At 42.8% G+C, this 288,358-nt stretch overlaps 1 protein-coding gene and 2 long non-coding RNA genes across 6 annotated transcripts in view; 2 read left to right on the top strand and 1 right to left on the bottom strand.

Moving 5' to 3' along the window:
• The window catches only part of LOC308458544, a 344,702-nt gene extending 313,660 nt beyond the window's left edge, over positions 1-31,042 (bottom strand). The window contains exon 1 of the long non-coding RNA XR_013977541.1: positions 30,753-31,042. This is a non-coding gene — a long non-coding RNA (uncharacterized lncRNA). The remainder of the gene's footprint in view (positions 1-30,752) is intronic.
• Positions 31,043-143,992: 112,950 nt separating this feature from the next.
• ZNF608 (zinc finger protein 608) lies at positions 143,993-279,051 on the top strand (the record flags this gene model as incomplete). Of its 4 annotated transcripts, none has more annotated exons than XM_080972279.1 (10): positions 143,993-144,341; positions 147,479-148,517; positions 200,736-200,991; positions 266,754-266,841; positions 267,630-270,057; positions 271,792-272,209; positions 272,717-272,889; positions 274,670-274,823; positions 276,988-277,069; positions 278,050-279,051. In XM_080972279.1, exons 2-10 carry the CDS (start codon positions 147,639-147,641, stop codon positions 278,054-278,056), a joined length of 4,485 nt encoding a protein of 1,494 aa, XP_080828405.1. In that variant the 5' UTR covers positions 143,993-144,341; positions 147,479-147,638. The 4 variants fall into 4 exon arrangements, with proteins under 4 accessions (XP_080828405.1, XP_080828406.1, XP_080828404.1 ...); XM_080972278.1 differs by lacking the exon at positions 143,993-144,341 and adding an exon at positions 145,269-146,668; XM_080972280.1 differs by lacking the exons at positions 143,993-144,341; positions 278,050-279,051 and adding an exon at positions 145,268-146,668 and having other exon boundaries at positions 276,988-277,073.
• On the top strand, positions 157,547-158,655 carry LOC308458570. Its single transcript, XR_013977567.1, has 2 exons — positions 157,547-157,827; positions 158,192-158,655. It is a non-coding gene; the product is annotated as an uncharacterized lncRNA (long non-coding RNA).
• Positions 279,052-288,358: the final 9,307 nt, after the last annotated feature.

The following is a 288,358-nucleotide window of genomic DNA, read 5'->3' as shown; positions in this document are numbered from 1 at the left end:
ACAGAGAAGATCACCCCCCATTTCTGGTTGCCCCCAACTGAGTTCCCAAGGGCTTCAGCCCAGCCCAGAGGGCTTCATTAGCTGATAGCACTATTCATGCAATGTAGTAAGGGAAAATGTGCTCCTTCAGTTACCCTGGTCCGAAGTTGTTTATTTCTTTATTTTTGGAAGGGTTTTTATTGCATTTTATCCATATAACCCAAATAACAAAAGGTAACTTCACGAGACAAACAGATAAAAACTAAACTGAACCAAACAGAGGCTGACATGGGATGTAACATTCACAGGAAGAAATGAAAATGCTGGTTATCTGGATATTTGTAATAAGATGCAGAGAGTACCATAATATGAAATAAGATAACAAGAGGTGGGGTGCACAGCTACAACCCTTCCCCATCATATTTTTGCTTTCATGCTGGTGTTTTCCCTCCTTCCTCTCCCCCAGGGTAGATGTGCACCCCCACATTTATCAAAAGATGCTTACAACCAGTTCAACAGAGCTCAGACGAACATCTTAAGAGGAAGGGAGATCTGCACCTAGATTTGCATCTGCATTGGCAGTAACACAGATTTATGTGAGTCACACTGAGCAAAAATATTAAAAACAGGGAACTTGAATTTTACGTCTCCAAATCAGAAAATGTGCAACAGCTAAAAAGGCAAACATGTTTGAACCACCTGTTCAGAGCACTTTCAGCATGCGGGGCTATTTCAAAGCTTACATTTGAACTAAGGAAATACTTAATAAGCATATCAAATTTGAATATACTGTAAGCAATGGACCATAAATGCAAACAGGCTTCAGGTGGATTTATTTCGAAGGACAACACACATTAGCTGGACTGGAAAGCTGAATCGCTTTTTGGGGGCTTTGATTATGGAAGATACCGTCTCCTTTGCAGAGTAACCTTTCCATCCTACTGTTGCTTGGCTTGTATTTGTTTGGTTTGCTAATTGATTTCAGAAGTATTTCAGCAGGGGATTACCATAAAGATGCAGTCCAAGACTAAGTCATGATTACATTTCTTTTTTTTAAGTACATTGGTGCCTAGATTGTTCGAGTTAATGGTGAGTGCAGAATGTCATGTTACAAGAGAAATGTTTGTGTATGTATCATGGTGTATGAAATGAAATAAGATTATAGGCCAAGCGATAAAGCTTTTTCTTGACCTAACTGCTGTGCAAGTCATATTGGCAGCATCACTGCTATGATTGTTTTAACTTTTTTATTTGTGTGGTTTTGTTGTCGTTTGTTTTTATTCAAGGAAGGAAGATGTGCTTGGGAGGAGAGCAGTGGGGGCTTAATCACAGTGGTGTACGGGTGTGTGTACGGTGTGTGAAGTGCGGCAGGCCAAGTAAGATAAGATAACAGGAAAGGGAAAGGACTCCTGGAGGGTTAGGTCCAGTCAAAGGTGACGATGGGATGTGGTGCTCATCTTGCTTTTCAGACCAAGCGAGCCAGTATTTGTCCACAGACAGCTTTCTGGGTCATGACTAAACCACTTCTGGCACAACAGGACACCGTGATGAGTGCTGGAGCACGTGGAAACACTGTTTACCTTATTTACCCACTTGCACTGGTGTGCTTTCGAACTGCTGGGTTGGCAGGAGCTGGGACAAGGTAATGGGAGCTCACCCCATCACACGGATACGAGCCTCCAACCTTCCGATCAGCAAACCCAAGAGGCTCGGTGGTTTAGACCACAGCACCAACCGCAACTCTGGCAGTGAAAATAGGGACGTCCTAAGGAAAAGTGGGACATTCTAGGATCAAATCAGAAACTGGGACAGCTTCTCTAAATCAGGGACATCCCTGGAAAATAGGGACACTTGGAGGGTCTGTCATCTGAGGCCCTTTTTGGGTTGCCTTCCTTCAAGAGGTCCAGAGGGTGGCAACATGAGAACAGGTCTTTTCTATGGTGGTTCCCTGTTTGTGAGATGCTGTCCCGAGGGAGGCTTGCCTGAAGCCTTCCTTACATTTCTTTAGGCACCAAGCAAAAACATTCCTCTTCTTCCAGGCCTTTAGCTAATTAAAAAATTGACGGCCTTTTAGACGATGTGAGAGTTTATTGTTTTTGTTTGTTATTATTTTATTTATATTTGTGTTTTTATAATATAAAATGTCCTGTGATCCTCGGATGAAGGGTGCTATAGAGATTTAATAAATAATAATAAATGATTTTTAATTTTATGAAAATTGAAAAGCTTTTCTTTCCTGGAGGAAACAGTAATGGAAGTCCTGCTTTGTGTGAACAGAAACTGACAATAAGGAACCCTTAAGAGAGGCTCTTCAGTGCGCAAGTAACGTGCTAGTTATCAAGAACTCGAATGCCACACTTGTGGGAAGCAATAAAAGGGCATTGCATGGAGTGCAGGAATCTAATCAAATAGACTTAATAACTATTTTATTTATGTATTTCAGTTTTTAATTGCCGTAAATCCAGCCTCAAAACACACAAGAGACAAACTCATGAAACACTGGAATGTGAAGATTTGGCAATGATATTGTTTGGCTCTTCCATAAAAAGTAAATAAGAATGGGAGTTCCAGAGAAAAGGGTGAATCTGGAAACAGCCATTGCTTGTCATCAACCCCTCTAGTGAATCAGAGGCCAGATTTGAACCGCTCAAGCTTTCTTTGTATAAGCACCCCAATTAATCAATTAAAGTTTTGAGTCCTGATAGAAACCAGTTTTGGCCTTTTCATTAGTCAAAGCCCTTCTCACAGCTGCGTAGTTATTATGGCAATAATGGTGACTTTGAATTAGTCTCTCAGGGGATAGAAACTGAAGAGAGCTCTAGAAGACTGGAAATCTGACTAGAAGAATTCACAAAAGAGTCTATGTTCCTTTAAAAAAAAAAAACCCACACAACTAAAATCCTGGTTTGGAAGACATAAAAGAGCCTGGAATCACGTATGAATGTGGATGTAATGGAGAGTGTTTTTGTTTCATTGGGATGTGTTAGATTCCCACAGCCCTCAACAAATAGCTCTGGGCCCTCTGTTTCCTTAGCCTTTGTTTCCCTACTTTGGAATTCTTCAAAGAACACATTACCCAGCCAACTGGATTCACTACAAAGCCGCAGTGTAGCTCTTTTTATCGCAGTGATCAAGACAACAATTGTGCTCTGACAAGAAAAGAACAACTAAAACCATCGAGCAAACATTAAAAGAACAATTCCTGAGATAGTTGCCTTTGAACTGCAATAATGGGCAACGTTCAGTCCAAGATCTGAATTTTGTGTAAAAGAATTCATTACTTAACTGCCTTCCCTTGTAATTACTTGAGCTGCTGGCAGCCTGTATTTTCAGCGGCATGAATTTTGTCCCGTGTAATATTTTTTTACAGAGTCTTGCTGAACCTTGCACAATTGTTGAATTGTCAGTCTGCTTTATGGAGTTAGTTGTGTTTGTTGTAGGGACCCTCTATGAAAAGCAAAGGAATCTAAATTTTGCCTTGGCTTTGTACCAAACCACAGAAAACGGAGCATTGTTTGAGAAGAGGTCGTCCTGAAGTATCATTGCATTTGCTTAAAAGAATCTTCATTTTGCAGCTATTTTAACTGAAATGGTAGCAGACACTAGCAACCAAGAATCAATGTTCTATTTGGGAGAAGTTCAGCTTACTGTTGTTTTAGTTTTTGAGCCAAACTCCATAAATGCTTTCTGGCAATCTTTCTGCCCACATTCTTTTCTGTGGTTTTTATCATAATAGAAATGTGTTGGAATAATGTCTCTTTAACCAGCATTCTGAAACTTTCTGGAGCTGAGGCCTGGCTGTACAGGCCCTTCATGAAGGCAAAGATCTTAAAACAAAATTAAACGTCTTTTGACAGGGGAAAGGCGTAAATTGAAGGGAAAACATCTAAAAAGTTACAAAAATGAAATGCTGCCAAATATGGGTTGTTTTGTGCAAGTGTGTGCATTGCCATTATCTTGTAATAGCTTGAAGGCTATCTGAAATTTCTATCACTTTTCACTTTTCCTCATAAAAACTGTTTGGAAAACATGCTAATTCTCGTTGTCCTTAGGTTGAAAATTGGTTTATGATATGTCTGTAAACTGTCTTGAGACATATATATGGAAAACAATTCACAAAATACCGTAGTTTAGGAATAATATCAACAAAGCGTGTTCTCCTTCAGGGAGAGCCACCCCCTTTGTTGCTGGGTAAGTTCTCCAAGATGGCCAGGGGGCAGTGATTGGATTGCTGAGTTGCTGGGGCAAAAGTTATGTTGCAATTTTGGTGGGAGGGGTAAAAGGTTTAAATACTCTGCACGCAGCCTTGTACTTTCTCTTTTGCTGCGTGCAACGGATCACCCACCCACCCGCCCTAGAGTAAGGGGTTGTTGCATTGACCTTGCTATGCCTGTCATGGGGTCGTCTGCCTTTGAGCAGGGGCCTGGTAGGAATTTTTCCACCTGGCAAATTGGCCGGCTGGGTGGTTTTTGCCTACTGCGTAGCAAATCGTCACAACTTGTAAGGTTGTGGTTAGGCATTGGTTATAAATCTGGTGGAGGAGGGGTTAGGATAGGCTGGGCCTGCCCCTCCATGGTTGCTGTGGAAAGGGAATTCCGTTAAAGGAATCCTGGGGCTTGCCATCTTTTCGTCCAATCCCTGGAATGGGACTAGGGCCGGCAAGCCTTCGGGGAGCAGGCGGGTGAGAATTGAGGGTCTGTGACTCAGCTCCATTTCTCCCCGACTTGCTTTCCCCCGCACTGTCTTTCGGTGGTGCCCGGAAGTCAGTTCTGTCCCCAGGCGGGGGGACAGATAGTCTTAACCAATGCCTAAACAACCACTCACGGTTTTGTATTTTAATAAAGTTGTGGCCAAAATCATGCCAAAAATCTTAAACAAAAATTACGTGTCCGTTGTGAGTTATTTTGGGGGTGGATTGGGGACCTCGACACGCAACTACAATAACAACAGCAACATATGCCCATATAAATCTAATATAAAAGTAACTAGCCTACAGTTTGTACCAACTGCAGGAAATCACAAGTGCAGAGTCCTGTTGCGCTGAAGTTCTGCATGTGGGCTTCCCATGGGCATTGGTGGCCACCATGAGAGCCAGATGTTGCTAGACTACAATGCCCATCATCCCTGCCCATTTTTCATGCTGACTGAGAGGCCAATGGGAGTTGTAGACCAACCACATCTGGAGGGCCCCACCATAGCAGGACCAATGACATAGGTCAGACATAGGCAAACTCGGCCTTCCAGGTGTTTTGGGACTACCATCATCCCTGACCACTGGTCCTGTTAGCTAGAGATGATGGGAGTTGTAGTCCCAAAACATCTGGAGGGCCGAGTTTGCCTATGTCTGACATAGGCCAACATTTGTTAAGGATATTACTTGTAAAATAACTGTCCATTTGAAAACCAGTGGTAACCAAACCAATTCATCTTTATTCATGATTTGTCATCCCACTACACCAGGCACAATGGGGTCTCAAATGCTACCGTGCTAAGAATGCTCCCTACCTATTACCCAACCTGAAAACTCCATCAACCATTATATTTCTATAGATCGATTGATATTGCTCTGTTTTGGGTAGGTATAAAGAACTGGACACAAATGCATTCTGCAATGCACCTAAGCAGCCTTATTTGCATATCTACTACCTCTATCCCAGAGTTTCTCCAGCCACTCTGGGCAGCTCCCAACAAAAGATTAAAAATACATTAAAACATCAGCCATTAAAAACTTATCTAAACAGGGTTGCCTTCAGATGTCTTCTAAACGTCAGATAGTTGTTTATTTCTTTGACATCTGGTGGGAGGGCACAGGGTGGGCACCACTACCAAGAAGGCCTTCTGCCTGGTTCCCTGTAACTTCGCTTCTCACAGTGAGGAAACTACCAGAAGGCCCTCGGCACTGGACCTCAGTGTCTGGGTTGAATGATGGGGGTGGAGACGCTCTTTCAGGTATACTGGGCCAACGTACGACTGTGTAGGGACCTTTGCGCCTGTCTACAAGTTATACTGCAGATGGCATGTGGAACGGCTTCTGGTTGTCCCATGTGGCAGTTGTTATCACATGTTATGGTTCATCATTTGGATGTTGTGTATATTGCTTTGAAATGCTTTCAAATATAAAGCGATCAAGACATTTTCTAAGCAAATAGACAGCATACAAATTACAGCATACTCACCATCACATGGTATAGTTCGTTAAGGAAGAGCTGTGACATGAACTTAAAGCATCAGGAATGGAAGGAGGAATGGCAATAAAAGAGACATATAGAAATAAATACCCAAGAGGTGAAAAGCCTGGAATGATGAAAAGCATTGTACTACAGTGGTACCTTGGTTCTCAAACTTCATCCGTTCCAGAAGTCCATTCCTAAACCAAAGCATTTCAAAACCGAGGCGCGCTTTCCTATAGAAAGTAATGCAAAATGGATTAATCCGTTCCAGACTTTTAAAAACAACCCCTAAAACAGCAATTTAGCATGAATTTTACTATCTAACGAGACCATTGATCCATAAAATGAAAGCAATAATCAAGGTACTGTACTATAAAATAAATAAGACATTATTGTAGATGATAAAAATAAAAATTATTATTTTTTCTTACCTGCACTGATGATAGTCATTGTTTGGATGGGGGGCTTTTATCCATTTCCACAGTCACACAATCAATCAGTAGCTGAACTGGGTTCCACACAGTCGCAAGAACAAAATAAGCGACAAAGCCTCAAAAACGAAAACGCAAAATAAATAGCCAAAACAAAAGCACCAAACCTAAACCATTCTGGAAGTCCGTTTGACTTCCGAAATGTTCGAAAACCAAGGCGCAGCTTCTGATTGGTGCAGGCACCCCGGAAACAATAGCTGACGTTCGACTTCCAAAAAACGTTTGAAAACTGGTACACTTACTTCCGAGTTTTTGACGTTTGAGAACCAAGCCATTTGAGTACCAAGGCATTTGAGAACCAAGGTACCACTGTACTTTTAAAAAAAAAAAAGCTTTTCAAAATCATGCTCCTTCATGCGTAGCTGTTCATAACAACTGATCAGCCTTACCCAACCTTGGTCCCCAGATGTTTTTGACCTAGGTTCCCCCATAATCCCCATCCAGCATAGCCAATGGTCAGAGCAGTGGTGGCTGATGTCCATTGAGATTGGTGGGGCAAAAAGTAGGGAGGGAAATAGTAGGTGGAGAAACAACCAATCACAGATGGAGCCATCCTTTCACTGGTGGCAAGATGGCAGGCAGTGACTGGCTGAAGGCAGGCTGACTTTGGTGGACCAGTGTCCCATTTACCCTAATGGAACAACCTCCACTGGGGAGGGAATGATGGGGGGTTGTGGTTTAACAGCATCTGGGGACTCAATGCTCAGGAAGGCTGGTTTAGATCCGTGAATTATTTGTTATGAAGCAATCCTGAAATAATCAAAGAGATTTCCCGGAGACTGATTTCAAGTAGGTTGTTAAATTCTTATTTATAAAGTGAGTTTACTCCATTTGTAGTCTCAGGACAAGAGGCTGTTTGTGGATGAACTACATAGGAAAAGGCAAGTAATCGTAAGAACGAGCCAATGGTGGAGCCTTAGCTCCAGCCCATAATGATGGTAGACAATATTTAACTCTGTAATTACTAATTACTACATAGGTAGCTTGCGGATTCGGGATTAGGCACATTTCCTAGCTTTCTCCTGTTCCATATTAATGCATACAAAATGCTAATTTGAAAAATTAAGCACAAAAATATATATCCATAAACCTCTGGCTGGAAAATTAAAGGATATTTGGGAGGAATAATGTATAAAACATAGATGAGATTCCACAGTAGTCTGACTCGCAGCTCAAAAATGGGAGATTACATTAAAATGTAATCATGAAATCATGCATTATGTATGCAGTTATAAGAGCAGCGCTGGGTCTCCCACGTTTCATATTATTGTATTATTTACTTCAAATTGCAAGTCTTCAACCTATTAAACATAAATGTACTTTCTAAAAGGATATTATTTTAAGAAAACAAATTATTTAGATTATCTTTCAAAATCCCTCAAAGCCCCACAGGCAGAAATAATCCCCTTAACATTAATTGCTGTTTTACTAAATGAACTGTACTTGTTTATTTTGGAACCCCACATCCGGCGGAAAACGCATTAGGACATATCTATTCCCTCCGCAATCCTAATCTGGAAGGGGACTACTCCTGAAATATACTCAGAGTTGAGAGTGGATTTCATGCTCTTTATACAGCTCATAGTGGTGAGGAGGAATGCAAGTTCTCCCAGAATGTCTGCTTTGTATACATTATTTACACAATGGGCCCCACGTGATTGGCTAATTCTGGGATTCTCCTGTAGGCCAATCAGGTTACGGATTCACTTCCACCTGGGGCTGGATTGGGTGGCTCCTGTGGACCAATCAGACTGCTGGATCCTATTGTTCTAGGACCAATCAGACTGCTGCATTCTGAATCGTATTGTTCTAGGACCAATCAGACTGCTGCATTTTGGATCCTATTCAACTCAGTACATAACACCGCTATCGGTATTAAAAAAAAAAGAATAAATAATTTTTTAATAAAAAAAACTCAGTACATAACACCTCTCTTCATCCGTCTGTGCAAAGACTGCAACCCTACAAATACATAGTAGGGAGTAAGCCACACAGACCTTAGTGAGCTTTACACACAAGTAAATGGGTACAGAATCCCAGCGACATCCTAAAGCTACGTACTCAGTTGCAAATTCCATTGGGTTCAATGGGCCTTATGCTCAAGGAAGATTACTGCATTAATACATTCAGATGGCAAGGAGCCCTAATCTTATGGGAGTTCACTCAGAAGTAACTTCCATGTGATTCAATGGGACAATGGTGTGCAATGACCATCAGAATTCACGCTCGCTTTATTTTAAGAACATTTTAAAGGCTATTTAAAGAACTTCGCTCCATAACACCCCTTTGCACTATAAATTATTAAGCTACGTCTGTTTTAAAGTAGGTCAGGAGAATCAATCGAGTCCTTTGCCGTTTTAGTAAACGGCATTAAAATTATTAAGCAGGTGTAGGGAACCTCAGGTCGGGGTTAGGGGCTCCCTTATATTCACTTAAAGGGGGGCAGAGTCTAGCCCCCTGCCTCTGTACTCGGCCTTCTCCCACTATCAGTCTCCTCCCAATGCGCGTTGCGCAACATGTGTGGCATCATGTGCACATGACAGCTCCCCGCCCCCTCCCAGTGTTGGACGCAACTTGGTGCCTCTGGCCAGAGCCAAAGAAAGTTGTAATGTGTGCACAAACATAGATGTCTTTTATCATCTCCTCAAATGTCTTCTGCCAAGGATGACAATTAGCAGCTGGCCTAGTTGCGTTCCCTTAATATTAGCAGGATTTAGTTGTATATATGTGTGGCCCACATCTATTCCCTGCATTGTGAAGAGCCAAATAAAAAATAAAAAAAATAGTGGTGGTTTTGTGTTGTTCAAAGTAACCTTGGAAGTCCTACAGCCCTGAAGTCACAGCTACAAAATCTTCTCTATCTTTCCTCCTGCTCCCTCATACTATTTCCCTCTTTTCTGCCACGTTATCTCTTGCCGACAGACTCGTACAAAAACAAGCATGCGGGAAAGCTTGAGGCAAAGAGGCTTTTTGACATGTTTGCCTTTTGAAAAGCTTGTGAATCCTTTGCGGATACATAATCCAAGACTGTGAATAAGCCGATGTAGATGTGGGTGTTCTAGTTACATCATAAATCCACCTTATGAACCACTTTTATGGTTCATATCCAGCGCTCTTTTATGCGGATCACTTTTAATCCAAGTGAGCAAAACCGATTTGGTGCAAATCATATTTCAGCTGTGAGCTCGTGGTGCCTGTTGATGTTCACTCCCCACCCCCACCCCGGCACAGCTTGCACAAATGCTCTTGACGCCCTCAAGGGTCCCCCTGCCACCCCCAATTGAGGTTGCCAAAATTATGCATTGGGAAGCATTGTCAACAATGGAAGAAAGATTTCTATATCGATGCTCTCCCATTCAGTGTTCGGTCTTTTTGTTTCAGTTTGTTTCGCTATCTGTTCATCATATATAAAAGGTAAAGGACTCCTGGACGGTAAAGTCCAGTCAAAGGCGACTATAGGGTTGCGGCGCTCATCTCGCTTTCAGGCCGAGGCAATCGGTGTTTGTCCTCAGACAGCTTTCTGGGTCATGTGGCCAGCATGACTAAACCGCTTCTGGCACAACAGACCACTGTGATGGAAACCAGAGCGCACGGAGACGCTGTTTACCTTCCCGCCACAGCGGTATCTATTTATCTACTTGTACTGGTGTGCTTTCGAACTGCTAGGTTGGCAGGAGCTGGTACAGAGCAGCGGGAGCTCACTCCGTCGCGGGGATTCGAACTGCTGACCTTCCAATTGGCAAGCCTAAGAGGCTCAGTGGTTTAGACCACAGCATCACCCGCATCCCTTTTGCATCATATATACAAATGATGTTGGACCTAGTGGCTTAAGACTCAAATATGAGAAGGGGAACCTTCTCCAGTACCTACCAATGCAGGTTTCCTCAGAGGAAGAGAGGAATATAGAAATCTGCCTTATTCTGTAGCTGTCCAGGGTTTCAGGCAGAAGCTTTTCCCAGCCCTACGTGGAAAGGCATTCTGGAGAGTTCTGGTTGAAAAAATACCATGAGCCTGTCAAAGAGTCCTAGAGAACTCAAGAGCGTGTATAGAATTTTGTGATATTTTGGTTGGTCTAACAAGGGTATTGCCCTAAAACAGATTCTGGGATTTTTCTCATGGGCAATACCTTTACCTTTTGTGGCAGTACTGAATATGGTGGTTTTGTACTATTATGGCAGTGATGGGGGAGATGTGGATCTGTAGACATTTAATAGAAGTATGAGCATACCCACCCTGGGACCTGCTGGTGAAGGGTGGGTAATAATAATAATAATAGTAAGTAAAACAGATAATCTTACACAGGGTAAAGGTAAAAAGATAAAGAACCTCTGGACAGTTAAGTCCAGTCAAAGGCGAATATGGGGTGTGGTGCTCATCTCGCTTTTCAGGCCAAAGGAGCTGGCATTTGTCCAGACAGCTTTCCGGGTCATGTGCCCAGCATGGCTTAACCACATCTGGTGCAATGGGACACCATGACAGAAGCCTGAGTGCACGGAAATGCCGTTTACCTCCCCACCACAGCGGTACCTATTTATCTACTTGCACTGGTGTGCTTTCAAACTGCTAGGTTGGCAGGAGCTGCAACAAAGCAACGGGATCTTGCGCAAGACGTATTTTGACACCTAACAAATCCCACAAGCACCTTTCTCCCTTGCTGGCAGTAAAAATGCATTTAAAAATTGTTATTTTGCTGCCTTCTCATCAGCAGACCGGCTGTCCTTTGAAGGAACAGGGTGGGGCCTGGTGTCTGTGATCTCTCTCGATAAAGGGAAGGGCTTTGCTTGTTTGGCTAGAACCCCAAAATAATCAGGATTTTCTCATCTTCATTTAGCTTAATAGAAGGCCACACAGATTTGTCAATCAAATTAGAATTACTGTCAGCTTTTAAGAAGGCATTTTAGTTCAGCCAATATCAGTCAGCCCTGATTTATTTGCTTAATACATATCTAATTGACTTGCAGACTGCGCGTCTCCTTTCAGCTCTTACCCGACCAAGTACATCTTTAATTTCCAAGACCGATGGCTTGGTAGCAGCACAGGGAAAGCCTCATTTGCATAAGGCCCCAGAAGGGTGCCAAAACTCTTCACGCTTTTAAACAACAGCCTTTATTATTCTGTAAGTGGATGTGTTGCATTTTCATGCTTTTGTTTCCCCCGTTCAGCCCTGACAGAAAAGAATAAAGTCGATTAATGCCAGCACCCCTGCAGTGCCCTGGGGGACTTATTCAATGTGCCTCATTTGTCTTAATTGGAGAGCCACCCTTAGCACCAGATTTTTCCATGAATACATTAACATAAGAGACAGGAAAAAGTCCAAACTGACTTTTGTACAAGTGGAGAATGTGTGTGTTTGTAATTTCTTTCTTTAAAAAAAAAAATAGAGGAGAGAAGAAAAAGGGAGAAAATATGGGAAGACGTGCATCATCTTTTTATGTGCACTCCAGTTGTTGTTGTAAAACACTCTATTATGGTAGATGTATTCAGCCTCCTTTATCTCTGCGTTATTCGAGCTGGGTAGTGAAAAATGTGATAAACACCATCTATGGCAGAGAGCTGAAAGCTGCTCTTTATTCTTCATAATGTGCTAATCCTACATATTTGTTCTTCGATGGATTATGTCGCTTTTTCAGATGGAACGAATAGTTTTACAAGCAGGCAGACTAAAGCACGGCGAGTATTAAACAATCGGGGAGCGGATAGAAAAATCCAGACAAATAAGAATTTATTAACGCTAAAACAAAATGCAGTTATCTCTGTCAGTGTGAGATTCCCGGCTCCGTACCTATTGATTTGCTCAATGGGAAATTGAGTCATTTTTATTATGTATTATTTCATAAAAGAACTCTAAATCTGCACAAACAAGTTGAGCGGCGTTGTATTCAAAATCAAGGTCAAATTGAACTGATGGGATTTAAAGGGTCTTTTCAGTAAGCTGATTCCATTTGAATGTTCCCATGACAAACACTAAGCTTTCCACTGGGGTACGGGAGCTGTGGCCCTCCAGATATGGTTGGAGTTTGAATTCCACAGCCAGCATGGCCAATGGTTAGGGATGTGGGCATTGGGAGTTCATTGGTTTCTGGAAGATGACCAACCCCTGCTTAACATCTAACAAAGGCTTTCAGCTTATCATTTGCTGTAACCTAACCAAGTGTGAATCACAGAGGAAATCTAGTTTGCCCATCCACACATGCACTGGGTAGGGGACCGGAACATAACCCCCGCATCTCCCCCACCCACTTACACAGGGGTTACATTCAGGGCCCCCACAGACATAAGCAAATATCTCGTAAGTGGGAAGCACCCTCCAAAAAGTCTCTAAACACCCATTTTCCCCTCCTCCCCAGCTCTCTCCCTGAAGTTCTTTCCACAAAACTCTTGTTGAAGCTCTTGAGACCAGCTGGAGGACACACAGAAAAGTGTGCTCATGCTTGCATCAGCTGTTAAGTGGGGAGGCTGAGCAGCCTAAACCATGGGTAGGCAAACAAAGGCCCGGAGGCTGGATCTGGCCCAATCGCCTTCTAAATCCGGCCCGCGGACGGTCCGGGAATCAGCATGTTTTTACATGAGTAGAATGTGTGCTTTTATTTAAAATGCATCTCTGGGTTATTTGTGGAGCATTTGTTGTTGTTGTTGTTTAGTCATTTAGTCGTGTCCGACTCTTCGTGACCCCATGGACCAGAGCACGCCAGGCACTCTTGTCTTCCACTGCCTCCCGCAGTTTGGTCAAACTCATGCTGGTAGCTTCGAGAACACTGTCCAACCATCTCGTCCTCTGTCGTCCCCTTCTCCTTGTGCCCTCCATCTTTCCCAACATCAGGGTCTTTTCCAGGGAGTCTTCTCTTCTCATGAGGTGGCCAAAGTATTGGAGCCTCAGCTTCAGGATCTGTCCTTCCAGTGACCACTCAGGGCTGATTTCCTTCAGAATGGATAGGTTTGATCTTCTTGCAGTCCATGGGACTCTCAAGAGTCTCCTCCAACACCATAATTCAAAAGCATCAATTCTTCGCCAATCAGCCTTCTTTATGCTCCAGCTCTCACTTCCATACATCACTGCTGGGAAAACCATAGCTTTAACTATACGGAGGAATTCATTAATATATATTTTTTTCGAAATATAGTCCGGCCCCCCACAAGGTCTGAGGGACAGTGGCCTGGCTCCCTGCTGAAAAAGTTTGCTGACCCCTGGCCTAAACAAAGTCCCACTGTGCCTCCAGTCTCTTTTCTGCCCTCTCTGAAGTCCTCTTCAGGCTCCTGGGAAGGTCAGCTTGCGAGCCACAAGTACCCTCCAGCTCTCTCCCACCATTTCCTGGTTTGAATCTGTTTTATTTATTTTCCAGAGACGCACATATACGTGGTCGCATGTAAGTGGGGAGACGCCTGCCATGTCATGGTCATCCTTAAATGGTTCACTAAGGTAAGGTAAACCACTATTTTCATTCCCACATTGCAGCAGCATTGGCTGAGATTGGTGGTTTGAGTTTGGCTACTTAAGCTGCAGTCCTTTACAGGTCTACACAGAAACAAACCACGCTGAGTTCAGTGATACTTACTCCCAGCTAAGTATATCACACTGCAGCCTTAAAACAGTTTTTTGTTATACTGATATTTGAGCCCTGGATTCCTTAGACTGAGATTCTCATGGCCACATCCCTCAATATAAAAGTTTAGCCAGGATTTGAAAATCTGATCTGGGAAATAAAGATGGTTATTTCTGGAGAGATCCGTAGAAAGTAGGGCTTTGCAGTTCATTTAAAGATTTTAAAATATATGGATCTAGCATGAGTGTTAGGTTCCAACAGCAGCTGGCTTGGGAGTATGGCATATGTGAAACCAATAAACCCTTATTTCCAGTGTTTATTCCTTCAGCCACTAATGCTCTATAGCAGTTTCTCAGATGTAGCTGGCACTATCATGCCAAGAGAGAGAAACTTTTACCTCCTGGTCAGGAGTTCATCCGCTCCCTTTTCTCTACCCAGTTCCCTAACACATCACTTTGTTGTGGTGAGACAGACATCTGGTAACTGAAGAGCATAAGACGGGTTTTCTTTCTTGTGCAAAGGAAGCTCCCAAATTCTAATGAAGCAAATGTGCTTTTTGGGAAAGGCTTCCTCCTTCCTTCATTTACATTATAAAAATGACTGTGATTTATCATGTAATCCCCCACCTCCGCTTTGTTAAACAAACAAGAGGCAGAATATATGGCAGAGAGGCCTGTTCACACATTAAATCCTTGGGGAGGACTTTCTGACTAGACCAGAAGTCTCCTGACCCCATTTGATTTAATACACTGGCCTTTCTGGAAAGGTTTCTGCATGGGGAAAGAGAGATTTCAAAGTGGGCTCTGAGCAGGGATGGGAAGAAAATCCTATAGATTAAAAATATATACCGTACACACCACATTTGTTTGTATGTGTGCACAAATTTTAACTTGGGCTGTGTACACACTTCACATTTAAAGCAAATTTAACGCACATTACTTACCCCTGAGAATTCTGGGAACTGTAGTTTAACCTTCACAGAGCTATAGTAGATCAAACCCTTAACAAACTACAGTTCCCATGATTCTTCAGGGGTATCATGTGATTTAAATAAATGGTCCATACACAGACTGTATTGTTTGCATATAAGTTGGTGAAAGATTGCAGCTTTAACTAAGAGCTGTTTCACACATTACATCACAAGAAACCATAGTTTGCTGCTGGATGTACACTTAACAGAGGCCACCCCAGCCAAAACCCTATTGGTACAAAGGGTGCCCCATTAACAAGCAGATAAAAGGAAGTTTGAGCAGTGTTTACATAGATTTTTTTCTGCTTGGAGATATATTTACTTAAATACTTCAAAGCCATGAATCAGAGCAAGATCGGCCATGCAAACAGAATCAGTGAAGGGATTTAGATCAGCTTTCCAGGTGCAGTCCTGTTTTCAACCACGATACTCATCAGCCAACATTGTGATAGGACTTGTAGTTCAAGACATCTGAAGGGCAGCAGGTTAAGGTTACCAGATTTTTTTCAATGAATCTGGGGACACAATGCATACATACATACATACATACATACATACTACACGTTCAGGATGTTGATGCTGCAGCGATGGTGGTGGCAGAGGGGCGGCCGCCGCCTTGACCTCAACCACCATGTTTCCCCTTCTATCTCCTTTCTCCATGAGCCTCGGCAGCCCCTGAGCTGTTGGTTCTTTGGCGGTGGTGGTGGGGAAGCGGTGTGCGGTGGGTCAGGTATGGAAGGCAGAGAAGGAGGGCCAAGAGCAGCGGTGATGAGGTTCGGGCAGCGTAATGCCTCCTTTCCCATCAGAGCAGCCCCAATCTCATTCCTACCTGCATGCAAGCAGGAGGGGGGCATGGATCCCTCAGCTGGGAAGAGAGGCTTCCCGTTGCCTAACGGAGAGGTCCCTGCCCTCTCCTGCTTGCACGCAAGCTCTGATAGGCAGCGTGAAGCCTCCCTTCCCAGCTGAGAGATCCCTGCCCCACTCCTGCTTGCACGCAAGTAGGAGTTGGGAGGCTGCTCTGATAGGCTGCATGAAGCCTCCCTTCACAGCTGAGTTGCTGGGGTCAGGGAAGGTGGAGGCAGCTCGGAAGCTGCATCTTAGAGCCCCTAGACCACCATCATATGGGGACTTCTGAGCAGCTCCTGAAGCCAGCCAGAGCCAACTGCTCCGGGCTGCTGAAACTGCTGCTGCTGTGTTTCCCGGGGACCTTAGATGAAATCAGGGGACATTCCGGGGATGGAATTTGCCTGGGGACTTATTCGCAAATCTGGGCACTTTCCCTGGGAAACAAGGATGTCTGGTAACCCTAGTTTACTGTTCCTATTCTTATTATAGCCATTTGATATTTTATGTGGCCTTTCTATATGTTGGGTTTTGTATCTTGTAAACCAGGCATAGGCAAACTCTGGGCCTCCAGATGTTTGGGACTACAATTCCCATCATCCCTGACCACTGGTCCTGTTAGCTAGGGGTGATGGGAATTGTAGTCCCAAACATCTGGAGGGCCAGAGTTTGCCTATGCCTTTTGTAAACCAAGATGGGAAGACATTATGTTTCGAATGGCAGCTTAGAAATGTCAAAAATAAATCTTAAAACATGTTTCTCTCAAAATGTGCTATAGTGTGTGTGTGTGTGTGTGTGTGTGTGTGTTTCGAGCTGTGAACTCTATCCCAACTTTTCGAGAAATGCAAAAGCCAACGAATAGCTGAAATCTGATCCACACATTCACCTGCAAGAAGAATCTCAACCAGGTTGATTTGTAAAGGAATTTGCAAAGGTGACATTCCTCTAGTCCCAATTGCTCTTAACCAAAGGCACAGGCAAACTCAAAGGACATGGCTGTGCACTCAAGCTTGGACCTCGCCTCTCGGATAACCCACAGGACCAGCCCAGGCAGTCTGTGCTATGTCTCAATTTTCCAAAGGAGCACAGACGCTGGGTGAGTGCCTGGAATTCTCTGGGATCTTGCAGAGAGTGGGGGAATAAGTCCGGGGACTTATTCGCAAATCCGGGGACTGTCCCCGGGAAACGGGGACGTCTGGTAACCTCTTCACTAGGTTGGTGAAGACTGATTTAGATATTCCTCTAAGCCAAAGGCCTTCTGCTTTTTCAACATGTGGTCCATGATGTTGGCTGTTGTCAAACTGTAGTATATGCAAGCACCACACCGCTTGTCTCTGGTTATACCACACCATTTTGTGGGTTTCCAAAAGCTATACGCATGGCTGGTGTGCATAGCGTTCACACATTCTCCACTCAGCTTGGCCAAATGAATAAATGCACCATTTGTGATGCTCACAAGACTGTCCCACATTCTCTCTTTTAAAAAAAAAACGTAATTCCAACCGCTCTGCATAATGGCAACTTGGATATCATATATTCCACGTTTCAGTTGGTGCACAACCAGAAAGAGACATTCAAAACTTAAATACAAAATGTACCCATTCATGTACAACATAAATAATGTTATTTTTCCAAAAGCATGGTCTTTCAAGTCCTAACTGGCTGAAGTTGAGCTAATGTCACTCTTAAGTTGTTCATGAATAAGGCAGTGTGCAAGCTTCACAAGACAGGTACCTTCTGTGAAGCGTCTGTGTCTTTAACATTAAAGTTCATTCTGTCTCAGAAATAACGTTGCCAGTCATGTCGCACAAAGCCGACCACAGTATGCGTGCGCCGCTGATCAAATGGGGAAAGCATGTAAAAAGAAAGCTACATCTTCTCAGAGCTACTTCCATTGAACGCTGGTTGCTAAAACAGATGGTTTCATTAAAGCAAACAGAATTAGTTTCAGTTTTCGCAACTGAAAACTGCTTATCCGTGCAATCACCCAGAGTGCTCCCCAAATGCATTTTATGCTTTCCACAAATCCTGTGCACCCATGCCCTGTAATCCACAACAAAGTATGCTTTATAGCTCGTGTCATGTTATGTACAGAACAGACCATGTTCTGTTCAGGAATGGGAAAGCATGGCTTCTGTTTACCACCTCGGCTCTCCCCGCACTGCAAATACGCCACAAGAGGTATACTCTATCACAGTGGTTCCCAATTAGCTAATTACTGAGGACACCCTATTTTTCAAAAGCCAAGCGACAGACCCCCTACTTTCGAAAATGTTGATAACTCAGTGGTAGTTACCTCTGCAAAGCAATTTTTTGAACAAAATGTGAGGTAGCCTCACATAAGGAAATTATTTTAGGAATACTAAAAAGCAGACTAGAGCTGAGAGATATCTGGTTTTCAATCTCGTGATATTTCAGCAGCTAAACATAGTGATATTCCAATATACCTTGCCTCCATAGTCAAATGTTTCAGAACTCAAATGCCAAAAACCCAGAAATAAGTGCCTTGGTCTTCGAGCATGCCTTGGAAGTGGAACAGGAAACGCGGCTTCCATTTTGAGTTTTCTGTTTTGAGGCTTCCACTTTTCAAACGTTTCAGAACTTGAATGGACTTCCAGAATGGATTGCATCCAAAAACCAAGGTACCACTGTATCACAATGTCTGAAACTGGAGATCAGGCATGGGGATAAGGGAATGAGAAAAAGGTAAAATAATAATGATGATGATGATGATAAAGGTAAAGGGCCCATGGACGGTTAAGTCCAGTCCAAGGCGATTATGGGGTTGCGGCGCTCTTCTCGCTTTTAGGCCAAGGGAGCCAGCGTTTGTTCACAGACAGCTTTCCAGGTCATGTGGCCAGCATGACTAAACTGCTACTGGCACAACAGGATACCACGACAGAAACCAGAGCACACGGAAATGCTGTTTACCTTCCTGCTGCAACAGTACCTATTTATCTACTTGCACTGGTGTGCTTTTGAACTGTTAGGTTGGCAGGAGCTGGGACAGAGCAACGAGAACTCACTCCATTATGGGAATTCAAACCGCCAGCCTTCCGATCAGCAAGCCCAAGAGGCTTGGTGGTTTAGAACACAGAGCCACTCGTGTCCAAAGGGAAGGAGCGGTCGCAGACATTGGATGGGTGGGCGGAGGAGAGGAAACGGAGTCACCTCCATTGCATGGATTGAGTGGGAGGGGATGGGGGGTGGGGGGTGCTTCAAGGTGCCATCAGCGGGGCAGCCAGCGGTGGCATCCAGCAAAGATCCAAGTCCATTGTGGCTGCTGCTGCTTTCCTGCTGACCAAGAAAAGCGTCTTCGCCTCAGTGCCAGGGGAAGATAGTACCACGGTGCCTTGAAGTGAGAGCGATCAACTGCCCTGTTCTCCATCAGCGTGAGGGGAAGGCAGCGCCTCGCAATCGGCTGCCTTGTTTTCCCTTGCATGAGGAGTGATGTATTGCTGCATATTGCCGGGTCAAAATCATTATCATGGTGTGATTTCAAAACCAATTTTGGCCAATATATTGGAAAACTGCATGGCGCAAAAACAGACCAGAACATTTGTGATATTATCATGCAAAAAATGACAAAAAATTAGTTTGGGGGGTAAGGCAAGGGATGGGTTTGTGAACCCCCTGGGTGCGGTCCCCAGAGCCCCAGGGGTCCCCAGACCCCTAATTTGGATCCACTGCTTTACGGCATACCTTGTGTACAAGTGTCTCTAGTTTCCAGGGCAAGTCCCAGAATTACAAAAGCTGTCCTGGCTTCTGATTTGGTCCTGAAATGTCCCTGTGGCGGCAATGGTGGCTGCGAGGGAACAAACTGTTGCCTCTCTGTGGCCTCTCCACAGCTGCCACTGCCGATCTCCTCCCTTTGGCCCCTCATAGCGGCTGCTGGAGAGCATGTGAGGGGGAGAGGCTAGCACTGTCATGGCCCAGACCTGTGTGATGCGCCAGCTCTGAGGTGCAACCAGAGGAAAAGGCCATTCTGGGTGGGAGAAAAGGGGGAGCGGAGCGGAGCACAAAGAGTCTTGGTTGTTCTTTTTTTCAGAAAAGAAAATGCTCTGTGTGTTCATGCCTGTCTCATCTTGCCCATTTCTAAAAAATTATCAGTCTGTGTTTTTCTTTTTGTAAATCTACCACAGAATCTCTAATCAAATTGGGATTAGGTTTTTCCTTATGCAACTCACTGCTTTCTCCAGGCACCATCATCATGAGGTAACTTCTCCCATCAGCGGGTCCAGGCAGCTGGGGAGGCTGGAAAGTTCTGGAGAAATGTTCACTGGAAAGGAAAAACATTTTCCATGGGATACTTTGGTTTGACCTGCATGAGAGAAGAGGGGGAGAGGCCCATCACCCTTCCATCCCTCTCCCTGACTTTTTTGGAAACTGGCTCAGCTTCTGAGCCAACTGAAAGACCTACATTGGCTCCCAGTACAGTACAGACTTGGGTGGCACTGTGATCTAAACCACTAAGCCTTGGGCTTGCCAATCAGAAGGTTGGTGGTTCGAATCCCCACGATGGGGTGAGCTCCCGTTGCTCTGTTCCAGCTCCTGCCAACCTAGCAGTTCGAAAACACACCAGTGCAAGTAGATAAATAGGTACTGCTCCGGCGGGAAGCTAAATGGCGTTTCTGTGCGCTGCTCTGGTGTTGGTGTTCCACATGACCCAGAAAAACTGTCTGCGGACAAACACCAGCTCCCTTGGCCTGTAAAGCAAGATGAGCGCCGCAACCCCAGAGTCATTCGCAACTGGACTTAACTGTCAGGAATACCTTTCTGAGCACAATTCAAAGTGTTGGTGCTGATCTTTAAAGCCCTAAATGGCCTCAGCCCAGTATACCTGAAGGAGCGTCTCCATCCCCATCATTCAGCTCGGACACTGAGGTCCAGCGCCGAGGGCCTTCTGATGGTTTCCTCCCTGCGAGAAGTGAAGCTACAGGGAACCAGGCAGAGGGCCTTCTCGGTAGTGGCGCCCGCCCTGTGGAATGCCCTCCCAGCAGATGTCAAGGAAATAAACAACTATCTGACTTTTAGAAGACATCTGAAGGCAGCCCTGTATAGGGAAGTTTTCAATGTTTGATGTTTTATCGTGTTTTTAGTATTCTGTTGGGGGCACCCAGAGTGGCTGGGGAAACCCAGCCAGATGAGTGGGGTATAAATAATAAATTATTATTATAACATGATGTGAGTGGAAGGATGTCACTCATCACTAGTTTACACAACACACACACACACAGAGAGAGAGAGAGAGAGAGAGAGAGCTTTTTAACAGTTGGTGTTACAATGGCAACCTTTCTGTCACTGCCTGGATTTCATAATTTAAATCAGATGATTTGAGCGTTTCAGAATTCTTCCAATCACTTGCTGTTATTCCTTCCATTGATTTATCCAAAGGCTATTTCCTCTGTGGTGCTTCTTCTGTGAGCATCCTGTAAAGCTATCGGATTCATTTCATGGTTCTGTGTAACAAAAGTGATTTAAGAATCTGATTCATGGGGAAAGCCCTAGAGAATCCCAAACATTCCCATTAGAACAAGCAGAAGTGCTATTACTTAAGGCTTTCTAAAACTGAGGCTGCGTAAGCCGTGACAGTGATTTTATACAATAGGGTTTCCGAGTAACTAATATTTAGGTAATAGAGTTCTAATGCACATCAAATTTTACCTCTGCTTGAATCCTCCCATTCATAATGCAATGCTATAAACTTATATTCTCTCCACTTTCTCCAGCTAGCAGGCATTCTTCATTCCTGCTTCTACTAGTTATCTGCATTGTTTCTGAAATTGAGCGGGGGAAATCATTCAATAAAATATAAACTCAATAATGTATATTTTATTCCAGCTGCCTTGCAGTAACTTTTAGCAGTTTGTGTGACACTAAAAAAAACCCCACACACAAAAAAACCACCCTGTAAATTCTATTTCGACTCTTAAAAAGAATTTGAGGGGAAGAAGACGGTGTCCTCTTAGTTGACTATTCTAATATTAAATCTTGTTTTACAGACATGATCTAATATGTCATTGGCCAGCCAGGAAGCCTTCAAAATACATTTGTCACTGGATCCAAATCAAATATGTACTCTGGCTGTTAAGCCGAGTTTTCTTGGACTAAATGACTGCACCATTTTAGACACTGCTGCAAGATTAACGATGACACCGGTTGACCAATTTTCACCCTTGGGGCAATATTATAAAGATGTGCCCTTTCTGTGCACCTGATGTTCCACATATCAAATGCATCATTCCTTCTGCTCTGATGCTAGCAGTGGTCCAAGATTCCCTCTCCCCCACTGAGAAAGATTAACATGGCATGGTTGCAATTTATCTTGTGGCTTTTTTCGGATAGGCATATACTTAACCGGGTGTTGTGTTAGATAGGTTAATCTCCTAATCAAACAGATGTCTTTACAAGTACTGCATACCTGGAAGAATGAAGGGCTCAGTGGCAGATAACTTCTGGAGCCAAATGGAATTAACCCTTTCTTGTCTGTAGAACTGAAACTGCTGGCAGCTGCAGATTGTATACTTTTTAGGGAGCAATACTGTCATTGGTTATCCAAAGGCAAATACTGTAGACTTAAATGGAATTTATGCAGGAGTAGCTAGGTACCATGAACAGCCTATCCTAAAATAAACCCCCTTAAATTCCTGCATGAGGTTTTTTTTGGTTGTTTTTTTTTAAAGGAGGTTGAAGAGGACAAAGTGCAAAAAGTGATGTGTGGGGAATGCCTTAGTACATGGGTAGGCAAACAAAGGCCCAGGGGCCGGATCCAGCCCAACCACCTTCTAAATCCGGCCCATGGATGGTCCAGGAATCAGCGTGTTTTTACATGAGTAGAATGTGTGCTTTTATTTAAAATGCACCTCTGGGTTATTTGTGGGGCCTGCCAGGTGTTTTTACATGAGTAGAATGTGTGCTTTTATTTTAAATGCATCTCTGGGTTATTTGTGGGGCATAGGAATTCATTCATTTTTCCCCCAAAATATAGTCCAGCCCCCCACAAAGGTCTGAGGGACAGTGGACCGGTCCCCTGCTGAAAAAGTTTGCTGACCCCTGCCTTAGTGACATTAACCATGCCAGCATCTGCTGAAAATTTGCAGAACAAGAGAGAAATATCAGCCCTTGAGGGGAAAGACCTTTCAGACTGTCCGCGTGCACTGAAAAGGGATTATCAAAGATTAGCCCTGCTGCTCTATAAATAATCCCTTCTATCATCATTCAGATACTGCAGTTGAAGAGTATTTATTTTTTGCATTTGTGCCTTGTCCATTCCAAGAAGATACAGAGGCCTAGCGTGGGTGGGGCCACAGGGGGCAAAATTCTTAGCGGCACAAAATTTCAAAAGCAAAAAAAGAAAGAAAGTCGTAATAATAAGTAAATATATGGGTCATGGGGTGTTGCGACTGCCACTCGGGGAGGTTGCCAAACAGCCCCCTTCGTCCCAGCCTATCGGTGGGTGGTGCTGAGGAGCTCCGAGGAGGTGCTGAGGAGCTCTGTCCTGGCCTGCCCTGCCCTACTACCCCCTTGTCAGCTGGTGCTTCTGGTGGCACCGGGGACAAGATGGAATAGGAGGATAAGTGGGTTATGAGCCGCGGACCAATCACTGAAGAGAGTCAGGGTGAAGGGCTGGTCCCAAGGGAGAATGAGAGTTCCCCAGTCCACCCAAGTATCTCTGCAAAGGGAAGCTGATACTGGCTCTGTAGAGGAAGCTGCTGGTCCCTAACACAGGTTAGGGGATGCATTACTTGCTGGCAACCCATGCTACACCACTGAGATGAAGGACACTTTTTACCCTCACAACAAACCCTGCACAAATGGTGGTAGGTTTGTCCCAAGGCAACTGATAAATGCTCAGTCTCTCTCTCTCTCTCTCTCTCTCTCTCTCTCTCTGCGTGTGTGTGTGTATGAATTACTGCATTAAAAGACGAACACAGAGAAACATCAAATGCTCAAGCAAGGTCCATTGAGTGAAGTGGGACTTAATCCAGAGCAAACATAGCCTTTATATCAGTAATCCCTGGCCCTATGTTCAGCCAGGGAGGTCCAACTGCACTGTTGGTAAAAGGGCATCTTCTGCAACCATAATCTTCTGCTGCAACTTATCTGTTTGGTGAACCATACTGAAACATTTCCCATTTGCCCTAGCGATAACATTACATCAGCTTCCAGTTTTGCTCATGCATGTTCGCATATAGTGTTGCAATAGTGTTCGCAAGAGTGTCACTCCTTGTCTTCTGTCGCTGACTGAAACTCAACTTGGTGGACTGCTTGAAGATAAAGGAGCAACGTAACTTTGTTACAGGGCCTTTCTGCAAAATCTTGCAGAGCCCTTTTCAGAAACCCACAGAGAGCTGTTCCTTTGCCAAAAGAAACAGGAATGTTATAGGAATAAGAAAAGTTTTATTCTTCGGCTTATTCTGAAATAAACCTTCCGCATCTTTTCCCATGCCTTCTCCTTCCCTTCTGCACATTTCTTTCATTTTTAAAAGTTATTACGGTCCAAATAACTCAATAAACAGATTTGCCTTTCAGGTTCTCACCTTTATCACTCAGTCAGAAATTAATCTTTGTTCAGCATTCAAAGTAATTCATGCAAATCGTTTATTATTATTGGTCATATTTAAAACATGATTTAAGTCTCTAAGTTGAGAGTAAGCCAATTTGAGCTCAATGGGACTTTCTTCCACACAGATATGTTAGAATTGCACTGTTAGGCCACAGTCCTGCTCAGCGTTACCTGTGAGTAATTCTCTTTATTTTTTATTTTTATTTTTTAATGTATTTTTAATAAAATTTTCTTGGTTTACAAAAGTATGTGCAATCTCTCTCTCTCTCTCTCTTTTCCCCCCAAGTAACATTTTTTTACAAATCCGTTTCATTTGTTGAGACATTAGGAAGAAAAGGGGGAAAGAGGTGGAGGGGGGAAAGGCGAGTGGGGGTGGGGTTAATATACTTAATATATGTGGGGTTTTGTGTCAGCGTCGCTTGTGCAGGTTCTCTGCTATTCACTTGTGTTCCTTTGGTGGTGAGAGAAGTTGCGGTTGGCCTAGGGTGTGGTTGTTTGTTTGTGATTGGCTGTGGTGATCATTGTTTTCATGTGTGAGTGGGGTGGGTGGGTGTTTTGGATCAGGTTAGCCATATTGATTTGTATGCTGTTGGTGGATTTTTGTCATTGTCTTGTTGGGCAGTAATTCTCTTTATGATCTGGGGATCTGCATAGGGTGGTGCTGTTAAAATATTCTTTAATTTGGGCAAGGCAGCTCCTACATTAGGACCTCCAGATCGGACTGCAGGTCCCATCCTCCACAGGCAGCATGACCAATGGTTAGGGATGATGGAAACTGTAGCCCTACAAGATCTAGAAGGCGCCATGTTGCAGCTTTCGCAAGCAAAACATGATTGAATCCACCTGTTGCCTGGTATGAACACACAGGTAGGAAAAAACTAACAAACTCTTTATCCTCAAGGCTGAACTGATCCTGCATGACAGTTTTCTCTCCTCCTCTGCTGCCATGGAATCTTCTTTTAGCCCGTTTTACTTGTATGGAGCGCAGAACCAAAAGCGTTCCCCAAAGCTTTAGAAAACAGATGACTTTATGAGCCAAGAGATATGGGAAGACAGCATCGCGCCCCGAAGGAGTTCGCCGGCATTGAAAAGGACAAGGCCACTTCATCATCTCAACTCTGCATCTCTGAGCAAATACGTTTCAGCCTAGGTGGCTGGGTCCAGTTGCAAATTAATCAATAGTTGTCTCATCTGTACAACAGTTGACTCTGCCAAGCACGGCTGTCACTTATTCCACCGACATGACATAGTTGTCTCTTTGCCAGGCAGACACAGTTGAAGTACTTTCCTCCCTCGAATACACCACTGTTCCTCAAGAGAAAATGGCATCTGTTTGAGGCTGAGTCACGTGTCACTGACTGTAAATGTACAAGTATTGGTAGCTTTTTAAAAAAGAGAAAAACTTCCTTGATGTGGTGATATCCTTCATTTCAGCATTCAGCTAGGTACCATTGAAGGCATCTATCAATATTATTTGAAGGCTTCGGCAATTCAGTGGGTGGATACATTGATAACAAGCTGGTTGTTTCCTTGGTGATTTGGGACAAAAGAGGCATATCTGTCGAGATGGGGTTTTTAAAATAAAATTCACACTATTCATATCCAAGTAATCACACATATTTCCACAACAGTAGCCTCTTATTTTCCACTTTCGAAATATAGTACTGCACTAAGCTGTTTCTATTTGGCAGGGAAATGTGCCAATCTCGCTTTCTCCTTCAAGTTAACAGGATAGTCTGATTTTCGCAGGAAGGGAAGGCCTCAGTGCAAATTCTCATTTTCTCTGTATAACATTTATGCAATAAAGAATGAGTTTTCATTTCTGTATAGCTGGGAATTGTAATGCATTAAATGCAGGTGAGAGCGTTAATCTCTCAAGCTGCTAAGAAATGAAATGTCACATGGAGCAACTTGTTCTCTGCTGCTGCTTTTTCTGTTAAGAATTTTATTCCCAATAAAATTCTGCCCTCACAAGGCATCACAGCACTTCTGAGTGTGCCAGACTGCAGCACATCTTCTGGCATCCATGCTTGGGGATTTAGATATTACAATTGCAAATGTACATCATTCTGTATTACTTCTCTCACTTTTTAAATCCATCCGTTCATATATTATCACTGCAACCTGAAATTTCTATATTTCACCATATAAAATTCTAGTCAGAAGCAATTCTAGATAAGAGATTCGGAAGTTGTGGGGAGACAACTCCCCTTCAAATGGCCTGTTGCCCCAGGCACCTATTGTTTATCCAGAACTTTCTGTTCCCTCTGAAGCTTGTAGTGTACAGGCCAAGGAGCATTACTTAGGTCTGGAGCCAAATCTCTCCCACCCCAAAAAAACCCTTTGCATTTGAAAAAGAAATGAAACACATTGAAATAGGTTTTGCACAACCTGGATGGTTTGGGTAATTTCATCACAAAGTCAATAGCACTCTTCATAGGTAAAGGTAAAGGGACCCCTGACCATTAGGTCCAGTCAAGGCTGACTCTGGGGTTGCGGCGCTCATCTCGCTTTATTGGCCGAGGGAGCCGGCGTACAGCTTCCGGGTCATGTGGCCAGCATGACTAAGCCACTTCTGGCAAACCAGAGCAGCGCATGGAAACGTCGTCTACCTTCCCGCCGGAGCAGTACCTATTTATCTATTTGCACTTTGACGTGCTTTCGAACTGCTAGGTTGGCAGGAGCAGGGACCGAGCAACGGGAGCTCACCCTGTCGCAGGGATTCGAACTGCCGACCTTCTGATCGGCAAGTCCTAGGCTCTGTGCTTTAACCCACAGCGCCACCTGCATCCCTCAGCACTCTTCATATGGAGGGTCAAAAGGGTCTAGAAACCAAGCCTTATAAGGAACGGTTGAGGGAGCTGGGTATGATGTTTAGACTGGAAAAGAGGAGACTGAGAGAAGACATGATCACCATCTTCAAATATCTAGAGAGCTTCCACATGGAAGATGGAGCAAGGCTGTTTTCTCCTGCTCCAGAGGGTTGGGTCCTGAAACAATGACTTCAAGTTACAAGAAGGGAGATTCCGACGAAATATGAGGAAGCACTTTCTGACAATAAAAGTTGTCCAACAGTGGAGCAGACTCCCTTGGGAGGTGATGGACTCTCCTTCCTTGGAGGTTTTTAAGCAGAGGTTGAATGGCCATCTGTTATGGATACTTGATATTCCTCCACTGCAGGGAGTTAGACTAGATGACCCTTGGGATCCCTTATTATAACTTGACGTGTATCCAAAGTAGCAAGAAGGCTCTTTTTCCATTAGTGCAAGGATTTTACCCTTGAACAGTGGAAATTCCCCTCCTCTGCTCCCACCATGCTTCTCCTAAATCTGTTCAGGGGATTCCCCCACACCGCCAGAGGAGATCCAGAGAGGGCATGACACATGCACAGAGCAAGGAGAAGGGAAGAAAGTTCCATTGCACAAGCATAAATCCTTGACCCAACAGAACCAGGATACCAGCTCAAAAGACTAAATAGAAAATGTTTCTCTAAGTCAGGCTTCCTTAAGCTCGGACCTCCAGATGTTTTTGGCCTACAACTCCCATGATCCCTAGCTAGCAGGACCAGTGGTCAGGGATGATGGGAACTGTAGTCTCAAAACTTCTGGAGGACTGAGTTTGAGGAGGCCTGCTCTAAGTTCTCAAAGGCACTTCGACATCCCACGGAAATGCATTGGCTATATGAACTGTGCATCGTGTGCTAAGACTGTGCTTTAGCACTCAATAAACTTTTTAAATAGGAGCTGTGTTGTCCTGAATGTTTGTCCCAACAGGAAAGCAAAAAAATCTTGCCGCAACAAACCAAAACATGTTCCCATCTGAGGAGAACAGAAAGATTTCAGGTGGACAACAAGGGCTGCTTTGGGTGTTGGTGGAAGAGAGACACTTTCGGGCCAAGCTTTATGACAGAACAAAAGGGATGCTGGGAAAAGCTGCTGCACTGCAGTCTTATCATGCGCAGGGTTATAAACCTTGCTCATTCAGGATGCTGCCTGAGAAAAACCTAAGTAAAGATCTCCCGTATCATAATAAAGCAGAAAACAAATGAAAGCTAGATACACTTCAGTGCTCTTCTCTCTGCTTTCTCCTTGAGGCAAGAATCTTTTGTTCCTCTTCCGACAAAGAAAAGAATTGAAAATACTTTTTAAAATAAAATAAAAAGAGGTTATTTATGGGGAATTTGCTCCAGGCTTGTTTCAGAAGACTTACCAAAGCTCTCAACAAAAAGTGGAAAGCGGATGAACAGTAAAGTGTGTCTTTTTCTATGAAGGCATTCAAAATGCAAAGTGTCTTGTAAAAAACAACAACACACCACCATGGTTGGAACCAGCGTTTCTTAAAAAATGGGTCATTAATTGTTCCTTTTTTATTGCGCTCAGATAGTACTTTATGATACTGTTATTAAAATGTCTATATAAAATAGTGTAGCTATTACCCAGTGGGTCCATGCTGAGAGAATCCATTCATAATTATGACCGTGAGCCATATTCCCAGATGTGCAAAGAGAGCTTTTCAGTTCTCTTCTGAGAAGTCGAGGAAGGTTGGTCTGCATGCACAGTGGAGAAGATGCAAGGCTGAGTGGAGATAACATGCTTTTTTCTTTCTTTCTCAGGAAAGAGGACTCCTCCCGCATGGGACTCTATATTTGGAATGACATTTCAGATACCTGAATGATGTCCAAACATTGATTGATTTGGGGATGGGAGTAACAAATAATTGTAATACAGTGGTACCTCGGGTTAAGTACTTAATTCATTCCGGAGGTCCTGAAACTGTTCTTAACCTGAAGCACCACTTTAGCTAATGGGGCCTCCTGCTGCCGCCGCGCTGCCAGAGCACAATTTCTGTTCTCATCCTGAAGCAAAGTTCTTAACCTAAAGCACTATTTCTGGGTTAGCGGAGTCTGTAACCTGAAGCGTATGTAACCTGAAGCGTATGTAACCCGAGGTACCACTGTACTGGTGCACAAACTAATAAGATACGAGTTAAAAGAGCCTGAGAGCCTGAAGACAACCACACTATCCTTTTCTAGCCTTGAACCGGGGGCCCTGTGAGATGGAAGACTGCCAAATTTCAAAAAATGCAGCGAGCTGCCGTTAGGCCCCCAACTCCTGCTTTCAGCGGCTTTTAATCATATTAGCTGAGGAATTAGCTCATGTCTCAGTGCAGCCTCCCGTCAAATCTTTCTCTCTCTCTCTCTCTCTCTCAAATAAATAAATAAATAAAACTCTTTACATTTGAAAAGACAGAGGCCGGGCTTCAGCAGATGGGATTAGTATATGCATAAACTGGACAGTTTAGGTCATTTCATCACAAAGTCAATAGAGCTCTTCATATGGAAGAGGGAAGGGGGGAGAGAGGATTCTATTCTATAGCAATGCCTGAAAGAACATGCAAGGCAGTAATCCTAAATCCAAGAGCAATCTATTAAGAACTCAGCATTACCAATCCTGAGACTCAACTGATAAGTACATTCTTCCCTCTTTCTCTCATTCTCTCTGGGCTTTTTCCTTTTTTTTTTTTAAGGTAATCCTCTTAAGGATTGTGCTAAGTAATGAAAGAGTGGGATGAATGATGCCTTTTTATTACTACCACATAAACTGCTTGTGTAAATGTTTCATTAACACACTGCCTGATCAGTATTAATTTCTCCCTTTCTCCTCCCTTCTTTTTCAGCTGCGACGCTCCTGCTCTCTCTGGGGCTAGGAGATGCACTGCCCTAGCCTTTGCCTATGGCACTCTTTGAAGAAACAGGGAAAGGAGACAGGAGCCCATGCACGTGACATCTGCAGATCTTTGAAAATGTCTGTTTTAAAGGATCGGATGCAGAGATGGGGAACCCTGAGCCCAAATATGGCACTTCTTGTTTTCAGGGCCCCCCCATCCCACCAGGCGATGCTCCCTCCCCTGCCTCAACCCTCATCTCCTTGCTTTCTCCTTCCTTGAGTTTCTTTTCTCTGGCTGAAATGTGTCATTGAATCATGCTTCTTGCTTGTCTTCATAGAATAGAATCATAGAATCATAGAGTTGGAAGAGACCACAAGGGCCATCGAGTCCAACCCCCTGCCAAGCAGGAAACACCATCAGAGCACTCCTGACATATGGTTGTCAAGCCTCTGCTTAAAGACCTCCAAAGAAGGAGACTCCACCACACTCCTTGGCAGCAAATTCCACTGTCGGAACAGCTCTTACTGTCAGGAAGTTCTTCCTAATGTTTAGGTGGAATCTTCTTTCTTGTAGTTTGGATCCATTGCTCCGTGTCCGCTTCTCTGGAGCAGCAGAAAACAACCTTTCTCCCTCCTCTATGTGACATCCTTTTATATATTTGAACATGGCTATCATATCACCCCTTAACCTCCTCTTCTCCAGGCTAAACATGCCCAGCTCCCTTAGCCGTTCCTCATAAGGCATCGTTTCCAGGCCTTTGACCATTTTGGTTGCCCTCCTCTGGACACGTTCCAGTTTGTCAGTGTCCTTCTTGAACTGTGGTGCCCAGAACTGGACACAGTACTCCAGGTGAGGTCTGACCAGAGCAGAATACAGTGGCACTATTACTTCCCTTGATCTAGATGCTATACTCCTATTGATGAGGCCCAGAATTGCATTGGCTTTTTTAGCTGCCGCGTCACACTGTTGGCTCATGTCAAGTTTGTGGTCAACCAAGACTCCTAGATCCTTTTCACATGTACTGCTCTCAAGCCAGGTCTTGATGGAGGGTAGATAGTTGAGCTCACGTTGCCCAGCTCCTGCCAACCTAGCAGTTCAAAAGCACATCAGTGCAAGTAGATAAAGAGGTACCACTGTGGCAGGAAAGTAAACGGTGTTTCCGTGCACTCTGGTTTCTGTCACAGTGTCCCATTGTGCCAGGAGCAGTTTAGTCCTGTTGACCACATGACCCAGAAAATCTGTCTGGAGACAAACGTCAGTTTGCTCGGCCTAAAAGCAGAGATGAGCGCCACACCCCACAGTCATATTTGACTGCACTTAACCATCCAGGGATCCTTTACCTTTACCACAGACAGCAGTGTCAGACCCTCCAAGTGTCTCTATTTTCCAGGGACAGCCCTGGATTTACAGAAGCCACCCCGGTTTCTGATTTGATCCTGATTTGACCCACTTTTCCTTAGGATGTTCCTATTTTCACTGGAGAAATGTTGGAGGGCATGGTAGGATGTCCTTATTTTTATCTAAGAAATGGCAGAGGGTATGGAGTTATGTGAACCCCAAGCCAAGGAGATAAGTAACCACAGAACCTTTAGAAGGCATCTGAAGGCAGCCCTGTATAGGGAAGGGGTTTTTTAAAGTCTTTAATATTTTATCATGTTTTTATATATGTTGGAAGCTGCCCAGAGTGGCTGGGGCAACCCAATCAGGTGGCCGGGGTATGAAGAAGAAGAAGAAGAAGAAGAAGAAGAAGAAGAAGAAATAGGATGTCCCTATTTTCATCGGAGATATGTTGGAGGGTGAAGAAGAAGAAGAAGAAGAAGAAGAAGAAGAAGAAATAGGATGTCCCTATTTTCATCGGAGATATGTTGGAGGGTACAGAAGAACCCTGTTCATGTAGCTCTCCTTATAAATCAAGACTATCTGTATTGTGCCCTGCCCAAGTCACATGATCATGCTCCATCTCCTGTGGTTGTCATTCCAACACCTAACAGGTCTTATTATCCATATCAAACAGGCATGTGATATTTAATACCCCAAGCCAGAGGTGGCGGTATATTTCTCCCATGAGCTAGCAGGGAGGGACAAAGGGGTCCAGATTGGTGCATTCACAGGAACCATTAGCTATGGTTTGTCATGATGTGCTAAGAGAGTCATTTGGGGGTGCTCTAGTTCTCTTGTGCAGCGTTGTACGGGATCTGTCAATGTTCACTTAAAATGAAGCATAATAAGGATGCTGGTTTATAATACATGCTATTTATTTAATCAAGTGCTTCTGTATTTCTTCCTGTTAGGTCAAAAATAGACGTGACCCACAGTTCATATAAATATCGCCCTAGCTCAGTTATATATATATATATGCCTGTTGGCTGCCATGATTTTGGTTTCAAAGCGAATAGATTCATTTCGATGAACAATCCCCTTAGGGGTAAATTCATAAATAAATTCAACCTTAGTAAGAGCTTTTTAAAAAAAACACACAAAAAACCCAAGAACATCAATACTTTCATAAAGCCACTTTGATTTGTATTGACTCAGGTCGAGCTACTAATTAATATACATCATTGTTTACTTCACAGCCCTTTTACATCATTTTATGATTTATAGAAATAGTGATTCAATTTTCTACAAAGAAGTGGTCAACTAAGACTTCTCCCACAGTCTTTATTGCTCCCCAAACAATAAAGCTGAAAGAGGAAGGCTCTTGTCATCACAATGCAAAATATGACTCCATAAACGTTCATGTGTGCTACATTTCTGATGCTCTGTTAGTAGCAGGTAATAGCTGTGTAGATTTGCTAGATAAGGATGATAAATCACCTACACAAGTTGCTTATGTGCTTGCAGCAAACCATTGCTTATACCAATCTTAGAGAAAGGCATTTGTCTCACGTTATTATATATGCAGTTATGTTATACTGCATGCAAGTATTACATGCTCACATAAAAATAATATTTGTGAAGTGTCTAAAGTTTCTCAAACACTGTACACTTATTAAGAAATAAGACAGTCCTGTGCCTGCAAGCTGACAAGCTAATATAGACATGACTCAAAAGGAAAAGAGAGGGGTAGAGAAAGGAAAGGAAAGGAAAGGAAAGGAAGCATTAAACCTGTGTTTGCAACAAAATGTTTGCCGGGCAGCGGGGGAAGGAGTGTAAAGAAATCCATCTGAACAATCCAGGCTTACTTTAGTGCTGGGGAGAGAATCCTTATAAGAAATAGTTAAGTGTGGTGCTGGACCACCACAAATTGGAAAAGACTCCCATTTGGAAAATTTTAGGATTTTATTTGACCTTGCATCAAGTGCAGGCTTGGAAATATTTTGGTAACTCGTTAACTTTAAGCAGCTACAAAATAACAACTTGAAATAGAAGTTCCTTTAACGGTTTTTAAAGGAAGGACGAAATTAAAATGTTTTGCGAACTTATAAAACAACTGCAAATATGTTCTTTCTTTTTTCAGAAATGTAATCTGACGTAACTTCTGAAATGACTGGAAAATTTGACAAGTCCTTGTCAAATAGCTCTTGTAAGGAAGGTTATATTACATATATTACCCATATTACATAGAGCAGGCTTCCTCAACCTCGGCCCTCCAGATGTTTTTGGCCTACAACTCCCATGATCCCTAGCTAGCAGGACCAGTAGTCAGGGATGACGGGAACTGTAGTCTCAAAACATCTGGAGGGCCGAGGTTGAGAAAGCCTGACATAGAGGATTGGCTCATCACTGAAGGCAATGCTATAGGAAGCCTTTAATGATATCCTTATGTGTCGAGTGACTGCTATGGCTGTTGTTATGCCGGGTGGTTGTTGTTTAACTGTAAACCAGCCTTTTCTAACCTGGTAGATGTTTCAGGCTACTGTTCCATCCATCAGTCCTCCTAGCCACCATGGCCAATGGTCTGAGATGACACAAGCCAGAAGAATAAGCCATGGTCACATTGGCTTGTTCTGAAACCATAGTTTCCTGTAGTATCCAAACTTGGGTAGCCCAAAGCTACCCAAGTTTGGATACTACAGGAAACTGTGGTTAGTAGTACACGAACTGGAAGGATGTGTGGATCCGGAATTGGCCTCCACAGTCACTTATGGACGCACCATTAAAACCATATTCATGGAAGACAATCTTACTCGGCTATGAGTGATCGCCAAAGAAGTAGTAGTAGTACACGAACCGGAAGCAGACGCTTCTGATCTCTTCCACTGAGAAACAAAGGGAAAGGGGAGGTGGTTCACACAAGGCCCACCAGAAACATAGCGGAGAACCATGGTTTCCCATTACGTCTGAACCAGACCAAAGTTTCAAAGCAAAGTTGTGTTTATAGCTATGCTTTCTTCCTTTATATAATGAGTGGGACTACTTTAGCACAGAATTTAATTACCATTCCAAAACATTTTCTTTTTCTCAGAGACACTTGCTGCAAGCAGCAAATAAATTTGGGGTAAATGAAAGAACAGCTGCTGAGTAACTTCTACGCGAAGATTGTGCTGGGGGTGATTAAGCTGTTGACAAACAGAAAGCTCTTTGTGGCTGCAAGAGATTCACATTTCCAGGGAAGCTAAGCCAGGAAAGCTTAGGCTCACTCTAGGACTCCTCAGCATCTCACAGTTAATTAAAGGAGTGAGTGGAAAGCATCAAGGCCTGCTCCCCTCCGCATGAATAATTCACTGCCCATATCCATTATTAAAGCCTGTTACTTCACCACAATGATTTCCAGCCCGAGATGGATTGGTCTCAGAAATGAGAGATAAATTGCAACAAGGCCTACAGCTATATTAATAAATTGAACTGAACATTTATTTGCTCATCTAATTAGAACTGTAGTTTTTCCAAATAGTGTAGTATTGCATTACCTCGACAGCCTTCACCTGCTGCAAGATATAATTAACGGAAGGGCTGTTTCTTTTATATATAGATAGATATATTTATTTATATGCATCCACTTAAAAATTTGACTGCTGGATTAGTGCGTTTGAAGTTTGGTTTTTAGCTACCACGTTCTGCAGAGCCACTGAGTTCTGTGACAACCAACAAGTATTAAATTTACCAGTACCAGGCTCATTAGGATATTTAGGCAGACGAGGTTAGGTGGTTTTCTAAATGGACTGTTGTTCTGTTGCATTGTATCAGTCTGAACTGAGACCATCACACTTTGCAATTTTATAAACTGCTCTGAGAGGTTGCATAATGAAAAGCACCATATAAAATTAAAATAAAATAAAATAAAATAAAATGTGTCATATAGAGAGCTTGTTTGCACAGAGCACTGGATTAGGCTGCACCCAGGCAGCACTTTTTCCCATTTCCCCAATGTTTCCTTACTCAATAATTTCCACATTTTATATGATCTTTCACATGACATAAAAAACTACCTCTGGAAAACAAGCACAGTGTTAGTCGAAGCTTAGTGCTCATTTCTGTGTTATTTGCTTGGGGGGGCGGGAGTTTGCAACCCTATGAAACCAGAAAATTGTGTGAGGGGTGTATGTTACACTGGAATAGATGGCAAGGTTTGGAGTCGCATCCCAGCATAAAGTTCATTCCCACCATTTGAAGTTGTGTGTGACATGATGGTATATTCATCATATAGCTGCAGTGCAGCAGGTAACGCAGTGTAGAGGGAACCTTAGAACCTGAGATAGAAGCACTCACATTATAATCAGGAAAGCGGACACAAAAGGTAAAGGTAAAGGACCCCTGGATGGTTGAGTCCAGTCAAAAGTGACTATGGGGTTGTGGCACTCATCTTGCTTTCAGGTCTGTTTGTCCACAGACAGCTTTCCGGGTCATGTGGCCGGCATGACTAAACCGCTTCTGGTGCAACAGGACACCTTGATGGAAACCAGAGTGCACGGAAATGCCATTTACCTTCCCGCCACAGTGGTACCTATTTATCTACTTGCACTGGCATGCTTTCGAACTGCTAGGTTGGCAGGAGCTGGGACAGAGCAACGGGAGCTCACCCCGTCACGAGGATTCCTTCCAATCAGCAAGTCCAAGAGGCTCAGTGGTTTAGACCACAGTGCCACCCACGTCCCAGAAGAAAACACAATAGTCCCCATGTCTGAATACAACCTGAGTGTGATCTAGTGTGCCAGCTCCCATGGAGGTTGGTTAATTAAGGTAAATCAGGCACTTTTCAACAAATCTCAGGACCTGTATGTGCTATACATTTAAAACAGCATAAGCCAACTTGAAAGACTCATGGCTTCTCCCCATGAACCCTGGAAACTAGTTTCTTAAGGGTGTAGGAGACACCCCTCATAGGACTTCAATTCCCAGGGTGGTTTAACAATCAATGCCAGTTCCCATGGAACTTTGGGAATTGTTGCAACCTGACTAATTTATGTGCTATAAGCTGTTTCTTCTTACTTATCTGTGGAGTAAACCCAGTGGAACTCAAATGGACTTACTTTTGAGTAGAATTCAGTAGAAGTGCTGTGCTCCCCCTTCTAATCAGTTGATGCAGAAGGTATGAGAACATGATTTGAGATTCATACTTAGAGCAATGTAGACATATATCTCCTCCACTTCTGACTGCACAGGTACAACTGATACAGGTGTGTGTGGTGCAGGAAGCACCTGGCAATGCATAGATAAAGCAGATGCATTTCTGAATTTCTACCATTAGGAAAGGAAGTTGGGGCATGGTTCCCATTGAGTACAATGAGGCTTATCCTAGGTCTGTGAGTATAGGATTGCAAGGTATGTATCATAAATCTATTCATAACTTGCAAAGCACTATCTGAAGCTATTATCAGTGGTCAGCTTGAAGGAATATTAGAATATAGTGAAAGAAAATGGTATTAAAGGGGTTTTTAAAAAATAAAAAAGGATGGAAATTGAGAAATGAGCTTGATTATAAAATTACAACCCTTAACTGATAATCAGTCAGATTGTTGGGTTTGTTCTTAATTCTTAATTCAGGAACCTGAAATAGATTTGATGAGTAGGCAGTTTCTGTGTGTATTCATCCAACACTGGAAGATAACTTGTGAACGTCAAGAAGCATATCAGAACTGATTTGGTAGGAATGGAAACTGGCGGATGTCAAATAATCATATTTGCACCTCCCCATTGCATCCCAAGCAGCTGCAAGTGTAGAATGTAAATACAACAAATTGCATTTCATACACACAGTTAGTTATTTTATCCGGTCACTGTTGTCTTTCTTCTTGGAATTCAATTTGTTTCTCTTACTGCAGGGTCAGAGATTGGGGAAATCTTCACGAACATGGTACACCTGCTTTGATGCCAGGGGTCAGCGCATTAGTACAAAGAGGGAATTAATCCAATGTGCTAGTGCACCGAGTGATATTTAAATCATTTTAAGGGAACTAGTGTGGGTTCCTATTCTTAGTTTCCATCTGGACAGGCAGAGGCAAATCAAAAGGAGAACTTCACACATGAATATTCAAGGCAAAGTATTACTTCATTGTCAGCTCTAATTGCTAGTTTTACCTTATTAGTAGAAGCTTTTCTGAAGCTGAGGCTGACATCCATTTGTTTGCACACTGTTATTAGTCAAGACTCAGTGAAGTCTTGTAATTAACACCTCCACATTATCTCATGCAGTGAAAGTAAAGACAAACACATATGACTCACTTTGTTTCAGCTTTGTTCTTGTTTTGCTATACCCAAGTACTTAAGAAGGAGTGTAAGCTCATCAGAGCGCCATATGGGATGAACAGAAACCATGAAAGGCTTCTTTTTTTCAGAAGCAAGACATAGAAGTTCATTACTCACTGAACACTAATAATCACCAACCAGTTTTAAAACACACTAATAACTCTTGCATGTATATATTTTGCATTTTACTAAGTGATGAGAGTTGTCACCGCATCAGAAGAACAAAGAATCTCATCGTTAGAAGGGTAACCATGCTATTTCTATTTACCGTATTTTTTGCACCATAACACTCACTTTTTTCCTCCTAAAAAGTAAGGGGAAATGTCTGTGCGTGTTATGGAGGGAATGCCTACGGGTGGCATGCCTACGGATTTTCCTCCTCTAAAAACTACATGCGTGTTATGGTCGGGTGCGTGTTATAGAGCAAAAAATACGGTAAATGCTACCCTTCCTCTGAGGGCAGGATCTGCTAGAAGGTCTTCGGAGCTGGACCTCAGTGTCCGGGCTGGATGATGGAGGTGGAGACGCTCCTTCAGGACACTTATTATTGTAATAATCTTATGTAAACCACTTTGTGAGATCTGCCCGAAAAGTGGTATAGAAATACTGCAAATCAGTAAATAAATAAATCTGATTGCTTATCCTTGATGAATGTCTTCCAGCTTGGACTATGGACTAACGTGTGGTGAAAAGCTGGGTTTTTACTAGCGGGGGTGGGGGAGGGTTTCTGTGCCTCCAATAAATTTTTATTATTGTAAGCCACCTGAGATCTGCACTATATGAAAAGATGGGCCAGAAATATTTTAAATAAGAATGATTTAAATATTAACTTTCCTATGTCATGCTTACCCCTGAAAGAGCCCAGGGAGGAAAAACAGCAGCAAAACAATACAATTGAAAATAATTTTAATTTTTTTTTTAAAAAAAAACATTTTGAAACACAAATTACATACAAAAAGAGGTGAACATGAAGAACACCCAAGAACATTGCAAAATAATAAATAAATAAATAAATAAACAATACACACCAACTATAAACTAGAGAGACAAAATAGATCCGCAAAGCAATAAGAAATCCAGTTCCTGTGAAGGATAATAATTTCATGTTGATGCTAATAATATTTTTTATTACTTAAGCCTGGCCGTAATTCGCTCAAGCTTGCTTACAGGATAAAAACTTAGAACACTTTAAGAATTCTTGCTTAAAGAAGCAAGACACATATAAAATGCCCCTCAGTAGGAGAAGCAGCCATCAGTGAGGGAAATTATTTAGAATAAAGTGGATCTGGTGTCTGCTCTGTCAATAGACACAGAAGCCATAATGAAGCTCCTTAGCAGATACATTTTGCATCATTACAGTTATTGATCTAACAACCATGTGTGCCTTGCTAGTTTATTATCACGGAAAGGAGCTTTGAAAAACAATTAGGCCACCGCTGTCATTGCATTGTGATTTTTGGAAAGAAAGAAAAAAGGCATTAAACGTGAATAATAAATTATTATTGTGATCCAAGAGATGTTTAATTTAAATTTATACAAATAGATAAAATGCGGGGGGGGGGGGAGATTCCAGCCACAAATTAAAACATGTCTCTCATGTAGGTCCTAATTATTACACACTATAATCAAAAACATATTATATTTAACGAAATATTATGACTAGATCCATGCTTCCCGGCGTAAGTACTTTATTTATTTTCTACTCAATGAATGTGCTGAAGATCTCCTTCAGTTAAGCTAGTAAATAGTTGTACACAGCTAATAATATCATCGCCGTTATTTTTCTTATTCAGAGGCAAAAGCCATTACTCTGATTGAAATCAAATGGCATTGTGTGTGTTCTGTTTATGCCGTGCAGCAACTCTAAAAGCAGCAGGATTTGGAAATGGTTTGGGTTCCAGAGTTCTGTCTGCCTAGATGGATATCCTCCTCCCAGTGCCATTACAGAAGAATTTTATTTATTTATTAAGTTTGAGAGAGAGAAATTATTCAAATCCTCTGCTACACATGTGCAGGTCTTCTGACACAGTCCCAGCTCACAGCTACATACTGTACTTTTCCGTGTATAAGACTGCTTTTTTCTTGAAAAATCATGTTAAAAAGTTGGGGCCGTCTTATACATGGGTAGTGCATAGGGTGGACGTTTGATTGGTTGCTGCCGAGGCTGTCAGCGGCTATTCTGCATGCTATTCATTGCTGCATCAGTGGGTGGTGTTGATTGGCTGAGAGTTGTTGGGTGGGTGGTGTTGATTGGATGGGACAGACCAGAGGCGGATTTAGTGATGCGTGCGGCTGAGCGATTTTCACCAATTCCCCCCTAAGAAAAGCTCAATAACTCTGTGCCATCTCCCCTCATTTTCTTAAATTTGAGCCCCCCCAAAAAATAGGGGTCGTCCTATACATGGGGTCGTCTTATAGACGGAAAAGTACGGTGATTCCTGAAACACAACAGAAACGCTTCTCATCCCATGGAAGGCAAAGATCCCAAAACACAAACTGATCCATATTTGAAATATAAAAAGCTGAAACTATCCTTATTTTTCAGTGTTACGGATTACAGAGCAGTTATCCGTTGATTCTGATTGGGGTGGGGGCTGATCACAACGCTGTAAGGTTTGGCACAAAAACTCCTTCAGATGACCTGTTTATTCTTCATTCTGATTTGCCTGTGGTATGTTTACACATATCCCCATTGAGTGCTTTTTTTTCTGGGGGGACGCAGGGGTATGCATACCCCTAAACATTTTGTGAATCTAATGGGAGAAGAAACTAAAAAATATTTTTTTTTTTAGTTTCTTCTCTAGCACGGTAAATCGTCAGTTCCGTTGCTACGCCCGATGGCGGTCTCATTCTCTGTCACGGTGTTTCCTGAGTCTCAGACAAAAGCGAGCGCTTAATGTGTGAAGTAGGAATTGAAATCCAGCACGGTGATTGGTCAGTTTCGTTGTTGCCACCTCCGATGGCAGCTTCATTTCCTTTCCTGGTGATTTTCTTTAGTCAAAATGAGAGTATGCCTAAACATTTATTTATTTTTTTAGAAAAAAAGCACTGTCCCCATTCATCTCATCCATTTCAATGCATTTTGTCATCACTTTCCTAACCACAAAATATCTGTTTTCTTAAAAGTGGGTGGGATGTATGAGGGAGACTTTAATCTACTTTAATGGAGTACACCTATATTTCTGGGTTGCACTAGAGGTCTTTCCACAAAATTATGACAGTTGAGAGGCACCCCAGTAATATAACGTAACCCTTGAGTACTGTTCCTAAAAAACCACTACTTTTTCACCCTTCTGGCAGCAACAACTCAGTGAGTACAACTGCGCCAAAATGAAGTATGCATTACAGAAGCCAAAGTGAGATGGCAATTTTCTTGTGATCCATTCCTATACTCAAATGGCTTATTAAAAGACTCATGGGGGGAAAAACAATCTTTTTATATGCAACAACAGCTGCCAGGGCAGTGATTGCCATTAAATGGAAATCTCAGGCCACACCAACAAAGGAAGAGTGGATTTGTAAATTAAGTGAGTATATAGAATTGGCAAAATTAACTTCAATTATAAGATATCAATCAAATCAAAAGTTAAGAATGGAGTAGAAGTATTTTGAAGATTATATGTCAAAATATTGTTCTAAAAGACATGCTAATAGGCTTAGAATAAAAAATGTAAGCAATAACAAAACCAATAAAGAAAAAAAGGAAAAACCAGAATTTAACAAAAATAATTTATTATAGAATGCAAGGGGAAAAGATAGAAAGAAATATAAAGAAGTCAAATTGCTGTGGAGAGGAGTAGAGGGTGGGTGGTGGGTTTTATAATTAAATGTATAATTATGTAGCTGTTGTAATTTAGATATTATATTTTATGTAAGGGAATCATTGGGAATTTGGGTTATTATGTATATATGTTAAGTTTCAATAAAGATCAATAAAGATGGGGGACCCATTGGAGGTGTCATTTCAAAACGGTGGTCAGAAACAAGAAGAATTCTGAAACAACCCAACAAGCATTTTGACTTGCTAGATATACAGTGGTACCTTGGGTTACATACGCTTCAAGTTACATACGCTTCAGGTTACAGACTCCGCTAACCCAGAAATATTACCTTGGGTTAAGAAGTTTGCTTCAGGATGAGAACAGAAATCGTGCTCTGGCGGCGTGGCAGCAGCAGGAGGCCCCATTAGCTAAAGTGGTGCTTCAGGTTAAGAAAAGTTTCAGGTTAAGTACGGACCTCCGGAACGAATTAAGTACCTGAGGTACCACTGTAATGGTCACCCTCTCCTGTCTCTCCACAGGCTGTTACAGTCAGGATCTCACTCCATTCTAATCCTCAGAAGGGGGGGGCGGGAACACCCTGTGAAGTTGGTTAGGCTGGGATAGACCAGCTGGGTAGGTTCACTGATCAAGTCCGTGGCAGACAGAGGAAGCCTAACTCTGCACAAGGGTCAATTTTATTTTATTTTTAATATTTTTTATTAATTTTACAATTTAGTTTTACATTCACAAAAAAAGAAAATACAATCTAAAAAAATAGAATTCTCCGAATTCTCAGAGTTCCATCCTCCCTCTCGTGGGGTCCACTAGTAATCATTTTCACTGCATATCATATTATCCTCCATATATCCATAAATTTCTGTTTTCTCCTATAGTTCTTTTCACATCGCAAGCGTTATTTCAATCCTACTAATGTTTTTAACTGTTTACAGTATTCCGTCAAATATATTACAATTTTCCCCCAGTCTTTGTTGAAGTTTTTGTTGTCCTGATTTCTGATTTTCCAGTCTTTTGACCATCTCAGCATAGTCCACCAGTATTACTGCCCACTCTTCTCTTGTAGGTATTGTGCCGTCCTTGCACAGGGGACAATTGGAACAGTGGAGCCACTACTCTTTTTTTAAAGTAACTTTTATTTGTGTTTTTAAATACAGTTCAAAAAGAATAAACGGAGAAAATGAAAACCACAACAGACCAAGGACACAACACAAAACACCTAAAGACTTCCCTTCCTCTCCTTCTCTGGTATCTTTTCTTTTCCCTCTCTCTAAGTTACCAAGTTCTACTCTTCTACTAATTATTTTCTACTTCCTCTTATACAGCTGAATTTATTCAAGTCCTGTTAATCTCAGTGGAGATACTACTGCATCCAAAGACCTGCCAGCTTCTGCCTGTGAGGGCAAAAAGTAGGGGTGGTATTATTGCTGCGCCATCTCCAGGCTAGTACAGTGGTACCTCGGGTTACAGATGCTTCAGGTTACAGACACTTCAGGTTACAGACTCTGCTAACCCAGAAATAGTACCTCGGGTTAAGAACTTTGCTTCAGGATGAGAACAGAAACCGCACGGCGGCAGCAGGAGGCCCCATTAGCTAAGAACAGTTTTAGGTTAAGAACGGACCTCCGGAACGAATTAAGTTCTTAACCCGAGGTACCACTGTACAGAATAGGGGGTCCAATTAGGGCCCTCCAATAGGATCTGGATAGCCTTTTGCTTCAGGGCTCATGGCCAACCCAACTTTACCTCCAAAATGGCCCACAATGAAGCCTGCCACCAGCAATAGCCTCCTGAGTCTTCCTGAGATTGAACTTCCACTGCAGTTGGACCCCAGCCCATCAGCTGTGATCCACTCCACCAATGATGCCCCATAGCCAGAGGCCTATCTAGGGGCCAGTAAAATTGCCGCAGGCCCAGGGGCGCAAAAATCAGACCAGTGCTTTTTTTCGGGGGGGGGGGTACTCAAATATACACAGGACCAGCACCTCTTTTTGCTGTCATTAACAAGAATGGCATTTATTGTAACAACTTCATGGTGAGTACTGGCACCTGTTTTTTTTGCGGGGGGGTGGAGCACTGGATCAGACTATGGAGTGTAGGACATATATCTGTGTGGCAATGCGCCACTGCTGTTGAGGTGAGATCAAAGCCTTCCCAAACCATGGCACAAAGGTGTTTGAATTTTTTCACTCAATCAATCAATCAATCTTTATTGCAAAGACCAGAAAGCAAAGTAAACAACAACATATGCCACATCTGCATGAAAAAGCGGATGTACAGTGGTACCTCGGGTTACATACACTTCAGGTTACATACGCTTCAGGTTACACACTCCGCTAACCCAGAAATAGTGCTTCAGGTTAACAACTTTGCTTCAGGATAAGAACAGAAATCAGACTCTGGCGGCAGCGCAGCAGCAGCAGGCGGCCCCATTAGCTAAAGTGGTCTTCAGGTTAAGAACAGTTTCAGGTTAAGAACGGACCTCCGGAACGAATTAAGTACTTAACCCGAGGTACCACTGTAGTTAAAAATTCCCTATAAACTTATGTACATTAAAAAATAACACACCCTCAGCTAAAATCTGTGTTCCGGAGACTGGAATCAGTACCCATTCGCTGGCCCTCACTGTCACCACAGCCTGTCTTACCCTCATTGCTATAAAACAGAATTTCGCAACAGGCCTGATGGTATCCAGATCTTTATCGGCAAGAAGGTATTTTTTTTTTTTTTTTTAAAGCAATTTATTAAATTTTACAATAAAAATAGACATAATAAACAATGTAACATCGATCTTAACATATTTTCACATTTTCTTTGGACTTCCTCACACCTCCCGCTCCCATTTTCGTCGTTAAGACATTTTGTCAGCAATTTATCATCTTGTTTAAATTCTTATATCCCTTCTATATTTCATAATCATATAATTCTCAAAAGGAGCTAATTTTTCACAGTCTTACTTATTTTCTTAAAAAAGCTTCTAAATTTAGTGGTGCTCAGTTGTTTTAGTCTAGCATCTTGTTTAGCATTCACTCAAATTACAATACTTTTGTAAATAGTTCTTAAATTTCTTCCAGTCCTCCTCAATCCTCTCTTCTCCCAGGTCACGGATTCTGCCGGTCATTTCAGCCAGTTCCATGTAGTCTATCAGTTGTATCTGCCATTCTTCCAGTGTGGGTAGATCTTGGGTTTTCCAATGTTTTGCGAGAAGTATCCTTGCTGCTGTTGTTGCATACATAAAAAATGTCTGGTCCTTCTTTGCCACCCCTTGGCCGACAATACCCAAAAGGAAAGCCTCTGGTTTCTTAGTGAAGGTATATTTAAATACCTTTTTCAGTTCATTATAGATCATTTCCCAGAACGCCTTCACTTTAGGGCAAGTCCACCAGAGGTGGAAGAACGTTCCCTCGCACTCTTTGCATTTCCAACACTTATTATCAGACAGGTGGTAAATTTTAGCAAGTTTGACTGGGGTCATATACCATCTATAAATCATTTTCATTACATTTTCTTTCAGGGCGTTACATGCAGTAAATTTCAGTCCATTATTCCACAACCTCTCCCAGTCCTCAAACATGATATTATGCCCAATGTCCTGTGCCCACCTTATCATAGCCGATTTAACCGTTTCGTCTTGTGTATTCCATTTCAACAGCAAGTTATACATCCTTGAAAGTACCTTAATCTTTGGTTCTAACAATTCTGTTTCTAGTTTCGATTTCTCCACCTGGAACCCTAATTTCTTATCATTTTTAAAAACTTCTTTGATCTGAGCGTAATGTAACCAATCTCGCACTTTGTCTTTCATTTTCTCTAGACTCTGCAATTTCCATTTGTCTCCATCCTTTTCTAGTATTTCCCAATATTTTGGCCATTTAGCCTCCATATTGGGTCTTTTTCGGGCCTTGGCTTCCAAAGGTGAAAGCCACCTTGGTGTTTTATTTTCCAACAAGTCTTTATATTTTGACCAGACATTAAACAATGATTTTCTGACAATATGGTTCTTAAAGGCCTTATTTGCTTTAACCTTGTCATACCATAAATATGCATGCCATCCAAAGGTATTGTTAAACCCTTCCAAATCCAGCACATCAGTGTCTTCAAGAAGTAGCCAGTCTTTTAGCCAGCAGAACGCTGCGGCTTCATAATACAACTTTAAGTCTGGCAGGGCAAAGCCCCCTCTTTGTTTTGCATCGGTTAATATCTTAAACTTAATTCTGGGCTTTTTGCCCTGCCAGACAAACTTGGAAATGTCTCTCTGCCACTTCTGAAAGCACTCCGTTTTGTCCAAAACCTGAAGTGTTTGAAATAAAAACAACATCCTTGGCAATACATTCATCTTAATAGCAGCAATTCGGCCTAACAAAGAAAGTTTCAATTTTGTCCAACTATCTAGGTCTCTCTTAATTTCTGTCCAGCATTTTTCATAATTGTCCTTAAATAGACCTAGATTTTTTGCTGTTATGTTTACCCCTAGGTATTTCACTTTTTTCACCACATTAAGTTCCATCTCATTCTGAAACCGTTCTGACTCTGTATTAGTCAAGTTTTTCCCCAAAACCTTAGTTTTCTGTTTATTTAATTTAAATCCAGCCACCCGACCAAAGTCATTAATCAGTTGTAATACTCTTTTCGTACTGGGCTCTGGCTTCTGCAAGGTCAAAACCAGGTCATCTGCAAAAGCTTTTAATTTATATTGTTTCTGACCGACCTGGATTCCTTCCACCAACTGATCCCTTCTAATCATGTTCAATAGCACTTCCAGAACCGAAATAAATAACAAAGGGGAAATAGGGCAACCTTGTCGTGTCCCTTTTTCAATTTTAAACTCTTCCGTAACCACATTATTAACTATCAGTTTAGCTTTCTGTTCTGAATATATCGCCTCAATCCCATTTTCAAAACCCCGTCCCACTCCCATCTCTTTTAAATTTCCCATCATAAATTTCCAGGAGATATTGTCAAAGGCCTTCTCCGCATCTATAAAAATTAAAACTGCTTTTGTATTTATATCTGTTTGCAGAAGTTCCAAAATGTCAATAATGTTCCTTGTATTAGCAAACAGATGTCTTCCTGGGAGAAAGCCAGCCTGGTCCTTATGAATTACTTCATTTAAAACTTTTTTAAATCTATTTGCCAAAATGTCTGCAAATATTTTGTAATCCACATTTAAGAGAGAGATGGGACGGTAGTTCTTAAGTTGTGTCTTTTCAGCTTCCGACTTTGGTATTAATGTGATAAATGCTTCCTTCCACGACTCCGGTGCCCTCCTCCCCTCCATAATTTCATTGCTGACCTCCATCAAAGGTTGTATCAAATAGTCTTTCAATGTCTTATAGTACTTGGAGGTCAGCCCATCTGGTCCTGGAGATTTGCCAAGTTGCATGTTCTGGATAGCTTGTTCGATCTCCTGTCGTGTTATTTTAGAATTCAGGATTGTCCTATTTTCTTGTGACAATTTAGATAATCCGTTTTTTGCCAAAAATTGTTTAATCTCAACATCATCTTGCGGCCCTTGGGTGTATAATTTTTTGAAGTATCTCTGGAAACACTTTCTAATGTCCACCGGATTCTGGATGTTTTTTCCATCAACCTCTAAGTTTGTAACAGTGTTTAATCTTTGTCTTCTCTTCAACTGCCAAGCTAGCAGTTTTCCACATTTATTCGCCGACTCAAACGTTTTTTGTTTCATTAATTTAACCTTCCATTCAATTTCCTGATTTATCTTTATAAATTTCAATTCTTCTATCCAAAACCTCCAGTGACTTTCCGTAATGTAGGCCCAAAATCTTATCCCTTTCCTCCTTTGATCTCAATGTTATCAAACAGTCTCTGGGCCTCTCCTTCTTTATGAATCTTCCAAGTCTGAAAGCTGACACAATTTTAAAGTCCTTTTCTTCCAAATTCCAGAACTTGGAGAATTCTTTGGTCAAAAACTCAATTAGATTTCCTTCTTCTGCCTCTTGTAATGATCTAATCCTCAAATTATTCTCACGATTTCGCAGTTCTATCATAGAAAGATAAATCTGATGTTCCCCAACTTGTTTAGTGAGTGGTCTTACCTCTTGCTCTAAATTTTCAAATCTTTGTCTGGTGTCCTCAGTCAATTTCCGATTTTCTGCTGAGGCCTCCGTTAGCTGTCCAATTGCTTGTGCATTCTGTGTCACTTGTGTGGTTAATTTATTTAAACATTCTGTATTTTTATCAATCTTTGCTGATTGGGCATCTGCTTTCTTGTCCAAAGCTTCCAATTTTTCAAAGATTTTATCTAGTATAGAAGCAGATGCTCCTGAGGCCATATCTTCCAGTTGTAACTGCTCTGCTTCGCCCTCACCCTCCACTTCTGAGGGCAAAGCAGGCACAGATGATCTGCGTGTCTGTAAGGCTGAGGTTAGAGTTGTTAGAGTTGTTTGTTTAGCTCTCCCTCTTTTTCTTGTGCCACTCATTCCAACGTTATCTGTCAGTCAAGGTCACACTGAGTTGTTCCCATGGGAATGGAGAGGTCCAGAGCAAGCAAACAGCAAGGGAATCGAAAGTAAAAAGTGTATGTAAAATCACTGTTATAATCCAATCCTCTAGAGGGAGCTTAATCTATCTTTCAGAGTCTAAATTAATGTCCAAGAACCTTCAGATACAAATGCTTAGCAGAGTTTATAAATGATTACCTTGTTGCAGACAGTGCTTATTTATCTCCAAAAAGAATGTTTCAAATTTAAAAGGTATCAATACCCTCAGATTGTTTCCAGTTCCAATATACAGTATCCAAATCTGCAGTACTGACAGCTCCCTTAGTACTCAGGCAGCTCCTGACTCTGGGTTTCACCTTTTAATTTGTAATCCAATAAGAGGAGGAAAGTCAAGTACAAATAGAAATCCCAAATCTTTAACTTGAAGTCTTTACTTTAAAATGCAAGTTCAAATAGATGCTTAGATCTGTAAGACTTAGAGTCTCTTTCTTTCAGCCTCCACTCCTCCAGCTGATTGCTTTTTTTCAAGTTCAATGGCTGCGGAAGACGGACTTCCTGCTTCCACGTCTCTCCGCTCACAGCCAAGTTCAAGCCAATTTAAGTTTCCCTTTTAAAGTCTCAAATTTCAAGTGATTCAGTCTTTTACTCACAAATTAGTTGCTTTTTCGTCCGGATCCGTAATTTGGCAGGAAAAGGGATCAGCGCTCACCGACAGCAGCAGCGCGGCTTCGCTCCTCAGGCTGCGAAACAGCTCACAGCGCCGCAACCCCCCTCCGTGCTCCGGAGCCCCTTACGGGGTTCCTTCTGCACTTGGAGGGTCGCTCTAGGCGCCCACCGAGCCTCAAGACCCCAGGCTCTTACCGCCTGGGGTTTTCCGATGTGGGTCTCCGCTTCGCCGTAGCGGACGACCCGTTGCCTGCGGAGCCTCCTCTCCCGTTCAGAAGAGGACCGCCATTGCCGTTCGCGCCGCCCCCGGAAGTCTATCGGCAAGAAGGTATTTAGCACATGTTGCCTCTGAGCGACCAGGTAATTTCTTTAATAATGGTAAAATTAGTATCATGGTACAACGGCAGTACCTTCCTACTTGCCTCAACCTCATTCCAGATGCTTCGAGTACTTAGGTTGCCTAAAATGTAGCAATTTTTAATGTGGCTATTGCAGTAGATTTTAGAGGGGCTGATACAGCTTCTTGCGAAGGGTGCAAGGAATCCTTGATACACCCATAGCTTCATTGGGGAGAAGAGGAAAGGAGAAGAGAGGAGTATCTTGGTATAAACAATACTGGACCAAGTCCATACAATGGTACCTTGGTTCTCAAACTTAATCCGTTCTGGAAGTCCGTTCCAAAACCAAAGCGTTCCAAAACCAAGGCATGCTTTCCCATAGAAAGTAATGCAAAATGGATTAATTCATTCCAGACTTTTAAAAACAACCTCTAAAACAGCAGATTAACATGAATTTTACTATCTAACAAGAGCATTGATCCATAAAATGAAAGCAATAAACAATGTACTGCAGTCACACAATCAATCAATCAGTAGCTGAACTGGGTTCCACACAGTCACAAAAACAAAACAAAAAAGCCACAAAAACAAAAATGCAAAATAAATAGCAAAAACAGACAGACCTCAGTGTAACACTCAAAACGGAGCACGTTCGGCATCCAAAAAAAGTTCGCAAACCGGAACACTTACTTCCAGGTTTGCAGTGTTTGGGTTCCAAGTTGTTTGAGTACCAAGGTGTTTGAGAACCAAGGTACCACTGTATAAGACAGCTATCTGTGTTCCTGACCAATGGAGAAGGGCCCACACTTTATGCTAAATCATCTCAACTATCAACATGAGGATGGGGTTGGGAATGGGTTTCCCCATTCCTAGTCTGATTTTATATTCACACTCGCTCTCAGAAGTGGTGAACGTGTAACATTTTAAAGAACAAGGCAGCGTTAGCTTGCATAGCATTACATGTGCCTCAAAGCCTGCAAATGCTGTCCTAAGTTTCTAAGGATGAGAGAAACTTACCACACTAAGTTTGCCATTATCATTAAAAGATTTGCGGGGGTTAGTGGAGAGAGAGAGAGAGAGAGAGAGAGAGAGAGAGAGAGAGCATATATAACGTTAAAGGCATCTGAATATTCATTGCCAAGATACCGGTTGTTACAAGCAGTTAACATCCATTTTGTTGGTTGACCTCTCTTGAAAGGTTAATCGTCTAAAATATGGTCATTAAGTGAGGTAACAAATGTTTTTCCAGGGAAGTTATTGCTTCCATAAACTCCAATCAATGGCTCATAGGTAGCAGCTTCTGGTTCAGTGTTCTGACTAATGAAGAATTAACTATTTCCAAGCAGTTAATAAAGACTTTTCACCAATCCGATGCAGAACATGATTTCCTGGCTTTGTAATTAACATATTATCCCCAGGGTACTGACTCCCACATATGTAGATCCAGAATCGAGTCTCCCAAAGCTGACAAGCCGCGAATGTAACACTGTTTCAGCTGAGATTAAGTTGGCTATTTAAACCAAACCAAACAAGTTCTCGGGGAATCGAGGGGAGTGTTGAGGCTTTAATGAATATTTGCTTACCCAATCATACTGACAACGTTTTGTTATGACTGAAATTTTTGCACTCCGGTTTCCAGCAAGCTGCAACTTGAAGCCAATTAATGAGCGCCGAAGACAAACAACAACAGCAACAGTAACAAAGGAGAAGCTGACACCGCGGTCTTAAAAGCACACAAAAAGCACGGATAAATATACATCTCATAACAGTGAATGGAAGGGTGCACACCTAAGTAGCCCTAGGGTGGTGCTTTGCTTCTCAATGAAAAGGTCATCCCATCTGAATTTAAGTCGTTTCCTCTGCTGAGGCTCAACTACATGGGAATGCTCCAAAGGCAAAAAAAAGAAAGGAAAAGAAACAGGCCCTTCTACTAGTGCAAGGTTTCCCAAACTTGGGTCTCCAGCTGCTTTTGGACTACAACTCCCATCATCCCTAACCACTGGTCCTGCTAGCTAGAGATGATGGGAGTTGTAGTCCAAAAACAGCTGGAGACCCACGTTTGGGAAACCCTATACCACAGAGTCTAGGACTTGCTGATCAGAACATCGGCGGTTCAAATCCTCGCAACGGGGTGAGCTCCTGTTGCTCAGTCTCTGCTCCTGCCAACCTAGCAGTTCGAAAGCATGCCAAAGTGCAAGTAGATAAATAGGTACCACTCTGGTGGGAAGGTAAACGGCATTTCCGTGTGCTGCTCTGGTTCGCCAGAAGCGGCTTTGCCATGCTGGCCACATGACCCGGAAGCTGTACGCCAGCTCCCTCGGCCAATAAAGCGAGATGAGCGCCGCAACCCCAGAGTCGGCCACGACTGGACCTAATGGTCAGGGGTCCCTTTACCTTTTTATACTAGTGGATTATGGAGACCTAGTTTATAAGAACAGCACATAGGCATGACTCAGCCTACAAATGTGGTCTAGAGTTTAAATCTGCCATGGGAAGCAGACTCCTAAGCAATGAAGAGTATTGACTAAGCTTCAGACTGCATGTATATGATCTGGGTGCAAAGATTCAGCCCGGACTAGGCAAAGCCTGCAGAATTCATGAAGCACCAAGAGATCCCAGCCCACCAGCCATGTATGGTGATAACCAATGCTAAGAGTCGTGGTTTTGCTGGCTGGCCATGAACAGGTAGTGTCAGTGCGAACTCCAAATTTGCATGGACTATCTTTGGCGATCACTCGTAGCTAAGTAAGATTGTTTTCCATGAACACAGTCTTAACAATGAGTCCATAAGTGACTGTGGAAGCCAATTCTGGATCCACACATCCTTCCACAGTGGGGACATTGGTTTCCGGGCAGGAGCTGATCATGGTGAGCATTTGCCAAACATGCCTTCCTCTTAGCACGTTTCTCCCTTTCATCCTGAGTTTGTGCTTCTTCAAAGCCCATGACACCTTTGGTCAAGGCTGTTCTCCAACTGAAGCGCTCGCAGGCCAGTGTTTCCCAGTTGTCAATGTTAATACTACATTTTTTGAGATTTCCCTTGAGAGAGTCTTTGAACCTCTTTTGTTGTCCACCAGTATGTAGCTTTCCATTCTTGGGTTGGGAATTTTCATGGAGGAAGTTGCTGAGTGAGATACCTTCAGTGAACCTCCTTCAAGAATGGACTCACATTCTCACCATGGCCTCTACCTTTGGATGCAATCTACACCAGGACCTACACAGGAAAACAGGGTAGGTTCTCCTGGATCCTCTCACTGCTTGTCCACTAGAAGAGGGCAGGTGGTGTTGTTGAATTGGACTCCTAGACAGCTATTCACTTGAGAACACTGAAAGGCAGGTGGATATTGAATAGCACCCCAAAATATGCAACAGAAAATCTGAAAAAATATCCAATGAGTTTATCTGACCCATTTCAAAAAAGGGTGGAAATATTGCAATCCCTTCATGGTAATGATGAAGAAATAATAATACAAAGGATTGAAGCTTTTATTGACCTATTCTTTCCAAAGGGCCAAATTTGTATTAGGCATCTGTTGTTGTTGAATTGGGGTCTCAGACAGTCACTTGAAAACACGGAGGGGGAAGGAAGATGTTCTTGGAACAAGACACCCCCCAAAATGCAATGGAATAACTGAAAAATATGAAGTGAGCTTATCCAGAGTCCTTTTTTTTAAAAGGCTGCAATCCTTTGCACTTCCATGGTGATGAAGTAAGAATACAAAGAACTGAATCGTTTATTTATCCATTATCGCTAAAGCACAAAATATGCATTAGACACTTTACAAGACAGTGTAAATAAAAGTCCCTGCCAGCAGGGTCACAATCTCAAAAGCATGAGCCGGGAAGAAAGGTTTCCTTGAGCATCAACATGCCCAGGGTTGCGCTGTGCATCTTTCATTAAATGTACATGTGCGTGTTTAGTCAGAGGCAACCTCTTTGTTGTGGTTCAGTTCCACGGGAGGGTTCCCTTTTGTTGAGTTTAACTGTGCAGAAATCAAGGCTTTGTGTATTCTTCACACACACACACACACACACACACACACACACCCAAAGGTCATACTCATCAGTGGTCCCGGAAAGACTGCTGGGAAGGCTATAGTGACTGTGTAGTGATTGAACCGTGGCCTGAAGTTTCATCGCCTTGAAGAACGCAGTCACAATTCCTGGTTGTGTCACCAAAAGATAAAGAGGCTGCTCAGTCACTTGAAATTCAATTTGTGCCTCGCTCAAGCCTACCCTCTTTTCCTTCATGGTACCTAGCAGCTGCTTGCGAGCACTCTGCATTTCAAATGCCTCAGTCGCAGGACACCCGTTTTTTACAAAGCAGGGTAGGTTTTGATTAATGTAACAAGCTGGAAATAGACAATGATGTCATGCATATTTCAGCGAGAAAAGGGGTGGGGGAACGGAGAGCTCAGATCAAATCCCTTTTGCAGAGAGGAGCTGCGGCGGCAGAGGTGCCCATATTTATATTTCCATAACACCTTGAAGATTCAGAATATACAATATCTGAGATTTAAAGCTGTAATCCTGTTAAGTCCTGAAGCACTCTCTCCAGGTGACTATGCCGACTTGAAGTTGAAGACTAGATTAAACACATGACATTGACGGAATTGCAGCAAGGGCACACGTTGCCTTCCTGCAGAATTTGGATCTTCTGCAAAAGGAAGAATGCTGCAAAAGAGCTCTGGCAGTATAGAAAACAGAAAAGTTGCCAAGAAGCTGTTGTGCATAGTATTCTGCTACAATGAGGACTAGGTGCTTGCTACTGCAGTGTAGCACCTTTGCAAATGTATTAGTTTTGTGCTGCTAGTTGTGTCAGGACTCTCTCCAAGCCACACCACCTATGCTTTGCATCCTCCCTGTGTGTTCTTGCCTGGCTGCAATATGTCTTTGAACTCTGAACTCTGATATCCCCTCTTCCGAGGGACGCGGGTGGTGCTGTGGGTTAAACTACAGAGCCTAGGACTTGCCGATCAGAAGGTCGGCGGTTTGAATCCCTTCAACGGGGTGAGCTCCCGTTGCTCAGTCCCAGCTCCTGTCAACCTAGCAGTTCGAAAGCATGTCAAAGTGCAAGTAGATAAATAGGTACCGCTCCGGCAGGAAGGTAAACGGCGTTTCCGTGCGCTGCTCTGGTTTGCCAGAAGCGGCTTAGTCATGCTGGCCACATGACCCGGAAGCTGTACGCTGACTCCCTCGGCCAATAAAGCGAGATGAGCACCGCAACCCCAGAGTTGGCCACGACTGGACCTAATGGTCAGGGGTCCCTTTACCTTTACCTATCCCCTCTTCCTTGCCTATTTAGTGGCTAGAGATGTGTGTGTGTGTGTGTGTGTGTGTGTGTGTGTGTGTGTGAAGAAACTAGCCTGCTTTAAGGGGAAATCTTGAAGGAACAAATGCAGATAATTCCAACAAGAAAGAAAAGTGGGGGGCATCTAAAGAAACGGGGGTGGCTGCATAAGGAGTTTACAGATAAGATGAGATTTAAGAAGAAATGGAAGAAAGGCGAAATGACAAAGGAAGAATATACACTAGTAGCCAACAGTTGCAGGGAGAAGGTCAGGCGGGCGAAAGCTCAGAATGAACTCAGACTTGCAAGAGAGGTTAAAAATAAAATTTTAAAAGGCTTCTTCAGCCATGTTTGAAACAAGAGGAAGAACAAGCAAGTGGTAGGTCCTCTGCATGGAGAAGACGGCGAAATGCTGTTGGGTGACAGAGAGAAGACAGAACTCTTCCAACACCTACTTTGCCTCTGTCTTCACCCAAAGGAACACAGTGCCCAGCTTGGTGATAACAGAATAATGATGCAACCAGGGATTTGCTGCCTAGATAGGAAAAGAGGAGGTAAGGGAACTCCTAGCAACTTTAAATGAATTCAGATCTCCAGGGTCTGATGAGCTGCACCCAAGGGTATGAAAACAGCTTGCGGATGTAATCTCAGGTGAGATCCCTGTGGACTGGAGGCAGGTAAATGTTGTCCCCATCATCAAAAAGGAGGAAAAAGAAAACCCAGGTAACCCATGATGGAGCAAGTCCAGGCAGTAATGTTGTGGGCAAGGCCACACGTTATATAAGCACATTCTCTTTCTAAATGCCTGAAGCAAACAAATGTTAAACCAGCATTAGTGGTCACTGAAGTAATGACAAAAATCATATCCTTCCCATAGGATTTAAAAAAACAAAACAACCATTTAATTGTATATTTTATAGCTTTGTTTTCTCATGTTATTGTTGCTTTCAGTAAAAGGCAGGTTGTAAATTATCTGGAAATCCTAAACTGGAGGCCACTAGTTTCCTTTATGTATATATCTATCTGGTTAATATTTGCCTTTAAAATGTGCTCCCGTTCTACCTAGACGCAGAAGCAATAATAACATCTCACATAGATGAGCAAACACAGAGACACCATGAATAGTGAATAGCAAACAGTGTTAAGTGCCCTTTTGTGAATAAGCCATAGGCTGAAATTTGTTCACATTAAACTATTCAGCACAGATGCATAAGGTCTATTTTCTTAAAATTGGGATCATTTCTCAAGCAATTCACGAGTGAAGAACAGAGCTACATTCAGATAGTTCACAATGAATAATTAAACTGACTCCAGTAGGGATGCGGAGAAAGGCTGAGATGCTGGCAGGGGGTGGAGTTGGTTTATTTTCTGAAAAGCACACAGTTCCATTTCGACTGCAAGACAGTAGTGCTATATGGAAAGTTACCCAAGGGTGTGAACGAGCATATAGAATTTCACTGTGTCATAGCATCCTTGGAAAATGGGCTATTACAGTAACAATCCCAAAAGTCAGGAGACAGCACTTGGTAACAACTGCTGAAGGAACTAGAAATTTGCTAGCGTCTAAACTGGGCTACTCTAGATGGCATGTTTATCCAGCATTCACCCTGATTTGCATGCACAAAACTTACATGACGGTTGGACTATATTTGATCTTTATTGAACATTTGTTCTGATTCCTTTACAGGGCAGTATTTGGATTGTTATAATCTTATATTTGTAAAAATCAAATAAAAAATATTTCCAAAGAAGAAGAAGCACAAACTCAGGGTGAAAAGGAGAAACGAGCTAAGAGGAAGGCATGTTTGTCAAATCCTCACCGTGATCAACTCCTGCCTGGAAACCTATGTCCCCACTGTGGAAGGATGTGTGGATCCAGAATTGGCCTCCACAGTCACTTACGGACTCACTGTTCAGACCATGGTTATGGAAGACAATCTTACTCGGCTACAAGTGATCACCAAAGAATAAAAGAGGAAGAAGACAATGTACAAACTGTGCCAGCCCCCTGATATTCTGCAAAGATATGGAGCGGAAGAGGCTTTCCAAATTCACCACATGTGGCAGAATCCACACGGATAAATTATGCAGAGCAGTCAAAGAAATTGTGCTCTTTGGTTGCCTTGGCGCTGCTCACCACTCAAGCACAAAACCAGGAATCTAAGAAGCTTCTTCACAGTTATATTCTTACTAACACTGCAGAAGCGGTAACAATATTATAGCTTACTGACAAATGGTCATATACAGGAGCCAAGAGAGATAAAGGATGGCGGCGAAGACGAGACAGAGTGGAGGTGATTCAGCAAGTGACGTTAGCACAGATCTCCTGAATTTAAGAGGATGCTGAGTGTGTCTTTCTGTAACCGTCTGCTGCCTTTATCCTCATGAAGGGCAAGACAACATTCTATATTGGTTTGGAAAAGAGCGATTTTAGAAGCTTGGGAGGAGTGAGCGTGATGGCATGGTTGACTGGGGAAAGTGTAAAGAAATGAAAAGGTTTCTTTTTGTTTTATTCAGTGCTTTTTTCATATATATATATATATATATATATGGGTTGTGGCGTTTGCCCACTTATTAAGGAGATGTCGTACTGGGGGAAGAGAGAGAAAGGGTTAATAGGCTGACCAATAAGAAAGCCCAGGGGCGGAGCCTAACTGTGTTTAAGGCTCAACACAGGGGTTTTGGCAGTTAGTTTGGTTGGTTTCTTGTGGGTGGAGGCATAGGAGTCAGAGTGAGTTAGAGGCAGAGGGGAAACAGAGAGAGTGAATCGGATTACAGTGTTTCAAAGTATTTAAAACTTGTTTGCGTTCACAATAAACTGGAATCTTTGTTAATACGTTACATCCTGACTGAGTCTGGATATATTACTGGGGAAACCTGGTTGGTGGCAGTGGAAGAGATAAGCCGTGGTGGTGCAGGGTCAATAGTCCTTGAAACAACTGGGGGCCCTGTGTGAACGCCACAGGGGTACTCTCATTTTCCTAGGTAAAGATAAAGGGACCCCTGACCATTAGGTCCAGTCGTGAATGACTCTGGGGTTGCGGTGCTCATCTTGCTTTATTGGCCGAGGGAGCCGGCGTACAGCTTCCGGGTCATGTAGCCAGCATGACTAAGCCGCTTCTGGCAAACCAGAGCAGCGCACGGAAACACCGTTTACCTTCCTGCCGGAGTGGTACCTATTTATCTACTTGCACTTTGACGTGCTTTCGAACGGCTAGGTGGGCAGGAGCTGGGACCGAGCAACGGGAGCTCACCCCGTCACGGGGATTCGAACTGCCAACCTTCCGATCGGCAAGCCCTAGGCTCTGTGGTTTAGACCACAGCGCCACCCATGTCCCTACTCATTTTCCTACACATATTGAAATACTGTTCCACAATGAGGCCAAACTTAGATTCACAAAATGTTTAGGGGAATGCATACCCCTGTGTGTCCCCAGAAAAAAGCACTGGTTTTATTCTTTATTTCTTTATATACTCATATTCCACTTTTCCTCCTAGCAGCTCAAGGGAGTGTATGTGGTTTTCTCCCACCCCACCCCATTTTATCATGACAAGGCTGAGAGATAGGTTAGGCTGAGAGACTGTGACTAGCCCAAGCTCACACAGGGAACTTCGTGGCTGACTGAGGATTTGAACTGGGGTCTCTCAGGTCACACAGCCCAACACCCTGACTACTGGCTCTCTTAATAAAGGAACGCAAGTGGACTAATAATTTAAGCACGCACTCTCCAAAACTCTCCAAAACATACAGTGCTACCTCGGGTTAAGTACTTAATTCGTTCCGGAGGTCTGTTCTTAACCTGAAACTGTTCTTAACCTGAAGCACCACTTTAGCTAATGGGGCCTCCTGCTGCCACTGCGCCGCCGGAGCACGATTTCTGTTCTCATCCTGAAGCAAAGTTCTTAACCTGAAGCACTATTTCTGGGTTAGCGGAGTCTGTAACCTGAAGCATATGTAACCTGAAGTGTATGTAACCCGAGGTACCACTGTATAAGGTGTTTATTTGCTCATCTCTGTATCACTGATGAAAACCGCTAAAGCTTATGTATGGCCCTGGCCCTGTGGGCTGGTTAGCCTATGCATCATCACTACTTTGCATTTTTGTAAAATACACAATATTTTGCTCACTGTTCACCATTTTTGCATAAATACATGTTTCAGTCATAGCAAACTGCGCGGTTCTTGTTAATTCCTCTAAGACAGCAGGATAATATTGGCATGTATTTTGTTGTTTTTGGTAATCCCCCCCCCCCAAAAATAAGCAAGCTACTCTTGATGTGGCTAAGGTGATTGTGTCCATTGCAATACAGTGGCACCTCAGTTTTCGAACGTCTCAGTCGACGAACATTTTGGTTTTCGAACGCCGTAAACCCGGAAATAAATGCTTCGGTTTTGGAACACGCCTCAGAAGTCAGACATGCCACACAGCTTCCGCTGAATGCAAGATCCGGAGGCCTAGCTGTCAGCTATTGAGTTTTCTGTTTTCGAACATCTCCGTTGACGAACATTTCGGGTTTTGAACACCATAAAGCCAGAAGTAAATGCTTCAGTTTTTGAACACATCTCAGAAGTTGGACACTCTGCTGGGTGCAAGAGCCGGAGGCCTAGCTGTCAGCTATTGGGTTTTTGGTTTTCGGATGTTTCAGAACTCGAACGGTCTTCTGGAACGGATTATGTTCGAAAACCGAATTACAACTGTAGCATATATGATGTGCAGTGGTTTCCAGTAGAGATATCCAAAGCAGTACTTGTGTGAACACGTGTGTGGGCTACAAGCCCACATGTGCATGAATACAGGCGCAGAAACAGATTTGGAAACAACCAGAAGATCAGACTCTCCAAGTGCCCCTATTTTCCAAGGACAGTTCCAGATTTACAGAAGCTGTCCTGGTTTCTGATTTAATCCATGAAATGTCCCACTTTTCCTTAGGATGTCCCTATTTTCATTGCAGAAATGTCGGAGGGTGTGGAGTTATGCAACCCCCAAACCAAGGAGATAAGTAACTGTGCAACCTTTAGACAACGTCTGAACTGTATAGAGATGTTTTTAATGTTTGATGTTTTATTATGTTTTTATATATTTTGGAAGGCCCCCGCCCGAGTGCCTGGGGCAACCCAGGTAGATGGGTGGGGTATTTTTTTTAAAAAAAAGTTATTTATTTCATAAGCAGACAAAAAAACAATGATCATTCACACAGACAGAAATACAAATAATATCCCGGGGTGGGGGGGAGAAAAGAAAACGAAAAAAAGAAAGAATAATACAGTGGTACCTCGGGTTACAAACACTTCGGGTTACAGACTCCGCTAACCCGGAAGTAGTACCTTGGGTTAAGAACTTTACCTCAGGATGAGAACAGAAACTGTGCGCCGGTGGCAGCGGTAGGCCCCATTAGCTAAAGTGGCACCTCAGGTTAAGAACAGACCTCCGGAACGAATTAAGTTCCTAACTAGAGGTACCACTGTAATATTAATACATCCATGGTATAGAGCATCCCTATTTTCATCAGAGAAATGCTGGAGGGTATGGAAGATACAATCAGACCAGTGGGCATATGGTATAGGTCTTTTTCAGCTCCCTTCCCTGAAAACTGGCTTTAGCTCCCCACTTCCTTTATTTAAAGGAAGCCCCAAAGAACTTTATTTTCCAGTCAACTTTTGGTTAAAGCAAGCTGGGTTGGTATATTGATCCTGTGCTGGGAGTGAGGGGGGCTGGCTGTGGTAATCTTATATGGTTTTATTACCTGCCGCTTGTTTGGTTTTTATATTTAAGGAGTTAAATAGTGTATTGATTTTGACTGTGTGGTGTTTATCATCTTATTGTGAGTCGCTTTGGGATGGCCGCATAATAAAAACCAACTAAATATATGTGTACGCTCTTAAGGGCAAAGTTTAAAAAAGCTTTTAGTGGTGATTATAACAAGCAATGCCTAATGATTGTAGGATGGTTTTACGCTTTTGTTGGGCTGTGTGAGGGCTGGCATGGTGGATAGCAAAGGAAGCAGTGGGTATCAGTCCAGCAACATTTGGAAACCCAGAGGTTTTCTTCCCTCTTCCCTCTGGCTACTGTGCACTACAAAGGTCACCTTCAGTTGCTCCCTGTTTAAGCAACGCTTCAACGTGGAAAAACCTAGCTTAGTGAATTCAGTGATGTCAGACTATACCTCACTAGTCAAGACAAGTTTATTTCTCAAAGATCAGCCAGCATTTAGCCCTGAACATGTCAGTCCTTTTCCACCTCTCAATATAAATGTATACCTTGGAGTTTCAGCATGAGAGGAAATGATATAAATTTTCATTAAAGAAAACACTCTCTTATGACAGCACTAAATGAATCATCTGCAATCACTTTTAAAATACTTGATTTATTTCCCACCGTTGGGAAGGCTGTACATTATTTTTTTTATAAAAAAAAAAATTCACTGACAAGCATGAAATATAGACCACATATAAATAAAAAGGCGCATCTGTCTATATGGTAAGCCCTTCAGGTTATGCGTGGTCACATTTACTACTTTAATAATAATAACAACGGTGGAAGGGGGAAAGAAAATAAATTGACCACCTCACACAGAATAACATAAAATTCATCACAGCAGGAGATTTTCTTTTCCTGAAATGATTCATATTCATCCTGCTTTCAGAGAGATGATCATATATTTGGTGACATTGTGAAATGTCATTGAAGAAAAGGCAATTTGGTCTAGCCTTGAGCAAACATGCAAAAAGTAGAATGGAGCATATGCCAAAACACACACACACAAAACCCCCGACCCTCTTTTTCTTTTTTTGGGATAAAAATATGTTTCTTTCTCTCAGATACACACACACACATGGAATCCAAGCTTAGCCTAGTGAGGTGTTGCATGATAAAAACTTGGTTAGCAAACATGTTGTGCAATCAAATGGCTTTAATAACAAAATCCCCAGCAGAGTATTTCAGAGCTAACTGCATTTGCACTCTGCGAGAAGATCAATGCTTTGTCCTCATCGATTTTCTTCATCTGGGGCACCAGCATTATGCACATAGTAAGACTTTGTGATTTCCTAGCTAGCTACCATTAAGGATGCCTACCTCTCTACTATAAACAGAAGGTTATAAAAGTGTAACGCTGGCCGGCTGCTGTGGTTGCGGAATGATAAGCAGAGTGCAATATCATATTCCCAGGCTGTTGCGATCCATCATACAAAAAAACATTATAGTGTTGCTAAACCCTCTCCTCTTTATTGCATGCACAACTCCCAAACAAATGGGCAAAGATGCCATGCCTACAAAATGAAACACTTTGCATAGATTTATTTAAGTCTGGAGACACTTTAAGCATAATATAGTTTCCTCTGCAGCAAGAACTCAGATCTCAAGGCAACATATAAAAAAGAAATAATTCTATCCGTGTTTGAATGCAGTACATCTTCAGGACTCAGAATAAGCTAGCAATTTACTATGCGTACTTGGGGGGGGGGATCACCCACATGCGTTATAAAAACATATATCAGTAAAACATGACAGGTGACAATCATATTATTAAGGAGTTGTGGTTTTCACCATATGGCAGTTTTGCAAGCAAGCAACAGAAATCCATCAACTGTCTAGGTCCAGCTGAAAACAGGAATTAATGTAATGTAATGAGGTTTCTGCATAGGGCTTTAAACCTGCCCTATGCTTTATAGTTGGACACTTGCAGAAAGACAGCAATACAAAAGGAAGGGAAATGTGTGATTTCATACCCTGTTCTGCAGATCATCTGAGTTTCAAAGCCTTTAGGCTCTCAGGGCCTCTTCACACATTATTATTACTATTATTATTATTATTATTATTATTATTACTACTATTATTATTATATAATTGTTATTTTGGTGCACACCTAAATATTGTAAAACGTACACCTAAAAATACAAACTGTAAATCTGAGAAATGGATGTTTGAAAATATGTGGGTCATGCATTTATATGTGTGAGAATTCCAGAGTGAATGATTCCACAAGTTTGGATTTGCTGCTATGTAGTCTGGAAACGTGAAACTGAGGCTCCAATACTTTGGCCACCTCATGAGAAGAGAAGACTCCCTGGAAAAGACCTTGATGTTGGGAAAGATTGAGGGCACAGGGAGAAGAGGACGACAGAGGACGAGATGGTTGGACAGTGTTCTCGAAGCTACCAGCATGAGTTTGACCAAACTGTGGTAGGCAGTGGAAGACAGGAGTGCCTGGCGTGCTCTGGTCCATGGGGTCACGAAGAGTCAGACACGACTAAATGACTAAACAACAACAAGAAGTCTGGAAACTCCTTTGAGTATAAGGGAAAGGTAACACACGTCCTTGAGACATAAGATTAGGTGATCACACATCAGTTATTCATGTGTTGTTTGTTCAGAAACTGATATTCTGTGCAATGGACATACACCATTCTTTAAATTCCTTATCAGATTGATACAATCTTTGTTCTTTGTACTTCAAGCTTTGTGCTGGAACCTGTCCTCTACCTTCTACATGGTAGAAGGTGAAAGAGGCTTCCGCTTTTTCAGCCTCATTCTCAGGGCACTTCAGAATTCCTTAAATTTTTTTGGGAGAGTACAGTTTTGAACTTACCTTATCGTCGCTAGCTATGTGGCTGAGTGGTCTGTGTGTCTTTATCTTCCAAGTGCGGTGGTACCTTGGTTCTTGACTTAATCTGTTCCGGGAGTCCGTTCAACTCTCGAAACCGTTCAAAAACCAAGGCGTGGCATCCGATTGGCTGCAGGAGCTTCCTGCACTCAATAGGAAGCTGCAGAAGCTGAATCGGACGTTCGGCTTCCGAAAAACATTCGCAAACACTGACTTCCCGGTTTGCAGCGTTTGGGAGCCGATTTGTTTGACAACTAAACCATTCGGGAACCAAGGTATCACTGTAACTTGTACCCAGACCTATTTATGTGATAGTTCAGGTCCACCAATGAGTGGGGTATTTTAGATCAAGATGGTATTTTAAGTAAACAGAGAAAAGCTTTACTCCCACCCCAGAATGTTATTGTTTCTCAGTGGATCAGGGTGTGTTACAGCCTGACCATTGGGGGTCTGCCCCAGCCAGCAGATCTTCAAGCAGGTGATACTGTTGCCTTGGGGCAGTTGTCACTGCCCTGGCCCCTGATGAGGCAGTAAACGCCTGTCTTTCCCTCCCTGTACTGAACACCGATTTTTTCAGCAATGGAAGTTTCAGGTCCTGTTTTGAAAAGGCTTAATTTCTGCATAATGTGTTTGTAAATTTGATTTTAAAAAATGAATTGGAGAGCAAATCTTTTGTTCTATTAAACCAGGGGTCAGCAAACTTTTTCAGCAGGGGGCCAGTCCACTGTCCCTCAGACCTTGTGGGGGGCCGGACTATATTTTGAAAAAAAAAAAAAAAAGAATGGATTCCTATGCCCCACAAATAACCCAGAGATGCATTTTAAATAAAAGTCACACATTCTACTCATGTAAAAACACGCTGATTCCCGGACCGTCCACGGGCTGGATTGAGAAGGCGATTGGGCTGGATCTGGCCCGGGGCCTTAGTTTGCCTACCCGTGGTTTAGGCTGCTCAGCCTCCTCACTTTACAGCTGATGCAAGCATGAGCGCACTTTTCTGCTGTCCTCCAGCTGGTCTCAAGAGTTTCAGCAAGAGTTGTGTGGAAAGAGCTTGAGGGAGAGAGCTGGGGAGGAGGGGGAAATGGGTGTTTAGAGTCTTTTTAGAGGGTGCTTCCCACTTCTGAGATATTTGCTTATGTCTGCGGGGGCCCTGAATGTAACCCCTGTGTAAGTGGGTGGGGGAGATGCGGGGGTTACGTTCCGGTCCCCTACCCAGTGCATGTGTGGATGGGCAAACTAGATTTCCTCTGTGATTCACACTTTGCTAGGTTACAACAAACGATAAGCTGAAAGCCTTTGTTAGATGTTAAGCAGGGGTTGGGCACTTCCTGGACCGTCTGCAGGCCGGATTTAGAAGGCGATTAGGCCGGATCCAGCCCCTGGCCTTAGTTTGCCTACCCATGTATTAAACGATTCACTTGGGCTGGACAGGCCATCCTAGTAATGCAATAAAATAAAATAGGGCATTTTGGATCAAGATGCAAATTGACTAAAGGGAGAGAAGGAAGCTTAACAAACTTGTAGGTCAAAATATACACCTCCAGCAAAGTTAGAAAATCAAAGCGAATGCTCTCCTCCAAGTCTCGGTCTCCTTTTATCTTTCTGCAGGGCACTAATTTTGGGCTGCAGCTCCTTTAACGTTCTACACTTTGGTGCCCCTGTTACTGAGAACGTGGTGCGTTTCAGATTTTGCATGCTTGATCCACTTGATGAGAAGCTAAATAAACATTGTAAAGTAATTTGATAATGAATAAGTAGGAGGATACACAGAAGGAACTCACACCATTGTTTAACCTCGAAACTATGCTAATAAGTGTAGGGTGATAGACATGAAGCTTTGAATAATGGAGCTGTTATTCTAGCCCAGCAGGCCTGTCTCGGGGGACTCATAAGTAGATTTGCCATGCCATGACTAAACACAGCCCCCCCTCCCCATACTGCATTTTGCATAGCCTAAAGTATCTTGTTGCAGCCCCATCCATGCATTTATCAAACTAAATCACATTTGGAGTGGAAATGCATCTTTCCATTCCAGATAGGAGACATCTGTGTACATGATTTGCATACTGTTTGTCTACATGCAAATAAAATGGAAGAATCCCTTAGAAAGAATCAGGTTGTGAGATGTGTGATACCAGAGCAGTGTCCCATTAACCTTTAGCGTGTTTGTTTGGGGTTGGAAGAAGGGAGGATACATGCCCCATGGGGAAGAAAGATACTGGAGAATGCAAATCATTATGGAGGCAAATGTGTGTGTGTGTGTGTGTGTACAAAACTGCTAGTGAAATGATGATTGCTGTGTTTGTGCATAGGTATTTTGTGTTTCTGTGTACACCATATAGATACACGTGTATATATGTACATATATGTTGAATCTATCTACAGGCTCACATGTTTACTTGACCTGAAACTGGTTATTAGTCAGATCAGAAGACTAACATTATGAGCATAGCTCCGGGGGGATGCCATCTGCAGTTATTCAGCACTGAGTATACTCAGCGCATTTCTTTCTTTTTACAACAGCCTTGCCATGCCAATAAAAGATCAAATGCTTTCGGTTACTGGGCTGAATTTTGAGAAAGTACTTGATGTTCCCTGTGAATCTGCTCTTAGTTACAGCTCATTAAATGAACTGGTCTACTGGTGATTCTGTAAACACAGACATAAGTCGAAAGTGCTGTTTTCAAAGCAGAATGCACAAGGCTGATGTTAAGTGATTTCCACTTCAGTCTATCTTGTTTATACAGTTTGCAGTCCTCAAAGTATACGGTTATGCAAAAGGGGAGGGAGGGAGACACAGAGACAGAGGAGTGGGGGAATGTTTAGGGCACTTGTGTCCAATTTTCAACAGACCTTTTCCAGCACATAACCACACAATTACAGTTCTCTTGAAAAAGACTCAAATGAAGCAGCACCAGCTTCCATATGTTCACAGTGATGTGTTTTTAGATAAATTACCATTTAAGCACACACACACTGCATGTATGTGTATAAATATTAGAGAATGATTGTGTACATATATGAGAGAAAGACCTACAGGTGCTCATGGTGTGAGCATCTTACAAGTCCAGGCAACTTGGTCTGGACGAAGGTGGATAAACTTCAGCTCAGTTTAGACTACCCAGAAGGAAGGCTAATAGGAGACTTTGTGGAGCAATTGCAAGGGGGGGGTGAAAGGGCTGCTCTCATCTTGGGAATGTTTTTAGAGGTTGTTGGGTGGTGTTTTTTTAAAGGACACCCTTCCCTACTGGTGAAAGAGCACCACACAGAATGGCTTACGATATTTAAAAACCACAGTTTTATAAAAATGACCATCTAAAACCATCATCCAAAGAGACAGGGCCAGATTTAGGTTTGATGAGGCCCTAAGCTACTGAGGGTAACGGGGTCCTTTATATGTCCAGCTGTCCTTTGTCAATAACAAATTGTCGCTTTTTTGTGTTGAATATATGCTACAATGTGGTAATGTATGGACCTAATAGGTATATAAAGCCATTTGCACATAACAACATATGTATCTTATCAAAGTAATTGTTGAACTGAAATATAATTATGAAGAAGTATATTAATAGTGGAATACTTTTTTAAAAATTGGGGGCCCCAAGAGAGTGGGACCCTAAGCTATAGCTTGTTTAACTTATACGTAAATCCAGCACTGCAAAATGAGCAGTTAAAACTGACTAGAGACCTGACTAGAGTCCTGGGCTCCTGTACCAATGGTGAGCCCAAAAGAACCCTATGTAAATTAAAGCTTGTGATCCTTTCCGGAAGGAAAAAGTTGAGTCCTGCATTCAGGATGAGCAAGGACTGCAGGGAAGGCATAGCCTACCTTTTACTCCTGCAATGGAATCCAGCAAAGGACATAACATGACTTGCCTTAAGGCAGCTTCCATCTGTCCATCCAGCACAGTGTTGTAGCAGCGTCTCAGGCAGAATCTTTCACTTCACCTGCCACTTCAGATGAATCCCTGGAAATGGCAAAAAATGAACCTGGAACCTTTTTGTGCATGCTCCTCCACAGAGCTGCGTGCTTCATCAAAGGATACAGTTCATCTTGGTGCTCAGAGCTGCCCTGGACCCCAAGGAAGCACACTTTAAGGTCTGCCCCTTACACATGCATTATGACTGTCATAAAGATCAAACCTCTATCCTTTTGTTCTGAGCCAGGTCTCTCTCTTGCCATCAACTCTGTTCTCTTCCCTTTCCTGCCATTTAGTGTCCCTTGTTATCAAACCGTTTTTTAGATCACTTCATTAATTTCCCCACAGTGCCATAAAGCAAAATTAATACCTTTGTTTTCATTGCCAAATTGCTGAAAATATATATTAAATACTAGCACTTGCCGGGACTGTGGAGCTCAGAGAAGTAGCTCATAATCATTATGAGCATTCTTCTTCCCCTTGTTCATTAATGTCCTGATTATTAAATGGTCAAAATAATTTACATTCCTGAATTATGATCCAATTCATTCCTTTTACGATCCCTAATCAACAGTGATGCAAATATTGTTTGGCTTGAAAAGAATAGCTATTTATTCGTCTCAGTGACCTCCTGCCTCAGGGATTATCTAAGGAAATGATCAGACATATGGAACCCGCAGGGGCCTGTACTGAACACACTTAAATAAAATGATGTCCTCATTATGTGGAAACAATGTTGTTTCTCTGAGCTTGAAAATATCCCATTTGTTACTGAAACGTGCATAAAAGTCAAGGCAGAGAGAATTGTTTTCTGTTAATCTGATCAATACGCTGCAATGCTGCATCTCTCAGTAGCAATTCAGATGCGCAAACATTCCTCCAACCCGCCTCCCCTCTGCCACAAGCACAGAGCAATCGTATGTTCAAAATATGTCAAAATGACATTAAGAACCTCAAAGACCTCTTATCAGTCTTAATCAGTCTCATCCAATATCTGGAAAAAGACCAGGGGCAATAAGCGGATCTTGTAATATGCACAGATCTCAGCATCAATAGACCATATGTTCTATCTCTCAGATGCGCATTAAGTCATAGTCCATATAACTTCTAAAACAGCTACAAACAGATGATATCTGGACGCTGGTGCCCAGATGCCAGTTAACACAAATTAGATCACTCGTCTATTTTCTACAGAGGGATGATCCAAATGGCCGTACATATTATTTTCAGCAGCTGAAAAGACAATATGAGTTAGAAGCATCTGTTTTTAGATTTCTTTGATTTTTAGAAGTGTTCTGCTCACAAAGTCAAAAAACCTACTGACTAGACAGATTCCTGGGGGGGGGGCGGACAGGAGGCTCCACGTTAGCCTGTTATGAGAAAAACAACTAATTGTTTTGGCCACTCGAAGACTTGGAGATTAAGAGTGCAAAGCTACATGCAGTATGTACTCAGAACTAAGCCTCATTTGTTTCAGTGGGATTTACTCTCAGGTAATTGTGTAGAGGGTTGCAGGTTTTGTGGAGTAGAGCTTGCGATAGCCCTCCCTTCTCTGATCAAAACAGGGACATCCTATTCCATACCCTCCAACATTTATCTGATGAAAATAGGAGCACCCTAAGGAAAACCAGGACATTCCAGGATCAAATCAGAAACTGGGAAAGCTTCTGGAAATCTGGGGCTCTCCCTGGAAAATAGGGTCTGCTTTATGTAAGTTACATCAACATGTGACATGAGTGGGTGAGAGCCAGTGTAGTGTAGTGGTTAAGAGCGGTGGACTCGTAATCGGGGGAACCGGGTTCGCGTCTCCGCTCCTCCACATGCAGCTGCTGGGTGACCTTGGGCTAGTCACACTTTGAAGTCTCTCAGCCCCACTCACCTCAAAGAGTGTTTGTTGTGGGGGAGGAAGGGAAAGGAGACTGTTAGCCACTTTGAGACTCCTTCGGGTAGTGATAAAGCGGGATATCAAATCCAAACTCTTCTTCTTCTTCTCTTGTTTTCTGGGGATCATAAATACATGCTCCATTACTCTGCCCTCTAACTTGTGGGGGGCAGCTGGAAAAGTGATGTGGGCAGAGCTGCTTTGCTTGTCCCAACTACTCTCCCCATGTGTTTACTTCACTCATGTGCTATTAATGTCCTGCCAAAGCTTCCTGTGGCTGTTAGTTAGTTGTATGCTTGTGTATGTATTAATTACACAAAAGTAGGCTTTTGTATGAACTCTTTAATGGTATGGTATACATATTTACGTTCATGTTTTAAAATGTGCTATAAATTGCTTGGAAACTTTTGGGTAACAAGTAAGTAAACAAACAGGGAAGAGGGGTTCTCCATTGCGAACAGCGGAGAACCCAAAGTGAAGATGAAGCCAATGTCATTTGTCACTTATAGCTGCCCATCAGTGTTAGAAACTCAGATATATAAGCTAGGTACCATGGGTCCTTAAACCAGGGTTACAGTCACCAAAACGGAATGCCAGAAGGCTTGAAAGTCGCATTTTTCAGTCCAACCTTTTGGTTCCTGAAATTCATTCCGATTCTGTGGATAAACTATAATGGATAGAATTATACAGGTTGTGTTGGTAGTGTGTGAAAACAGGCGAGATCCAAGGATCCCCAGGCATGCACCACCAAATGGTGGAGACATCAGGTGTTGTCCTGACTCCCGGGCCATTCACTTGGTCACAAGTGGCCAATAGCCAGGTGCAAAATGTGCCTGACGCCTGATGAATTTCAAACGCTGTGCCCATTCAAAGCATCTCCATCGTATCAAAAGTGATTGCTCTACAGGTTATTCTGGACGATAAGTCTCTTGCACAATCTTGGGCTGGTAGGAGTCGCCTTACTCAAAGTCAGTCATTCATTGGCTACTCACTAGCGGCAACAAATCACAGATTGCTGGCTTGACTTCGACTTACCAACTCCAGCTCCACTTAGACAAGCCCTATCAACATTAGCCATATCATCAGTGGTTCATCAACTCCTCATCCTCTAGGATATTATTTTACACCAGTAATTTGGGCCAGGGCCATAGCTCATGGATAGATCTTCTGCTTTGTACACAGGTGGTCACTGGTTTACTCCAAGTGAACCAGTATCTCCAGTTAAAAGGATCCCAGGTAGCAAGTGCTGAGAAAGGCCCCTCATAACCTAAGATACTAGAGATCTGCTGTCAATCTTAGATGGACAGTCTGACTAGGTACAAACAGTGCTTTTTTCGGGGGGGACGCAGGGGGATGCGTGCCCCTAAACATTTTGTGTTGCCCTTACCAACCAACCAACGGACTGGCATGCCAGCTGTCTCCGCAGTGCCAGGAGAGGGGAGTCTGGGATGGCCGCGGTGGAGGCGATGGCGTTCCTCCTCCACTTGACTGGCTAGTGCCAGCTGGCGAGCGCTCATCCCTCCTCGCTCGAACCGACCCTGTCATTGCCATTGCCGGGGGCCTTCTCGTCCTCTCAGCGCCACAGCCTCTGCCTCGAGTCCCTTGTCAGGAGGTTGTGGGGAGGAAGGGGAAGGGGGAGCAGCCAAAACGAGAGTACCCCTAAACAATTTTTTAGAAAAACAAAGTACTGGGTACAATGTAGCTTCCTATGTTCAGACTAACTTTAAAGGGAAGCACCAGGATGAAACTTTTGAATGAAAATTTATCAGCACATTTGAGCTAATTCCATTTGGACTTAATTGGAACCATGTTTCTTTCATACTACAGATGTTAAATTAATAATAATAATAATAATAATAATAATAATAATTTTTATTTATACCCCGCCCTGCATCACACAGCAGATGGATGTGGTGAATTAGTCGCTTCTCTTACATTTGGGTTCTGCATACCTACTGCTGCCTTTCAAAAAAGTGTATATACACATCTCTCAACTGAGGATAAGCATTCATGTCTCTGATAAAGTGAGCTCTTCTCTGTGAACACTTATGCGGCACTAAATATGCTAGTTTCCAAGGTTCCACGGCTGGAACAGAAACAGTGGGAGTTGGAAGGTGAAGTATCTACAAAAAGAAGTGTTTAAGTAGGAATCTAGATGCACCCACTTGTAGGATTTTCCAGTTGACCCTCATACCCCTTAACAACATGCACACTGCTGCAGCTCAGTAAATCTAACTGAGATCCCAGAGGCAAACGAAAGGAAACATAAAATAAACACCATAAACGTACAAAATAATAATAAAGAAATCAATATCAAAGATGCATTGGCTGTCAAAATGCTAAGGAAAGCTGAAAAGGTCATCATATTACAGCCAATTACTTCAGCCAGTTGAAGAGGCTATTAAATATTGCTTTATACAATCTGGGCTTTTTAGAACATAAGTTAAAGAATCTCATTTCCTCCATGGAATATTCCTCCTTGTGAAAACATCACAAAAGAGAACATTATACTTGCGGGAGATTTTCTGAACATCATATCCAAACATGAAATTTTGAATTAGGTGCAGACAGGTCAGCACAACATTTTAATGAGAGTGGAAAATATTTGGCCCTCAATCTGCAGAACATTGGCAAGTATCCTTGTGTTGTTGTCATCCTCAGCATCATCAGAATTACTACAACTACTATTACTACTATAATTATTAATCTTTGATGTCATGCTCTGTTCAGTTGCCAATATTTCACTTTTAAGAGAACAGTCTTCTGCTCTCCTCATCACCTCCACCACTCGCAATCCATTATTCGGGATATTAGTAGAAAACTTGTGGCAAGCAGCAGTAAGTGACCTTCTTTTCAGTTTGTTCTTCAGTGGTGAACTGTGTTTCCTGTTCAATATAATTCAGGCTCTGATCTTCTACAGCAAACAACACTGCCCCACTTAAAATTTTGACCTCTCAAGATCTTCATCCCTTTTGGGAAATAAGAACAACCCCTTTAGAACGCTAAACTGCAGGACTTCCGGGTTGACGCCTCCGGCAATGGCGGAGCTCCTCCGTTCGGGAGGAACTTGCTCCGTGAAAAACAGGGTCTGACCGCCACGGCGAAGGTGGAGACCCATTGAAATCACAAGCGGGAGAAGCTTGTGAACCTGGGATTCGGCTGGCACCTTTTGCGCCTCCCCTACTCGCGGGGAAACCCTGTTTTGGGGATCCGGAGCGACGTGGGGTGAGTGGCGCGGTGCTTTGAATTGACTGCTTTTTTCACGGAGTGAAGCCGCATTGCTGTTGCCGGAGAGCGCTGACTTTTTCCTGTGGACAATTGGATTTTAAACAACTACTCGTGAGTAAATCGGAAAATTGGATTTTTAAATACTTTAATTTGACACTGAAGCGGGAGGTCATAAACAGGAAGTCCGCCTCCCGTTTTTGTAAATAGACTGAAGCAAAGACGTTACAAGTTAAAGTCTTTGAAAGCTTTTGACAAAGGATTAAATTTCCATCGGTTTAAAATACAAAACCCCCCCTTGGAAGCAGGAGAAGAGGGGGAAATTTTGGATCTAGTGAGCCTGCAGGAGAGGGTGAAAAATCAAATTACCACTGCTCTGAACCTGGGAACGGGCTGCCAGATGACGTTTGAAGAGAGTGCATTTGACAGAACGGATTTGACAGCTAGCTAAATAAGAGTAAGATACTGTTTCCATTGTCCTCCTCTGCGTTTAAAAAAGAGGAAAAGTAACTGAAATTTTATCTTTAATGCTTGAGTTGTGCCTGAGAGAACTGACACAAGTGGAGACTGTTTCCCTCTAGAGGGAGCTTTTGAAACTGTTACAGGATTGTAACTGGGGGATTTCCAGCTGCAGATAAGGATTCTGAGAACCAGAGAGCGACCTTGGACCATTTAAAAATGTTGACAAGAGAGGCCATTGTGACTGTTTTATGTAAGATAAGCTGTTCGCTGGGACAGCTTCACAAGAAGATGGATGACATGACTTTTAAAGTTGATAATTTGGAACAGAAAGTGACTAATTTGAGTCAAAAAGCGAACATCAACACAGAAATAATTCAGGACTTGGTACAGGAATCCATTTTGGCAGGACAAATGGTGGAGGAGAAGGAGGAGAAGGAGAATGCTGCTGCTGTTGAACATAAAGTTGAACATCAAGTAATACAAGTGAGATCCGTGGCTTTACAGAAGCAAATTGAGGACTATAAGTTGAGGCCTTTTATGATGAATCTAGGAAAAGTCAGACTCTGAGGAATGGACCCCGGCTTGGACGAAAGAAGGAAAGTTGGAAAGATCCCTCCATGCAGGGATTAACTGACTTTTGGGACATGGACTTGGGCCTGGAGGAGATTGAAGTTTTGGGGGCCTTTGGACTTGGATGAATTTTGAAATATGCCCTGAAATACTTTATGGACTGTAGCTTTAACTATGGAAATTTGGCTGATCTGTTCAGAAGGAAGAAAAGGATTGACAGGTTGGAGTTTCCCCGAGATTTGCTCTTTATAAGATCACCAGGTTGATGGACTTTATGGAGTTGACAGAAAGGACTGGCAGAATCCGAAACCAGGGAGAGGGGATGGTGGAAGAAGATTGGAAAATTTAAAGTTTATATATAGACTTATGGTAAAACTAATGAGTGATAGAAAAATGGTGGAATGATTTTTTATGGGCTTAGCAGAAATGTTATAAGGAGTTAAGTATATATATAAGTATTTTAGTTTTAATAGAAAATAAGGTTAAAAAATACGTTATTTACAATATGATAGAAAATGGAGAAAGATGGAAAGGATTTGCTGAAACAATTAAAAGAAGTGGAATACAAAAAGGGAGGTGAGAGGAGGTCGAGGAAACAAGGGCATGAAAGATAGAGTACGGAAAAGAGATGATGTATGTTTTTAAATTGTTTTTGTTTTGTTTCATTTAGGGTTAAGGTTAGGGAGTGGGGTTTGTTTAGTTTAGTTTAATGTGTTTAGTTTTGAGTTTAGGTTGTGTTTTGCATTGTTTATATATTGTATTGTATTGTTTTTTTTTTCTTTTTACTTTCCTTCTTTGTCTTTTTTCTGTTTTTTCTTTTTCTCTTCTTTTTTCTCTTTTTGTAATCTATAAAAGTAATAAACATTTAAAAAAAAAAGAACTCTAAAGTGCAGCTTGACTGGAGCAGAGACTTGAATGCTATTTTTAAAAAATTTGTCCATCAAGTTTCAACATTTTAACCTTATCTCCGTAGCTGAGATATCTAAAAGGAAGTGTCTAGAAAAAGCTCCCAGGTGGTAGTTTGTGTTGGCATTTGAGTGCCCTTTCACATCATTTTCCATGGTACATCTTGTTTCTGAATCAGACCTTTAGTGTAGTTTTCTGCATCTGTTCCATCAATCCCCCTGGCAGATCTACAAGCTTGACTTTATTATTTTCTCAATATCATCTACCTTGGAAAGAGGAGGCATCTTTTGGCAGGAGCAAGCTTTTGGCTGATGCTCACTAGATCTCATGCTTCTAATCCTTGTCATTTCAAATTCCAGTTGATTCTAAGAGATTTTTAGAAACAAAGTTCTGCTTTTGTAAACACAGTTTTGCCTTTTTATCAGGCCAGACTTGGTTTATAAAACATCCCCCCCCAAAAAAAAAACAGTGGAAAGACATCTAAGGCAGCATTTGTGTGAAGGATTCTCATTTTAAGATAGGGGTTGCCAGCCTTTTAGCTGGAAGCGCCATTCACAAAATGGCTGCCATACAAGGGGCAGAGCATAACACAAAATGGCTACCGTGGAGTGTGTGGCAAAATTAGAGACAACTGTAGGCTTATCTCAGTACCACAAAAAATGTACATCATTCTATTTTCACAGGGATCACTTAGATTCTCCCCTCCACCTTTTTCTATCTTGGAGGGCTAGAGACATACTTAACAACAACAACAACAACAACAACAACAACAACAACAACAACCACAACTTAGAGTCTGGCACATCTGCCCAAGGGCAGCACTGGCATCTTCATGGGAATCAAGAAGCCACAGTTGCTAGGTTGGCAACTCCTTTTTTCTCTCTCATGATTTCCCCCCCCCCAAAAAAAATTTCACACTAATCTTCATATCAAATAGTTACATTGTTGTCTAAATTGACTTCCCACCCACCCCCACTTCTTTAGTGCTTTTTCTCAAACCTTTCCTACTGCATTATATCTTTATCTATAGTTCCCCTATTACAATTATTTTAACATTTTTCTTCCGCTAGAATCGTGCCTGCGATTTCATCTGACTTTAGTATTTTTAAAAATAGTCCAGAAAAGGCGCTCCATTCTTCTATGAAAAGTTCGTCATTTTGATCTCTTAATTTCGCAGTCAGCTTTGCCATTTATACATAGTCCATTACTTTCAAAAACCACTCTTTCTTCTTCATTGGAACCTGCTCTTTCCATTCTGTGCATCTAATATTCTAGCTGCTGTTGGCACATAAATAGTTTAGCCATCTTCTTTGGAGCCTCTGTCCCTATTATGCCTATAAGGAAAGCTTCTGATATTTGGAGAATAGCTCGAGTATGCATTTTCTTCATGTCATTATATATCATTTCCAAAAAGCCTTTAGCTTTTTCCAGTGCTTTTTTCTGGGGGGGACGCAGAGGTATGCGTACCCCTAAACATTTTGTGAATCTAACAGGAGAAGAAACTAAAAAATTTAATTTTTTTAGTTTCTTCTCTAGCACGGTGAATCGTCAGTTCCGTTGCTACCCCCGATAGCGGCCTCATTTCCTGTCACTGTGTTTCCTGAGTCTCAGACAGAAGCGAGCGTTTAATGTGTGAAGTAGGCGTTGGAATCTAGTACAGTGATTGGTCAGTTTCGTTGTTACAGTGGTACCTCGGTTGTCGAACGCTTCAGAAGTCGAACGTTTCAGTTTTCGAACGCCAAAAACTCAGAAGTGAACGCTTCTGTTTTCGAATGCACCTCAGAAGTTGAACGGCTTCTGAGCCGTGTTTCTCCATTTTCTCAATGGAATTTGCCAACCGCCCATTGCGCCTTATCTGGGGTTTTCTTTTCTTTCTGCTGTAGATTTTTCATTTTCAATGCAAATTATGAAAATGTTTTCACATGATAGGTGCAAGGATTGGATGTATAATATATATTAAGGAAAATCGCTAATTGTGGTTTGTATTAAATTTAGGGCAGAAGATAAAATACTTGGAAGACCTTTGATTCTTTAACCGTGGAATGGCTCTGTGTCAATTGTTTGCTGAAAAATAAAAATGTTGCATGGCATTAGCAACAGACCATAATACGGAAGGGATAATACCACAAATATGACTTCCCAAAGTAGGTACTACAACCTTTGTTTTAACATTCAAGCAAGATTAGCCAGATAAAGAAAGAAAGAAAGCAACGGTAAGGAAAAAGTTACACAAGCTACAGGCTACTGTAAAGGGAGCCTAAAGGTCAAAATTGTAATATTAAATAAATCTTACATGGTTTTATAAACCTTAATTTATTGTCTATGTGCAACTGACATTTTAGCTCTTGGTTTAATACCAAACATTTCAAAGTAGTCTTGTAGAAGAATGGTTGATAACCCTCTTACGCGGTATAATTGGAATTCTGTATGTTAGAACATTTGGTTTTTTGCAAATGTTAATAGCTGTCTTTTAAAATGGTGTAAGTGTGAAATGCTATGAAAAGCAAAGGTTTAAATGTCAGCGTGTCTATAATTTCCATACTGTGAAAATGAAATAAGTTTTTTTGAGGGGAAACCTAAAGTCCTGCTTTAGGTTTGAAGATACGTAAGCCATCATTATATTTCTGTGTTGTTTTTTGTTTCAACTGATGCTAACAGGCAGGTAATACAGAAAAGCAACAGTGGCATTTGTGCAGTCATTCCTCACTTGGTACTACAGGAGAAGAGGGATAATTCACTGTCTAAAGATATACCTAATAAACCTTATAGGTCTTCATCATCATGCTTGTCTACTGCTCCACTAACATTCAAGGTGCAATGGGACATAATATTTGTTTATTTTCACTAATGCCTATCCATAATGATTCCCTTCTGCATTCCCAGCTTGTCAACTTATCGCATAACTAGAGTTCCAGTTCTTACTGATTGTGAGCTGGATTTTGTGGCGTTTTGGCTGAGTCATCGTGCTTATCCAAATGAACATGATATTCATCACCTGTTTTGTAGACTACCAGGGCACAGAGGGTCAAAACAAGATAAGCACAAACGCCATGAGTCTTATTAGATCCATGAAAACAGTGGATCAAAAAAATCATATATGCATATCTTACTATATAATATTTGTCTATGGCTGTCGTCAGACTGCTGGCCAAGTGAGCAAATGCAGTCAAGTTTAAATAGTGTGAGGGAAGCCTAATAAGCTTCTGTTAGGTTATGTGAGTGACCACAGGAGTCAACTCCTAGGGGCTGAGGCCCCCAATAAAATTTTTGAGTGGGCAGGGGGCCCCAAGTTGATGATGCTCTTTGTTGCCATCCGCTATTGAGAACTACATCAGCTTACCATTAACAACAGCTAACTCCAAAGTACTCAAAGGTGTACCAACCGAAACTGCTCTATCATAATCCTTACAATGATCTAGTGGGTACCCTGGTCCTTCCATCCCTGGACAAACAGACCACAGTTGATGTCAGGGACTGGACAGAGGAGGAATGGTGGAGACAGCCTCCCCAACCTGACCTTTCCAGAGAAGAAGATAGTTCATAATTACAACAGGGGTTTGAGGGAGATCACAGCTCAGAGGAAGATGAGGTAGACAGCTGGGAAATAATGGGAGAGGAGGAAGAAGAAGCATCAGAGAGGGGTCAGCTGACGGACATGGCATCTTTAGAAAGCATTTCAGACCCCTCCATCTCCCAGAATCTGACAAGCATTGAAAGTAGGACAGCAAAGAGCTCAAAGGCAGAGGACACTTCTCAGCACCCATAGCAATGACTCATGAGGAAGTAGGAGAGACGGAGGGGTGGAGACTCACTCGGAGCAACGCCATTAGTCCAAGAGGCAGCATTTCCAAGCCTCTCACTGTGAATATTGAATAAAAAGCTGTTGGTAAGAACTTTTCCTTGTCTTATCCGTTACTAGAGTCCTGCCATGGGGGTTGGTTCCTCTGCCACCTTGTCAACAGTGCCAGATTTATGAATAGACTAAGTAGGCTGAAGCCTAGGGCCTCCAAATCTAGGGGGCCTTTCCAGCCTGCCCGCTCCCTTAGCAGGCAACATCCCCTCTCCCAAAAATGCAAATCCAAGACTTCATGCGAGGACAGGGCAACTTGGGCCTCTAAATCTAGGCGGTCTTGCCAGCCTGCCATCTCCCCAGACTTCATGCAATGGCAGGGCAACTCAGGCCCAGCCACTATGAGACTCAGGGATAGCCAGTGGGGCCCAGGTTGAAGAAGTGGGGCCCAACTTTAGTTGTTGTTGTTTTTTTTGTAGGGCTCCGGTTCACAGCCAAAGTCTGCAAAATCTTATAGATATAAATAAAATCCATCTAGATTGCCCTGGTGCGGGGAGCCCTTCAGGAGCAGCCTGCAGGGCCCAATTTGGCCCAGTTGCTCCAATTGCCTTAAGGTCAGCCCTGATGAGACTGTGCAGGGGTTGGACTGACAAGCCCTGCACCTTGTAGGTCTCTGCTGTCACTATTCAGAGTACAGAAATAAAGAGGGGCACTTACTGGAAATGAGTTTTGTCATCTCTCCTCCCCCCCCCCCAAATGAGCCCAGCCACCTTTTATTCACAGTTGCATAAGCACTACACTACAGCATGGCCATAAACCTGTACGTTAAACCGCTGAAATACACACCCAATATGTAGCAATGGAGATTTATGGTACTGATTTATGAAAGAACACTGTTTTATTAATGGACTCTGTATTTTTGGAATTACCTAAGAGCCACCAATAGGGAGCTCTAGAATCTGACAGCTAACCAATCGGGTACTACCAAACAGCGACCCCTATTGCTGAAAGCAGGTAACCAGCAGGAACTATCCAGTAATATCAAGTTATAAGAAAACTGGTGCTATTAACAGTAACCCTTCTAGTTGGTTAATTGATTTGGCAACTTCTATGCACATGATGTCTGATGCTAACCCCCCCCCCCAAAGAGTTAAATGATAACTCATTAGAGGCAGCTACAGTTGCAAATGGAAACAAAATATCTGTGAAAGGAAGAGGAGCAGGTATGCTCAAGTGTGTTGCAGGTAGAAATACTGTTTGTAATGAAGTAAGAGCAGTAGTTGCTTGAATTAACAAATAAGAAAGTTTTGAGAATATACATGCTAGATTAAAATTGATTAATTTATTGAGAATTGGATTGTAAGAAAAACACTGGGCCTAATTTGAATAATAGAGTGCCTGGTATCTGGTGGACAATCTCCTCCTTTATTTCCACACTGGGGCTGCAGACCAAATCACCTGTCAGGAGAGCTATGAGATTCAGGTAAGAGTCATAGGCCTTGTCAATCCCAGCAGGTATATAACAGGAAGACCTGGCCTGCCCAGGCCATTACAACTTAATTTTCCTAAGAAATAATGCTTATTCCACAAAAGGGTTACAAAGTTCAGCTATTGCAAAGGTTTTTCAGTGTTAATGTTATGCATTTTTAAAAATCACCATGGTAATTAACAATAACATCTTATGTCCTTTAGAGGAGAAATTGAGAATTGCAGAATTTTAAATACTTGTCATCATCCTTGGCTTCACTTAATTTTGTTTATAACACTCATCCATTTTCTTCTAGTTGTGAGGGTGGGGGATGGGGAGGGGCCTCACAAGTGGATTAGCCTAGGCCCTCTCTTCCTCTAAATCCGGCCCTGCTCGTCAAGTGGTAAATGCTTTAGTGGCTAATAAAACTAGCTCATTTATCTGAAGATCAGTTTGATTCTGTGTTGCTGATTCCTAAATTAGATCTGTAAATATACTGCCGTGAGTAGTATGCAGGTTTAATTTTTCAAAATGGCTGCCATCGTCTCATGTCTAGCCTTGACCGGCTGCCAGACACTGAATGCTCAGAGGATGAACCAGACTCTCCACAGGTCTCTGGCTCCTTGTATGCTTGCTCTTGGTTCTAGCTCCATTACTTTGCTATGTTGGACCTTGCCTATCAAATTGACCTTGGACAGTGGGTTACTTTTTGGACCTAGAATGGATCACGTTTTGAGTATCACCTGTGTCAGGGAACTGCCATTGACTCAGGGGCGAGAGGGGAAAAGCCGGATGGATTACAGAGAGCCCCCAAAGATCGTGGGAAGCAGCACCTCCTCAACGGAGGAGAGTAACCACACCTCCAGGGGAGAGGAGCTGCAGGGCTCGGAGGAGGCGAGGTGGTGCCAGGACACCTTGCCTGAGCAAAGTGGGGAGGAGAGAGGTCCTCTGTTACCCACGCCCTCCTTGCGCAGTAGGCTTCCGCGCAGAGAGGGGAAGCACAGACTGGGCGTCAAGAAACTACTCTGCTGGGGAAGGTTTAAAGACCGCCCACTCTCAGATGCTGCCAGTGAATGAGCAGGCCACGGGATAGTGGCCCTCTGCATGGTGAAGGTTGTTTTTGGCACCAATAGCAAGGCTTTACAACAGACCAGGGAGGCATTTGCCTGATTGCTCTCGAGCAACCCCCTGATACTCTTACAACCTGATTCTCCAACTTTGGCTTGTTTGGCCTTTGTTGTTCCTTTAACCCTGCTTTTCCTGGGGTATATAGAGCCTGTGTGGTGTAGTAGTTAAGAGACTCATAGACTCGTAATCTGGTGAACCGGGTTCGCTTCCCCGCTCCTCCACATGCAGCTGCTGGGTGACCTTGGGCTAGTCACACTTCTCTGAAGTCTCTCAGCCCCACTCACGTCACAGAGTGTTTGTTGTGGGAGAGGAAGGGAAAGGAGAATGTTAGCCGCTTTGAGACTCCTTCGGGTAGTGATAAAGCGGGATATCAAATCCAAACTCTTCTTATATTTTGCTAACAGGCATATACTTCCTGGGGCTGAGACCCTAACCCCTGAAGGTACTCCCTGGAGTGGAAGACGTAGGGAGCTAGGGAGCAGAGTTAAGGAGTAAGAGGAGAAGTAAGGGAAGTTCAATTGCATGTTTCACTTGTGCAACGGCTTTGTTAGATACCATTTTTGTATATGAAAGATGAAAGCTCTTGGGGTTTTTTATGGGATACTCTTTAAAATGTTCCATCCTTTGCTTAGCATGCTTTATAAAATGCTTTGTAATTTCCAGACTGAGAGAGAGAGAATACCGTATTGCATTATTTTGCTACCCATATCTCCATCTGCAGTTGTATTTCAAAGATGCTCATCTATATCATATACATCTTGGCACTGCCTGCTTTAAAATAAAAAAAAGAGAAGACTAGTACCATATTTACACTATGGAAGCTGTACTGCAGCAGCTCTAGATAGTGTCAGATTGATTTGCATGAGTGATAAATATTAAGAAAACATTGGTGGTGATGGTAGAAAAGCACATGAATACGTTTTATACACTGATGTATGTTTTGGGGGCAACGTTTCTCCCGCCTCACATTTTCTTTATACAGAATATTTATGTGGAGAGAGAGAGAATATACACACAGAGAGATATATACACAGATCAAGTGACCTTGAAATCAGCCCTGGCATTTTGCTGGCAGGAAAAGAGGCTCTTTTTTCTCATTTGCAAAAATGAATAACAATTTGATCATTCTTAAACTTCTGAAAGGTTAATTATGCTCTCTCCATGAGCACTGAATAAAAGCCTGCTTTATCTCTGCCCAAATGAACCCCACAGGGCTTCTGTTCCTTCTAACTCTGCCTGGAAACCAAAGCATGTGAGCTGTCAATTAACTTCTATCAGCTCATAGATCTGTGTGATCTTGATTTTCTCATCCAAAAACTGATGGCTCTCAATTGCTGGAGCTGTCTGCTGTCACAGCAGGAAAAAGTGTTATCTAGCTGAGGGTTTAGGGGTTGGAAACTGGGCGGGGGGGGAGTAGGAGAGAAAAGAAAAAGGCACCAAAGATCATGCTTTAGATAATTCATCATGAGCTATGAGATTTCTGTTGGCTTACAATGTGGAAGTGGGAAATATATTTGATCCACATGGGGGTAATTAACAAAAGAATCGGCTGGGGGCCTAGATTCAAAATGTGGACCTTTGCACACCCTCCAGCAGGAGACATCCCCCAGTAGAGTTAAAAACACCCCCAGAGTTAACCAGCACATAGCTGTCAACTTTTCCCTTATCTTGCAAGGAATCCTATTTGGAATAAGGGAATTTCCCTTAAAAAAAGGAACCAGCAGCATAGCGTGGAAAATGGGTTGTAAAACCCCCTTGCACATCCCATTTAGTCTGCCTTAAAATGCTTGTACTCTTTCTACCCCTCTAGCAACGAACAGACCACAAACTGTTAGGTAACTTTTAACATTTTACTTACTAAATCCAAAGGTATGATTCATGCATTGTTCCATGCAGCATCATGGAACTCCTGGGTGCAGAATACACAATATGTTTTCAAACATGCAGTCTGAACTTTGAGCAAGTTCAGACATGTCCATCCTGCTACATTACATGGTGAGAAGAGAGAGTGAGGAAAGGAGAAGCAGCTTCACTTCCTCCCTCACAGAGGTTAAGGAGGCGTGACCTAGATGAGTCTAGGAACAGACCTTTGTGGTCTTAACCCCTTCATGCACTAACTACATAGTTACAATTGACTGCAACTTCCCACATACGAAACTCCTCTTTAAACTCCAGTTGGGAATTTAATAATAATAAACACCAGAATAAGTAGCCAACTCCTGTAAAACAAAGCAAGTTGCTCTTGGAGACAGACAGAAAGCAGAAATGTTGGCATGAAAGATTATAGAGCTGCTACTGTTTCCCAGTTAGTTCGTCAACCACAAAGTCAGAAGCAATAACAAAAAAAGGACGTAGGAGAATAAATTACATAGGGGAAAAGTCATATTTCATTTTTATTGCAAACAGAAAAAGTAATAATCATAAAACAACAATAATAAAAGAAAATAGTACTAAGACACTACAACATTGTTTACTGAGTGGTGAATGATCTCATGTATTTACAGTGGTGCCTCGCAAGACGAATGCCTCGCAAGACGAAAAATGCGCAAGACGAAAGAGTTTTCCGTTTTTTGAGTCGTTCCACAAGATGAATTTCCCTATGGGCTTGCTTCGCAAGACGAAACGTCTTGCGAGTTTGTTTCCTTTTTCTTAAAGCCGCTAAGCCGTTAATAGCCGCTAAGCCGCTAAGCCGCTAATAGCTGCTAAGCCGCTAAGTCGCTAATAGCCGTGCTTCGCAAGACGAAAAAACCGCAAGACGAAGAGACTCATGGAACGGATTAATTTCGTCTTGCGAGGCACCACTGTATTCTTTGTTTTCACAAATCAGATTGTGGTCTTCAAAAGCAGATGGTTCAGCAGTATGAGCATACACTGCCTCACTGGTCTTCAGCTAGAAGATAGAAACTCAGTACAACATCAGTGGGTTGTAACTGCAGTACTACTGTCATGGAAATATAGGATGAAGAAGTAGGAAGTTGGTCTCCAAATGCAAGTTTGGGCTAAAGGTGGGTTTTCCTGGGTCTGAAAAGGCTGAAAAGTGCTGCACTCTATGGGAAGCTGGGGGTCTATTTAAATACAGATTCATTTATTTCTTTTCAGATATCCACCCTTATTGACAGAACCATGTTGTCACAGTTCAACAGTGCTGATTTCACTGGTGAGAAGGGGAGAGACTTATTTTGCTACCAGGAAGCAAACGTCCAGAGTCGTGAGTCCAGTCCAGAAGTACCTTTCCTGCTCATCTCCTTCCACTTGTAGGAAGCTGGGGTGCTGCTCTGATAATACGTAAATAATGGCCATTCCCAGATCTTGTTGCTCATGTAGATCATGCATTCGACCTGCTTGTTGCTCTTGTAATCAGGCCTGTGATCAAAACTCTGCTGGCACACATTCATATGCATGGCTTCAGCTGGAGTGCAAAGTCTTCTTCAGGACCCATTGTTTCTGTCATTGGAATTCTACTCAGTTTTGATCCAGAGTAGATTCCAATGTATAGTTAGCAGTAAAGGTAAAGGGACCCCTGACCATTAGGTCCAGTCGTGCCCGACTATGGGGTTGCGGCGCTCATCTCGCTTTATTGGCCGAGGGAGCCAGCGTACAGCTTCCGGGTCATGTGGCCAGCATGACTAAGCCGCTTCTGGCGAACCAGAGCAGCGCACAGAAACACAGTTTACCTTCCCGCCGGAGTGGTACCTATTTATCTACTTGCACTTTGACGTGCTTTTGAACTGCTAGGTTGGCAGGAGCTGGGGCCGAGCAACGGGAGCTCACCCCGTCACAGGGATTCGAACCGCCAACCTTCTGATTGGCAAGACCTAGGCTCATGTTGCAGGATTCCCCTCAAAAATAGACAAGAGGCAATTGTATTTCATCCAGCAGAGCTTTACTGCTACTGAAGGCAAATGAGCATAATGGTCACAAATCCAATACATTCAGGATTGGCCCTGTCCATAAGAAATCCAGTTGCAACAATAACTTATAATAAGCAATAACTTATAATAAGTCTAAACCTTAACACTAAGCATACTATGTACAGAACACCACACCAGAAGGGAGAGAGATAGAAAGAGAAAGTGAAGACCCAGGCTCCTTCTGGCCTTATTATTAGTCAGCATGACCTTGACAGAAGAGATAACAGAACCAGTTTAGGCCAGCTGTACTTAGCTTCTCTGAAGGAATAACCCAAACAACATGAACCTTCTGCTTGTTTCTTTCACGCAGAGAAGCTTCCAGAACCCGCTTGAATTAAGTAGAATAGGAAAGACCTCTATACTAAGATACTAAGAAATGCAAACTGACAATTTCAGCATATTGAAACATTCAGAAGACACAGGAAGAGTGAGATGCTTTCACTGGCTGTTACTGTTTGTCAGGGCCACTTATTTCTGTGAGCTGCTCAACAGTTCTATATACTGAATGCCTATTGTTATGGAGGGGTGAACAGAAGAGGCATTTAGGGTATATGCCAATGAAGGCTTATGCGAATAAGCTTAATATAGTTATAATGGATAAAAAATAGCCACACTTTTTATTTATGGATTGCAAATTTATCTTCAACCTACCCAAATATGGGTGTCCCCAAAGTTGGCTGTAAATCTAGCCTTTCCTGCTGATATTATTTTGTCCCACTAACTGACCAGGACTGTCTGACCAGGATCAAGACCTTGGGGTTATAGTGGATAGTTCAAGCAAGATGTTCACCCAGTGTGTGGCAGCTGTGAAAAACACAGATTCCATGCTAGGGATCATTAGGAAAGGAAATGGGAATAAAACTGCCGATATAATGCTGTCATACAAAACTATGGTGCAACTCCATTTGGAAAACTGTGTGCCATTCTGGTCACCTCATTTCAAAAAGGATATTGTAGAGCTGGAAGATGTTCCGAGAAAGGCAACCAAAATGATAAAGGAGATGGAACAACTGTGAGAACAGAATGCTGGACTAGATGGGCCGTTGGCCTGATTCAGCCGGTTCTTCTTGCGTTCTTATGTGCTTACTACTAAAAACCAATAATAAAAACTTAAATACCCCTCTATTCTGCCTTGGTCAGACCTCACCTGGAATACTGTGTCCAGTTCTGGGCACCACAATTTAAGAAGGATGTTGACAAGCTGGAACGTATGCAGAGAAGGGCAACCAAGATGTTCAAGGGTCTGGAAGCCAAATCTTATGAGGAACAGTTGAAGGAGCTGGGTATGTTTAGCCTGGAAAAGAGGAGGATGAGAGGAGATAGGACAATCATCTTCAGATATCTCAAGGGATGTCACATGGAAGAGAACAAGCTTGTTTTCTCCTGCTCTGGAAAACCAAATGCCTTCAAGTTACAAGAAAGGAGATTCCGACTAAATATCAGGAAGAACTTTCTGACATGAATTGGACCAGTTTCTATGCCCACCAAACAGGGGAATGTCTTCTCTTGCTCTGGACGCAGAGGACAGGGAAACTATGACTTGTGATTTGCAGCAAAGAATATTAATTGAAATGGCAGACGTGATCATTTCCATGTGATTTTTAATGTTTTATGAAGGTTTTATGCTGGTGGATTTAACTCTGTCTGCAATACGTTATAGCGCTTTAAAAAATACTTTTAATGTATTTTTTCTATTGCGAGCTGCCCTGGGCTCCCTTTGGGGAGGAAGGCAAGTTATAGAATTGAAATAAATAAAGCACTCAGAAATGTAGGTGTGATTTTCACTCCAGAGACCAAGAGGGGATGAAGTCCAAAAAACCATTCTTGGTGAAAGAAAAAAGAACAGCTCACACAACTGAGTCTTTCATTTTGGGATGTTGGTACCAACCCTGGGTTTGTAAGATGAGTAGTAGCAGGTATTAATGCCAATTGGCAAATGAGTGTCAGCCATTTCCATGAAATGGAAACGTCAGATTGTATAAAGGTATCATACAATGAGTAATGTCCTAAATACAATGGTACCTCGGGTTAAGTACTTAATTCGTTCCGGAGGTCCGTTCTTAACCTGAAACTGTTCTTAACCTGAAGCACCACTTTAGCTAATGGGGCCTCCTGCTGCTGCCGCGCCACCGGAGCACGATTTCTGTTCTCATCCTGAAGCAAAGTTCTTAACCTGAAGCACTATTTCTGGGTTAGCGGAGTGTGTAACCTGAAGCGTATGTAACCTGAAGCGTATGTAACCTGAGGTACCACTGTATCCTATGCTCCAGTCTTGTTAAGAAAATGTCTTACTTTTTCTCCCTTAGAATTTTAAGTAGTTTTTATCAAAATGTGATTTTTCAACAGTTTCAGTGCTATAATTAGCGAGGGGTGCATGTGCACCATGAGGGATATTTTTGACAAACATCACACGTATATTACTAAGCTGTATATTAAAGACTTTTAAATCAGACTTTATTTCCCAGTTCATTAAGCACCAGAACATGTACAAGTATGTTTGCAGGATATCTTATTTATGTATCAATATTCCTCCACTAAAATGAGCTCCTGGGAGAGAAAGGTGGTATGTTAATGGAAGAAATAAAACAATAAATAAAACAAATAATAAACTGACAGGACCGCAAGCAAATATCCTCACACTGAGTTTTGTGAGGTTCATTTTCACTAACTGAGAATTCTGTGGATCACAGATGCAAATGACTGGTTTGGTCCAGTGGAGGCAAAGCATTCATGAGTCATTGTTTGGCTTCTGTCATAGATTCATACTTTACAAAGAGGACTCTGTGAAATTAAGCTAGGAAGTGCTCCGTGGGCACTTCCACACTCAAAATAGGACTGCACAATCCCAAGTCTAGCTTCGGGATGAAGTAGGAAGAAGCCAAGATTGAACCCTTGGCCAATCTGAGGGACAGGAGACTTTGGACAGCATGAAAGCTGTCTTAACAGGTGGTCCTCTCCAATTGGAAAGTTCTCCCTTCCCTCCTTATAGACTAGCAGATCATTGGATGGGAAGAGGGTGTGGGCTTTGAAACATGAGACTCACTGGCTACAGTCTGAAGAAGTAGAATCCTAGTTGGGTTGAGCCATGTGATTTTTCTGAACCTCTCTAACTACTGTACATATTATTATTATTATTATTTTAAAAAAACACCTGTTGATTTTCATTTTTCATTTTAGTGTATAGCTAAGCATAGGGCCACCAATAAGACAGAAACAGGCAGGTGGAGATTTAATCATTATCTCACCCCCTATGATTAGTCATGGCAGAAAGATAAGCTACACACTACACATTTAATATAATGTGTAGTTTGATGCTTGGAATCCGAGACCAACTTGATGGCTTCTAATTCTTTTTCCTAGTACACAGTTGAGTTTAAGATAGTATTCAAACTGAAGATTATTTTGTCCTAACTGGCATAAATGTAAATGTAAACTTGCCTGACTGGTTGTGGGCTGGTCCCACAAAATTTTGATAAATATTTGATCTGTCGATCAACAGGATAGCGTGTGGCTCTAATAACCAAATCGCACAAGAACATTTCTTGCCAATATGCCAAGTCCTTGCAGGAGTAAAGCACTTGAGCTAACATCAATCACTGGCTTTCTTTTCATTAGCAATTGTTTTCCTTTGTTGGCGTGATCAAACTTCAGAACCAGCCATGCGGCAATAACCTCCCCCCCCCCCCAATTCCCGTGGTACTGAGGTGAAAGGAAACACAAGGGAAACATAACAGAGGTATTGAGTAGCACAGCATGCCGAATTTTGCTAAGCATCCATTGCCAGCAGCACATCGATCATCAGCAATGGCGGTGATGACATTTCATCAGAGAGGTGATTTTGGACATCATCAGAGAAACAAAACTGGAGAAAATGTAATCCGAGCAGCAGCATTAGCACAAGAGAATATTCAGAAGCACAAGAGCAAACGAGGAGAATAAGTTGGCAGAAGAACATAGATAATTCATGCGGCACCCATTGGCATACCACGTCCCAGAATGATGTCAATCAGTGTTCTTGGAAGCTGCTCAAAAGTCAGTTGGCCAATGGGCAAAAAAGACACAGTGGTATATTAATGACAAAAAGGAACTGAACAAACAGGGCCCATTAAACAGCATAGAACAGCTCCAGCTTTAGTTAGGATTTATTTTATGTCTGATTCTGATCCTCTTTTCTCAACAAAAGTCCTGTTGTCTTCATTTTGTGCAGCTATTTCATTCCATTCTTCCTCAAAGCAGCTTGCAATTATCCTATTTTATCTTCCTAGCAAATCTTTAAATAATAATAATAATAATAATAATAATAATAATAAAGATTTTCTTGGGCTATAGAAGTATGTGTGCATTGTCTCTTTTTCAGGTCGTGGTGTCTATTCTAAGGTTACCAGACGTCCCTGCTTCCCGGGGACAATCCCCAGATTTACAAATCAGTCCCCATACAAAAACCATTGAAGTTGAAAAGTGTACCCAGATTCACTGAAAAAAAATCTGGCAACCTTAGTCTATTCTACAAATCAGTTACTTTCCATGTGAGACATTGATGTTGTGTACAGTTGGGAGGGGTGAGGAGAGGGGGGAGGTGTGGTAAACTCACAAACTTTTACTTAATGTATGTGTGAGGTTGTTGCGGGGTTGGTTTGTTTGTTTTTTGTCAGCATCACTTGGGTAGATTCTCTTTCTATTCGTTGATTATATTTCCTTGGTAGTGAGAGATATTGGTGGCTGGTCCGGGGCATGGCTGGTTGTCTTTAGTTGGCTGTCGAGAGATTTGTTTGCGTGTGTGAGAGGACTGTTAGGTCAAGTTAGCCACATTGATTCATATGCCGTCGGTGGGTTCTTGTTGTTGTCTTGTTGGGCTGTGTATGTAAGAAAGGGGAGCCATACTGGGGTGAAGGTGTCCTCTTTTATTTGTCCCCGAGTCAGTTTCAGTCTGTTGGCTAGTTTTTCTAATAAGTCTGTTTCCCATATTATTTGATACCATTGGTCTATGCTTACTCCTGACAGGTCTTTGCAGTGTCTGGCTGTGATGCTTCTGGCTGCTGATAGTAGGTGGGTTATAAGCTCTTTATAATGTGAGTGGGCATTATTATCTTGGGAAATGTTCAATAGGGCCAGTTCTGTGGTGACTTCTAATACCCGCTTAGTTATTTTGCATATTTCTTGTAGGACTTCTGTCCAAAAGAGTAGGATTTTGGGACATTCCCACCACATGTGGAGTTTACAGCAAATCTCTGAGATCGGTATACAGATATATACTGTATTTATTTGTTTGTTTGTTGCATTTATATCCCATCTTTTTCTCCGAGAAGCTCAAGGTAGCATACATGGTTCTCCCCCTCTCCCTTTAATCCCCACAACAACCCTGTGAGGTAGGTTTATGCTGTGACTGCCCCAAAGTCACACAGTGAGCTTCACAGCTGAGTGGGAATTTGAACCCTGGACTTCCAGGTACTAGCCTAACATGGTAATTCTAATTACAGGTAGGTAGCCGTGTTGGTCTGTTGTAGTTGAAACAAAATTTAAAAAAATTCCTTCCAGTAGCACCTTAGAGACCAACTAAGTTTGTTATTGGTATGAACTTTAAAACTTTAAAGTTCATACTAATAACAAACTTAGTTGGTCTCTAAGGTGCTACTGGAAGGAATTATTATTTTTTTAATGGTAATTCTAAGACTATGACACACAATAGTAGTGTTGCCATCTGGATTGTAAACAGAGGTAAGTACTAAACTTAGTACAGTGGAACCTCGGTTGTCGAACGTAATCCGTTGCAGAAGAACCATTCAACTTCCAAAACGTTCAACAACCAAGGTGCAAAGGGCTGCCGGCAATTACAGTTGTGGAAATTGTGGAAATTCCAAGGCGGGTTCGAAAATGGAAGCAATTACTTCTGGGTTTTCAGCATTCGGGTTCCGAAACGTTCAGCTTCCGAGACGCTCAAAAACCGATGTTCCACTGTACTGGGTCAGTAAATCTTATGGCATTCCAATAAAGACAATAAGAGAATGCAACTAGCCTGTTCCTACTAAAACACCAGCAGCAGCAGGAGGACATATCCTCTATACTTACTACAGATCACATGGTGAAGCCATGTTCTCAGGAGGAACACTAAGACCTTTGGGATATGCCAGAGCATCTTCGTAGCCCAGCTCCTCCTCCTGGGCATATTCCAGTTTCTGTGACACATCACAGAAGTAAGATGTATCAGTAATTCATCCTGGTGACAGGAGCGAGCCAGCAGTAAATCACACCCAGGAAATTAGAGTTATCTCTTCATTAGCAAAAAAACAGGATCTGCACAGGAGTGTCAGGCCTAATGAGCACAGCAACTCATCTTTGGCAGGTCTTGACCCCATGAAGCAGTTGCTGAAGGCATCTAAAGGCAACTGTATAGGGAGGTTTTTTAATGCTTCGTGTTTTGTTATGTTTGTATATATGTTGGACGACGCCCATAGTGGTTGAGGCAACCCAGTCAGATGGGCAGGGTATAAGTTGTCAGGAGTTCAGCCTACACTCAAGTAGGACTCTGGCAGAGACACATGCCCGACTGGCATGTTCCTGTTGGAATTCTGCCTGGGTCAGAGGAATGTGCCACAAGCGTAGGCACCGGCAGATATTCCTGTCGACCTCCCCGCGTCTCCCAACCTCTGCTGATAAGCAGGCGAGGTCCGGCGATTCTTCTCAGATGTATGAGAGGAACACACCGTTCTTCCTCTCTCCCCTTTGGTGTCCCCAGGGAGGGGAAAGAAGCAGACAGAAAACTATTTACATCATTTATTTCTGCCTCTTACATCAGTACAGAGAATCATGTCTGCACTCAACAACAGCAAGAAGAAAACTCCTCCCAAGTACATCCAGTACGGGTCATATGACACACACACACTGAGCTAACATCCGGTGCTCAGTACAGAATGGACTGCCCCTTTGTTCCCATGGCAACAGTCACAAACATCCTGTCTGGCTTTCCGGCTACAAGCAGCTGGCTGAGCTGCTAGAGCCTTTGCTTGCTGCAGCATTGGTGCTTTATGGTAACATACTCCCCCTAAAGTATCAATGTGTGCCGCAAGCAAAGCGTCATCCAGAGAAGAAAACAAACAGTTGTTATATTTATAACATTCCCCTGTTGTTTCAGTTCCACCCTTGGAACTACCCGCCACTGGTTTCACCAGTGTACCTCTCTGGTTGTCTGGCTTCCAAGGAATGAGTGCTTCTGCATTACCTTGGCTAGCTACCCTCTGTTGTGTCTTTGTCTCTGACTTAGACACTGCTTCAACCTGCTTTGAGTTGTTAACAATAGCAACACATGCAACAGCTAAGTTAGCAAACTCTTTTGAGTACCTCTTTGGTGGTACACCCTTTGCAACTCTCTCAGACCTGCGTATGAGGTTCTGATCCTCTGTGCTCACTGGTTCAACCTCTGAACTCTCTGGAGAACCAGTAGCAATCAGTGGTTCTTCCTCCTCTTCTGAGGGTCTAGTCATTATGTGAGATTTCCTCTCAATGACTGTGACAACTGAGCTGTCTGAGCTATCGCTGTCATCATCAGTACTACTGAACTCAATAAGATCAAACTCATCATCATCATCATCATAATCGCCACCTGTGGGAAATGTTTGTACTACTCGCTCTTGCTTTGGAGCACTCTCTAGGAACTTTGTGAGAATCACCTGACCAGATTCAGACAAAATTACTCTGTAGAGACCCTTTTCATAACCCACAAAAATGCCTCTGGCATTCTTTACTCCACCTGGAGCTTCTGTTCTCACATGAGACCCGAAAACCTTAAAATAGGCAACAGAAGGTTTTCTATTGAACAGCTTCTCAAAAGGAGAACATCCCAACTCTGTTGAGACCTTTCTCAACCACACGTGAACATAGGACATTAACGATTCGGCCCAATATTCATGTGGCAAATGTGAACTCAGCAATTGCGCATTCATCCCCTTTTGCAATTCTTTGTTCACTTTCACACAGACCCCCCTGTTCCACGCTTCTTGTGAAACTGCCACTTTGTGGTCTATCCCTTTTCCATCCAGGAACTTCTGAAACTTCTGCAACAGAAAAATTTGCTTCTCATCTGTGAAAAGACAATCAATGTTAGCATCATGCATACTTTTAACCTTGTCACAAAACTCCTGAAACTTTTCTAAAGTTTCTTGCGGTTTCTCCATCATATAAACCCAAGAATAATTAGTGAAACAATCCACACACACAAGGTAAAATCGTGCACCGCCTCTAGATGGTTCTAGAGGACCAATCACATCAGCATACACCCGCTGAAATGCTCTGTCGACCTTCTTCGTCACCTTCCTGGTGCTCACACTGGTCTTGGTCACCCCTGCAAGAGAGATTTCGTTAGAAACAGAAGAATTACATTTCATGTAATCACTTTGATCAAAAGTCAACAAATACAGTCCATCTCTCTCTTTGGCAGTAAGAAACAGTTCTCCATCTTTGTAGATCTTGCAGCTTTTAGCATCATAGGACAGTTTCAGTCCTTTCTTTGCAATCTGCGACACGCTCAGCAGATTAAATCTCAGTTCTGGAACCAGGTAAACATCATTTATAGTCAAGTTCAGACTCTCAAGATACACAGTCCCAATTCCAGTCGCTTCCAACTCTTGACCGTTGGCCTGTTTCACAGTGAAGCTTTGCTTCTTCAACGTCGAAAATAGTCCTCTGTGCGGGCACAAATGTTTTGTACAGCCCGTGTCGATTATGAATGCGTTCCCAACATCTGGCGTGGTTCCTTTCGCCATCATAGCCTTTGCAGGTTTCACCTGGCACTTGGTACGGCTTTTGCCTGACGCCTGAGGCTTCGTAGAGCTGCTCTTTGCTCCTCTTGACTGGCGCGGCTTCTTACAGTTTCGCTGTAGATGCCCAGTCTGTCCACAATTGTAGCATCGGACAGCACTCAATGCTACACCATGCTCCCTAGTAGCATCATCAGTGGGGGAATTAGAACTCTGTTCTTCCCTCCCCCTGTCTTTTTCTTCCAGTGCAGCAAGTCTGTCGTGTTCATTCAGGACCACAGCACAAACTCTCTCCGCGGTCAGCTGCGCGGCCGGTAGGGAACCAAGCTGACTGGCAACAACCTTGTAGGTGCGGCTAAGGCTGTTTATCATCATGAAGCAAAACACTTCCTCCTGAAGACGAAAATTGCGTTCCACCATCTGTTGACGCAGAAACTTCATTTCTGTCAGGTGCGCTTGAACATCTCCATCAGGCGCAAGTCTCAGATTGGTCAACTTCTCAAAATACAGCAACGCTGAAGAACCAGCATCTCTCTGATGCGTTGTACGCAGCGTGTCCCATACCTCTTTCGCATTTTCTAAATGCTGAACATGCACCAACTGATCATCTGAGACACACAGAATTATAGCAGTCCTGGCCCTTACATTCTGTGATTCCCAACCTCCGGTTGGTGCTGCAGGGATGGGGTTTTCAATTACATCAAAAAGCCTCTGATTCTGCAGCAGGGCCTTCATCTTTACAGACCAAGATGAATAATTGTCATTGGTCAAGGAAGGTGGGCAAGGCAAAGCTCCCCCTTTCTTGGCATCCATCTTGAAGCCAAGCCTCCAGCTGACACTGTCAAACAAACTGTAAAATCCAACAGTTGTTTTTTCCTTTCTCACGCAGCAAAACTGCAAGTTGTTTATGCCCTTTGCACCTGGCAGCTAAACTCAGGCTGCTATTGAAAAGTCCCTTCCAAGAGCTCGTAAACCTTGTAGCCAAAACATTCTCTGATTTTGTTTCGCTTTCCCAGGCTTACACACAGAGTCCAGCCCCTTTGCCAGTAACTTTCCAACTTTCCGTTACCTAGCAACAATGCATTTCATTGGGACTCCTTATCTACCACAAAAATTTGTGGAATGCAGGCTTCTTCTCCCGGAGCTTTTGTTTTCTTTGAAACGCAGCTCCGTGAACCAGGGAATTAATCTTCCTGCGTTCACACTTTTAGCCCGAAATGCAGCATACCTTGAGCTCCGTTGCTTGGAAAACACCTCTTCTTTCCACCAGCTGTCTGTGGAGCCTCTGGCATGTCTCAGACGCTTTTCTCTTCCTCCTTGGAGCAGAGGAGGACAATCCACCAGCCTCTCATGCAGATGTTCGATGAATCGCAACCATCCTCTGCTACCACTGTTGGAATTCTGCCTGGGTCAGAGGAATGTGCCACAAGCGTAGGCACCGGCAGATATTCCTGTCGACCTCCCCGCGTCTCCCAACCTCTGCTGATAAGCAGGCGAGGTCCGGCGATTCTTCTCAGATGTATGAGAGGAACACACCGTTCTTCCTCTCTCCCCTTTGGTGTCCCCAGGGAGGGGAAAGAAGCAGACAGAAAACTATTTACATCATTTATTTCTGCCTCTTACATCAGTACAGAGAATCATGTCTGCACTCAACAACAGCAAGAAGAAAACTCCTCCCAAGTACATCCAGTACGGGTCATATGACACACACACACTGAGCTAACATCCGGTGCTCAGTACAGAATGGACTGCCCCTTTGTTCCCATGGCAACAGTCACAAACATCCTGTCTGGCTTTCCGGCTACAAGCAGCTGGCTGAGCTGCTAGAGCCTTTGCTTGCTGCAGCATTGGTGCTTTATGGTAACAGTTCCCTCCCTCCTGGTCAATTGTTCGGGAGCTTCAAAAGCTTTCTTCAGCCCAAACATCACAGCGACCGATGCCAACCGACACCGGCACACTTAGGGATCCACAGAGTTTACACAACTTGTGTGACAGACCTCAGCAACTCAGCATTTTGGCTAATCTACTTTATTTACATATAAACACACACGGAGCACTGCAACATGGCTCCCTCTCTCTCTAGCATCAGACAGCAAAGGGAAAAAGAACAAAGGACAACAGTCCCACTTCATGGAACACAGTAACACAAACATCTTGTCTCCGTCACTTCCCACTCTGTGGAGCTAAAACATATACCATCATGTGAAATACAAAAATCCCATGACTGCAGTCATGGATCAGAAATTCTAACATAAATATGATGGTGATGATGATGATGCAATAGGACATCCCTATTTTTTTTGGAGAAATGTTGGAGGGTATGTTAACTTACTGATTGCCCATATGCTTGCCCTTCCAAATGTGCATAACTAGGGACATCAGAATAGGTTCTAAAAAAGGGGAAAGGGGAGTCCTCCAGGGAAATAATACTTAGATAAATTAAGATTCCTCTTTTTTCACTTCTTTGGCTTTATCAGCTTTAAAAAAAGATTACTATTCAAAATGGAATTCTTTTTTAAAAAATTAGTTGAAACTAAAGTAAATTGCCTTTTTCATTTGACAATACAAGATGGTACATTTTATAGCACCTAAATATTCCTAAGTCAATTCTTTAGAGCCTCAGAGATTGATTTTGAGTAATGTTCACTTTCCCCCACCCAATTCAATTCTCTCCATGTCCGCCCCCCAACACCCCTCTTCAGGATCACAAGCTCATTGTGAGGCTAACAAAGGCTGTGAAAAAAGCTCAAGTGAGAAAAAAAGGAGTATAATTTTGCCTCTTTTTGAATTTTGTATGAACCTGTTCCATGTGACAAATTACCACTGAATGGTGTTGTGTAATTTGTATTCCATTGGTGTTTACTAGGAAGCCTATTAAATATACAGGTTCAAAGTCACCATGACCATAATTCTGTGAAACAGAAGAAACTATAAGTATGATCCACATCCTACAGGAGTGACTGGCAAAAATAAATTTAAAAAAATTATTGACTTTACTGACTCCAACTTTCATTTTAATTTGCAATTCTAATAGGATTTTTTCTCCATCGGGTCTTCTTGAGATTAAGAGAATGCACAAGATCATATATATATAAGGATTCTGTCCTTGGTAAAAAAAAAAATTGTATTGAGTTTTTTAACAACAGCTGCAGGGTTTAAGGACTGGAGAATGGAATTTACATCAGCTTGAAAATTAAATTGAGTCATATTTACAGCTTATACATTTTCTGATAGGAATTAATCAGAAAACACCATAATAAAACATTTAAATGTCTAGTCAAATGATAATCTCCCCCTCCCCCCCAAGTACAGTTGCATTATTTTTCCTCCAAGCTAGAATGTCAGAGACTGTTCTCTTTAACAAAGTATTTACTCCCTGATCAATTACCTACAGTGCTGATTCACAGATAGCAGTGAATTAATGGCTGGCTTATAAAGGCTCCTCTGGAGGCAAACTGATTATGCCTGTTCACCAACTTTCCCCCCTGCCATCTTTATACAGATTTACCATCTGAAAAATAACATGGACAAGTGTCAGTTTAGATCACTACACTTTCAGCACTCTTCGGCCTTAACTTGTTATTTCGGTCAAACTGTATACATATCTAATATGCGTTATGTCGGTCAAATTATGTCAGTCAAACTGCATGCACAAATAACAGAAAAGAATCATTATATAGCCAGGGCTCTTATTCAAGCCAGAATAAAAGATGGGCACCATTGCCAGTTTAGAGAACAAAGGAGGCATTTATGGTGAGTTGCAGCAACTCTTTTTCTAGAAAAATAGCACTGTATGCAGCCATCCTGTTGTGCTCTAGAACTTCACCGTTGTGTTCTGGATCACTGACTTTTAACAACTGGATAGCAGATAAGCCCCCCTTGTGCATTACAATAGCCTACAACATGTGAGGAGGCAGTTGAGATGAGTGAGATGGTCCTCATCACCATTCCTGGTTGCCTTCCAGTTTATGAAGGGAGCCTTTTATACCCATTGAGACTTCCACACAGTCTAGAATTCTAATTGGTTCCAATAAGGTTCCAAAACACAGGGAGTCTCCACAGAGACAAAAACTCCCTGGTACAGACTGTTGCCTTCCATGAATCATAGAACTGTAGACTTGGAAGGAACCACAGGGGTCATCTAGTCCAAGCAATGAGTTGGTAAATAATGGGAATGGTGATGGAGAGAGGATAGAGCCAGCACCTTCATTCCTGGCTCCTCACATGTTTAGCATTAGGCTCATGTAACACCTGTAGAGGGTTATCATTGTGCCTTATTGGGGGTTATACTGACCCCACTGCAACTGAGCACTAACCCAAAGACTAGTTGATATTAATGTTCATGCTTAACCAAGCAAGGTACAATGAAGTCAAACATAGGACAGAAGACACTGGATGTCCCTGCAAGCAGATTGTGAAGGTGGAACAATTATTACTCAACCACAAAGTAGTCTGTCTAGTTCTGAAAGCGACCAGAGATCAAGGCATGGCCAAACTTGGCCCTCCATCTCTTTGGGACTACAATTCCCATCATCCCTAGCTAACAGGACCAGTGGTCAGGGATGATGGAAATTGTAGTCCCAAAACAGCTGGAGGGCCAAGTTTGGCCATGCCTGCATTAGATAGATATTTTGGCAACTTTAGGAGGGAAACTAAAATGTTGCTCTTTATATAAGACACTAAGAATTCATGAGAAGAGAAGACTCCCTGGAAAAGGCCCTGGTGTTGGGAAAGATGGAGGGCACAAGGAGAAGGGGATGACAGAGGACGAGATGGTTGGACAGTGTTCTCAAAGCTACCAGCATGAGTTTGACTAAACTGCGGGAGGCCGTGGAAGACAGAAGTGCCTGGCGTGCTCTGGTCCATAGGGTCACGAAGAGTCGGACACGACTAAATGACTAAACAACAAAAAGAATTCTGCCTACGCTTCCTTATACTTCTTGCCAAGCCTAAGTCACAACAAAGCCTTTTCAGTGCTTGTTTCTAGAGCTGCACCAACAACGTAACAGCACAAATAAATAATGACAAAATGGCAAACAAAAATAACAACCCCCCCTCCCAGACTGGAAGCTGTCTGAGCAGCAGATCTACACAAATATGGACAGCAGGTCCACATATTGAGAAAACATGTCTCTCACGAGGCTAGGTCCTTAAGCATCTCCAGGAAGGTCTGCTAAGTATAATTGTTTAACTGACACTGAAATGGGGACTGCCTAGATGTGTATTACTGAAGGGCTTAAAGTGAGGAAAATTCACTGAAATTTACTAAGTGGTCTCTGAATTCCATGATGGGTTGATAAGTAACTTGTTGTTTTCTGCTAGCTAACACATGAGTGTTTAACCTTAGATCGGGTGGCAAAGGTATTTGGTTGCAAGTCTGCATTTTAAAAGGGTTTTTGTTCTCAGGCTCTGTGAGAGTAAGAGAGACAGCTGTGTTTGTCAGCTCTGATTATAAGTTTCTTTCATTTCTAAGCAGATGAACCTGTGCTGGACTTGCACAGGATTTTGCATGGAATTATTTGGGTGTGTCTTTGATGTTTTTGTTCTGTTATGAGGAAAGTTCTGCAAGTGAAGCTTTGAATAATATCTAAGGGGTCTGGACAATGCTTCATTCCAAAAGGAGTCCCCTTTTTATGCATGCAGTCGCTTCAAACTGCACAATATTAATATCTGCAATGATGGCTGGCAAAGACTGATACCCTGGATAGCCACTGCCAGTCAGTTCAAACAGTACACAACCAGATGGACACCAATGGTCTGATTTGGTATGACTGTTTTTTATATTCATTCCAGCAAAGCTTTATGACATTGTAAATAGCTTCTGGCAGTAATACCCCCATTCTTCCCAAAGAATCTTTTTCCAAACAAAAGAGCCATTAAACATTTCCAGTCAACAATGACTCTCTTGGAGAAAACATTAATTAATTTGTCATGCTCTCTTTTATTAATAAAGAAGGAATACCTCACCAGACGTTGCTTAGTGGCTTTTAATGGGCAGCTTGCATTTCTATTGCAGCCAAAACCTCAAACTGAGCCAGTACAAGCTCGGCCATGAGCCCTTAGACCATCCCAGTTAATGTAGACAAAGCTTCTGTCTTTGCGGCATATAGCCAGAGTGCATGACTTCCTTTGTGGGCATCGTCTGTCCAGTGATATGGGGATCAAATGTAATCAATTCACGGTGCCTGTAGCTGTTGTGAGAACGAATGTTGCCCTGCGTCAAAGCACAACTTCAATATGCATATTGTTGCAATGAAATCAGGGCAGCAAGTAGCAAAACATCCTAGTACAGTGGTACCTCGGGTTACATACGCTTCAGGTTACACACTCCGCTAACCCAGAAATAGTGCTTCAGGTTAAGAACTTTGCTTCATGATAAGAACAGGAATCGTGCTCCAGCGGCGCGGCAGCAGCAGGAGGCCCCATTAGCTAAAGTGGTCTTCAGGTTAAGAACAGTTTCAGGTTAAGTACGGACCTCCGGAACGAATTAAGTACTTAACCTGAGGTATCACTGTACAGGATTCAAAGAGGGAGCTCTATGGGAGAAAAGGAGGAGGAGAAAGATCATGTGAGATATGACTGAAATATTTATATTTGTCGTTGTTTGCTTAATCACTTGTTCTGTATATAGTGGTACCTCGGGATGCAAACGGGATCCGTTCCAGAGCCCTGTTTGCATCCGGAACAGAACATAAGATGTGTCTGCGGGTCGCATTTCGCTGCTTCCGTGCATGCGCATGACGTCATTTTGACCGCCAGCGCATGCGCGAGCAGCAAAACCTGGAAGTAACACACTCCGTTACTTCTGGGTCGCCGCAGAGCGCAACCTGAAAATACTTCAGAAAATATCCTGAAGCGTATTTATCCCAAGGTATGACTGTATGTGCACCGTGTTAATGCTCACCCTCTTTACCTCAGATATTTAAGTTCTACAGTAACTTAAGACATTACATTTTGTCCCCATACACATTTCCATTTTGATGATCCCCAGTTTACATTTTGCATGGCTGTGCAGTAATTTTAAAGACTGGTTTCATCTGTATCTACCACTTTATTGTCCCTTTGCTCTGACTCTTCCTCTCTCTGTTTCACTATCCTTGTCCTTGTTTTATTTTTCTCTCGCTGTTATTCCTTGGGGTTTTGAAAAACCTTGTTGCTACTCGGTTTTTCTTTTTTTAATTCACTGTTCCTAAAGATATAGAAATGTATGTACTGTTATCAAGTAGGTACTCAGATGTGCAATTCTAAGGCTGGTGGTTTGCGCAGGAAACCCAGAGGCAGTTTAAAGGCCGTAGCAGACCATCTCCAATCCAACAGAGTCAAAGGCCCCATTCACCTTTATTGCATGCCCTGGAAAAATTGAGACATCCTTTCCTCCTCACCCCTACCCCCCACAAGAGCACAAGGGCCATTTTGGATGCTCTGATTTTGTCCTCCCGAAGTGCTTTTTCTTGTGCAGGTCATATGACTTGTGCAGGAATGTGGTCCCAGTTTTTTGTCACAACGTGCTGTGGGGGGATAGTGCTGAATGGTCCTGCATCAGTCCAGTATACCTGAAGGAGCATCTCCACCCCCATCGTTCAGCCCGGACACTGAGATTACAGGGAACCAGGCACAGGGCCTTCTCGGTAGTGGCGCCCGCCCTGTGGAACACCCTCCCATCAGATGTCCAGGAAATAAACAACTATCTGACTTTTAGAAGACATCTGAAGGCAGCCCTGTTTAGGGAAGTTTTTAATGTTTGATGTTCTATCGTGTTTTTAATATCCTGTTGGAAGCCGCCCAGAGTGGCTGGGGAGACCAGGCAAGATGGGTGGCGTATAAATATATGGAGCCCTAGGTGAGAGCCAGGAGTCTGAAAGAGGAGATGAGGTAGAGCGATTTTGGTTTATATGTATTAATGTAACATTTTTATATGTAATGGCTTATTTTTGTGAAATTTGTTGTTGCTGAAGTGGTCTGTTGTTGCTTTAGTTTTCTGTATCATATATTGATCTCTTTCTCGGTATATTAGTATAGACGTGGTCTAAATGCTTCTATAATTGTGGCATGTAGGTTCTGCAGAATCTCAGGCTGGTTCAGACTATGAAGATTCCCTATAGAAGGTATTTATAGACACAAAATTCCATAATGTAAAGAGCATTATCAGCAGTAATAGTGTTTCATTTATTAATCACTCCCTATGAAGCATCTCAAAGCAATTTCACAGTACAATAAAACATAGATAAAAGAAGTATATATAAAAAGTAGTTTAAACCATTGCCATGGTACCTCAGTTTAAGAACAGCCCTGTTTACGAACTATTCGGTATGCGAACTCCAAAACCGGAAGTAGTGTTCCGCTAAGCGAACTTGACCTCGGTCTATGAACAGAAGCAGAACGGTGGAAGGGCACTGGCGGTGGGAGGCCTCATTAGGGAAAGCACACCTTGGTTTAAGAAAGGCTTTGGTTTAAGAATGGACTTCCGAAACAGATTAAGTTCATAAACCGAGGTACAACTGTACATAAAAATGTAAAGGTAAAGGACTCCTGACAGTTAAGTCCAGTCGCGAACAACTCTGGGGTTGCAGCGCTCATCTCTTTACTGGCCAAGGGAGCCGATGTTTGTCCACAGACAGTTTTTCCGGGTCATGTGGCCAGCATGACTGAGCCGCTTCTGGCAAACCAGAGCAGCTCACGGAAACGCTGCTTACCTTCCCGCCGGGGCGGTACCTATTTATCTATTTATCTACTTGCACTTTGCTGTGCTTTCGAACTGCTAGGTTGGCAGGAGACCACTGTACACATATAAACACAAATCTAATGCTCTTACCCATAGGAGCCAACTCCTAGGAGCCAAGGGGTCCTTGCCCCCCATAAAGTATTTGAGGGGACCGCCCCCCCAAAAAAGTTGATGGGCATTGCCATTCAAATGGTGTGTGTGCATTGCATCATGGGATTGATATGCAGGGCCGGGCTTGCCTGCACCCCCTGCAATATTTTATTCAAGTTGGCACCCCTGCACATCCCCCAAATCTCCTATTGATAGCTCTCACTGGCTTCTTGTAGATGTTCAACAGCATTTTGGAACAAGATGGTACCCTAAAGTTCTGTACAAAGCAACTGCCAGGGGCCAGAGAGTGCTGTTCTCTGAAAGTGACCATCAAGATGGGATTTGAAGACAGTGTTCCCAGTGCCTATCTCACACAGCTGGTGCCGGAGGATACAATGGTTTCTGTCCTCCAGTAAAGGTTATCCGTCAGGGTGACCAAGGCTGATTCAGTCCCGTAAAGGTAAAGGTACCCCTGAGGGATGCGGGTGGCGCTGTGGGTAAAACCACAGAGCCTAGGACTTGCCGATCAGAAGGTCAGTGGTTCAAATCCCTGTGATGGGGTGAGCTCCCATTGCTCGGTCCCTGCTCCTGCCCACCTAGCAGTTCGAAAGCACGTCAAAGTGCAAGTAGATAAATAGGTACCGCTCCAGCAGGAAGGTAAACGGCATTTCCGTGCGCTGCTCTGGTTTGCCAGAAGCGGCTTAGTCATATTGGCCACATGACCCGGAAGCTGTACGCCAGCTCCCTCGGCCAATAAAGAGAGATGAGCGCCGCAGCCCCAGAGTCAGCCACAACTGGACCTAATGGTCAGGGGTCCCCTTTACCTTTACCTTTAAAGGTACCCCTGGCCATTAGGTCCTGTCGCAGACAACTCAGGGGTTGCACGCTCATCTCGCTCTATAGGCTGAGGGAGCCGGCGTTTGTCCACAGACAGCTTCTGGGTCATATTGTGGCCAGTATGACTAAGCCGCTTCTGGTGAACCAGAGCAGCACACGGAAACACCATTTACCTTCCCGCCGGAGCTGTACCTATTTATCTACTTGCACTTTGACGTGCTTTCGAACTGCTAGGTAGGCAGGAGCTGGGACCGAACAACAGGAGCTCACCCTGTCGTGGGGATTCAAACCACCAACCTTCTGATTGGCAAGCCCTAGGCTCTGTGGTTTAGACCACAGCACCACCCGCGTCTAAATCCGGCTTGGCATGGGTCAAGGTAATTAGTTCCATCCCAAATTATTGGGAACTGTTGCAGCATAGCCCGCTTGATCAGCTTTCCTAAAAATGTGGTAGTTGTCATAAACCAGTGGATCTAGAGTTGGTTTTTTCAGGAGTGGCTGAACCACTGTTTTTATAAGAAAATGAAAAATGACATTGTGTTCTTTCACAAGAAAGTAGAATTTCCTCTCACATTTGGTCCATGTTTTTCTTGCTGATTCATTTTAACTCAATTACATTCTCTACCACATCTTTTTCTAATCAGGTGAGGGCATCTAAAAGTACCAGTATAAAGTCTTGCTCTGAAATATATTATTTGTTGGGCTTATCCTCTGGGGGACAAAATTTCACCCAGGGCAGTGGAGCTGCTTCATAGTAAGACATCAAACAATTGAAAGCCAATTCCCTCCCCCCTCTATATGAGAAGGTCCAGTTTTATCCTAGTCTTATCTTATCCAAGACAAATTTCATTCCTAATTTCTCTCGGCCCTTTGTCTCTCCGTTGTCTGCTAATGAAAGCAACACCAGGAACAGGAGCAGAAATTTAGGGAGCATTGTCATTTTAATGTCAGTTAGCCTTGACAATTTAATGTGAGCTCTTAGGGAATGAAACCACTGTGGAATCTTCCAATGTTAATAAATCAGTCATCATCACACAAACCTACAGCTGAGGATGTGCGAACCCTATTATGGCAGGGGCACATCCCATGGCAGTTACTGTGCTAAATCCATGGTGAAGTGCGAATATGAATGTACCCTTAATTTAACAGTTTTCCCAAAGGGAAAGAGATTACCAAAACCAGTACTAGATAAAAAACGTTTCTACTTTCATCAAACACTTTTTGCTACTGCTAAAGGTGATGAAAAAAATATCACCGAGATGGGAGATTCTCTCTGCACTTATATAGCCTTGAAAATTTCCTAAAAGATGCCATTTAGCTTGAAACAAAAGACAGCCAGACTCCACTACACATTAATCCAGACCCTTCGTTTTTTCTGAATTTTCATTCTCTCATGTTTTTTGTTTTTATGAAGCAGAATGACAACAACAATATGGTTGTGATGATTTTTCACAGAATGATGGAAGCACACAACTGTATGGCTGGGAATCAACTGAAGGCCTTTTGGCTAGTTAAAGGAAGGGTCCTTTCTGCCCTCCTAAAATGGTGTTTCATTGCACCCTAATTATGAAATGCATGCCTGACTCTTTAATACAAACCATCTAATATCCAATCTCAGATTAATACTGAGTTCTGATTCCTTAAAAGAAGCAGGAAGAATGAGAACAGGAGTTTCAGGAGAAATAATCTCTTAGCTCTATTTGGGCATTAAATTGATTGAGGGGAAATGTCCATGCTTGCTGACAGAGGAGTGAGATCAGTGAGTGGAGATCCACTCTCTAACTCATGTGATTCTCATGAAATCCAAGCATCCCTTCCCAACAGTTGCCCAACAAACTACTGGCACTGCCAAAGGAGACCACATGAACCATCTGTTTGTCAGGAGGGCATATGCAGATCTTTTTATGCACCACTGTAAGACCAGTAGACAGTGGCATAGCATGCAGGGCACAGGGGTGGTTGCCCGGGGCGCAAAATTTCAACACACAGTGCTGCTTCAATACAGCTGTGAGCTTCCTTCGCTGGGCTCTGTTGAAAACTCCTTCCCCATGCAAACCAGGAAGTGACCTCTCCAGACAACGGAACGGCTCTTACCTCTATGGCTGTGCTCTACTGAGTGACACAGACGCCGTTAGGCAGTTGAATGAGCCTGTGTACTCTGTCCATGTCCCTCCATCTCAACCTTCTCCCTCTGCGCAGCCCTGGGCACGGGCAACCCATGCTGTGCCACTGCCTGTAGATACTGATATGAACACATTTAATGTAAGTAGCACTGCCTCTGCAGACCCCCCAATCTGTATGGAGATCAGGGTACTTGGGGAGAGCAGATTTAATCCTCCTTTCAGCCACCACAATCTGAGCAAAAATGGCCACCTCCACTTCAGTGGCGGACCTAGCACTCTCAAATTTTCAGCGGTGCCCTGTGCGATGCCAAAATTCAGCACCCCCACCCCCCGAATTCCATTCTACATCATAGTTGTGATGCCCCTGCAGCCCCCCCCACACACCGAGGCTTCACACCCAGTGCAACCGAGCCAGTCATGCTCCCCTAAATCCACTTCTGTCCATCTCCACTCCATGGCATCTATTTGTTTATGGAGAAAAGCTCTCAGGTAACTTCCCTCTGGAAGCAAATTGCAGCTGCAGGGAATGAGATTTTACTTATTCATTTATTCGTTCATTCATTCGTTTTCGGATTAAAATCAGGTGGAGGCACCTTGTATGAGCCTTTCTCTGGACTCAAACTTTTTTTTGAACAACAAATAGTACATTTTTAAACCCAGGATAACTTTAAACCACAGAATGTACTTTTAACTAATCTTGATCAGCAAAGTGTAATGACTGTTTGCAGAAACTGATACCGTGAGCTTTATGTTTTCTCACGGAATATTTTGAATTTCAGCACAATCGCTTTTCAAGCTAATCTCTCTTATCTGAGGAATGCCTTTAAGAATGACTCTGCTATGAAGTATAATTTATTGCAAATAAAGGGTGAATTGCAAGCATTTTCTCCAAGAAGGCCCATTAAATAATCCCGTGTACAAATTTGACAGTCGTTTTTGTAAGATATGACAGACCCTTAGAGGGGTTTAAGGGAACAAGATCAGACTCAAGCTTTCAAAAATTCATCACTGAATATTTGTTAACCTTGCTGTCTGTGATAGCTGTAGAACCAAGATAATAACCTTCAGATAGAGATAAATTGCTATCTTTCAAAAGATTATCCTCCATCTTAATCGAGTTTGCTCCTACAGCTGAACAGTCACTGACCTTGTTACTTACATAACAAACGGAGCTACTATTTTATGTTTATACTGGTATATTTTGCCTACTGACATCCCTTTCAGAGTTGTAGTTAAAACTTTTATCAGATTAAATCAACCAAATTAGCTGGCTTGAAGACTTCTCCAAAACAGAAAGTACCACAACATCCTAGATAACACTTTCGCTGAATATTTAAAATGAAAAAGGGAGCATCCTTTGGGAACCCAAAGGCTTATTGCACATTTTTTAATAACTATAATATCACTAGACTAAACAAAGAAAAAAATCCAACACTTATTTAAAATGCATAATGACCATTTTAAAGACGAACAAGCCTCTTTGCTAGCATAAATAAACAGTAGCTTTATGGATTTGATTTATGCCAGTTGAAGATCCTTTTCTGCAGAGGGGAAAAGCAACAGTAAACGTTTTTGGCAAAACATCAAATTAAACGGTGTTCAGATGTGCATAAATTCAGCTGTGCATTTCTCATGAAATGCACTCAGTGGCAATTGGCACATACATACAGCCTTATTCCCAGGGAATGAAAGATGAAACATTTAATTTCCTACTTTAGGAAAAGTTGGATTTGTACACCACTGATTGGCTAGACATTGATCCAGTTCTAAAGCATCTTTAGGACAATATGTTGTATTGTTTTTAACACTCAATTGGCCTGATCCAGCAGGCTCATCTTATATTCTTATGTGGCCCTCAGAAAGTAGCCAAGAAGGAAACTAGGGTCAACTGATCCATAGCTCCCCATATGACATAACTTTATGGGCCAGTTTTCAAGGCTAGCCACAGCCCTCCAGTGTTGACTAGTCATCAAATTAGGACCTTCAAATATAGAGTGAATGCACTGTTCCTACATCTTTATATGAGCTATGAGATTTATATAAACATAAGACAAATTCATGGGGCATAAGGCTCTCAGTGGCTGCTAGCCATGGTGACTATGCTCTAAATGGCCTTGACCCAGTATACCTGAAGGAGCGTCTCCAGCCCCATCGTTCAGCCCAGACACTGAGGTCCAGCTCAGAGGGCCTTCTGGCGGTTCCCTCACTGCGAGAAGCAAAGCTACAGGGAACCAGACAGAGGGCCTTCTCAGTAGTGGTGCCTGCCCTGTGAAACGCCCTCCTGTCAGATGTCAAGGAAATAAACTACTATCTGATTTTTAGAAGGCATCTGAAGGCAACCCTGTTTAAGGAAACCCAGCCAGATGGGTGGGGTATAAATAATAAATTGTTGTTGTTGTTCCAGTTTCAGAGAGTATATAGAGGGCAGTATGTTGATGTCCTTTTGTGTGCGTGTGTTGTTTTGGTTGATTCCTTCTCTGAAACACATCCTCTGCATCATCATTGTTCCTTCAGGGTTCCATAAAAGCATCAGATGAAGGAACTCATCAGAGACTTGGTGCCTTATCCAGAGAGCTTTTAGGATGTCCTGCCTGCCACAGAAGCATGAGGGAAGAGCAAGAAAAGCTTCCTTCCTGCTTTCTCTCTCTCACCTACCCTCAGGTTTTCACATTGCTTATTTAAAATTGTCTTTAGAATCAGCACAGTCTTTGCCAAACACTGGTGCCCTTCAGATCCTTTGGCCTTCAACTTCCCGTCGGTCCCATGTTGATGAAGGCCGACGTAGTCTCAATATATTATCATGAAACTACATTCACCACTGGATAAAGAAGAAAATACGTTCTCGTTCGTAGACAGATATAGACAGATATTTGAAGAGGAAGCTACGTTTACCAGATTACTGTGGAATAATTTAGGAAGGGTCAAGGAAGGGGGTGAAAAACACTGACCTGCCCCCTATCCTCTTTGCCTTGTCTTAGACTCTAAGCCTTAGAGGTCTGGCGTATTAACTGATGGTGCACAGAGTTCATCCTTCACAGAAGCAATCGGAGTGGGAATTAAAATGGCATTAATTATTGCATGATGGACATTCTTCTCCCATTGCTGCGCGTTCTGTGTCGACCGTAAGTGTACGTGGAGATGGAAAGTAGGCACTGTCTGGTCTGGCTGTGCAGAGAATGTTTAGCAGGCTTGGGTGAAACCTCCCAAGATATATGACACGACGTTATTCAGGCTAAGCCGCACTCTCCCGCGCTCCCCCCTCCCTTCCACCACTCCACTAACAAAATGACCTTTTCTGGGTTGAGTGTTTTTTGATGTCAAACAATGGCCCAGCATGGCAAGAGATCAAGCCTACATAATGGAATGGCCTTTTGCTCTCTCAGGCGGCCTTTGCTCCGATGGGCTGCGCTGTTTGAAGAGAGTTCAAAATTGGTTGTAACTTGAAAGGGAAGCCAGTGCCAATTTGAGGTAACTTATATGGTGCCGCAGCAAATCCATGCATTGTAGCCGTGAGGGCATTGTCACAACTGCCGCCTGGCTGTACAGGAAACTGTAGGCTTGGTTCGGACGGCAATAAAACAGCAAATTGAAAATGGCATCTACATAGATTGATAGATTTTGTTCTCATAAAGATACTAGGTACGCTCATGGGAGTATCACAATCTTGTATTTCCCTATAACTGACAACCTAAATTTGGTCAGCAAAAAACCCTGGTTATGAGGGGGAGAGGAGTCCTTCTCTCAAACAGTGGGCATTAAGGACCCCTCCAAATGTCCATTTCACCGTGCATTTGTGATTATTTGTGCTTTCAATACTCTTTGCACCCAGAACCATTTTGGGATGGTCACACCGCTTCTTTTTCAATCACTGCATATCCTGTAGCTTCTTGCTGAAATCATGTCACTTTTTTGAATAGAGTCATAGAAGGGACCCTGAAGGTCATCTGGGCCAACCCCCTTTGATACAGGAATCCTGTCCACAGCCATCCCTGGTTCTGGTCCATTTTGCCTTGCTTTTGTTGCTCTACAGCATCCTCAGGACAGCCATGATGTATCATTGAGGAAGCATCGCAGAACAAGCTAAAGCAAAATAAATCCGCCACTAATGCGCTGTCGTTGTGTCAAGATTATGTTGCAGAATACACCCGCAATACAGCACCAGTCTGGAAGGACCCAAAGGGTAAATTCAGACAGCTGAGGTGTTTCTTCATGACCCAGAAACCAAAACATTATAGTTGCATAGCCCAAAATGCTTTGATCATTGGAGGAGTTTGTTTTCTCCCTCAAAAACAGCCATGAAGTATACATGGAGGAGAGCAGGGGGAGAGGGAGAGAAAGATAATCCAGAACATTTAGAGGACACCAGGTTAGCATTTACACATAATCTTCCTCTGTTACCTTTGCTTCCCTTTTTTCCAAGTTCGGCTTCAAGAGTATCTAGTTTTTTAGAGACAGGGCTTGGAAAGACACCTTCCCAGAGTCCCTGCCAATCACATGAGGCAATATTGGGTTAAATGGACATTCTTCCTATACTTCATTTATCACTGGCCTCCCAAAATGTTTTAAAGCTCATCGGAAAAGGGTAACACCTACCTAACTATTGGTACTCAAACTTGCTAAAACGACATACCTCGGTCTTTCTCAATTCACCTCGTACACATGAGAAAGTAGCTGGTGAGGAAATAGCATTAAGGCTCTACAGCACTGGCTGAAATCTCCTTATTTTATATTTATACCCTACTGTTTAACCCTGAGGATCCCTATAGAACATCATCATGGAACACCCAAAGAGAACACTGTAAATGGAGACTACCACTCCATAGAATATCTCAGAACTCAAACCCTACGCAGAATTTTGTAACATTTAAGAGTTCTGTTCTTTAAGGCGATTCCGCACTGTGGAGCAAATGCGCCTTACACTGAATGATTGGGCCAGGAACACAGGAATTTAAAGCCGTGGCTATGTCATCCACTCATGTGTGGCGTATGGAGTATTAGGGCAGCGGTAGTACCTCTAGTGGGGAACACATTGTCCACCTTCGGTCCTCACCCTGCAATCAGCTCTCATCTGTTGCTTCTAGAAGCTGTTAGCATGCAACAGGAGCCACATTCAGGAACAGTTTCAACTGGCCAGCTCAACCAAGTAAGGGTAGCCAGTGGGTCTCAAACCCTTGGTGAGTGAGGGCCTTCCCCTGCATACGAAGACAGGCTCTGGCAGATGGAGCAGACAAGACCAATAGTGGTCCCAACCATCATCAAGGTGGTTTCTGCAAGTGCTGTAGAGGGAAGCGAGGAGCAGATGAGGCTCGTCAACCTAGGAAGGAAGCCTATCCAGGAGAAAGAAAACTGATCCTGACTCACCACTGCCTTTAGGGACATCTTCAGGGGAAGAAAAGGCTAAGGAGCAAACCCTACACAAATCCAGAGGGAATTTCTAAGATGGTTGGGTGGTGCCCTGTACATCTCCTTCTGACAACCCCTGGTGCCAAACGTGTTGTTCTGCTGTCCTTTGGACCCCATCAGTGAGGCCAAGAGGGGGGTCTTGTCGGTTGGGCAGCCCAGGACCTCTATACACACAACCCAGGCTTATTATGCCCCGGGGAGGTCACTTTGGTGTTGCTAATGCAGTGGTTTGACTCCACCCCCATGGCTCCATTGTCACTTGAGACAGACAGATGCCAACAAAAACTCTTTAGAAATTCAGTTTGGGAACTGAGATGCTTTAAAACCACCAAAAAAACCAATTACTTTGTTGCCTGTATCACTCACTGTCTGCTCCTTCCCCCTCTTTATAATATTTTTATTGAACTTTTTCAAATGGAACTTAATAAGCAAACTTTAGGTTACAGAGTCAGCAGCTCATTGTCATGTTGCTATAATACAAGACTTCCTATCTGAACTTTTTCACAAGTGTTATGTATGTACTGTATGAAACAATGGTCTAAATCTGACACTTCTGAAATCAAGAGGAATTTTGTGGCCTTCAAAGGAAAGAAGGTCACAGGCTCTGCTTAAGCAATTCACATAATTGTGGTTGCACAAAAGCCCCGAATGTTGGCTTAAAAGGATGACTGCCGTGTTATGTTATTTGATTGTTTTGGTAGCTAAACCACCAAGGCATAAAATTTCAAGCATAAAATGTAACCAGGATGCATGTGTTGCTGTGCTCACTTTGAAGAGGTGGTTAAACAGAGAAGGTGAGAGCATCATCAGAAGGGCTAAAGAACCCATGGGAAATATGGCAGCATATGCTAGGTGAGTCATTAGATGTTCACTGAAGGCTTCATGGAACAACCAATGAATTTAAAAGGGATGCAGCTAATTCTGTACAACCCCGGCCACTGCTGTATCTTCCCTCTGTCAGCCTTTAGATCAGTGGGAGCCAACGTGGTGCCGCCCCTCCAGCTGTTGCTGGACTATAACTCCCATCGTTCCTGACCATTAGCCATACTGGTCAGGTATATCCACATGTGAATAATGGGCAAAGTCAGAGGTGAGTCTCTCTCTCTCTCACACACACACACACACACACACATCTCCTCTATTCTGCATCCAGGTAAGCATTATCAGAGGTGTTAAAGGTAAAGGTACCCCTGACCATTAGGTCCAGTCACGGACGACACTGGGGTTGCGCGCTCATTTCGCTCTATAGGCCGAGGGAGCTGGCATTTGTCCGCAGACAGCTTCTGGGTCATGTGGCCAGCATGACTAAGCCGCTTCTGGCGAACCAGAGCAGTGCACGGAAACACCGTTTACCTTCCCGCCAGAGTGGTACTTATTTATCTACTTGCACTTTGACGTGCTTTCGAACTGCTAGGTGGGCAGGAGCTGGGACCGAGCAACAGGAGCTCACCCCGTCGTGGGGATTCGAACTGCTGACCTTCTGATCAGCAAGCCCTATCACAGTTCAAAGACATTCAAAGCATGTGTAAACACTGAAAGGAGGGTGCTAAGGAGGCCTGGTAAGGGAAGGCCTGGGATAGAGTCTCAGGCCGGAACATGTGGAGGAACATGTGCTTTATGCACGATGTGTCCCCTGTTGTCAATGGAGACCCAATCCGCTTTCATCTGATACAGTCTGGTCAGGGTTACCCATACTGTTGCTTTAAATGTGACTGGCAGGTTGATATGAAATGGAAACACCAGGCCATTGTGCCGGGTGCAATGGATTTTTTTAAAGCGCCTTTCTCAACAGATCCTCCTCTCCAGTCTTCTAAATCTGGCGCATAACTGTTTCCTATTCAGCTGCAGATATTTCCCCAGTGTTTTTACTCTTCAGCTCATTTATGATTTCATTGGTTGATGTGTTATTTTACTGGTTTTAAGCTGTTTTTGTTTTTCAAAGGGGGGAAAAACAAACCAGAACAATCTCAAATGCTACTCTGAAAGTAGCAGCAGTGATGGTGCATGGTCGGTGTATAACTTTCTAAATAAAAGTGGGGGAGAGTTGCTAGTGTAACTGTGGGTGTGATTGATGCTAATGGTTATGTTTGTTCTGGTAATGTTATGGACTGGCTGCCAGAGCACTAAGCTCTCTTGTACAGCTGGAAGTTCTTACACAGAAAAAGCCATGTTGCATTTCATTAGACCAGAAGATTCAGCTGACCACCTGGCAGCCTTATCGATATATCCAGTGATGTCACTGTGCTCGCACAGAGGAAATTTCCATTCCTCTCCTCTCCTCCTCTGCCCCACACCTCAACTCTGCTCCAGGAGGTTTGGGGGACCTACAGAGCAGATTGGAGGCAAGGAGAAGGTTGTTTGCAGACACAAAAGTCTGTCTGCAAGTACAACTGGATTAAACAGGTCCTGCTCCTCACTCACTGGTTTTCCCGCAGTTAAACTGAGGTTAAGGAAGGATGAAGAAATATATTTGCTTTTTAATTTTCCCAGCGATAAACCGTGTTTCAGAGCACGTAGTAAATAGTACTTGCTGTTCTGCGGGATAGAGGCATTTGTACTTGCATCTTGTTTCACTGTAAACAGTGGAAGAAAGCCACATTTCCTTTGTGCAGGCAATGAGGAGTGACTATTTCTGAAGTGGCTGCCTTCAAGTATGAAATGCAAAATGAGGGAGGTTTCGTTTCCTTGAAAGAATGTCACCACCAAGCTTCCTAATCCTTTGTCAACACTGAGCTATTTTATTTTTTGGCTTTTTTACGATTAGGCAGGCTAGAAGTGGGTTAGCTAAATTCGTCTAACATCTCACTGAGCTCATATTGGACTGTGAGGACTTCTGAACATTCTGATGGACTGCCTATGAATAAAGCCCGGTTCACAGGGCTAAAGCAGTGTGTAATCGATTAACCTGCCCAATAACAAACAATTACATAGTCATAGCCATACACACCATCTCATAGGGAACCAAGGCAGTTTTGGGGACCCCCAATGTTTTTCCGAGGGGCTGGGCCCCCTCAACGTTCAGCGTAGTTTTGGCTCCATCCCCTGGTTCCTTGCAATGTTGTGTGTATGACGTCATTGCGTTGGGGCCCCTCAAAACTGGCGAAGATGGCGCCTCAGATCACAGCAAGGAAATAAAAGGCTCTTGCTTCCTCCCTGCTGTTTTTCCAACAAAAATTCCCCTCAGCTGCTATTTGTCCCAGGAGGGAAGATCCCATTGGTGCCAGTGTAAAGGGTAACACACATTTTATTAGCTTGGATCATCCTTTGGAATAGGGAATTTCAGCAGCTGAAGATCACTCACTGCCCCAGCCACTCTGGGCAGCTTCCAACGTATATAAAAACATAATAAAACATTAAACAGCTTCCCTATACAGGGCTGCCTTCAGGTGTCTTCTAAAAGTCAGATAGTTGTTTATGTCCTTGACATCTGACGGGAGGGCATTCCACAGGGCGGGTGCCAATACCGAGAAGGCCCTCTGCCTGCCCTGTAACTTCACTTCTCACAGGGAGGGAACCGCCAGAAGGCCCTTGGAGCCTCAGTGTCCAGGCTGGACGATGGGGGTAAAGATGCTCCTTCAGGTATACTGAGCCGAGGCCATTTAGGGCTTTAAAGGTCAGCACCAACACACTGAATTGTGCTCAGAAACGTACTGGGAGCCAATGTAGGTCTTTCAGGACCAGTGCATAGCAGTTTCAAGTAGTGGTATGTTTAAGCCTGTCCTACGATTTCTTGAAAGTCCACTGGCGAAAGTGGCTGCCATCTTTCTTCCTCATTCTTAGGTCACATTAGCAATTTTCAGTAGCTGCTGGGATGAGCTTACTCTATCATCGCAAGGTAGCTGAAGGGGACGTTCGTGTGTGTTTCTCTGCCTTAAACAAAAAGCTTTGCAGCTTCCCTTTAAAACGCCTCATCCAAGAAATTGCCTCATGACACCTTCCCCTGGATTTTAACTGAAGCAAGGGAAGCTCACTACGAGCACCTGAGCCTGGTGTCTTTGCTTACTTTCCTTTTAAGACAAGTCCTTCCTTTTACCTTTTCTTTTTTTAAAAAAATCATTTATATGCAAATGTCTTTAAAAGTTAAAAAAAGAGCGAAAACTTCACTTACACCCTTGTGCAAATTAATTGAAACAAAGCATGTTTTCTATCTTACTCATAATCCTGTACTCAAAACAAACACAAAAAGTCAGAATTATGGTGTCGGAAGCCTGCAGCCAATAGAAGGAATGATGCGCTCGCCACAATATATTGAGGTTCTACAAAAGAGTAGTATTCCAGAGCTGGAAAAGAGGTATCCTGATGGTACTGGGATATTGCAGCAGGACCTAGTCCCCCGTCACACATTGTAAGTGGTGAAGAAGTTCATGACAGAGCAGCAACTACAGGTACTTGATTGGCCAGGGAATTCCCCGGACGTAAATCCCATTGAGAATTTGTGGGCTATATACAAAAGTCACCTCCGTGCTGTAGACTGTACAACTATGGAGAAGCTCCTTCAGGCACTGATTCAAGTGTGGTACAGGGATCCGAAAATCAGCAGTGACTGTTCCAAACTAGTAGACTCCATGCCAAACCATGTTCAAATGCTGCTTAAAAATAGCGGAGGTCATATCCGTTACTAGTGTACATATATGTGAGTTTTGCACATGTATATATGAGTATTGTACAATAAACTACATTGTTTCAATTAATTTGCACAAGGGTGTAAATAATAATAATAACAGCTGCTAGTTACACAGCCTCCGAGACCCAGCTGGGGGTTTGTCATGTCATTTTTATGAAGTATGGGCTATTGGGAAGATTGCAAAAATCAGACCCCTGAAGATATGATTTATAGAATTAAAGAAAAGGATATCACATGAGAATTTCACTAAAATTTTGTCTTCCCTTCGATAATTTACCAGGGCAACTTTTTTCCTCATTAACTGACAGAGAATTGTGGGGGCAGGGGACACAAATGCTGGTAATTTTTTTGACACAGCCCTAATGCTTAGACTTGGTGCAGATGGGCTTTTTTTCTTTAAAGCAGACTCTTTAACACTAAAAGCAGACAAAAAAAATCAAAATTCCAATGAAACAATGCACAGAAGCAACCATTCCTGCTGCTTTCAGCTGCGTGGCAAGGGTAATTTCCACCATACAGCATCAGACTGGTCAGTACAGTTAATACCATTAAAGTAATTAAGGCTGGCAGCTTGTGAGGTCAAATAAAGGTAGCTGTGTAACAACAATATGCCAGCAGAAAATTACTGACATTTCCAAGTAAATTATATTCCCCAAATTGTTGTCTTAGTGCTAAATAAATACTGTTATGCTAATGCGGGGACTGATTACAGCCTGAAAATTAGCACAATTGCTTGTTCTACAGTCTGCTAGGGTTAACATTTTTTAACATAATTAATAGCTTTTGCTCAGTGTATCTGGTTATAACATGGTGTATCTCATTTACATTCCTTTGTAATATGCTGACAGTGCTAAATGTCTCAGGGAAAGGAAGAAGAGGGTGAGGGGGGGGGTTGGACAGAAATTTCATAAACTGGAACGAAAAAAACCTGATTTCCCCCTGGGTTTTTTTGGGGGGGGGGGTTTAAGCTCCTGGCAGAAATAGCTGCGACGTTGTTGTTTTTTTACCCCCATATTAATAATGGCCAGGAAAGGAATTGTGGGGGGTGGAAAAGAGAGTGAATGCAGTCCTCTGTGCTGTTTCCCCCCCCCCCCTTTTCAGTGGTGTGTTCCAAGTCTTTCCTGGAGTCAATGTGAAATGTAATTGCTCTTTCGACCTCTATCTTCTCTCTCCCCAGGTCTGAGGAAGAGCTACACTGGTTGATTATTGCAGGAATGAAAGGCACTCTGACCTTGTCGACCGAATCCCTTGCTGCTTTCAATGTTGCCCATTATGCTGAAGGCAGGCAACTCCTGGAGAGAGGCTGGAATCTGTAGGAGAGCGGCTCTCTGGGCAAGCTGCCAGCAAAAGGCTTCATCGTCAGCAAGTCAGTCATGGCCAAGCAGCCTGGGCAGGCGAGGAAGCGGGGAGGGAAAGGGATCTCCAGCCATAGTTAGCAACGCAGCCTTTATAAGAGCTTTCAGGTGCTGATCAGAGATTTCTGCCTCGTTATTATGGTTTTGTGGCATACACCTCAACTGGCAGTGAGTGGGAGAGAACAGCACAGAAGGAGAAGAAGAACAAGGTGGAGAGCCAATTACTTTGGACGGACGGGAACATCATTTCTTTAAATCCCCAAACAGCTTGCTTTCACATCAGTGGAAATGTTCTAATGAAGGCATCGCTTTCCACAACAGGAACGGGCGAGATGTAACCGCGCTAAACCGGAAGATACCCACCATAAAAAAAAAAGATTATTTTTTGATAGCTGTGACAAGTGAAGATACAGTCTGGAAAACACACTTATCTCTTTATGACATTGTTTAAATCCTCTCGAGTTCTCAGACATATTAAGGTTTTTCCGCCGAAACGATACAGCACTGCTAGGTACATAACTTCACTCGCTCCACTTCAGCCAATAAGAATAGTCAAACTAAGCTTCTGCTTTCACCTGAGAGCAAAGCTAAGGACTGTGGAGAATTTGTTGCTGAGCACCAGTTTTTTATATACATTTTTTAAAAACCCTCTTGGCTCTGAAAATAAACATGGATTCCATGTAACAATTTCCAGAAGGGTAGCCCTGTTGGTTTCGTGCAGCAAAAACAACCAGTAGAGCTCGAGACTGACTGATACATCATGGCATAAGCTGTTGTCGACTGCTGTTGTTGTTGTTTAGTCGTTTAGTCATGTCTGACTCTTCGTGACCCCATGGACCAGAGCACACCAGGCACTCCTGTCTTCCACTGCCTCCTGCAGTTTGGTCAAACTCATGCTGGTAGCTTCGAGAACACTGTCCAACCATCTTGTCCTCTGTCATCCTCTTCTCCTTGTGCCCTCCATCTCTCCCAACATCAGGGTCTTTTCCAGGGAGTCTTCTCTTCTCATGAGGTGGCCAAAGTACTGGAGCCTAAGCTTCAGGATCTGTCCTTCCAGTGAGCACTCAGGGCTGATTTCCTTAAGAATGGGTAGGTTTGATCTTCATGCAGTCCATGAGACTCTCAAGAGTCTCCTCCAGCACCATAATTCAAAAGCATCAATTCTTCGGTGATCAGCCTTCTTTATGGTCCAGCTCTCACTTCCATACATCACTCCTGGGAAAACCATAGCTTTAACTATACGGACCTTTGTCGACAAGGCCACATAACAGATGCACGCACTGTGGGGTGGGCTGGTGCTGCTCACCAGGCCTCAGATCGGTGTCACGAACTGGCAGGACACCAGGGAGGAGGAAGAGCATCTCGGCAATGGGCATAGGACATACCGGGGCAAGCTGGAGATGGGGAAGGAGAGGTTGGTGTAGGACGTACTGATGGGGTGATGAAGGAGGATGAGGGGATGGGAGTCGGTGCACAGGAACCAGAGCAGGACCCATTTCAAGAGCTCATCTCCATGAACACGGCAGGCTCTGAGGCATAGGGAGCAGCAGGTGGGGTGCTCCACAAAGCTGAGACAGGCCAGGGCCCACAGCCCAGCCCAGCCCAGGTGGGGCTTGCTAGCTCTGGGAAGAGGTGTGTGATTCCTCAGCTGGAAGAGGCTTGGAGCAGGTGAGGGTTACCTGCCTCATCAAGACCAGATACTGCAGTCAGCATGCAAAATATGAAAGGACAGCAGAGCTGAGGTGCTGTTTCTGCACAACTTCCCATGTTGATGGACTTCAGCTTGGATGCTCCAGGATCTGTATGGGACCATCAAAAAAACTTCCCTAAACAGGGCTGCCTTAACTGAAATTGAAATACTTTATTGTCACTTGTACAACTTGTATACAGTGAGATTACACGAGCACCCCCCACTCAGCTCTCTTAGTCTTAATTCCCCTCGTTTACTGACGCACACCCACCAAACCCGAAAGTCAGTTGCCCTGTTGTTATCTTTTTATTCAGCAGCCTAACAGCCCACGGATAGAAGCTGTTCTTTACCCTGTTGGTGTGGCTAATCATGCTTCTATATCTTCTGCCTGAGGGCAGGAGATCAAGAAAGTGCCGGCCAGGGTGTGAATCATCCTTGAGAATTTTCCTTACTCTCCTGAGGCAATGTTCTTCCGTTATTTCATCCAGAGGATTCACGGGACAGCCCATAATATCTTCTGGTGTATTCACCACCCTCTGTAGGCACTTCCTATCCGTTGATGTCAAACCAGCATACCACACCATGATGCAGTATGAAAGGACACTTTTTATTGTGGACCGGTAGAAGGAGATCATCAAATGTTGATTGACATTGTTCTTTCGCAATACTCTGAGGAGATGGAGTCTCTGTTGGGCTTTCTTAACCAGCTGGGTTGTATAGATTTTCCAAGTAAGGTCCTAAGTAAGATGTCTTCTAAAGGTTGTGGAGTTACTTATCTCCTTGGCTCGGGGGTCGCATAACTCCATACTCTCTGATATTTCTCTGATGAAAATAGGGATGTCCTAAGGAGAAGTGGAACATTCTGGAATCAAATCAGAAACCGGGACAACCGGGACACTTGGAGAGTCTGTGACTGTCGCCAGCTTGGACGGGTTTCAAAGCTTGCAGGCTTCCCATAGGTACTTGTTTGGTCTGATCCAACAGAGAGATCCTATGTTCTTTTGCTTTCGGGCATTTCAGTGTCCATGAGGCTAGAACAGTTTTATTTCAATTCAACTGCTAGGACCTAGATTTCTCCCACTTATTTCTCCCACATCAGGATCTGAATTTATTGTGACTAAACTAAGATGGGAGAAGAGGTAAAATGTGATTGAATTCTCCTAACCAGAGAGATCTTCAAAGGCTGGAAGCAAAGTTGTGGACTTTCTTCCTTCAAAATCTGGTCTCAAGTCTTCCCTCAGCAGTGTGATGCCAAATGTCAGGGTGTGCCCAGCACAATGGGAATTTTGTTTTGTAAGGATTTATTGCTCAGTTGATTGCTGAAAGCACTTATGAGCATGCCTTTTAGCAAGTATACATTCCCTTCTCTTCAAAAATATTTATACACCAGTGGCCATTTTGAACTTTCCCACGTCTCCTTCAGGCAGAGTCCTTTTCTTCAAGTACCTAGAAGTTTTGTAAGAATGCAAGAAGAATTCTAGCTTCGTGTTATGAGAGCATAAAAAGAAAGCACTCTTTCTACAGGGAGCAAATAAATCCAAAATGGCTGAATTAGTATCCTGCCTGCATTATAAATAGCCATTAAGGTGTGAAAACCGCCAATCACGCCTTCTGTGCAATTTCCATTTGTATTCATCTCACTTATGGAGCTGAGGAGAACTGCAACTCAGTGGGCTGAACCAAAGTTTCCAGTTTGGAAAATGTCCAAGAAAATATATTTATATTCTTTCCAAGCTATTTTTTAAGTTAGTTGCTATATAATCACCATGAAAGTGGTATTATAGTCTGTCAAGCAAAGTTTACTTGTTCCTACATTAAGAAATGAGGATCTTTATAATCTGTTTGCAAAAAAATTCTCTTAACTTGCTGAGTTTAGGTGGAAAATCATTTTAGGAAGTAATGATATATGCAAGTTTACTCCTTGCATTTAATCTCTATGATGTAGGGACTAAATATGATATCGCACATAAAACATGAAAATATGCAACTTGTGCTATTTACAACCAAACTCTTCTCCATTTGACTTGGAATCTTCTCATTAATTAAAAGCTTTTTCAGCAGCTCTGGGGAGGGGAGAGGAAGAACATTTTCCTTAACATTTTTTTCAGACTTTCTCCTGATCTTTTGATGCATACATACAGATAATACCATTTGCATCCATCTTAGCATACCACCTTCTAGAAATAAAGTTTTCAGCACATAAATAAGACCAGGGGGTGGGATAGGGATTTTTGAAAGGAGGGCACAGATAAAGAATTGAGAGATTATTTTCCAAATTTAGAAGATACTCATCAAACAAAAGACCACTAAGATTGGGTGCTCTGGTCCTGTACCTTCACAACCATCAACAGGAGAGTCAATGAGATTTTCACTTGGAACTTTCATGAAAGCAAGGGATCAGACCAAAAGATTCTATGGATGGGCCTACTATCTTGTTGATAGCATTCAATGAGAATTTTGCTGAGAATAAGAGAGTAGCATAAAAGAACCTTTGGGCATCAGGAAAGCACAACACTGATTGTGCATCTCCGATGTCTTACTTTACACTTTTGTCTAATTAAGAAGAAGAAGAAGAGTTTGGATTTGATATCCCGCTTTATCACTATCCTAAGGAGTCTCAAAGCGGCTAACAATCTCCTTTTCCCTTCCTCCCCCACAACAAACACTCTGTGAAGTGAGTGGGGCTGAGAGACTTCAGAGAAGTGTGAGTAGCCCAAGGTCACCCAGCAGCTGCATCTGGAGGAGCGGGGAATCAAACCTGGTTCACCAGATTACGAGTCCACTGCTCTTAACCACTACACCACACTGGCTCTCTCGGGCCACTGATATGAGACTCATAATACAACCAAACATTATTTACCTGAGCAAATCCATATTCTTGAATGGACAATTATGAACTCTACCAATATCACGAGCTATTTGTAGCTCTTCCACTAGCTCCTGAATATGCATTTCATAACATGAGTTTTCTTAGACACATAGCCAAGCATGTTTGTACATCTGCATTCAGTTATAAATCTGATGTTACACTATGTATTTGTCTTAATAAACAACGCCCATTTCATGATAAATGTTTGGTACTTGTGTGGCCCTGCGCCCATTGAAACCTGTTTACTCTTGATGTCATAGGCTATGCAGTTCCCAAAAGTGACAATTGGTTGTCTCCTCCAGGCTTTTGGCAAGACAGATTTTTTGTTTTGCTTTATGAATGCAGGGTGAGCATCCTTCACGTGACCCATGCCACACTCCAGCAAGTATGCTCTGTGCATACAAAGATGTTTCCTGGATGTGATGCACACAGGAAAAAAATTGCTAAATGCAAATAATAATAATAATAATAATAATAATAATAATAATAATATATTTATTACCCCGCCCATCTGGCTGGGTTTCCCCAGCCACGCTGGACAGCTCCCAACAGAATATTAAAAACACGATAAAACATCAAACATTATAAACTTCCTTAAACTGTCCTTAAAGGTTTCTTTTCAAAGTCAGATAGTTGTTTATCTACTTGACATCTGACTACTGAGAAGGCCCTCTGCCTGGTTCCCTGTAACCTCACTTCTCTCAGTGAGGGAACTGCCAGAAGCTGGACCTCAGTGTCCGGGCAGAATGATGGGGGTAGAGACGCTCCTTCAGGTATTCTGGGCAGAGGACGTTTAGGGCTTTAAAGGTCAGCACTAACACTTTGAATTATGCTCGGAAACGTACTGGGAGCCAATGTAGGACTTTTAGGACTGGTGTTGTATGGTCTCGCTGGACACTCCCAGTCACCAGTCTAGCTGCCTCATTCTGGATTAGTTGTAGTTTTTGGGTCACCTTCAAAGGCAGCCCCACGTAGAATGGCACATTGCAGTAGTCCGAGCAGGGGATAACTAGAGCATGTACCATTCTGGTGAGACAGTCCACAGGCAGGTAGGGTCTCAGCCTGCGTACCAGATGGAGCTGGTAGACAGCTGCCGTGGACACAGAATTAACCTGCGCCTCCATGGGCAGCTGTGAGTCCAAAATGACTTCCGGGCTGTGCACCTGGTCCTTCAGAGGCATAGTTGCCCTATTCAGGACCAGGGAGTCCTCCACACCTGTCCGCCCCCTGTGCACTAAAGCCTCTCAACACATTCTGTATCTGGTGCTGCATGTTCAGACATTCATGTTGAATTGTGTCTGCATGTGCTGTCTCTAACACATGGCCAGTACTATCAATTTTGGTGCATTGATACCAAAAGTACCAATATATAAACGTGTTGAATAAATTAATGATTAACGTTGACCATCTTTTGGTGGGGAACTGATTGAGTGGCACAGCACACCCTCCTTGCTTCCTGATAGGTGATCAACACTGTCAACCCTGACAGTGTTAACCAGGGGTCAGCAAACTTTTTCAGCAGGGGGCCGGTCCACTGTCCCTCAGACCTTGTGGGGGGCCGGACTATTTGGGGGGGGGGAATGAATGAATTCCTATGCCACACAAATAACCCAGAGATGCATTTTAAATAAAAGGACACATTCTACTCATGTAAAAACACGCTGATTCCTTGACTGTCCGCGGGCTGGATTTAGAAGGCGATTGGGCCGGATCCAGGCCCCCGGGCCAGGCCTTAGTTTGCCTACCCATGGTCTTAACCATCTGCTTTTCTTGGGGGGATCTTTGTAGGCTTTGAGCATCCTTGGATTGGGTCCCCGAGCTCCATCTTACTATAAGAGTGATGACAGAATTTCTCATTCATTGTGGGAGCCAGTGTGGTGTAGTGGTTAAGAGTGGTGGACTCGTAATCTGGTGAACCGGGTTCGCGTCTCCACTCCTCCACATGCAGCTGCTGGGTGACCTTGGGCTAGTCACACTTCTCTGAAGTCTCTCAGCCCCAGTCACCTCACAGAGTGTTTGTTGTGGGGGAGGAAGGGAAAAGAGATTGTTAGCCGCTTTGAGTCTCCTTCGGGTAGTGATAAAGCGGGATATCAAATCCAAACTCTTCTTCTTCTTCTTCTTCTTCATTGGGAAGCCTCAGCACTTGAGCCAACCTCTCTGTCACATTTTTTCAAAATAAATAGATATGCATTTAAAACATAATTGCAACAAATGGTTAAAAGCAGCAAAGAAAGAAAAGCATTCCATCAAGTAAAAAACAACAACCCAGCATCATCACTAAAAATTGTTGAAGATGTTAAAACCAGATAATTGACATGATTTTGGAAGGCCTGGGCAAATTTTAAAAAATCTTCACAAGGCAATAGTGTGGGGCAAGGTTTGATGCCCAGTGAAAGTCCCTCACTCGGAAAATAATTCCAAATAAAAGGATACACTCACCTAACTTCAGAAAGAGGGGCAAACTGGAAGAGAGCATCTGATGGTAAAATTAACATGAACCAAACACACAAAGAGATGTACACCAGGCATGGCCAAACTTGGCCCTCCAGTTGTTTTGGAACTACAATTCCCATCATCCCTAACCACTGGTCCTGTTAGCTAGGGACGATGGGAGTTGTAGTCCCAAAACAACTGGAGGGCCAAGTTTGGTCATGCCTGATGTACACAATCTAAAATAGGCAACACTGTTTCTGTTAATAGAATTTTAAGGTTGGAAGAGACCATGAGGGGCGTCTACTCCAACCCCCTGCAATCTTTTCCCCAATTTTAGAGATGCTTTTAATGTTTGATGTATCACAGTATTTTAATATTCTTTTGGAAGCCGCCCAGAGTGGCTGGGGAGGCCCAGCCAGATGGGCAGGGTATAAATAATATATTATTATTATTATTATTATTATTATTATTATTATTATTATTTGGGACTCGAAGATTAAGAGTCTCATGCTCCACCAATTGAGCTATCCCAGGATGTTCAAGGTATAACCTATAAGATTTGTTATCTCCAATATGCAGTGATACGAATGGTCAGGGGTTATTCAGAGAGATGGATTTTCCTAAGCAGCTGTTTTGCAATTCAGTCTCTCTTTCAACCACAGCTCCTCCTAAATCAGTAACAGTTTACTAGTGGGAGAACAAAGGGGGGGGGGGAGTTTTTTAGAATTGTTTATTGTAGTTGAATGCTTTGATTAATAATTAACAGGTTGGGAATAAATAGAAGAATCGCTTTTGTTACCATGAAGTATAAGCTTGTGTGTTTATTTTTAGGAAAGTCAAAATTATTCAAACAAATGGATTCGCTTCATTTGCTTCCCACCCCCCACCCCCCGTATTGACATAAAACAGTGTGGCAGATGGGAACTGGAGGTTTTTGAAAATATATGAAGGCTCGCTGTCCTACCACATGTTGTTTATTTGAAATGTTTCTGTTTTGGGATTTTTTTTCCTCAGCCACTGACAAGGCACATTATTTGATTTTGTAGAAATCAAATTGTAGCTCACCATTTAGAATCCTTCCTATTGTATTTCTTCAAGCAGAATGCATGTCAATTGCTGTAAGGAGACGTATATATTTCTTGCACTGTCTTAAAGATGCCCCCCAAAGTAAAAAAATTAAACAGTGCTTTCATTTGCTTTATTAACACCAGAGTATTAAAACGGCTCTGTAAATGGGTGTTGAGATGCCAGCCTTGCCTTGGAAAATATTTAAGCAGTATTATATCGTAGCTGAACATTCCAGCCCCCTCCCCTCATCCTCCTCGGTAAAATTAATGCTTTTAGGCTGAATTTATGTCTGTCAACAAATAATGATCATAGATGTGAGCTGGCTCATAATCCAGAGGTACTAGGTTACAAATGTGTTGCCATGGAAACAGTGTTTTATTGCATTTTCTCTACTTGATTTAAGCCATTTGACAATCATAGCAACTGTTTGCCTGTCTTCCCACATCATAAAAAATTCAAAAACCACAAAACAACCTAAAGCTGAGAATATATACAGGGGTTGGACCTCGGAATTTGAAAGGGGGCAGAGAAGGGAGATGAAATGACAAGCTTATATTTAACACGGACCTTTTGTGAACAGTTTATCTCGCCGAAATGTCCAGGAGTGTTGGAAAATTCAATCAGTAGTTAGTGGTTGAATGGCTGTGTCTTGCCTGTGGTTCGTTTTGTTTATTGCATCATATATCTTTTATGTTCAGGGGAACTTTAGCTTGAAACAGCATTTTCTTTAACAAAGGCCATGTTTCCTCGAACACTGTTTATTGCATCTGAAACGTTATTCTTTGAATCCATGGTCCATTTTCAATTGAGCAAAGGTCTGTAACTGAATACTGCATGTCTGTGTTTATTCAGGACCCAGAGTAAGAAATATCCCCCGTTCATCTCACATTAATCACTTTCCCAGTGTTCAACTGAGGTCATTGCCACATTCCTAGCAGTATTAAGCCGAGTCAAGATTAATCACGTACATTAAACGCTGCAGGAGAAGGACGTGAAAGGGATCTGAAATTAGACATTTGGTAAGAGAGAAAGAGAAGGAGGGAGGGAGAGAATTGTGTAACAAAATATGTTTGTGACTTTACCAAGTATTCAGGGTTTTTCTTCTCCTTTGCCATAGTTTACCAATGTCAGGTTTTCAAATTATTCTTATTAGAAAATCAGCCGCAGTGAAACACTGCTAACTTAGTATAATTCTGTTCCAGAGAAATTCCTGTTCTTTAACGAACCATTATAGCACGAACACAGTTAAGCTCAAAGAGGTTGTGGCGGTTTGCTGCTCCAAGTATTATTTGAACAATCCCAAAAGTCTTGGATCTAATTGCACATGAAATTAAGTGACCATTAGACTAAAAAAAAAAAATTAATAGAAACCCTTCTGTCCGTCTAGCCAGCTGTGAGTGCGAAGGGCCTTTCTGGAAGAAAAATATATCTGGGCAAACTCCACAGTACTGGTTACTTCATACATGTTTAGTTCAGGTGGCTCAGAAATAGCATATTCAAAGACTAGGAAGACACATAAACACTAAATTCCAGATAGCTTTAAATGTGAACTAGCCTAGTTCACATGAGAGTGAGTGGCTAAATGTGCCAGAAGTCTAGTTCAGTCAAGAAAGAATCCCTAAATAATCACATGAAAATGGCCTCTGTACACTCTGGGAATCATAAGGCCCAGGCTACCTGTGTGGTAATGGGACATGGGTGGTGCTGTGGGTTAAACCACAGAGCCTAGGGCTTGCTGATCAGAACGTCGGCAATTTGAATCCCCGCGACGGGGTGCGCTCCCGTTGCTCGGTCCCTGCTCCTGCCAACCTAGCAGTTTGAAAGCATGTGCAGATAGATAAATAGGTACCGCTCCAGCAGGAAGGTAAACGGCGTTTCCATGCGCTGCTCTGCTTTGCCAGAAAGCGGCTTAGTCATGCTGTACGCTGCACACAAGCTCCCTTGGCCAATAAAGCGAGATGAATGCCGCAACCCCAGAGTCGTCTGCGACTCTGGGGTCCCTTTACCTTTACCTTACCTAATGGTCAGGGGTCCCTTTACCTTTACAGTGCTACCTCGGGTTACATACGCTTCAGGTTACATACACTTCAGGTTACAGACTCCGCTAACCCAGAAATAGTACCTCGGGTTAAGAACTTTGCTTCAGGATGAGAACAGAAATTGCGTGGCAGCAGCAGGAGGCCCCATTAGCTAAAGTGGTGCTTCAGGTTAAGAACAGTTTCAGGTTAAGAACAGACCTCCGGAACAAATTAAGTACTTAACCAGAGGTACCACTGTAATTTACCAGTGTGGTGGAAAGCAGTTCCACACATGGTCCGTGTTCAATTGAATTTAGAAATGTGGGTCACAACTGCATCTTATAATTGTAGCCCTCTCTTGGATGTCGCTGTCAGGATCTACCAGGATTCAGGACACAATCAAATCTCTGAGGAGGAAGGGGAACAGGACCCTTGTGCACTTGAGAAGCTAGAGACTACATTCTCAAAAGAGAGACCCTCCAATACTGAAGACTACCTCCATCCTACCTGTGGACTCATTACCTGTTTATCACCTCTAGGAGCACTGGAAAACTCATGCATACTTTCCAACATTTCTCCGATAAAAATAGGAATGTCCTATTTAATAATAATAATAATAATTATACTTCTTTATACAAGGCTGCCTTCTTATGGCTCGGGGTTTGGATAACTCCATGCCCTCCACTATTTATCCAATGAACAGAGGGACGTCCTACCATACTGGCCAACATTTCTCCAATGAAAAGAGGGACGTCCTAAGGAAAAGCAGGACCCAATCAGAAACCAGGACAGCTTCTGTAAATCCGGGAATGTCCCTGGAAAATAAGGACAATTGGAGTGTCTGAGTTATGATGGCTGAAGTTTAGGTTTGGCAATGTAATGGCTTACTAGCAGCCCAAAGGCTCCCCTCTATTAGGCCAAACTAGGGTGTGAGAAACGATGTCCCATAAGTGCTCCAGATTCTGGCCAGGAAGAGGTGAATCATTAGTCCCTGACGACTCAGTGCAACAGCTCCGTAAGATAGTTCCTTTATCGCATAGGCTCCAGCTTATTGAATGTGGTACAGTCACCCTCTGCCTCAAATGCCATTATATGAATGGGGGTGGGTGTTTGGCATATGAAATAAATGCTTCTTAGACCTTCTAAAATAAAAGGTCTTGATGGTTATTTTTTGAACTCAACCCCTAGCTCATGGACAGGGAACCAGGTGCCCTCTAGATTCTCCCATCATCACTGACCATTGACTTTGTTGACTGGAGGTGATGGGAGTCCAGCTTCTCATGGCTACAAGTTCCCCACCTCTGGCCTAGTCGACAGGATGCGGCGATTTAAAAATATTACACACTGATTTTATGCAGTTATTTCTGTGCTATATTCCCTCCAAGCCTGGAAATAGGTTCCCTTTAAATCAATAAGAGCTGTTGTTAAATCAAGCCCCCACCATAAATAGCCCGTGTACCTTCTGTTCCTTGGCCCATCACACAGTCTCTCCTCTCAGCCTCATTGTTTCAACAGGAATTAAAAGAATGTCTATAAAGTGAAGCACTTTGCTAACAAACCCATGGATGCTGAGCATACCTAAAAGTTTCGTATAGCATACCCTCTGACATTTCTCCGATGAAAATAGAGATGTCCTATTTAATAATAATAATAATAATAATAATAATAATACCCCCCTCATCTGACTGGGCTGCCCCAGCCGCTCTGAATAAACATTGAATAAACAGTGTAGAGCAAGAAATCAAGCAGTATGATTTGAGCACTGAAAAGTCATATGAAGAATGCATGTACAAACAAAAAAATTCAACAAGCCTGTACATGAAATTTTACAACATGTGTTTTATAAGAAACATCTTCCAATCAATATATGCTGCTTGGGTAGAAGTATCTGATTCCTAACATAATCTAAGTCTGAGGATGAACTATCTTGAACACTACTGTTCAAAGTTCTTTGAAAGTAGATTTCCATTGACTTGACTGTCCAACAGATGGATATCAACCACCTTTCTCTGAAAAGGGGAAATATTTCTTTTTTAAAAAAACCCCAAGGACACAAGTTCCCCTGATTCCGAATAGGAGGTATAATGTCTTTATAATGCAATAATTAAAAGGGGGAAGAAACAATTATGGCAGTCTTATCTGGACCTTGCAGCTGTACTTCTCTCCGTTTGCGTTGCCAGTGTGTGTTGGGAGGTTATGACGAACCATGAAAATTGCATCTTAAGAGGAGTTTTATTTCTCTTCCTATGATTTGATTGAAACAGACAGCTACATTTTGTGTATATATAATTAGGCAGTAAAATAGTCTTTGAAGGCAGATTTCCATTTAGTATGTGAGTCACACACACAACAGGCTTTCATTCAACAGCCAAGGACTGATCTTTTTAATGCTTCAGCTCGCTCAACATGTTTTCTGAATGCAGAAGAAAGAGATAAAGAAAGAGGGAGAGAGAAAAATATAGCAGAGTAAGTTTTTAGGCCAAATTTCTCCATCCTAAGGGGTGGGGGTGGGGAAAGCAAATATGAAAATCCAATCGGACAAGTCTGTGGTGATTTAATTTTACAACACATTATCTCCCCCCACTCCCTGGTTTTTGGCCAGCGCTGCAATGAATACTGCACCAGTTCTAGGCATAGCTAATCCCACTCATAAAAGACTATTGTAGCAGTAAAACTGAGACTGGTGTGTGTGTGTGTGTGTGTGTGTGTTTAAATCACCACCCCTCACCACTCCAAACAAACACCCCAGGATTTTCCTCTTCATGATTTCTTTTTCAGTGCAGACTTTCCCCTTTAAAGAATAATGATAAAATAAGGAGACTTTTTTAAAAAAAATAAGAGCCACATTTTGTTCAGAATCATGTTAGAAGGAACCATCCACGAAACTCCGCTGCCCTCGCGAAATGTGTTGTTCACGTGTTTATTTCCTGAGCGAAATATTTTCTCACAGCCTGAGTCAGAAGAAGGAAATGCATAGAATGAGCAGTGCTTCAACCTTTATGCTTCCCTGACGCCCATTTTCCCCAAATTTCCCTCAAGCTGCTTCAGTGGGAGAAAAATGACTCTTCGTGCTATATGTGTCTATGCTTGTTCTGTACAAACAGGTGGCTAAACTGTGGCTGTTTCTCCAGCAACTCTCAGGAAGACGCCCTTTACTGAGCACTGCTCACCTGCCACACAATGGTTACATTCACATGTAACAAGAACCCAAGTACCTTGGCTTAATAAGCCCTCCTTGTGTGCACAGACCAGTTGTTCCTTCCTTTGTGTGAGCAGATAAACGAATCAGGAAGGGAAGAACTTAGTGGCATGTCTGAACGCAATGCTGTGGTTTATTTCTCCCTAACAAAAATCCATAGGCCAACAACAAACCATGGCTTAAGCTCTTTAGCAATCCTGACTAGATTGAGCCTCCATGGAGGCAGGGAGCTCGCTGCTGCAAACAATCGCCTTCCAACTTGCGGAACACCATGAAAACGGGGTTGGAGTTCGCAGGTTTCTCCCCACTGCCCATCCATGTTGCCCATTTTTGTAACACCTAGGTAAAGGTAAAGGGACCCCCTTAGGCCCAGTCGCGGACAACTCTGGGGCTGTGGCGCTCATCTCACTCTATAGGGCGAAGGAGCCTGCGATTGTCCGCAGACAGCTTCTGGGTCATGTGGCCAGCATGACTAAACCGCTTCTGGCGAACCAGAGCAGCGCACGGAAACGCCGTTTACCTTCCTGCCAGAGTGGTACCTATTTATCTACAGTGGTACCTCGGGTTACATATGCTTCAGGTTACAGACTCCGCTAACCCAGAAATAGTACCTCGGGTTAAGAACTGTGCTTCAGGATGAGAACAGAAATCGTGCTCCGGTGGCGCGGCAGCAATGGGAAGCCCCATTAGCTAAAGTGGTGCTTCAGGTTAAGAACAGTTTCAGGTTAAGAACGGACGTCCGGAACAAATTAAATACTTAACCCGAGGTACCACTGTACTTGCACTTTGTGCTTTTGAACTGCTAGGTTGGCAGGAGTAGGGACCAAGCAACAGGAGCTCACCCCGTCGTGAGGATTCGAACCACCGACCTTCTGAACGGCAAGCCCTAGGCCTAATGAGGGCTAAAAGGCCCTTGGAATATTGTTAGATGCGAACAGTGTCATATGCTTCAGTTTTCACCACACTACCACAAATGAGTGTCGTGCCAAACATTTCTGGTGCTTCCCCTCCAATCGTTCGCCATCACTTAATGCCCAAAGAAATCGCATTCAGAAATTATGAATTTCAGTTGCATTTTTTGGATGGAGTGCAGTTGTTGTTCTTGCACTTGCCATATTTTTGAGGTAGCTGGGATGTTCTCATTTGCATCCTCTCTTTCGTTCTACAGGCCATCTCCCCTCTAGTTGGCATTCTGCCATCTTCCTGGATGCCTGAACCTCAGTGGAAGACATCCTAGTGCCTTGCTTTCTTTCTTTTATATTTTATACATTTATTTATGTTTTATACATTCTTTTTTATTTTTAAATTTTGACAAAGTAATAACCATAAATAAATAAGAATAAAAATGTGCACCCCACCACTGAGAACATTCCATTGTAACCATCCAACCTCCCAAAATTTCAGCTCCTCTTGTGATGGTTTGATCCCTTTCCATTTTAACAGTACAAATTCGACAGACACCTTCCATACCTCCTCAAAACCATTTCTCCTGCATAATCCCCATCTTACCTTAATAGCACATGTTAATTTATCATTAATAGCTACACCCCTCACCTCTTTATACCATTCTTGCATTCTATATTCTGCTTGCCCCTTCCACTTCCCTGGGGCTTTTTAAGACCAGGAATTGTGGTCAGTCAAGGAGGCAGCAAAGCAACAGAGAAAAGTTTACCACCTCCCAATGACAAGGGCCCCACTAAATGCTGCACCCAAAATAATTCTAAAGGGCTCTGAGAATGAGTGTGAAAAGTGGGTGTTCCTTTTGCACAGGAAGAAAACTTTCCAAATACTGGAGGGACAGATATTAGCACAACACTACCATAAGCCTCCTGAGTGCGGGATACCATGATGAAAATGGTGGATCTGCTACACCTCAGAGAAAACCATCAATACAGTGGTACCTTGGTTCTCAAATGCCTTGGTTCTCAAATGCCGAAAACCCAGAAGTAAGTGTTCTGGTTTTCGAACATTTTTCAGAAGCCGAACGTCTCATGCGGCTGTCGGCTATTGTTTCTGGGGCGCCTGCACCAATCAGAAGCTGTGCCTTGGTTTTTGAACAATTTGGAAGTCAAACGGTCTTCTGGAATGGATTAAGTTTGGCACTTTTTTTTGCGCTATTTATTTTGCGTTTTGATTTTTGAGGCTTTTTTGGTTGTTTTTGTGACTGTGTGGAACCTGGTTCAGCTATTGATTGATTGATTGATTGAGTATGTGACTGTGGAAATGGATTAAAGCCCCCCCCCATCCAAACAATAACTATCATCAGTGCAGGAAAGATAATTTTTTTAATTATCTACAATACTGTCTTATTTATTTCATAGTACAGTACATTGATTATTGCTTTCATTTTATGGATCAATGGTCTCATTAGATAGTAAAATTCATGCTAAATTTCTGTTTTAGGGGGTGTTTTTAAAAGTCTGGAACGGATTATTCCATTTTGCATTACCTTCTATGGGAAAGTGCAGCTTGGTTTTGGAACACTTTGGTTTTGGAATGGACTTCCAGAACGGATGAAGTTTGAGAACCAAGGTACACTGTACTAGAATACAATCACAGAGCTGGAAGGGATCGTGGGGTTCCTTTATCCAACCCCCTGCAAAGAAGGAATATGCAGCTGCCCCATTCAGGGATCGAACCAGCAACCTTGGCGTTATCAGCATCACACTCTAACCAATGGAGCTATCCAGCTGATGCCATATCATTATTGATTACATTTGTTAGTTTTTACAGAAGTCTCAAAGCGACTTAACAGGCTAAAATACAGCATATGAAAACAATTAAAACCAGGCCATTAAAAAAATGTGTAACACAAATACCTAACATGTTTATTCAGTAACATAATAATATTAATATTAATAAGAATAAGTCCTACACACCTCAATAAAATATAAGCATCGCCACAGAGGCTAGCTTAGTTACAAAAGGCCTAACGTGGAAGGCAGCCCATTTCCCATACAGTTGCTTTCAAAGCAACTATCGAGCGTGTGTTTATTTGGCCTAGGGCAGAAGAATGATTTTATTTATGATGGAATCCAATTTTCATGCAGCTACTTGAGAAAAAAAATTATTTTGATACAGGTTAACAAAACTGGGAGGTACCCTTGTTTTAAAATGTACTTAATATATACACAGAAGTATATTTCTTTCAATATAGGGCATAAGTTACTCTATTAAATAGTGAATGCATTGACTGGTTCGAAAACAGTCCTCCATTTAAAAAGTGGCGTGTAAGAAAATGTTAAACCACATTAGATTGCAGTCTTTAATTTTGACTTCGCAAGATCCTCCCCTTTCAAAAAAGGAGAGACCCAAAAAGCATGGGTAGCTCATGTTCGATGGCTGGCTCACGTTAAGAAAAGATTAAGCATAAAAATTCAACGTATTTCCTGCGTGACTACGTTGCTTAAACCAGTTCAAAAATGAACCCACCAAACAAGTATTGCTGCAGCTTGTGGGCCCTGTAAGCAAAAGGTGCTTAAAATAGGTCACACACGTTTAGCAACTATACAGTTTTGCTACCGTAGTATGTTGAAGCAGCTAATCTTTTATACTGGTTGTGGGTTTCCTCTCTCTTTTAATATAGCAACTGTCTTTAAATGTTGATTAGCACCCAGAAACAAAAGAACGTTACCATTGGAAGTCATGTTTTGTAGATCTGGGTCTTCTGTGTACTTTGCCCAGTCGGTTAGCGTGCCTTGCTGTTAACCAGAAAGTTGGTGGTTTGAGCCCAACCAGGGATGGCTGTGGGCATGATTCCTACATTGCAGGGGTTTGGAATAGATGACCTTTGTTGTCTCTTCCAACTCTACAATTCTATGGTTCTATGGTGGGATAAGATCCAAAGCTTACTAGCCTTCTGTGCCAATTCTTGGCGTGCTTCAATATTTGTTGTTGTTTAGCCGTTTAGTCATGTCAACTCTTCGTGACCCCATGGACCAGAGCATGCCAGGCACTCCTGTCTTCCACTGCCTCCTGCAGTTGGGTCAAACTCATGTTAGTAGCTTCGAGAACACTGTCCAGCCATCTCATCCTCTGTCGTCCCCTTTTCCTTGTGATCTTTCCCAACATCAGGGTCTTTTCCAGGGAGTCTTCTCTTCTCATGAGGTGGCCAAAGTATTGGAGCCTCAGCTTCAGGATCTGTCCTTCCAGTGAGCACTCAGGGCTGATTTCCTTCAGAATGGATAGGTTTGATCTTCTTGCAGTCCATGGGACTCTCAAGGGTCTCCTCCAGCACCATAATTCAAAAGCATCAATTCTTCAGCGATCAGCCTTCTTTATGGTCCAGCTCTCACTTCCATGCTTCAAGATAGAGGACTCCTAATGCTGCTAATCATTGCTCTCGACTTTCCTGTCTTAGGTACATCTTGCCATCCACACCACCAGTCGTGAAATAGCCATGGTGGACCCCCAAATCCCATAATGTAATTAGCATTTACGTGTGATTGCCCGATTACTGTCAAAACGAAATGTCAAAAAGGAAAGTGCTTAAGCCAGGTGTGGTTTCATTAGGGGGAAAGCATGTTGTTGAAACTGCAGAGGCCAGAGAGGTGTTATCAAAAATTAAAGCAAGTTGTTTAATTAGTGCTATAACACTCTTCCGTTTAAGTGCTGTTGTGCAAATATTTAAATACTTTTAAAATAGACCAAAGATGTATTTTAGTGCTAATGAGAAGATTTATTTAAAAATAAATAAATGGAGTGATAAAATGGCTGAGAGTAAAAGTGGTGATATCTATGTCTAGCTGACACATTACGGTAGATTCTGAGATCGCACGGAGAAAGACGAGCCGAGAACGACTCACACCTGTCAAGATTGCAATACCATTCCATAAAATAAAATAAAATCTCATTCCCCCCGCCTCCCTGAGAATAGATGGTAGAACCAACAAGGAAACACAGGATGGCCCTGTAGCAGAATCGGTCAGTGCATCTGTTTGTGAACCAGAAAGTGGTGGTTTGATCCCACCCAGGGATGGCTGTGGGCAGAATTCCTGCATTGCAGGGGGTTGAACTAGATGGCCCTTGGATCCCTTTCCAACTCATAATAATAATAATAATAATAATAATAATAATAATAATAATTTCCCCAGCCACTCTGGGTGGCTCCCAACAGATAAAAACACTATAAAAGATCAAACATTAAAAACTTCCCTAAACAGGGCTGCCTTCAGATGTCTTCTAAAAGTCAGATAGTTGTTTGTTTCCTTGACACCTGATAGGAGGGTATTCCACAGGGTGGGCACCACTACTGAGATGGCCCTCTGCCTGGTTCCCTGTAGCTCCATTTCTCGCAGTGAGGAAACCACCAGAAGGTCCTCAGCGCTGGACCTCAGTGTCCGGGCTGGACAATAGGGGTGGAGACACTCCTTCAGGTATACAGTGGTGCCTCGGGTTACAGACGCTTCAGGTTACAGATGCTTCAGGTTACAGACTCCGCTAACCCAGAAATATTACCTTGGGTTAAGAACTTTGCTTCAGGATGAGAACAGAAATCGCTGAGTGGCGGTGCGGCAGCAGCGGGAGGCCCCATTAGCTAAAGTGGTACTTCAGGTTAAGAACAGTTTCAGGTTAAGAACGGACCTCCAGAACGAATTAAGTACTTAACCCGAGGTACCACTGTACTGGGCAACTCTACAATACAACTCTACAATACAGTGTAGAGTCTGTCCCTGGAAAATAGGGACTCTTGGAGGGTCTGTAGATGATTGTGTACACCAGAGTGGGGAAAGTGTGGCCCTCTAGCTAGATTTGTGTTTGAGGCAAATCTGATGGACTCCAACACCCAATGATGGGAGTTGTGGTCTCAGAGGAAGCAGAAAATCTGTTGCTCGGTGATGGCACACATGCTTTTGAATGCAGAAGGTCCAAGGATTGATATCTGGCCTCTCCAGGCAGGGTTGAGAAAGACTCCTGCGCAAATTTCTGAACAGATATCTCTGCTTGTTGGTGTCACCAGTCTTCTCCAACCTGGTGCCATTCAGCCATTTGGACTCCAGATTCATTATTCCTGCCGTTAGGCCATGTAGGATGGAACTGATGGGAGGTTGAGTCCAACAACATCTTCTTGTAGTAAGCGTAGCAAAATCGCAGCTATGCAGCTCAAATCACCCTTCTTTGGTGGCCCTGTATCGGGAAAATTTTTATGTCTGATGTTTTACCATTTTTTATATGCAGAGTGGCTAGGGAAACCCAGTCAGATGGGCAGGGTATAAATAATAAAATTATTTATTATTATTGGACATTAAAACAATGTCCAGACTTCAGCATTCAAAAACTTTACATGCAGAAACTTATAGTTAGAGACAAATGAAATATAATATTTACAGTCACATGCTCATCCAAGCATGGGCTTAGAGTCTCTTCTTCTAACTTCCAAACAACTATATTTTCCTCTTTCTAGAGATCAGCACTCAGCCTTCTGTATCTCTGTTAGGCCATGCCTTGCAGCTCCTATGAGAGATTTCCACTTTTATCTTCTCCTGCAGCTTTGTTCTTTCTTTCAAGCAGGGAAGAAGCATTCCAACACTCTATTCAACTTAGCAGTGTTCACAGTGGATTCCAACACACAGTGGATTATGCTTCACATAAAATGGAGTCTCTCCTTTACTAGGTACCTCCCATGTGACCAACGTTAGCTAATCACACATGAGAACTACTAGAGAACTCCCTAGAATTCAGTTACCATCCAATCAAATTTAAACACATAGTAATGCATACAATGATTTACTATTTCAGTGCATTAAATTACTATACAGTTGTACCTTGGTTGTCGAACGCCTTGGTATTCGGATGTTTTGGCTCCCGAATGCCGCAAACCTGGAAGTGAATGTTCCAGTTTGTGAACGTTTTTCAGAAGTTGAATGTCCAACGTGGCTTCCGATTGAGTGCAGGAAGCTCCTGCAGCCAATCGGAAGCCGCGCCTTGGTTTTCAAACATTTCAAACTGACTCCCAGAATGAATTAAGTTCAGGAACCAAGGTACCACTGTACTTAAAACATCTTGGGAGAGACTTGGTTGAGGAAGACTGCTTTTTACAGCAACTGCGGAATGGAAATATGGAATAGAAGTGCTCTTATCAGTTATTTGACATTATTGATAATAGTACCTAGTTAGTAAAGGAAGTGCTTTCACGACCAACTGATTTCAATTACCATTTTTATTTTGGGAGTGGTAATCAATGCCCGTCAGTTCAGCATTGTTATCCCTCAACGCAACCGCCGCATTAAAGCATGAAGACCAAGATCACAGCCACCCAGTTGCAACCATACTGGCTGCATCTGGACACTTTTCCCTCTCCCCCCCCCCCCAATAAAAGGAGCGGAGACATCCATCTATGTTTTATTAACAACATGTTGCTAGCTAAATATGCAGTAACCACATGCCCCTGCTAATATGCTCCGGGTAATTGCACCTTTTAGAAAACAGCGCCGTTCAAAATCCACAGCTATTAAAGTAGGCTTCTTCTTTTTTTCAAGGAAAAAAAGAAACACCATCTACACATTTCCATTAAATACTTTCTGAATGTGGTGGGGTGGAGTGATGCTATTTCACCCCTGTCAGTTTCAGTTACAAAAACATTTGTTCAGTGGACTATCCTTCTGTAACATTAGGATTGTATAATACTCATAGAGAAGCTGCATGTTTGCAATCTCACCCAGTGACCATTCTTTGGCGAGCTAACAGACTAACTATTCAGAAGCAATTTTCTTCAGGCTGAATTTATGTGCTGACCGTAGCAGATCACTTCCCATAATAACCCTTCCCCCCCACCCAGCGTTAAATATAATCTGTCTCCCACTCACTGTAATAATAATGCGCAAATGACTGTAATTTTGCAGACATGAAACGGCCTAAAGTGAAACGTGTCTAAACAGAGGTCGGTTTTGAAAAATCGGAGCTATTAACCAAATAAGTAAAATATATATTGTTTTTAAAAAAAGGAAAATCCAACAGAGGCCTATGTTAGTTCAAGAAGTCCCCCCCCCCCAAGGGACATAAACAGCCAACTACCTTAATTTTGCTTTTCTCGTTAATGTATGGGCCAAGTGTTTGTGGCTAATGAGAGGGAATAAACAAGCTCTGGAGCTGCATGCGAAAGCATGATTAGAACTGCATAGATGTACGAAATGTGTTGACACGTGCCGTTGTAGCTGAAACGTCTTTGGTAGTAGACTCTGTCAATCCAGGATGATGATGTCACCACAGAAAATTTGGTCTGAATGTTGCTTTGGCAAACATTCGTCAGACAAAGAGCTGCCAATGATATAATCTGCTCCAATGACCATGATGTGAAATGATTCTAATACAGTGGTACCTCGGGTTACATACACTTTAGGTTACAGACGCTTCAGGTTACAGACTCCACTAACCCAGAAATAGTACCTTGGGTTAAGAACTTTGCTTCAGGATGAGAACAGAAATCATGCTCCGGTGGCAGTGGGAGGCCCCATTAGCTAAAGTGGTGCTTCAGGTTAAGAACAGACCTCCGGAACGAATTAAGTACTTAACCCGAGGTACCACTGTAATAATAAATTCACACCTGGCATACATTGTTTCTCCAATCCTTACAAAGTCTTATAGACCAGTGTAACTACTCCATGTTGCAAATTGGTTGGGGATCATAGTTCAGTCTTAAAACACAAACCTAACCAGACAAACCAACTCTATGGACTCAAAGCCTCTACAGCCCCCCCCCCCCCCCGGACTGGCTCAGTCCCCCCATATCTTGCCGGGAAGTTGCCCTGGGCTGCGTGGCGACAGGACATCCTCACCACGTCTACTCAAAAGTAAGTCCTAGTGGATTCAATGGGGCTTATCCCCACGTTAGTGGGGTTGGAACTGCAGCCTTAGTCACTGGATTGGAGATGAAATCTTACATTTATTTGGGAATAAACCAGTGCAAACTCAAGTTACCTTCAAGAAAATACGCATTGGATTGTACTGTACGGATATAATCCTATGTACACTCAGTTGGGAGTGAGTCACAGTAAAATCAATGGGGCATGGTGTGTTATCCCATTTTTTTTTGCCAAATGCATTGTTTCCAAAACTAAGTCTAAAAACTAGCACCACAAAGCCATTCAGAAATAGTTTCAATGCACAGAACTCGAGTTTATGATTAATGTTTACAGTGCTCTGCGTTTCTCAAATGGTAGCCTCTGCTGCCTGGGTAACACCCACTTTGCAAGCATTTGGTTTTGTTAGCAATGTGCAGTACACTCTGAAATTCTCTGTGTGGGAGGATCTCTGAAGAGATGACACAACAGACTTTATTTACATTGAAACTGCGCGGCTATAAACAGAACTCTTCTAAAGAATTCATCTTCTCGCTCCCAGGAAACAATCCATTTGTAGAGAGGCAAACAGTACAGTTGTTTATTTTTTAAAAATAATTTTTATTGATGATTTTCAATTTTACACATTTCAATAATCATAGGAATATGTTAACATTTCAAAACTCAGCTTCCTTTCCCTTTCTTTCTGCGCTTCCTTAATTTATTTTTAAAAATATTTTCTGCATATTCCAAATTATATCATTTACTCATCTACTTTCAATGTATGCTCTTATAAAACTGCAGGTTATTACAATAATCCTGCCCGTGCTCTTATCTGTTTACAATTTGTTTGTAAATATTCAATAAACCATTTCCACTCTTTTATAAAAAGTTTGTTATCTTGACTTCTCCCCCCCCCCCCCCCCGGTAAGTTTCGCGACAGTACAGTTGTTTAAACTGCTCAAAGAAGTGCGTCCCAAGCTTGGGAACTTCCCACCATAAAATTTACTCTTGTCTTCTCCTCTTCTCAGTCCACCACCAGCCAACAGGTCTGTGAACCAATGCATGAATTTTAATTCATACGTGTGTAGCCCACTGTGTAATGTGTGGCGCTTGTGAGCTGAAATGCTATGCTAACAATGATGTCTGAAGAGGAATAGAACCGAGTATTTCAGTTCTTCCTAAAACTACTTGAAGAATCACCTTCTACTGTTTATTCCTGCCTGGTCCTTCAGATCTTCATCAGAAGATCTGATGGTGATCAGGTTCATTCATCTAATGAAGTGAGGCAGGCAGAAACTAGGGGAAAGACCTGTTTGGTGGTGACACCCTGTGTAGGGAATGATTTCCAATTGTCTCAATTTTCCAGGGACAGTCCCGGAATTACAGAAGCTATGCTAGTTTCTGATTTGATCCTGGAGCATCCTGGTTTTCCTGTTTTCCTCCCCTCCATGTCTCAGAGAACAATTAAAAGTGGTGTGTAGTTGCAAAAATGGAGTTTATACTGAAAATAAAATACCTGCACCAAATCAAGGAAACGGTGAAGCTGGCATATGAAGCCCTTCCTAGAATTGTGAAGAAAAAGGTCAATGATCCACTCTAAATTCTATAACTGCAATCCTTCAGCAGCCATACATTTCTAAGGAAACATGTGGAACTTTTATTCCTTCATTGTAAATGGAGCCTTACACTGTCCTTGAAGAAGTAAGCCCCACAGTATTCAATCGAGCTTACTCCCAGATAACTGTGTAAAAACTGCAATCCTAAGCATTTTTATTCAGAACTAAGTCCCATTCAATTCAATAGGATTTACTCTCTGTTATGTTCCTGAACCAGGGACGCGGGTGGCACTGTGGGTTAAACCACAGAGCCTAGGACTTGCCGATCAGAAGGTCGGCGGTTCAAATCCCCGTGACGGGGTTAGCTCCCGTTGCTTGGTCCCTGCTCCTGCCAACCTAGCAGTTTGAAAGCACACGTCAAAGCGCAAGTAAATAAATAGGTACCGCTCCAGCGGGAAGGTAAACGGCGTTTCCATGCACTGCTCTGGTTCGCCAGAAGCGGCTTAGTCATGCTGGCCACATGACCCAGAAGCTGTACGCCGGCTCCCTCGGCCTGTAAAGCGAGATGAGCGCCACAACCTCAAAGTCGGCCACGACTGGACCTAATGGTCAGGGGTCCCTTTACCTTTACCTATGTTCCTGAACATTCTTACAGTTTCTATTATTATTATTATTATTATTATTATTATTATTGTTGTTGTTGTTGTTGTTATTATATCCCACCTTTTCCCTTGACAGGGACTTAAGGCAGCTTACCACTAAATTTTTATTTCTTTCCATTTATCTGTGGAAGATGTTGCACACGATCCCTTCCTGCACACATTTTTTCTTTACAACAATCCTGTGAGGTAGGTTCAGTGAAGAGGTTGCAGTGGGTTCAAGGTGACTGATGTAGATGTGCCCATGACATCTATGTTTGCAGCAAGATCAAAGCTTCTTGATGTAGAACAGAACGTCCCTATTTTCATCGGAGAAATGTCGGAGGGTAGGGCATTAGACCTATATGCGTTCTCTCTTCACACACATACTTTCCTTCATTCAGTCCAGCAAAAGGCATCATCGGAGTTCAAGCACAAATTTCAGCCAGGCAAAAATACTCAAGGAGGCTGGAGCTGCAGCAGGAGGGTGGTTTGGAGAGAGTCCCTAGGCCAGGGGTCGGCAAGGCTTACCGGATCACTCCCGCGGAGATCCTTTGTGGGCCGGACTGGCGCAGTGTGATGCCGGAAATCGCGTCTGCGCATGTCTGCGGCACCAGAAATCGCTTCTGCATATGCCCAGATGCCGAAAATCGCGCCTGCGCAGAAACGATTTTTGGCATCTGGGCATGCGCAGAAGCAATTTTCAGCACCGCGGACATGCTCAGGCGTGATTTCTGGCATCTGGGCATGTGCAGAAACGATTTCCAGAGCCGCGGAAGAGAGTCCCCGCGCCATGCTTTACTGGTTTAGCGCAGCATGCGGGGCCTCGCCACACGGGCGGCTCGGTTCTGGGGTGGCTGGTGGGCCGGTTAAACGGCCTCTGTGGACCGCTTCTGGTCCATGGGCCTTAGGTTGCTGACCCCTGACCTAGGCCCTGAGTGTCACATTTGCTTCCCCACTCATATAAGGTTACAATATGCAAAATTGCACTTTAACTTGGGCCAAAAGCTTTATACTCCTCAGGCACAGAACAGGCCAAGCTAAATAAAAATGCGCATAAAAGCTGAAGCTTATTTGCAAAGCCAATCTTGAGTCACTGTGTTTCTTGACCAGAGAAAAATGACTTTAAAATAAAGGCATGTACAGTGGTACCTCTGGTTATGTACTTAATTTGTTCCGGAGGTCCGTTCTTAACCTGAAACTGTTCTTAACCTGAAGCACCACTTTAGCTAATGGAGCCTCCCACGGCTGCCGCGCCGCCGCTGCGCGATTTCTGTTCTCATCCTGAAGCAAAGTTCTTAACCCGAGGTACTATTTCTGGGTTAGCGGAGTCTGTAACCTGAAGCGTATATAACCCGAGGTACCACTGTATTGGTAAATGACTGACCTTAATTAGCAGACATGGCATGGGTTGTAATCAGCACATTTTAAACCAACAGTTGACTGAGAAATATTCATGAGCAAGGACTGATCACAAAAAAAAAAAATCAAATTACCATATTTTTTGCTCTATAAGACGCACTAGATCATAAGACGCACCTAGTTTTTGGAGGAGCAAAACAAGAAAAAAAATATTCTGAATCCCAAAAGCCAGAACAGCAAAAGGGATCGCTGTGCAGCGAAAGCAGCGATCCCTCTTACTGTTCTGGCTTCTGGGATAGCTGCGCAGCGTGCATTCGCTCCATAACACGCACACACATTTCCCCTTACTTTTTAGGAGGGAAAAAGTGAGTCTTATAGAGCAAAAAATACGGTAGTTTTTAACAAGATTCTAACAATAGTGCAGAAGTGTCCCAGCCATTGTTTTAACCACAAGGGATAATGCAACAATATGTTTGTGGCAGATTAAGCTTGATTAAGCTTTTGAATGGAAAGGGGGAAAATGTAAGGTTTGGATAAGCGAATGTGGTCAGTAATACTAAATGCCCATGTTCTGCACACTTATAAGCCTTTTGAAGTCATTAGGATTTATGAGCATGCAAACTAACTCAAGGCAGTAGCCTTAGTCAAAAGCAATCTTTAGTCAGGCAAACGTTTTCTTTTCAGAATGAGGAGGCTCATGTAACGTTTACTCATCCACAAATTTTTACACTGAGCGCCCTTCTGATGTCCCGATGGAAACACTTAATGCAGCAGCAGGGCTCAATCCATTTATCATTTTGAGCAGTACATTGCAAATTTCACGCTTTAACTTTTGGATAAAATTGTCTTATTATCTGCTCAAATATTCCTTTTTTAGAAATGCAATCTTGGTTCCCACCGGTTAGATGTTAAGAGCGGGGGGAAATCCAAAACAAAACCTTTGCAGCGAGCCTGATGAAACACTGATTAGTATTAACTCGCATGTATATGCTTAATGGTTTCTAATGAATGGCCACAAAACTACCTCCCAATAATCAGGCATTTTAATTATGGCATGGTTTTTCCCCCAGCTCTGCTCAAGCCAGCAGTCCTTTAGGCTGCTGCAGCAAAAGAAGGCATTCTGTACAACGAGGATGGGGGAAGGGCTCTGCAAATGAGTCTCTTTCTAGTTTCCTGATATTGGAAGGCGCTGCTGTTTCAATGCATCCGTGGTTGGCTCTCAATCCAAAGCAAAATGCAATTGTTGATGAGCTGCAGTCGCTGGAAGGAGGTTAAGCGGAGTGATGGGCGGTGGGGGCGGGGTAGCTGGAAAATAATTGTATTCTCACTGATATGTTCACGTGGTCCTTAAGTGCTTTTTTTTTTTGCTATTCCAGTTCAGTGCTCGCGGCAGTAAATCAGCAAGCTGGAAACAAAAGGGTTACAACTCCTTTGCGCAATAAATATCGAACTGTCCTACTTAAGTCATATTGTAAAAATGAGCAGAATATAAAATATGGGGGGTGGGGAGGAGGATGAGAAAGGGCGATTGGGCTGAATGCGGGTGGGGGAAGGGGACAGGGTCTCTGTTCTCCTTTTTGCAAGCGTCGCTCAAAAGCCTTTCTCATCTGTATTATTATTATTTATTATTATGATTATTATTAAAAGGAGATCCGCAGGCAGCGCCGTGTTGTTGCAAAGATTCAGCGAGGGGCCATTCGGAGAAACGAGACGAGATTTTCAATGGCTCCTTGGAAAAAAAAAATCACATAGGGAAGCCATTAGTTGTGGTTTTGCAAACAGCAGCAGCAGCAACAACACACACACACACACATGAGTGGAGGAGTCTCCCTCTTGCTTCCCTGCAGGAGACGCGGCTTGCGCTTCTCCTCACCCGCTTTGCTGCTCCTTTAATTTAAATAAAATGTATAGGCTAATGCCGTAATTGAAATGGGAAACATGATTTGTATCTTGCTGTAGCAAGAGGCTGCCTAGTGGAGCCCCCAGCGCAGCCGGGCGATTGCAAAATACAAGGCTTTTTCTATGTGTGTGTGTGAGCGCGCGCGTGCATTTCTCACCCCCCCTCCGGCAGCCGAGAGGAGCAGCTGTCCAATCAGAGAGCCCGGTTTCATAAAAGCTGGCCTCTGATTGGACGGATGGGAAAGGGCATTGGGAACAAAGAAAAGTCCCTTTTCAGGTACAGAGTCTATGCTTGCTTCACGCTCTCTGCTTTCTCTGCAGTTCTGATTTCTGCTGCTCGCTGCTTGCAGCTGAGCTGGTTTGTGCAGTGCGCTCTCTCATGTGTGCATGGCGAGAGGCTGTGTGTTTTGCAGGGATTTTTATTTTTTATTTTTTTAATTTTCAAAAAAAATCCTCTTTTTATTTTAAAGGTCCATGACATCTGGTGCTGTTTTCTTCCAACAAACACAACAACAAAAAACCAAAAACCCATAAATCTTGTTGAAGAAATCTAGCCTCTCTCTTCTTTTTTTTAAATGTTTTTTTCCTCCCAACATAAAAATCGGCTGCAACCAAAACACACTCAATGCAGTTGTAGAAGGAAAAGGTCAACTCGATTCAATACAGACCGTAAGTACGGCTGCGTGGTGTCTCTCGATAGCACTTTAGAGGGGATATATATAAACATATACTGATATATATTTATATATATTCATATGAAAGGGGAGTGAGTGTTAAGAAATGTGTGCAACCTGGTGTATTCGGGCTTAGAAATAAAAACCCACGATCACGGTGAGGAATATTTAGGAGAGGGCTGAAAGCGTCGCACAAATCATCCTTAACGTGCACTGGAAGGGAGGGGTCGCGTTAAACATATTACCTTTTTTCTTGGAGGGGGTGGGTGTTACTGACCAAATAGGGAGAATAAAAATTGACATAATTATGGACCTTGCCTGTTATTCACACCTTCCCCCCTCCAAAAAAAAGAAGATCGGGAAGAGCTTGTGTTAAAATACACAAGAAGCTCTCTTCTTTTTGGAGGGGGGGAGGGAAATGTCATTCTGTCACATTGGAACAAATGTTTGCAATGCTTAAAACCGGGGCAGCCCGTGTGCTTTTGGCGCAGTGAGCCAGTCAAAAAACAGCCTCTTCTTCCCACCTCCTCCCGTGTAAAAAAGCAAATAAATAAAAACGCAACCCCCAAAACTGCCATGGCCCGATAGAGATCCGCGAAGTGGTTCGTTGCGCTGGCATTTTATTACAATGAAATAAAAATAGATCGCCTTGCAAAGGACCCTCCCCATCCTTGCAGTATTTTTGGGCTTCGTACCTGCAAGCTGTGCCAGCCCTCGAGGGAAAGGGAGAGAAAAATCGACCTTATTTCCAAACCCCCCACCGCATTTCTTTCCTTTTTAAAGACCAGATCAGTATTTTCTTGATACGGTTGTCAACCCCCCCCCTTTTTTTTTTGTTCTCACGACGACCAATTGAGCCCTTGATCCTCACGTGATGTGAAAAGCTTGAACTGTAACAAAATCGCTCCTTTTAGATGGTTGGTGGCTCCTTCTCCCTCGCCCATCCCCCGCTCTCCCGCGCCCTCCTCCTCCTTCTTGCCTGCTGCGTTCCTTCCTTCCTTCTTTCTTTCTCGCCTGCCTCCCTCCCTCTCTCTTTTTTTTCCACCCTTCCCCCTCCTCGAACATACATGCAACGCTCCGCTTTTCCAATCTCGCCGCAATTCATTACAGCTTTTAGCTTTCCAAGCGCCAGCTAATTAAAAAATACCCAGCCAAGGCGAGGAGGAGGAGGAGGGGAATAAATGAAAACGATGAACCAGGGTTTGCTGGAACGATTCTGAAAAAGAGGGGGGGGGGGAAAGAAACACCCCTCTGTCCTGAAAACAAGGTCGCCCATTTTTATATCTCTGGACTCTTAATTACTGAATTACCCACCACATGACTTACTCACGCCTGCAAACACCCAAACCCTGAAAAGCAATTGCAATCCGATTCCCCACCCCATTTAAACTTTAAATGGTGGGAATATTTTGCTTCCTTCTTTTTTTTTTTGCAAAGGCTCCCTTTGCATCCGCACTCCCACCAAATTTTCTGATAACTGGTTTATCAGGCTCTGCTTTTATTCCCTCCCTTTTCCTCTCTTTCCCTCATCCCTTCCTTCTATCTCTCTCTCTCTCTTCCTCCCTCCCTCTTTCCCCCTCAAGTTAGTTCAAGAAGTCAGATCTGTCAGGACGGGAGGGGGGGGGGAAATGCCACTTCCCGACTAACAGGCGGAATCCAGCCCAGATTTTCAGTCCTCTCTTTGCCCCCCTCCCTCTCTTTCACTAATTTTCCCCGATGTTAGCACATTCTGCCTTGTAACAACCCGGACGCCTGTAGGTTTCTTTCATGGGATCATTACTTACTGATCAGGATGGCTGCAGAATCTGGAACTGAAGACGGGATGTGAAGTTGGAGGAAAACAATTTTGCAACCTTTTAAATTTTTTCTTTTTGCTACAATCACATCATCTTGGTGCTTTGCTCGAGCAAAGGAGGGGAGAAAAGGATTTTTCTTTTTTCTTTTTTTAGGGGGGTGCTTGAGGGCTTCTGATGTTGTGAATGTGAAATGCTACCTTGCAAGCCTGTGAAGTTGTGAGCAACCAAATATTTTAAGGAGGAAAAAAACACCAAATCTCCAAAGAAAAGGTGGTGGTAGTTTTGTGTGTGTGTGTGCGCGGGGGGGGGGGACCTCTGTTTTCCCCCTCATTGCCAAAGTGGAAATATGTTCCTCGACGATTACTCTGGCAGAAATGTTACTTTGGTTTCTTCTACGTGATCACTTGCTTTTTTAAGCAAAATGAAATGGGGGAGCTGACTTTTTTGCTGAGACCAGTGAGGAGAGAATTTTGATTTGCTGGCTTAATTTTTTTTTTAATAAAAAAAAAATGATAAAGGATTAAAGGTAAGCAATGTACGTAATATGTATGTAAATATTTGGACACTCAGCCATTGGAAATGGGCAGATTCCTTTGAAAATAATTTTAGCTGAGCTGTGTCAAACACACACTCATTTGCGGTTAGAGGCCGCCTTGGAAGTAGATCATTTAAAGTGTATGTCTTAATCAGTTTCCTGTACAGTCAGTAATACTATATTTAACAGATGGAGCCGTGGGTGACCTAAGACGACATTAGGACCACTTTTAGAAATGTTATCTTCTGTGCATTTTAAACAGAAATGGTGCATTCACCTTCCCTCAGGTAAACAAAAAAAGGCTAAAATGAATATGCACTTTCATTGGCTCTTTTTGTGTGTGTCAGTAACCTCCTCCGTCCCCGCCTCCCTCACAGAAACAAGATAATCTAATCTAGAGAAAAGTCACAAAACTTGAAGGGGGCTGGTTTAAAATAACAAAATTTTTGGAATGCATTTTGGGAGGGAAGCTGCTCTCTCTCTCTTTGTGCCTAAGTGATCCAGAATCACATTCACTGCTTGGTATTTTTTGTGTGGATTTAAATCTGTCAACTTTAAAAGGGTTTTGTGTTTTTTTGCTGTGGTTTTTGTTTTTGGTACATGCCGTTTTAAAGATTGATCTTGGATGATGGGATGCAACTCTAGGGAAGATGCTCATTATCAAAGGCTTCAGTTTATCAGACCTCTTTAAAATTAATATATGGAGTGTCTTTTCTGTCTCCCTTGCCTCTATATTTTTAATTTTATTATATTCTGGTAACACCCAGCCAAGAAATATTCGACTTTTCCCCTTCCTCGTAGGAAAAGGTGGACCTGGACTTCAGGGTATCTACCCAAATATACCTGGGGAAGGAAAGCGAGAAGAATTACATTTTAAAAAGGCCCACGGAGATAAACGAATGTCCCCTCATCTCCAAAGGAAAGTTCGTCTGATTTTTACTCCAGAGGTCTCATATTCAGGATGTCATTGAACACTTCCGCTGCTGGCAAAGGTGTGGATCCAAACACGGTTGATGCTTATGACAGTGGTGATGACTGGGAAATTGGGGTTGGGAATTTAATCATTGATTTGGATGCTGATTTGGAGAAGGACAGACAGAAATTTGAGATGAATAATTCCTCGAGTTCCAAGGATTGTGGGGGTCTCGCTTCCAGTGGGGTGAACGCTACCTCCGCCTTAGCTGATGGCCTAAAATTTGCTTCCGTCCAGCCCCCTGCCCCGCAGGGGAATTCTTCACACAAAGAACCGAGCAAATCAAAAGTGAAAAGGAGTAAAACTTCGAAGGATGCTAGTAAATCTCTGCCTTCTTCTGCCTTGTATGGGATTCCTGAAATCAGCAGCGCTGGCAAGAGGCAGGAAGCCCAAGGGCGCTCAGGCGAGGCGGCTGGCATGAATTCAGCGCTGGGTCAAAGTGTGAGCGCCAACTCAAATGGCAATAACAACACCAGCAGCAGCAACAACAACAACGGCAGCGGCAGCGCTATTGCTTCCTGTGGGAAAAATAATAAAGAGGAGAAGGCAGGTAAAGCCCAGGGCAGCAGAGGCTCCAAGCGGGATAAGGATGGAGGAAAATCCAGGAAGGACAAGCAACTTGACCTGCAGCAGGGACACAACAACAACAACAACGGGAGCCAACCTCCCCCTGGGCACTTGTATGGCTTTGGGACCAAGGGAGGTGGCGTTGGGAGCAACGGCCCTTTCAACTGCGCCGCCTCCGCCGTGGGGGATGTGAGCAAAAGCGCCCCAGATTCAGGGTTAATGGGGAACTCTCTCTTGGTAAAGAAAGAAGAGGAGGAGGAGGAAAGCCACAGGAGAATCAAGAAGCTGAAAACAGAAAAGGTAAGACCATGTGCTTTCCCGCCCCTTCCTTGTTGTTTGATGAAACTTCCCACAACTCTTGCCCAGCTTCTCGCGCTGTTTGCAGATAACATTTCAAACTCCCTTTCTTGGTTTTCACCCAGCCACCTCTTGGCACCCTGGAGTAAATCTTACCTGTTTGCGGTTTGTTTGGATATTTTTGTTGTTGTTGTTGTTTCTGGGGGAAATACCAATGCATTGTGGTTCTTAATTTGTTTTGGCTTCGGCGTTTGTTAATCTTGCTGTTTGAAATTGCATATCTGTTGTGTGTTTTTCATTGCCTACACTCAAAGGGGGAAAAAGTGGTGGTGTCCCTTCTGCTCAGGTGTCGAGAAATTCCTACCCCCACAACAGCAACAAAGGCTACAGAGCAGATATTGGAATCTTCTAAGGCCATGGGTTTGAAGAATAATCCCAAAGTGTTATTGTATTTTTGTTTTTTGGGGAGGTGGAATAATAAGGTGGAGAGTCACTGCTGCTCCTACCAAAGCCAGGAAGCCCTACATAATTCAGAAACTGCCATGAGGAGTGCTTTGTCAGCAGGCATGTGGTGTGCGGATAACCTGTTTGGAAGGAGGGCAGTGGGGGAGGGGGTCCGCACTATTCCCAGATCTATGTGTGCAAAACCCTCTTTTCCAAATATAGGAAAACATGTTGTCCTCTGCCCAGCAGTCTCCTTCTCTTATCTCTTCTCTCCACATGAAGGAGTTCCTTCATGTGAGCTGCCTGTTTGTTGAGTCGTTGAAAAATGTGTGTGTGTTTTTCTCCCTCCCCACTGAAGTCTGAAGGATGTTCTCTGCGAAGGATAAATGGCTTTGCATTGTGAAGGGAGGTGGAGGGGACTGGTTTCTCTGGCCTATTGTTATTGCTCACTGGGGCAGCGTTTGGTGTAAGCAAGGATTGTTCTGCATCCAGAGGACAGAAGGTTCCTTTGTCATCTAGGGAGCTATTGTTGGCTTATAATTAAGAGTCAAATTAATTCTACAGGTTGCTTAAACAAAGACAACCCCTCCCCAACCCCCCACCCCTACTCCCCACTCAAGAAAGAGCCCTGCTGGGTAATAGCTGGCGACATGATTGCACACAATCATTCAGACATTATTCCCATTTCAAGTTTCAGAGCTGGAGAACTTTCTGCGTTGAGTGCACAAAAGTTGTGTACAGGTGTTCAGGAGCAATGGCTGCGTTGGGCCAGGTCTGTGACTCTTGTGCGGCGCATAATTCTCGAGCGAATCCTGTGCTTGTTAATTCCCCCCCCCCCCCACATCCCTAAGACATGCTCAAAATGATCTCGCTGTAGCAAATGCCTGTTTGATTTTTTTTTTGCAAATTACAGCTTGGACAAGATCCCATTTGCCTGCAACGTAATCTGCACAGCCTTCTCTCTCTCTCTCTCTCTCATTTAGAGTGTTGAGTTCTGGTTGTGTCCTCCTTCTTCGCTTGCAAACATGGCTCTGAATGGTCTCTGTGTAATTCTTTCCTAGCTGCAGATGTGTGGGGAGTTTGGGGGGAGAGAGAGAGAGAGAGAGAGAGAGAGAGAGAGAGACCCAGATTGGTTGACTTCCTAAAGTATAAAGTGCAGTCTGTGTTCTGGCTTAGTGAAATGCTTCTGCTGTGCTCTGAAAGCTGCTCTAAAATCTCAGGGTCCAGTGTTGTTGTGTGTGTGTTTTTTTATTAACTCAGTACAGTAGGCACTTGCTTTTGTTGCCAATAGCCTTCAAATTGCAGTTCTCTAATCTGCTTTAACTATCTAGATAAATTGCCCTAATCCAGTCTTCACAATGCTTGTGGTTAAAGAGTCAGAGCCATTTGATTGGATTCAGTGGATGGCTGGAATGTGGGAGGTGCTGCCCTTTCCTAACCTCCTTAGCCTTTTAATCTTTCAGCCAAATGTTCACATTCAACAATTTTGTTTAGCTGGCAATCTGAACATTTCAGTATCTCAAAGGCTGCTGTCATGGCAACAAGAGATTAGACAGTGGTGTGGTTTTCTCCCTCCCTCCCTCCTTCCCACCCACCCCCCTTGTGTGTGTGTTCCTTTTCATTCCAGTCACACAGGAAATTATATGAGGAATGAATTCATATACAAGCAAAGTACATTTCAGCCAGTGTAATGTAAATGAGGTAATGTGTAAACTAGGAACAAACCTGTCTGGAGGAGCTTTCCCCCCCTCTCTCTCTCCAAAGGAGCACTTCTTATTTCAGCACTTGCCTTTATAGAATCGGTGGAGTTTGAATTACCAGTAACACCCACTGCTGTTGGCTCAAACTGACTTTAATGACTTCACTTGTTAGAGCCCTGCAGTGCTGCCCCATTGTCTGCCACACTGGTGTGTTGGCTTACTGTCTAAAAGCATCCTTCAGGTTTTTACTTCGGGGAGAAATTCCTTTCAATCAAATATTATGTGTCTGAATGTGAAACCTTGCTGCAAAAGGATGTGGCACTTTGTGGTGCTGTTTCCTTCTCCTCCCCTTTCTCTCTCTCTCTCTTTTTTAAAAAAGATAACCAAGCATAGTCCTTGCCGAGGAAAAAGAAGAAGATATATTTGGGGAATTAAAATCGAATCTTTCCTCTGTCCAAAGATGTAGTAGATACGTGACCAGCACACAAATAGCATCCCTTTAGGACTTGGCATGGATTTTCCAGCAGTGGGTGGCTGAATCAATTTCCACACTTAAACTGGCATCTCCCTTTAAATAGGTTCTCAAATTTATTAATAACTGAATATTCAAAACCTTTGTCTTCTTGTCTGTGACAGCGCTTAGCTCTCTAAAAAGCAACAGCCACAACATGGAAAGCTGAGAGCAGATTCCCAAGAGGCACAATTGCTATTTAATTTTAACGTTTTGCTTAAAGAGTCTATTTGGGGGGGTTTGCTTCTTCTGTTTCTGTACTGCAGAAAGTCACACAAAATCACGCCCAACTGAATCCAGTGAGTGTCTTCCTCTCTCCTCTTAAGAGATGCCACTCCCTTGATGTGTAGGTAGAAGATGTGAGTATCTTGGAATTTAAAAAACGTCTGAGGTTACATATTTGTTCAGCCCATTGGGTGGTTAACACACCACCGATGTGTAAATAAGTAAAACAATCGGAAAGGTTTGAGTGTCTAGTTGTGACAGGTAGGCCAAATACTCATGTCAGGCTTGGAATGTTAAAATCTGGCCCCTTTCATCATTGCCAAATTTGTAGGAAGTTACAGAAATTGCCAATCAGCACGAGTGCCCCTTTCTTTTATGGTTTATCAATTTCTGCTGCTGTTACCCTGTGAAAATTTTAAGTAGTCTTCAAGAACTTCCCATTTGATTTATATGCTGTGTGTGCAATAATTGTTCATTGTGCACGTTTACCAAAACTGGTACAGTGTGTGTATAAAAAAAACACACACCCTTAGCCTATTAACATGCAATTGCTAGCGACTGATTATTGTGGCCAGCTTTTTGCATTTTCTGTACCGTCATGGGACACTTGACACGTTTTTCTTAAGAATATGTTTTGACTTAACGGCCTGGTTCGCACGTCATATTAAACCACAGTCAGCATTAAACTATGGTATAATCTGAACCAGCTAATGTACAGTTCTCCAAAGTCGTCCTCTCTCGCTCCTAGAGCAATGAACCACAAGTTTTCTGCTCCAGGCGGTCACAAGTGGTAGGCAAAGTTTCCTCTCTTCTTACTGCTTGCAATTTGTTTTTTTTAGGGGGGGCAAACCCAAAAGCCCAGGTTAGGGCAACACAACATTTTTGGGCGTCTTGGTTGGGTTGGTACCTCCAAGCACATCGCAGCCAGGAGCAAAACTCTGTGCACACCAGCAGCTTTAACGTGATGTGCAAACGCTAGCCTATGAGTTTATGAAGATGTGTGTGTTTTAATATGTCGGCTAATGCTGCTGTTTAGGGGCCATTTATTCACTGCCGGGAGAAGCAAAGGGCAGAAAGGTCACTGGTTGTAATTAAGGAACAAAGTCCATTGTTGCTGGACAGCAAACTGTTTTGAAAGCTACATAAGGGATTTAGCTGTCGAAAACATTGATAACTCTTGGGCGCTTCATAATCAGCCCTGCTCCGGGTTCTTAATGCTCTATAGCGCTGTCTAGTAGTGTGACGACGTTTTTTCTGGATCTAGGTGAAGAGGTGGTGGCCTTTGGCTGAGGAAGGCTTTCTGTATGAACCCAGTGACCTCTCAGTCCAGATTCATTCTGTATTGAATTCCTCTGCAAGGTTAAAGTAACACTGAAACAATGGGCCCTGAGACATGCATAAAGCAAAGCATCTAAAGGAATGTGGTTGTTGTGAACCACTTGGGGGGGGGGCATGTAAATTTTACACAGGACATTACTTAATCTTACCATATATTTTTTTAAAAAACCAACAACTTCATGAATCTCCAGTAAAAGAAATGAAAGGAATTTTAGGATGTGTTCAGCTTCAGCTTGCTTTGCGTGCTTTAATTAGGAGTATATAAATACTTTTTTGAGCGAAGAAGCAGTTTATAGCCCAATAAATGAAAACGCATTTTAAAAGTGCTAAGCAAAACTCTTGTGTAACCACAGAGGTGTTCAATAACCAGATTTCAAGTAACACGCAATGTACCATCTGTTCCCAGTTTGCAATCTAAAAAAACATGAGTTGAACAAATGTGAGATTTGCTAACATTCCCCTCCCCCACTTTTTTATTATTTAAAACATTCACCTGTAACTTTGTAGAAAGGCAGTGAATTTCTAGAATACAAGAAAGCCAGGGACAATGTGTGCCCATACGCATATTTCAAACCTCTATACTTTTAAGAAAAGCTTAGTTTTAGTTTATCGCTGAAGAATTGAGAACAGGGAATTAGCTCCAGCAGCCCAACAAGGACCAGCTTTTCAAAGATCTCATTATTTAGCAAGTACTTGAATTATTCTGTCCATTCCCTCCCCCCCAGAGGCAAGAGAGAGGGAAAAAAGGGAAACAGGGGGAGGGCAGGGGGGAAAAACATTCCCAAAGGATAATTTTAGTAGGTTATTACCAATTACCTAATGGTATACATGATAAAAGCTGCTCACTGAAATTTCCAGGAAACAGACTCTTTAAGAAAGTTAACTGAAATTGTTGCATTAGGTGCAGAAAATCATTTGAAAGACAAAAGCTGAATTTCTGAACTGTTAGGCAATAGGATTCTTGGCTGCAGACTGTGCACCTTGAAAAAAAAACCATCTTCCTGCCTTTGTTTGAGGTCTGTTATTGAAGCTAATGACTGGTCTTGTGTTGCCTTGAGATAAATGGCATTATCTCTTGAGTAGGCTGACAGGAAACAGACATGTTAATGGTGAAGCTGCGGGGAGGATCTGCTGTAGTTCTGACAAAAGAGTTAAGCGTGGACCCCTGGTTGTGATCATTAACACATAATGCATTTCTGTTTTTCCTGGCAGGTCTGTGATAATTGGAAAGCTACTTTTTCCAACAATCACTTAAGCCCCCAAACCCATCTTCCAGTATATATCTCTGCCTGCAAAAAACTTGTGAACCTTTTGTTAGAAAAAGAGGAACACTGTTTAAATATCAACAATTACATCCTGATATTTACAGGAGCATCCTTCAAATAATAATAATAATAATAATAATGAAATGAACATACTGTGTCGGAGATGAAGCAATAGGTTTTTAGCAAATGGGAATGAGGCATTATAACATTGCCTTGGAAAATGTGATGAGCCAGCTGGATTGTTATAATCTAGTCTAAAAGCCTCAACTGGGTGAGAACCAAGTTGTTGCCACATTGAAAACAAAACACACACACAAAAATGTGTGGAAATTACATTGTATTCTGAAGGGGTTAAGGGTTGTTGTTGTTTGTGACCCCATGGACCAGAGCACGCCAGGCACTCCTTTCTTCCACTGCCTCCCGCAGTTTGGTCAGACTCATGTTTGTAGCTTCGAAGACACTGTCCAACCATCTCGTCCTCTGTCATCCCCTTCTCCTTGTTCCCTCCATCTTTCCCAACATCAGGGTCTTTTCCAGGGAGTCTTCTCTTCTCATGAGGTGGCCAAAGTATTGGAGCCTCAGCTTCAGGATCTGTCCTTCCAGTGAGCACTCAGGGCTGATTTCCTTAAGAATGGATAGGTTTGATCTTCTTGCAGTCCATGGGACTCTCAAGAGTCTCCTCCAGCACCAGAATTCAAAAGCATCAATTCTTCGGCAGGTTAAGGGTTAGGGTACTTGAATTTCTTGAATATAAGACTCTGGAAACTTTTATGGGCTATGGTGGTACGACCCAGAAATCATAAATATTATATAGGTTCAAACTCTGATACTCTGTTTAAAATTAATCTAGATTAATTCCCACTCTTGAATCTGTATTTGAAATAATAAATATTGCTTAGAATTCCCGACTTAAAACTCCACTTGAAACGTTTACACTTATTTTTTTTAATTTTGTTTAACATAAGCAAGCACTTTATAACAGTAAAAGCAAAAGATACTTGAAGGATCCCCTTAACACTAGAAACAGCAATGGTTTTTTATTTTTATTATCCTGCTTTGTAATCTCCTCATAAGAAACTGCTGTTGGGAGGGTCCAGTCTCTTTCATAGAATTGTAGAGTTGGAAGGGACCCCTAAACATGGCTGTCAACGTTTCCCCTTTTTTAAGGGAAATTCCCTTATTCCGAATAGGATTCCTCGCAAGAAAAGGGAAAAGTTGACAGCTATGCCCCTAAGAATTATCTGGCCCAACCTCTGCAATGCAGGAATATGTACCTTGTCGATTGCAGTGATCGAACCTGCAACCTTCAGTGGAAGCTATTTCACTGAAATAAGAAATTTGAGGTTCTCTGTCCTTTCTATATACAGTGGTACCTTGGTTTTAGAACAGCTTAGTTTATGAACAAGTTGGAAATAGGACGCTGCAAACCCTGAAGTACCGTACTTTTCCGTGCATAAGACAAAGTTATTTTCTTTAAAAATCATGCTAAAAAGTGGGGGTCGTCTTTTACATGGATAGGGCATAGGGCGGACGTTTGATTGTTTGGTTCCGCATAGTCAGTGGCTATTGGGCGCGTTATTGGTTGCAGCGTCAATGGCTGGTGTTGATTGGCTGATGCTGCGGCAGTTGGGTGGGCGATTGGCAGCTTTTGCCAGTGATGGGACAGACGAGAGGTGTTTTTTTGTAGGCTAGCTGGTGAGTGATTTTCGGCAATCCCCTCTAAAAAAACCTCAACAACCCGGATAATCCCCACTCCCCTCAAAGTTCAACAGCCTTGGGCAATCCTCTGCAAAAAAGCTCAATAACTCTGTGCGATCTCCTCCCCCCATTTTCTTAAATTTGAGTCCCCCAAAATAGGGGGCATCTTATACATGGGGGCGTCTTATAGATGGAAAAGTATGGTAGGTGTTCCGGTTTGTGAACTTTGCCCTGGAACTTTGCCTTCCTGCTGAGTGTGTTCCGTTTGTAAATTGAGTTTCCGCTGTTAATCGGAGGATTTTTGTTGACTGTCGGTTGTTGAGTCCCAAGCACCGATGCAACACTGAGATGATATTTGGAGCTTTTGTCTTTTCAACCTTTTGATTTTGTGGCCTTTTCGGTCTTTTGACTGTGACTTGTTCTTCATTTTATGGGACTGACTTGTGACTGTGGCTTGTGACTTCGTTTTTGTGACTTGCTTTTATGACTGTGTGGAACCCAGTTCAGCTACTGATTGATTGATTGATTGATTGATTGATTGTGTGACTGCAGAAATAGATAAAAGCCCTCCATCCAAACAATGACTATCAGTGCACATAAGGAAAAATAATAATTTTAATTTTTATCATCTACAGTACTGTCTTATTTATTTTATAGTACAGTGCATTGATGATTGCTTTCATTTTATGGATCAATGGTCTCGTTAGATAGTAAAATTCATGTTCAATTGCTGTTTTAGGGGTTGTTTTTAAAAGTCTGGAACGGATTAATCCATTTTGCATTACTTTCTATGGGAAAGCACGTCTTGGTTTTAGAACACTTTGGTTTTGGAACGGACTTCCGGAATGGATTAAGTTTGAGAACTAAGGTACCACTGTATTGCACCACTTTTGTGAAGCATTTCAACATCACCATTAAACACAGGTGCACTGCATTCAGGTGACGAAGCTTTCAGTAGGGACAAAATATCTGTGTCAGGCAAAAGGGGCTCATTATGAGAATTTGCTTCCAACCAATCCATTTCTCTGGAAAGAGAATATGTAGGCTACAGCAAAGAGTCAGCTTGCAAGATCAGGGCACTGCCATAGCTGCTAAATAATGGACCTTGATGAGCCATGCCAACAGACTCATGCACAAATTCTGACGTATAAGCAGCAATAAAAGTCTTATATCATTCTTCAAGCAGTGTGACAGCGCATACAGAATGGCAAGTTATACATTTATAGAGCAGTTTCTTAAGTGTTCAAAGCACTTCATATTTATCAATCTCAATAATCTTTATAACTGCAATAGAGGGCAATGTTATTATATTACAGGTGGAGGTCTGAGGCTAAGAAATTGCAGTTTCTCTTTAGCCACCCAGTGGCTTGGTTCACACATGACCCTAAACCAGGCTCTCCCAAACTTGGGTCTCCAGCTGTTTTTGGACTATGTCTCCTATCGTCCCTAGCTAGCAGGACGAGTGATCAGGGATGATGGGAATTGTAGTGAAAACAACTGTAGGCCCAGGTTTGGGAAACCCTTCCCTAAACTATGGTTAAGTTACTGGGTCAGGGACTGACGCTCAAATTACACCATGGTTTATTAACCATGGTTTGGTTTAATCATTGTTGTGGGACTGAGACCAATGATTAAAGGCTCAGCTGAAATAGGAACACCCGGTTCATAGCTCATGCTATGAACTCATTGAGTTTACAGCTTTTTAATTGGAATCAAATCTTCTGGGAAGTTGTGTTATACCAAGTCAGACCATCAAGCTCCACACACTGACAGGCATTTGCGGACAAAAGTCTTTCTCCGGTCTATCTGAAGATGTAATGGATTGAAGTTGGGACCTTTTGCATGCAAAGGATGTGCTCCACCACAAATTAGTCCATTGACTAATTCCCTGATTCCCTATTCACAGACATTGTTCGGGATCCTGGTTGTACACAAATATGCAGTGAAAGAATGTGGAGGTTGAGGGAAACCCTTTGGCGCCTCTTTGGAAAACCCCAGATGGATAATTCTGCTAGCATCTGCCCTCTTTTTGCATCTGCATGTTTTGCTTTCTAATGCACTCCTGTTCATGCTGCATGTGATCAAGCCAGCTGATCAAGATTTCCTTCCCTTTTAAAAGAATAAATCAAGATGTAAGATTGATCATGTTGTAATGTTCTGCTATGATCCATTGGGCTAGGGATGGTGGGACATATTATTGAGACTGAGTTGTGGGGGGAACTGTGGAAACCGAATTTGAAATTTGCAGTGTTTTATGCCCTGGAAGAAAATTTTATGGAAATGATCTATAGATAGTATCTGACATGAAGCAAATTGGGAAAAAATGTATAAATCTGGGTATCTGTTGGGAATGTGAAGAAGCTGAAGGTACATTTTACCATATGTGGGGTGGACTTATAGAGTGGCTAAGGATTGTTGGGAGATGGTAAAGAAAATGAGGTAAAGAAAAAAATTAAAGTAACTCTTCCCAAAAAACCCTAGAAGCGTTTCTTTTAGGGAAAACTGGGATGGATGTTCCCAAAAGGCAGATGAACTTACTCTTCTATGCCACAATGTCAGCAAGAGTAATGCTATATGTACAGAAATGGCGAGATGAGGTGGTACCAACAAAAGAAGAGTGGCAGTTAAAATTGACGGAATGTGCCAAATTGGAAAATTTAACCATGAAAATTGGATATCAAGAAGAGGCCATTTTTAAGGAGGATTGGAAACCTTCCTTGGACTATCTAAAGAGCTATTGTAAACATGTAAAAACGCAAGTAGGGTTTGAATGAAGAACAGCAGTAAAACAAGCAGGAAGGATATGGTATAGATTAATTATAACACGCAGCAATATTAGAAAATATGGGGAAACTGCGGAGGGATGAAGGGGAAGTCAAATGATAAATATTAATTGGAAATATATATTGTGTATTTAATTTGTAAACTTCTGAAATTTATAAATAAAATCTTTTGAAAAAGATCATGAAGTAACATTGGCAATAATGATGATGATGTTAAGTTGGGGTTTGATGACAACCTTCCCAATAGAATTACTTTGCCTCAAGATGGGATCTACTGTTCCCATTGCAAAGAAGATGCTCTGTGCCCTTGGAACTTGTACTGAAAACCAATTTGGTGACAGGAGGAAAACACAGCCCTGCAGCCAGTGAACCATCTAGTAGAGCATTGTGTTCCCAAGAGCAACCAACTAAGGCCATTGTAAAAAGACAGCAGCACATCTCAGCATTTCAGATTCAGAGAAATACTGGCAGCTTTCACACGCAACAATGTGCCAAGGTTTAATAAACCACACTGTGCACCAGCTGTGTGCTAGTGCACACAAACGCGATTTGCTCCACCACAGTTGGTTAAGCAAACCAGCTTAGTGTGCTATCTGAACCAGGATCATGGTTTGTTCCTCCCTAGCAAGCGAGGATTGTTTACCAGACTTAACACAAGGTTTGCTGTTGGCCCACAAACAGCGTTTGAAATTCGCAAGGCGCATTTTGCACCTGACTATCGACCACTTGTGACCAAGTGAAGGTGCCTGACCGCCAGGATGACGCCTGACATCGCCACCATCTGGAGGTGGCATAGGGACGCAGGTGTCACTCTGGTCTAAACCACTGAGCCTCTTGGGCTTGCCCGTCGGAAGGTCAGCGTTTCGAATCCCCATGACGAAGTGAGCTCCCATTGCTCTGTCCCTGCTCCTGCCAACCTAGCAGTTCGAAAGCACACCAGTGCAAGTAGATAAATAGGTACCACTGTGGCAGGAAGGTAATCGGCGTTTCTGTGTGCTCTGGTTTCCGTCACCGTGTCTCTTTGCGCCAGAAGCGGTTTAGTCCTGCTGTCCACACTAACTGGAAAACTGCCTGCAGACAAATGCCGGCTCCCTTGGCCTGAATGCGAGATGAGCCCAAAGTCACCTTTGACTGGACTTAACCATCCAGGGGTCCGTTACCTTTACCTTCCAGGAAGCATGCAAACTGGACCTAACCCAATGTTCGAAATTGGTCAGGCGCATTTTGCACCTGACTATCAACCACTTGCGACCAAGTGAAGGTGCCTGGGTGCTAGGATGACGCCTGACATCTCCACCATCTGGAGGTGCATGCCTGGGGATCCATGGATCTTACCAGTTTTCACACACTAATACCCCATCCTGTAGAATTCTATCACTTATATTTTATCTCCCCAATCAGAGTGAATTTCTGGAACCAAATTGCTTTTTCACTGCAGCCTCAGCAGGAGCAGTCACCATTCAGAAAAAGAGGTCGGAGTAGGCCAATATATGTAGACTATCCCTGGATCAAGTGACTTTTCTTCTTTAAGTTCTGAAAGTTCTTAACCTAGCTCAAGGTTGTCACTGCCAGGTGTTTAACTGAGAATCAATCACAGTCGTCCATCATTTGAAAAATAAGATTTCCGAGCCATAGGGCCCCCAAATGGCAACTAGACATCCTGTTCTGGCGACTGCAACCTTGGTTTAAGGAGCCATTTGGCGCCTAGCTTTTATATCTTGAGTTTCTAACACTGGTAACAAAGCCCAAAGTTCCTTCCGTGTAAATGTAGCTGGGATTTTGTGCCTCATAGTCTGTAATTTTGAACATCCTTACAGTGACTCATCCGACATTTTGCTGCCAACTTATTCAGTTTGGAGTGATGATTCTACCATCTTGACTACTTTGGAGTTTAACACAAAAGTGGTTTCACTGCAATCTTGTCCTTGATTCTAGATTATTTTTAATAGTTAAGTCGTTTGGCCAGCTTTATCGGTAAATGTTGGACCGTGTTTATAATGCATCACATTGTGTCATTTTTGATACAATGAATGAGCCCTTGGTTCTCATGTTATTTCCTTCTCCCTATCACTTTCAGGTAGGTGCAAATAAATGCATTAAAAACGGACAAGCTATAATTTGGCCTAAAGCAATATGGTTTGTCCACTTTGAATGTATTGACAAATTATGGTTTGCTGTTAACTCCAGAAGTGAGAGGGAAAAGCAGGCGAGGACAGGTCATCCCCAAAGCCCTAAACTATGGTTTGGCATTACTCTGTAGATCTCCTGCACAGTGGATCTTCAGTCGAGGCAATTGAAATCAGCAACTGGAAACTTCAAGTGGAGAAGTTTTCCATTTCCACTTCAGTTGTTTTCTAAATGAAAGTGCAAACCAATTAGTTGATGCAACCATTAAAAGACATTGATTTACAACTTGCAAAGTCAACTTTATCTCATTGTGTTTAATACATGGGTCATAAAATCAGTAATGAGAGCATACAAGTGTAATCTTCAACTTGTTTGTTTACATGCGGTGTTTACAAGGCTCAGAGCGTTGGATTTGGACTGGAGAGGCTTTCAGATAACTTTACATAGAGTTGAAACAATAGTGACCTCTAGTTAGTTATTATCTTGGGAGCTTTGGTCAGGCAAATATTGGGACATTCCCAAACTCTGGTGCAAGGGCAAAATAAGAGGATGAAAAGAGCCTTTTTGCATTAGATGAAAAGTTCATTTAGTTCGGTATTCTGTTCCCCACAATGACAAGTTTGGTGTCTCTGGGACATCTTTTATTTATTTATTTCCCACCCATCTGGCTGGGTTTCCCCAGCCACTCTGGACGGCTTCCAAAATAAGATTAAAAATACATTAAAATATCAGTCATAAAAAACTTCCCCAAATAGGGCTGCCTTCAGATGTCTTCTAAACGTCAGATAGTTGTTTATTTCTTTGACATCTGATGGAAGGGCATTCCACAGGGCGGGCGCCACTACCGAGAAGGCCCTCTGCCTGGTTCCTTGTAACCACAATTCTCGCAGAGAGGGAACCGCCAGAAGGCCCTCGGAGCTGGACCTCAGTGTCTGTGCTGAACGATGGGGGTGGTGGCACTTCTTCAGGTATACTGAGCCAAGGCCGTTCAGGGCTTTAAAGGTCCGCACCAAGACTTTGAATTGTGCTCAGAAACGTACTGGGAGACAATGAAGATCTTTCAGGACTGGTGTTATATGGTCTTGGCGGCCACTCCCAGTCACCAGTCTCATTGCCGCATTTTGGATTAATTGTAGTTTCCAGGTCACCTTCAATGTGGAGGTGGAGCTTAGCACACTCATGCCTGCTTGCATGCAAGGTTTACACACTAGTAGTGTGCCTGAATAGGACTTAGTTTTCTCAGAAACTACCAGCCCCAGTTTATGGAAAGTTATGGAACCTAGTTTTCAAATATGAATGATCTTAGATACTTGCATAGGGAGAGCCAATAATAATTCTATCATTTCTGTAAGGAGCAATACTTTTGCAACACACAGTAGTACCTTGGTTTACAGCCATAATCCGTTCCGGAGGTCTGTTTGTAAACCAAAACAGGTTGTAACCCAAGGCGCGCTTTCGCCAATGGGGCCTCCCCCCCAAAATTGTAATCCAAATAAACTTGGGTTGTAATCCAAAAAAAAGCTTGCAAACTGGGACACGCACTTCCGGGTTTGACATGTTTGTAATCCAAAACGCATGCAAACCAAGACATATGCAAACCAAGGTACCACTATATACAGAACTCTTCATAATGTTAAACATAGACCTGAAAAGACTTAAGTGAAGACATTTGAGGGTTTGGGTTGTGGTAGCAGGAGTGTGACACCCAACTTTGCTTCTTTTAATCATGTTCAGGTGTGTTAGTGTTGGAGTGTTGAACTGATGCCTAGGATAAACAGGATAAAGGCCAGTGAACTCAATCCTGATCAGCCTGAGCTTCTGTTGGCAGGTGATTTGTGTGATTTAGAAGATGATGTGCATCGTTTTTTTGCTTGAGGCTGCTCTCTCCCCTTAAGAATCCTGTTCATGTCCTAGGGACAATATTAGATTCGGCCCAACCTATGGAGCTCATGGTGACATGAAGCATCTTGCAGTCACTTATGTTGTTGTGTTAGCTGTAGTATCTCCTAGACTGGGCATGCCCAACTTCCAAGAGACTGCGATCTACTCCCACTATAAAAATACTGGCAGTGATCTACTCATTGGATTGACCCAAGCTATTGAGCTTTTTTTGGGGGGGGTGAGCAGGATCTCGCGACTGACCACGGACGCCCCATGATTGGCCAGTAGTTTGTGCGATCGACTGCTTGGACATCCCTGTCCTAGACAGAAAGATAATCTTTCTAGTAGCACCATGTTTGGAATTTTGTGCTGTGTTGTGTGTGGAAATACACTTGAAGATGGTCTGGAAGCTACATTTAGCACAGAAAATGACCTCAAGGTTACTAACTGGGACCAAATGCATCTTGCCAGTCTGAAATTTCTGCACTTTCTGTTTCAAGGCCCATTTCAAGATTCTGCTTTTAACTTTTGAAGTCCTAAAAGTCTTCGGAGCATGAAGGACTACCTCTGACTATAGACATCCCCCTGGGTAATAGTAGGATCCTCATCAGAGGTAATTCTATGGGACTCTTTACCATCTAAGCTAGGCAAGGTGAAATAGGGTCTTTTCTAGACATCTGTTTTTGGAATTTAGTCATTGAGGAAACTTGTTGACTTTAAGTTTCTAGAAATATGCTTATATCCAGCTTTTTGAAAGCTATTCTGTCATTGCTTTCTATTATGATGCAATATTACTATTAGTAGTATTTTAAATGTAAACAACTTACAGAGCTTATATAGCCAGATGAGCGGGGTATAAGTAATAAAATTAATAGTAATATTAAGTATATAAATACATTGAATGCATGAGCAAAAATTGCAGGCTAACTTCTCTGGTTGTATAAAAACTCTGCTTAGTTGCAAATTAATACATTATAATGGCATATAATGAGAGTATTGCATGATGATTCTTTTGTGAATTTCTAAATGGAAACCTTGATTTTAAATCAGTGATTTAAACCGGTTTTCTGTCTCTCTCAGTGATTGAAACCGATTCCCTTGATTGAAATGAGCACTCACTACATAAATTTATATTTTATTTAGGTTTATACTCCTGTCCATTATTTGCACAGTGTTAGTTTAAAACAGATGCCAGTCACAAACCGTTATTATTTTGAATTAGATGCATCCTTTAATATAACTAATGGAAAACCAGTAGTTCTGTAAAGCCACGAATTGCTACTTAAACATATAGGAAAGCCAGTTTAAATCAGCTCCTTTTTCTTTTGCTGACTTGTTTTTCCTAATTGCTGGGCTTGGAAGAAAGCACTTTAGATTTGAATGCAGGGTTGTAAATCTATTCCTAGTGACTTGAAAGACATTTGGTTTGTAATTTTGAGTTGAAAGGCTATTCAGGAGGTGGGAGTTAGCGCTTCTCTCCTGAATCCAAACCTATATTGAGTTTTACTCAAAATAGGTTTGTCAATGGAAGAGTGAAATTGTGTGTTGTCGTGAAGCATAAAAGCTGACTTAGGAACAAAGGCTGTTCATACCATACCCATAATTCTGGTGCCTCTTGGTTGATTCCCATAACTAGAAGCCTCCCATCTCATGATGAACTCCACATGGAGATGAGTTTTGGCAGTGGTCCAAGTGGCATTCAGACGGAGCGTTTGGCAAGCCTCAGAAATCAGGCATGCGGCGCTCATGTCAGCTTGCGGTATGCATATGAAGTTAGACACGTCTTGCAACCTATTTTGACCCGCAGCTGGCTGAGAGATGGCTTGAGAGAGAAGGAAATACATGGTTCTGGGATTCCACGTTGAGCCTTCTAAATAAATGGGAGATGGATTTAATCCAGGAGTAGGTAATATGATGCGACTCAGATGGTGTGGACTCAAAGATCCCTTTAGCCAGCGTGGTCACTGCTCAGGAATCATAAAATTTTAGCATTGGAAGACCCATCTGGTCCAGCCCCCTGCAATGCAGGAATCTTTAGCCCAATGTGGGGCTTGAACCCACAATTCTGAGATCAAGAGTTTCATGCTTTACCAACTGAGCTATCAGGCTGGATGGAAGCCTCTGTCTCTGATATAATCTGTTGGCCACACCTGATTGGCTCCTCTTGGTTTAATATGTGTCCTTGTATATAATCATCTCACATTTCCAGCATTTAAACAGTTTGATCATTTAAGCATCGGTATGGCTTAGTAGTTGTTGTGCAGTGCTAGGGCTGGGGAGATCTGAATTCAAATCCCACTCACTGGGTGACCTATAGCCAGTCTCTGTAGTTGTAGATAAGCAGAACAACCATGTATGTAATTCTGAGTTCCTACAAGGAAGGATGCGATTAAAATAAAATAACAGGTGCCTCTAATTTTCACTAGTAGATTGACAGTAGCGATGAATAAAGGATAACTTGAACCAAGTCTTCTGTTTCTAAGGATAATGCTTTGCAAATCATTTTACTGGGTGCATTGGGGAGGATTGCAGGCAAATTACTGAAAATGTGCTCATCCTGGTTTTTTACCATCTATTCCCCCTGTTTTGTTCTCTGTATGAATGCTGTTTGCTTTAAAGATCCCTGCCAACTATGTATTCCTGCCTCCTGGGAATCTTCATTGTCAGCTAGTAACATGAAGAAAATGGTCCACAGGGATGCTTAAGCCTATTCCATATGAATTCAGCTTAAAGTAAGGTATATATATTTTAAAGGAGAATCTATTTATTTTGTTTTGCTTGGTAGTTTTAGAAAGCTGATATTTAAGTTGTAGAATTGGCTCTTGTTAAGCAGGAAGCAGATGGCATTGTGCCACAAAGTATAATTTTACTTAAAAAGAACTTTAAAGGTTTTGATGTTTTTCTTTTCCCTCTTATTTCCCCGATGGCTTCTTTTTATTGAAGGGTAACTTGAGGAGACCTGGTAGCAATTTTATTGCCTTCCCATGACAGCTTCAAATAATAGCATGGTCTTTGGTTGCCAGTCAATTTTATACCAGTCAGCTTGATTCTGGTTTTTATCATGTCGCAATAGACTATTAAAAAGTATATGCTAGTAGTTTTCTTGAAGAATCTGACTGTATTTTTACACTTCTGTTAGCAACAGAAGACTAAGCTCTTAAACTGGCCTTCTTTTGTCCCTTTGATTAAAGTAAACACGTGGGTTTTTAAAAGACGAGTTTCCCCCTAGGTGGTTTTCTTAGAACATCTGGTGTCACTAGCAGTTCATGGTACATTTTGCATTTGTACATCCTCATATTAGTTATTGATTTCATCTCTCTCTCTTTTAAAAGAACCCTATTCTTAGTCACTTCTTAGAAACCACTTCTGTTTTCTCCAGCTACATTACACAGCTATACAGTGGTACCTCGGGTTAAGTACTTAATTCGTTCCGGAGGTCCGTACTTAACCTGAAACTGTTCTTAACCTGAAGCACCACTTTAGCCAATGGGGCCTCCTGTTGCCACCGTGCCGCTGGAGCATGATTTCTGTTCTCATCCTGAAGCAAAGTTCTTAACCTGAAGCACTATTTCTGGGTTAGCGGAGTCTGTAACCTGAAGCGTATGTAACCTGAAGTGTATGTAACAAGAGGTACCACTGTATCATGAGGAGGAAATGCCATGCCTCATCCCTAAGAATTTAATAAATTTGCTTTTTCCTTTACCTCAGTTTGTAGGAAAAGTAAAACGTGCGCACACACAACCTATTTATAACCTCCTTTCAAAATATAGCTCTTTTGGATTTTATATCACCTTCTTGGCTGATTTGCACGGGTGACTCATATTTAAAGCAATAATGTTTCGACAGGAAAGTTTGGGTTTTTAAATTTTGTCTTCGATGTAAAATGTTTGTTGTCATTCAGCTTGCCACAATACATGGATAATGCAATCAAATCCAGTAGCTTTACTGTAGTCTCTTAACAACATTACTTGTACGTCTATGAGGTTTATGTGTTCTATTTCTTTCCTTTTAAGATAAGAGAGAGAAACAAGTTGATCTCTTTGATGGAAGGAGCAAAAAGTAATCCAGGTTTGGCACCCTTCCTCTGGTGGGAGTGTTCCAAGGCTAGTCCTTCGGGACGTTTTGTTCTTTTTAAAATGCACACACAGAAAAGCTCCCATAGAATATATTGACGAATGTCTACTCCTTGCCCTTAATTACAGTTACTTGACGTACACTTGGACGAGGAACGCGATTCATATTTTCGGAAGGTGTAGTATCAGCCGTAGATACCTTCTAAATTACGAAGGAGAAAACTCCAATCGTGGTGGTATTCTAATATAAAGCAATGGCCCGTCTTTCCAATTGAGCAGGGCTACTAGCCACGCATGGAAACAGGATAGACTTGCAGTGCAGATCTGGAATAACAAGACTGTTCTTTTAAGGAGGGCAGACCATATCCAATGTATGCAGGCTTGCATGCGTCTCCCTCTTCGTAGAAATCTGCATGAAGCACCCTATTCAGCATGGTGTATGTTAAGCGGGTATACTGCTCCTGTTGTTCTCGGGCTCAGAAAGCCTCCATCTTCTTTGTGTGGTCTCCCTCCAGTCTGGTTTTTTCAATTCAGTATTCTACTGAGACTGCTTTGTATAAACTCGGCAACGGCCCTCTGTATCAGTCTTCACCAACAACCTGGAATTCTCCAGATGTTTCGGACTACCAGCTCCCACCGACGTCAGCCAGCATGGGGAGGGGCTGTGCATAATGCTTCCATGTAAAGGGATTTCTTTATTCAGCCGGGCAACTCAAGCTGTCTGCCCAGCATAATTGAGCTCTGTATCCCAGTGTCCCTTTAGACTGCCAGGGTAGAATTGGCCCTGAAGGCGTTTGGAACACATTCGCCTTTGGATGACAATTGCTTCTATCTTGTGCCACCTCTGTGTCCCTTGACATTGTCCACATGAATCTTCCTTTGCGAAAACCACTTATGGTCAGGAACTACAGTGGTACCTTGGTTCCCAAACTTAATCCGTTCCGGAAGTCTGTTCCAAAACCAAAGCCTTCTAAAACCAAGGCATGCTTTCCCATAGAAAGTAATGCAAAATGGATTAATTCGTTCCAGACTTTTAAAAACAATCCCTAAAACGTGCACTGATGATAGTCATTGTTTGGATGGGGGGCTTTTATCTATTTCTGCAGTCGTACAATTAATCAATCCGTAGCTGAAATGGGTTCCACACGGTCACAAAAACGAAGTCACAAATCAGTCCCATAAAACAAAGAACAAGTCACAGTCAAAAAACAAAAAAGCCACACAAACAAAAACACGAAAACAAAAGCTCCAAATATCACCTCTGGACTCAATAGCCGACATACTCAACAGGAAGCCTCTGATTTGCAGCGGAAGACTCAATTTACAAACAGAACACACTCAACAGAAAGCGAAACATGTTCCACTTCCAAGGCAAAGTTCACAAACCGGATTACCTACTTCTGGGTTTGCAGCGTTCTATTTCCAAGTTGTTCATAAACTAAGCTGTTCTAAAACCAAGGTACCACTGTACTGACTACCAGTGTTAGAAACTCAGATATATAAGCTAATCACCAAAGGGCACCTTAAACCCAAGTTACAGTCACCACAACAGTGTGCTTGGGCGCCATTTTCCCTGCAGTGGGGCTTGTTGTTGTTGTCAGTTTCACGTCTATACCGCTTTATATTTTAAAGAAAAAAACATCGAGGCAGTTTTACAACACATCAAAACATCAGGTAAGACAATGCAGAACAAAACAAATTCAAGCTTCAAGGAAAATATTTCAGATCCTTCTCTAAGTGACATTTTATTTTCCCCATATTTATTTACTTAATTTATATAGTTGCCCCATAGCAGAAGGACTCTAGGAAGCCAGTGTAGTGTAGTGCTTCAGAGTGATGAACTAGGACTTGGGAGACCAGGGTTCATGTCCCCACTCAGTCATGAAGCTCATAGGGTGACCTTGGTCCAGTCACAGCCTCTTAACCTATCTCATAGGGTCGTGAACCATGTCCTCCTTTGGAGGAAAAGGTGGGAGATAAATGCAGTAATAAGGTCTTCTGTTTACCTGCTTAAGAAAGCTGGAGGGGCCAGCCAGATCTCCACGCGGTTTCAATTTGACCCATGCCAGTCTCAAAATGTGCTGGGTGCCTGGCTGATTGAATACTGTTGTTCAACTTGTGGGTCAGGCTCGGTATCCGGCTATGGCCTGATATTCTCCAGAGTCTGTGTTCATCTTTTATTTCTCAGTTAAAGGGATGCAGCTCATTTTTCCTGATTATATTTTGTCAAAGGAAGGTAGCATGCCTTGTAAACTTTGTGGCCTGTGGTTTCAGTTCCTGAAGGGAGCGTGCTTCTTAAACCTTATAATATTCATGCTCCTCCCCTGCAAAATAGAATTTACTTGCCTCGTTCCATGCTGACTGTTTGCTTTGAAAAAAGCAGCTGGGGCTAAGTACTTTGTAGAAGTCATGTGCCTGTAGCTGGCATCATGCATCATCTAGTCACAGATGGCCGGTTTGGACTGTCTGTTACTAGCAACGTCCTTTTTTTTACCCTCTCTGGCAACATAACCTTGAGAAATATATACTGGTCATTTTCCTTGGTTTTCTATCTCTTTATAACCCTGAATGGTAGCTGTGGAAATAGTTCTAGAATAAACCTGCATGAGTAAAGACTACTCACCATGAATAAAGGATGCAGAAAGGGCCTTAAATTAATAATTTGACTGATTATTACTCTAACAGATCAGGTTATGTGAGCTTTTTATATATGCAGCATAAATGGCTGCTTTGCATTTTTATACTTTCCTTCTCCGCCTCCGCTGAAAATAATAGTTTCATAGCTGTATGCTGTTATTGCTGAGATATGACTGAGGGAACTGCATTCAGTACAGTGAAGCACATTCATTTTCATCTAGTACCCGTTTATTGCCTTGAGCACTGTAAATCTGTCAGCTCTTCACGATTCTTTCACCTCTTTCTTCATTTGCTCCAGCTTCTAGTTTGACAATGTTCCCCTGAGGCAGAATTCTAATCTGCTTCCAATTAGTTGCAAAATGTGACTGAAATTTCCACATTACGACTGCTGTTTTACTTGCACGAACACATCTAGAAACAAATTAATGCTCTTGAATATTTATTTTCTGAGCCCTTGGATTTACTTTCAGGAGGGAAATTGCCAAATGTTTTCAAGCGATGTTCGAAGGGCTATATTTTTTTGGCTCACATTCGAATATTTACCACAGGTTTAAAATGGAAATGCTGTTTGACTTTAAAAAAAAAATTAAAAAATCCTATGAGTAAAATATTTTTGGCATCCTGAGGTTACTGAAAAGCTATTACGGATGGGGACATTTTATACCCCCCTTTTTTTTGCTGAGCTGTTGGAAAAACATGCATCCTCTTTGCAGAAACATCTTTGCCCCTCTTAGACAACATGTATTCATATTCATTGTATGTTTTATATACAATGGTCGGAATCCAAAGCTCCATTTCCTGCTCAAGACCTGGTGCCCCCACAAAATTGCACTTTTCTGGGTGGTATTCAATTCCGTTTGTGATAATTTGCAGCAGAAAGAGGGAACTGGGAACCTCCTTCATGCAAAATGGAAGTTTCTTAGGAATGCAAATGAAGCTCTAAGGATCTCAACAAATGTATTCATTTTATGAGGCATTGGCAATTTCCCATAGTGAACCATAGTGCAAGGGAGAGGAACTATGACTTTTATTACTATGTTGATATCAAATCTATCCACAACTTTACGGATAGTTGGTGCTGTGGTGTGTAGAATCCGAGACCTGGAGGTTCAGTGAACTGGGATTCAATATCCCTTTTCTTGTAGAGTATGCATGAATGGGGGAAAAACCATGGTGTACAGTTCTGTAAAGTTTTCCCCGTACAACTACTATAATGGCAGTAAGATGGTAGAGTGTTACTGTTACCGTGTTTATTTTCTTATTGGCTCTTATAGCTTACAAATGAGACCTTAAGCAACATGGCTATTACGGAGGCGTTCCATATACATTGTAATTCTGTATTCATTTTAAGTGGATACACTGTGATACAGAAAACTTGAATTCATTATATATATATATATATATATATATATATATATATGTATATATATATATATATATATATGTATATATATATATATGGGAACTAACCATTAGTGAGATGTTTAGCAGCTTGCAAACAGCTGGCTCTGATTGGAGCGACAAGTCTGAGGGAACTGCAGGGTTCTACTGCTTAGAGACAGGAAGATTGCATTTTTCCTGCATTGTATTAACACAAGTAGCTTATCTGGAGAGAAGATGTGCATTTAAGTAAACAGTGGCTAAATTTAAGGGGTGTAAATTTTTCATACAGCTCTGTGAGTTGGCAGATTGATGTCAGCAGCTGTAATAGGCTTTAAATAGGCTTGCAGAATTTCATTGGAAGTAAACTGTTGAAGTTGATATTGTTAAGTACCTGTCATTTATAAATGAGATTTCCACCTGTACGTTTCGTTATTGGAGTGTCATCAATAATTCTATTATTTATAGGGGGAAAGAGTTCCAAAAACAGGAAAAAACAACAACCTAGACTGACATGGTAGTTGGTATTGCAATACTTTTCCGCCAGAATAGACTTACATTCATTCAGTTGGTGGCTGTGGAGAGAGTCTTAGCTTCTGGGAAAGCATTTAAGATCACATTCAAAAGTGATCTTGTGAAAACAGATGATCTATTATAAGAAACAAACAGGTGTTTGTTTACTAAACTGTGCAGTGTTTTCATTAAATGTATATCACTTTTTTAAGGGAAGCTTGAGTTTCTCGCTAAGCTGTCCAGCAATGTAGAGTGTTAAGCTAAATTGAAAAGTTTTTAAGGTTCTCATTAAGTTCCTATCCAGGTTTTAAAATGCTTTGTGATTTTGTGGTAGCAAAGTCCGTGGCAGCAACCGGATATGCTGCTATTATATAGTACTAGAGTGTTCACAAATACATGAGTTAGCCACTGAAGGAATGACATTGTCAACAAAGAACATTTATATAAACAGCCAAACTTTTTTCCAAGGAAGTAAGGGGTGAGTTCAGCTTTGAATTTAATTTCCCACAGGACCAAAGGACTTGGAGGTATTATACCGACATTGACGTATTATATTCAGTTATTTTATATTTTCTCCACAGCCCTCCTAACAAAGAGGCAAGGATAGTGCACATCACTTTTTAAAAGCCCCGTGAGGCTTTTGCTAGACAGACAACCACAGTTAGTGGTTGACCCAAACAGCAGCAAGTGGAGTTTCATAGCTAACTGTAGGTTTTCACCCAGATTTTCCTGGCTCAAGGAGCTCAGCTCTGTTGGTTAAGAGCAGGGGTAGGCAACCTAAGGCCCAGGGACTGGATGCGGCCCAATCACCTTCTCAATCCAGCCTGGGGACACTCCGGGAATGAGTGTGTTTTTACATGAGTAGAATGTGTGCTATTATTTAAAATGCATCTCTGGGTTATTTGTGGGGCCTGCCTAGTGTTTTTACGTGAGTAGAATGTGTCCTTTTATTTAAAATGCATCTCTGGGTTATTTGTGGGGCATAGGAATTGGTTCATTCTCCCCCCCCCCCAAAAAAAAAGTTGTCCGGCCCACCACAAGGTCTGAGGGACAGTGGACCGGCCATGGCTGAAAAAGGTTGCTGACCCCTGGTTAAGAGCATGGTGGTGATAATGCCAAGGTTGCAGGTTTGATCCCCATATGGTTCAGCTGCATATGCAAGGATTTGGGCTAGACAATCCTTAGGGTCTCTTCCACTCTGTGATTCTAAGTCTAGTAGCCTTGGCATTATGCCACACTGGAGAATGAGCTCTGGAAAGCTGTAAGGGACTCCAGGAAGCAGAGGTTTTTAAGGGCAGGGAAGGGAGTGTCCGAGCCAGAATGGGAAAGGACAAGGCAGAATTGAGACACAGGAGCTTGAGGGAAGAGTAGGTAGAGCTAGGTTGTCCAGATGCAAAAGAGGACCAGGCTCCTGCACCTTTAATGGTTGTTTTGAAGAGGGAATTTCAGCAGGCAGATCTGGCATGAGAGACCTGCTGACATTTTTGCTATTGCTAAAGGTGCAGAGGTCCTCTTTTGCAACAGGCCAGCCTATGTAGAAAAGAGGGCTGGGTGGGTGTTTATTGTGAAAGACAAAAGAGCTTAAGGAAACGATGGGACCAAGACTTGAAAAGACAATGATGGCATGACCAGCTAAGTTCTACTCCCAAGTAGTTCCATTGAAATGAATGAACATGATTAAGTTGGGCTCATTAATTTAAATAGGTCTGTTTTGAGTCAGACTTAGTTGACTTCCATCCCCTGTTAACAGGGAGGGGGAGGGATAGAAGAAGGGGCAACATGGTCTTTAAGCGGGTGGCGCTGTGGTCTAAACCACTGAGCCTAGGGCTTGCCGATCGGAAGGTCGGCGGTTCGAATCCCCGCGACGGGGTGAGCTCCCATTGCTCGGTCCCTGCTCCTGCTCCTGCCAACCTAGCAGTTCGAAAGCACGTCAAAGTGCAAGTAGATAAATAGGTACCTCTTTGGCAGGAAGGTAAACAGCGTTTCCATGCGCTGCTCTGGTTTTGCCAGAAGCGGCTTCGTCATCCTGGCCACATAACCCAGAAAAACTGCGGACAAATGCCGGCTCCCTCGGCCAGTAAAGCGAGATGAGCACTGCAACTGCAGAGTCGTCCGCGACTAGACTTAACGGTCAGGGGTCCTTTTACCTTTACCTTTAAATGAGAAATGGAAGCTCAAGGACTGTGTGCCTATGAGCCATGGACAATAGGGCTGACACTGGCAGATCTCAATTCTGACCGAGATCCTTGTTTTAAAGCCTCACAGAGTGACTAAAAGCTAGTTGGCATGGCCTTCCCCATTGTTAAAACACCTGGTTAAATCCTCCCTTTTATGATGCTTGGCAAGGTGACACCTCGCCCATATCTTCATTGTAAATTCCAGAGGGTGGTGATGCCCAAGAGCGACTCTTCCCACAAATGGGCTGCACTGATCACCTGAAGCCTGTAGGTTAAAAAAAAGGGTAAAGGACCCCTGGACAGTTAAGTCCAGTCAAAGGCGGCTGTGGGGTTGTGGTGCTCATCTTGGCTTTTAGGCCGAGGGAGCTGGTGTTTGTCCACAGACAGCTTTCCGGGCCATGTGGCCAGCAGGACTAAACCGCTTCTGTTGCAATGGGATACCGTGACGGAAGCCAGAGTGCATGGAAACGCTGTTTACCTTCCCGCCACAGTGGTATCTATTTATCTACTTGCACTGGTGTGCTTTCGAACTGCTAGATGGGCAGGAGCTGGGACAGAGCAACGGGAGCTCACCCCGTCACAGGGATTCGAATCACCAACCTTCCAATTGGCTCAGTGGTTTAGACCACAGTGCCACCCGCGTCCCCCACCTAAAGCCTCTTTATTCCCATGGGCTGGGGGACAAGGACATGGCCGAAGGCCTGAATAGGAGCACTCCACACTGGTTTTTAAAATACACACACATTCTCTCCCTCTCTCTCTCATCTAGCCAGGGGCAATTCTTGTAGAGCAATAAGCTGTATCCCTTACGGAATGTGGAACTACAGCTGGGAACCGAAGAACAGCCCAACTTGTTCTTTATCCCCAAGGGAGTGCTTATATTTCTCAAATTGAGAAATGTCACATGGGAAGCTTCTTTCAAAATGGGGGGGGGGGGTGTCGTTTCCAAAGCAGTTTGAAGGGGAAAAGCACAAACAACCCCATGCGTCTCTCCTAAAGCAGCCCTAAACAAGGTGTCACAGATTTAGTTTTGCCAAATGCCCTTAACCAGCTGAGCAGCAAATCCACATTATTGCTGCTTTTTTCTGCCAGGACTCCATATGAACAGCCCAGAAGCTTCATACACAGAGCTGAATCCATAAACCTAGTATTTTGGGCCATCGTTTTGCATGCTTTAAATTTACTTTAGAGCAGGCATAGGCAAACTAGGCCCTCCAGCTGTTTTGCGACTACAACTCCCATCATCCCTAGCTAACAGGACCAGTGGTCAGGGATGATGGGAGTTGTAGTCCCAAAACAGCTGGAGGGCCAGGTTTGCCTATGCCTGCTTTAGAGCATAGAGTACTATGTACACAAACACACACACACACACACAAACACAAAAGCAAAACTTTCAACAGAAGCCATGCGGGTTCTAAGAGGCATAAAATGCTTTTGGTGATGCCTCATAGTTTTTATAAACTCTTCGCGAGCTTATTGCTTTTAAACATCACGGGCACGGGCAATAACAGAAGAACCTATGAGCCTGTACATTGGATTACAGCCAAGCAGGCAGAGAAGGGGGGGGGGAGGGAGAAAACGAAAAGATGAATGGTTTAATTGTAGAGCAAATCATTTGTTTACAGATTAAGACCTATTTGGTAGCCAAATCCAACGGACAAGGAGGTGAAAGTATAGGACTCTGAGGTACAGGAAATGAATGTCTAGCTTTATATTTTGTGACCACGTGTTCTTGTTTTTTGCTTTTTTTGCTTTCTTTACCCCCTCCCGAAGCAGAGTAGCCAAGGGGAGAGAAAAGTGAATTGTTTAATAGCGAGGACTGCTGAGCAAAGTGCATATTTGAGAAAGCAACAAAGGGCGGCGGGGGGGGGGGAGGGTAGTGTTCACAATTTTTTAAAAAAACCAACCAGCTTTTGCTGCCTGACAGGAGCCTGACAAGTCAGGGGCACCAGTTGTTGGCAAATGGAGTTTGCCTCCTTTGTTGGCTTGAATTTAAAAAGAGGAGAGAGAGAGAGAGAGAATACTGCTGTTAACCTGAACAAACATAATGCGTTCACTCAAACTTGTCTCTCTGAAATGCAATTTGGCTTGCCTGCAAAACCTTCTCCCTCTTTCCCCTTAGCTCCACCTCCCAACAAAGGAAGGAGGAAACTGCATAAATTGACTTTTGTTCCACTAGCCTAGCTAATTAGCGGCACGGAAGAGCTCCGAAGCATATACATAAAAAACCCCTGTAAGCCAGTCCCTTTTCAACAGGACTTTATTACTGTCAATGTTATATTTTTGGAGCAGTATATTCAGAAATGCTCCTGGAAATAGACTTAACTTTGATTTATCATTGAGCGAGTTCTTTATTTTATTATATTTTTTTGCAAGGACATTCAATAGATCCTTTGCCCTACAAGGAAGCTGTCCCCTTGAATTGTGAATATATATTGTGGGCTGATTGCTGGTTGGATATGTCACTTAGATAATATTGACTTGTAAATAGATAACTGCCATTTATCTCTGGGCAATTACAGCTTTCCACTGGCTTTATCTCGACAGGTGTTTGAGCCCTGTCTTTGTGGGGTTTTTTTTTCTTTTCCATTTTTAAAACCTCCTGATACTATAACAAATGGAAGCCATTGGAACAAATGAAATTATAGGCATATTTTTTTCCTATTTTGCATACTTTGCAGATTATAATCATTAAATTATATGTTGCAAAGTGTTCTCTTGCAGTGTGAAATAAATAGAGCAGTGGTTTCTTTAAAAATAGACTGGGGGGGGGGAGGACTGTCTCTCGAAATATAAAATCTCTCTTGAACCAGCCTTGAACCCAGACGTCTGCAGTTGCTTAGTTCCTTTGAACTCCCAGGAGGAGCTAGCATGCTGATTCTATTTAAGACAGCAGAGAAAAGGTGATCGCACACAATAAACATCTTTAAAATTTATATTTAAACTTAAATTTCAAAGCTTTCTATTCCCACAGAGCTCTAGCACCAAATAGGCTTCACCACTGATTGCAAGGTCAAGGTCCTTGTTTATAATCGAATATACAGATGAGGAAGTAACTGAGGAATAATTCAGATTTTTTTGTGTTGGAGTACTGTATGGCCATTGGAGATCCCACACTTATAAAATACTTCTTGCTCAAGATAAAGGTAAAGGGACCCCTGACCATTAGGTCCAGTTGTGACCGACTCTGGGGTTGCGCGCTCATCTCGCTTTATTGGCCGAGGGAGCTGGCGTACAGCTTCCGGGTCATGTGGCCAGCATGACAAAGCCGCTTCTGGCGAACTAAAGCAGCACATGGAAACACTGTTTACCTTCCCGCCGGAGCGGTACCTATTTATCTACTTGCACTTTGACGTGCTTTCGAACTGCTAAGTTGGCAGGAGCAGGGACTGAGCAACAGGAGCTCACCCCGTCGCAGGGATTTGAACCTCCAACCTTCTGATCGGCAAGTCCTAGGCTCTGTGGTTTAACCCACAACGCCACCCGCGTCCCCATTGCTCAAGATAGGAGACTGCAATTGTCCTGCAATTGTACAGCAAGTTTCAACTGATCTTGGTGGGGCTTGTTCTCATGCAAGCGAGTTTGAGCTTTTAACCTGTGAATTAGGTGATTGCAGTGTTGTGGATGGTGTGGACACAACTGTAATAGCTCTTGTGGAATGAGATTTACCTATGGTGAATCTGTGGGTCCTACCTGCCATGGCATAGCTTTTATCTTTCTTCATAGTTGCAGAAAATAACTTGGCTGGAAGGCAAGTACAGTCGTACCTTGGATCTCAAACGCCTTGCGAGTCGAACGTTTTGGCTCACGAACGCCGCAAACTCGGAAGTGAGTGTTCCGGTTTGCAAACTTTCTTTGGAACCCAAACGTCCTTCGCGGCTTCTGATTGGCTGTAGGAGCATCCTGCAGCCAATCAGAAGCTGCGCCTTGGTTTATGAATGTTTTGGAAGGCAAATGGACTTTCGGAACAGATTCCGTTCGACTTCAGGGGTAGCACCCCTGCATGGTGTCTTAAATCAGAAGACAAATCTGTGCACAAGGAGTGAATTGGGAGATAAGAGGAGGAGCAAGTCTCCCCTAAATAATTATTTCCGAATAATTTCAAATCTACAATCTCCCTGTCATGAACAACCAGCATCTACAACAGTTATCTAATACAGCGGATCACTTACTTTGCATTTTATTATTAAGAATTTAGGAATATACATTTTACTGACGACTTGTTTGAAATTATCATTTAAGTCTCAATTTGAAATGTATTTTAATATTTAAGACCTAGCACCGCAATTCTAAGCACATTTACTTTTAATGAAATTTCATGGGAATCAGTGGAATTTATTTCCTTATATAACAGTATACGCTTTGATATAAAATCCGTGAGAATAATTTTCAATATGTGTGAGTCCTTTGCAATGTGTGATTTCGATTGTATACATATACATGAATTAAATATGCAAACTTATGCTTTGTGCATATCAAATTATACAGGCTCCCTAGCTTCCATACTCCCTCCTGTCTTCTCCTCAGATTTACGGTTTCCCATCTGTTCCTCTCTTCCAACTGCCTGAAATAATAAAGTTTTACAACACAGCACAACATCGTATGGAGCTGTGTTTAGGAAGACACATAAGATAACACCATGCAACACCTTTATGCGGTTGGGAAAGGAGCTGTCCAGCATATTAAGCAGCCATAGTGGTTTAAAGCCCTAATTATTGTTATTATTATTATTATTATTATTATTATTATTATTAATACCCCACTCCTCTGGCTGGGTTTCACTGGCCACTCTGGGCGGCTCCCAACAGAATATTAAAAACACAATAAAACATCAAACGTTAAAAACTTCCCTAAACAGGGCTGCTTTCAGATGTCTTCTAAAAGTCAGATAGTTGTTTATTTCCTTGACATCTGATGGGAGGGTGTTCCACAGGGCGGACGCTACTACTGAGAAGGCCCTCTGCCTGGTTCCCTGCCACCTCACTTCTCACAGTGAGGGAACATCCAGAAGGCCCTTGGGAGGAGGACCTCAGTGTCCGGGTTGAACAATGGGGGTCCGTATTGGGAGCCAATTTAGGTATTTCAGGACCCAAAGGATGGCTATGGCCTCTATACATAAGTACGCAAGATGAACCTGCTGGATCAGGGCAGTGGCTCATCCAGTCTAGTATCTTCTTCTCACATGGCCAACCAGATGCTTCTGGGATGCATAGGGATGTAGGTGCCACTCTGGTCTAAACCACTGAGTCTCTTGGGCTTGCCAGTCGGAAGGTCAGCGTTTCGAATCCCCATGACGAAGTGAGCTCCCATTGCTCTGTCCCAGCTCCTGCCAACCTAGCAGTTCGAAAGCACACCAGTGCAAGTACATAAATAGGTACCACTGTGGCAGGAAGGTAATCAGTGTTTCTGTGCGCTCTGGTTTCTGTCACCGTGTCTCTTTGTGCCAGAAGCGGTTTAGTCCTGCTGTCCATACTAACTGGAAAACTGCCTGCAGACAAATGCCGGCTCCCTTGGCCTGAATGCGAGATGAGCCCAAAGTCACCTTTGACTGGACTTAACCATCCAGGGGTCCTTTACCTTTACCTTCCAGGAAGCATGCAAACTGAACCTAACCCAATGTTCAAAATTAGCCAGGAGCATTTCGCACCTGACTATCAACCACTTGCGACCAAGTGAAGGTGCGTGGGCGCCAGGATGATGCCTGACATCTCCACGATCTGGAGGTGCATGCCTGGGGATCCTTGGATCTTAGCAGTTTACACACACTTATACCCCATCCTGTAGAATTCTATCACTTATATTTTATCTGCAGAATCAGAATGAGTTTATGGAACCAAATTGCTTTTTCTGTGCAGCCTCAGCAGGAGCAGTCACCATTCAGAAAAAGAGGTCAGAATATCCCTGGATCAAGTGACTTTTCTTCTTTAAATTCTCAAAATTCTTATCCTAGCTCAAGGTTGTCATCTGAACTGTTGTTGTTGTTTAGTCGTTTAGTCATGTCCGACTCTTCGTGACCCCATGGACCAGAACACGCCAGGCACTCCTGTCTTCCACTGCCTCCTGCAGTTTAGTCAAACTCATGCTGGTAGCTTCAAGAACACTGTCCAACCATCTCGTCCTCTGTCGTCCCCTTCTCTTTGTGCCCTCCATCTTTCCCAACATCAGGGTCTTTTCCAGGGAGTTTTCTCTTCTCATGAGGTGGCCAAAGTATTGGAGCCTCAGCTTCAGGATCTGTCCTTCCAGTGTGCACTCAGGGCTGATTTCCTTAAGAATAGATAGGTTTGATCTTCTTGCAGTCCATGGGACTCTCAAGAGTCTCCTCCAGCACCATAATTCAAAAGCAGTCATCTGAACTAGCCAGGTGTTTAACTGAGAATCACAGTCAGTCCATCATTTGAACAGTCAGTCTTGCCCCAAAATGGCAATTAGACATCCTGTTTTGGTGGGTATAACCTTGATTTAAGTAGCCATTTGGCGTCTAGCTTTTTTTTCTGAGTTTCTAACACTGATCTAAGCACAACTACCTTCTGCTCACCTGTGTTTCCCAGCATGTGTGCCTTTCTATGCTAACAACCCCAATCTGATTTTTCTCTGACATCCCAGATGGTTTTTCAAGAGTTACATAGACCACTCATTCTGTTGGCCAGCAATAAGGTGTCACCCCTCTAACCCTGCTCAGGTATTTGCTGTGAACACTGAAAAGTGCCACGGGGTCATGCGTGCAAGCAAGCCCTACACCCAATGTTTCTGTCTGTGCCAAAGACCTGCAAAGGGGGAATTGCAAGCTTTGGTGTGACCAGGAACTCCAATCGTGCAGGTTCCTGCTTATAATAAATATCGTGAGCATGTGATCTTCCCTTCCAAAGTAGGAAGGTGAGGGTGGAGCAGGCAGAGATGTTTTCCCTGCCTGGTCCCACACCCTTTTTACAGAATTTGGGAATGCACCTTGTGTAAGAACGATGCCTGGAGAGCCCTTCTGTGCCTGTGCAGTCTAGACTGGCGGCATATTCTGCAGCTCGTGAAGTAAAGAACCTTAGGGAGAGAGAGAGACAGAACCTGACCAACTGTAAACTGTAAACTCCAGTCCTCTTTCTGCGTTTCCCAGTCACTCTGCAAGCACTCCTGAGAGATCAGTTGGTTTGTCTGACTGTCAGTTGGCATTTGTAGTCTCGGGGGGAAAAGATGAGGCTCTTGGAGGTAAGATTTTGAGTGCAAATATTGAATTGAGATGTCACCGTGCGGTGACAAACTTTTAACGCCATCAGTGCGATGTGTGCCGCAGAAAGGGAAATATTGTGCCCCACATCTTCTGTGGGGCGTCAAAGGGATTTGAGTTGAGGGCAAGAAGAGCAACCGGGGTCTTGATACGAAATCCATATAAGAAAGCTGCCTAAATTAAATGAATTTTAAAGGGCTCGGGAAGCCCAGTTTTTAATTGGGACCATTTCCCTGCCTTTTTAGCAGCAGCCTACTAGAAATTTAGCCAAATTTCCTGGCATGTAGTTAACAGGATCTGGGCTACAGCTTCCCCGGCTAAATTTATTTATGTTGGGCTGCTGTTGAAAACATTCTTTTCTCGTTCTTCATTTTAGGAAGCAGCTCTAGATGTTTATCATACAACTATATTAAAGATGCTCAGAGGGTTTTGAGTCATCAGGGTTTTTAGGCCTGTGCCAGTTTCTGTATTGTGAAAATCTGCAACGATAAAGGCTGGCACCAGAATTTATGTGCAGCGATGTCTGGCAGTTAAACTATTTATGACCTTTTGCCAATTCTGGCAACAGGGCGCGCAGTTTTCGGCTCAGAAGAATTGGTATAGAATTACAGCTTCTCTTTCAAACTCAAGAATGTTTTATTTTGCTTTGTTTTTAATTTATTCCCCTTTGTGTGTATTGACACAGGAAAGAGATATACAGTAGAAGTCTCAGATGAAACAAAAGACAGTTTCCCCCCCTCCTTCCCAGCTTACAGTTAACCTGCCGTTGAACTTGACAGTTTCAACTGGCACAAGCCCATCACGACATTCTAGAACTTTCCCCTCTAAATGTTTACAGAGAGAAATTATGGGAGTTAACCGGAGTGATGACTGATATCATTTTCACTCTGCAGAAGATATGCTTCGCTCCTGGTTTAAGTGGCCTTGACTGACAAGCGATTTTAGTTGAGGGAGGGAAATGAGTTTTGACGGTTTGATGCATCAGAGAATGCATTCCTTGTCAAGCTGGTTTCATATATTACTTAGTCAAAAAATTAATGCATAATTTGAAAAGACAAGGGTGTTGTTTGCTGTGCTGGGTGCGGTTTTAATCCCCAAACTCAGAATATGAACATTTTTTGTCCGGCTTATACTCTTTAATGTAGAATTCCTCAAGCGACAATAAAATTATATGCTGTTTTCCTCCCAAAGTCAATAACCTCCTTGTAATGCAATCCGATGAATCTTTACACAGAAGTAAGTCCTACTGTGTTCAGTTAATCTTGCTCCTTAACAAGTGTTTTTGGGTTGCCGCCTTTAAAGCCTTATATGTCTTAAAAAATAAACGCCCTCCCTTGCGATAAATGGAGTGAAAAATGTCATAAAACACCCTGATCTGGATTCTTTAGACTTCTGGCATATTTAGATTTCTTCCATCCTCACCCATTTATTACTGAAACACGCCACATGGTAGTCTGTGCAATTTTGTAATAATATTTGAAAATGTCCTCCCTAATCTTAAAATAAACTTTGACATCTTTAAAATTCTCCTATTAGCAGTTCTTCCTTGCTCAGATGGCAAAGACTTCAGATTTTCTTAAGATGGCTGCAGATTATGATCTATGGTTCTTCCAGCGAAACTGCTGCTGTGAATCTGAATATATAGCCATTCCACATTGGCCTTTTAGATGGCCATTAGCACCACATAAGTACAAGCCTTTTTTTATTTCCAGATAGCATTTATTCTTCACAGTTCTCCTTCTTCAAATATTTGATGGCAGTGCCATTTGCCAAGCCCTGAATAACAACAAGCATTTTATTGAAGTAGAGATTTCTGAATAAGGCAATGTTGAAGTGTCTTTCTTGCCATGAATGTCTCAGTTCTTTCCCAGAAAGGTACCTGAATTTTCAGTCATTTTTAGCCAGTCAGTTAGTTTTAGTTTTAGTCAGTTAGTTGCTCATTTTGGCATTTTTAACGGTTCTGCACTTGCAGAAGTTTGTTTTTAATTCAAGTTTAATTTAATTTACAACTTGTGTAACTAAACAGAAAGAGAAGGGAGAATGCATGGATCTTGGATTCTTCTTTCCCATCAGCAATCCTAGAAAAGTTGACAGAAAGGACCACTGTCACCCCAGTCAGAAATCTGAGCTTCCATTTTTTAAAATTATTATTATTATTATTATTATTATTATTATTATTATTTTACAAAAGTTGGATTTCTGAAATTGGGAACTACTTAGGAAGAAAAATAACTATCTTTATGTAAATCCCATTCAGGTAAGGTCCAGCCACCCTCAGTTCTGAATTGATGTTTTTAAATGTGCTTGAAATGCTTTATGAAAATGTGACACTTTCTGGGTCAGCTGTTTTGGACAGAAGAAGCCTTCCCTCCAGCAGAACAGAGCCAGGGAATTTGCATTTCCCTAATGCATTTGGAAAAAAAAATTCCTCATCTATATTTTGTCAAATTATATTCACTTGTCCTAAGCAAATGTGGGATAAGAAAGGTCATCTTCCGCTGCAGAGATTGCAGAAAAATTATATGATTGAGCCCAAAGAATTCAAATCAGCTGAAAGCTGTCGTGATAGGAGTCTGAGCAACATTATCCGTGTTTGCTTCTTTCGCACAAGGAGGGCTCTGATTAGTCACATATATCACAGTGAAGCTGAACGATGACTTTTCTGTTCACTCACATTTTCCAGTTACGGAGGACGACAAGTGTGCACATTAGCAAGGCTGAAGGTTTGGAAACTGCAGCTAGTGAAGAACTCAACATCCCAACTCTAGGGCCACCAGGGCAGTACAATACAGTGGTACCTTTGTTGTCGAACTTAATCTGTTCCGGGAGTCCGTTCGACTCCCAGAATGGGTCAAAAACCAAGGTGTGGCTTCTGATTGGCTACAGGAGCTTCTTGCACTCAGTCGGAAGCTGCGGCGGACGTTCGGCTTCTGAAAAACGTTTGCAAACAGGAACACTCACTTCCGGGTTTGTGGCGTTCGGGAGCTGATTTGTTCAGGAGCCAAGCCGTTCGAGTACCAAGGTACCACTGTACTGGTCTTACGTGAACTACAGTGGTTGCTAGTTTATGTCCAGGCACAATTCAAGGTGGCGGTCTTTGAGTTCAATACTCTAACCATGCAAGTGTGTGTGTGTGTGTGTGTGTGTGTGTGTGTGATAGAGTGTGAGAGAGAAGATATAAATCCTCTTCAGTCAAACTAGGATTATAGGATTGTAGTGTGCATAGGATTACAGTGGTACTTCCGGTTACAAACGGGATCCGTTCCGGAGGCCCGGCCGCATCCAAAAAACTTCGTAACCAGAGGTGCCCTTCTGCACACTCGCATGGCGCACAGAGTGCTTCTGCACATGTGCACAGAGCGCTTCTGCGCATGCGGCAAAACCCAGAAGTATACACTTCCAGGGTTGCTGTGTTCGCAACCTAAGGATTACATTACCCGAAGGTAACGTAACCCGAGGGTCCACTGTATAGCCCAAATGGTGTGGTTATCCCCTGCTCCTGATTCCCTCTGTTTGGAATGTAGGGCTAATGCCAGGCAGAGCCTTTTGTATGATAGCTTCTGGAACTCAGCGTTGCTTGATATTTATGGCGTGGATGACAGTCTAACTTTGAGAGGAGCCCTTTTTATTTCTTTCACTTTGAGACTGTGACTCTTAGTGACTTTCCACAGTTAGTAAATAGTACCATGATTTTATTTTTCTATTTTTGTAAATGTTTTTAGAATGTCGGCATAGGCTTTTAAATAATTTTTAAAGAATATTTTTGCGTGCGCACACACACACACACACAAAACAACCACCAAAACAGTGTATTCACACAATGGTAACTGCCTTTTAATTCTGAATAAATTTCTAGAGCTTTCAAATGACATTCTGTGGTGGAGTACTGTTCAGTAAATTACGTGGGTTTGAATAAAGGCCAAATACTTGCTGCATAAATGGAATAAATGTGTTGCAGAATGTAGTATCCAAACCTCTGGCAAGGGTGAAAAGAACGCCATGTGAAATGCTCAGCATATTTTAATGAGCGTATAGTTTGGTCCCTTTTAGGTACTTTAATACACACACACACACACACACACACACACACACACACAGTATTTAACCAAAGCTTTTGCCAGCTACCTTTAAGTATGGCAAAGGTATAAACAATTAAGAGCATTTGTCCTTGTCATTTTGGCAGGCTTATCACAGTGGTCAAAATCACATTAGCGGTGTATGGCTAAAGCACTCCTGCCATAATTTGGCTCATGAAATCACATTCGGGTTTAAGTAAAACAGTACAAATTTCTTGAAATTCTGTGTTGCTGAAATTGCAGTTTTTGCAAAACCAGGTTACACCATTAAGGACGTGTGATTCTTCCCAGGGGGTCTTGAGGTGTTTTCTAAATATGGAAGACTAGAATTGCATCTGTTGTTAACTAAGTGTTTGACTGTTGTTTTGGTGCCTAATGGTCTCCATTTCCAGAATGATTAGGTGGCAAAGACTCCACCACTGGAGTGCAACTGTCTCAGCTTGCCATTCACAAAGGTTCAATTCAGCCTATGTGACTCACTGCCGCTGCAGGAAGTTGCTGTGAACTATTGGGCTAATTGCAGGGTAGGTGACCTCACCTACCCAGCATTGTAAGGTTACTTCATTTCTTTTCCCAGATGAAGGAAATTGAGCTGGATGGGTGACTTAACAGAAGCTTTTTGAATAGTTGGGTAACTGCTCTACTTGCAAAGTAGATTATACTGTCTTCCTCTTACTTCGTAGCTGAATAAGATTGTCTTCCATGAATATGGTCTTAACAGTGAGTCCACGGGTGACTGTGGAGGCCAAGGGACGCAGGTGGCGCTGTGGTCTAAGCCATGAAGCCTCTTGGGCTTGCCGATCAGAAGGTCGGCGGTTCGAATCCCTGCAATGGAGTGAGCTCCCGTTGCTCTGTCCCAGCTCCTGCCAACTTAGTAGTTTGAATGCATGCCAGTGCAAGTAGGTAAATAGGTACCACTGTGGCGGGAAGGTAAACGGCCTTCCTGTGCGCTCTGGTTTCCATCACAGTGTCCCGTTGAACCAGAAGCGGTTTAGTCATGCTGGTCAGATGACACGGAAAGCTGTTTGTGAACAAACACCGGCTCCCTCAGCCTGAAGCGAGATGAGCGCCGCAACCCCATAGTCGCCTTTGACTGGACTTAACCGTCCAGGGGTCCTTTACCTTTGCCCGTGGAGGCCAATTCTGGATCCGCACATCCTTCCATTGGGGACGTAGGTTTCCGGGCAGGAGTTGATGACAGTGAGGATTTGCCAAACGTGCCTGTAGACCACCTTTCATTATGCTATGCAGATCTGGGTGCTGTAAATTTGTAGGATTGAGATGTTGGTGGGAACTAGAATAATTAGCTTGGGCTGCCTTCTTGATAATATTAGTTAGTCATAATTTGAATTGTGAAATTTGTCTGCTAGATCAAGCTTTATGCTTGTTCACAGCACCAGGATTTACTCTGAAGACTGAATGTGCAATGTATGTTGTCCAGGATTATTCTGCAAACTTTTTAAGGTTTTCATGGCTGTAGTGTGTGATCAAAACGTATTTCAGGGGTTCTGCTCCACAAGCGTTCCCTTCCCTTCCAACCACCAAGCTGGTGATGTAAAAGCTGTTAGCATTCAGCATTGACAAGATGTTTGTATTAACATAAAATGGATCATGATAGTAGGATTAAGAATGGAATATGCTTTTTCATATAGAGCAGCAGTAGTGTACTAAGGCTATGCACACTTATCTTGAAATAAGCCCTATTGAACTCAGCATGACTTGCTTTTGAAAAGACATGTATAGAATTGCTCTTCCAATGTGACTATGCTTTCATGCCACGCCATAATGCAGATCCTTTTAGCCTTCAAAAGAATTCAGCTTGCATTGTTTTGTTCTGCTTCAGTATACAAAGCTGCAATCTTGTCATTGATGATTACTTTCATTAGCGTTTAGTGTTCATCACCTTGTACTGAAAACCTTCATAAACCAGAAATGTGGTGACATAGATAGCCTTGGAAATTGAGTTCAACAGCTGCATATGACCCCTGTAATTTGAGCCAATATATTTCATTAACATATCATTATTAGGAAGCGTTATAGAGTGGTTTTTAGCAGATTGATTATTTTGTTTAATTCCTGCACTACCCTCCTGCAAACAAGCGCACGGGAGAAATTCTTGGTGCTCGCTTATGTAATTGCTACTTAACAACCTTGGGTAGGCTAATGGAGTTCAAAATAGCCAGGACTCAGTGATCTGTGAGTGACTTCAGATAGCAAATGATGGAGTATAATTGGGGGGGGGGGACTCATTGAGAATTGCTACCTCCCAAAGTTAAGTTTCTGCTCCATGATTACACACCTAAACTAGCAACCACAGAATCTTGAATTAACATTGACTTTACCACCCTGATAGTATAATTATTTTCTTCTGTCACTTGAGGATAAATAAACACCCTAGCGCTAAGATTGTGACTTGTTTCTTCCCAAGGAATACAAGGTAAAAAAGCAACTGTCTTCAAATGCTCAGTGAGCACAAAATTGCTTTCTAGTTGAGGGAGCTGAATTCTCAGCTTAGGCAATTTCTGCCATTACATTTCATAGTGGTATAGCGGCTGGGTTTTAAAAAATATTTATTTGCGAAAGATCTGTAAAGGACGCTTCAGGTTACAGACTCCGCTAATCCAGAAATAATACCTCAGGTTAAGAACTTTGCTTCAGGATGAGAACAGAAATCGCGTGGCGGCAGCGGGAGGCCCCATTACCTAAAGTGGTACCTCAGGTTAAGAAGAGTTTCAGGTCAAGAATGGACCTCCAGAACGAATTAAGTTCTTAACCCGAGTTACCACTGTATTTTCATTTGTGGCATGTGTGTACAAACATTGTCCAGATTAATGTGTGGAGGAGCTGAGAGTTAGTGCCCATGGTTTGGGAAACATCTAACTTTCCCAATGCTCTTTTAAAACATGGGGTTTGGGGAGGCTCTTAATGCGTTGTTACTTTTATTTTGATTATTTTGTGGTTTTATATTTTGATTTTGTTCTGTGAACCGCCCTGAGACCTCTGGGTTTGGGGCAGTATATAAATTCAATTAACAGTAATAATAATTAATAGCTTCCTCCACTTCCCTCTGAGCTTTCAGTTTGTGAGATATAGAAGACAAGAGACAATGGAATTGAATCACTGTCCATTGCAGTAGTCATTAGCAGCAGGCACAGTTTTAGCACAACAACCAGCTTCACCAAATGCTCATGCAAGGCTTGTAAATTCACCTTCTAATCTCCCTACTCCATGGGTAGCCAAACTGAGGCCTGTGGGCCGGATCAGGCAAAATTGCCTTCTGGATCTGGCCCGTGGATGGTCTAGAAATCGCCGTATGGATCGCCAGGGCGCACGTTCTCCCTCACACGGCGCCACTGCCGCCTCCTCCCTCCCTCCTCCTGGCTTCTTCCTGCCCTGCCTAGAGGAGGAAGGGGGCTGGGCTTTGTTGGTGCCAGCAACAGCAGCAGTGCTTGAGCCGCCGCCATTTTAAGCAGCCCCTCTCTGGAGCCCTTTTGCGCGATGCTCATAGTCCCATCGCCGCCAGCCCCTGCCGCTCGAAAGACACAGGTAAGCAGCCACTGGGGCTTGTGGTTCTCTTGCATAATTTTTTCCTCCAAAATATAGTCCGGACCCCCACAAGGTCTGAGGGACAGCGGACCGGCCCCCTGCTGAAAAAGTTTGCTGGCCCCTGCCCTACTCCCACAAGATTAGAATTTCAGAATACTAAACTGTTTCAAAAGGACTGGAGCAAATTTATAGTATGTTTGAAAGAACAGTGTAAACATTTGAAAACGTTTGTAGCTTTGAGTTGAAATGTTTTGTAAAGAGAATATAAGGAACTGATTTACATCTAAAGTGGTGAATTCAAAAACAAGAGAGCAGGTAAAAAAGTTGCTATAGAAATGCTAAGAATAAAGTAAATATGTATGGAAGTCAGAAAAAGGGGCGGGAGGAAGTCGATGCTCGAATAGAGCAAGGTTTGAGTTTATTGAATTATGTATGGAAATTGTGATTATGATAAATCTTAAAATGCAATAAAAATTAATTTTTAAAAAATAGAATTTCAGAATACTAGGCATTAAACACACACACACACACACGCACACACAAGCTTCAAAAGGGCTATTTGTATATGCAAGCTCATGACCCATGACACTTACTGGCTGGAGGAATATGATGGTATATAAGGATGGGACTACAACCACAGAAACTTTCTTAATTCAGGCACACCCCACCCTCAGTGTGGAAAGAAAACCTCACACTCACTCTCTAATAACAGCAGTATGGGACCAAAAGTGCAGACAATCACCTGCAAATTGGCTCTTGGAAACTCGGTACCAAACCGCAACTATACCACTATAAATGGTAAGTGCGGAAAGAGGCCTTTGGTTTAGTCAGCGTTGCTTCAGCACAGCTGAAGTGCCATGCGATGACAGTTGCATAGCTACTCAGTTACAGAGCAAGAAATGATGGATTTAACATAGATTTCCCCCACAGTTTCTAACATGTGGTTTATTTTCCTGTATGAGACACATTAAAGGCAAAGTTAGGTTAAGTACAAAATAAGATTTATTTAGAAAGCGACGCTTTTGAAGAGGAATCGTGGTCGCAATTCCGTTTCTGTTGGCACAGTCTTTCGCTTTTCATAGAATCGTAGAGTTGGAAGGGACCAGGAGGGGCCAAACCCCACCCCCAATTGCAGGAAACTTTTTTGCCCAATGTGGGGCTTGAACCCAGGACCCTGAGATTAAGAGGCTCGTGCTCTGCCAACTGAGCTACGTGGAACCCTTTGTGCATATAATTATATCCTCACTGAGGGATACCTCACTGGCTTGTATTCCTTCCATAATTTCCCCCACCTGACTATGCTGTCCCTGTGCCAAACTTGCAGAGCAATGTGCCCAGCCATTTCTGGTAATGGGAGGTATTCGTCCTCACTTATATTTATCTAGTGCAGGCACCCCCAAACTTGGCCCTCCAGATGTTTTGGGACTACACTTCCCATCATCCCTGACCACTGGTCCTGTTAGCTAGGGAAGATGGTAGTTGTAGTCCCAAAACATCTGGAGGGCCGAGTCTGGGGATGCCTGATCTAGTGTTCTGGTCCTCTCCATTCTGCACCCACCCCAGTACTGAGGGTGCCCAAACAGAGGTCACAAGAATGGTGCACACTGGGAACTTGGAGATGACTAGAGCATCAGATGAGGACAAGCAAAGGGCTAGTGTTACTGACAATATTTTATGTCAGGCATATTCATATGGGCTACTGGAGAGGAAGCAAAGCTTGTAAGATGCTGTGAACATCTATAGTAAAGAACCCCCGACCATTAGGTCCAGTCGTGACCGACTCTGGGGTTGCGGCACTCATCTCGCTTTATTGGCCGAGGGAGCCGGTGTACAGCTTCCAGGTCATGTGGCCAGCATGACTAAGCCACATCTGGCGAACCAGAGCAGCGCACGGAAACGCCGTTTACCTTCCCGCCAGAGCGGTAACTATTTATCTACTTGCACTCTGAGGTGCTTTCGAACTGCTAGGTGGGCAGGAGCAGGGACCGAGCAACGGGAGCTCACTCCGTCGTGGGGATTTGAACCGCCAACCTTCTGATTGGCAAGTCCTAGGCTCTGTGGTTTAACCCACAGCGCCACCCGTGTCCCGTGAACATCTATACCTCCCACCAAATTCAGACAGCATGGCCAATAGTCAGGGGTGATGGGAGATGAGGTCCAGATTATCTGGCAAGCACAATGTTGGCCAACACTGTTACGAGGATTTCCCAAACCATAAGCATGGGAGGCTTCTGGCTGTATTTTAATATCAGTTACCAACTAAAAAGAGATGATATCTTATAGGCGAACCCTTCAAAACCATGAAATTTGGGAAGATTAGTATAGTCAAAGGATTATTGCGAACAATCAAATAAATCTGGCCATACTTGTGTCCCAAAAGGATGTGGAAGTGAATGGGGGTTGGGAAAATGCAACCGTGTAATTTGAAATACTTATTTGTTTTATATATTTCCTAGACATTTATAAGCTGATTTTCACTAAAGGTCCCAAGGTGATTTGCGTCAATAGTAAAAAGTATACTGCGAGTCGATTAAAATGAATTCCAGACATGACAATACAAGCATATTGGCCCAAATATAAGCCGCCCCCGCAAATAAGCCACACCTTTAAAATTCAAGGCGGGGGAGGGGGAGGAGAAAAAAGACAATACCCGAATATAAGCTGCTCCCTTAAAATTCCTCAGGCTCTCACACCCATTCCGTTTTACCGTATGTCTGTTTCAGCAGCGATATCGTAAAAGCCAATTTTTGTAAGGTCGCAAATTTAAGCCGCACTTTAACTTTTCACGGTCGGAATTTGGAAAAAAAAGTGTGGCTTATATTCAGGCCAATACAGTACTATAGTTTTAATACAATGCAGACAATATGACCCTTAGGTTTATTCAAGTCCTAAGTTCAAGTGAACAGCTAGCTAGCATCTAATATATTTGATGTCGAGGTTTAAAAATGATGCTGGCGCCTTGATATATTTCTGACCCTAGACTTTCAAACCGGGTCGTTTTTATTGGGTCATTTCAGTTCACTTGCCAATACTGTAAAATGCATGCTTAAGAGACCACTCAATTTATGATGATTGCAAAGCCTCCTGATTTTTGTCTGAAAAGGATAGGGTGACATTTCTCATATTTGTGCTGGGCTTTTATTTTCCAGAGGGTTTAATAAGAACTAATCTTGTGTAATTGTTGTGCTTTAAAGCGAGAGGCACAAAAGGCATTGCTGTTGCTAATACACAAGGCAGAGCTGCTGCAGCCTTTTACAACTTCCCATATGTTAATGAAAACATTTTCTGAAAATTGGCAGATCCCCGCATAGGAGCTGATGCCAGCTATTTTCATGGGCCAGTTCGAAGCACAGCAAGAGGGGAGGAATGCCTTGTTGTGGTGGCTGCATCCGTCTGACAGGCTTTCACATTGCCCCTCCTCTTATTAATATTCTTTTTGATGTGAACTTGTAAAACAGAGGATTGGCTGTTAATCTCCAGGATCTCAAGGGCTTTTGGCATTGGCCCATAATTGATGTGTTCACATGGCTGTTGTCTGACTACTAATGATTAGACAGCCGTGTTATCTCCCAGCTAAAATCAGTGTTGCTTATAAATCACACTTGCTAAACGGCAGATTCATTTCTTCAAAGGCTCTGTACACGTCTACACACTTTGATAAAACTGCCAGCGGCATTTCATGATTTTACAAGAGTTTAGGTTGGGCTTATTTACATTTTGCTGGGCAAAACATTGAAATTTCTATGAAGTGTGGTAGCGTTTCGCCCCTTGATGAGCAGAGCAAGGAATGAATGCTAAGCAGTGGAGAATACACAGAGGGGTGTGTGTGTGTGTTTGTGTGTGTGTAATGGTTGATCACACCTAGTACGCCATTCCTTGCTTTTTTATTTTAAGCAGGGAGAGTTACAGAAGTGTTGTTACCCCCATGCAGTGGTACCTTGGTTCTCGAACTGCTTGGCTCCCAAACAAATCAGCTCCCAAACGCTGCAAACTCGGAAGTGAGTGTTCCAGTTTGCGAACGTTTTTCGGAAGCCGAAGGTACGACGCGGCTTCCGCTTGAGTGCCGGAAGCTCCTGCAGCCAATCGGAAGCCACGCCTTGGTTTTCGAATGGTTTCGGGAGTTGAATGGACTCCTGGAATAGGATGAAGTTTGAGAACCAAGGTACCACTGTATTTCTAATCATTGTGAATACAGTCATACCTCGTGTTACGTTTGCTTCATGTTACGTTCTTTCAGGTTACATCCTGCGGCGACCTGGAAGTACTGGAAAGGGTTACTTCTGGGTTTCGCCGCATGCGCAGAAGCGCTAAATTGCGCTTTGTGCATGCGCACAAGCGCCAAATCACGCCGCACACCTGTGCAGATACAGCGCTTCAGGTTGTGCTCTTTTCATGTTGTGAACGGGCCTCCAGAACGGATCCTGTTCCCAACCAGAGGTACCACTGTAGTCAGAAGGAGAGCAAAATGGAATTGTGATTCTGTGAGTTAAGTGAACCTTGAGTTGGATGGCTCACTTGGTTGGAATGTGGTGCTGATAATGTCAAGGTTGCAGGTTCGATTGGATAGCTCGGTCAGTAGAGCACAGGGTTGTGGGTTCAAGCCCCACGTTGGGCAAAATATTCCTGCATTTCAGTGTGTTGGACTAGATGATCCTCATGGTCCCTTCCAACTCTACAATTCCATGATTCTATGGGACAGCTGCATATTCCTGCATCACAGGAGGTTGGACTAGATAATGGTCAGGGTCCCTTCCAGCTCTATGATTCAATGATTCTACTTACCTCCTTTTAGGCATCGCACCACATATTAGCTGCTGAAGACCTTCCTCTTTCAACAAGCTTTATAACTTGAGCTTTTACCCAGTATCAATCTGTACTGGAATTGTTTTAAAGATATTTTATTACTTGTTGTTTGCCTCCATGGGCTCTTTCGAGAGGAAGGGTAGGATATGTGGATGAGTGTGTGATAGAGACAATTCTGTGCACATTTACTTGGTAGTAAGTCTCGCTGAACTCAATGGGCAAGGGAAGTCAATGGTACCTGTGATCACAGTTGCATTCCTGGACCTTTGGATCCACTTCATTTCCAATTTTGTGTATTTGTATTTCTGTACTGTTTTTCATCTACAGAAAGAAGTATCAAAGTGGCTCACACAGTAATGAAACAAAACTATAGTCAATAAAAATAATCACTCAGGGCAGCAGTCAACTAAGTTTTACTCAGAGTAAACTCACTGAAAATAACATACATTGCTAAGTTAGGTCCATTATTGTCAATAGGTCTACTCTGACTTAATTTAATACTACATCCTCCAAATTTGTAAAATCATCAGAATAGCAAATATTAGGAGAAAGTACAGTGGTACTTCGGGTTACATACGCTTCAGGTCACATACGCTTCAGGTTACAGACTCCACTAACCCAGAAATATTACCTCGGATTAAGAACTTTGCTTCAGGATGAGAACAGAAATCGTGCAGGGGCAGTGCGGCAGCAGTGGGAGACCTCATTAGCTAAAGTGGTGTCTCAGGTTAAGAACAGTTTCAGGTTAAGAGCAGACCTCCAGAACGAATTAAGTTCTTAACCCGAGGTACCACTGTATGGGTCAACGGGTATGTCTTCAGTGGGTGGTGAAAACATCCCACTGTTGAGGCAAACCTGATCCCATTGGGGAGATTTATTTTATTTATGTATTTATGAAATTTCCGTGCCACCCTTAATCCAAAGATCACAGGGTGGTTTACAATATAAAAACAAAAATATATATATCATAATAGCAAACAAAAACAATAACCCTCCGATACAGAGTTTAAAAGGCTTTAGATTGTTATTTTGCAAAGGATGCCTTATAATTCCCAGTTTGAGAGGTTTATATTCACAGGAAAGGTTTAGTGGAACTTATGCTATATACAGTGGTACCTCGGGAGGGTTTTCAATCATCATCATCATCATCTACCATTTATACACTGCCCATTTGGCCAGATCTTCCCAGCCCAGCCACTCTGGGCAGCTCCAAACAGATTATTAAAAATACATTAAAACACCAGTCATTAAAAACTTCCCTAATCAGGGCTGCCTTCAGATGTCTTCTAAAAGTCACATAGTTATTTCCTTGACATCTGATGGGAGGGCGTTCCATAGGGCGGGTGCCACTACTGAGCAGGTTCCCTCTAATCTCACTTCTCGCAGGGAGGGAACTTCCAGAAGGCCCTTTGAGCTGGGGGTGCAGATGCTTCTTCAGGTATACTGGGCCAAGGCCGTTTAGGACTTTAAAGGTCAGCACCAACGCTTAATTGTCCACGGAAATGTACTGGGAGCCAATGTAGGTCTTTCAGGACCAGTGTTATATGGTCTCGGCGGCCACATTCCAAGTAACCACATTCATGGTTGTGGATGCCAGGATCTAGAATCAATCTTGATTGAAAGCAGCATATTGAGAGTAAACATGACTAGTCCCAGATGGAGAAAAACTACACGCGTGCAGCGTGTACCCAGCCTTAGTTCCTTGGACCCTGAATTAAAGGATTGCTCATTTATTTAAATGCCATCTATAAAAGCAAGAGCCTTTTCTGGAACAAAGCCTACAAAAATATGGTAGAAGCTAGAAAGTGAAATAAATATCCATAGACACGTACTTCTGAAATCTTGTAATTAGGATAGTATTTTTTTAGTTGGTTTTTTTAAATCAGATTTTTTATTTTTATATGGAACATGAGTTCAAATAGCTCAAAAGGTCTTCCTTTTTTTTTTTTTTGCCCTAGACGTATGTGTTTGTGTGTGTGTGTGTAAGTGGCTTTCCCACAGGAGATGGGGAAATCTGGCATTTGAATCTCTTCACTTCCTCCTATCCAGTAGGAAAGGAGTGTCTTTTCTACAGGAACTCCTGTGGTATATAGTGGAATCCACCCTGCTGGGCAGGAAATCCCTACAGGAGAGGTGGAATTTTATTACTCCAGGATTGTAATTCTGGAGATTTGCGAGAACATCGGATAGACTGGGTTTTTTGTTTTTTTTAATGCCCTGCTTAATTTTAGCATCTGGAATAGCATAAGAAAATAGAGGAGTATCTGTGCACATAAAGGAAAGATCACAGCTGTCTTCCTAGTAATGGTGATATTCCTTTTCTGACCTATTCTCCATGAGTTATTGGGGTGGGGACGGTTAGTGTGTGCATCATGTTCAGAACGAAAAGTGCTCACTAGGGCGCTTAGTCTATTTATTGGCAGGTATTCACAGTCAGCTTTCTAGTACAGAAGGGCCATCGCCGCCTGATGCAAGCGTACACTTGGGCAATGGAAAACTGCCAAGCACAACACTCTGAAACTTAGTAGCTTTCGTTGCTAATCAGGTCCCCAAAAGCTCGTGAAATAAGGCGAGGAAAGAAAACGTTGCCGCATATTTCTGTAGGGTTTTAAGGCTGCCTGTGTATAGAACTGCTGCAATCTGTACAACTAACCTGCCTTCAAGTGTAGCTTGTGTTTTCCCCCCTCTCTTTCTCCTCCTTGGAACCTCTTCTGTGATAAATAGCAAGGCTACTGCTCAGCATGCCCTAACACCTGGGAATAATCATGCAAAAATAACAGCGAGGAACTGCAAAGCGTCTGTTCTTGACATTAACTTTCCTCAGCTTGACAGACTGCCACCAGCAGATGTTAGACTTGTGTACCTTTCCCCTTCCCCATCCCCCATTTGAGATGGCTGCCTTCCCCGCTTCTGCCTTTTCAGCCCTCGTACGTTGCCTTGCGAGTTCTTTTGGGGACTTTCAACCAAATAAAACAAAATATTGGGTTTGCTAACCCTGTGATCTTTGAAGAAGCAATGATAATAGCAACATTCTGAGCGGCGTTTGAAATTAGGAAGGAGTTCAAGCAGGGCATGTTTTTTGTCTGAAACTTGGGGGTGCCCCATTTACTTCTGACTCAGGAAATGGTTCCCCTTTCACATGTGTAAAAGTAGCACATGGTAGACGGAGTATTCCTTATGACTGCTGGTGTGGGCACACTGGCTTCCTCCCTACCCACTCTGGCGCATTTCTCCTGACATGCTAGCTTTTCATGCTCAAGGGGGTCTTGTTTTTGGCTGCCTTGAGATTACTCAGATCTGATCCCTCTTTTGTCGTCTGAGCTGGTACCGTTTAGGAAGGTCTGTAACATGTGTTGTGTCTGCGCATTTGAATGTGTATGTTAGACATCAAAAATCCACTGAGCCATATTTCCTGTTTAGCATTACTGCTCTGTATCTGCCTCGCTCTCTTTCCTTTGTTGTTGTTGTTTAGTCGTTTAGTCGTGTCCGACTCTTCGTGACCCCATGGACCAAAGCACGCCAGGCACTTCTGTCTTCCACTGCCTCCCGCAGTTTAGTCAAACTCATGCTGGTAGCTTCGAGAACACTGTCCAACCATCTCATCCTCTGTCATCCCCTTCTCCTTGTGCCCTCCATCTTTCCCAACATCAGGGTCTTTTCCAGGGAGTCTTCTCTTCTCACGAGGTGGCCAAAGTATTGGAGCCTCAGCTTCAGGATCTGTCCTTCCAGTGAGCACTCAGGGCTGATTTCCTTAAGAATGGATAGGTTTGATCTTCTTGCAGTCCATGGGACTCTCAAGAGTCTCCTCCAGCACCATAATTCAAAAGCATTTTAGGGCTGGAAGGGATTTGATGTTCCCATGATACACTATTGCACTGGGTTAGTGTCTCTCATATATAGATGATCATCTTCTTCTTCTTCTTCTTCTTCTTCTTCTTCTTCTTCTTCCCTGCCCATCTGGCTGGGTTTCCCTAGCCACTCGGGGCGGCTTACAGCATATCCAAAAACATAATAAAAACATTAAGCGTTAAAAACCCTCTGATACAGGACTGCTTTCAGATGTCTTCTAAAAGTTGTGTAATTCTTGAAATCTGAAGGGAGGGTGTTCCACAGGGCGGGCGCCACTACCGAGAAGGCCCTCTACCTGGTTCCCTGTAACTTCATTTCTCACAGTGAGGGAACCAGCAGAAGACCCTCGGAGTTGGGCTGAGCGATGGGGGTGGAGATGCTCCTTCAGGTATACTGGGCTGAGGCCATTTACTCAAGCCACATTCTCTTTATTTATAAGTCAATATAAGCACAGAGGATTCACAAACAAATAGGATGCTCATTGCAGCAACCATTCCATCCTAGAATTCCAAGGATTCTTTCTGTTTTGAGAAAATAGACCATTTCACAAAGTTTTAAGACATTTAGAAGAAGTAGACTAATTCTTTAATGCTGGCTGCTACTTCTGCACATGGGTACAATTTAGAGAAATTTAAGTATGCATGACACATTTGGGATTCTGTCTTGTGGTCTTTATCCAGGAGACCATAAGTGGATCATAACTCCCCCCTCCCCCACCTAAAATATTATCAAAATATTGTGTGAGCGGCACTGTGCTTTGGGAACATAAATTCACATATTTTGATAAGATATGGGCAGTGCTGTCAAATCTAGAATCAGTGACCACCTATTAGGTCTGCTTCTCCAAACTCTGGCACTGCAATATGAAGCCTGAAACCTGAATGCAGAGTTCCTCGCTACTGGGGAATCAATCCACATGTGGAAACTTGTAGTTTTACATAGACACATTTCTCTAGACTGACCAAGTGTCTGGTTTCTTGTCATTTTGCAGAGCTTCTTTTATTTTCTAATCCAGAGGCCTCAATCAAGACTGGCTTGTTATACTTTGTGCATTTGTCGCCATCCCTCACAATTCTTCTGTTACGCCGCCTTCTTTTGTATAAGAGCATTTAATCTCTGTAGCAACATCGAACTCCTTCAGGCAGCACAGAAAGTTAAACATCGCCTGTCAGTGTTTCTTACAGTAACACGGTTGAAACAGTCCTGTTTGGTTTTGAAGAGCAAAATATTTTGTGACTAGGACACCATCTTGAAGTGTCTTAACATTTTTTAATAAACACAGTGTTTATTTATTTACAGCATTTATACCCCACTATTTTTTTTCTCTTTCTCCAAGTCTTCTTTAAAAGATTCTAAATTTGTGTCTTTTATCAGTGCCGTCAGTTTTGCCATCTCTGCAGATTGCAAGGCGGAATCTGTCATTTTTAATGTTAGTAAGCCATTCTTCTTCAAGAAACTTAGAGTAGCATATGTGGTTCCGCCATTTTATCCGCCCAGCATCCTCGTGAGGTGGGCTGGTCCAAGGTCACCCAGGGAACCTCTTGACTGAGAGGTCTCTCCAAATCCTCGTGGTCCAACAGAACCTTGAACTCACTTGTTGACCAACTACCCCCTACTGGATCTCTTTAAAAAACCTGATAATTTCACAGGGTTCTATCTATCTATGAGGGTATATAGCTTGAGCTGACACTGTGTTGCTCCACATCTGGATAAATGCTGGGGGAAACGCCGGAACCAAGTGCATTTGCATTACTCTGAAAGCCTGAAAAGAAGGCTGTTATGAGAAGTCTGTGCGGCAGCCAAAACTCATGTAGTGCAAACTCTGGCCCTGTGTCTTGAATGTAGTTCAAAGATAAATATTGGGTTTTTTTCATCCTTACTTATCCAATGACTAGTTTGCAAGGAACAGCTGTTTTTGAGGTCAGTTGGTTTTCACTCGCCTGCATGCTTGATTTCTTGCTGAAAAGCTTTCCCTCCCCCCACACCCTTTCTTTTAATGCTGCCAACATCTTAAAAGTCTGGTGGCAGCAGGATAAACACATAACAGAAGTGCAGAGCTTCTGTACTCTGCTGTGCTTTATTTCATCTCTCCCTTTTTTTGGGTCAGGTAGTTGCCAAACCTAGAGATTCAGCCGTCAAGTTTTAACCAGCATAGAATAAGTTTGCCTTCCAGGTTTTAAACAAAGATTATCGGTAGGTCTCAGTAGGAAACGTAAATTGTGTCCCATTTGTCTGTGTACTGTGTTTGTTTAGAGTACAGTCAAACCTCGGATCTCGAATGCCTCTGTTATCGTACATTTCAGCCCCCAAACACTGAAAACCTGGAAGTAAATGCTTCGGTTTTTTAATGTTTTTCGGAACCTGAATGTCCGACGCAGCTTCTGCCTGAGTGCAAGAAGCTCTTGTAACCAACCAGAAGCCATGCCTCGGTTGTTGTACGTTTCAGAAGTTGTTGTACGTTTCAGAAGAACAGATTACATTTGACAACCGAGGTTTGGCTGTACACAGGTTACATTATGCCAGCAGTCAGCAAACTTTTTCAGCAGGGGGCCAGTCTACTGTCCCTCAGACCTTGTGGGGGGCCAGACTATATTTTGAAAAAAAATGAACGAATTCCTATGCCCCACAAATAACCCAGAGATGCATTTTAAATAAGAGGAAACATTCTATTCATGTAAAAACATGCTGATTCCTGGACCGTCCGCAGGCCGGATTTAGAAGGCGATTGGGCCAGATCCAGCCCCCGGGCCTTAGTTTGCCTACTCATGCATTATGCCATTGTATTTTCAGCGGCTAGTTTTTCCAAGGAAAGATACTCCGAAGGAAGGGAAATAATATAGTTCTTCTACGTCCAATTCTCCAGTCTTACCTGTCACACACAGACTTTGGGATTGCTTAGGTGGGGTTAGTGCTGTCCCCCTTATCCACCCCTGCGCTTCCAGTGTGCACAAGATTCCTGTCTCCACACAGCCAATGGCCTTTTCATTGTACTTCATGTGTCTGATGATTTCATGCCACAGTAACTTAGACAATTTCTAAGATGGCTCAACTTATTTTTCATAGTCATAGTAGAATGGAGCCCATATTAGAGAATAAACGTTAAAAAGTCATTTCTAAATAAGATGCTACCTCAAATTACTGTTGATGTCTTAGTTGGTTCATGATCCTAGGCATCTGAAAAGCCTGGGAGCAAATATTAAAGCAAGCGATCAGAATATCTAAAACAGAGCTTTCCAAACTTTTTCTGTCGGTGACACACTTTTTAGACATGCCTCATTTCTGCAACACAGTAATTCAGTTTTGCAGTACAGTGGACGCTCAGGTTGCGAATGTGATCCTTGTGGGATGCACATTCACAACCCGCAGCGGCGCGCCCGTGCACGCGCAGGTTGCGATTCGGCGCTTCTGTGCATGCGCAAACTGTGATTTAGCGCTTCTGCACATGTGTGATTGCCAAAACCCAGAAGTAACCCGTTCTGGTACTTCCGAGTTTCAGCGGTCCGTAACCCAAAAAAACGCAACCTGAAGCGTCTGTAACCCAAGATATGACTGTAATTCAGTTTTACTGAGTTTAGCAAACCGGAAGTTAAAGGGAACCTTTTTCCGGCCTTGGAAGGAGCACGGGAGCGTTTGTGTGACACACCTACACACTGCAGCCAACACAATGATGTGTCGCAACAGACAGTTTGGCAAGCTCTGGTCTAAAAGCTAATAATTCGGTGAGTCACTAAAACAGGGTGGCAACTTAGTGGTCACACTGACAGAGTTTGAAGACAAAATTTCCTAAGTGACCATAGTTATTTGAAGAGGATAACAAAATATGTTTCGATTGGTGCATCTTGATATCATGTGACTTTTTGGGTACTGCTTCATAATGTGTGGAATTGCTGTATTCAAAACTCAGTGTGTGTATAAACACCATCTTTCCTAATACCTTCAGCATATGACAGACTGTGTCTCTCTTTGTTTTTATTTTTAGGTTGACCCCCTCTTTACAGTGCCTGCACCTCCGCCTCCTATCTCCAGTAGTCTTACACCTCAGATTCTGCCTTCCTACTTTTCCCCATCTTCATCCAACATTGCTGCTCCAGTTGAGCAACTTTTGGTACGGACTCGTTCAGTGGGTGTGAATACTTGCGATGTTGGAATAGTAACGGAACCTGAATGCCTTGGACCATGTGAACCTGGGACCAGTGTGAATTTGGAAGGGATTGTATGGCATGAAACCGAGGAAGGTAAGCTGTGATTTCTCTTCCCATTTTGTTTGAATGTTGCATCTGCTTCACAAGTTTGTTAGCAGCCATATTATACAGTACTGTTTGTTGTTAGAACTAGAGGAAATTCCCATCATATCTCTTCCAGTGAAACCAGCTACATTTTAAATAAAATAAACTCTTGATACATGATTGTACCAAGTAGCTTGATAAACCTTTAGAAGATTGAATGTATTTTTAGATATTGAATGTCTTTGTTTAAAAATAAAATGGTTTACAGCGTAACAGAATAATGGTGCAGGAGGAAGTGTTTATAAAGGTGATACAATTTTAGAAGTATATCTGAAACTCACACTTCTATACTTTAAAACATTCTATGCAGTACCCTGTACAGGCAATCTGTATTTAATGTAGGGAGATTTCCTGAGCATTCATTTTAATTTTTTATTGTAAAGAAAAAAGATTTGTGCTGCATGAATACATTTTCTGGTGATGTTAACAGTTATGAGAATTTGTTTTTTGAATTGGAAGTTTCTGAGAGAACATCAATCCATGGAGGTTTCATGTATAAGGCACATTAATTAAAATAAGGCAACTTGTTGCTTGATGAATTAGCAGGCATCTATTGAAAATAATCAAGAGATGAAACTTTGGTCAGGAAAAGAATTGGAAGTGTGATGACTTGTTAAAATTAAGGCATCAGAAAAAGCTTTTATTTGTCATGGGTGCAGATTTTTTCCATTATAAATTCCGTAAGATAATCTCATTGCCTGAATTTACTGTTATCAATGATGGAATTATTGTACATGCCGGTCTAATTGCTGGTTTTGACATAGGATATTATATCTAATCAGAACTGTTGGAATGGGTGCTGTTACAGATGTTTTCTCATGTTTGCTTGAGCAGTGTTTAATTACTAGTGATTTAATAGCCGCTGTATTGGAAGCAAGAAATTCCATTTCAAAAGTGTCCTACAGCACATCAGCTGATGATAAATCCTAACATGCTTCAGTTGTATGCGCAACAGTAGTTCATTCTGTGCAATGATATATAAGGCACCAGCAGAGTGCTTTACACTGTCTGCCTGGAAATCAATAGAAAGATTCTGACTTGCTTGCTTTTATATACGCTCGTCCATCCATCTCTTTTGCTGCGCACGCTTTCATCAGATTCGTAATCTAGATTGATCCTTTTAGATTGTTTTCAAAGCACATATAAATTCTGTTTTAAAATATGCAGGCTGAGGTGCCTTCCTCTCTCCCTTCGTGTTCTTTTCACTGACCTGCATTAGCCAGAGTTGGAATGTACGAGTGTGAATTGTGGTGACATGAAAGAGCAGTAGCTTTTAATAGTGTTATTCTTGCTGAGTAAACTAAACTTCTGACCCCCACTGAATTAAGAAGTGCGCCTTGTTAAAGGTCTGGAGGGCAGCAGTGTGGTATTTTATAATGTGCCTCCATGCTCACAAGAATGATATTCCGTCTGCCTGCTTTTGGTACTACTCGGATGTGCTCAGCTGAGAAGATTTTTATTTATTGAAATTGCCTGATCCAGAGTCCCTGCCTCTGCTTATGGGAAGGACTGTATAGTCTAGGAAACTCCGCCAGTTATTATCCATTTTGTTTGTGCATCTGCAAATCTGGGACATTTGCGTGGCATTAGCAAGATGACTACTCAGCCTTCAAAGCTGCAGAGAATAGGGAAACAGGATAATAAAGGTTTCACTTGTTGATTTCTAGCATATTGGAAAGCTTCTTGAGTAATATTAATAACGTCTTAACACTGATAAATCCCTGAAAATTGTTGTGGGCTTCTAAGAAAGGAAAGAAGCAGATCCTGATTTAATATAGGAATATTAAGCTGAATATATTAAGCTGAGCCTTCTAAATATGGGAAATTCAATAGATGTGGCTGTCTGGTGGTTTTTCCTTTGTGACAAAAATTACCTGGTGGTGTAATGCTATGTAATGAAAAATTGTTTATGCTTCAATCCAAGACACAATTGCAAGTAAATTCTGTTAATTTCATAGATCCTTAGTACATTTAGCATTGGGTTCTAACGGTCTCGTTTACATGCTAGTGTTTGGGACACACTTCTGGCTGACTCTTAATGAGCAAATCATGGTTTCTAGGGAGCAAGCATTGAATCTGTACCAAGCCCAGGTGTCTGAAGTGTTATGCATAGTTTTACACTTCAAATAGTGCATTTACATTGGAGGATAAGCCAGGCTTTAGTGACATAACAGTCAAACATATGGGGCAGAGAGACACACTGGTTGTAGTTGCATTGTTATTACAGTCAAACCTCGTTCTGCATCTGCCTCCGCTTGCGTCTGCTTCAGCGAACGTCCGCGGCAAACCCAGAAGTACTGGAAAGGGTTACTTCTGGGTTTGCCACTTGCACATGCGCAGAAGCTCTAAATCACACTGCATGCGTGCGCAGACACGGCACTTCGACATGCGTCATTTTCAGCTTGTGGGCGGGCCTCTGGAACGGATCCCGTCCACAAAATGAGGTGTGACTGTAATTTATTTAAAAAACTGGAATTTCTCTTCTCTAAGGCTCAGTGTGGCTTCCAGCAAAGCAAACCATACAACAATGGCAGCAAAACTATGTAAAAAAACAAAAAAAACAAACACAGTATCTTAATCAAGAAACCACTAAAAATAGTGTACTCTGTGTCAACAGTCCCACAGGTCTAGACATGCTCACTCAACAGCTCTATGGCTTTTGGAAGAGCTAGGCTTTGCATCCTTTTAAGAAAACCTCCAGAACAGCTTTTGGACTTCATCAGAGATGTTGTTCTGAAACCTTGAAATAATTAGGTTAATGGCCCTTGCTTCTCGTCCCTGATGTATTCACCAGATGTATCAGATGCTTGCATTCATACAGTTAAATACTAAACAGGGAAATTGGTAACTTTCATCCAGACAACAGGATAGGTACAAGGATGATCCGAATAGCAGTGATGCACTCTTGACGCTCAAGCGTGATTCATACCTGAACATGGCACCTTTTGCGATGTTTATGAGAGACAGAAATTGTGTTGATGGCGTTGAGTCATCAGCCGGGATCAGTTGTGCAGTGATCACAATCGGTTTGTAGGAGGTCTGAGCTGCACATATGGCAGCCATATACAAAATGCAGTTTGAGCAGCTGCAATAATTCCTTGTAAAAAGAGGAAGATAAAGAGGAGCTGGTATTAATGGCAGGCGTAATGAGAACAGCATGGCATATAAAAGAGATGCAGTTTTATTTTGCATGGAGTTCTTAAAATGGTAATACGGGCTGCTCTAGTATAGCACACACACACCCCGGCCATATCTCTGCTACGTGCACTTTGAGCGCATGAGGGGCTTCTTGTGTGGCGCTTCCAGAATGGGTACTTCAGTAAAAAAGGCAAGCTGCCGTTTGATAAGGCAATCCAAAACTGTATTGTTCAAGGCCTCTGTTACCACTGTCTAGTTACAAGGACCTCCATCCTAGCAAGAATACAGTGGACCCTTGGGTTACGTTACCTTCGGGTAATGTAACTTTTGGGTTGTGAACGCAGCAAACCCGGAAGTGTATATTTCTGGGTTTCGCCGCATGCACAGAAGCGGCGCCTCGTGTTGCGGACTTTTCAGGGTACGTACGGACCCCCGGAACAAATTAAGTTCGTATCCGGAGGGTCCACTGTACCAGTAATCGGGACTCAATTAGGGATGGGTGATAATGTTGTGCAAAACCAGTTTAAAGTTGCCATCGTGAAATTGGTTTCAAATTTTTTGACCCAGTAATATATCGCGAATCAAGATGTGTGCTAGGGCCGGGCGATAAATCGTTCAGAACCGGTTTGAAGTCCAAATCATGTTTTGTGTGTGCGTTGGTGTGCTGTGCAAGTATTACAGTGTGGGGGAAACTGTGAAGCCAGCCAGTTCCTCTACATAGCTCAGTCCTTATTTCAGACATTATGATGTATCACAATGTTTAGCTGGTGGTATATCGCGATGTAGAAAACCAGGTATCGTCCAGTCTTACTGTTTGCCTCTACACAGTTCCATCCCTATTTCAGACAGCATGATATGTTGGTATATCGTGATGTTTAGCTGGTGATATATTGTGATGTTGAAAACCAGATATCTCCCAGCCCTAGTCACAGTTGGAAAAATGCCTGTTAGCAACTCATCCCTTTATTCTGCCATTGTCAAAACTGATTTCCCTATTCTTCGTCGCGCCTCCTCTCTTTTCCCCTTCAGTATGTCCCGTCTTTTGGATTGTAAGCCTTTCGGGCAGGGCTTAAGCCATATTTTGATTTATGTCCATTGCCCCCACATCAATACTGCTTTTTAATTGTTATTTGAATTATCTTTAAATTGCTGTGAGCTACTTTGGGATATAGTCTTCATTTGCAAAGTAGGATAATTGTATAATAAAAAACAAGATTCCAGAAGTGTTAGGCAGCCTACAAGTATTGCCATCAAATGGCTTGTTTTTCCAGTTGAGGGCATTGGAAAACATTTGCATGACTGACCAGGGAAAGAAAAATTGCTGTTATTGGGGGTGGTGGGGGTGGAGAAGGGGCTTCAAGAGAGAACTGGAGTCAGGTAAGATTACTGTCATTAATGACATCATTAATGGCATTTCCCTGCTGAGAAGAAGAAAAAAGTGGGGAGAGGCCTCAAGGGTAATACTATTGCTATACTAAAATCTGTGTTCAGTTCAGACCTGTTCTCAAGTGTAGCAACTGGGAATATGTTGGCAGACTGAAGACTTCAGAAACTGTACTCCTCTGGTCAGTTTGCAGGAAGGGGGGAAAAAGCCAACAGTTCATTAGCTGACACAAATCTTTGTAACCAGTCAGACTCAATTAAAGTAAAATATCTGAGAAGAGAAGACTATTTAGATGATAACAGATGGGCTGCGATGTAAGGTTAGTGAGGGCAAATACAGAAGCTGTCTTGATAGTTGCTTCTAAGAAGGCTCATATTTATCGCTAGTTTGACTGTGTTGGTCTATATTCAAATAATGTAGGCCACTCAGAAGTCACTATGCAGTATGGAATAAATTAAAAACACATTTTAGTATTAGTAATTTTAGTATTGCCAATACTATTACAGTGGTACCTTGGTTCTCAAACTTAATCCGTTCCAGAAGTTCGTTCCAAAACCAAAGTGTTCCAATACCGAGATGTGCTTTCCCTTAGAAAGTAATGCAAAATGGATTAATCCGTTCCAGACTTTTAAAAACAACCCCTAACACAGCAATTTGTCATGAATTTTAATATCTAACGAGACCATTGATCCATAAAATGAAAGCAATAATCAATGTACTGTACTATAAAAGAAATAAAGACAGTATTGTAGATGATAAAAAAATTAAAATTGATTTTTTTTTCTTACCTGCACTGATGATAGTCATTGTTTGGATAGGGGGCTTTTATCCATTTCCGCAGTCACACAATCAATCAATAGCTGAACTGGGTTCTACATAGTCACAAAAACAAATGAACCGAAAAAGCCTAAAAAACGCAAAATAAATAGCAAAAACAAAAGACCCAAACTTCATCCATTCCGGAAGTCCGATTGACTTCCGAAATGTTCGAAAACCAAGGTTCTGATTGGTGCAAGTGCCCCGGAAACAATAGCCAACAGCCGCATCGGATGTTCGGCTTCTGAAAATAGTTTGAAAACCGTAACACTTACTTCCGGGTTTTCGGCATTTGAGAACCAAGGCGTTTGAGAACCAAGGTTACCACTGTAAAAGTATTACCATTACTTTTATTTTTTCTTACAGTAAGCAACATATGGATAGGCTGGGTAAAAAAACAACAACCCCAAAAACCCCAAACACCTTTATACTTCCACATCCACAAATACGATTTCTCTAAGGATGGGGAACCTGAAAGATTGTATAATTAACTGTGACACAACTGTATATCATCAGCTGCTTAAGGGGCATTTTGAAGAAAAGAAACTGCAAATATTTATTCTCTCTGGTTTTGGCTGCGAACAGCTGTAGCCATCAGAAGTAATTGTTCTTATGAAGGGTTTTATGCTTGAACGCTGATCCAAAGACAGCCATCCTTCACCTGCCTGCCACTGGTTCCAGAACAATCCGTCACCTCGTCGCATTTGTCTCCGCTCAGATTGCTGGGTTGGCATTCTGATTCTTCGTAACAATATGTTCTTGTTTGATAATAAACACAGAGGAAGGGTAGTTGTGTCGCTTTTCTCTTTTAACAAGTGGTATTCTCAGCTTGTCGTGTCCTGATAGTTTGAGAAAGAAAATGAAAAGGGGTGTTTTTTTGGTCCTTATTTTGTAAAAGCAATTTTTCATCGAGGATTTAAGAAAGCAAGTTACCTGTATATCCCTCTTGTCAGACATAGGTTTCTGTTCAGTTACCTATAGCATCGTAAACCTCTCTTAGGAAGGTAGTAAACTGCATGGATCTCTTTTTCTTTTATTTTCTTTAATTGTACCACCGCCTAGCATATTCTTAACTGACCTTGCAGCTCATTAAGTCTGGTTTCCTGCTTCAGTAACTTGGAACTGTCAATCAAGAGCTTGGCTTCGAATGTCTGCCGTTTTCTAGCCGTCTTTTGACTCTTGGTCCTCTTCCCAGTTACGTTCTGTTCCTGAATCTTAATGTCATAATAATCCCTTTGTTCCATATTTTGACTAGGAACTTTTTTTTTTTGTAGTGGCTGTTATGAACAATCCCATTGTAAAGCTCTGCTAGCAAAGTCTCCATGCACCAGTGACCAGGGAAGACAGCCACAACAAATTCGGAGAGCTCCTAAAAAGCCCTCCCTCCATCTGCTTTCTTGTGGGCTGCACATGCTAAGCTCTGGAATCCCATTACAGTCATACCTCGGGTTACAGACGCTTCAGGTTGCGTTTTTTCAGGTTATGGACTGCCGAAACCCGGAAGTTCCGGAACGGGTTAGTTCCGGGTTTCGGCGGTTGCGCATGCGCAGAAGCGCTAAATTGCGCTTTGCGCATGCGCAGAAGCGCCGAATCGCACCCCTCCCATGCTCAGGTGTGGGTTGCGAACGCTGCGGGTTGCGAACGTGCATCCCGCACGGATCACGTTTGCAACCCGAGCGTCCACTGTACGGTAAAGTATGAGACTCATAATCGCAGGGTTGTGGGTTCAAGTCCCACATCGGGCGAAAGATTCTTGCATCACAGGGGCTTGGACTAGATCAGGGGTAGGCAAACTAAGGCCCGGGGGCCAGATCCGATCCAATTGCCTTCTAAATCCAGCCCGCGGACGCTCCGGGAATCAGCGTGTTTTTACATGAGTAGAATGTGTGCTTTTATTTAAAATGCACCTCTGGGTTATTTGTGGGGCATAGGAATTCATTCATGTTTTTTTTGAAATATAGTCTGGCCCCCCACAAGGTCTGAGGGACAGTGGACCGGCCCCCCGCTGAAAAAATTTGCTGATCCCTGGACTAGATGATCCTTGTGGTCCTTTCCAGCTCTACAATTGTGTAATTCCACACTGACAGCGCAGAATGTGCTTTGTTTGTCTTTGGAACTGATCGAATAATAGTGCAAGAAATGTAGAATTAAAGTGTGGTTGAGGTTTTATGAAATCAGTGTTTCTTATGGTAAGATATTGTCAGGGAACTGCCATCAGTGCCAGAGGGAGAGAGCAAGATCCAGAGGGATTCCGGAGAGCGTCCCGGGATTGGGAGAGGCAGCCCATCTTCTGGGGAAGAGAATCAGCGTAGCACCAGTGGAGAAGGGGGGCAGATGGGGGAAGCGGCGAGGCGGTCCCATGACTCCTTGCCGGGGACCAGCTGGGAGAGTAGGGGTCCTCCACTGCGTACGCCCTCCTTGCGCAGAAGGCTTTCGCGCAGAGAGAGTAGGAGGAGACTAGGCGTCAAAGAGCTTCTTTGCTGGAAGAAGTTTAAGAAACGCCCACTGACGGATTCTGCCAGCGATTGAGACAGCCACGGGTGAGTGGCTGTCCGGACAGAAAAGGTTCACTCAGGCAACCCAGCCAGGTGTTTGCTCCGGTTTACGCACGAGCAACCCCTAGAACCACTACAGATATTAACAGGTGTTTTATTTTGGAATATCTGTGTATATGTAGCATCATACATGGACTTCATTCCAGCAGCTGCGATGCTGGGCTGGGACATATAAACACAAATGGAATCTCACCTAGTGTGGTGTGAGGAAAGGATTGAAAATAGCTACAGGGGCATTACAGTCAAGGCAGAAAGTGGGTAATCAGCACCGCAGCCATTTTTACAGCCCTGTGTCCACCACACTACAAGCCGTCATGTAACTAGCTCTTCAGGCTAGTAGATACTACATGTATTTTGAGATTGGTGTTTTTGTGCATGTGTTTATAAACTCCCCCACCCCCCCAATTACAATGTTGTAGTCTCAGCATCTGTTTTGCAGACTACTCTCACAAACAAGAACTTTTCTATTATAAGTTGCATATCTTTATGTGGCTACGTGGATAAAGAGCTGGTGCCCAACTGTTGTTGTTCAATTATTAAATATTGGTGACTAAAATAACAAAAAGGTCAGTACATATTCCCAACATAAAATTCCCCTTTGCTCCAGATTTTTGTAATGATTTAAACTTGAGCTTTGGTAACAGATTAATGGCAACTCTGTCCCCTGTCCCCCCACAAATCCACTCCAATGTCAAACCAGAAATTCCAGACATCGGGCATTTGAAGGCAAGGGGTGCAAATGTGTGTGCTACTGTTTACTTATTTACTTATAATTTATGGAGAAACTGTGAATTCAAAATGACCGAACTCCACTTTTCCCTTTAAAAGTTACACATATGTGAGAAACACTTTTAAAATTGGTCGGTAGCAGATGCAACATATAGCTTGGAGGGAAAACGCGGCGTGTGGCTCATAGTTTGTTATCTAGAATATGTCTTGTTGATTCATATCGAAAGGCACAGGTGTACAATAGGCCATTCTCACATTTTATTTTGACTATAGTTTAAATCAGAATACTGAAGGCTAGAACCCTATGCCACCATACTTGGAAGTAAGTTCCATTGAACTTAGAAGGATTTCACTCCAAGTAAACGTGCAGAAAATCATGCTGCTGGTGTCGTGTTCAACTAGGGCAGAGCTTTCCAAACTTTTCATGTTGGTGACACACTTTTTAGACATGCATCATTTCGCGACACAGTGATTCAGTTTCGCATCATGTCGCGACACAGTAATTCAGTTCTACTAGCAAACCGGAGGCTAAACTAACCCCTTTTCAGCCCTGGGGGAAGTGTGGGGAGTGTTTGCACGACACACCTACACACTGCAGCCAACACACTAACATGTCACGTCACACAGTTTGGAAAGCTCTGAACTAGGGCAACAAAGACCAACTTGCTTAAAATGAATCAGCAAATGTCACTTTTCATAGATAAAGGAAGCTATCTTTTTATAACTCAAGGCAGGAGGTGGGGGCTGTGAAAAGTCCATGGTTTTATACTATAAGATCCTCTGCCTCAATAATGGTCATCTTTTTAAAAAGCAAAACAAACAAAAAAACACCATGTATAAATGAAAGTTATATAAAAATGGGTTGGGAGAGTTGAAATAAGACTAAATGCACTGCAGCTTAACAACTGAAGTGAAAAGAGTGATTTTTATCTATCAGAAGGATAGTTTTAAAGATCTGGAAGTCAGGTAATTTAATTAATGAAATAACCCGCAAAAACAGCACACTGAAACAAGAATATCTGTAAGTCTAATGTACTCTGTGTATGTGCATTTCATGTTTCCACAGAATGCTTAGGAAATCGAGGATGGGCGACCAAATGTGGTAATTTTGAGTTGTTAGCCTTTGTGAATGGTCGTCAACTAGGTTTTACTAAGAATAGACCTATTGAAATGAACGACCCTAATGTAGTCATCTTCATTAATTTCAGTGGTTCTTCTCAGATTAAAATTTAGTTGACTTCGGACTTCCGGGGGCGGCGCGAACGGCAATGGCGGTCCTCTTCTGAACGGGAGAGGAGGCTCCGCAGGCAACGGGTCGTCCGCTACGGCGAAGCGGAGACCCACTCTGGAAAACCCCAGGCGGCAAGAGCCTGGGGTCTTGAGGCTCGGTGGGCGCCTTGAGCGACCCTCCAAGTGCAGAAGGAACCCCGTAAGGGGCTCCGGAGCGCGGAGGGGGGTTGCGGCGCTGTGAGCTGTTTCACAGCCTGAGGAGTGAAGCCGCGCTGCTACTGTCGGTGAGCGCTGATCCCTTTTCCTGCTAAATTACGGATTCGGACGAAAAAGCAACTAACTTGTGAGTAAAAGACTGAGTCACTTGAATTTGAGACTTTGAAAGAAAAACTTAAATTGGTTTGAACTTGGCTGAAAGCGGAGAGACGTGGAAGCAGGAAGTCCGTCTTCCGCAGCCATTGAACTTGAAAAAAAGCAATTAGCTGGAGGAGTGGAGGCTGAAAGAAAGACTCTAAGTTTTACAGATCTAAGCATCTATTGAACTATTTTAAAGTAAAGACTTTAAGCTAAAGATTTGGGATTTTTATTTGCATTTGACTTTCCTCCTTTTATTGGATTACAAATCAGAAGGTGAAACCCAGAGTCAGGAGCTGCCTGAGCACTAAGGGAGCTGTCAGCACTGCAGATTTGGATACTGTATATTGGAACTTGAAACAATCTGAGGGTATTGAGACCTTTTAAATTTGAAACATTCTTTTTGGAGATAAATAAGCACTGTCTGCAATAAAGTGACCATTTATAAACTCTGCTAAACATTTGTATTTGAAGGTTCTTGGACATTAAATTAGACTCTGAAAGACAGATTAAGCTCCCTCTAGAGGATTGGATTAAAACAGTGACTTTACATGTACTTTTTACTTTCGATTCCCTTGCTGTTTGCTTGCTCTGGACCCTTCCATTCCCATGGGAATAACTCAGTGTGACCTTGACTGATAGATAACGTTGGAATGAGTGGCACAAGAAAAAGAGGGAGAGCTAAACAAACAACTTTAACAACTCTAACCTCAGCCTCACAGACACGTAGATCATCTGTGCCTGCTTTGCCCTCAGAAGTGGAGGGAGAGGGCGAAGCAGAGCAGTTACAATTGGAAGATATGGCCTCAGGAGCATCTGTTTCTGTTTTAGACAAAATTTTTGAAAAATTGGAAGCTCTGGACAAGAAAGCAGATGCGCAATCAGCAAAGATTGATAAAAACACAGAATGTCTAAATAAATTAACCACACAAGTGGCACAGAATGCACTAGCAATTGGACAGTTAACGGAGGCCTCAGCAGAAAATCGGAAATTGGCTGAGGACACCAGACAAAAATTTGAAAATTTAGAGCAAGAGGTAAGACCACTCACTAAACAAGTCGGGGAACACCAGATTTATCTCTCTATGATAGAACTGCGAAACCGTGAGAACAACTTAAGGATTAGATCACTACAAGAGGCAGAAGAAGGGCATCTAACTGAGTTTTTGACCAAAGAATTCTCCAAGTTCTGGAACTTGGAAGAAAAGGACTTTAAAATTGTGACAGCTTTCAGACTTGGAAGATTTATAAAGAAGGAGAGGCCCAGAGACTGTTTGATAACATTGAGATCAAAGGAGGAAAGGGATAAGATTTTGGGACTACATTTTGTAAAATCACTGGAGGTTTTGGATAGAAGAATTGAAATTTATAAAGATATCCCAAGACTACTGCTTGATCTTAGAGCCGCCTATTCTGAACTTGTTAAACTACTAAGGAGCAACGCAATTCCATTCAGGTGGGAATTTCCCCAAGGAATATCTTTTACCTTTAGAGGGAGAAAGGTTAAAGTGAGAACACCGGAAGAGAGAGACAAATTCTTGACTACATACGGAGAGGACCTTCAAAAAGGAATTGAACTACCTTCTGGGCCTGAGGCAACGCCAGTACCAACATCAGCATTTGTGGAACCTGAAGACCCTGAGAAGATACCACCCCTTGAAAAATAACCAGATAGTCCAGGATGTCTCTGCAACTGTTGAGCTGGAATATTAATGGTTGTAACATTCCGGAAAAAAGGAAGAAAATATTTCATATATTAAAAAAAGAACAATTGAGTTAACTTGACCGGGAAAAATTTGAATCTATTTAAAGACAACTATGTAAAATGTTGGACCGAAATCAAAAAGGACTTAGAAATTTGGTCAAGATTGAAACTTTCCTTGTTGGGAAGAATTGCTGCCGTTAAGATGAATGTATTGCCAAGAATGTTGTTTCTGTTTCAGGCCCTGCAGATCGTGGACAGAGTAGAGTGTTTTGGAAAGTGGCAGAGGGACATTATGAAGTTTGTCTGGCAGGGCAAAAAGCCCAGAATAAAATTTAAAATATTAACAGATGCAAAGGAAAGAGGGGGATTTGCCCTGCCGGACTTAAGGTTGTATTATGAAGCTGCATCCTTCTGCTGGATGAAAGATTGGTTTTTGTTAGAAAACACTGATGTCCTAGATCTGGAAGGGTTTAACAATGCTTTTGGATGGCATGCATATTTGTGGTACGACAAGGTGAAGTCTCACAAGATGTTTAAAAACCATATTGTCAGAAAATCTTTGTTCATTGTCTGGACTAAATATAAGGACTTAATTGAAAATAAGACTCCGAGGTGGTTATCACCGATGGAGGCTAAGGCCACAAAAATACTTAATATGGGGGGTGGCTGGGCAAAATATTGTGAAATAATAGAAAGAGAAGGTGACACTTGGAGGTTGCAGAGTTTTGAAAAATTGAAAGGAAAGGTGCGAGACTGGTTGCATTATGCCCAAATTTTAGAGATCTTCAAAAAAGATAAAAAAATCGGCTTCCAGGTGGAAAAATCAGAATTAGAGTTGGAATTACTTGAACCTAAGACGAAAGTGCTTTCAAGAATGTATAACTTGTTGCTTAAATGGAATACTCAAGATGAGATGGTTAAATCAGCCATGATTAAATGGGCACAAGACATTGGATACAACATTATGTTTGAAGACTGGGAAAGGTTATGGACCACCGGTATGAAATTTACGGCATGTAGTGCCTTAAAAGAAAACATTATGAAAATGATGTACAGGTGGTACATGACCCCAGTCAAACTTGCAAAGATATACCATTTGTCAGACAATAAATGTTGGAAATGTAAGGAGGCTGAAGGAACATTCTTTCACCTCTGGTGGACATGTCCGAGAGTGAAGGCCTTTTGGGAAATGATTTATAACGAGTTGAAAAAGGTATTTAGGTATACCTTTAATAAGAAACCAGAAGCCTTCCTCCTGGGCATTGTGGGCCAGAGAGTGTTAAAGAAAGATAGAACTTTCTTTTTATATGCAACTACAGCAGCAAGAATTCTTATAGCTAAATATTGGAAGACACAGGAGCTACCCACACTGGAAGAGTGGCACACGCAACTGATGGACTACATGGAATTAGCCGAAATGACGGGCAGAATCCGAGACCTGGGAGAAGAGGCAGTGGAAGAGGACTGGAAAAAATTTAAGGACTATCTACAAAAACATTATAAGCTATATGAAAGTTGAGAATTTGCTAAGTTTTGAGGAAAACATGCTTCAGTATTGAAAATTGAAAATGATTGAAACTAAGTTATAACGGTGAAAAGGTTTAATTTGGAATATATAAATAGATGAAAGTACAAAAACATACGAAACAAGGTATTAATTTGCTGTATAATACTCTTTTATTGTAAAGAATGCAGGGATGGAAGATTTGGGGAAGTCCAGTTGAATATGAAAAAAGATGTGGAAATGTGAATTTTCTTTTTTCTAACTTTTTCTTTTCTTTGTAAAACTGCTTTTGTTGTGTAAATTGATGATGGATTTTGACTTTGGAAAATAAGCAATAAAAAAAATATTATTAAAAAAAAAATAAAAAAAGAACAATTGGACATTATTTGTTTACAAGAAACACATGTGACGAGGCTCCACAGAAAAGTGTTAATAAATAAAAGATTGGGCCAGGAATTTGTATCGTCCGACAAAGTGAAGAAGAGAGGTGTGGTGATATATGCAAAAGAGAGCCTGTCACCTAAATTCCTATTTAAAGATGAACATGGAAGAATTTTGGCTATTGAGATACAACATCAAGGAGAGAAACTGCTGATATTAGGAATCTATGCACCTAATGAAGGGAAATCGGAATTCTACAAGAAGTTGCAGGAGACAATGTTGGACTACCTAGACTATAACAACATCATAATGATGGGAGATATGAATGGGGTCGTATCAACTAACATGGACAAGTCACAAAGCCAAAATGTTACAAAAGACGGCAGACTACCTAAAACCTTTTTTGAAATGACTGACAATATGGATTTGATAGACATTTGGAGGACAAAGAACCCACTAGGAAGAGAGGGAACATTCTTTTCTGAAGCCCAACTGACCTGGACAAGAATCGACCAAATATGGATCTCCAGAGGCCTGGCACCTAAGGTCAGAAAAGTGGAAATCTGCCCAAAGACCTGTTCCGACCATAATGCAGTAAAGATGGATATGACATTATTACCAACTGGATCCTTTAGATGGAAGATGAATGACAATTTGTTTAGAGATCAGGAAATTACCAAGAAGGCCCAAAAAGTCTTGAAGGACTACTTTGAGATAAATATGAATAACATGGTGGAAAAAAGAATAATCTGGGACGCAAGTAAAGCTGTAATGAGGGGATTCTTGATACAACAGAATGCAGTAAAGAAAAGAACACAAAATGAGAAAAAAGATAAGATCTTGGAAAAAATAAAAGAATTAGAGAAGAAATTAAGAGTGAATCCGAAGTCACAGCCAACTCTGAGAGAAATTAAACTTTATCAAACACAATATTCTAAATTGATAAATCAGGAAATTGAATGGAAGGTTAAATTAATGAAACAAAAAACGTTTGAGTCGGCGAATAAATGTGGAAAACTGCTAGCTTGGCAGTTGAAGAGAAGACAAAGACTAAATACTGTTACAAACTTAGAGGTTGATGGAAAAAACATTCAGAATCCAGTGGACATTAGAAAGTGTTTCCAGAGATACTTCAAAAAATTATACACCCAAGGGCCGCAAGATGATGTTGAGATTAAACAATTTTTGGCAAAAAACGGACTATCTAAATTGTCACAAGAAAATAGGACAATCCTGAATTCTAAAATAACACGACAGGAGATCGAACAAGCCATCCAGAACATGCAACTTGGCAAATCTCCAGGACCAGATGGGCTGACCTCCAAGTACTATAAGACATTAAAAGACTATTTGATACAACCTTTGATGGAGGTCAGCAATGAAATTATGGAGGGGAGGAGGGCACCGGAGTCGTGGAAGGAAGCGTTTATCACATTAATACCAAAGTCGGAAGCTGAAAAGACACAACTTAAGAACTACCGTCCCATCTCTCTTTTAAATGTGGATTACAAAATATTTGCAGACATTTTGGCAAATAGATTTAAAAAAGTTTTAAATGAAGTAATTCATAAGGACCAGGCCGGCTTTCTCCCAGGAAGACATCTGTTTGCTAATATAAGGAACATTATTGACATTTTGGAACTTTTGCAAACAGACATAAATACAAAAGCAGTTTTAATTTTTATAGATGCGGAGAAGGCCTTTGACAATATCTCCTGGAAATTTATGATGGGAAATTTAAAAGAGATGGGAGTGGGACGGGGTTTTGAGAATGGGATTGAGGCGATATATTCAGAACAGAAAGCTAAACTGATAGTTAATAATGTGGTTACAGAAGAGTTTAAAATTGAAAAAGGGACACGACAAGGTTGCCCTATTTCCCCTTTGTTATTTATTTCGGTTCTGGAAGTGCTATTGAACATGATTAGAGGGGATCGGTTGGTGGAAGGAATTCAGGTCGGTCAGAAACAATATAAATTAAAAGCTTTCGCAGATGACCTGGTTTTGACCTTGCAGAAGCCAGAGCCCAGTACGAAAAGAGTATTACAACTGATTAATGACTTTGGTCGGGTGGCTGGATTTAAATTAAATAAACAGAAAACTAAGGTTTTGGGGAAAAATTTGACTGATACAGAGTCAGAACGGTTTCAGAATGAGACGGAACTTAATGTGGTTAAAAAAGTAAAATACCTAGGGGTAAATATAACAGCAAAAAATCTAAGTCTATTTAAGGACAATTATGAAAAATGTTGGACAGAAATTAAGAGAGACTTAGATAGTTGGACAAAATTGAAACTTTCTTTGTTAGGCCGAATTGCTGCTATCAAGATGAATGTATTGCCAAGGATGTTGTTTTTATTTCAAACACTTCAGGTTTTGGACAAAACGGAGTGCTTTCAGAAGTGGCAGAGAGACATTTCTAAGTTTGTCTGGCAGGGCAAAAAGCCCAGAATTAAGTTTAAGATATTAACCGATGCAAAACAAAGAGGGGGCTTTGCCCTGCCAGACTTAAAGTTGTATTATGAAGCCGCAGCGTTCTGCTGGCTAAAAGACTGGCTACTTCTTGAAGACACTGATGTGTTAGATTTGGAAGGGTTTAACAATACCTTTGGATGGCATGCATATTTATGGTATGACAAGGTTAAAGCAAACAAGGCCTTTAAGAACCATATTGTCAGAAAATCATTGTTTAAGGTCTGGACAAAATATAAAGACTTGCTGGAAAATAAAACACCAAGGTGGCTTTCACCTTTGGAAGCCAAGGCCCGAAAAAGACCCAATATGGAGGCTAAATGGCCAAAATATTGGGAAATACTAGAAAAGGATGGAGACAATTGGAAATTGCAGAGTTTGGAGAAAATGAAAGACAAAGTGCGAGATTGGTTACATTACGCTCAGATTAAAGAAGTTTTTAAAAATGATAAGAAACTAGGGTTCCAGGTGGAGAAATCGAAATTAGAAACAGAATTGTTAGAACCAAAGATTAAGGTACTTTCAAGGATGTATAACTTGCTGTTGAAATGGAATACACAAGACGAAACGGTTAAATCGGCTATGATAAGGTGGGCACAGGACATTGGGCATAATATCATGTTTGAGGACTGGGAGAGGTTGTGGAGTAATGGATTGAAATTTACTGCATGTAACGCCCTGAAAGAAAATGTAATGAAAATGATTTATAGATGGTATATGACCCCAGTCAAACTTGCCAAAATTTACCACCTGTCTGATAATAAGTGTTGGAAATGCAAAGAGTGTGAGGGAACGTTCTTCCACCTCTGGTGGACTTGCCCTAAAGTGAAGGCGTTCTGGGAAATGATTTATAATGAACTGAAAATGGTATTTAAATATACCTTCACTAAGAAACCAGAGGCTTTCCTTTTGGGTATTGTCGGCCAAGGGGTGGCAAAGAAGGACCAGACATTTTTTATGTATGCAACAACAGCAGCAAGGATACTTCTCGCAAAACATTGGAAAACTCAAGATCTACCCACACTGGAAGAATGGCAGATACAACTGATAGACTACATGGAACTGGCTGAAATGACTGGCAGAATCCGTGACCTGGGAGAAGAGAGGATTGAGGAGGACTGGAAGAAATTTAAGAACTATTTACAAAAGTATTGTAATTTGAGTGAATGCTAAATAAGACGCTAGATCAAAATAACTGAGCACCACTAAATTTAGAAGTTTTTAAGAAAATAAGCAAGACTGTGAAATTTAGCTCCTTCTGAGAATTATAAGATTATGAAATATAGAAGGGATATAAGAATTTAAATAAGATGATAAATTGCTGACAAAACGTTACAACGATGAAAGTGGGAGCGGGAGATGTGAGGAAGTCCAAAGAAAATGTGAAAATATGTTAAGATCAATGTTATATTGCTTATTATGTTTATTTTTATTGTAAAACCTAATAAATTGCTTTAAAAAAAAAAAAATAAAATTTAGTTGACTTCCACCCTATAGTTATTTCGTCCTGAGAGTTCTGTCAAGCTAGGGTACATATCTGATACTGAAAATAGCATATTGGAGAAGATAAGTTAAATAGTAATTCATTGTGCTGCCATCCAAGTAAAATATAATAATTAAGAACTTCTGACATGCAGCATTTCTGAAAAGTTTCTTTGGCAGTAATTCTCAAATTCATTCTATTAAGATCTCCCCCCAGAATTTTGTGTCTGTATCAACTTGTTCACGATTTCCTTATCCTTGTCTGGAAGTCACTGCTGTTGTTTACTGCTTTCAATTACTGTTTTTAAATTGTATGGACTGAGAAGGTGACATCAAAATTTAATTTCCCAGGAAGGGAATTTAAATGATGGTTTTAAAAGGAGAGAGAATGATTTCTCTTGGCCAAACCATATCAAGATTAGAATGCCTTTGTCCTTTACCTTGGCTAAGAAGTGACATTTTGGAAGCCCATTAATAAAGATGAAGAAAGGATAATGAGATGGAAATTTCAACTGTTGCCCTATTTAATAACCAGCCTTGCAGAACAAAATCAATTCTAGCTTAAGTGTCACTTTCAAACTCAATTTCAAGTACATGAAATAAAAAGCAAAGATACAGCAAAAAGGTTTCATTTGGTTATAAGGCATAAATAAACAGATGCAGCTGTCCCTTGCAAGCTAGATGATACAACACATCACTGAACTAATTCCTGTTGACTGTGTCAGCCTGTACTAAATTCTATTAAGGCCACAATGTTCAGATTGTCACTAGGACTTTGGGAGTGGGTTTAAATCCTCTCAGCCATGAAGCCAGGGGCTATTACTTCAAGCAACAGACTGCCTTGAATATGGAGCTATTCAGCTGCTTTTCCTTATCTTGACATATAGCAATATCTGTTTTATTACCTGAAAGTTATTGTCTTTGTAGTTTGTCATTCGGAACGTGTGGTCCCTTGTTGTGGGCTGGAGTGAGACAGAGTGGCTGATAACAAACCTCTGTTGAAACTCAGTTAAACATAGCAAAATAGTCAAAAGGGTGAGGTGAGCAGAGCAGATCGCTAAAGGAAGTGAACCTAGCAGAGACTGGAAGTCAAGAGAAGTCATAGTTGGAAACTTCTCATGAACAGAGAAGTCCACTAGACGCAAACACATGAAGAAGCACATCATGTCCTCGTGTGTGCAGTTACGTGCCACATACAGATATAGTGGTTCCAATTTCCCTTCTGCAGACACTCAGTGCTGTAGTTTTTTCACTCTTGACAATGGCCATTTTCTTTTTCGGAAGCAGGTTCCTCCCACAGAGCATCAGAGACCCAAATTAACATGAGTTGCACTACTTCCTCCTGCTTAAATGGGTACTGTGGAATTTCACTACTTTAGCAATACTTACAGGATGTTTACCAAACCAGCTAAAGGCATGCACTTGCAATATCTTGAAGCTTTGACATAATCTAAACTAGAACTCTTGGCCCCCCAGATATTGTTGAACTACAACTCCCATCATCCCCAGCCAGTTTAGCCCATGGTCAGGGGTGATGACCCAAGGTTGCTTAACTGCCAAAAGAGGAAATTAAAGACTAGTTTTGGGTAGACACAAAACAGTGCAAATAGGCTGTCTTTCAATGCATAAAAAAAAGTTCCTTAGTTTTATTCCTGAGAATTTCTACAATTTTCAAATGATACTCCCACAAAGAAAGATCTTCCGATCAAATCTATTAAAAAACTATTTGCCTTGGTTTTATGAGTGTTGGACAGCAAGTGCTAGGGAGCAATCCTAACACCTGGCTAAGGAAAAAGAAAGTGAGTCGTGGGCAACTTACACCTGCGAGGAGTGATGCCTCAGTGCTATCCATATGTTCTGTGTCATAAACATTTCGGGCACCACATGGCAGGACATAGTCTCTGAGATTATGTTTGCACTTCTGTCTCAGCAACATCCAAAGGTAAAAAGAGGTAAAGGACCCCTGGGCGGTTAAATCCGTCAAAGGCGACTATGAGGTGTGGCACTCATCTTGCTTTCAGGCTGAGGGATGTCGGTCCACAGACAGCTTTCTGGGTCACGTGGCCGGCAGGACTGAATCGCTTCTGGCACAACAGGACACCATGACGGAAGCCAGAGCGCACAGAAACACCATTACCTTCATGCCACAGCGGTACCTATTTATCTACTTGCACTGGTGTGCTTTCGAACTCCTAGGTTGGCAGGAGTTGGGAGAGAGCAATGGGAGCTCGCCCCGTCGTGCAGACTCAAACTGCCGACCTTCCGACCAGCAAGCTCAAGAGGCTCGGTGGTTTAGACCGCAGCGCCACTCGCTCCCCTGTTCAGCAGCATCTACACCGACATGGTCATGTACACAGGCTGAAAGATGGCAGGATCCTCAAGGATGTGCTTTGTGGGAGCTGGCTTCAGGCACCAGGCCTGTTGGCAACTCTGCGTTATAAAGATGTCCGCAAACATGACACGAATGCTGGCAACGTTAACCCCGCAGTGTGGGAATCCCTTACAGACGATCACGGTGCCTGGAGGCAGGCAGTCCAGTTGTGTATCCACAGCAGTGACCAGAGGAGGAATGACCACTGGGAAGAGCGCAGAGAGAAGGAACGCCATGGTGCATCTGTAGCAAAGAAACCGGACACCTTCATCTGCCCCACCTGCAATAAAACATGCCTCTCCCATATTGGTCTCTACAGCCACAGCAGGCGCTGTAACTGCAATGCTTTGACTTTACCCCCCAATGGCACCCTCTTGCATTGCTTTTTGAAGCAGACTGGTGCCAGCAGTTTAGCTGAATGCTGTAGCAGAGACACTGCCACTTATGAAACCCTGCTGCTCACACCTGGAAAGGGTGAAAGACAGGCAGTGTCCCGTCCTGCCACAAACTGAAACAGCAGGGACCCAGATCAGCCCAGCAGGGATTGCTTCTGACTGCCCATACTTTCACTAAGCACAGAGTGCACCTCGGCCGCATCCAAACCTCCTTCAGCAGAGTGGATTGTGAGTTTAAATTGCTCTTAGAACACAGTCACACTTTGGAAGTCGAACGGAATCTGTTCCGGAAGTCCGTTGGGCTTCCAAAATGTTAGAAAATCAAATCGTGGCTTCTGATTGGCTGCAGGAAGCTCCTGCAGCCAATCAGAAGCCACGGAAGCCCCACTGGACATTCAGGTTCCAAACGAACGTTCGCAAACTGGAACAATCACTTCCGGGTTTGCAGCGTTCAGGAGCCCAAACATCCGAGTTCCAGGGCGTTCAGGATCCAAGGTACAACTGTACTAACAAAAGCTTCTCCCCTTAAGTGTGTGCGTGCGTTTGTGTGTAATCTTAAGGATTCTGCACCTTAAAGCTTTGTTATTTCACACAGAAGTACCTTCCACTGGGACACTGAGACCCTTTCCAGGTGATGTTTCCCATCTTAAGTGTAAACCTGGTGGTGCAAGGGTAAAGCTGACGTCTAGGTTACAAGCTATTCTGCCTGTCTAGACAAAAAAGATGCAGCTAATAAGCTAGGGGAAATTGTGTTCACAGTGTTGCAGTTTAATAACACTGTAGTCGAAAACAGGCCTCCATTCGGAGGGACAGCTTGATTCAGGCAAACCTGCTAATTTGTTTTCGCCTTCAAGGAGATTTAGAGCAGTGGCAGTGGCACATAATGTAATTGTTTCCTGCTCCTTAATCTTCAATCTCATTGCCTAGGATTAGCATGCCCAAGAAAGCATGAAATGTTGACTGTTACTTGCCACACTGTTCCCCTCTTCCTGAAGTCCTTGGAGGAGCTGCTCTCGACTTATTAGATGCTGTGGAAACACAGCCTTTCTATAATCATGAGGCTTGTTCACACCGGAACAAAATGTCTCTCAGTGTATGTTGAAAGGTGTGAGAGCAGGGTAACTGGGATGTGCAAAGCTAAATCTACCCCAAAATTAATTTCTTATTGGGAGAACCTCCCCCCCCCAACGCCCCCCCCCCCCGAAGCCTCACATCTTTTTCACTCCTGTACAATTACACCCATTTGTAGTATTAGTCAGCAAGGGAGGAATGGTAATGCAGAGAAAGACTGGTTGCAGGATTACTGGCATGTGCATAAGCACATGTGTGTGCTTATAATTCAGTAGCAGAAGATCAGAAGACCCCCCCCCCAAGCCCTGTGAATTAGCAGTGCATGAGTTTGAGGTGCGAACATGAGTCCCATTGTTATAAACAAACATCTGCCCTTGTTCCCTTATGGGGTGTCGAAGAGCCCATATAGAGTCCTTACATAGGTTTCCTATTGGTAGGAGAAAATAGCAGAGGCCAACCAGAGAATATTGAGAAGCAAAGCAGCTAGTAAGCTTGATCTTTATTGATATGTTGCAACAGGGTGCTCCCCTCACATGAAGGAAAGGAGGAGGAACCCAGAACCAAGGTGTGCCTGCCCTTATATAGACATTTTAAATTCCCTGCCTTGGAGCTCAAGACCACCCCTCCATACATCATACATACATCACAGAAGGGGTGTAACCTAAGACCACCCCCCAGATACATCATACCTACATCACAGAAAAGGCGGTCTAAAGCAGAAATCTGAGTGTGTTGTTTATCTCGTCTGACAGGTTACCTGTTAATGCTTACTTGACTGGATACCCTGGGGAGCCTGGCCAGTCTTTTGTAATGATAAATACTTAGTTCCTGAGCCAGGTCACAGGCTCGCCCTATTCAAACACAGACATACCCTTAAGACAGGGTTTGTGAAGGAAAAGACAATGGGGAGGCTTTTCCATTTTCCTTTGACCTTGCAGAGAAAACATTTGGTCAGTTTGGGAATCAAAAATGGTTTCAGGTCGGTCTTCCTGTGCTGATCTATGTACGTGCTTGGTTGGTACATTTATGAACATTTATTATATATCTAAGACTTTAAAATTCTTATCACACCATATTGTTTAGCCAGTGCAGCAAGAAAGATCAGGGCAAACTTGAAAAATAAATTTCATTCCATGTTAGAAACTCAGATATGTAAGCTGGCTGCCCAATGGCTCCTTAAACCGGGGCTACAGTCGCTAAAACAGAATGTCTAGCTGCCATTTGGGGGCCAGACGGCTCAAAAGTCGGCTTTTTTGGTTCCTGAAATTCGCTCTGATAGTGGAGATAAAATATAATGAATGGAGTTCTACTGGGTGTGTTGCTAGTGTGCGAAAACAGTCAAGATCCGAGGATTCCCAGGCAGGCACCTCCAGATGGTGGAGATATCGGGCACCATTCTGGTATCTGGGCATCTTCACTTGGCCACAAGTGGCCAGTAGCCAGGTACAAAATGTGCTTGGCGCCTGGTGAATTTCGAACACTGATTTCATTGCTAGGTTTTTTTTTATTTATTTTTTGCTGTGAATAAGCATTAATCATTATTTTTGCTTTGAACCTTTACACTAGTCACAGAGTGGCGGAGATAAATTTATAGCCAAGCAATGGAGTACAAGTTGGAAAGGGGATTTATATGTGGCTTTTAAAATGTTCGGATTAATTTTTAATTTTATTTTTTAAAGGATCTGCAAACAGAAGTAAATTAATTAATACATGCTGTGCAGTAAATTGCCATGTTTTGAGAATAACTTTGGGTGTGCTGGCTGGAGAATCAAGACCTGTCTGTCTCCTTCGCTGGTTTGTTGATAGCTCATTGACTCAGAGGCTTGGTAATGGTGAGAGGAACAAGTGAGTCCCTTTTCTTTGTTGAGGCTTGCAGATCGCTGGAAAGATGTGCTTTATTGATCATTGTAAACTCTTCTGCCTTATTACAGTTATATCATGGAATCTGTTTTTAAGGAGTCCTTCTGAGAATTAGTCGGAGAAAAAGCAATTTGATTGTGTTTTCTAATCATGAACAGATGGGAGGCCAGACCTGAAATAGTTTGTTGGCTGCCTGCCACCATCCTATGAATTTTTATTTGTGTGGATGTGTAACAGTTTTATTTTTCCCTTTTTGGGGGGAGAGTAGGCATGTAAGTCCAGGGAAGATTAATCCTTTGTTTCCTGCGAAATGCGTGCTTGTAAAACAAATGTTGCAGCAATGTGCCATGCAGACACCCGGCATTGTGTCAATTAGGAGGCGTGACATCAGGAGACTGCACAAGCTGTCAAAGGCTAGAGCAGTTTTCAAAAGCATCTCTTATTCATGGCTTTTCCAGAAGAAGAAGAAGAAGAAGAAGAAGAAGAAGAAGAAGAAGAAGAAGAAGAAGAGGAACACTCTCCTTCCACCCAAAAAAGAGCAGTTAGAATGGCATTCCATACCAGTCCCATTGTTTGAATTGCTGCCCTTATAAGGCTGTCAAACTGTTTCAGAAATAAATCTGTCTACAAAAAATACCAGAAAGGGAGCAGCTACATTCTCCAACTAATGCCTGTAGGATGGGAAGAAATATTCTTACATATCCTGCTCACCACTAGTACGCGTGTGACGTTGCCTTGGCTCCACTAGTACTAAAATGTAAGAATGATTTATTATTATTATTATTATTATTATTATTATTATTTATTTATTAAATTTTTATACCGCCCTATACCCACAGGTCTCAGGGTGGTTCACAAGGTAAAATTGCAATATAAAAACACAAAATACATAAACAAAATATAAACATAAACAGCTGAATAACCCCATAAAACAATTAAAAACATTTCTAGTGTTTCTGCTGGATGTGTGTTATGGCTAATACAACTGCGACAAAAGCCCATTGTAACCTCCTGTGCATTATTCTTTGTGCTGCCGCTGCTATTTTTCTGGTAATATCAATGATGGTTTTCTTACCTTCATCTAGACGTCTCACTCGAAGTCATTTTTAGATATAGCCCCGAAAGAGCACAGGTACTCTGGCAAGATACGCGTTTGTGACACTGCTGGATGCAAGCACCACAAATCTACTTGCCAGCAGGGTGCCTAATGACCCACAGCAGGGATGGGGGACCTGTGATGATTCAGAGGTTGAAATCCAATCCCAGCCAGATTGGCCAATGGTTGATAGCTGATGGGTGGAGTCCCAACAATATCTGGAGGACCACAGCAATGGTTTGAGAAGGTGAAGAATGGCAGAAGTGAGCCAAAATGATGGACTGTGCAGAAATGGCAAAACTTACAGGAAGATTAAGAGATAAAGATAATTTAGAAAAGGCTGGAATCCATTTACACAGTATCTGCAAAAATATTGTAAAGGAATAGACTCACTTGCAGGGTTTGAATGAACACTTACAATTAAGAAAAATACAGCAAAAAGATATTGGAATAAATTAGAAAAACAATTAGAAGTACATTTACAAAAGAGATTATGAAGTTAGGTAGAACAATAGTAGCAGAAGGAAAAAAATGTAGCAAAAAAGCAGAAGGGGAAGTTGAGGGAAGTCCTTGGGGTAGAGGGAGGAGGGATATTTTTTATTTTATTTTTGGTTTTTTCTTTATTATGTGATTTCATTATGTTGTTTGAATATAAAATTGTAAAGTCTAATAGAAATTTTTTTATTAAAAAAAAAAGAATGGCAGAAATGTCCCCTAAGTCAGAGGAGAGAGACTTCCGTTGTTTCTTGCTGTCTGCACAGGTCCACATGAATGAGAAGACCCTGCAAGTCCTGTGTTCAGCAAGGGGGAGGCTGGTAATGAATAAAATCACTGCACACCTAGCAAGTCAAAGCGATATTTGTGGATAGGAGGCGGGAGACTTGCTGGCCTTGGGATAGCATAGTTACCCATGCACTCCTGCTTGACTCTACTGCCAGCTCTTCAGGTCAGTAGATGAGAGTAAAAATATCCCAGGGCCTAAATGTACATCACAAAGGATTAGAATAGCAACTCTGTTATGCTTTGAGGTTAACTTGTGGTACATTTGTCAAAAAAAGCTGGCCACTACTAACTATAGAACAGACAAAAGGAAGAGTTCTGGGGAAATAAAGAGGATATTCTCACCCATCACATTTCTGGATCTTACAAATACCATTTTTTATTTTTTTATCCTGAGAAGAAAACGGAGAGATAAAGCCGAGAGCCCATAAGCCACGACATTGTATACCTTTCTTATTCCTGGATATTATTTGGATAAATGTTGTCTGAACACTGAACAAACGGAGCATTACTGTCTTTTCCTGGTTGCCTGGAAACCCAAATGCCACACTTGTAAAACAAGCCTCCTATTTAAATGGGCGTGTTTTAATGGGATTTCTTTATTGCATATTTAACAATGGACATTTATATTTTACTGCATTAATGAGATTGTTTTACTGGGATTGTGCCGCATTTTAATAAAGCTGCATAATGGCAATATTTTGTAAACTGCTTAGCAACCTGTTTCGGCATTAAGCAGTATATAAATCAAATTAATAATAATAAAGCAAAAGAGCATTCTATGCAAAGCAGCATAGCATTGTCAAGGGGAGCTCTGCTCTTCATTCAATTAATTTTGTTAACATCCTTCTTGTTGGCCAATGTAGGGTCAAATCCAGCTGTATGCCTCCCTATCCAGATGGCTCTTTGTTCCAGCGGAAGTTTCCATGAATGGAAAAGGGGAGGGATGCAACCTCTTGTGCCACCTCCGACCCTCTTCCAAATGGTTCACCAGCTCCAGAACAAATTGTGGAGGCACCAGGGGCATTCAGCTCAAAATCTCCCCACCTCCTTCTGTTAATGGAAGCCTTTGCTGGTTCAAAGGGCCTTCCATGACCAGGTGAACCCAACTGGAATCAACCCGTACTTTTCATCACTTGTGTAGCCTTAATATTTTTCTTTTCTTTTCAGCATATTTAACACATGTAAACTAAAACCTGAGTGCTGATCTGATAACAATCAAAAGGAGGAAGTATCATTTAACTCAAGCGATTTCACTCATAGCAGACAGCGTAGGTCACAGTTTGTTTCTGCAGCTTCTCTCTGGTAATGTGAAGGACTCAGACACTCGCTGAGCGTTGGAACCTTTTAAGATCAAAAGGGCCTTTTATTTCAAAGAGCTTCATGTTGTTATTTAAATGGTAATGGGCTCCATCCTTCGTTTCAAGCGCTGAAGTTTTTAAAAGGCTTTGGATTTTAATTTCATTATTTGGGTGTCTTCAATAGAAAGGAAAATTTGAGGAGCAGTGCAAAGACCAAGGCAAGTTAGAATCCCGTTCTTGTCCAAAGGTCTTGTGACTTTTGGAAGAGTCGTTTGAAACACATGTTTTGAGGGCCTGTTTCTGCTTTTGTAATTGTGTCTCCTTTGCTATTGAATTTCACATCTGGAGTAGTTTTTGTACAGACAGCTGAAAGTTTTCCTTACAATGTGGACTATTTATTAAGCTCAAACTGTGAAACTGGATCAAATCACTTTCCTGAAGATGTTTTGTGTGATACAGTAATCTCTGCAAAAGGAAAGGCTGTGCGTCTTACCACCTTGGATTTGTTTCCTATAGAAAATGTACAGATATTGATTTGTCCAAGTTAATCATCAGGGCTCAAAGTTCAGGGACCTACCTTTCATCAGGAGCTACACTTGCATTCTCTGGGAATTTTCTGGCAGGAAAGTTTGTCCAAATGTACTTTCCTTCCAGTTGAATAGCCACAGTAATTTCTCACCCACCAAAGATTAGAGCTTTCAGGATGATTTGAGCTGTGCCACCACTCACTTTACAAATGAATCACTCACCGTTGCAATTCTCTAAATTGGGCATACACGATATGATCTGTTTCAGCTGTACAGTCATACCTTGGTTTTCAAACAGCCTAGTTCCTGAACGTTTTGGCTCCCGAACGATTGGAACCTGGAAGTGACTGTTTTCGAACGTTGTTTTGGAAGCTGAAAATCTGACAGGGCTTCCGTTGCTTCTGATTGGCTGCGGGAGGTTCCTGCAGCCAATCAGAAGCCACGATTTGGTTTTTGAACGCTTTGGAAGTTGAATGGACTTCGGGAACAGATTCCGTTTGACTTCCAAGGTACACCTGTACTTGGGTTAGGCACTCTCCTGCCCTGGCATATGGGGAAAAGAAAGAAATTGCATGATGAGTTTGTTTGCATCAATGGGAGTTTTGTCGACATAAGACAGCATTCAGCTTAGCTCATCTGATGCCTGGAAAAATCACTTCAAAACCCTTCGGTCTGCCTGGCTTTTGCTACTAGGCTGAAACCACGGGCCAATTTTCAGACATCTTTATTCAAGATCACAGGCATGCAAGGAAGCAATAGAGATAACTTCCTTCTTAGCTCTCTGTGTATGTGTGTCAGAGTCGGTCGGACCCCTAAAGAAAGTATTTTTTGACCTTGCTAACAGAAACACGTCACAGAAGTATATTTTTAGAACTGTATACTCCATCTGCGACAAACTTAATTTGTGTCACAGTTCAGTTATCCTTATGAGTGTTACTGTTCGCCTATTTTTGGTCTTCTATCTTGAGTCTGACAATAATTTGGTTATATTTAGCATTTCTTTTGCCCCTTCCTTAGGCTAGGTGTTGGTTAAAACATTTCTATGTTCAATTAATGTTATGCTAATTTTGTATGTTTATTAAGTTGGGCTTTGCAGAGCATTTAAAGGCATTTAGGCAAATGATGTTCCTAATAGTATTGAATTTATGTACAGTGGTACCTCGGGTTAAGTACTTAATTTGTTCCAGAGGTCCGTTCTTAACCTGAAACTGTTCTTAACCTGAAGCACCACTTTAGCTAATGGGGCCTCCCGCTGCCGCCGCGCCACCGTTGTGCGATTTCTGTTCTCAACCTGAAGCAAAGTTCTTAACCTGAGGTACTATTTCTGGGTTAGCGGAGTCTGTAACCTGAAGCGTATGTAACCCGAGGTACCAGTGTAATGAACACCAGGGAGGACAATCTTATAGAAGTGAAAGTTCAATTGAGTTTAATGGGGCTTTCGCCCAGGTTAAGTAGTAGAGGATTTTGGCTGCAATATTTGTGGCATTCGTTTGTTTATTATTCTCTTCTAGACCACCCAGCAGATCTAACAGGTACCTTATTTTCTCTATTCTTCATCTTCCCCCCACTCAAACTTGTGTTGCACTTGTATTCATCGTTTTGCTTTCCATTCACGGAGGCACCCAGCTGGGAAAATAGAATGTGTACAATACTCTGTGCCTTCAACTGACATTTCTCATAAATTGCAACAGAAACACTGCTATCAGCAGCTTAATAGCAGGTAGAATACAGCTCTACATATCAAGTCTCAGCAGGATACAGAAACTATGGTTACCAAATTTCCAGTGTGGGGAGAAGGGAGAAGCTTCTATAACAGACTGGGGGGGGTGGGGAGAGGGAAAACCCATTGAAGGCAGTGAAAGCTGCCTTTTTGAAAAGGTTTTATAGGGTCTGAATCAGGGACTGCATCCCTCTTGCATTTTTCTGTATTGTTATTTTCCCAGACCTCACAGGAGGTTTTTGTGATAAGGAGTGCCGTGAAGCCTGGACATCTTGGCGGTTGGTTGGGGTTTCTTTTTCTAATAAACTCCTGTGGAAAAGGGCAGTGGTTAGCTATAGTTGTAACACATGGTGTTTATCAAGGAAACTGAAGTTTTAAACGGGATCCCCCCCTCAGATAAAAACATACCCTGCAGCAAGAAGAAGACTTTCTAGGAGGATAGACAAGTTAATGACATTCTCCCAGTGCTTTCAGTAGGGGATTTGTTCAATTAATTGTCATTTTGGCCGCAGGATATTCCCAAGTAGCTGACTTCTGTATTCAGCTTCATAACAGTGTTTAAGTATCCTGTTCCTCACGTTGATAGCCTTTCTCCAAGAATATCAGGGCTATCCCCATCTACTCCTCAAACACATGAAATATAACTGATCTGTAAAATGGCAAGGCCGATCTTAACACCTTAATAACTGCTGATATATACTGCTGTAGTACTGTGTATTTTGGGTCTGTGGACCACGATAAAGCTGGTGTAGAGGGGCGAAAATAGATGATGTATCGAGAAAATCTTTTAATACAAACAGTTTTAAAAACATAACTCTTTGAGGTAAGTTAGGGCGATATAGAACAACCAGCCCAAGGTCACCCAGTGAACTTAAGCCCTGAACTTAAGTGGGGATTTGAACACAGACCTCTATGATTCAAGTCCAACACTCTTAAGGAGTGCATCGTATTGGCCTCCATTATCGGTTTGAAATTCTGGAAGCATGAAAGTGTACATATTTTCTTCTTCTTTTCTTTGGCAAACGTGGATAGGATTACGACTAGCAATTAATTTCATTAAAGGTCTATTTAGGTATGCGTCTCTGTGCAGAACAAAGACTTTTCTACTTTATTGCCATGCAAAAGCTTAAGGAGTCAGAAGAAAAAATGTACGACACTTGTTCTCCACAGTCTTTAAATGAGTTGTTCTGTTAGCGTACTTTAAACTACATTTTAAATGGTTTAGACTACAAGGAAGTACGACATTAGGCGAGTCACCTAGTCAACTGCCTACTTGCACTTGTACAATGTGATGTGTACTGCTACTGTTTAAAATGTACCTTGTGCCTATGTGCAGCCCATTTAGCCTGCATTCCTACATATCTCTTCTTTTCTTTTTAGTGAATTATGTTGCATACACAAACAATTAGAACAAAACTTACAGTCGTCAAACAGATTAAGTAAATAAAAAATAAAAAAATAATAATACATATTCCTACATATCTTTACGCGGAAGTAAGTTCCACTGAACTTTTTGGGACTACGGTCGTACCTTGGGAGTTGAACAGAATCTGTTCCAGAAGTCCGTTCGACTTCCAAAACGTTCGGAAACCAAAGTGCGACTTCTGATTGGCTGCAGGAAGTTCCTGCAGCCAATCGGAAGCCGCAGAAGCCCCATCGGATGTTCGGCTTCCAACAATAGTTCACAAAGTGGAACAGTCACTTCCAGGTTTATGGTGTTCGGCAGCCAAAACGTTTGAGAACTAAGCTGTTCAGAAACCAAGGTACGACTGTATAAGCAAACAGAGAATGGTCTGGCATCTGTTACCAAAGCATTGTGGAAACTCAGTGTGGACTTTGATCACTGGCTGGATAGGAAAACGTAATAAAAAGGGCAAGTTTCAAACGTTCTCGGTGACAGGGCTGGAAGTTGAAAGTCTATTCTCCAAAGCCAATACTGAGGGCATAGAATATTGGCCACCAGACTCTGTTAGGTTTGTGCAATCCATAGAAGTACCGAGCTTCGTCTGGACTAGAAATCATCTTTGAATTTCCTGTGTCCCACCCTTTTATAGAGCAAGATTAATAATGAGTAGTTCAAAGTGGCCACCCACTCTGGCTCTGACAGGTAGCTGATAAGACTTCAGAATGGGTGTACATATAAGAACTTAATAGTCAATCAGAAAAGGGCAAAATCAACAGAGCAGGAGATAAAGTTCTGTTATTCCAATGTACATAGCAACTGCACAATTTAATAGAAACGTTTTCATTTACTAGATTTAAGTGTCTTGCCCCTGGGGCAGATTTTCATATCTGTTGGGTATTACTTATGTATTTCATAAAATGTATACAAGGCTTGATTGTAAAAACTAAAGAACAGTTTGAAAGAAAATCACAACTGTATTTAAATACATACAGAAGTAAAAAACCAGAACAGATTAAAATTACCTCTACCTTCTAAGCCTCTGTGTATGTCAGTCCACAGAAATTATTGGAGGCAATTGTTGGATATAATTTTGCAAATAACTGGGCACACATTTGGGTTAGATCCTTTACTGATATTATTCAGGATTACAGTCCCACAGTTCAAAAATGTCTGAAAATTAATGATTTCTGGCAAAAGGAGATGGGCTAGGCATTAGAAACACTACAGTGGTTTTGCCCTTTTTGAGGAATTGTTATTAAAATGTTTGGACATTGTTGAAATGGATAAATTGACAGATGCAGTTCATAGAGTAGACTCACAGCGGGTAACTTGGACGACAGATGCATGGGCAAATTTTATTTATTCACACTGTGGACATATATTGCTTGATAGGAATTATTTTTTGTAATTACATTCTGTGTTTCTGAGTTGTTTGTATGTCTGGATTTAAAGGGCTTGCCAATCAGAAGGTCGGCGGTTCGAATCCCTGCAACAGGGTGAGCTCCTGTTGTTCGGTCCCAGCTCCTGCCAACCTAGCCGTTCGAAAGCACGTCAAAGTACAAGTAGATAAATAGGTACCACTCCGGCGGGAAGGTAAACAGCGTTTCCGTGCACTGCTCTGGTTTCGCCAGAAGCGGCTTAGTCATGCTGGCCACATGACCCGGAAAAACTGTCTGCGGACAAACGCCGGCTCCCTCAGCCAGTAAAGTGAGATGAGTGCCGCAACCCCAGAGTCGTCTGCAACTGGACTTAACTGTCAAGGGTCCTTTACCTTTATAGAATGAATATATGAATGAAACCAGTAAAACATGGATGATGTTGTGCACTGGCCTAGACCTTGAGGAAATTTCTACTTCACGTTAGCTTGACCCCCATTGGCTCAAGCCAGCTCGACCAATGGTTAGCAACAAAATATCTGGACTCTAGAGGGCACCAGGTTTGGGAGAGGTCAGGGAAACTAACTAAAGCATTAGGGGATCTGCAGTTGAGGCAGAAGTATTCTCTGAAGGCTTGCTTCTCTCAAAAACAGCTTTCCTTGTTCAGGCAAAAATAAATAAATTCAGTATGCTGAAAGAACTTTCCTTTTGAAAATACTGTGTACACAATATCGACCTCTCCCACTGCCACCTTCATTTGTTAATTTCTTTATTGCTCAATCACACATTTCTTCCAACGAGTTCAGAGCAGTGTATATATGTATACCAGCATGGTTGAGTCAGTATGAGATGGAAGCGAAGATATGCAGAGCAGGGAAATAAACAATATTCAGTGAGTTATTTCAAAGGCCAGTTTATGTGTAGGAATTGTGTTCAGTAGGGTTGTATGTTCAATGAAATGTTTTGCTATTTTTGTAACGGGTGGCAATAGCCAGGCAAATCCTCATTATGCTTTTTGAGATGTTGAAAAAAGGGAGATTCTGTATTTGATATTTGTTCGTGTCAAACTGATATACAAATAAAAGAATGTATAGGTCACATTTAGAGTTTACCCAAAAAAAGCCCCACGCCCCATCTATAAACATAAAACAGTGGTACCTCGGGTTAAGAACTTAATTCGTTCTGGAGGTCCGTTCTTAACCTGAAACTGTTCTTAACCTGAAGCACCACTTTAGCTAATGAAGCCTCCCACTGCCGGAGCACAATTTCTGTTCTTATCCTGAAGCAAAGTTCTTAACCTGAGGTACTATTTCTGGGTTAACGGAGTCTGTAACCTGAAGCATCTGTAACCTCAAGCGTCTGTAACCCGAGGTACCACTGTATCGGGACCCATAGTGGCTTTAGTAGTTAGGCTGTGGATTGGGCTGTGCATCAATTGACAGTTTGCAGAAATACATCCCTAAATCCATGAGATAAAATCCACAAATTCCTAGGGTGCCTGGCTTATTTTGACAGCTGCCTTCTTGGAGAACACGTACCCATTTGGAAGAGTAAGGGTATGTGGAGAAGTATTCTTGATGCCTGCCCCACAATTGCAAAAGTCCCTTCCATCAAACAAGGCATAATGTGCAGTGGTGGGGCCTTTGTGCCTTGGGTCACAACCACACGTCACTTAAAACGATGGGACTTTCCCGAACGAATGGTGGAAGCTACTTTGTTAAGGGTGCTGTGAATTGCAGCTCTGAGCAGAGTTAAACAGTTCCCAGAATTCCTTGAGGGAAGCTGTGTGCTTCAAATGTAAACGATGTGACCGAGGAAATGGAGACTTGTAGGTCTTGCTTGCTTCACCTTTGCCCATACCTGTGAATCATTACCCGTTGCCCTTAAAACACAATGTACTGCTCTTAAGATACTGCAGGGGTCAAATGCTTTCGGAATTCCAGGATGCGAACCTCAAGGAAAGGTTACAGGATCCCTTCCTTTTAGGGCATACACTGCCTAAATAAATAGATGGGGGAAAATGCCCTCATTTGAAGTTGTAGAAATGTTGACGTCTGCAGCAGTTTTTGCCTGGATCGAAAACTCTTGGCAATGGCACTCTAAATGTCTCGGGTAGCCAATATGAAGTCTCCAGGTGTTTGAAAACCATCATCCCAGACCTTTGGCCATGCTGGCTGCAGCTGATGGGACTTGTAGGTCAACCACAGGCGTAGCCTGTATTTTTATTTGGGGAGGGGGGGCAGCCAATGGTGGAGGAACTTTTTTTAGGAAATTAAAGTTGTTCAAATCAACGTTTTCTTGGGAAATCACGGGTAGAAATACCCCATAAATGGGGGTATTTAGGTACGTCCATGAGTCCAACATTATCCCAAGGACACAAGGTTGGCCACTGTTCCTTTCCTCCTGATTTCCTCTTGTTTGCTACTGCATTTTCTTTTTTAAAAAATCTTTATTTACTCATTAAAAATTACACATAATGAAAATACACTGTTCTGTTATAATGAAAAGATCTACACCAAAGAAAAGATAAAGATAAAGAAGAAAAGAAGAGAAAGAATAGAGAGAGTTAAAACAAGAAATCTTATCAAGAACATACAATTTTTAAGAGATGTTATATACATATATTCCCAGTAATATTTTCATATTGCTGCCTTACCGGAGTGTAGTATAACAACAATACATTTATATGCTGCCCATCTGACTGGGTTAGTTAATTTAACTGTGGTTAATTTAAACCATAGTTTAATTTAAACTGTGATTTCAAGTGTTTGAGCAACGTGCCAGTTCATTTTGCTCAATAGTGCCTTTGGCGCTCTCACTGGCTCCTTCCTTCAATGTACCAGGAAGGAAACAATACAGATTGAAGAAAGGAGCACAATCTTTTGAGCAGCATGCACCAGCACACTGCTTGTTCGTACTAAAACGTAGTTCAATTTAAACTGACTTAATTTGTGATGTGCAAACTAGGCCAATATGTATAATATACGGCGCAATTCTAGAAATGTTTACTTGGAAGAATGTCCCATTAAGTTCAATGGAGCTTACTCCCAGGATCCTGGCCCCGTAGTATTACAGTCATAAGTGGAAACTTGATATAAGCGGAGGTTGCAAAAGACCCTATAAACAAATCAGAGGCCCTTGAATGCCGTACTGTGAAAAATCTACTTTCCAATAAATAAATAAGCTGGATGGGATCTGCATTTCTGAGTAAATCTCCTTGAAATCAATTTTGGATAACGACACAAGCAGATTGAAGAGCATAGGTGTAAGATTTACATTCTGCAAATAAAATTTATGTACCCTGAAAGGCAAAAGAGACTTTCGTTTCATGCTTACTATCTTTCATTTTGTATTTCCCTTTAGTGCACACAAGCACACATGAGTGTGCACCAGCGCACATATTTTGGTGGAACAGCTTTATGCTCTGTTGCATTTGTTTTATAGAAACCTTGTTTTCTTTATTGCCTTTATCTATTACATCTGTAAAACTTATTTAAGCAATGCCAAATCTCTCTTTTGGGCCTTGCATCTAAGACAATCACCACTGTCAAGCTGTTGCAAGGAGATTTGTTGGGTATGACTGTTCATTAAATTGCAAGGAGCTGAGGATGAGACTGTCTGTCTGGAGCTGATGTGGTTAGTAGCTAGACATGAGGTAAGAGACAACTGTGTCCTGCCAGTTTCTCCTTGCTCTTTTCCTGTAGCAATTTTCTCAGCCTTTTGATACTACGTATTTGCTTCATCAAGTGCTTATTAGTTACCTGGGAAATTATCACTGATGCAACAACCTATTTTCCCCTGTGGCATGTTTGTGTGAGCTCCTCCTCCTTTGTGGTTTTGTTTGGTTTTTTACTAATTTGTTTTGTTTCCTTTCTATGATAAAGGCGGAGGTATTGTTTATCTGCAATGTATACTTGACAAAGATAACTAATTACTTATCCACGTGGTCTACTGAGAAATAAATCCATTTGAAGTTTGGTGCAACAAAAAAGAGTTTGCAATGCTTCCCACAAGAGTTGGACCTTGACATTGGAAAAGAGAAATATTGTGGGAAGATTATCGCCCTAGTTTTTATGTAATGTTCTCATTGGACTAAGAATGCTGCAGGTGAACCATACTAATCTTGAAAACAACTTACGACAAAGGATGGGAAACTGTTCAGTGTGGTCTTGATATGCTGGACTTGATCAAAACATAAATCTGTAGACAGATGAGCCCATCCATACATGTGCCGGTATGAAGAAAATTATCTCGTTCTGCTTTCTCTACATAAAACATAATTTTATAAGCCCCTTTCATCTCCCCTCTCTTTTTGTCATCCCCCCTAACTAAAAATCCTAAATGCTTTAGCATTTCCTTATAACAAGGGTGGGGAAGGAACTCCTCACTCCCATAATCTCCAGACAGCATGGCCAATGGAGGCAGAGAGAATAACTCCCATGGCTGGTAGCCATAAATAGCCTTGTGCTGCATTAATTGGTCTAATTCTCTTTTAAAGCCATCTAGGATGGTAGCAAGGGACACGGGTGGCGCTGTGGGTTAAACCACAGAGCCTAGGACTTGCCGATCAGAAGGTTGGCGGTTTGAATCCCCGCAATGGGGTGAGCTCCCGTTGCTCGGTCCCTGCTCCTGCCAACCTAGCAGTTTGAAAGCACATCAAAGTGCAAGTAGATAAATAGGTACCGCTCCGGCGGGAAGGTAAACAGCATTTCCATGCGCTGCTCTGGTTTTCCAGAAGCGGCTTAGTCATACTGGCCACATGACCTGGAAGCTGTACACCAGCTCCCTCGGCCAATAAAGCGAGATGAGTGCCGCAACCCCAGAGTCGGTCACGACTGGACCTAATGGTCAGGGGTACCTTTACCTTTACCTTTACTTTAGGATGGTAGCTGTCACTCCCTCCTTTGGGATGATGTTCCACAGTTTAACTATGTGCTGTGTGAAGAAGTACTTTTATCTGTCCTAAATCTTCCAATGCTCAGCTTCATTGGAGGTCCACGAGTTCTAGTGTCATGATAGAGGGAGAAAAATATTTTCCCATCCACCTTCTGCGTGCCATGCATAATTTTATAAACTCCTCTAATGTCACCTCACAATCTCCTTTTCTTTAAACTAAATAGTCCCAGACACTAAACTTCTCTTGGCAGGGGAATCGCTCCATGCCGTAGTTATTTTGGTGTTGGTAGAACCAAAATGTCTTTCTCCAGCTTCTTTGACGATCACTCATAGTAGAGTGTCTTCCATAAACACTGTTTTAACAGTGAGTCCATAAGTGACTATGGAGGCCAATTCTGGATCCACACTTCCTTCCACAGTGGGGACATAGGTTTCCTGGTGTGAGTTGATCATGCGGAGGGTTTGCCAAATGTGCCTTCCTCTTAGCGTGTTTCTCCCTTTCGTTCTGAGATCGAGCATCTTCAGAGCCCATGACAGCTTTGGTAAAGGCTGTTCTCCAATTGGCACACTCGCAGGCCAGTGTTTCCCAGTTGTCGGTGTTTGTACTACACTTCTTTAGATTTGCCTTGAGAGAGTCTTTGAATCTCTTTTGTTGACCACCAGCATTACGCTTTCCATTTTTAAGTTGGGAGTAGAGTAGTTGCTTTGGAAGACGATAATCAGGCATCCGCACAACATGACCAGTCCAACGAAGTTGATGTTGAAGAATCATTGCTTTGACAATGGTGATCTTTGCTTCTTCCAGTACACTGGCATTAGCTCGCCTGTCTTCCCAAGTGATGTGTAAAAATTTTCGGAGACCCCATTGATGGAATCTTTCGAGGAGTTGGAGATGGCATTTATAAGTGGTCCATGTTTCACAAGCATACAGTAAGGTTGATAGTACAAAGGTTTCCCTGCAAATGTCCAGCATCACCTCCATCTCTCGACACCAGCTCTTGTCTCCAGCCTTTAGACTCCAGACTCCCCTCCTGCCTGGTCATCTTCTGCATGACATCTGGCATCAGACTGGAACATGAAAATTTGGGTTCCTTTTCTGTAACTCAGGGAAGGACCCTAGTTCAGTGGCAAATTATCTGCTTTGCCTGTAGAGGGTTCCAGGTTCAGTACCTGATATATCTAGATAGGTGTGGAAAAGTTTCCTGCTGAAATCTAGGAGAATAACTGCTAGCTACTGAGGACAATACTGAGTTCAATGGACCAAGCTTATTTATTACCAAGCCAGCTCCCTATGCTTTGTCTCTGAGATCCTTTTTAAGAGTCAGAACTGTGCACTGCCTTCCAGATGTAGTCACACCATAGATCTACAGAAATACATTAATATTCTGGCCATTCATATTCACCCATTTCCTAATAATCCCTAGCACAGAATTTTCCACTTTTATGCGCTGCCACACACTAAATTAGCATTTTCATAGAGCAGGCTAACACAACCCCAAAAATCTCTTTTTTGATTATGTTCAGAATCCTATCTATATGTATTTGAAGCTAGGTATTCTTCCATGCACTTATCTATAATGTCAGTGCCATTTCACCTAGTTTGGAGAGATCCTTCGGGAACCTTTTCAATGCTGGACGGAAGTTTCTTATACTGAATAATCGGTTTCCACTACAAACTTGGCTTCCTCACTGTTTGCCCTTGACTCAAGATCATGTATATATAAAAATTTTAAAAGCAGTGGTCCACAAATCTTTACAGGGGCTTCTTGCATTTTTACTTCTACTTTGAGCGAAAACAAATACAGTTCCTCTAGCCCTCTGCTTCCTGTTATAAAACTAGTTAGCAGTCCATCACACCAAAGAACTTTTTTGTTTGTTTGTTTGTTTGTTTTGTTTTGCTTATTTTTCTGTCAAACTCCAGGGTAATTGATTTTTGCAATAGCTGCATCTGATTTCTGACCAGATGATCAATAGGTTTTACTGCAGAACAGGAATAAGATTCCCTTCCTTTTTTTCATATTCCAGATTTGGAATGCAGTTAGGTTCCCATCTTAAATATTAATTTGCCAAGGATCTGAGATCAATCAAATCTCAGTTGGTTAGAGCACTACTGAGTAATGCAGAAGTTCTTAGCTGTCTTAATATTTACTCATAGTTAGGACTCAATATGTTCTATAGACAGAGCATTTTATATTTTGTATGGTATTGACCCTGTAAATCACTTTGGGACTTCAGGCAATGGGAAGATATATATATATATATATATTAAATTAAAGCTAAATTTCAGACACAAATATTTTATTAGTAAGTACATGGGCTTACATCTTCAGTACTGGTGGATACAATTGACTTGCAACTTACACATACTAAACTTTTGCAAATTCAACTTTATGCCCTTGGCTGAAAAACATAAAAATAAAAAAGGGCTTCTTGAATCCAGGGGGTGGAGGGAAGTCAGCAATCCTACGCTGGGGAAAGTGTTTGGCGGTACAGTGATAGTGCTTTTTGACAACACACAATTATGGCTCCATGCGCTATCCCAGAATGTAACCTCTGTGTAAGTTGAGAGTTGACTGAATATCACTTCTGAATCTGAGGGCAGGAGTAATCTTATGATTACCATCAGCAGAAGACACGTACAAAAGCTTCTGCTTCTGCTTCTGCAACAGGGCTTTCCCCTTCTCTTCCCCCCTCCCATGTGCCCCCCGAAATTGGCTGTGGGAACTGTGAGGAGAATCATCCAAACAGCAGGAAAGGGGGTGGTTCCATTTGGCAAGCTGATAAGGATATAGTCTTAATGCCAAGGGCTCAGATATGCAGATGACACAACCTTGATGGCAGAAAGTGAGGAGGAATTAAAGAACCTCTTAATGAGGGTGAAAGAGGAGAGTGGAAAATATGGTCTGAAGCTCAACATCAAAAAAACTAACATCATGGCCACTGGTCCCATCACCTCCTGGCAAATAGAAGTGGAAGAAGTGGAGGCAGTGAGAGATTTTACTTTCTTGGGCTCCATGATCACTGCAGATGGTGACAGCAGTCACGAAATTAAAAGACGCCTGCTTCTTGGGAGAAAAGCAATGACAAACCTAGACAGCATCTTAAAAAGCAGAGACATCACCTTGCCGACAAAGGTCCGTATAGTTAAAGCTATGGTTTTCCCAGTAGTGGTGTATGGAAGTGAGAGCTGGACCATAACAAAGGCTGAAGAATTGATGCTTTTGAATTATGGTGCTGGAGGAGACTCTAGAGAGTCCCATGGACTGCAAGAAGATCAAACCAATCCATTCTGAAGGAAATCAGCCCTGAGTGCTCACTGGAAGGACAGATCCTGAAGCTGAGGCTCCAATACTTTGGCCGCCTCATGAGAAGAGAAGACTCCCTGGAAAAGACCCTGATGTTGGGAAAGATGGAGGGCACAAGGAGAAGGGGACGACAGAGGACGAGATGGTTGGACAGTGTCCGTGAACCTACAAGCATGAGTTTGTCATGTGGCCAGCATAACTAAGCCGCTTCTGGTGAACCAGAGCAGCGCACAGAAACGCCGTTTACCTCCCACTGGAGTGGTACCTATTTATCTACTTGCACTTCGTGCTTTCAAACTGCTAGGTTGGCAGGAGCAGGGACCGAGCAACGGGAGCTCACCCCGTTGCAGGGATTCGAACGGCCGACTTTCTGATCAGCAAGCCCTAGGCTCTGTGGTTTAACCCACAGTGTCACCTGCTTCCACCAGAAGGAGCTCTTAATTCCTCCCATTGACCATGGTGTCAGAGAGAGAGAAGCAGGGAGGGTCAACAACAAAAAAGGAGGGAAAGTACATGCACACACACAGCATAGAATCAAAGAATTGTAGCGTTGGAGGGGACCCCAAGGGTCATCTAGTCCAATCCCCTGCAATGCAGGAATCTCAGCTATAGCATCCATGACAGATGGCCATCCAACCTCTGCTTAAAAACCTCCAACGAAGGAGAATCCACTACCTTCTGAGGGAGACCCTGCCCATTTGTTTTCTCTGAAAAACTTACTGTTTCATTATTTGGGTTTTGTGGAGTAAAGAATGCTTTAGAAAGGACTTCTGTGATACAAGGCCAAGAAGAAGAAGAAGAAGAAGAAGAAGAAGAGTTTGGATTTGATATCCCGCCTTTCACTCCCTTTAAGGAGTCTCAAAGCGGCTAACATTCTCCTTTCCCTTCCTCCCCCACAACAAACACTCTTTGAGGTGAGTGGGGCTGAGAGACTTCAAAGTGTGACTAGCCCAAGGTCACCCAGCAGCTGCACGTGGAGGAGTGGGGAAGCGAACCCGGTTCCCCAGATTACGTGACTACCGCTCTTAACCACTACACCACACTGGCTCTCTAAGGAAGGGTGATTGTCAGTGGGGGGAAAGGAACTCGAGAGCAGAGATTGGCAGCCAGGAAAATAGACATGAAGGATTGTAGGTCTCTTCAAGAACTTTCAAACCCCTCACTATGACATCTTTTGGTATCTGGAGCTACAGCAGCCGTTGTTGACATAATTTGAGACATGGGCTAAAGACTTGCTTTTTTCCAACAGAAAATCTGAGCTCATTTCTGAGGCAAATTTGATGTTGGGAGTTCAATGTCAAATATAAGTATTCTGTGGACAGTAGAGTACAGTCACGACATATTGTTGAAGATACACATTTGATAGCATCTCAGCCTTGTTTTTGTGCATGTTCCTTTGGTGGTGTGGGATAGATCTTTTACAAGAATTAGAATCAGGAACTACGGTTGATACAAAACGAAGACACCAGAATACAGATTGGAGTGAAGCAGTCAGTCTGCATTAGACCCATGCTTCATACGTTGCTTGGGTTGCCAAATTGTTTCCAAGCTCAATTTAAAGTGCAGGTAATACCCTTAAAGGCCCTAAATGGTTCTCTTAAGTGTTGTGTTTCTCTTTATGAGCCTGAAGATCAGTATCAGAAGCCCTGTTCTCTGGCCCATCATTCTTTAAGATCCAGTTAGTGGGTACCAGGGATGTGTTTGCCTCAGTTGTGGCACCACAATTGTAGAATTTGCTTCCCAGGAAAGTCCAGTAAGCTCTCCCTCTGCCTGCTTTTAGATGGCATTTGAAGATGTTTGTATTCCAGTAAACAGTCTTCTAGCCTTACTGGTTTTGCTTATTTTTAATTCTGCAGTATATTTATAATTTTGTGTGGTTGTTATATTGTGCTTCATCATTGCATATTTTTCATGTAAGCAGTTTCGGAAAATTCATTCAGAGTAATTGTAGCAAAATTTTAAAAGCGAATGAATTGTAGTAAGGATTTAACAGTACAGTCCTGATGTCCAGCTAGTTATTTGTACAGAAATTTGTTCAAGAGACAAAATATGTCTCTTCTATTTTCTAACATTCAAGAAGAAAAGACTTTGGTGCATTGTTGTATAGATTAGAGGCATACTGTAAGAGCTGCTTATAATGCGCTTTCTTTATTGTGTGTGATGAATCCCTGGACTTTCCCTAAATTCATCAGAGCAAAGCAAAGAAGAATGTGAACAATAGGTGCTGTGGAGTCTGACTCGGGCCTAATGCGAGGAGGCTGTAAAAGCTGTCAAGAAACGTGATTGATTGGCTTTCACGCTGCAGTCCCCAGCGCAAAGCAATAATGTTCCTGCCTCTTTGGAGAGGGTTTTATGTGCCACTCGGGGTCATCACTTATCAGACGAAGGGGCCAACGCTTCAGATGAGGCTAAAGTGCAGTCGATAATTCAGATGAATTTGTGCATGTACTCCCGGAGTGAAACAAGTCGACGCACTTTGTGTTGATAGTGATATTTTGAAGAGAAATTTGTGTTAAGGAAAAGCCTTAGCTGGCGCAATTTGTAGTCGACTTTATTTGGGATGCAAAAAGAAAAGAAAAAAGATCCAAAGAAAACAAAATTGAGGTATCAATGGCCTGCCCTTAGCGTTTAAAGCAGTTTGGGCACCAGTCTTCTGAGGTCACAGTGTCGTTGTACAATTGTATACAAGTGAAAGGCAAATGTAGTGGCTCTGTGGATCGTGGCAGGTCAAGGAAAGCAAATGACAGACTGTTAGTAATAAACACGGTAAGCAAAACAATCAGTGCACAGTGTACTGGCGGCGGGGTGTAAAAAAATGCTGTTATGTAATCTTAGTCGGGTAAAGAGGAAATACATAAAATTACTTTCTGGAGCTGCTGGGGCATTTTCTCACTCTATCACCCTATCGTGGAAAAAGCAACTTATCAGATACCTTACCTGCTTCACTTTCTTGGAACGATCAACACGTCGGCTAATAGTATACTGGCAATATTTTTTATAACACTATACTGTGTCAAAATACATAAACAGAAGATATATAATATGTGTGTGGAGTCACAAACTAATAAACATCAATTAAATGTTCCACGAACAGGAATGGAAAGTGATGTCACTACTGAAGATCACTAAGATGGAGGCAAGAACGCCTTTCCAAAGTCAATATCCTGTAAACGTGAGGTGATGGGTGCCCCAAATGTAGAAATAGGGTGCTCCAAGCACAGCAGCAAACAGTAGTTCTTCCAGGATAATGAACGGTTTCAGTGATAAGTCTTTATCAGCAAATTAATTGTCCACAAAGGTACATCAAATGGCCATGGATCAGCAATCACTTGTAAGTATAGTAAGCTGATGACACCTGATCAGGTTTATTTATAGGGTAAACAGGAAACTGCTCTCTGGCCACCTACTTTCAGTAAATACTAAGCAAGGCTGTCTTAACCTTTGTTCTGGTATAAAATGCTTTTATTTTTCCTTCCTTGTGCTTGTTTACAGAGAGAGTGTCCCTAGCCTAGGAGCCATTCATTTTAAATAAAGCATCTTTGGAGGGGAAACACTACAGAAAATCTAGCAGAAAGGAATGGTGTGCCTATTTAACAGATACTCTGGATCCGCATTGAAGAATGTATTGTTGCTTAACAAGCCAACAAAAGCTGTTGATATAGATATAGAAGGACTGTACATTCAGCGAACAAAAGGAAACACTCTCTTCAGCGATGTAATGCCCTGCCTGTCAGTAAACAGAACTGCAGATTCTCAATACACATAAGGGTCTCCTTCACATGTAGCTGCTGTTGCATTAGCACATGGGCAGGCAAACTAAGGCCCGGGGGCCGGATCCAGCCCAATCGCCTTCTAAATCCGGACCCTGGACGGTCCAGGAATCAGTGTGTTTTTACATGAGTAGAATGTGTCATTTTATTTAAAATGCATCTCTGGGTTATTTGTGGGGCATAGGAATTCGTTCGTTCTTTCTTTGTTTTTTGTTTGTTTTTTCCAAAATATAGTCTGGCCCCCCACAAGTTCTGAGGGACAGTGGACTGGCCCCCTGCTGAAAAAGTTTGCTGACCCCTGCATTAGCAGGTGGGTCACATACTATGGGTGACTTGTGAATGTTGCTGCCACACGGCTGAAGTTTGTGATGTGGTTCTTTCCCACACAAACATCCACACCCGTTTGGCTTAGTCACTGACATAGCCCACAAGACAGGTGCAAGTAGCTCACTTGCTGTTGCAGACACAGCTGAAGGGAGGCTTTGCTATCAGCTGTTATAAAAGATAAACACAATATTTTAAAAAACAGATAAATATGTATTGTGGTCTGAATCTCTAATCCTGAACACTGGGAGAGATTAACAAAATATAAATACATAATCTTCAGTGCACATGCAGCGTTCCACAGAGTGTTACTGTAATGAATGTTTAACTGATGACAGCCCAAAAGTAAGAATTAAACGTTGGCAGTTTTAGCTATCTCAGTAAGGCATTTCATTTGTGTAGCTTTTGAGCCATTGGCAGAAAAAGCTGATTGCATGGCAGTTATTAAGATGAAATCTATTGGCTGATGTACACATTTATTAAGGATGCTTTTTAAAAAAAACTAAAAACCAATCCTATTTTGAATGCTATTCCTCATTTGTGATGGGTACATCTGGCTTAGGTATTTTCCCATTCCTAACAAAGTGAAGACAATGCAGTCTTTAAACGGTACGTGAAATTTAATGCACACTTGCATATTGGAAAAATGCAGTTCAGTGACTTTCACTATTTTTCAGCTGCTGTTTTAAATTGCTGTTTTAAATTCCATTGAGTGGAATAATAAAGGAGTGATCATGTCTAGTAACTGCAGTTGGCCTTTGTAAAGAACGGCTGGTTAAGAGGGTTTATGATTTACAGAGGCCACAGCTGGCTGCCATCAGAGCTATAGGAATGTGTTCTCTCTTGGGTCTGGTAGCTAGAGATGAAAAAGACCCCAGAGCTGGCGCAAAAGGAAATAAAATGCTTTGACTTTAAATAAAGCATCATAATTTATACGAGGCTCTGCTATTCAGTCCCGACGAGATACATGGATCAGCAATAGCTTTTGGGAGGTTGTGCTCATCTGTCTGTCTGATCCCACTGCATTTTGATATCCTCGGCCTGACACAAAGCATTTTTTCTTTCTCCCCTCTCCTGCTCCTCTGCATCTGTCCCCTCCTTCCTCTTAAATGTTTCATTATCTGTTGTTGGACAATTTGCCATCGTTCACACCTGGCGGCCTTTTATAACCATAGAAAGCAGTGGGGGAGTAATCACCAAATGCACTTTGAGGTTTATTTACTTGTAGTTTACATACGCTCTTCCCACTGAGTTCTTCCATTGGTTTTACTGAGCAGGAGGAAGCACGGACTTAAAATACCTTTTAGAAGGCAGTGAGGAAGGTTTGGTCTACACCAGGCATAGGCAAACTCCTGCCCTCCAGATATTTGGGACTACAATTCCCATCATCCCTGACCACTGGTCCTGTTAGCTAGGGATGATGGGAATTGTAGTCCCAAACATCTGGAGGGGTGGAGTTTGCCTATGCCTGGTCTACACAAAACACTTTCTAAGCTGCTTGTTTATATGGAATGAACTTTTTTAAAAACAAAAAGGTATGTGTTGTTGTGTTAGCCTTGTCCTAATAACTACCTCCCTCCCTAAAGGAAGTTAGTTCAGGCCCCTAATTATCTTAAACATAGGTTTGAATGTACGACCTGATGAGTCTAAGCATATCACCTGATGCCGTTTCGCTGTTTCCTCATGGAAAAAAGCAGGAAATGAAAATGTCCCTGTACTGCTTTCAGAAACTTTGAAATTAGTGTGCTGGTATATCCAACCAAATGGACAGCTTTGATTGGAAGCTGAGCACTGGGGTCTGCCGGGCGATGTAAAACCATCACATCTGAAAGTTTAGAAATTAATTGGAACACTAAACACAGAAGGACTCGTTTTGCTAGACATTTGAGCTCCATCTACAAGACCTCTCCTACATTTCAGAAAACCTTTGGGGCATGCATGAACAGAGTGAAAACGTTCACCTCCGTTTTGGCAACAATTGCTAGTGTAAAAAAGGTAAACCACAGTGCTATGTGAGGCTCATGCTGAATAGAGAACTATGGATGGTGCCCTTTAGAGTAGCTGCAGCAATGTGCAGAGAACAATTTTGCTGTTCTATGTAGCTCAGGGGTCAGCAAACTTTTTCAGCAGGGGGCTGGTCCACTGTCCCTCAGACCTTGTGGGGAGGGGGCGGACTCTATTTATATATATATATATATATATATATATATATATATATATATACACAAACAAATTCCTATGCCCCACAAATAACACAGAGATGCATTTTAAATAAAAGCACACATTCTACACATGTAAAAACACGCTGATTCCTGGACTGTCTACAGGCTGGATTTAGAAGGCGATTGGGCCTGATCCGGCCGCCGGGCCTTAGTTTGCCTAGCCAGGATGCAGTCTGCAAGGCTATGTGCAGTATGAGCCTCTCCTCTATTGGCAAATTACCAGAAGGGAGGCTATTACTGCTCATCACACATAGTATTGGTGTAGGCCATAGTATTGGTGTAGGCCTGAAATTTTACTGTTATCTGATGATTGCAGCTTTTTGATTCGTTCCCGTTTGGAATCAAGTCCAATTTTGGTGTTTTCCGTGATAAATCCCTTTTCCTCCTTGTTCTTCCCTCTTTGGAAAGCTAAATTCATAGCCAGTTTTTTCCTTTTATTCATGAAGGCACCCGTACTTCAACAGCTGAGCACCTGAAAGAACCGGGAAGAATGGCGTCAGCATTTTTGTTTCTTTTTATCTTAGACCATTTGCAATTTTAAAATACTGAAATCCATCTTGCCCGTTGTTTCTCCTTTTGTTGTTGTTCTATGTGCTTAAGCATCAAATAACGTGGAAGATACATGGGGCTGATATATGTATTTCTTTCCAGAGGAGAATATGGAATCCCTCTGCTTTCTTGTATAAAAGGTAAAGGGACCCCTGACCGTTAGGTCCAGTCGCAGACGACTCTGGGGTTGCAGCGCTCATCTTGCTTTACTGGCCGAGGGAGCCGGCATACAGCTTCTGGGTCATGTGGCCAGCATGACGAAGCCGCTTCTGGCAAACCAGAGTAGTGCACAGAAATGCTGTTTACCTTCCCGCCGGAGCGGTACCTATTTATCTACTTGCACTTTGACGTGCTTTTGAACTGCTAGGTGGGCAGGAGCAGGGACCGAGCAACGGGAGCTCACCCCCTCGCGGGGATTCGAACCGCCGACCTTCTGATCGACAAGCCCTAGGCTCTGTGGTTTAACCCACAGCGCCACCCTCGTCCCTGCTTTCTTGTATAGAAGGCAATAATTCTACTGTGGGAAAGTGGGGGGGGGGGACTATGATGTAAACCACTGAACCAAGTAGCACCCTTCAAACAAAGTGACATGAAAGCAGAGTACTCAAACATGCTTACTTTAAATAAATAAATCAATCAATCAGTATAAGGGGGTTTTTTTGTCCAGTGTAAAAAGTGCCTTTCTGAATTTGGGTGGTTTCTGCTTCAGTTGAAAGGCAAGATAGTCCATTTTGGTCTTAAGAACAGACTGTTATGAAGGTGTTTCCAGTTTTATTTAACTAACGCTTTGATCTGTAATTTTCTAAACGATTAGTAAAGCGCTTTTGCTTCTCTCCTTTTAGAAAGAGGAATTATTAAAATGCGGTGGGGGACGACGACAAAAAGCCATGGTTGTTTGCACGCTGGCAATCTCAGTTTATAACATGAGCTCCAAGCACATCTTTCTCCTCACAAAGTGGATGCTAAACTGTAGTAGCAGTAATTGAATAAGTGCTCCCCACCCCCACCCGCGCTCTTTAATTAATGCCTGAACACTTGCTTGAAGCAAAACCCTGGAAAGGGAAACCTCAGAAAGCTCAACCTGAGACCTCGTGTGTGGAGCATGAGTTGGAAAATTGATTCAGTCAAACCTCACCTTTGTCAAGAATTTGCTTGGTGGCCTTTGTGCATGCCGCCGCCGCTCTCCCTCAGCCCCCCATATGCAATACCAGAGTAATAATATTGATGTAACTTAGCACAGCTTGTTGAAAGGATTGCTGAAATAATTGTGTGGTGTGCTTCTGAGCACTTGGAACGTGCTATGCAAATGTTAAGCATTTTTTCGTAACACAGTCAATAAAGGATAGCCTACACAGTGAAGCAACTTAGTACTTTAGTATGGCACTTTTGGGGGCTGCTATATTAGAATGCTTAATTTAAGCCTCTTTTCAGTCAAAGCAGGGAGGGGGGAACCCCGTGGATGCCAAGGAAGGGATGTGTAGGCACATGTGAACCTGAGGGTGCCATGTTTGCCGCCTCTGCATTAGAGGTTGAACATGCCTAATCTGGGTGCTCCTTTGTATGCAATCCATTTTTAAAAGGTTAATTAAAAGATCTTCTGAATCTCTTTGCTACATACCATGTTTATCAATGGTGTGCTATTCAACTACAGTCATACCTCAGGTTACGAACGCTGTGGGTTGCGCGTTTTTGGGTTATGGACCACGCCGAACCCGGAAGTACCGGAACGGGTTACTTCCCGGTTTCGGCGCATGCGCAGAAGCGAAAGATGATGTCACACGCATGCGCAGAAGCGGCGCTGCGGGTTGCGAACATGCCTCCCGCACGAATTACATTCGCAACCCGAGGTATAACTGTACAAGAAAGGAGAACTTTTCAAGAATGGTGCCCCAAATAACGAACCCCCTTCTCAGACAGACATTGCAACCTTTTGGGCACCAGGAAAAAGCATTTTTACTTCCCCAGGCATTATTGCTTTCTAAAGTATTTAGATGTTCTACATGCTGGTTTTGTTGTTGCTGTTGTTTAAAAAAAGCATTTTAAGTAAGTTTTTATTTTGCTCTAAATTGTATCATATTAACATTTTGATGTTTGCTGCCCTGGGCGCCTTTGGGAAGAAAGGCAGGATACAAATGTAACAGTAAATAAATAAGCACTGACATTTTAACCTGCAGCAATCCTAAACTGCCTTTAAGGGCTTTAATGTTCTTGGTGGTTGCTGTTTTTATTGTGAATATCTATTTTATAATATGTTGTTGTTTGCACCACTCTGAAATCCAAAAGGCATGAAGGGCAGCACGGGAAAGTTTTGATCCGTAAATAGAGAAATAATTAAAATCAACTCCCCTGGGCTTAAAACATGGCACAAAATCCAGGCAAAGTTTGATCACTCCTTTCTGCTGGTTTGCTGTGCAGCTCCCAGAGTGGCTCCAGTGAGCAGGTTGACATTCCTGTCTCCTCCTCCAAAGACAAGGGTATTGACTTAGCTCTGAGCTCTCCTCTGACCTCTGCAAAATCAGCCTCCCTGGTGACAATTTTCTCACCAGAAGCCATGTTAGGCTGTTGCAGCAGAACATAGAAGAACCCTGTCATAAATTTGTTAGTCTTTTCAGGTAGAAAAAAGCTGTTTGTTATTTCCCAGGACCTTTCCCGAGAGTTTTCCTCCTGCTAGTTCCCCCCTCCCCCAGTTCTGGGTTAGCTAAGGAGTTTTCTTCCATTTTTATTTTTCTTTGTGTGGCGATGCTGTTGTATTTTGCTGCTACAAAATAGTTCCCCCTCTCTTTCCTGCTGGTGTGCTTCTGGCACACCGGGCAACTCTCAAAAAGTACAGTGGATCTGGCATTGACAGTCAGAGAACAACATACAGTGTTGTGTTCATAGTGAAAAATGTACTAGGCAGGCTTGGCTATATTGTTCATCTTGAGTTTTTGCCACCCTCTGGAAACAATGCGCAACATTAGCTTTCTTCGCCATTACTTCTGTGTGTGGATTGGCTAAGTCTTCTAAGGTTTCACGATCTTCTGCCAGTCTTCACACATCCCATAGCTTCTGACTCTGGTACGTCTTCATTTCACTAAAGTTCAGTGTCAGACTTAAGCAAGCTTCCTGAAGCAGGCAGCTAACATTTTCTATTGGCTAATCAAAATTTTGTGGCAAGACGGAACAGTTTTTCTAACCTTCTGATTCCACAGGCTCTGATGAACCAAAAGAGAAAAAAGAAAAGTTCACTAGTGTTGGGCTGCCTGTCTCAATCTCTAGCCTCAATTTCTGATAATGTACAGTGGTACCTTGGGTTACATACGCTTCAGGTTACAGACTCCGCTAACCCAGAAATAGTACCTCAGGTTAAGAACTTTGCTTCAGGATGAGTACAGAAATCGTGCGGCGGCAGCAGGAGGCCCCATTAGCTAAAGTGGTGCTTCAGGTTAAGAACAGTTTCAGGTTAAGAATGGACCTCCGGAACGAATTAAGTACGTAACCCGAGGTACCACTGTACTTTCAGTCCCAGATTGAATTTAGCACTACTAAGGGCCCCAGATTCAATTTACTGTGTTCAGAATAGGTGGATCTGAGTCTTTACTTCACAACCTTGCAAAATTCATACACAGTAGTATCATGTATCACCTCATTGGCTATTGAAATCATTGTTTGAAGGGGAAATTGATTATTTACTCTACCCTTTGCTAAGCTCTGCAGAGAAGGTTGACTTGGTCCCAAATCTTCTACGTTTTTCCGTTACTGTGCTCTAAACCAGAGGTGAGAAATCTTTGGCTTTCCAGATGTTGCTTGCTGGGGATGATGGGAGTTGTAGCAATGTCTGGAAGGCTGAAGTTTCCCCATCCCTGCTGTAAATATTGAAGCTCCTTTGAAAGCGGTGTTAGGAAGAGTTGTTCTTTGGCACCAACCTCCCAAGTTTTTCCGCTGTTTAGTGACTCACTTGTGGAACGGTGTCTTTGACACACTGCCAGCTGCACAAAAGTAACTGACTGGAAAGGGGCTTAGCACTTGTATGAGCAAGCTCAGAAAGGGCAAATCTTTCTGGTAAAACTCTGGAAATGGCCACTTGGAGAATACGTATTCTGGTTAGCGACCGGACTTATTGTTTGCAGGAGGAAAGTTAAGCAAGCTTTCCTACTACACAAGAAAACGAAACCTTTCTGCTGTCACCAATGGGACTTTACTTTAAAGTGCTCAAGTTTCACAAGATCATGTCATACTTTGTAATTTAGTCAAGATGTGTTTAAGTGACAATGCAAGCACACATTTCTGTTGACAAGTAGAGCCTCAGTACTGATCCCTGAATTGGCTCAAATGCCTATTTTCCTGTGGCACCAATGAAGTCAAATAACTTTGTTGATGCATTTTGTTCAGGATTATTTGGGATTAGTTTATACTAAGCCTGTTGATCGGTTTATTGGGTACAGTCTACAAAATCTGGTTCTTCTTGCAAACAATGGTTTGGATCCAGACTTAGGAATACATAGAATAGACTCATTGAAATTAATGGGACATGTTAGTCATAACTTGCTTAATTTGATTTGAATGGGTCTGTTCTATAATTTTGGAGCCAACCTTCTGTTATTTATATCCGTTTGGACCTTACAGACTGCATCTTGAGAATTTTTGAAACTGAATTCAAACCAAAAATAAAATAGCCTTTTAATAAACAGTTTATGCATTTCCCTGGTGCTTTGTTCTTGTCCCTTTTCTTAAACAATATCCCAATTCCAGCATTAGATGGGGGATTTTCCCCAGACATTTCTGATTTATGCCACCCTTTGTATCCAAGTTTCTTAGCGCGATGTAACACAGCTTAGAAAGCAAAGGGCTGCTAGAGATGCAAATAGAAAAGATTGGGGGTGGGGGAGGCGAGAGCTTATTTTAGTAGCCCAGCCAGCTGAATATTGACCAGCTGTCTTCCTGAGAGAGAAATAAATGGTGGTGAATAAGCTAGAGTCTAGTTTTCCAAGAAGCTCAATGATTTTCCCAAATCGATACAACTCATCAGGCTTCAGAACAAAGGCTGCAAGGGATGTGACAGTGATGGAAGTGGCCATGTGTTCTTTTGAGTATTAAAGCACAACAGCCCATGGGGAAACAGACCCTTTTCAGTTATGGTGTTCAGTCCTCCTTCAGTTTTCTTTGGAAGAAATCTTCAGATTTTTTAACGTATATGTTAAATACTTCTTCACAAACCTAAAAAAAGAAAAGAAAAGAAAGGATAAAAAGACTGTCTCCTTGATGGCTAGACACAATAGGTTCAGGAAATAAATCTTTTTTTGTGTGCAAATGCTACTTTTTTCTATCAGCGGATTAGTAACTGCATCATGTCCTACAGATTCTCCTTGTGCGTGGGTCTGCTCCATATTATACTTGGCTCGGAAAGCGTTTTTCTATTATGATTAATCTGTACCAAATCACGCAGGTTATAGGGCTTATTATTTTGCACGAGGCAAGCAGTTTGTCTAGGACATCTGTCAAGAGATAAACGTAATTTTTAAAGCCTCGGTGTATTAATTGTGTGGAAATAGGATCAGGAGTCTTAGGATGAGCAATTAGCAAAAACAAACCCCCACCAACTTTGCTGAAACGGTCAGCGACGCACTGCTACCTACCAGCTATTTTTGTCCTTCAGCCCTTTTAATCTTTAAACTCACTGTGTTTTTCAGGATTAACACCACAGCAGCCCGTCTCAGAGGTTTACGGTTGTAGCAAGAGTGCACCAGGGCATAAAGTGTGCAATTACACCTCTTGTCACTAATGCAGCCCTATCTCTTTGGCTCCCCTGCCATACATTATTCGCTGAAGATAAAATTCAGGGAGACTAATCACAGTACTGTTCCAGATGGTTTGATTACAGGATGTGCTTAAAGGGAGATTCTTTCAAACGTATAGCACAGCAGTAGATCTCTTTAAAATAATAATAAATATACTGTACACCCCTCCTCCGCTCTTACATATAGCATATGGTATTTTCAGATATTTCCATTACTAGCATTTGCTAAATACACATCTGATAGGCTGACAGTCCAGTCCTTAAATGAGGGATGATATAGAGTACAGTAATTCAGTTTACATTAATTTACACAATTATTGTATTGTTTGGGGTGGGGAAAATAGAGATTGCATAGTGCAGCTAACAACACCATTTTCTGAGCCCTGCTGCCTCACACAGGAGGTGGGCCTCAAGGCAGGAGGTGGGGAAGATTTTAAGTCTTTTTTCATATTTATAAAGTTACCAAGTGCGAAAGATTGGAAGCTGAGTAAACTAAAAGGAACCAAAACAGTTCTACGATTGTAATTTTTTAATTGTATGAAATGGCTGGGTAAAGCTTCAAAAATGTATTCAGGAGCCGCCTAAATATCAGAATGCTGGCACTTGTCTGATTTCAGCTGGTAACTTATTATATCAGGCTGTATCTGCAACCCTAAAATCCCAGTTTCTAGAGCATTCTAAGGGCACCTCTGGGGCATTTTCTTCTCTCCCCTCCTCCCACCACCCTCTTTCTCTTCTTTTTTTACCATCAAGATTCTAGTTACCTAAAATCAACCGCAGTGCAATGGCCTTGGAAAATAGGGCTTCTGGCGTGGTATTGGAGTCTTCTCCCAAGGATTGTAAGGGAACAAAATTTTACAACTAATAAACAGTTACTTGGAAATACCGCGAAACAGTGAGAATGGCATGCAAAAATTGTGAGAGCTAATTCCTATAAGAAGACCCACTGTAATTTTAAGTCAAATTTCTGCGTGAATGCTATCATCAGATATGCATGTTTTATACTACAGTGAAGTGTGGTCATTAGGAGCGGTGAAGTAGGATGGGCAGATCGTGGTTCAAATTCATACTCAGACATGAAGTTTACTAGGTGATCTTGGGTCAGTAGCCCTACCTGACAGGGTTGTTGTGATGATAAAATGCAGGGAAAGGATCATATATGAGACCCTGGGAATTAAGGTAGAATATACATGTGATAAATGGAGAATAATAATTAAAATGTAAAGGCTTTGTCTCAGATAAGTGAAGCAGTTTTTCCCAAGTGGAGTCATGCTCTCTTGATAATGGGGTTATACTTCACATCACCATCATATTTCTGCCATGGATGATTGGGTGTGAAGCTTTTCACAAGTACAGCTAATCCCTTTATATAGTATGGGGAATGAGCCCGTGGCAATAGGTTATCCATATGCTGCGTTGAACATATATTTTATTTTACAAATGTGTTTGTGTAATTAGGAGCATCTGGGAGATACATTGAGTTCAGATCTTAAACCACGTCCCCCTCTGCTAGCACTATCAATGCTCTTGTGTAATAGTAATAGTAGTAGTAGTAGCAATCATAATAATAATAATTTATTATTTATACCCCACCCATCTGGCTGGGTTTCCTTGCTATCTGGCTGTCATGATCACCTATTTGGTAGTGCCAGTGACATCATCACAGCTGCTTGGTAGCCAACTCATGCCCATTTAGTTTTTTATATGTTATGAAAAGTTTTTGACGTATATAAAAAAAGATGCCCACAGAATAAGCTACAATCAAACAATGTAGTTAAGATCATAGAATTGTAGCATTGGAAGGAACCCCGAAGATTGTCTATTCCAGGCATGTCCAACATGTCTATCGGTCAATCGTTGGGTGTCCGTGGTCGACTGCTCCCCCCAAAAAAGCTCAACAACTCTGATCAATCTTCTCCCCAAAAAGCTGCAATCCATTGGGTAGATCACTGTCAGCTTTTTTAATGTGGGAGCAGATTGCAGTCTCTTGGGAGTTGGACATGCCTGGTCTATTCCAACTCCCTAGCGAATAGACATTCTGTTGTGGCGACCGCAACCCAGGTTTAAGGTGCCATTTAGCGCCTGGCTTATCTGTGGGGGACGCGGGTGGCGCTGTGGTCTAAACCACAGAGCCTACGGCTTGCCAATCAGAAGGTCAGCGGTTCGAATCCCCGTGATGGAGTGAGCTCCCATTGCTCGGTCCCTGCTCCTGCCAACCTAGCAATTCGAAAGCGCGTCAAAGTGCAAGGAGATAAATAGGTACCGCTCCGGCGGGAAGGTAAACAGTGTTTCTGTGCGCTGCTCTGGTTCGCCAGAAGCGGCTTAGTCATGCTGGCCACATGACCCGGAAGCTGTACACTGGCTCCCTCGGCCAATAAAGCGAGATGAGCGCCGCAACCCCAGAGTCGGCCACAACTGGACCTAATGGTCAGGGGTCCCTTTACCTTTACCTATATATCTGACTTTCTAACACTGATCTGTAGGTGCTTGGGCCGCCCAGTGTCAGGAGGTATGATAGTAAGGCTCCCACTGGAGAATTGTCTCCCAAGTGCTTTGCTTTATATCCCACTTAGGACTAGTTATTCACATTATGCGAGAGAAAGCAAGTGGGTGCCCTTTGGGAGACTGGGGTGTAGGAGCTCAACAACCCAATATCTGGGCTAAGAGTGTGCCCCCAGATTGTAATCCATTTACTTTGTCCCATAGAGTTCATTGGGAGTCATTGAGAGCAGAGTTCACATGCATATTGCCACCTCCCAATTTCTGTTTCTGGAGCGTGGCGGAATTTGAGGGCTTTTCAATCATGGCACAGGGCTGAAAACCAGCTGCGAGAAAGGAAGATTGATGTCAAGGACAAGCATCTATCCTCTGAGCCTCATAAACTCTTGCAACTCCTTAAAATGAGGAAGGAAATGTCAACGCCACCAGTATTTGAGAGCTTTTGCTTTGAGGGACAAGTGCTTCCTTTCTCAAGAACTACAGCACCCATCTCTCGTGTTTGTTTTATTATAAAGGGGGTGGGGGTGCCATCTTTTCATCAATCTCCACACAGTCCTCTTCTGTTTCCAGGGTCTGATTTTGATAACGGTGGCAGGGAAGTTCTTTACTCCCATGTTAAGCTATCAGTAAACAAGACCACAAAATTTCTTAAGCCATAGAGCGTATAAGGCAGAAGGGAACCAAGACTATGTTTTCATTATATCCATTTCCATCTACCACTGTTGTCTTTCCAGTTGCATGCTTCCTGGTGAAGCCGTTTATTCGCTTGACCCATTTCTGTGGTGGGTTTGCTGAATTAAACACTCTGACTTCATTGCTTGCTCTCAGAAAACATTCCTATGACTGAAGAGGGGAAAGCAGATGTGGGTAAGGCAATGAATCAATCCGCCAGTTTTCTTCTAAAGCAGAAGGAAAATATCCATCATCTTTGTCTTTGTTCCCCCTATCAAGTACTTCTATGATTTTAGTTTTTTTTTTTAATGTAATGTAAGAACGAATGTGTCTCTTACAGATGCAATTTTCCTGAAATAAAACCTGGATAGGGTTCTTTTAATCAATCATAAGGGGGGGGGGGGGTACCTGAAAAATAATTGCTCCCCGTGCCTTTAAAGCACCAAAAATAAGTGGAAGTGAACTTTGAAGATCAAAATCTAGTGTTGATTGAAATTTTTCTCTCAAATATGAAACTGCTTTTCCCATTCCTGAAGAGTATTTCAGATAAGTTTAACTACTTTAAGAGACACCGTCCATTGTAGCAGCAAACAACAGAAAAACATAGGGTCTGTTTACACCAGCACTTTTATTAATGCCTCCTACTAAATGTTGTTGTTCCTGCTTTGTAGTAATGTGCTTATTTACATTCACTTCAAAATGCTTCTCCTTGTGATTAGTGGGGAACAATTTAACTTTGGGGGATACACTAAGCTTTTTGGGGAAAAAATCAAATATCCATCAAGACAACCATACCAAGCCCTATAATGAAGTCTAGCTTCAATGCTTACAAGGCAAAAGGTGGTGGTGGTGGTGGACTTTGAGGCTTGTGCTGGCAAATTGTGTATAGTCGGATAGTTGATCACCTGGAGATGATATACAATACCTGTAGTGGACTAGTGGTCATAAAAACCCTCACCACTCATACTAGGTAATGTTTGCCACGGACATTAAACACATATAAGTCACATCCACAACATACATTTAAAGCACATTTAACTCATTTAAAGCACACAGCTCCCCCCACAGAATCCTGATAACTCTAGTACAGTGGTACCTCAGTTTAAGAACAGTCCAGTTTAAGAATGATTTGGTTTACAAACTCTGCAAAACCGGAAATAGTGTCTTGGTTTGAGAACTTTCCCTCAGTCTAAGAGCAGAATCTGAACGGTGGAAGGGCAGCCGCGGTGGGAGGCCTCATTAGGGAAAGCGCCGCTCGGTTTAAGAACGGACTTCCGGGACGGATTAAGTTCGTAAACCAAGGTACCATTGTATGTTGAGGTTTCTGGAAATTGTAGCTTTTTGAGGTATAAGCTACTCTTTCCGGGATTCTTTGGGGGAAAGCAATGTTCTTTAAATATATTGTGTGGAGGTGGGTATGGTCATGCTCCAGTTTGTGTGATTTCCTCCTACTTTTTTCTTTTTTTAAGATGAAGTATTGTGGACTATGCACTTAGTGTTTATGTCACATATCGCCTTGTACATGAAAGCCACATGTCCTATTTTCCACCAGACATATTACATTTCTGGATTGTGTAAACTGGCCTTGAGAATGTTTCCAACATGTAAATACTATATAGAAGCAACTCTGTTTTGAGAGCAGACATGGAGGGGAATTTCTTTCTTTCTTTCTTTCTTTCTTTGTATAATTTTTATTAAATTTTCTGTTTTACAATTTAGAATACTCATTTTACATCCTTAAGATATCAATGACTTCCCATCTTCTCTTTCCATGGTTCATTTTACATATAATAAATCCCTGCATATTTTGCAAAAAACTATACCATTCAGTATTCCATTATTGCATCCATCAAAACTTTTTTACACTGTTGAATTTATCTTAATGCTGCCAGCGTTTTCAGCTGTACACAATTTCCCCTCATATAGCCAATAAACGTTTTCCACTCTTCTTTAAACATATGTTCTTCTTGTTCTCTTATTCTATAAGTTAAGTCTTCAAGTTGTGCATATTCTGTCAACTTAAGTTGCCATTCTTCTTTACTTGGGATCTCGCTCGTTTTCCATTTTGGGGCTAACAAAACACGGGCCACAATAGTAGCATACATAAATAACCTTTTCTGACGCCTGGGAATTTCAGTCTGAATTATCCCCAACAGAAAGGATTCTGTTGGTGGGGGGGCGAGTACTTTTAAACATTTTCCCCCCAATTCATTATGGATCATTTCCCAGTAGTCTTTTACCCTGTTACAAGTCTACCACATGTGAAAGAATGTTCACTCCACCTCTTTGCATCTCCAGCACTTACCTGATTCAGACTTAGACATCTTAGTAAGCCTAGGTAAAGATAAAGGGACCCCTGACCATTAGTTCCAGTCATGGCCGACTCTGGGGTTGTGGCACTCATCTCACTTTATTGGCCGAGGGAGCCAGTGTACAGCTTCCGGGTCATGTTGCCAGCATGACTAAGCCACTTCTGGCGAACCAGAGCAGCACATGGAAACGCAGTTTACCTTTCCGCTGGAGCGGTACCTATTTATCTACTTGCACTTTGATGTGCTTTTGAACTGCTAGGTTGGCAGGAGCAGGGACCGAGCAACAGGAGCTCACCCCGTCGCTGGGATTTGAACCGCCGGCCTTCTGATCGGCAAGTCTTCTGCTCTGGGATTTAACCCACAGTGCTACCCGCGTCCCTTCTTAGCAAGCCTACTCAGAGTTAAATACCATTTTTCAGTCCCGGGGAATGGAAGATTCCCCTAGCATGCATAAAACCACCCTGAAACATTTCACACTAACTACATGGAGTTACACCCCACAGCTGTGGTTCCTGGCATCAACTGTGCTGCCTATTCTGCACTTCTGAGCAAAGGCTCCTTGCCAGAGTGCAGTTCTGAGCATTGAGCCTCAACTTACCCAGTTAAGGGCACTAAATAAGCCTTGAGGCACTGCAGAGAGCTGCCACCATATCACGTTTGCAGTAGAGGGCTAGATCGTTCCTTGACCCGTCTCCATGTTGGGTGGTGTTCCACATCCACAAAGCCATTCATTAACTGATATGCTCAGTGTAATATCTGTTTCCTTGGTGAAGCTGCAGATATTCAGGGTGTAAAATTACCTGGCCTTTGCTAACCACGTCCAGAAATAGCTGCCATAGATTTGAATTACTCACTGATTTCAGACTTGAGGACCCGGAGGGGTGCAGAGTTCTTTTTAACATGTTTTTTTTTTATAAAAAAAAAATTATTATTATTAAATATTTTCCTTTCCCTTCTGATTTTTTATATATGGGGGTGGGATGGATGTTTGGGTCGGCTTGGGAATTTGTTAGATTTTGATGAATTTGTAATTTTTGCAGTTTTTATTTGTATTGTTTTATTGTTTTCTGGGTTGTTTTTGTTTTTTGTTTTTATTGTTTTAAGGTTTTATTGTTTTAGGCTGCGAAAGAATAACAATTAATTGCCATCAATGGAGCCTACTATGAGGCCTGGGATTGCTACCGTGGAGGGGCGAGGGAGGTATGGCGGTGGGGGCAGATGTTATAGGCGATGGGGATCGAGATATGGATACGCTCGTACCCCTTCCAATCTGCGTCCCATCCCGAGGGACGAGGGTAGGGTGAGCAAGGATTACTCACCTCCGTCACTGGTGCTGTGCAATGCCAGGTCTATAGGCAATAAAACCGCCACCCTGCGAGATTTCTTTATCTCGCAGGGGGTCGACCTGGCATGTGTGACGGAGACCTGGGTGCGCGAAGGGGCAACAGTTACCTTACGAAAGATGGTGCCCCCGGATTTCTCCGTCCTCCACCAGTCCGGGAAGATTGTCCTTTCAGGGCTCTACCATCGCCATCGATCCCCGGCATTGAATGTGTTGGCCTAGTGTGGGGCTCCGAGGAGAGCTTGGCTGTCTGGCTGGTGTACCGGCCACTTAGCGCACCTGCAGCCACCCTGTCAGGCCTATTGGAGGCGGTGGCCGGCTGGGCCTTGGAGTTCCCTAACCTATTGGTATTGGGGGACTTTAACATCCATGCTGATGCCACTCCATCCTCACAGGCTCTGGACCTGGTGTCTTCCATGGCGACACTAGGGCTCTCCCAGTTTGTTTCGGGCCCCACACATCAAGCAGGCCACACGCTGGATTTGATCTTTGGCGTAGGTATAGATGTGATCATGTCTCCTTCGATGAAGGTGCCATGGTCTGATCACTACGCTCTGAAAGCCAGGATTGACTTTCCACCCCCACCCTGCTTAGGTGGCGAGCCGATTTGGGCTCGCCCGCAGAGGCTGATGGACCCTGATAGATTCCGCCAAGCCTTGCGGGACCTTGCTCCCCCTGGCGACTCATTGACTGAGCTTGTTGAGGGCTGGAATACCCAGCTCCTGGCAGCCATCGATGAGATTGCACCTAAGCGCCCTCTGCGACCCCGCAGGAACCGGGCTCCCTGGTTTACCGAGGAGCTCCGGAAAATGAAGCAGGACCTCAGACGGCTAGAGCGAGTATGGAGGGGTGCCCGTGACGGAACCTCAAGAACATCTTATAGGGCTTTTATGAAAACCTACGAGATGGCGGTGAAGGCTGCGAAGAAGTCATACTTCTCAGCCTCCATTGCATCCGCTAGCTCTCGCCCAGCGCAATTATTTAGTATAATCAGGTCTTTAACGTCCCTTGAGGGACAGCCAAATTTAAATAACAATTTGACACACAGCTGTGAGGCATTTGCGAGCTTTTTTGCAGAGAAGGTCTTGTTGCTCCGCCATGACCTCCCTGCCAATTTGGATACAATAAAGGAATTGGAGGTCCCTCGACTGTCCTCGGGTCCAGTATTGGACCACTTCGACCGGATATCCCCAGCCGATGTGGACAGACTCCTCCGAGCTGAAAAGCCCACCACCTGTCCTCTCGACCCGTGCTCGTCTTGGCTGATTAGAGCGTGTCCAGACGAGGTGCGGGCGCTCCTGGGGGATATCATCAATTTGGCACGGGGACATTCCCAGGGGAACTCAAGGAGGCAGTGGTGCGCCCGCTCTTAAAGAAAACATCATTAGATCCTTTAGATCTATCCAATTACCGCCCGGTTTCGAATCTTCCGTTCCTGGGTAAGGTGATTGAGAGAGCGGTTGCTGAACAGCTTGGTGGGTTTCTGGATGAAACATCGGCTCTGGATCCATTCCAGTCCGGCTTCCGCACTGGTCATGGGACCGAGACGGCTCTGGTTGCCCTAACAGATGATCTTCGTAGACAGCTGGATCGAGGCGGGTCGGGGCTGCTGATTCTCCTAGATCTGTCAGCAGCTTTCGACATGGTCGATCACGAACTTCTGGACCACCGCCTTGCCGACGTGGGGATCCAGGGCACAGTCCTTCAACGGCTGCGCTCGTTTCTCTCTGGTCGGGGACAGAGGGTGGCGCTTGGGGGGGAATTGTCATCGCGCCACTCCTTGGTGTGTGGAGTACCTCAGGGTGCGATACTCTCCCTGATGCTTTTCAACATCTTTATGCGCCCCCTCGCCCAGCTTGTTCGGAGTTTCGGGCTGGGTTGCCATCAGTATGCCGATGACACCCAACTCTATCTGTTGATGGATGGCCATCCTGACTCAGCCCCAGACACACTGACCAGATGTTTGGAAGCTGTGGCTGGAGCCGGTTGAAGCTAAATCCTTCGAAGACAGAGGTCCTGTGGCTGGGACAGGGCGATATGGGATTGGGGGGGCAACTCCCATCTCTTGCGGGGGCGCAATTAGTGCCAGCACCGGCCGTTAAGAGTTTGGGTGTAATCTTCGACACCTCCCTTTCCATGGAGGCGCAGATTGCAGCTATAACAAAGGCGGCATTTTTCCATCTCCACCAAGCTAAGCAGTTGGCTCCTTACCTCTCTCGCCCTGACCTAGCCACTGTGATCCACGCGACGGTCACCTCCAGACTGGATTATTGTAACTCGCTCTACATGGGGCTGCCCTTGAGACTGACCCAGAAACTCCAGCGGGTGCAGAATGCTGCAGCGAGACTCCTTACGAGGTCTTCGCTGCGAGATCACATACACCCGGTGCTATACCAGCTGCACTGGCTCCCGGTGGAGTACAGGATCAGGTTTAAGGTGCTGGTTTTAACCTTTAAAGCCCTATACGGCCTAGGACCCTCGTACCTACGGGACCGCCTCTCCTGGTATGTCCCACAGAGGAACTTACGGTCTGCAAATAAAAACATCTTGAAGGTCCCAGGCCACAGAGAAGTTAGTCTGGCCTCAACTAGAGCCAGGGCTTTTTCGGCTGTGGCTCCGATCTGGTGGAACACTCTGTCACAAGAGACCAGGGCCCTGCGGGACTTGACATCTTTCCGCAGGACCAGCAAGACAGAGTTGTTCCACCAGGCCTTTGGCCAGGGCACAGCCTGACTCCCTCCCTCTGCAATCTTCGCGGAGCTCTGGCCCAATGGTTGCCAGTGGTTTGAATTAATTAATTTTATAATGAATGATTTTAGAGTGTTGTTAATACTGTACTTTTGTATTGTTTTATTGTTGTTAGCCGCCCTGAGCCCGGCTTCGGCTGGGGAGGGCGGGATATAAATAAAATTTATTATTATTATCATTATTATTATTATTATTATTATATTTTGTTTAACCGCCGTTGACCAGGTTGTTCCCTGCTTTGCACTTTTATAAGAATTTAAGGTCCCAAATATACAAATTAAATGTTCATAGATTTACAAGGCAAACACATACGTAAGTGTGTAAACCAAGTGTCTGAAATAGTACAGGAAAACAATCCTGAAACCATTTTGACGCTCCCAAATTGACTTCAAATGTTTCTCTGCAAGGAGGAAGGAAATGGGAAAGCCTCTCCATTTATCTTTTGCTTACTTGTCTTTAGGGCACTTTGTGTATGAATAGGGTGAGCCTGTGACCTGGATTCAGGAATTAAAGTGTTTACCATCACAAAAGAATGGCTAGGCTGCCCAAGTAAGCAATCACTGGCCATTGTCAGGTATCCTGGCAGACTGGATTTCTGCTTTAGATCGCCTCCTTCTGTGATATATGTATGTTTGGGGGGGTGGTCTTGAGCTACAGGGACGCGGGTGGCGCTGTGGGTTAAACCACAGAGCCTAGGACTTGCCAATCAGAAGGTCGGCGGTTCGAATCCCCGCGACGGGGTGAGCTCCCGTTGCTCGTCCCTGCTCCTGCCAACCTAGCAGTTCGAAAGCACGTCAAAGTGCAAGTAGATAAATAGGTACCGCTCTGGCGGGAAGGTAAACGGCGTTTCCATGCGTTGCTCTGGTTCACCAGAAACAGCTTAGTCATGCTGGCCACATGACCCGGAAGCTGTACGTCAGCTCCCTCAGCCGATAAAGCGAGATGAGCGCCGCAACCCCAGAGTCGTCTGCAACTGGACCTAATGGCCAGGGGTCCCTTTACCTTTACCTTGAGCTACAGGGTGGGCAATTTCCAAAGTCTATATAAGGGCTTACACACCGTGGTTCTGGGTTCCTCCTCCCTCCTGCGTGTGGTGAGTGAGGACCTGTTGCAACAGTTGAATAAAGATCAGGCCTCTTAGCTGCTTTGCTTCTCAATATTCTCTGATAGGCCTATGTTATTTTCTCCTACCGATAGGGAACCCACTTAAGGACTCTATACGGGCTCTTGGATACCCCATAAGGGAAAAGGAGCAGGTTTTGTTTACATCAGCGCCCAGCTTAATGCCTCCTTGCTTCTCTGGGTATGTCACCATTTTGCAAGTGCCCTTATTTTTGGCTTTCTCCTTGTGTGATCTGAAGAGCAGCTTGCATGCTCTCTTCATTTGCTTGTGTATATGGACGCAGAGCAGTTTAGCAGGCAGCAACCTTTCATCATGTTGACAAGCCTAGTTAGAGCAAACAAACCAGAGCATGAGTACAGAAGCAGGAATCAAAGCCGCTCAGCTTATCCCTGGCTCTCTCTCTCTCTCTCCCTTCCCTTCCCATCCCCCTCGCCCTGCTGCTCCTTGCAAGGACTCTCGTGTTACATCACTATTTCCCTTTGAATCTCGCTTTTTTGTGGCCTGTGCTGCAGTGCTCAGCCCAGCCAATCAGGCGGCAGCATTCCCAGTGCGGGCCATCCAATCCAGAGCCGGCGTTTGCTGGAAATATGAAGCCCTTAGGGGAAGGCAATAACAAAAGCCTTTCACTGCAGACAAATGTTAAGTGTCTGTGCAGACTTTTCCTGTTTTTAATTTTATTACTCCAAGAATGGAGGGCTTGTTGTTTCTTTCATGTTTCCCTTTCAAGCAATTTTAATTATACATTTGTGCTACATCAGAGACTTTGGGAACAAAGTGATTCAGCCTATTGCATCTGAAGCTGAAAAAGCGCTAACCTTCTGGCAATACAAATATATTCCAGTGCTGTAAATATAGATGACATGCTGGAGAATTTTAAGCAGTTGGAAAGGTCTCTGACACCCCACGCGGTGCCCTAGAGAGCAAATGATGAGAAAAACAGACCACTTTTTTTCTCATAGTTTTATCGGGTGCTTTAAAAAGGGGGGGGGGGAGTGGGAGGGATGAAATGTGTTTTCCCAGCTATGAAATTTGCTGAAAGCACAAAAAGAAAAAAAACCTCAAAGCACAGAAACACATTTAATTTTAATTGCTGTTAGTCATACCTTAGCAAAGGATTTTATCTTATGTATCTGGAGTTAGGCTTTTTCTGTTTTTTTAAATAGACTGAAGTCAGAATTTGTACACTCTGCCGTCGTTTAACAATAACAAGCTAAAACCATGCAGGGAACCATCTTTTCCCCCCTCCTTGATACGCTGTTGGAAATGCTTAAAGGAAATCCCTTCTTCCCTAGTACTTTAGCTAATAGCATTTCAAAATACTTTCCTGCTGTTAAAAGGGCCCTGAGGAAATAAGTTGCAGGTTACATGTTTTCTTTACATTGGTGTAGGAGTCTGGGGAAAGGTTGAATGCAAAATTAGAAATCGCACTGGTGACGTAAAGTGAGCCGACAAGCTGGAAACACAAGGCGCAGTTTCATTATTTATTTATTTGCTTATTATTTCACCAGTTAAAAAAAAGCCGGAATTGGAGCTAGGAGACACAAAGGTGTATTGTGAGGGGGGTGAAAAAGCTCATTCAGACTTGGCAATTGGTGTTAAATGTTTAGAAAGAATTTCTTTGCAGCTAAATGGTATCGTTGCTTCAGGCTTTTTTGATCACGGGTTTTAACGCTCCGAAAACAGAAATGACTGTTATGTGTACGTCTGTACCATGTCTAATGAATTAATGGTGTCATTGCTCACTATCACAGTTCTTGTAAACCATCTTTATTTGTGTGATCAGTGCTGGAGAAAAACCCAGTCCCTCCCCCTTTTCTGCTTAATGACTGCAGAAGAGGATTTATTAGCCCTCAGATTTTCAGTTTGTGTCTTTTCCCTATAAAAAGAACATATGAAGCTTTAGAAAGGCACAACGTTTAAAAAACACCCCCCATATGTTCTGGTTTTTTTGGGGGGGGGGGGATTGTGTTTAGATTGTGGTTAAGATGAATGAAGGGCACCCAGTATCAGCTTCTAAATAATACATAGAGCTTGTCTGTATTTAATGCTACATTGTGGTGTGTTATTTCAAATAAATAAAGTCAACATTGTATTTTTTGAAGACAAAGCAGATTCTTCACCAGCCACCTCCTGCTTCAAGCACTAGTTACTGGCGCTCCATTTATGCAAGCTGAAAGCCAAACAAAAGCAATTATGTGCAATAATAGCAAAATTAAGAGGTGACTGTTGCCTTTTTACAGCGGGACATAGCAAAAACCATTTCCTCCTCGCAGCTGTATCTTGATTATTCTCTTTCTGAGCCTTTTGCACGCACATGCACACACAGAGACACTCCTGTGGGTTTTAATTGGAGGTCACTGAAATAAATAAAAAAAAGGAGGAAGCTTGTAAACCGCAGCCTTTCAAATCAAATAAGAAATGCTGCTCTCTGCCCACCCCACCCTTTGCCCCATTTTTAAGCAAGGTTCAAAAAGATGTTGTTCTGACTCTGATCATTTTTGTTTCTCTCTCTCGTCCGCAGGTGTCCTAGTAGTAAATGTTACATGGCGGAATAAAACATACGTTGGAACACTGCTTGATTGCACAAAACACGACTGGGCTCCTCCTAGGTAAGGAGACACGCTGAGTCTGGTTTTTCTCTGCTTTCCCCTCCAATATCTGGCATGAAAACTGGGCAGGGATTAATTAAAAAACAATTCCGTGTAACTGAAACCATGCACAAGAAACACAAATTCTCTGTTAGGCGCAGTAGAATGTAGGTATTGAGGGGAAACTGTTATTCTGGCATCGAAACAAGGATAATACTAAAGGACTTCCTCTTGCGCCTTAAGAACTGTAGGAGAGGGCCTGTTGTAGGTACTCTACCTTCTGGGATGTCTTGGGTGGCAACCAGCAAGAGGGCCTTCTCCACTGCCTTGCCTGCTGTTCAGAGAGTTATATGGTTGCGAGGGATTGCAAAGGTAATCTAGGACAACCCCCTGCAAAGCACACGCCCCCCCCTTAGGACACCTAACTTTTATTAGAGCTTGACTTTTTATGCTCCATTACATTGTTCTGACTGGTTATTTGTTTCTTGATTTCATTATGCTTTTTGCATTTTAGTCTTGTTTTATTGTTAATGGGGCTTGCTCTTTTTCTGGCCAAGAAGCAGGGTATAAATGTACATAATTAAAATCACACACCCCCCCAGACATGCACAGCTTGTTCCTATATCTATCTTTCAAAGATAATTTCATTAAGATTTATTTTCTTTCTAAGGACTACTAAGGGTGTTTCTTTTTGGCCTGCATGCTGATTTGATATGCGCTTAGTAGTCCATTGTTTACGATGGTATGAGTCTGTTTTAACCTTCCCTCTGATGCCCGTTCAATTCTGACATCTCGTTTTATTTACGCAGGTTTTGTGAATCGCCAACAAGCGACCTGGAAATGCGAGGAGGCCGGGGCCGGGGGAAGCGAGCGCGGTCCGCTGCGGCGGCGACTGCACCGGGGGCAGATGTTAGCTTCACAGAGTCCAGGGGACTGCAGGGCAAGAACAGAGGTGGTGCCAATGGAAAAGGAAGACGGGGCAGCCTTAATTCGAGTGGCCGCAGGACACCCCCAAATTGTGCCATAGAGGATGTCAAAGTCAGCCCCTTGTCCACCAATAAAAGGAAAAATAAGCCACCCATGGAGCTGGATTTGAACTCCAGCTCAGAGGACAATAAATCTGGGAAGCGTGTCCGTACCAATTCTAGAAGCACTCCAACCACTCCCCAGGGCAAGCCAGAGACTGCTTTTTTGGACCAAGGCTGCTCTTCTCCGGTTTTGATTGATTGCCCCCATCCCAACTGCAACAAAAAATACAAGCACATAAATGGGTTGAGGTACCACCAGGCTCATGCACACTTGGACCCGGAAAACAAACTGGAATTTGAGCCTGACAGCGAAGACAAAATCTCCGACTGCGAGGAGGCGCTCAGCAACGTGGCACTGGAATGCAACGAGCCAAGCACAAGTTTCTCTCATTTTGATCAGCTGAAAGCACCCGCCTCTCCCTGCCCCCTCAGCACCCCCGGGACGCCCAAGGGGAAAAGGGAGCAGGCGAGCAACGGCAAGAACTCTGGCAAAAAGAGGGGCTTGAACAGCGAACTCAACAGCCTGCCGGTCATTTCCAACATGACTGTGACGTTGGAGAACTGCTCGGTGGCAGACGGCAGTTTGGCGGCCGAGATGCCCAAACTGGAGGCTGAAGGGCTAATAGACAAGAAGAATGGGGGAGAGAAAGAAAAAGGCAAGAAAGGCAGCAACTGCAAAGTCGAGAAGAACCTGTCGAAGCTGAAAACAGCCCGACCCATTGCCCCAGCTCCAGCTCCAACCCCGCCTCAGTTAATAGCTATACCGACGGCAGCCTTTACAACCACTACTACCGGCACGATGCCAGGATTGCCCTCGCTGACGACGACTGTTGTGCAGGCGACACCAAAGAGCCCTCCACTGAAACCTATTCAACCAAAGCCCACCATCATGGGGGAGCCGAGCACCGTCAACCCGGCCCTCACGTTACTCAAGGACAAGAAGAAGAAGGAGAAGAGGAAGCTGAAGGACAAAGAGAGCAAGGAGAGCCTGAGCCCCAAAATGGAGCTGAAGCTGGGGAAGTTGGAGGACGCCAAGGGGCCCGGGAAAGAGATCGCCGGGCATTTTTTAAAGGAGCATCTCAGCAAGAATGAGGTGCTGGCGAACGGGCTGTCGGAGTCCCAAGAGAGCAGGATGGCAAGCATTAAGGCCGAAGCGGATAAGGTTTACACCTTCACAGACAACGCCCCCAGCCCGTCGATAGGCAGTGCCTCCAGGATGGAATGCAGCACTTTGGTGAACGGACAGTCGTCCATCGCGCCGCTGCATGTGCTGACGCAGAACGGGGCAGAGGGCGCCGCTGCTAAAACCAACAGCCCGGCTTACTCCGATATCTCGGACGCGGCCGACGATGGTGGTTCCGACAGCCGGTCGGAGGGGATGAGGTCCAAGGCCAGCTCCCCTTCGGATATTATTTCTAACAAGGACAGCGTTGTCAAAGGGCATTCTTCCGCCCCGGTGCAGCCACCCCAAGTGAAAGAGCCCCATTCTCCCTATTACCACGGTTATGATCCGTACTATTCTCCAAGTTACATGCACTCCGGGCAGGTCGGCACCCCTGCGGCTGGGAATGGCAATAACGCACCGGGAATGAAGATCAAAAAGGAGGCGGAGGAAGAGGCTGAGAAGAAAGAGAAGGCCGAGCCGGCTGAGTGCAAGAAAAGCGAAGCCAGTCCCACTAATTTACAACCTCAGCACCAGTCGGTCATAACTCAGAGGCATCCTGCACTTGCCCAGTCACTTTACTACGGCCAGTATGCCTATGGGCTGTACATGGACCAAAAGTCCTTGATGGCTTCGAACCCAGCTTACAGGCAGCAGTACGAGAAATATTACGAGGACCAGAGACTGGCGGAGCAGAAAATGGCGCAAACTGCTGGGAGAGAGTGTGAAAGGAAAAACGAACTCCCCCTAAAAGACCTGGGGAAAGACGATAAGCTGAAAAACATCCCCTCCGCTACTATCTCCAAAGCGCCGCCGACTCCTGAGGCCAGTAAAAATAGCTCTAAAATAGGGTCATTGGTCCCTAATAAAACGGAGGAGACAAGCAAATCGCAGCTTCTTCCCAATCATCAGCAACAGATTCAGTCGGATAGCTTCAAAGCAAAGCAAATGGAAAATCACCAGCTTATAAAGGAGGCGGTGGAAATGAAATCTGTTATGGATTCTATGAAACAGACTGGAGTAGATCCCACTACAAGGTTTAAACAGGTGAGCCTTTTTGAAATGCAAACGATGGCAAGCCTAGACCGTTAATAATTGGTGGTGAAAAGGGTTTTGGCATCAGTTTAGGCCGCAGCCCTGTGCATGCTTACCTGGAGAGGGCCATTTGTCATCGTGGGTCTTCCTTCTTGCTTTGCATGTATTTTATGGGGGGGCGGGGCGAAGGGACCTCTGTCCCTAGGAGTTGGCTCCTATTGGAGTTGTAGTCCAGAACGTCTGGAAGACTCCAGGTTAGCGAAGGTAATGATGAAATACTGTTGAAGATAAATGAGCATCCAGATGTGTCGTTGCTTCTTACTTACATTACAGTATAAGGGATGTTTTATTTTCTCAGCCTTTTTTCTCTCTTAAAAAAAGAGAGTTCAGGAGGGTTGCCATGAAGCCTTCTTGGGTGTGCAGAACCAGTCATACAGCTCTTTGACTCCCAGCCAGTCTTTCTAAGCCCAGCAAATAAAACCTTGTATTTACTTCAGGGTCGACTCTTTCTATTTTAAACTTTCTTTTCCCAACTGGCAGAAACTGAGACTTACTGTGGAAGCGCATTTGTGTAAATGTTGTCTTCCTTTTTAAAAATAAAAGAATGCGTTGGCTTTTCCTTAAGGGTATCCTTGTCTTGGGGACGCAGGTGGCGCTGTGGCCTAAACCACAGAGCCTCTCGGGCTTGCCAATCAGAAGGTCGGCAATTCGAATCTCTGCAACAGAGTGAGCTCCCGTTGTTCAGTCCCAGCTTCTGCCCAGCTAGCAGTTCGAAAGCACGTCAAAGTGCAAGTAGATAAATAGGTACCACTCTGGCGGGAAGGTAAACGGTGTTTCCGTGCGCTGCTCTGGTTTGCCAGAAGCGGCTTAGTCATGCTGGCCACATGACCCGGAAGCTGTCTGTGGACAAACGCTGACTCCCTCGGCCTGTAGAGCAAGATGAGTGCACAACCCCAGAGTCGTCTGCGACTGGACCAAAAGGTCAAGGGTACCTTTACCTTTATCCTTGTCTTATGTAGGGAGCGGTGGCTTGCAGCTCAGTCTCTAACATGGGGTATCTTTGCAAGTATTGCTTGGATCAAATTATATTATATTAATGAATGTCTTAAAAATACCAAACTATACAGTTGTATCTGCCAAGTACCATATACAGTGGTACCTTGGTACTCAAACGGCTTGGATCCCAGACAAATCAGCTCCCGAACACCGCAAACCCGGAAGTGAGTGTTCCGGTTTGCGAACGTTTTTCAGAAGCCGAATGTCCGATGTGGCTTCCGCTTGAGTGCAGGAAGCTCCTGCAGCCAATCGGAAGCCGCGCCTTGGTTTTCGGGAATCAAACAGATTAATTTTGAGAACCGCTGTAATGCATTTGAAGTGTTACAGCAGTGTCTGATTTATTGTTGAATATATTTCAGTTTTTTTCTATATTTCCCCCTGTTAGCTTCAAAAATTCTCAAAATGTTTTATTGCTACAGCAGGTAGGACTTTGGTTTCTCAAAAAGCGCTGCCCTGCACTGCGCAACAAACTGCTTTTGTGACTTACGGGGATCTCAAAAGCAGTAATTGACATGGTTGAGGGTCTGCTGTTCAGGGAAATAAAGGCCTAAAGCAGCTCTCTGGGTTGTGGCCAGTTTCCCATTTTCTCTGTTGCTGTTGCCCCCCATTTTGTAGATTAATGTGGCTGTGAAGATTCCTCTTTAACAATATAAATGGTGAACCTTTTTTTTTCTCCCCTGCCCGTATCAGGACCCAGACACGAGAACGTGGCACCATTATGTATATCAGCCAAAATATCTTGATCAGCAGAAAGCGGAGGATCTGGAACGTGAAAAAAAGTTAAAAGAAGATAGCCCCAGAAAAACACCTAACAAGGAAGCCTCCTTCTCCAGCATTCCTGTCTCATTAAACAGCATTAAAGAGGAGCCTAAGGAGATCAAGCGTTCCGATTCCCAATCACTGGAGGAGAACAAGATCAAAAATGATGATCGAAAGACTCCTGTGAATTGGAAGGAATCCCGGGGCGCCAGAGTGGCGGTTTCCTCTCCAATGACTCAGCACCAGTCGTACATACAGTACTTGCACGCTTACCCTTACCCCCAGATGTATGATCCAAATCACCCTGCGTACCGCGCTGTGTCTCCCGTTCTCATGCACAGCTACCCAGGTGTGTACTCAATGCTGCTAGACAGACATTAACTGGGCCGTAGCTTTATCTATTTTGACAGTGCCTGTTAGCAGCGAAGGAGAATTAGAAGCTTCACAGATGACATTTGTTTTGCAAAGTTCTAGGAGTGAAATAGATTTAACACAAGCTGTTACTTTTTTATGAACTGTCAACATTCCCAGATAACAGTTTCCACATCCCGTGTCATTCGGCTGCGGCCATTACACTGACAGATAGTTTATTGCCTATAAAAATATCCTAAGCACTTACTGTCAGAATCATTATAGTTCCTATTCCTTTCACTTAAGAGGGACCCATAAATGTTTGAAATGGCTCTAAGCTCAGCCCTCTTTATAACCTCCCGTTCATTAGGCTGAATTAGCTGGGGCGGGGCAGGAGATCAAAGCGCACGGATGCAACTTTGGTAATCTGAATTGGATGCATTTGAAGTGGCCCGCCCCCAAATGTAAACAGTAACGTGATACAGCATTTATTATTTATCTGCAGGGGCCTATCTGTCGCCGGGATTTCATTATCCTGTTTATGGAAAGATGTCCGGAAGAGAAGAGGTGGAAAAAGTCAATACCAGCCCTACTATCGGTGTAAAATCTACCACTGAATCGAAAGCACTGGATTTGCTTCAGCAACACGCCAACCAGTATCGCAGCAAGTCTCCTGCTGTAAGACATCTCTTGTTATGATTTGTACACCATGGGGATGGTCAGGATTTGGGGGAAGAGAGGACACACTGGTGGTATACTTCTGAAACAGGACTGGGATTTCAGCAGGGTTCTATATGTACGAATTCAAGCACCTTATTTGTTAAGCCCACCGGGTCTTTCTATATGACCCCCAAAGCTTGCTCCTTCAGAACCCCTGCTAGAAACATCGCTGAAGCCCATGGTTCCCAGTATGCATGCACAGTATCATAAAATAAAGTGCATGAGACAATGTCCATGGACGTGGGATGCCTCCTTGACGCTCAATTATACCATAGCCGTGCAAACGGGAAACCATTTTTTATTTTGTTTTATTTAGTTATATACTGCTTAAAGCCAAAATATGCTTCTAAGCCGCTTCCTGTTATAAATAAAAAAAATGACGGGTATGGATCGTCTGGTTTTCTGCAAAGCATCTTTATAGCCGAAAGTGCACTGATTTGGGTAGAAATTCAGATGTACTGATAGTTGGCTCCAGGGCCCGGTTCGCACATTGTTAAAAGCAAACTATAACAAGCCTGGAGAGCTCAGTTGGTTGGAATGTGGTGCCGATAACACCAAGGTTGCAGGTTCGACCTCCGTATGGGACAGCTGCATATTTCTGCATTGTTGGGGGTTGGACTAGATCAGGGATCAGCAAATTTTTTCAGCAGGGTGCCGGTCCACTGTCCCTCAGACCTTGTGGGGGGCTGGACTATATTTTGGAGGGGGGAAATGAATGAATTCCTGTGCCCCAGAGATGTGTTTTAAATAAAAGGACACATTCTACTCATGTAAAAATACGCTGATTCCCGGACCGTCCACGGGCCAGATTTAGAAGGTGATTGGGCCGGATCCGGCCCCCGGGCCTTAGTTTGCCTACCCATGGACAAAATGATCCTCAGCGTCCCTTCGAACTCTATAATTCTATGCTGGTGTACCCTGCTGAAAAGTCCTTGCTGTGCTCCTCCCTCACCGCTGCTGTTGCTACACTACCAGGAAAAAATGCCAGAATTTGCCTTGTCACAACAGTCAGACCTGAGGTTAAGAGTCGTTTCCTCCAATAAGCTAAGACAGCTGGTTTGTTCAGAGAGAAACAAATCGAGATTCAGCCAGCACCACAAGCCAGAGTCTGGCTTATTACCTATTGGCATGTCAGGAACGGAGAAGGAACACAACAATAACTTTATCAGCAACGTGCACCGAAGCACATTCAAATTAAACCACAGTTTGTTTTTTAACTCTGGGGTTGATGTGCAGCCCAGACCCTATAAGTTGCACTATAACAATAACTTCTTATTTTGCAACTAATAATAAGATAAAGTTAAGGAGGCAGGGAGGTTAATTTTAAATTCTATATTGTTTCTGTATGAACTGGGTAATTATTTTACTTACCCTCCCCAAGGGACAAGCATAGACTTTAAGCTAACTAGAACATACACGCGCATACCAGAAGGGATTCTCTTCCAAACATTTTTTTTTTTTCAGTTTCCCTATCCAAGCGTAAAACAATTGTGTGTTTTTAAATAAGTCAGGCCGCATTGTAATTGCGGGAAAAAAAGCCACTTATCCTAACCTTCAATTAAAGCAGTTTTTTAAAAGCCTCCCAGACCAAGGGAGGCAGCAGTGTGCCTAGTGAGAAATGAAATCTGCTGAAATGTAGATACAGGCTGAGTCAGAGAGAATCCTGCAAACCATCAGAATGTGATCTTCTGCATCCGCAAGCAAAGCGTTTATTGTTTGGGTGCCTTTTTGTTTCTAGCCTGTAGAGAAATCTACATCTGAGCGCGAAAGGGAAGCGGAGAGGGAGCGAGATCGACATTCCCCTTTTAGTCAACGGCATCTTCATACCCACCACCACACCCATGTCGGAATGGGCTACCCACTAATTCCTGGTCAATACGACCCGTTTCAAGGTGAGCTGCATCTTCCTGTTTGGAATCATTAAAGTGGCTGAACTTGACTGACTTGGTTCGCACGTAGCACTGAACCACAGTGTAGTATTATGGCAACAATCCACTCCAGCCCCTTTCCTATTGTGCACTGCAAGGAGATCAGAAGCCGAAAGTCCCCCTCTCCACCTCCAGTGTAACTGCAAGGAGGAGATTAAGAAGCTTCCATTCTAAAGATTATGTCTGAGCTTTAAAATGTGGTTAATCTACCAAGGTTTTCCAAACTTGGGTCTCCAGCTGATTTTGAACTACAATTCCCATCACCCCCTGACCACTGGTCCTGACAGCTAAGGATGATGGGAGTTGCAGTCCCAAAGCTGCTGAAGACCCAAGTTTAGGAAACCCTGATCTAGACTGGTTAATGAAAGCAAGCTTCAGTCCCCCATGGTGTGCAAGTTGGTTTGTTTCCATTGATAATAGTTAAATCTGACTACAGTTTGTCCAGGTTTAGATATATGGAGAAGCAGCAACTGGTCTAAAATGGAAGAAAAGCTTTCTGAATGCCTCCCCAAAGCTGAACCAAGGGGAGGAGGGGGCAATACACAACACTAAGGCTCTCTGGCACTCGTCCTCATAACCGTAAACCATGGTTTAGCAATACATGTAAGTGCAACATTTCCCCATGCTTTTAGGAATAAGACACGTCTATGGAGAGGGATGGACACGGGTGGTGCTGTGGTCTAAACCACAGAGCCTAATGCTTGCTGATCACAAGGTTGGCGGTTTGAATCCCTGCAACGGGGTGAGCTCCCATTGTTGAGTCCCAGCTCCTGCCCACCTAACAGTTCGAAAGCACACAGTGCAAGTAGATAAATAGATACCACTCTGGTGGGAAGGTGTTTCCATTCACTGCTCTGGTTTGCCAGAAGCGGCTTAGTCATGCTGGCCACATGACCCGGAGGCTGTCTGTGGACAAACGCCGGCTCCCTTGGCCTATAGAGCGAGTTGAGTGCTGCAACCCCAGAGTCGTCTGCGAGTGGACCTAATGGTCAGGGGTACCTTTACCCTTACCTTTATGGAGAGGGATATAATCTTTCAATTTAAGTTTCCTTATTTTTTAATTTTTTCCCCATGACTATTTGAAAAAAATTGTCAGCTTCCTTGATGTACAAGGTTACCTATTATGGGTACTTCAGATTTCAGCATGAACTTACATTAAACTGAGAAGAGACAGTCAAAGGATGTTTTGCTTTGCTTGGGAAGGGGGGCATTTACTGCCAATTACCTTGTGCAAGCGATATAAAGAGTGTGATACAGAGTGAAGATTTTTAATGCACATAGAGATACCAGAGATTGAACCTAGGAGCTTCTGCATACAAAGCAAATACTGTACCACTGAAGTATGCTTTTGGAATGCTTGCGCATTAAAAAAGGACATAGCAGTCTTAACATTCTCCCAGCTCCCAAATTAGGACTGTGTTTATTTAGAGAAGTCCTCGACTCCCTGTTAATGGAGCCACAGATGGGTTCACAGTAAGCTACACAAGCGAGCTTTTTCCCCCCCTGCTGCCCCTGTCGTCTAGCAATATTAAAAGGAGATTCTTCCCCTATGCAGAAAAGAGCCACTGTCATGTTTGCAGCACAAATGGCATTAATTCATTATGTTCACTTGGCGCCTTCGCAGTTCCTTTCTTTCTTGGAAGTCCTGACTGTTTCAGAATGCAATTCAATGGCTCCGTATGCCTTATGGGATACATTATGTGCATTCAAAAGGAAAAACGTTAAAATGATAGCTATTATGAAAGTATTATGTTCTGAGTAGCTACCACGCCGTCGCCGCAACTCACTGTGACTTTTGATTCTTGTTGTTTCCCGGTGCCTATTATTTCTACTGAGCTTCCTATTCAGGAATTCATACAAGCCATTTAGCACCACGCAGTGCGGCACTTGGAAAAGAATACAATAAGGTGGAATGCCTTCTTCCCCTTACAAAATGCCTATTAGGTGGAATCGGAAGAAGGCATGCTGGCTAAAGGAGGCAGGCAGGTTTTCCTCCTTCTGCTTGCCTGCAATTATTATGTATGCCTTCTGCACATAGTGCGGCGGCGCTGTTGTGATTTCATGTCTTGTTAAAACCAGTGGAGGATATCCATCCATTGAGATACACTGTTTTCACCTTTTCCTCCAGGGCTGACCTCTGCTGCCCTTGTCGCCACTCAGCAGGTCGCGGCTCAAGCTTCTGCATCTGGTATGTTTCCTGCACAACGGAGGTAAATATCCTGTAAACCTCGAAATTATACGCGTAACAGGCATCTTAATAGGGAGGAGGGGAAGCGAACCACGGTGTTTTGAGGGTGGAGGTCTACATAGACTTCTTAATGGGCAGGTGCTTTCTTTGGTTAATAGCCGCGTTACTCTGCTCACGATAACGTTTTACGTGGAGCTGATTCCGTCGCGTAGATAATTGATCGCTGAACCAGACCATGTTCCCTTGAAATATGTGTACATACCGCATTGGCCCGAATACAAGCCGCACTCCCCCCCCCCCAAATTCCGACCGTGAAAAGTTAAAGTGTGACTTAAATTCGCGACTTTACACAAATGGGCTTTTACGGTATCACTGCTGGAACAGACATACGGCAAAACGGAACAAAAAAAAATGTTCTATTGCCGATTTGCAATTGTAGCAACTGAATTGCGATTTGCAGTTTTAGCGATTGTACGGTAACTTTTGCGGGCTTGCAAGATCAAAGGCTTAAATTGGCTCAGAGTTACAATTCTACCAACCGCAGCGATTTTCAGCCTGTAACCCAATTTTAAGGGATCAGCTTATATTCGGACCGATATGGTATATTGCCCATCGTGTCAAAGCAAGTCATTTAGAATTTGCAGACTATTTGTGTGTGTGCCAAATGTGCATCTCTTTCTGATGTCTTCTGATAATTGTAAGAAGCCATGTGTTAGTAGAAAATGAGTAGCAGCGCTTTCTCATAGCATGTGACGTGCATTTCTTTGTAAATTATTTATCTGCTTTTAAATAGGATTACTTTTCAACCTTTCAAAGGAAATGGAAACCTTATATATAATTAAATGCAAGTTAATTCGGTGCAGCTTTTAATGACCCAGACTATCCAGTGCTGCTATAAGATAATTCGCGGCCCTCCCCTGCTCTCGTTTACTGAGATTGTTGACATAAATTAATGAGACTGCATTGTTCTGAAATAATCCATGCCTTTCTTTTCTTTTTCAGAGAATGATAATTTTGGAAATGTGCATCGTCATGTGACTGGATCACATGAAGAAGAAAAAGCGCTTTATTACAGACATCAGTTCCATGGTGTTAATTTGAAATGCCTTAATGGCAGGCAAAAACCAGTCATTTCATTTTTGTAAATTGCAGATTTTTATCACAGAGTAACAAATGTTGCTGTATTTAGACTTCTGTTTTTTTATATATATATGCTTATATAAATATAAATATATATATAAATATATATATATATAAATATATTCTTTACTTTTTGTATCGGTAATCAGGCTCACACAGAGAGCCTGCTGCTAAGTTGTAAACCACAAAGTAAATGAAAAGAAGTGTGTTGTCTTGTTTGGAAAACGTTAACCACAAAAAGGTTGTTTGTTTCTTCTTTTCCTTCCTTTGGCTTTTTTAATTGTAAATAACTAACATTGCGTATCTGTGTGCCTGAACCTTGCATACCCTTCTAATATTGCCCACAACCCTCAATAGAGGTTAACTGTGACAACGACACTTTGGTACAATTTAGATGTCTATTTGGTATCTCCTATTAAGATGCATCAGTGTAAAATGTTACTGTATTAACTGTCTCATTGTAATTGTGTATTGTGAAGAATATACATTCGGAAGGCATGGGGTTGCCAGTACCACAAAAACTGTGTTGTACATAATGTACAGGATTTTAAATGGGGAAATAATGAGCACCTGTGAATAATGAAATGTCCTTTTTATAATCTTGAATGGCAAATAACCCAATAGCCTGCATACCAGAAGACGTCTGTGATTGTTCTATTACTTGAATAGTCCTGCAGTCTTTTTTTTAATGTTTACAATTATCCCGTTTTAGAAGAGAGACTTTAATGCCATTGCCTGGTTACTTGTTTTATGCTGTAATCTAGTTTATTTTATGTAAAATGTATATTGAATGCTTTCATTTTTATACCTGCCTTAAATAATTTGGCAATCAGAATTAAAAAAAAATGCTGTTTTTGTACTTTCTGGTGTCGCACCGTTGATTTACAGATCCTTGGGCTTACGCCAGGGTTCAGCAAACTTTTTCAGCAGGGGGCCGGTCCACTGTCCCTCAGACCTTGTGGGGGGCCGGACTATATTTGTTGGGGGGGTGAACAAATTTCTATGCCTCACAAATAACCCAGAGATGCATTTTAAATAAAAGGACACATTCTACTCATATAAAAACACGCTGATTCCCGAACTGTCTGTGGGCCGGATTGAGAAGGTGATTGGGCCGGATCCAGCCCCCGGGCCTTAGTTTGCCTACCCATGGTTTAAGGGCTCCTTCTAATGTTCACATGTTGAACTCTTGACTGAGATTTGAGAAAGGGCATTTCAAGTGCACTCTTTCTAGAAAAAGGGGTGCCAGAACTCACCATGAAAGCCTCCCTTGTCCTCTTATAATGACAATGGTGCCCATCTGAGATGTGCCGGAACTGAGTTCTGGCTGAAGAAAGCCCTGGGTGAGGGAGGGGAGATGGCCCCCACTGGCCTGACTATCACATTTGGCTCCTTAGCTTAGAGCTTGGGAACAGTAATTCTGGAGGGGGGAGCTAAGAGCTACTAGGATTCTTTGAAACCTGGCACCACACTAATGTCAGACTTGGGTAGTCTTTTTCCTCCCCAATTTAGAAACGGATTAGTCCACCCAAAAATAAGATGGTGGTTTCTACAAAAATGTGCATCAGCTATATGTACCCTGAGATGATGAGGGGTGATCCTCACTGTCCTAAATTGGATCACATAATGAAGCTTGTTGAGGCAGATCAGGGCATCCCCAATCTTCCATGTAGCTCTATTGCCTTATTTCCACAAAAAGATATCAAACAGATAGAATCAGAGAAGCGAAAGGACCCCAAAAGTCGTCTAATCCAGTGCCTCCATGACAGATGCTCCATGACATGGCCATATCCCTCTGGTTTTTCTTTCAAAGATGGTACTCCAGGAAGGGGGGCGGGCAGCAAGAAAAAACAGATTTTTCCACTTTTAAAATTCACCTGACGTGATAGCTCCTGGATCTACTTGCCTAAGCTTTGGCAGATTTGTTACTCAGGAACACCTTCTTCATGTCCCCAGTTTTCAAACAGATTGCCCCCTCCCCTCCCCCAAGGGGGGGGGAACTGGAGGGGAAGAGGTGTGATTTCTGTTTTTCCACCCCTAAATACCTTGCGAGGAGAACTGCTGCACCTCATCTGAACTTTTTCCGGTTTCATCCCCTCAGAAGGTCTCTTGCCTGCCGTATGTATCTGGCAGAAGATAAAAAGCAGAGACTTTAGAACAAAAAGGCACATTAAAAGTTCCTTGTGTGGAAACCCCTGAATGGATCTGCCTTGAATTTGCCTGGGATAATCCACTTACAGGAGGGGTCTTCTGCCTCCAGATTTCATTCACTTATGTGACTCGGGGGGGGGGGGGGGATACAGCTATTATTAGTTTTCCCCATTCTGCCATTTGTTTACTTAAGCCTGTTCGATACCTCTCATTCCCCCACTCCCAGAAGGTCTAATAGCGGTTGGGGAGGGAATATTTTGCTTTAAAAATGGTATGGGGGGGGGGGAAAGATGAGTTAAATAATTCCACCAGCAATACCGTTCTGATCCAATCCCACCTGCTGCTTTTAAGTTTCCAAAACAAAGAGGAGGAGATCCAATCGTTGATCTTCCATATCATGTCTGGGGAAGAGCAATGAGAGTTTTCATCTGTGAAACAACCACCAACTCTTATCTGGTCAGTCCCCACACTCTCCCAGTACAGTGGAACCTCGGTTTCCGAGTGTCTCAGAAGCCAAAGGTTTCGGAAAACGAATGCTGAAAAACTGGACATAATTGCTTCTGTTTTCGAATGCACCTCAGAAGTCAAATAGCTGCGTGTTTTTCAATTTTCTCAATGGATTTTGCTGACCGCCCATTGCTCCTTGGTTTTCGAACGTTTTGGAAGTTGAACGGTCTTCCAGAACGGATTATGTTCGAAAACCGAGGCTCTATTGTACTGATAAAAATGGCAGGTAACAGTCTAGCTTTGCGGCAGCAGCCATGCCCAACTGAGTGTTGAGTTATTGAGCCTGCCCCTGGCAGCATAAGCCAAGTAGCATCAGCTGAAGTACATAATGCATGCAGTGAACCAAAGAACTTTGTCGCTGGTTTTGCGTATCCCAAGTGGACTCTGGGTGTTGAATCTCTCAAGCAGCCTTTCCCCATGCAAAGTAGTTCTGCACTGTCAAAACAAAGGGGACTTTCAAAAGGAATTGCTATGGTTTGCTGGGCCGTTGTTCAAGGAGGAGGCCATTGCTTGTGTTCCAAACCTTGGTCATGCCTAAAGCATCAAGCCAGGTGTTTGCAACTTGCTATTCTATTACCTGGAATGCTTTTAAATTTCAACACATATCCCCAAAAGTTGCATTGACACTTTGAGAAGCAGCTTTTATTGCTGGGCAATGAACCATTTGACGCAGAACTGGTACAGGCAGTTTTCTTTCAGTGGATTCCTATGAACTTCTTTCAGCGTCTCTCCAAAGGCCTTTTGAATTTCTATAGCATTCTCCCTTAATTATATGATTGCTGTTCTTTGAGCTTTTGGTTAGTATAGTAGAGCTTATTTATTACGTGGAATATAATGCTACAGAATTTGTCCGCGAAAAGATAATGGAGCAGCAATTTCAGCTGGAATGTATCTATGAAGAAAGCAAAGTGAATAAGGATACCAGAAAAAGACTTGAGGGAGGGGGAACATGGCCTTGTGTAGCAGTCAGTTATTTCCTTTCTTCAGTGTTGCAAGAGTGGCGTGTGAATGTATTGCCCCATGAAAAGCAACTGCAAGGAGGCCATTTTGGATCAAAACCATAGAGTTGAAGGGCGTTAACCAGTGTCCGGGCTGAACGATGGGGGTGGAGATGCTCCTTCAGGTATACAGGATCTCCAACATTTCTCCTGAGAGAATAGGGATGTCCTACCATACCCTCCAACACTTCTCTGATGAAAATAGGGAAGTCCTAAGGAAAAGTGGGATGGCTTCTGTCAATCCGGCACTGTCCCTGGGATATTGGGACACTTGGAGGGTCTGCCTTTAATATCTCAACCTAGGAGCAAGAGATATGTCCTTTTTTCAGCAGGCTGATGTTCTCCAAGACCCTGACTATTTGTGATCCTGTTGCATGTGGGAGGGGATGGATTTGTGCCCCAGGTGTGTTTCAGTTCATTAGAGTTTATGTTCTGTTCAAATGTTTTATGTTGTTCTGATGGGCTAGCTCTCCATCCCTGCCATCAAGATGCAGACATCTGGTTGCTGAACTTTAATGGCAACACTTGTTACGTTATCTTGTTGAAGGATCAGGTCTGGCTCTTTCATAAAGGCAAGATACTGCACACCCTGCACTTTTCCAGTGCGTTGCTATTGAAAAATCGGCTTGTGCAACATCCTGCTTTGTAAATTGGCTTTTTCCGGACAGCGCGTCTGCTCACTTTAGTGCTTAGTGCACCAAATCAGTGCCAGCCTCTACACAGCAGTCTCTATATTGCAATATGCATTTGTGAAATTTGCATTTGTGTGTGCCAGCTGTGTTTGCCATTGAAGTGAATAACCGGGCCTTGGAATGCATGCAACTTTCAAAACTGACCCATGGGAAAGTGTGCAAGAAAAGCGCACAATGAACAAAAAACTGAAATCTCCAGTAAATGCAGAATACATGGCAATAATGTGCAACATTTTAGGCACAACACATACATTATTTTGTAGTGTTATTGCAACTGCAGAGTTCTGTACAAAATTGCCTAGATAGGTGCCTTTGTGACAAGCATATATTTGTATACTTCACTCTTCCATTTGCTGTGTCCCCCTTTGAGCTCCGTATAGCATAAAATATGCTCTGATTGCATTGTCTTGCAGACAATGAGCTTTCTTTTGTACTTAATGTTGCATTTAACTTGAGCGCTCCCAGTAACACTCATAAAGGGAGAAGCAGAGAGAGACGGGTTCACTCTGATTCTCAGTGTGTGTGAGCTGGCAGTTTTTCTGGTGCAGTGGGTCCCTAAACTTCCCCACGTCCCATGGACCACTTGAAAATTGCTGAGGGTCCTGGCAAACCACTTAATGTTTTTTCTACCTGTTGTAGCAATAGTGATATACACACTGTGCTAGATGTGGTGCTGTGGGGATGAGGGTGGCGCTGTGGTCTAAACCACAGAGCCTAGGGCTTGCCGATCAGAAGGTCGGTGGTTCAAATCCCTGCCATGGGGTGAGCTCCCGTTGCTCAGTCCCTGCTCCTGCCAACCTAGCAGTTCGAAAGCACGTCAAAGTGCAAAAAGATAAATAGGTACCACTCTGGCGGGAAGGTAAACAGCGTTTCTGTGCACTGCTCTGGTTCATCAGAAGCGGTTTAGTCATGCTGGCCACATGACCTGGAAGCTGTACGCTGGCTCCCTCAGCCAGTAAAGCAAGATGAGCGCCACAACCCCCGAGTCATCTGCGACTGGACCTAGCGGTCAGGGGTCCCTTTACCTTTACCTCTTGTAGCAATAGTGATATACACACTGTGCTAGATGCTGTGTGGTTTTACTTCTATGTTGATGGCTTCCTTTGTTTCTCATAGATTGTGTTTTATTGTATTATAATCTGATTTGAATTCAAATTGTAGGTGCTCTTTACAGACACAAGGGAAGCCACCTGAATGAAGCTCGTGGAATTTGCTCAGTGGTCCGTAGGCCACTTTTTTTGAGCACTTTTCCAAAGGAATTGTTTTTTTGTGATAAATGTGCAGTCATTCATTTGTTTTGGGGGATCCAGATATATTCCCCTCAGGTAGAATTTCTGTGGCTGGGATGCAGGTATGATGATGTTCCATACTTATCTGAAGGTTTTAAAAATGATAAAACGCAAATCGCAACCATTCAAAATTTACACAACACAAATAGACAACATACCATTATGTGTGCAGACGAGGAAATAAACGATTTATTTTCAGCCAACCAGAATGTAACAAACATCTGTAAAAGCTTTTCTAAATAAAAGGACATTGCATTTTACTCACACTCGAACTACCGTAATTGGGGAAATGCAGTTTTTAAGTAAAAAGGCTCAACCTTTTTTGTATTTATAGAAAAAAATCTTCATATACTACAAAATGGAAGATATGCTCCTTTAAACAAGGCTTTCCACAACAAAAGGAACTGACCTCTGAAATGATTCATAACACTTACCATTTCCACCCTGGAACTGTCCTTTCCACTCTTCAGGAAGCTCCCCACAGCCATTTGGAAGTGTGCCATGAGCTGCTTCCCAGTGCTATATAATTAAGGTTTTTGCAGGTTTTTTCAGATCCTATTTAGTTTATTTATGGTGGGTTGGATCAAGAGTATCTATGTGTAGAATTCTGCTCACAGAACACAGAGGAGATTTTTCTTATTGCTCCTCCCCCTGCAACTCCATGTATCCCCTCAAAATGCTCTATAGGTTGGATGTAATAATAATAATAATAATAATAAAATAAATAAAAATAATAATAAAAATTAAAAAAAAATACTTATACTCTGCCCATCTGGCTGGGTCTCCTAGCCACTCTAGGCAGCTCCCAACAGAATATTAAAAACATGATAAAACATCAAATATTAAAAACTTCCTGATACAGGGTTGCCTTCAGATGTCTTCTAAAAGTCAGATAGTTGTTTATTTCCTTGACATCTCATGGGAGGGCGTTCCACAGGGTGGGCACCACTACTGAGAAGGCACTCTGCCTGGTTCCCTGTAACCTCACTTCTTGCAGTGAGGAAACCGCCAGAAGGCCCTCGGAGCTGGACCTCAGTGTCTGGGTTGAACGATGAAGTGGAGATGCTCCTTCAGGTATACTGGGCTGAGGCCGTTTAGGGCTTTAAAGGTCAGCACCAACACTTTGAATTGTGCTCGGAAACGTACCCCCTTATATAACAAAGAATTAATAAAATCTATCAAACAACAGACACAACTTTGTATATTAGATATCTCTTACACTCAAGAACAAAGTAAAGACCCGAGTAGATTGATGCATGTATTGGATCCCTGGTATCCTACCAGTTGGCTGGGGCTGGCATGGGTTGTAGTCCAAAACCATCCAAAGGGAGCCACATGGGTAGGGTTGCCATACGTCTGCAATTTCCAGGACATTTCTGGGATTCCAATGATGGAATTAGTGTCTGGGGGGGGGGGGGATTTGGGGAAAGTGGCAAAGTGTCTGGGTTTTTGAAACTTTCCCAAAGCTCAACAACTATCTTTGGCCGATTTCCCAACTTCTTTGTGTCCAGATTTTTACTTCTTGAAATATGGCAACCCTACACATTGGGAAAGTCTGCTTTAGAGCAATCTCTCACCTCCCCAAGCAGTATGTGGAGCCATATCTCACAACTATCACTTGCAGCACTATTGTGCAAAAGATAAAACCCAATTGAGTGTGCACAGATTAATCACCCTGAAAAGTCCTCGCCCATACAAGGTAGAACCTGGTTTTCTGGATGTTGTGCTTGTAAGCTTCAGGCAGACCCAATGAATTTGCCCTTTGCTGAACAATCCCTCTATAAGAAGGGGGTAAAACACCGCAGTTACAACACAATGGTTTCAGCAAAGCCATCCTCTCTTCTCTCATGCGTTGGGTAGACAAGGATGCCTTTCCATTGGGGGCAAGGAGTGGGAGAATCGATACTGTACTCACACTAATGTTTGCTTGCATGAAATATTGACCACAGTCACGCTGCCGGTTTTACATGAAGAATTAAAAGCAATTTCAATTGTTTGAAAGGTTCTAATTGTTCTCTCTCCCTCCCCCCTCCCCGAAAGAATAATAACAGGACAAACTGAAATCTGGGCTCTCCGGTTATTTTATAACTGGCACTAACAAATCTCACCAATTACAGAGTCTATTCTATAAGCAATGAAAGTGTGGCTCCCAATTAATCTCGTGTACCTCCAGGCAAGGTCTAAATCAGCTGGATACACCTAAAGCAATTTGCACCCAGCTAAAAGCAAATTGGAAAATAAGTGTTCCCTGCTCCCACCTATCTTCCCAAGCCAAATGCACAATCAGTATTCTGGCGCAGGCCCTTGGTCATGTTATTTGCAGCTATCAATTTTAATTATAACAATTATTGATTAGTTGGGAAAGTGAATAATCTAATGTTCCAATGAACTCCAGGGAGGCTCCCAGGGTCTCTTTTCTTCCATCATGCAACGCAAGTCCACTATTCTTTTTTCGTGTGCTGGGGAAAAAACAAAACAATCAGCCAGTGTCCATGCTTATACTCCCCAAGGCTGTGTTTTACAAAGCTGTAGTTAAGGCTTCACTTGTGTGAACTTTCCACCCAACCTGCATTTTAAAGCTTTCAAAGCTCCCGCTGTAACAACACGTTGAGAACTGAATGACAGCAAAGCGCGGCTAAGTCCAGAAACTGAAGCCAGCGTTACAGGGGAGATTGTCAAAGGCATAAATGGGAATTAGGCAGCCAATTCCTACTGACATACAAGATTGCTCACCTCTGTGCCATTTCTGCCTCTCAGAAGGCGCTCTCCAGCCATCTCCAGTAATTCCCCCTGCTGTCATCTTCCAGGACTTAAATGAGCGCCTGCTTATAGAGGTGCTGAGCAGCAAGGACTCCCAGAAACTAAATCAGGATATATCATGTCAACTCCTGCCAGATATGGCTGTGTGTGTGTGTGTGTGTGTGTGTGTGTGTGTTGGTGGGAACTGCAAGTCATTGATGAAGGTTTGTGTTACTGTTTTGATGATCATTTCCTCCCCAAATACCAGCCATGCTAATTACATTTATTGCTGTTCCATAATAAAAACACGGATTACATAACCTCCAATATTTCTGTGATGAAAATAGGGACGCCCTATTCCAGAATAATAATAATATAATAATTTTATTATTTATACCCATCCCATCGGACTGGGTTTCCCCAGCCACTCTGGGTGACTTCCAACATATATAAAAACATAATAAAACATTAAACATTAAAAAAAAAAACACTTCTCTATACAGAGCTGCCTTCAGATGTCTTCTAAAGGTTGTATAATTATTTATCTCTTTGGCTCGGGGTTCGCATGACTCCATATCCTCCAACATTTCTCCAATGAAAATAGGGACATCCTACCATACCCTCCAACCTTTCTCTGATGAAAATAGGGATGCCCTAAGGAAAAGCAGGACAGCTTCTGTAAATCTGGGACTGTCCCTGGAAAATAGGGACACTTGGAGGGTCTGGGATCAGATCAGGATCAATTCAGACAAAGGTTCTATTTCCAGTGGCAGCCAGCACAGGATGCCCGGAGCTTTGTGAGATGTGCATCAGTGTGTTAAAAAATGGTTCAGTTTTGCATTGCCCAGGGAACCCGGATTACCAAGTAATAATACAGCAAAATAAATAAATCTATTTTATACTTCTTTAGGACCATACATCTTTAGGACCAAGTGTGAGCTGGACCATAAAGAAGGCTGATCGCCAAAGAATTGATGCTTTTGAATTATGGTGCTGGAGGAGACTTTTGAGAGTCCCATAGACTGCAAGAAGATCAAACCTCTCCATTCTTAAGGAAATCAGCCCTGAGTGCTCACTGGAAGGACAGATCCTGAAGCTGAGACTCCAATACTTTGGCCACCTCATGAGAAGAGAAGACTCCCTGGAAAAGACCTTGATGTTGGGAAAGATGGAGGGCACAAGGAGAAGGGGACGACAGAGGACGAGATGGTTGGATAGTGTTCTCAAAGCTACCAGCATGAATTTGACTAAACTGCAGGAGGCAGTGGAAGACAGGAGTACCTGGCGTGCTCTGGTCCATGGGGTCACGAAGAGTCGGACACGACTAAACAACTAAACAACAACAACAGGACCATGTCTGCTGCTTCCTGTTCTACTGGTGATGTCCTTCTTATGTGAAAGGACTTACTCCAGCTGCTTTGGGTAACCTAGGGGCTTCACCCATGCTGATAACGTCACAGGTTTGATCCCTGTATGGAACAGCTGTATATTCCTTATGGGGGTTGGACCACAGGGTCCCTTCCAACTCTGCGATTCTATGGTTCCCACTTGCCTATTTGTTTAGATCTTCAGAGAATGTCCTGCAGAGGCTGCTTTTTTGTCAAACTGGAGGAGGGCCTTTTCCATGGTATCCTCCACACGGATCTATCCACCAACATTCAGCTGGCACCTACTGTGAGGAACTCCCACCATTTCTGATATCATTCCTGGTTACCGTACAGTGGAACCTTGGTTTTCGAACGCGCCTCAGAATTCAGAAGGCTTTCGCTGTGTGCTTTTCAATTTTCTCGATGGA

This window comes from Podarcis pityusensis, assembly GCF_964106645.2.
Source record: "Podarcis pityusensis genome assembly, chromosome: 11".
Classification (NCBI taxonomy): Eukaryota; Metazoa; Chordata; class Lepidosauria; order Squamata; family Lacertidae; genus Podarcis; species Podarcis pityusensis.
This window is presented reverse-complemented; position numbering and strand designations above follow the sequence as displayed.